Genomic DNA, 288,358 nt, shown 5'->3' on the forward strand with positions numbered 1-288,358 from the left:
ATTTAAGTTTGGAGAGAGTCTAGGAGACCTTCTCTGCAGGGCCTGAAGCTGGAAGGTTTCAGGGGACTCAAACTGTCAAGGCTTCCAGGTTCTTCCATTTTCCAGAAGGGAGACTGTATCTGAACCTATGAAGAAGGACTGGTAACCCAGAACTGAACACTGGGGTAATTTAGTTTGTGACTAACCCATGGAATACACTGTGTCTTGGCTGCAGTTTATTAGAAAATTCCACATGCCACTAGATTTTGTTGAATAAATGTTATCTGACATAAAAAATTTTACTTTTTTGATGAACATAGATGTACATCTCATACGAGAATACCTTGATTCTAACGAGATCTTTTTCCTCTGAAGTCACAGATTTGGCTGACCATAGTGCAAATTCAGGATTTATTCTATTAAAGGCAAGCCCAAGAGGAAGTCAGCACCTGAGGCACCACACCCAGTGCAAAGTGCCTCTACTAGCAGTGGTGTCCATTCATGGCCCTAATGTTTATGAGGGAACCCAGCTGTGGGAGGAATACTTCTAATGTCAGCAGTAACAGTAAAACAGGTATCAAATCCTGAGACTCCAGGTTGCAGGTCTGGTTTCCCACACCATTTCTCTGTGAACCTTTACTAAGGAAGACCCCTTGCTTACTGGGAAAACTGCAGGTAGGTAAAACATAGAGGTTGAAAGGTGATCATCTCTAGTCCAACACTTTTGCCAGTGGCATCACTCCTGCTCAGATCTCTTTCCTATAAAATTCCTGAGCAAGAGCTACTGTTTAGCAGCTAACCTATCTTCATGGGTAATGGGCAGAAATGGCCTAAATTCAGTTAGTAAGAACTGTAATTCACATGCTCACTGACAAAAGAAGGCAAAAAATAAATCAGCTTGCACACTACAGTGAGTATAAAGGCAACTAGGTAATTGTGTTATCTATTATTTACATCACATTAGGAAAACCCTTAAAATCATTACTTGTTCACTCTCAGAATCTTTTATTTCAGTAATAAGACACACCAGGGCATATAAAAAAGAAATCTGTAAACTGTTCTTCCAGACAGTGAACTATTTGAGTTTAATCCAAATTAACATACTGAGTTTCACTGGCATTCTCATTCAACAGTTTTCTGCACCTTGTATTTACATATGTATGGTTCATGTGGCACATCATATTTGATACTAGGGGAAGTGTGAGGGCCAGCACCACACCTATTGAGAGTCTGGCATCTAGAAAATGCTAGATGAACACTCCACTTCTTAACAATAGGCAGAACATCCTATATAAAATAGGATATATATATATATATATATATATATATATATATATATATAAAACATAGGATATCCCATATAACATGGAAATTTTGGAATAAATAAAGCAACAAGTGGAATTCAAACTCAGTTCTAAGGACTTGAGACCAAAGGCACAAAATTGAAAATCTGCACACTTGCAAATGCAATCATAAAAATTTTTGTACCCTCCACCACAGTATTCTGTAAGAAAACAACCGAGTTTGTGCAAGAGAGAAAGCAACGCTGAACACGAGTAGAGGTCTTCAAAAACATCAAAAAAATGTAGAAACATTTTATGGAAGGAAAATCTAGAACCCATTTGTGCTGATTGCTCAAAGAATCTCCTTGAACTACTCAAATCTACCTTGTAGGATCATAAGTTGAAACACCATTATAGGCAACTTCCAAGGAAGCAGATTAAAAGAAAAAAACACATTAAAAAAAGAAAACAAAACTCATGGGAATGAAGCAATGCATGCAGGGAGCCATCTGAGCTCCAGCAGCAACAATAAAGCAGCTTGAGAAGATGGAGAAAGTTTGAGTGTGGAGAGGTGTGGAATAAGCTGACTCACAGAGAAAGTTTGTAGGATTCAAAGTAGTAGATGCATGAGAAGTTTAACTTACCTCAGGCATTAATATCTCCAGCATTCTTCAGTGGTGGGACCAAATGTTGAGCCTATTTTGCCCAAACACTGACACCTTATTTGTAAATTAAAGAAAATGTTACTTCAAACATTTACATTTTCTTTCTGTGCGTAGCTGATGCATGATTTCCCTTACTCATTTGCCCCCAAATTTAAGAAATTTCAAACTTCTCACTTTATCACAGCTTCAGAAGTGATTTTTGTTCCCTTCCATTATCTGCAACTCTTAATTTTCTGCTTCATCCTTTTTGAATTGAGAAAAAAGATCCCATCACACCTACAGAATCACCTCCTAAATACTAAACTGACAATCGTACATGAGTGGTTTGCTGTGCCTTATTTTGAACTGTGCAAAATCAAGATATTCCAGGCTGACATGGCAGCCTGACTCCCCACACTGGAGATGTATTGCCATGGGTACTGCAAGGATAGACAGACTGACATTAACCACCAGCTAAGCTGTACATTACAGCAGCCAAACAGCAGCTCTACAAGAGCTCAGTGTTGAAGATGGACCAGCACAGTCCTGCAAACAGGCAGCTGGGATCTGAGGGGAGTCTGATGCCATGGAAAATTTAGGACTTGTATCTGCTACAAGGAAGAAAGTCACAGCCTCACAAGTCACAGTCTGCCATGCTGCTTATTTTTAGACTTAAGTAGTACTTCACATCTTGAAGCCAATGGCAGATATGTGCCCTAAGTATTACAAACCTCTCACTGACTTGGGGCCACAGGAAGGAAAGGGATGAAACAACAGCCTGGCCAAGGACAAAGAAATCCCAAGTTCTCAGTGCCAAAATCTCTTACAAGTGATGAAGGCAACAGGTTGCCCTTCAGGAAAATGGCCTAGGAAGGGGCTGGAAAAGCAACTTCTGTAGTGTAGTAAAAACAAGAAAAAATCCTTGAGTGGCATCACCTGGCACATACAAGAGATCACGCTTCAAGAGAGAAAACACTGGATATTATCACTTAAAAATATATACAGGGCAGCAGTTTTTCAGAAAAACAAACAAGTATTAAGGAGTAAAGACAACACTATGGACAAGGCACAACTGAAATGAGCATATCTATGATGAAACACTCTGAATGATATTTCAATAAGCTCATGTATTTGATCAGTGTAAATGTACTACAATAATACATACATCCCTCATAGGCTAATGACTTATATTTACAGTTTCAGAAGCCAAACACCCCAATACTTAAATTCATCATAGCAATGTTATAAACAGACCAAAATAACAACTTTCTATAGTTGGAATACCTCATGTTAATTTAACCACTTTTCACAGCTGTTAAAAAACAGTTCTCATTGGTGGGGGAGATCAAGCTTGTATAACCTCAGTGATTTTTCAGCCTTTTACTTAATGACTGAATATTCAAATACAAGCAACACGGTCAAAATAGCTCCTGCAATCTGTTTTGTTGTAGGACAGAAGTGAACCATAAGAAGCCCAAACAACTTAGTGTGCTCACTTGCAAGTAAATGTGTGCTAACCCTTTTGCAGCTACCCCACTGCTCCCGAAAACTCTACTAGGGATGGAAGTCTAATTAGAAAGTTTCTCAATTAAGAGCAGGAGGGGAGGGATTCCCATTTCTGATATGCCTTTACTGAAAGCGCCCTGGGAGCATGGGGAGAGGGAAAACAAAACAAAAGTTGTGAGAGTTTTCCTTGGAGGAACAATTCAGAAGAACTGTTTGAAGAGAAAGCACAAGACCCTGTCATGGTTATTAAACTATACACATACCTAATAAGTGAAGGGAACTTGCATTTGGAAGTCTTAGAAGAATATGATAACAAAAGTACTGCAAACATCTTAAACAAGGCATTTCCTGACATTGTGGTGTAAGCTCTTCAGCAGGATAATAATAACCTAGGAAAGAAGTACTAGTAAAAAGGTGCATAAAAGGCAGGGTAATGGCTTAACACAATATCCATTTGCTTGGTACACAATATTAGCCACTTTAATTATATTCCCAGAAACAGCATGTTTTTGTACTCACTGATGGAATAACAACACTACTGAAAAGGGCACTTTGAAGAAAAGAACATACAAAGGCCGTGAAGAATTGAGTCTATTTATTTTATTTCATCTTGCATTTGTGTTGTTAAAGCAAAGCATTCTATACATATTATTTAGCTATTTACTGCTGTTCTACACCCATTATTGACCTAATTGCAGAAAGACAAATGCAGAGACAAACTTGTTAAAACAAGCATACTGATAATGCTTCTCTGACTTCGACAAATATTTATTTAGAAATAAGATACTGCTCATGGGCTTCTTTTATTAACAGTTAATGGCTCAATTCACAGAACTTTGAGACACATAGAACATGTAGCAAAATGCAGTGCTGATAATAGGCAACGTCTCTTCACTAAACATTCTTCAGAGGAAGAGTATTATGGTAATAGCTATTGATTCAAATACTTAAATGGAAAGAATCTGGCAAGTGATGGATGACAACTTTTAGGTACAAGATGACCCCATATTTATTTATGCAGGCAAAAAACTTCAGTGTTACAGACATAAAGAATTATTATCTGAAAAAACTTGTATACGTATTTTAAAATAATGTGTGCTGGCTTTATAGCAGATATTGTAGTATGATTGTAGGTTAGACATAGGAAAGATCTGAAGAAAACAAACAGTAAATCCAAGTATTTTGACCTGTTTTGAAGCCAAATAACACTGCAATGGCTTAAAAAAAAGGAAAAAAAAATAATTAATTTTTGTTTTCTTAACACTAGCCTTAACTGTGTGAAATCACACTACTGGAGTATCTTTAAAACCACTCCTGTGAGATGTGGAAAAATGAAAATGAAATCACAGTGTGAGTCCGAATGGGAATTTTACTGCACAAAAAATATCACAAAACACTACATTAAAATATTTTAATAAATCACTTTTTTCTACAGCTTTTAACAGATGAAGTGTACTGTCAGCTGTGGCATCTATTGAATACCTGGGGAAAACAAGGTGCATCTCTATCAAAACCAGTTTAACTAATCTTAATGTCTAATAGATTCTCACGAAAAGGCTGACTTAAAACAAAAAAACGCTAAGATTTTCAATCTGATTACATAGTTCTTCCATTATCACTATCTACTAGGCTGGCTGCTTCCTTCACTGCACCTGTAGGAATGCATGAAAAAGTTGAATGAGCTAAAGATGTTGTCCCTCAATATGTATCCATTATTTCCCTCTTAAACAGGAAACACTTTCAGGTACTTTTGGAGCTCTACACTTACTTCTTGAGAAACTATTGCTATGGTAAATTGCACAGAAATACTTCAAAGAAGTGTTAGAGGTGTCATACTTCCAGTCCAAGAAATGCAGGTGCTGAAACTAAAGCAAAACAGTGGAATTTTAACAGACTGAGTATTCTTTCACAGTTTTGCAGATAGAGCTACCACAAACAGATCTGAAAAGATTAACTTTTGCAATTCACACACTAAAAATGATTTTAAGGGATTTCTGATTGTACAGAACAAAGAGGCTGTCAGAGTTCACTTGCTCTCAGGAGTACATGGCACTGACAGAATGGGTGCAGGCCACAGAAATACATTATTTGGAATAACACACAAGTGGGCAAGTGGGCACCTCTGCCAGCTGCAGAATTCCAGGCTCTTGGCCCTTTGCAACTATGTGGCCTTGAAATTCTTTGGATATGGCATGTATTTAACCAAGTTCAGTTGTGCAAGAGATATTTGAAGTGGCAAACTCACATTACGCCATGCCCCAAAACCTTAAAATAAAAAGTATATGTTTTGCTGTATAAATCCCAGTTCCGTTTAAAATACCTTATAATTTAAAAAAGTTGAACTACACAATCATACAAAGTATTTAACCAGCAATAAATAGTCTTCCTGAAACTCAGAGAACATGTACATTCAAATATCATAAAAACAATGTCAGGTACTAATCTGTAATGTCTACACTATGGTGCTATGGTGAAACAACGACCCCAAAATTACAGTAATCACACTGGAAAGTATGAACATTTCTTTTAAGCAAATTTAATGCTATAATGCTGCTGGTTTTCCTCTTCCCGCTACTATTTTCCTGGAAAAATGGGTGAAGCTGAGAGAAAAAGGAAAGTAATAAAAACATGTCTTAAAATTAATCATTATATTTCACAGTTGCATGAACAAAGCTGTGCTCTTTTAATCCTAAAGAAATATCTTTGCAAGCATCTGGAACTAAGTACTTTTTTCTGCAGTTTGGGAGCTGTGGAAGGGAGATCCTTTTCTTGAAGAAAAAAATTGATTCTCCAGTGATTCTTTGGAGAATCAAATCCTATTCTCTCTGCAGTGAGGGTAAATATCACCAGCTACTACAGACATGGGTGCTGAGAGGGGCAGGATTTTCTCCTAAGTGGATCTGTAAAACAGTTTCCTTCAGCCCTATCATTTAATTTTAAAGTGGAATTTGTTTTATCCTGCAGACTAATAAGTACCCTAGGAGCTTGATTGGTTGGTGCTTAATGAAATTGCTTCTGCTGACATTAGATACATTAGGATACTGATTAAAACACTTAATGATCCCTCTTGATTTTAAATTGCTAGCTTAGATTGGTGAGATGCCATCAAAGTATCTTTTTCCTTCTTTTCCCCCCATCCTAATCCCGCTTCCCCTTCCCCTTTTTCTGTTCATGATCCTTAGAGGTTGTGGCTCACTGGCAACAGCACAGTCACAAACCAAATGTTAACACCATGCTGAACATTGCACTGTTTAAAATGAGCCAAACCCCAGAATAAACACTGAAACACAGTCATCCCTAAAATATAATTTCCTGTTTCAAAGCTCAAACTATTCTTAAATGTGGCAGCACTGAGGATTATTAATATGAAGGGAAAGCCAAAGTCAGAGTAAACTTTAACTTTCTAAAATATTTGCTGAGGAAAGATAATTTTGTAAATGCAAAAACAAGTATAAAAGCATTACTTTTCAGCTTGAATGTGGAAGACAATAATACATTGCCAGAAAATGGTGCTGGAATGGCATTCCTATGACAACAAAGCTGTTTTTCATGCTCTTAGACAAAATTGCATACCACATCACCTTCCAGTGGGAAACATGTATGTCTCATGGCCATAATGACAGCTTATACTCAAACATTCTTAAACACTGTAAGTACCAGGTTTGGAAACTTTGCCTGAAAAGCGAGAAGCCACAATAGCTGCAAAAAGTTCCATTTTCCTCAACAAATCTCATCGAGGCTCTTGAGATGAAATTATACTTACAAAAAAAAAATTTACTTAAATACTAAAACCTGCTGTGTCAGAAGCTTTTACAAAAAAAGTGAGTATACTGAATTTTTTTACTTAATACAAACCTTAAGACCACGGAAAATAAAAAAGTAGAAGTTTTTGTACATTTTAGCACCATTATGAAGTTAGACTCGAATGCCAGTTCTGTCACTGTGGCTGTACCTTGCAGCTGGTGGAGCTCGTGTGAAGCTCGTTGACTTCAGCCATCTCTGAGAGAAGAAAAACTGGATTTGCCGATCACAACAAATAATATATTTGCCATTTTTCCCTTTCTCTTTCTTACTTTTTTTTTTCCTTTTTAAATTAATTTTGAGCTTTACTTTTATCTCTGTCAGCTAAATCCAAGTCCAAGTCCTTTGGGTCTCTGGATGGCTCGTATGGGCTCTGCTATCCCTTTGCCGTCTGGTCCGAGGCCCGTGCCCGGGGTCCAGCCCATACTCTGAAGCATTCTGTTCCCAATGTTGTTTTCTGGGATTGGTTGGGTGTTTTCACCTACAAACCCTGAGATTAAAGAAATACACAGCATTAATCAGCACTGCCTGCCATGTGGAGAAGAGCAGGATAATCTCCCATAAAGCTTTAAACCTTCTTATTCTCCTAATTCATCTAACAGGTTTCTAGAACAGGCTGTCTTTGCACATGTTGACCTCTTGACTGCATATGATTCTAAATAATACAGTCTTTATGCTTTCAGTTTTAATGCTTTTGAAGATTTATTCCATTTTTACATTCGACAAATACTGTCACATTATATTCCAATACGGTGGATTTCATTCACATCAGCCTCAAAGAATATAAATCACCTGTAGATGTCTACCAGTACATGAATTTCCAGTCCTGTGCAGCTACTAAGAAGAGACACATTATAGTAACGTGACCATCAGTCTGTTCTTAGTAATATTTATCACTGATCTCCTTCAAGAAAACTCAATAAATAAATTCTGATTAAACACTAATAGCTCTTACAGAAACGATATAGCCAGGTGGTCAACCACTCTGAAATTCAGCTATACCTTTACTCAGTTTCTCTTTTATTGAACACTGTGAGATTCGATATGTCAAAGGTTACTTTTGGTGTTTTCAATTTTACTAAATGTTGTTTAAACTCTCTTCTCCTTAGCATCAAGATCTTTGAGAAAAGTTACATACATAACATAGACAAGAGCACCAACATTGTGTTAGCATATACTTGTTACTATAACAGATAAATTTTCTTATAAAAAAGAGGTTTTTTTCCCCAAGAATACATCATTTAAAAAAAAATAAAATAACAAAGTCAAAATAACAAAGATATTTTATCCCCTTAATCAACCAAACTCTCCAAGACAGTTTGGAGACAATGCATGGACGAGCCTTCTAAATATAAGTATTTTGCACAAGGGATATTTATTTCAAGAATCTGTACTAAAATTTATCAACTTCCACCATACAAGCAATTTAAAAATGGGCTGAAGTTTTTGAACACAAGCAGTTGCACCTGGACAGATGGATTTTGTTATCAGCATTAGTCAACATCTCCCTGTCCCAACAGCAGAGTGAAAAAAATCCTCAGTGTGTCCAGCTTCAAAACTATCTAATTTTCTACCTATTTAATCTGTGTGCTACTTTTTGAAAAATACTGTATGAGAAGTCTTTGATTTTGAGTTTTTGGAGACTATAATATCTTCAGCCAAGAATTTACCATTGACAAGGAGCTGGATTATCATTATATTAACTTACTAAACAACAACACAAAAAAATTGGAAATGAGCTTCCAAAAAGCCTCATTTATTACACACACACACACACACACACACACACACACACAAAAGCAAGGTCCCACAGTGGAAACTGCATACACAGACAGAAATTCAAAATGAGAGGTGCACATTAAAAACCTCATGATGATTGTGATGATGAATTTACAGTACTCCAGCATTATCCACTATAGATCTGTTCATATTCAGTAAAATACTGGCTACATAAAAGACAGACTGCTTTGTAGTATCTCAGTTCCTGAGCCAAAGGAAAAAAGGAGTGCATTGAGGGAAGGCATCCTTTAATACTGGTTTGAAGCTGTGCTTAATGCTAGGCTTAAAATAAAGGCTTTTAAGGCAGCAGCCTCCAGTCCCCGAGAGGGTTCCTCTTGAACTGACCAGCACAAAATTCAGTGTCCAAGACTTCCTTTCTTTTCAGTTCTTTTCAGGCTCCCACAGGCAGAGGCAATTTTCATACATACGAGTCCCTGGCACTGCCTGGCATATACAACACAGGCTTTGCAACCTTCCCAGTTATACCTCCTAGATTAAAAAAAAAAAAAAAAAAAGAAGCCTCACAGGTAAAACCCTGGAAGTCTGTTTTGGTCCACTTTTTGTTAGAAGTGATAGTAACAAATGAAGAGTCATTCCAGTAAGTGTTTGTGGAACAATTAGGGGAAAACTTCAAGGGGAAGAGAGATCCAGCAGACCTGCCAAGCAAGAAAGAGCAAGCACAAGAATGTGTCTTATGACACCTAAAAACTGGAAATGTAAACCATTCATAATGCTGCCTAGGCAGAGGCAGCAATGCTGCTGGAACAGTATGCAAGGCATAGCCTGAGACAACATAAACAGCTTTTTTGTTTTAGTCTATTCAGGGGAAAAAACCCACAGAACTCTTCCTGTAACAGATGTACCTTTCTATATGAATTTCAATTTTTGAGACACCCAGAGGAACCTCACAAAGAAGCTATATGAAAGAACACTCTGTAACCTGACATGTTATTTAGTAAACTGGTGCTTCTATTTTTGATACCTTTTGAAGCTGTTCAGTGTTGTTTTCCCGTGACAGGATAATTAGAATAATTTCTTTTTAAAGACATGTAAGTACTTCTAGAATGTGTATATGATAACTGATTTTCCTCCACGGTACATACTTTTAATCTCCTATTAAAACACAAGCTCTCTCTAAGAGCCCTGTTTCACTCTTGTACATCATCAGATTAAAAAATAAATAGGAGAAAAAAGAAAAAGAAAGAAAAGAAGCCACCATAAACTTGGTTTCACAACCCACTTTTGGGCACACAATCGAACAAAATTCACTGTCCAAAGGATAATGTGTTTGGAGGCTTTGTATTACAGCAAGAATAAAGCAAAACCAAAGCCTCACCCATCTTGCCAATATTACTAATCAACTAAATACTCCTTCTCATAAATGAGGTGAATACAGATTGCTTTTATTTAAATTGTGAAAAATATATGCTGGCCATTCTAGTGCAGTACATTCTAGTGCAGGTTTTATATGAATACTATCTGTGTCTGCCTTTAACATTCCTGCAATTTTTCACCCATCACTTGAAAATTTATGTGTAATGCAACATATCTTATTTGAATCCAAAGAATCTGGATAGTGATACTGCCCTCTTCCTCCACTACATGTACAATCAGCAGGTTGGAAAAAAACCCAACATTTGCATTGCTGATAGACTACATGACTGGAGAGAGCTCTTAAAAATCATGCTACACTGTGTGCTATTCCCCTGACCCCCATTCCTGTGCTTTGGGCTTTTATTTTCTAATTAAAAGCAGTAATTGTCCTTGCAATATTCATCTTCAAGTTCAGTTTTTAATTCATGCCTATGGCACTTCTTGGACTAGCCAGTAGGGCCTGTTAGAGTAAATGGTCCAAGCACATGGCCTTGAAAAGGGCTGTGCTACCTCTGGGATGTGTTCAGTCTTGACCCACCCAGGAGCAAGAGCAAAACCAACCCATTGTGCTGTCCCACAAAAAATAACTATGCAGAATCAGATTGCAGAAAAAAAAAAAAAGATAAAAAAAAAAGATGGTGATATGTTTTTCTGATTTCATTGCTGTATGAGTTTTCCAGGAGTTACAAGAATGTCTCTACACTATTAATTTGTAGGAATCTCCTGAGCAGTACACCCTTTTTTTCCTGCAGACTGAAAATATTTTTAGCAACCCTAACAATTGGCTCCTGACCTACCAGATGAGTAGTCTGCATGTAGAAGTGGCTGCCATTATACGAGGAAGGAGCTAACATTAAGACACAGCGACTTGTTTGAAAAGACAGCACTGTAAAATACCCTCAGCTTATGCTCCTTCTCTCTGCAATAGTGCCAGCTGAAAGAAAAAAGGCCAATCCTCAAATCTCAGTATATATGAACAGACACACTTCAAGGTCTATGTTTTTTTATGCATATGACCTTACATACATGGAATATGAAATCTGTGAGTAGTAAGTGACAAAACTGGAAAGTGAAAGCAAAACACTCATCACATTTGTTTAATTTTGGTGTGATGCTTATGATGGCATTAAAGGTAGGTTTCAGTGAAAAATAAAGGTATGTAATTTTTTCCTAACAGCTGTTGAGACAGGTATGTCCTGGTTAAACAGTACACTAGCATTCAGTGCCATACCCTTGATTTTACAGTGATTGCCATGAATTAATTTAATTCCATCTGTAAGCTAAAATCAGATCAGAGGTCTAATGCTGCTGCAGGCTCCACATCTGTTTAATCATTTTTGGATACAGCAGCTTGCAAAAGTTCAGCTTTTAAATTTGCTTCATATTTAAGAAACAATGTTACACCATTGTACAACATTGTCATCGGGAAACAAATGAGCCTATGAACAGTTTTGATCTGACAGACCCATTTTATTTGCAAAATGCTTCTACAAATTCAAAGCTCACCACTGAAGTTATCATTTATTACAGAATAACAAAGGAACGGTGACCTCATAAACCATTATTGTGACAATACTTATTTGTATGGTCCAATTGCTGGATAAGACTAACATCAAGCATGTTTGGCTTATATTGGGCTGAATAAAACAAGAATACAGCTAGGATCAAGCTCTCAGATAACCCTTAGTTAAGAAAATGTGTGGGTTTTTTGTTGTGTTTCATTTTTACCCCTCTCAACTCCCCCCAAGCTGTAAGAAACAAATTAAGGCACAGTGAAGTAATTTCATCTCTGACCACCAAACTATTTCTGATGTTAAGAAAACGGGGTTTTAAACAGTTCTGAGAAAATGACACTGTACATAAATATAGTCTTGCCCTTTCATCTTCTTTTTGTATGATTAAGACTTGTGAGCAGAACAGCAATGCCTTAGCAGAGCATACCACAACTATTATTTCCTCTTCTATCGCTCCCAGCAGCCTTAAATCCTTTAAATCCTTTCCGAGAAGGATCTCTTTTTGCTTGGGTAATTTTTGCAATACATGGCCTGCTAACCCTTACCCCCTACCCTGGATCTCACTTACGTCTATCACAGCAGAGTCAGTCTTTCTACCTCAAATCTTCCAAGGAGCATTGTGGATGGTAATTCACTTGCGTAATTGGCTCAAGAGATGAAAATCTTGTATCTGCCTCTCTTAGCCACTAATCTATCCAGCTGACTGCAAGCCTAATTGGCAGCTTGTTTAGTAATTTGGCTCCTAAAGTGTTGTATTGATGTTGGATAAACAGCCAATGGAAGCAGAAATGATACATGCTGATTCTCTTTAAAAGCTGGTGCACTTCTCCCCTCATTTTCTGAAAGCATTTAATATTTCATCTATTCTTTTTCTTTTCTGACTCCTCAGCAGACAGATGAGCTCAGAGCAGAAGGGACTGATCCTGATACACAAGGAAAGTAATCAGAATAATACATCGCTGTAGTCTATCTTTTTATGCCAGCTCTCCCTAAGTAGTAAAATGGGAATCAGACTGCCTAGATGTTTATGTTTTCAAAATTGTTTTGGGTAATTGCACAGACACAGCTTCAGAAGTACAGCCAACAGCTGTATAGTGATTTTAAAACTCAGTACCTGCACTGGTTTTCAAAATTCAGCACATACGGCTGTGTATCTACTAAAAAAAAAACCCAAGAACCACCAAAACTAAAACAACTCAGCCATGAGAATATTACGAAAATTATTTAGCTAATATTTGAGACTGCATTATTTCAGCAGACTTTTACACATCCCTCACACTGAGCTATCTATGACTGTCTGAAGAATAACCTTAGAATTATTATAGTCACATGAGTCTAGCTAACAGAGATATACAAATAGAAGAGAGGACATAGCTATGACTTCAGCAGGTGCTGGAAGCCCATGTATTTATTCCGTATCCACAGCAGAGTTTTGTTGATGTCTGCACTACTACCCCATCTCAAGGGGTATTAAAGGTGGCCTGGGAAAACACACTATCTTGAAGCATAGACTCTGGATTTAAAGCTATTTTTAACTCTCCTGAATATATAAACATAAATTCACACACCGGTGAAAATTGTGACACTGAATTTTAGGTACAACTAGCTGTCCAGAAACACAGATCACTTCGAATTGGATTTGCAGGTGCTCTTCTTCCACTCTTTATTGGGGTGAAACTTCATGCCCATTCACTCTTTGCTGCTATAAAACTGGTTGGAAGAGTTGGTATTTTTAGATTGCCATTTATTCTGTAAGGGGAAGCTCTTCAATACCCAAGACTGTCTTTCCACTTCAGTCCAAAGAAGCTCTTTGTTTTACACCTTGTCTCTGATGACAGAAACACTGTCACTGTATGGCACTTTGGAAGAAGCATTCTCACTGGGGGACATTCCAAAGTTCTGTTTAAACCCCTGAAAATTCAGAAAAATGAATCCCATCTCATAAGTATTCCCTCACTTTTACAGAAAGACTTGCAGCCTCACAATGAAATCCAGTGAAAATCCAAAGCAAAAATTTTCTTTGTGAAATCCAGAGTATGGACAACAGATTTATTAGGAACTTTTACACTAATTGTGAAGCTTTTACAGAAAGACAGAAATCTTACCTGCAGTGGACACGTGAGAAATGAATTTTATTTTCTCACATAGTAAACAGGTATTTTTATTCTTCTGAAGTGCCCAAACCTTCAGGTTTTGCTATCAGGTTTACACACAGACCTCCTTCCTTATTCAAAAATTGAATCATATGCTGAAAAACCTTTAAGAAAAGTGGTTTTTGCATAATCTCTACCAGAGACTGCTTGCAGAAGTGCTCCTGATTCCTTCAGGAGAAAGAAAAACTAGCCACCAGCAATCTAGAGGTTGTTGTGGAGAGCTGGGATAAGAAGTTATGTTGACTGAGGAAAAACAACACATTTTAACTGCCAAACCATCTGTGTTTTAACAATAAAACCTTTGGAATTACCAACACAAAACTGACTGACAGAAATATCAGGTACTTCACTTATTGGTTGAGTTCTAGGAAATCTAGGATGTACAGGACATCCATTTGCCTATCTGAGGAAGGTGATGATTCTAACAAACTGCACATAAAAAGGAGATGGCTCCTCTCTGTGGGGAACCACTTTATTATGATATCTGGCAGAGAATGTGCAGAATTTGCAGAGCATGTAACTGCCCTTGAGGATGAGTCTCCCTACTGACATCTGTTTTACTCAACTGTTTAATGAAACATACCTAGTTAAAATTTGAAAATAATGCCTGGTTTAGCCTTTTTTCCCCCCACATTTCCACTATTTAGGGTGTTCTTATTGGTTATATTCTCTGGTAAGCTGGCTTATGGTTCTTGAAAGTGAAACCAAAAAATCCATAGAATCATAGAACATCAAGTTGGCAGGGACCCATAAGGACCACGAAGTTCAGCTCCCAGTAGAGGCAATTTGAATGGTTTCCATAACCAGAAACAGCTATTTTAGGAAAGACTCCCAGAGTAATTCAGGGAAATATTTTTGAAGCTCCCACATTTCAGAAGCCAATAGCATGTAGAAAAGACAAGTACAGTCATCTTCTATCAATCTGAATGTTTCTTCTTGACTTTATAGTGGCTGTGTGTACAGCTCATAGAATATTGTTTTCTCTCTAGATCACAATAAACCCATCAGCAATTTTCCAGGATAAGCTTGTTCTGGTCTTCTGAAGTTTGTTACTGAACTTTCTGAACTCTGGTGCTATGTAAGATGCTTTGCCTGAACCAGATACTCAAGCTCAACACAGAAAGCCTTTTACTCTGAAGGGACAGGAGCTTCCAATATTGGATGGCACTCTGCAATCTGTTAAATTTAATGAGACAATAGGTATAAGAAACAAAGAAACAGAAAGAAGTCCCTAAAATTTAACTTGCTGCAGATACCAAAGAAAAATGAGAGTCCATGGGCTAGACAACTAAGCAGCATGAAGTGGATGCCAGGAAGGACTTTGGCAGACTAAGGGTAAGAAATGGTGCAATGCAATAAGGGAAAGGATCATAACACTCCAGTGTTGTACTGCCCTGTGACAAGGGATTTCTGCCTATAGAGTTGTACATTTGGTAGACAAAAAAGCAGTGGATCAAGTTAAAAAGAAAACAGGCTCATAATAGCTTGTCTAGAGTTTTGAAAATTTACTGTCAGTTCATCCAAGTACCCAAAAGTTTCCCTTCCTCTAAAACTATTGCACTAAGTTGACCTTCACCGCAAACTTAGCCACCTCTGTTATCACACTGTAATCAAAATCTTTTTCAAATCATCATTTTGGTTCTGCAGATATTCAGGTCTGATTTTTAATCACTGACATATTAAGCATCAGCAAAATAGTTTGCTTAGCTGTTCTGTTGGCAATTTTTAAAAAGGAATGAAAACATGTACCTTTTTGATTACCTTGTTAAAGTGAGTCATGATGGCATTATAACAGTGCTCAGTATTTCTGCTGTAATTAAGGAACTGTCATATTTTTCATTAAAACACATTTTTTAAAATGAGACTTTTAACTTGGTCATTTCAATCAGGACCAGCCTGAAGTGCAGCATGTGCATGCAACATGCCAACTAGATAAAGAATACGACATCTAAAATTTGTTTTTGCAAAAGGTAAGTATTAAAGTGCCCATTACATGCATAGCAATTTATCTACTTTATATGAACATTTTTTATATTTTAACTACAAAATAGGTTTCTCTTCTTATAATTGGTTTTTGCAGGTTTTTAACACTGCTCCAAACTGTAAACCATACTATGCAACACCAGAGTAAAAAGACTTCTTTTGAATTAGAAATAAATAACTATTTACAGGGCATACAAATATGAAATGTGAAGCAGAATTTGATGATTTTCTTTCCCAATATTTAAGACTTAGAGGTTCCTTAAAAAAATAAATCTAAAATATCTCAGGCATTTAACAGATGATAAAAATCAAAAATCTTGTACAGAAGAGCCAGTTAGAAATGAACTGGGATAAATACATATTCAGTGTATGGTATCTAAAATTCTGTAGCACCTATTGGTTTGATATGAGACTTAAACTAGATAACATAAGACTGAAATTATTGAAAATATTCCCAGTGTATGTGCTTCAGGAAGTAACGCTACCTTGCAAAGAATGTTCTTTCTCCAGCAAAATTTTTTTGTTGTTTTGTTGTTGCTGTTTTATTACTATTTTTATTAAAATGGACCCAGCACTGGTAGGGCTATTTCTATGACAATGGATTAGTTTGTCTAAGAGGTCCTTTTGAAAACTTGAGAGCATTGTATTGCTGCAGTGAAAAATGTCAGGGTGTCACATGAAATAGCTCTACCACTCAGGTAGTCAGAGGGGGCAGAAGGTCATTGAGAATGACCTGTTTTCACATGTGAACAGAATCACCTGAATAATACTGGTTTCATGGAAGAAGTCATGTAAAAGAATATTTAAGATCTACAACACCTCATACTTCAATTGTGGGAAGTAATAAATTTTTAGTAATAACAGTTTTTTGTTGATTAATTAACTATCTAGGTTGAAAAATACACATATGGGATATATGAAACATCCACAAAATAGAAAATTTATCCTAGGAAAAAAGATGGAATATGACACTCCTGTATCAATACTGCCAGCTCCTAATCATCCATGCCTATATTACCTCCCATTTTCTTCACTGCTATTCAAAAGATCCTTTTTTCACCTTTACAAATGACATTTTTGAAACTATGAAATGCTCTGTGCTGCTCTAACTTTCTTGCTTCAATTGTTTCTCAATGCTGTGCAAGTAAAGCTACATCCTTTGTTACTAATATAAACAGACCTACTGGTATGTGACTTTGACTGCAGGCTGAGAACGGGCTATAAATTTAGAAATCAATATCTAACTCTATCAATATTCATTTTACTTTTTCAATACAAAATACAAAGGTGAAAGAGCAGTAAATAAGCTGGAGTACTGAAATAAATTGTGTGTTCTTGTCACAATTAATAAATGTTTAACCAATCACACTGCTTGCTACAGAAGTCTGTGGCTTTGTAAGGTGTCTGAAAGTAGCAGGGGCTACCCTTGTGAGGCTCAAACCCAGGCAATGCGTTTCAATACCTCATTAGGATCACCAGTCGTTCTCATCAGCACTACTGAACCTAAAGGCATAAACAGTATTTTCAGCACTCTGCAGATTTTTACAAGAGGTAATTTACCAATATATTTTTTTCCAAATGCAGATGAGAATTTACAAAATAATTTTACCAACACATTGACTCAGATGAAACTTTGCAAATTTGCAGTCCATACAGAGAAAACACTTCCAGTACATGAGTCACTTACAGACAGGCTTTCAGGTTACACTGTGATATTAAATATGAGCAATTATTAGGAGAACGTTTTTTTCATTTCCAACTTCTGTTCATGTAAACAACTTCTGTCCTTCTTTTCTTTCAAGAAAGAAGTTCACAAATTCTTCTACATGAAATCAAGCCCTTCTATTCTCATAGCTTAGCTAACCAAAACTACTGAACGAATAATCAAATCTCTTATTTTCATCCAAATTTCCAAATGTGCATTCCTTCTCAAAGAAAATCCTGTTTCTTTCACAAAATCAAATGGAACACTGAAAAAAACCAAGGCCTGTGACGGATAAACAATAATTTAGTTGTAGGAAGGTTAGCCATTGAGAAAACTGTAATAATCTCTAGAATACTATACATTACCTCAACATAGGTACAAGCTTATTCAAAGTTTACCAAAGGTTCTATTTGCTTAAAAACTTATAAGGAAGAAGTGTAGAAAAACAACTTTTCTAATACCACAAAAGAAATTCTCAATCTTCCTGATCACAACAAAATTGAAAAGATTACCGTCAAGAGAAAAGAAGGCACATCAGTTAAAAGGTACCTCATATGACACCTTTACCCACCATTATTCTCTGTCACTCTTCATATAAAGGCAAACTTTGGGGCAAAATAATTTATAAAACTGTGACTTCATGGACACATAACATTGAATGACCACATATTTGCCTTAGTATCAAAATATTGGCTTTGCAAAGTTATGCAGAGGAGCCAGCTTGTAAAAATAAGATTCTGAATGCTGAAAGCCCAAGGTAAAATGAATAATAAAATTAATTTCATGATACTTGATAAACTCTCAGTACAAAATGACATCCTCTAGTACTTGAAAGTTGTGAAGTGAAAATCACCTTGTAGAAATAATTACATTATTCTCTCTTCAGCCATTAAGTATTTTTCTTTCTCAGTTCACATATGTTCAGAGTCTTAGAAGCTGACCCATAGATTCTCTTTTCTTCATACTGCTGCCACTAAGGTGCTTTTAGAACATTTTTAATATTATTCCTGGTGTGTTTCTGCCACAGAGATTTGAAACACAGAAGTTTCAGGAGGGGGAATTCAGTAAGAATACAAATATTAGGCTTCTCTAAAGGCATCTACTTGAAATATATTTGAAAATTCTAAGTGTTGCAAATGTTACTGTAATAATTTATGTATGACTAGGACATGCAATCCAGATTTCTGCAGTAGAGATATATATAAAGGCTCACATGGACACACATACAACCTAATCATTACATTACACACATATATAATTAATACAACAAACTGATAAGAGTTGTATAAATCACTGCTGAGTATTGAAAAAGTCATTTAACAGCTGTGACATCAGCAAAATGCATCTAATGGCTGTGACCTCTCATCTGTAAAAATCTTTCAGAAATGTGCTTGCAAGTGCTTCCTGTTTTATCTACAGCACTAATTTTAAAGCTGTGTTTCACTGCTTTATCACCGCATTTTTGATTGTTTACCCAAGAATTTCCATCCTAACTTTATTATGTGGGGTATTCAGAGCATTCATATGCAGAAAACAAGATGCCTCAGGTCTCTTTCCTTGTAATGTTTGAAGAGACATAAGCAATAATCTTTGCTGTCTCAGTATATGAAAAAAGATTATTGTCTTTAAAGAAGTGCTGTGCTACAAAGGACTGAAAATTGGTAACGATTGCAGAAGAATGAAGGGAACCTATTTATTTCTTAATCTTTATTAATAAATAAGGATAGAACATATCTGAAGTTATACTGGAAGTTACTGAATTTATCAAGGATTTTCCCAGGTCACTGACCTACTGCTTTGTCTTTAGAGATTTAACATCTTGTGGTTTGTGCTGTGTCCCAGGGAAATTGGTTACCTGTGGGTCCTGGCAGGGGAGCAGCTTTCCTTCTCCGCTTGATGTCTCCCATGCACAGTGATCCTAAATGTACACTGGTTTGCCTGCAAGTAATTATAGGAGAAAACTATTAATAATGGAAGAAAACTGACACATAAATACACAGTTTGTATAATCTGGATCTGTATCAAAACATTCTCAACCAAGATGAAGCTGCACAGTCAAGCCACCAATCTTGTTTATATCGAGACATAATTATGTTTGTTGACAAGCGCTCAGTATCTAAAAGCAGCATCATAAATTGTTACTGGAATGAATAAATATAAATATAAAGGGAATGCTTTTTAATTTTCAAAACTGGCAATCTTTCTAGCTCAACATAAAACAAAAACACTGTTGCTCCTGACAGGAAAATAGCTAAGATTAATTATCTAAAGAGATCACAATGCTGTTTGTGGGTTATCAATTGGCTGGTAATGCTTGACTGTCAGAGCAGCATTTATTACATAGAAAATATTATCAATTTTTTTTAAGGTAAGATGAAGAATGAATGAGAAAATATGAAACAGTAAACTCTTCAAAGGTGCATGAAATAAACTTGTAGCATAACAATTTATCCTCTTCTAATTCACTGGCAAGTTGTGAGAATATCATGGAAGCACAGCATCTGATAGGCTTCTTGAACAATTAAGACCTTGCACTTGGAGACTGGAAAACTGATGGAAATGCAGAAGATGGCAAAAAAGCAAATGCTATTGCATTAAACCCAGCTATTAGAAGTCAGTACCACAGAAAATGTTAAATTTGGAATTTTCAAGTGTTGGCTTTTGGACTAGAATTTCAAAGGGCAATTCCAGTAATTATTTTTCTTAAAGTAATACACACTGCCTGCAGAAGTAAATACTTGTAGCTGACTTTTTTTTTAAAGAATAAGAACAGAAGGGAAGAAAAATACAGTAATTCCTGAACTGCACAATTTTAATCTGTATCTGTAAAATGTTACTGAGAAATGTGTTTCTTACCACATAAGTGTAGTGAATTTTGATGAAGTTATAAGCTGAAAATTGCATCTGACAATCCAATGCAGCATAGTAACACTCTCACTCATGGGATCTGGTTTCAGTGTGGATATATGACTTACCCTTTATGGCATTTATAAACTTTTTAAAGCTGGGCTGCTTCTAAATGAATAACAAATGGTCATATACTGTTGAGAGACCTCAGATGTGCTCAATAATGTAAAAGAATGACAACAATGCCTTGAGTAAGATGACAAAGTACAATCCTCTGCCTGTTTCTTCTAAAAAGATACAGTAGTTTAACAAGTAGCACAGTACTTGTATTTAAATAATAAAATATTCCAAGAAACTTATTTCACAGAGAAGTGCACTCTAGCTTCACCTAGTGAACTCTTACTTCAATGCTTTTCCCCCTTTGTTTTGACAGATTTTCCTTGCAGTTCCAATATGAATTTTATACTGTTTTAATACCCAGAAACTTAACACAGTTGAACTAGTAAACTAACAGGATGATAATTTTCAGTTCTGAATTTCAAAAGAAGTCAAGAAGTGCAACCCTTTCATAACTGATTGTATGATAAAGAAAATGAATATTTAAATACAATATAGGGAAACAGTAATTAGAGAAAATATATTTGAGAGGTTTGATCACCAGTGGATCAGTATTTAACATTGGTATCAAACATGCAGTATAAGTGCGATAAATTTTATGTTCTACAGTGTGAAACTCCTGCGTTCTGAATGAAAAAGAGAAAGTCTCCAGGAATACAAGTAGGATGAAAGATAAAAATTAATAAAGTCAGGCAATTGAACCTGAAGACCTAAGCCACAGCAGTAACAGTGAGCAGTGTTTGAGCTATTTTATCAGAATTGATTATCTGTTACACTACATTGAGATATCTAGATTATTGATCTGTAAGATTATGGTACTGGGGTCTCCCCACTTTTCCTCCAGGCACAGGGAATGGAGTTGCAACAAATAACTCTAAGTAAGGACTACTTTGTTATTGTTGTCACCCTTCATGTAGAACACAGCAGTTACTTTTTAATTTAAAATCAATGAACGTCGGAAAGGCAGCCTTGTTCCTTCAGCATAAATGAATCATTTGCCTTTGCAGATCACAACAACCCCATAGCCAGCCAAGGTGAGAGTGAGTATTTCTTTGTTGTCGTCAAAAAATTCCCTACACGGCAAATAAATAACAATATGCTGGAGCACCAATTAAGCTTTGTCAAACCCAGTTGGATTGCCACTACCATCAAATGTTCAGCCAACTTGCAATTGTAAAGCTGCACTTGCCTTCACCAGGGCTTAGCATTTTATATGCTCTGCCAGTGTAAATCACAGCAAAACAAAAAGCTCTCATTTATTTATTTATTTATTTACTTATTGAGAGAGGCTGAGACAAGAACTATTACTGCTCTGGAACTGGCAGGTTAGACAAAAAGAAGCAGAGTTGTGAAGCTGCACAGTACATTTTGAAACGCCTATGATGGGGGTATTATAAAGTAGGGAGAGCTCTGACCCTCAATCAGGCTAGGTTCAGCATTATGTTTCTTAGCATTAAATCAGAAGAGCATGGATTACAGAAAGGAAGAAAGCTATTTGCCTGCCTTCTCTCTACTTACCCCTAGCTTGCTTCCAGCTATCATTTATAAATAGTGCTCTGGAGGGAAGCTAGGCATTTTATTAGGGAAAAAATAAAACTTGTTAAGACCACCTTGCCTGAAAACCTGGCTTTTGACATGCTGGTGACAGGAACTGGAACAAGCAGTGTCAAATGGAATAATTTTTAAGGAAAGACAACAGGAACTTGTCGCCTCATTGTACACATTTACAAATAGAGGCTTTTCAGAGTATTAGGCCTAGTTAAAGCTGCCCTCTGGATAAAAAGTGTTCCCAAGCAGCCTCAGACAAGCTTGGGAGACAAACAGATGTGACTATGGTCCCTGGCGTTTGGCAAGAACACTCACTGTCAATAAGAAAAATATGAGCATGGACAGGGCATCAGCTGCACCACGGCCAAGCAGGCCTGCAAGTGTCACAGCAGCAGCAAAGTTGTGGCAGAGGGAAATAAGAGGGCTGCAAAAGCCAGGCTGGTGTGAACTTACACTAGCACGCCAAGAATTTTTGTTGTTGTTTTTGTGTCATGCCTCAACGTATTAAACAAAACGCTGGAAAAGCTGCTGTCAATTTTTATTCATTTCTCATCTTGCACACAGTGTTTAATTTCTCCTTTCTACATGGCAAATGAAAGTCTCAAAAATGAAGACAGACTGGGAAGGCAGCAATAACAAAAATAACAGAAGAAAGCTATAAAGCTATTGAAATAAAAAATAAACCCCACACATTTTAGTTATTAAATCCCATAAATAAACCCCACACATTTGATACAGCAAATACTTGTATAGAAATAATGACATGCAAAGCAATTCACAAGCATCTATGCAGTTTTGTGAAACATTCCCTCTGATGGAAGTTTTGCTATTTCCTCCTTAAATAGTGGCAGTCTCCTTATAATTTCTTTTTCTCAAGGTAATTAAGGTAATTGCCCTTACCATGGTAACATATCTGGAACTGTCTCTTTAACCTCCCCGAACATTTATATCCATGCCTACACAACACAATCTCTTCTTCCAAAATTTTCATAGCTCCACAGGCAAATATTTTTGATGAATGTCTTTTCAGTAGCTACACATATTCACCTCTCCAAGACATTTGTAACTGGCCATGTCAGGTTTCTATCTACCCTGACCTCTGCTGTCCATGGACCATGTGGCTACATTCTCCAAATAAGCATCTTGTTCTCTGGGGGAACCTACAGCTAAGCTGCTTTAAATGCAATAAACCTACTGAGCAACTTAGGACCCAATGGGGTTCTTCACTCTTTCACTTGTAGTTTTCATCCTTGCCACTATCAGAGTTAGAAGTTCACCAGTCACTGAGAAGAACAGCACAATAAAATGGCTGTAAAACAGCAGACACTCCTGAATGTGTTCTAGTTCTCTGGTTTATTACCTGCTTCTGTACTCACTATCATCCCAGGTGTAAAAAAAAAGAAACATAATTTACTAATGAAGGCAGGTGTGGAGGAGTATTTTTTGTTTAACAGCATTTAACAAATTTCTGTAAACTAACTAGGAAAATCTGATACGGCACACTATTATGATGCAATAATGTTTTTAAGAAGACTGATTTCTATTCCATAATTAGATGAATTGGCAACGATCAATACATGTGTATCCATTCTAATGCTATTAACATCTCTCACCTGAGGAAGAAACACACAGTAAACAGTGACACCCTGTTCTGCCACAGTATCAGTGCATTCCTGCAGATGGCTGTAGAACTCTGCAAGTTTATCACCACGGAATGCTTCAGCTAATGACGTGGCTTGATGAAAGTTTTTAAGCAAACTTCTTTCACAAGACACCAGATAAGGAAAAAGTTAACTAGATTGTATTTTAGAAGGGACTCGAGAGAATTATTTTAAAGGGGAAATCTAACTGAAGCTGTCAGTTCTCAGTCTTAAAATATGGATAAAATATAGATATTCATATGGATATGATGGTAGAGAGAATGCAGTAGGGATGACTTAACTCACTTTAAGCTTGAAATTACTGGACAATTTCTTACAAACTGAAACGAAGCAGGGAGAGTGCGAAGCAACGTTCACAGCAGCAGTTAAGGACAGAGAAAACAGAGAATCCAGAGAAACAACCTAATAAAATGATTTTGAAAAGGGAATGTGTGGAACAACTTAACTTCATAAAAATCAAAGAATATCCTGAGCAAACTTCCTATTATTTAAGTACCTTTTACACAAAAATATCACATAAATTATTCTCCTTACATAGAATGGATCTGTAGTACAGGCTGTCTTGATTTTACATGGCTTAAAATGCAGACAGTGCTGTATCTGGTGGTTGTTAGTGCTGCTTAAATAAGGGAATCTGGAGGAACTTTAACTCTTACTGATTATTCCTAAATCACCACAAGTGGCAGACAATGGCTTCAAGAGCACAGGAGTCAGTGGAACAGTTTATGACAAGTTTAGAGGTAAACACCATTAAAACCCTATATTATATGTCTTTCTAAACATCTCATAACACTAATAGTTAATTAAATTAAGACAAACATAAAATTCTACATTTTCATTTGATTGAGTCTCTGAAGTACAGATTAAATTAAAATGTATCACTCCAAATACACGTACTAAACAACTGGGGCTTTAAATTTGGCAAGACTATTCGGTATTATCTTTCTTCGGTATATACTTAATCTTTGCCTCTGGCATACGTATCAATACAACCATAGAAAAGATGCATGATGACTTCATAATATTACACTGAAATATGCAAAGCACGTTTGTTTCTGAGAAAAAATATATGAAAAACAATGGCTAAGGAAATTAATAAGGAAAGATATCAGCTTGTCAAAACAAGGATGAAGGCCCTGGTGTCTACTTGAACACCCAAAGAAGGGTGGCATGTGCAGTAATGCATGTGTCCCACGGACAGCTAGAGAGGGATGGGTCCTTGTCCACCTGCCTTCCTTTGCTCTTCTGCTTGCTTGTCTGTTTCCTCAGACAACATTCAGGTGAACTCAGTTCTATGCTTGATTCCTCCTCATCCTTTATAAACAGTAAAGCTCTTCTTCAAACTTGTCTAAAGAATGACATCATCTATATAACAGATTGCTTCACCTATTTCCGTAAGTGTGAAAACCATTACATTAACCAGAAGAGTCATGCACTTTATTTCCATTTTATTACATCTTAAAGAGATGTGATAAACCCATGCAACTCTACCAAACTCCATTCATACAATGCCAATGTGTTCACAACATAACTTCAAGCATAAGGGTGACATACCTGCATTATTGAAAGTCTGGTGCAATCCTATTAGGACTAGAATACAGTCTTTCCCTGGCCCATGAGATTACTTCATCACTTAATAAATGCTATATTCTAACACACTCATTGCTGTTGTCTTTAGCAGCACCTTTGTCATTCAGACACAGCAGTTGTCCAAAATTTATCTGAACACTATAAATCGACACATTCAAGTCCATGCTGGCGTAAATTTTAGCTCACATGATGGAAAATAAAACCCTGCATCACTATGTATGATTTGACACCCATACTTAAGTCACCTAGGCACTTTATTTGTGAAAAGAGACGCTAAAAACATGGTTCTGTAGTAGAGGCCTACTGCCCTCAGAAAGGATAATGCATTGTTTTTTCTTGGTTCTAATTAGTAATTTAAGCATATGTTCAGCATTTAACTCTAAATGTTTGCCTTTTCCCCAAGCTCTAAGACAGCTGTCCAAGATGTGAATGCCAGAAAACATTTAAATATCAACATCTGTTGAATTATGTTAATTTAGTGTAATATAATTGGGCATGAGTTGGAATTGATCAAAAGTGTATGAATTACACAAAGGCAAATCCAAACCAATATCTTGGTGTACAAACAAGTCACTGAGGAACACTGAGGGAATAAACCCAAAAAATATACTTCTGTCAAGAATTAGATAGCAAAAACTTTCAGTTTTCTTCAACAAATGACATGATTTCACATTTTCAATACAGGAAATTAATATTTATACTAACTCAGAATATTAATTTATATTAATTAAGAATATTTCTAAATATTTTTGATGGTTATTTCCATTATTGTTTTGTGTGAAGAAATACATGATAACAACAATGCCGATATTTGTGCAATGGTGAAACGTAGTCTGAAAATAGGTCGCAGTAATAAAATGTCATCCTGTTACAGACCAGTATGTTTCACAAATTCTAAAGCAAATATTCTTTGGTTTCTTCTTCATCTTGCAACAACATTGGTGCTAATTGAGAGATATGAGCCTCAATCCAGCTCTGAAGTGCTTTAGAAAATATCTTTATGACTTGAGCAGTAAACATGGATCTGAACAGGTACTTTAATGGAAGGACTTGATAATGTACTCAGCTACACTACTTCTTCCAGATATTTCTGCATACATATTTGTTTACCAAGAATGATATCCACTAAATACGCTCACTATGGAACAAACGTATTTTTTTGCAAAGATTTTAAAAACCATGTTTTAAAGTTCCAGATTACAGTAATATAGTTAGGTTAAATTATTGCAAGCATTAGTGTTGTGTTCAAAATCTTTTAAAATGGGTAAGGAATAAGAAGCAACACTGAAAATCCAAGTATGTAATACAGTAGCTCAAAAATGGAAGACAAAACACAGAAGTTTTATGTAATTCAAAGTAAATGATCCAAATTTTCTTCTAAACTCTTTCTCTACACAAAATCACAGTCTAAATGGAAGTCAGAGTGCTTATGCCTCAGAACTTTAGTTATTGTGCACCAGGGGATGCTGATTTACACATGAGATATTCAGCGTGGCTATTCATCTTCATCCTTATCCAATATCCAGCTTTCACGTGCCTTTGTGAAGAAATGCAGAGAGACAAAACCAAACTTCTCGTAGTGGGGGAGATGATGGGACAAATGAATGATGGAAAATCACCAAAACAACCTCCTTCACTGCAGAGCTGCTTCACCACTGTTTAAGCAGTCTGTGGAATGAATGACAGTGCAAACCCCTGTGCACAGCTCCTCCTCAGACCCTACACAGCAGGAAGGGCCTCTGAAACACAAATTAACTTGATCCTTATGCCATTAGTATTTTAACAGGTAAGATGAGACAAACAAAGTTTGAGTTGTGGAGCACAAACTTGTGCAAAATGAGAGTAAGACACAGCATCTAATGCAGCTGAACATGAGAAACAAGCAAAGCATGTGCTAAAATTTGGTTACTTCAAAGTGAGAAATTTGCTATCAGTTCAATCAGGTGAAGAATTCAATCCAGACAGCACATCAGGAAGATCCAGAGGTACATAATTTCTAGAGGTTATCTGATTTTTCTTTTTTTTATCTTGCATGTTTTTAAAATCAGGAATATGTAACTTCCTGTCAGTTAACATACTCTCATGTATCAATTTTAAATGTCAAATTTTCAGTACTATTTAGCAGCTTGTTTCCTTACCTTACTATAAAGTATATTAGATTCTAGTGTGAGAAGAAAAAAATTCAGTTTGTAGTATTACACTAAAGATGGAAAAATATCTGCTCAGATCACATGGAAAAATGAAAAACATGCAAAACAGAGCACAGTTCAAAACTTCTGCTTTTTTACAGAAGTTCTCAGTATGAGAGTTAAAATGTGATACTTTCAAGACATTAGGTGACTAATCAGCATATATTCAATAGATACTTTATCCATGAACCACTACAGAGAGGGGCTTGAAGATTTCCGTAAAATTAAAGCATCACACACTGGCAACATTTTGAAACAATTCAACTGTCATGGTCCTGTACTCCTCTCCCAAGTGAAAATCTTTTCAGCACCTTAAAAATAAGGCCACGGTAGAGAAAACTCAATCAGGAATTGCCTGCTCCCAAAACAGCACCATCTTTTATCCTTTCCAGAGAAGAAAAATACCAAACTGATGGAATAATGTTGTCCCTGAGGGTGACAGCAAGGGAGGGAAGCAATGTGTCCTCAAACATTCACATAATTTAATCTGGAACTGCAAATATTATTAAGCAGCAATCATAACAGCACAGTTACTGCTTCATGGCACTCCAAAGAGGAGATAAAACTGCTTAGTTGTTAATTTCTAATGATGTAAACACATTTGGATTTTAATGTTGTATCTGAATCTCCTGCATTATTAGCTCTGGGGTTACAAGACATTAACTTACTACCTTTAATAATTTTACACTTGAATTAAAAAGCATGTTTAAATATGACTTTATCTTAAAGTACTTTTGTTGAGAATGTGTTCATGTGATGGCAGAAGCAAATCACCTAATAAAAACACCTATGCATTCCTTTCCTTTTCTGCCAAGTATGTGCACGTGTTTGTGTATAATTTCCAAAAACTGGCTGAATTTACCTCTTCTGGTATTGTAATTTCATTCCGCAAAAGCCACATTAAACAATTACAGTTCTTGTAATTAACTAGTAGTCTAATGTACAGTTTTCTTATCCCAATCCATTAACAGCTGCTCAAAAAATGTAGTAATTAATGGTTTCATTTATTTTTGGCAAACCTGCACCTCGACAAATAGTTTTGTATCTGTTGCAAATTAGGACTCTTTCCCAAACAACAGATGACACGATGGGATAGAGGGAGCAGGCAGAATCCTTGCACATCTTTGTCTCTTTAGAAGATCAAATAAAGAGCAGCTGTAATGTTATTTGTCACATCTGTGTAGAAAAGTACCATGTTCTGTATCATCAGATGGAGATGAACAAGTGCTGTACAAATGCACAAATAGGGTTTACCCTTTACACCCGGGAAAGGCAGAAAGTTGCAATTTTAACCAAAACAATGACACACTTTTGAAAAGCTCTCTTAAGGTCTGGTGTCTTTTTTCTCTTACAAGCTTTCTTTAAATACTAATTCACAGAGAATGCAGTTATAAAAAGTGAAAACATGCGAGAGTTATCCTCTTGTATCAGCACAAGGCATAAATTTAAACTGGACTGAGAACAATCAGGGAAAGGAGGGAATTGCAAAAAACACAGGGAATTTCAGTCTGTGTTGTTCACCATGAAGGAGAAGACTTCAAAGACTTCTGGCCAGCTCAGGTGATCACTGGAGGACTGGTATACATTGATTAAATTCTTAAAACAGCCTCAGTTAGGTAGCTGAAACTTGACATGTAAAATTTTAATCCACCTTGAAACCGCTTTCATGAGTATGACTAAGCCTTCTTTCAAGCCAGGACTGAACTGCATAGGAACTGAAAGTAGATTTCCCCTCCCCCCTTTTTAGAGGTCTCTGGAAGAACATTGGCACATGGAAAGCCAATACTCTTTTATGAAGATTCAACCTCAAAAAACTAATAAGGGTGCTATTTTCCTTTCAGTTTCTCCATTCAGGCATGTATCAAAATACAGTTACAACAGAGTAAGAAAAAAAAAACCTGATGAAATAGATGAAACAACTCATGGTATTTAATAGGAGCACACTACAAAAGAAATATGACACAAGACCTCTATGTAAAGGAAATAATTACATGAGAGTAACTTATTCAGAGTCCATGGTTTTCCCAACCTGCAATTCTCTTGCTTCCAGATTACAACATAAATTACTTAGTTATGGCATCGACTATATGACCAAAGGCAAAATATTAAGTGGGTTAAGTATCCTGGTTATTCTGTCAAATGAGGACAAAGGTACTTCATAAGGGTATTGTGAGGATAAGTACATTATGTACTTAAAGACAGGGAGACAGTTGTGTGATGGAGATCCCCCTTCATAGTTAACAATACAATCCCATATTCAAAATCTTGCTACAGCAATTCAGCAAAATATCCTTCAACACCGTCCCCATTGCTGATCAAAGGAATCTCTTAGCCATGGGGAATCTCCTTTAGGTCAATTTTTCTTCGGTAAAATTTTAAGGAAGTGACTTAAGAAAAGGTATTTTACCTCATGAGGAAAGCAGGCAAGGAGCCCATGATCAGCTTTGGCAGTTCAGCTGCCAAGCAGCAACTTGTTAACTCCCCATAACTCAATCATGTGCAATTGTTTGCCCACTGCCTCGGGCTACACACAGACATTTGGTCTGCTAACAACTGTGCCAGATGAAGACATTACTATCCCAAGCTATTTGTTATCACACATCTGCTGGAGATTATCATCTCCACAGCTCTGCTGGAGGAAGAAATCATGTGAGCATGCCTTAATATGGTTTTTACAAAAACAGCCAATTTAATTTAAATAGGTGAGTTGAGCTAACCAGGCTGGTTTTGCCCAAAGTGTATTAAGAATTTAGAAAAAACCTATTTCTTTACTGGCAAAAGAATAGGGGGTGAAAACAAGCCGCTGGAAGAATTATCTATCACCTTGAAGCAGTGTAGCTGATTTGGGAAGCAGACTGTTCCCATCCTAATGCAGAGAGATAATGTAAACAGAGAACTTTTTCAAGGTTCTACAGAAGGAAATGCAGCTTTCAAAAGAGCATTTTTTACTACTGTTAATAAATTAAATGATGAATGAGAAAACTATGTATTTGCAGATTAAATCTTACCTGTAAAGGTAGCAAAAATAGACAGTCATATTGAACTGTATCAGAGTAATATAATCTATCCTGGTTCTAAATTTTGTGGTGCAGGACTGTCGCCCACCTTAACATCTGGTCCATCAGTAGCCCTATCAACAGTTCTCTACAATCTGATTATCAAGCTACTAGCAAAAGTTGATGTTAGTTTGTACAGGATTAGATAATTATCATTAATTTTGACAGAAGAAACCTAAGAAATTAAACCCAGTACAGTAAAGCTCATCCCAGACAGTATGATTCCACCACAATGAGACAGCTGCAGACCACTGCCATGCTTAGAGCTCCATACCTTTCTGATAAATTTACAGAGTAAATTATTCCACAAGTCACTGACCTAATGTAATAAAGAGTATTTACATATTGTCTACATGCTGAGACAAGAACTGGGTTCAGTCATCCAAAAGGGGTGAGAAAAGTCAAGGCAAGCATAGAAAAATGGGTGTGCACACATCTCAATACACATACGAAAAACAGAGACAAGATCTTCTAGAATGGCAAACAAACAAGAAATACAGATACCCGAAAACTATACAAAAAAAATCCAGAGAAATTCAGTCTTGCAAAATAATAATAAAAAAAAATAGACTGTATTCTGGATAAATACAATAATTTTACAGAATGTCCCAAACTTGTTCACCGCTGCTGTTCTCTCATTGCATTTAGCAACACAAAGTGTAAGGCAATGTAAGGTCACAGCCACTAGTGTTTGTATGCATCTTTTTAAGGGAATTCTCATCTGAATTAGTTTGAAGTGTCCATATATTTTTATTTTACACCTTGGAGACAACATTGCATGAATTGAGATTCTGAGACAGCAGATGGCCTGTTAAAAATATGATTTTTGCTGTAGTTTGAAATTTTTTTAAGTCAATTCAAGTTTCTATGGCAGACATGGAGAATGGTGGTTTTATCTGGAAGAATCTGGACTGTAGCTTTATGTACATTTTAATATACTATAATATTAAGTTATGCAAGTTCTACTTGAACAGTACAGGTATTTTTTGGAAAATGCTAATCATTAGTCTTGGATTTGCCACCTATTACTTCTACACAAACCTGCCACATGTTTATTGGGGTGAGAGTCTATTAAGGTACTGTTGACTGGATATGAAGAGAGGTTGAAGATCACTTCAGGTTTTCAATGTCATTTTACAAATCTCTATTCTAAGTCCTTGTGCAGGTAAACATCAGTTCCCAAGAGCTTCACTGGTCAGGATAACAAACACGTAAGTTATGATTCTGAATTCCTCAAACTCTGTTTCACTTTGCTACAGCATAAAAAGATCCTAAAATGACTCTGAATATAATCTGTTTCTTACTGCTCTCTTTATACCCACTTTAAACTCTCAGTTTTGTGTGAGCAGTGTGACAGTTTTCATTTATGGTGAAAATTTCATCTAAAGTTAACACATTCTAAATTTCAGAGTGAAAATATTATTTAACAGGTAAACTTGCCAGAAAATCTATGCAGAAATTTTCAGAATTTTAGAATAAAAAGATTAATAGACAAAGATAATAAAAATTTCTATCGATGGATGACTGACACTTCTGTAACCTACATTTGAGAGCATGTAACCATAACTAGTGTACAGTGCAATACATTCTTGCTTAATATGTGTATTTAAAAAAATACATTGGTCCTTTTCCAGGTAATCAGCAAGGTAAGTGCCTAAGAACATTTAAAACTTTGATCTGGGTCACCACATATATACTAAAAGTCAACTGCCTGACAGAAAATTGCCTCAATAGAACTACATGCTGATATAAATTTACTACAACCTTTTGAAGAAAGTAATTTGATAGCACACTGCCATCTTTACATGACAACATAAAAATTGTAAGGTGTTGTGCATAGCAAGAGAAACATTTCTGTAGTTTCTCTTTTGAAAAACAGCTGGAATTAAAACAATTATTTGGCAGAATAGATTCAGCAGGTGATTGTAGATAAAAAACCCCTCTAGAAACAGGCTCTTAGATCAGTAGGTTCAGTCTTGAATTTTTAGTCATTTGAGGGGAAGGAAAGAAGATGGAGAATAGAATTAGATTTGTTTTTATTAAGTCTTCACAATGAAGTGTTTATTCTCAAAATATGAGAACAATTTAAGTGTTATAGTATTTGAGTTATCTTCTTGATTTCAGATATGCATAATACAATTTTGTATGTTTCCAGCACTTAACTTACATGCCAGAAGCACAAACCTTACTTTGGCATCCATTTAATTCTGATGTTCTAAAGAGATTAAGTTTGGTAAGTGCAGTTGCATAGTCACCAAAAAAGGTCTAATACTCATATATAAGGCAAAGATGATGCCATGCAAAAAAACTCTTGAAAGTAAATCACAAAAAACCCCAAAGACCTTTGAAAATATTCCCAAAAGAATAGTGTAATTTTTATAGAAAGATTTGTGGAATCAACAAATTCATAAACTGTACTAAAGGCAGATACCTCATTAACTTACCTGCTGGCTGTTTTTACAGAGCTGTTCTTCTTGTGTCCCCTCTCTGAGCGGTTGTCTCGCAAGAGTTGAAGCTGTTAAAAAAACCAAAAACCAAAACACATGTTCAGAAGAGCCTCACAAACAATACCTTTCTTTGCTTTTTAGAATTTCTATCTGGACAATGCAGTTATTTCCCCTCGAGTAATCTGTCAATAGCTTTCATCCATAACTTTTGAGATGAACATTAATATAATTTTACAATATTAGTTATTATGTGTAAATATATATACACACACATACATCTCCACTAATTTAAAATGCCCGAATAATTGAAAATGTAAGAATTAAAGCATTTTTGCAGCATAATAGAAAGCGATGCAATTTAAAATTTCACAATTGTGTGTAAAAATTTATAATTTTCACAATTTCAATTTAAAATTTTGAAGTTGTATAATTAGAAGTGTTGGAGGACACTTAATTTACAAAAAACTACTCAGGTTAGCACTTGTGTCTAAGCAGTTATGAAACAGTTATAAACTCTTCTAAGCCCCAGGACCTTTAGTAATTTGCAAGCTGCAGAATCAACAAAAACACAGTATTAAAGCTTCCTGTAATAGTGAGGAAGTAGGAGTAGTGAAGGATTTGTTTAACTGAAATGGTGACTCAGCTTCTGAAACAAGCTGTCATTTATTTTTATTTTTAGACAAGTTAAGACTTTTCATTCAGATTATTTCCAACACTCAAACGTCTATTTCCAGCATTATGAAGTTAGTCAGATGAGTCAAAGTGCACTAAGTAAAAGACAACCATCAGAACGTTACACTAAGGAAATTAAAACTGGTCAGTATAAACCCCCCAAAAATGTTGCTTGAAATGTCTCATATATTGAAGAAAAAATAGAATGAAAGACTGTTTGAATTAAAGTAGAGCTAAATGGACCTAATATACACAGCAAAGACACTTAAAAATCCCAATGAAAATACCAAGGAAATAATCAACTTTATGACTTGGCCAACCACACCTTAATATTGTAAATGAGCATGGACTCCAAAAAATGCCACCAGCCTGAAAAATGGAACAATTTTTTCCCAACTCTCTTCAGCTTCCCTCTTGTACGAGGAATGCTTCTTCTCATTTCCACTATCTAGTTCTCAGATGCAGTAAAATAGATTAGATAAATAATTTTAGTGAGAATTTCATTGGTTGTCAAAATGACATTACACCATCATACTAATTTTCTTCTTCTGTCTTTAAAAAAAGCTCCAACCCATAATGCACCAGTAACATCTATAATTCGTGACATTAGTTTTACTTCACAATTCCTTATTAATCTGTAAGTTACAAATTCAATTAACTTCCGATAAGCTCTGGAAACATAGCTCTTAGGAAAGATGAAAAAACCCATGAAAACACAAAATTAACTCAAATTTACTATTATCTAAGAAAAACTGATTAATTCATTCTATATCAGCTAAGCAGACATTTCTTATCTTCTAGGCTGAAAAACAGTGCTGGCATGTATGATGTACATTAAGGTACATCTCATTGTGAAAATTTCCTAATTTTTTGGCTTAGAATCTTTTAAGCAAGTAAACAGTACAACTTCAATTAACCCTGTTATGAGATGATCAATATTTTAAAAAGAAATTTAAAAATTACTCAAACTCATAGTAATCTATTTTTTCTTCCACTAGGAAATTTATTTCAAAGTAATGACCGTTAAAATATGAATTATATAAAGCTGTCTACGTAGTGTCAGCTTATTAAACATTCTCGAATCTCACAATTTACAGCTAAAACTAATATTTTATCTACTCTGGCGGTTTTGGGTAATCAGTATTTCATGCTCTGGAGTTTAAAAGGAAGGGGAGAGAACAGGAAACAGTTAACCTATGACTTACTGGAGCTACAAGTATTCCTGATGGATCATCCCACAATGAACCTTCCAAAAAAGTCTTCAGATTTTATTTCCTTTTGAAGTTTCAAATCTATTTACATTTGCAAAAGTACCAGCAAACTGGCACAGACCTAAGGAAATCAACTGCTATAAGGATTTTTTCCAGCTTAAAGAAATGGAACGTTTGTGTTAAATTTCAATATTGAATTGATGATCTATTCTGCTACTTTTACTGAATAGTTGAAGTTAATGACACATTTATGAAATGAGACCAGATTTATTTTCACATTTTATAGTCTTGGACAGTAAGTTCTGTTTAGACCATACTGCCATCCATGAAGACAGGTATTCCTCCGTGTCTGCAGACAAGCTAAAGGACTAAGTGCCATGCCACTAATCAAATATTAAATACAGCTTCACATTCCTCCAACCACATGTCTAGGCTTGGATCTCTCAGGGACTGCACTGTAGGGGCTCAGCAGACAAACCAGTAAGGTGTTTTCACCAATATCTGCACCACGATGAAGATTTAACAGCTCCTTTTTTTACTGCTACAGTCACTGTAACCAATGAAATGCAGAAAAATGGAATTGAAGATATCCCTGTAGAGGCCTTCCCACTTGTGTAACTAGTTCTGTATTTCTTGATTTTGGGAGTGAAAAGTTTTGCTTTCCAGCATTTTGAGAACAGTAACATTCGGCAATACCATAGTTGACAAAATGATTAAAAAAAAAAAAAAAAAAAAACCTCAATTTTCATTTGAACCTTAAAACTTCAAGAATATTTAAGTGAAATTAAGTGACTAATTAAAGTTTTAAGAGAATTTTGGAAATGCACTGCTGTTATGTTTGCTAACAAGAAGATATGAAATTATACCTGCTTAGTTTACAATTTCTTAAAATATTAGCCCACTACCTCTGGGGTAGAGGTGGTTAAAGTTCTTTATACATCTCAAGTAAATTGTTCTTGATCAAAGCAGTTCTTACCTGGCTATGTTCCTTCCTAGCCCCAGGGCTAAACCAGTGACTGTGGGAGAAAAAGAAAAGAGGGGTTGAACAATGTACCTAACAAAGCACATGCTGTCATATGACCAGTCTGTGCGTGCTTTTGGGTATTTTATTGCCTGCCAGGAAAACACAGCCTTTGGCAATGGTTTATTTTAATGGAGTATTTTTATTGAACTCTCTAAGTTTAACAGTTCTGAGAGAATGCATCACAGTTTTCACTTCTGAGTAGCTGCTGGCTTTATAGGTAAATATATTTTGTCAAACAACCTAAAATAATACACAAATGATAGCATTTTAATATACTAAAATGCACATGCTATAAATTAAGAGTAATTCCATATTTAGTACTGAAGTGATACTTATTAATGATTATAGCTGTAAAGGCTTTAAAGTAGCATTTCACAAACTGAGTGAGGTCTGAGTTTGAATCTAAAGTGAAATGCCAAGTCTGAAAACCCAGTGGCTTTGCATCTCCATACAGCTGCAAAATTCTGACTATTGGCAACCTTATTTCAGAGATGGAAAACTGGCAGCCTTATTTCAGGGATGGAAATTTAGAGTAAGATTTTGATACATGGGGATGTCACAATGTGCCTCTTCCTACAACAGCATGATAATACTGGTTCACATACACACTATGGCCACAAAGAACTGAATTACCTTCTGAATGGAGCTGTAGCAAGCATCATACAAACCTGCACACTTGCAAAAGGAAAAGAAGAAAGAAAAAATACCCCTACAATGGAGGGAATCTCAAGTTACATGTAGTGTCTACATATTATTTGTGTAAGCAAGCAGTAGGTTTTGGTCAAAGGATAAAATAATTCCATCCATTGCAATATTGCAGAAAAAAAGAGCATCCCACTACCTGCTATTAAATGCTTGCACGTTCCTCTAGAAGTGTAGCCAAAGATTACAGCTTAACCTAGCCATGCTTTTTCTGAAACAGTTCCATTCGATCTAATTTAGCCCCATTTTCTCCCCCAAGTAGCCATATAATTACACCTAAATTTTAATTTAATCAGTGTACTGAAAAGATTCCAATTCCATAGAATTGTCTGATTTAAATTCCTTTTATTTTCAAGTCACAAATCAGAAAGTTTTGTGGCTTTTTGGCACTCAGCTTTTCTGAGTTTGATAATGAGCAGTCAACCCTCTCATTCTTGCATAAAAGACCAGCTGTCACCAAAACATCCGTACTCCTTTTTCTACTTTTAAGGTGATTAAGGAAAATGAGTTGGAAATTAAAAAGGAACGACAGGAATAAAGTCAGAAGTACACCTTGATACAAGATCGACATCTAGGTATTTTTGGACACAAAACATTCATCAACTGAATTGAACATTCATTCAATAGTTCAAAACCTGGTGAAAACTGGGAGATTTTACGTATACACAACTTAGATGCTGGTAGCGGATGAAAAGTAAAAACATCACATTTGCAAGTGATTCAACAAATAAGGTCAGAAACATCCAGGGGCTGATGAAAACCAGAAATACAATGGGTTAGATTTAAATTCTACATAGATGAGTGTCTTATCTCTGACCAGTGTGAACAGCAAACACTCAAGGAAGAGCAGCAAACTGGGCTATCCTCCACATAAACTCTTGTGGATTGTGGCAAACCAGTTGATTACAGACTAAATGATCAGTAAAGCATATTTCTAGTAAAAAAGTACATCAAAGTAATTTGAATGCATCTCATATTTAGATATTAAAAAGCCCTTCATAAAGAGTAAGACCTTTTTTAATGGGAAAGTGATACATCACACTGATGTTTAGCTTTCTGCCCATTCCCTTAATTACAGTACTATTTGCTTGCTTGTTTCTTTTAAAATAAGCAAAAGTAAAGCCCATAAAGTAACAGTTCAATTACTTAATGGTAGAAATAACTTAAGAAATCAAAACCTCATGAACTCACATTATCAAGTCATGAGATGAAAAGAGGTGGATTAGTGGTGTAAACACTTGGTACTGAGTGGCTGATGTCTGTAGTATCTCTGCTTTGGCAAGTTTTGTTTCAAACTGTGGAAAATGTATCTAGTAGAAGTTAGAACACATAAATGTACCTCCAAATATACTACTTCCTCATCATGTATGTCTGTGTTTTAGAATTTTGATTTGAAAAAAAGGAAAATGTAATCCTCTAAGTGTTTAAAAGATGTAACCAATAAATAATGCTGTTAAGTGTTGCCAGCTGAAGAAAATGAGTTTATAGCAATGATACACTAGATTAACTAAACAAAGTGAATTACACTCTCTATTTACAAGTGTTTAAACAATGAATGCAATATATTTTTGTGAAAATTATGATGGATTTCTTCCTCACATGATACATCACATGAAAGAGTCGGAGATGTGTTGCTTATGCATTTTTACACATCCCAATTTTGCTATCCAGCCTTAAAAAAGTTTATAGTTTAGGAAAGGATACTTAGTTAATAAAAACACATTTACAAAGCACTGAATTTCATGTTTCCTTAAGAAACAAAAAAAATGAAATAAAAAGGATTTTAAGTACTCTCATTAAATAAAGACTGTGATGCAACTCAGCTGAGGCTCTCATCATGTGTTTGTGCAGCTGTAAAATTTTTGGGGCAGAGGTACCATTGTAAAGCAAACAATAACAGGAAAGTTATTTTTCTCCCCTCACTGATACTTACTCATGGTGAAGAGAATCCTGGGACAAGTGAACTGTTTTCCTGCTACCACCTGGTCCTGGAGTTATCTAATGGAAACATGAAGGAAAAAGAAGTATTTGAATAATGGGGCAACATATGAGCAAAATGATTGCTTATTGAGAAAATACATCATAAACAGTAAATACAAAATAGAGACAGTATACTAGATACAGTAAATTAGCAATATCTGCAATTTTTAAGTTAAGTCTGAGTGCAGAAAGTGCTATCTGAGATAGGAAAATCCTTTATGTGCAATTCTGATTGGATATCAGACAAAGACATTTACAGATTTCAAAGACCTAAGTTACTTTTCAAATCCATGAGGTACTTTACCTCCAAGAGAGGAAAGGCAGATGTTTTGAAAATCATTGGCAATATACTGTCCGTATTTACAGCTCATACAGCAATACCTTTATTAAAAGTAAACCATCCCAACACAAAGCATTTGAAATTCAAGTTGACATGGGATAGAAAGCAAAGGTAAAATTATTTTCACCAAACTGTACTGTAGTCCTTGTTTAGTGCTTTATATATACTGAAACCTAAAATATGTGATATCCTCAACTGAATAATGATCTTCAGAATGCATGAAACCACATGCAGACTTTGCAGATGATGACATTCTGATATTGCTCAAGAATTTTTCACACAGCTTTGCTTTTAGTTTTGCAAAAATGCTTAACTCATGTGTCCATGTAGATAGGTAAAAGCAGAAGAATAAGAGACAACTCATAATACACATGCTCAAGGAACTAGAGCAGCAGGCAAACTATTCTTGATAGAAAGAATGAAGGAACAAATATTTCATTCCTTGGACATAATTTTATAGTCAGGAGATAACCAGAGGTGGGAATGAAGTCAGATGTTCTTCCAATTTTGACAAAAGACCACAAAAACCTCAATGGTAATACATGGATATGGCTCAGGCTTGCCAAGAGTACATAAGCTGGAGATTGATGGATAAAAGCAGTCTACTCATTATTAGAAAAACAATGAGCTCAACCCTTGAAGCAAAACCTCCCTATTAATCTGGTGTCGTAATGGAGAAAAGGCAGGGCAGACAGAGCTCCAAGTCTGGAAGACTTTCAAAGAATGCTCACTGAATAATTTGAGAGCTCCACATGGTTAAAGTATTTGACCAAAATCTGCCACTTTGACCCGAAGAATGATGTCACTCTGTGTTGAATTAAGAAACAATAAAGTGCTGTCACTTTTCTGGCTGATGGACATTAAAAATAATTGGAAATATTTCACCTCTGAAAAACGTATGCAAATATACAAATTACAGTAGAGGAAATAATGGGAGAACAGCACCTACTGCTTTATTCCCATTTGGAATTTACTGTTTTACTAGACTGATCAAGGCCGTACACAGTCACAGGATGATAATAAAACACTGACCAAATGCTACTGTTTCTATGTCATAGTTAATCTAATAATAAAACTGAGAAATGGCCATTCACAAAGACAGACTTGGAAATATAAAGCTGTATTTTAATATGTAATTTCCAAATTTTAAGATTAATAACTAAACTGTTACTTTAAAACCACAGGTAAGGATTCAGCTCAGCTCTTGAGAGTTATATCCTGCATTAATCTCAAAATGAGGTTTTCATGCTATTCCAGCGGGTATCCCTGGAATATAGTAATCCATTTTCTACACTGTGGCTATAAGAAAAGCGGACTGTGCCTATGTCATGCTTTGTTAGAGGTTCATGATCACATTATCTCATGGTGGACCTGACACTTTTATTCAGTTTACAGTATGTTCTGTGTACAGGCAACTTATTTCCTTTGCCAGGGCTGCTGACAACCTTTTCCACACTATATTAATCTTGTTTACAGACTTTATCTTGGTACAAATATCAGAAAACCGAACTTTTTATCTCAGGGAGAAAATAAACAACATGTTGACAGAAGCAAAAGCTATTTTCTGGACTAAAATTGGTTGTTTACCTGCAGCCACACTTATGGAAACAAGTTTAAGTTTCCAGCTTACTCAAAATACCTAATCTGAAATTTAATAAGCATGGAAATTTCAAGAAAATTCACTTGATAAATTGCCAGTTTTAAAATAATACAGAAAACCACAGAAGTAGGTTTTTCCACCAATTTATATGAGAATATGAACTTGCTTGGAATACAGTTACAGCTGATCACAAAGTACAGTGTTCAGGTTTCTCTTGCACACCCAGATGGCTTCAGCTACCACACAGCCACAAAATGTTTCTAAAAGTAAACTCACAAGGTATACACTTACAGACCTTTGCATAAAACTCACCGCTGATTATTGTAAGATTCCCAATAGGTTAATGCAAATTAATTCCTGTTTGCAAAACTTACCTAGGATGTAAAAGGCTAAACCAAACCTCACTGCCCACTTTCATCTGCTACCTCATTGTTACAAAGATCTCCATTATTAATAAAGTTTAGGGTAGTTTTGGAAACTTCTAGTCTCTTCTGGCTGAAAGTCCTGTCACCACTCCTTGAATAAGACAAGGACTAGGGTGTACCTGGTTCAAAGAACCTCTGAGACACAATCAGAGACAAAGTATGCCTGATTTGCCAAGATTGCTTTATCTGAGAAAATATGACCTAAACTAATGGATACAGAAAAATGGAAAAGCATTCAACACTAAGGGGTTTTGCCTCAGAATATACAACACCATATACTACTGCCCAAAATCACAGCTGGAAAAGATCCCCAGGACCACCAATTCCAACCTTCAACTGAGTACCACCATGCCCACTAAGCCATATCAAAAAGTGACACATCTGTTCATCCTACAAACACCTCCTGGGATGGCAAATCCACCATTTTTCTGGGCAGCCTGTTCTAATTCTTAACCACTCTCAGTGAAGAAATTTTTCCTAATATCCAGCCTGATCTCCTCTACAAGATACTACACATGACAAACTTGGGAAGTGACATAAGGAAAGACGGTGGGATTAAACAGAAAGAGGACGAGAAAGTCAGAGGATTTCACTCTGCAAAAATAATACTGAGCACCCGAATTAAATTGTAATTTCAAGATGTCAATAATATAGAATAAAGCATGTCAGCTGGAGGGAACCTACTGCAATCATCTTGGCCTAAGCAATTCAAGGCTGACCAATTTAGAGTGAGTTGTTAGGGGCATTGTCCAAAAAAAACACAGACTGGTTTGGGGCATCAGCCACGTCTCCCAGAGTCCTGCTTTAGTGTTTGAACACGACCTCAGTAAAGAAATGCTTTCTGATGTCCAGTCGGAACCTCCCGCGGTGCAGCTTGGCACCATTGCCACATGTTGTATCCCTGGGTCCCAGGGAAAGAGAGCAGGCCATCACTATTTCCCCTCCTCAGGAAGCTGTAAGAGGTCACCCCTCAGTCTCCTTTCCTCCAGACCAGACAAGCCTGGAGCCCTCAGCCACAGCTCACAGGACATGCCTTCCAGTGCTGTCAACAGCCTTCTTCTCTCCTCTGGACAGGTTCAAGGACCTTCACATCCTTCTTCAACTGTGGAGCCCAGAAGTGCACACAGCACTGGAGGGGAGGCTGCAGCAGTGCTGGATACTGCGAGGTATCACCCTTTGGTGTGGCTCACCCCACTGAGGAACAGGGAGAAAAGCATCCACAGCTCAGTCACAGGGTGCTTCAACACCACCACTTATTACATGAACAGGCTAAGGGATGTCCAAGACTGGAGAAATAAAAGAAGAATCAATTTAGTGGATCAATTTATGCATCTCCTAGTTAAATATGATAGTGCTATTTTAATTTAAATGTGCTGTAGTTAAAAGAAAAGCTAGTAGCATATGCCAAGAAAAAACCCACAACACAATGTAAAACAAAAATATGCTACAGTTACTTAACAATTCTGCTTGCTTCTCATTTGAAGTATATTTTGATGTTCAGCTACTGAAGAGCCTATGAAAAATTATGAATTATTATTTTAAGATAACTATGATACAAAGCTCCCAAGTATAGATGCGTTCAAGACTCAGGATTTTCCTAATATTTTAAATAATATAAACAACCCTAATATGCATACTCATCCACAGTTGTTTTCCCCATGTTATCACACAGTCAAATGAACAAATAAACTCCCTGTTCATAATTTACATTTATTTCAGGGCATAGTAATTTTGAAAAAACACAGATTATGCCCTATTCATAACTGTTCCTCAGATATATTTTCCATTACTGAAAAAGTAAGTTTCTTACACATTAACTAATTTTTAAACACTGAAAGTGATACTTTTGGCCTTGTGAATTAAATTTTATGCCAAGCACTCCATAGCACGTGCAATGCAAAGATACTACGGAGCTCATGTTATTTCCTTGTTATGATTTGGTGGACTTGACAGTGCTGGGTTTATGGCTAGACTTGATCCTTCTTATAGGTCCTTTCTAATCCAAATGAGTCTATGATGTGCTTTAAAAAGCCATAGAAATAATTATGAAAGTATTTTACTTGAAAGCTTAGCTTAGTCATCACAATATGTCACATTCATAGCAGGCAAAACCAGTAAAATTTCAGTAAAATTTTTCTGGACACTAAATACACAAAAAACCTAGCTGCTTTCCTAAATGAAAGAATGTGTTCCTTTTTCTGCTTTATAAATTAACTGCTATGATCAACTACAGCTTAAAAAGTTCCATAGCAAATCCAATTTTCTCAGGCAGGATTTTCTGCAAAGAAGCTGTTTTCCAAAATGAAATGCAACTAAAATCAAATCCCAGAGAACAGGATTTTGCAGGAAATTACAGCATGACAATGTCAAATTCATAATTCACAGATCTGCAATTGTCAATTTATAGGAAATTAAATCAAACTATATCATAGAAAGAAATAGAGAAAAATCTATTCTCCACATTTTATTGCACTGATTAAAAGCATTACCTTATTACTTTCAGCACCTATTTAGTATTACACATTTTATACCCCTTCTCCACTAGGAACCTTGGAAAGTACACGCACTAAACAAAGTTCTGGATTTAAAATGCTTCTTTAAAAAAATATAGATGCACATTTGACTTGGAGCAATATAGCAAACTATGGAAATAAAAACAGCTTTTACAGTATACATTACTGGAACATTGCCATAACCCTTGCTTGACATGACCATTGCATTGTAATTCCCTCTGAAAGCACACTCTTGCTGAAGGGCCCAAACTGACCATTCCAGAGAAGCATCTCTTTAATGTACAGATTACCTTTAAGTGATGCTCAGTCAAACTCTACAAGGTCTCCATGAAGACATTGCTCACTGGCAGAATAGTTCTATACCATTTTCTTGCTACTCTAGTCATATTTCTTTAAAATTAACCTCTTACTAACACAAGGTTGCAAAAATCAATGGATCATTGCAATTCTGCTTGCAAAACACAAGCAAGTGATAGGGAAAGAAAAAAAACTATTAAAAAAATAGGTCAAAAAGACATGGATTTTAATCCTAAAGTAAACAGACACCTCCCTGTTCATGTTTTACCATTTTCTCTTAAGGCATTTAAAAAAAAAAAAAAGGGAGAAAATAAGAATCAGTAGGTTTCTTGGCATGACAGAATATGTCCCAGCTCCCCAGTCTCTCCAGTGATTTCACACACTGTTAAGAGTTTTCTCTACATTTCTTTTCACACAACTGATCAAACTGCCACTATCTCAGCTTTCAACTGAATGATTAACAGATGGAAAAGGAATACCATGTGAATATCAAAGACCAAAAGAAGAGAACTCTATTGAACCTAGCTAATTCAGAGAAAAATGGAAAATTTAAATCCCATGTATAAAAACAAAGAAGGGAATTTCTTTGTAACCTTTCTCTATTTCACAGTTTTTCTCTGCTACTTTTAAGACAAAAATCTGAATTTGCATTTAAATAAATATAAGCTTAAAACAAAAAAGTGCTTTTTTGAAAACAAACTGTAGGAATGTTATGGGTGTAACATTTTCTGTTTCTTATGAATCGTAAAATTAACAGAAAATACCACACACCATGTTTTGTCCTAAATTTTTGTCCAGTTTTTACATACTATAGAATAGACAGAGTAAGTTTAATGATGGTCTGTACTAGTATATATTACTGCATTTCTGCTGTCTTTAATTGTGTAATACAGTACCACTGGAGGAGCTACTAGAAGAAATAATACTAATTTATAATGTAACGAAAAAAAGTGGTCTGTGGGGAAATCATCAGGTAAACTGAGAATTTTAAGTTTCCCATCTGCAAGGAAGTCAGTAGGAGAGTTTCTTCTGAGATTTCTAATATTTAATATGAAACAGTAGTGTGGCACTATGCCTCCAATAACAGATCACAACACTGCAAAAAATGGACTGACTTACAAGTCTCAAGAAAAAAATATAAACCACAAATTCTTAGTTTTTTTATTTAAATTAAATCAACTCCTTGTCAAAAGGCAAATGTAAGATTCCTCTGACTGCAAAAACACACTGGACAGCACCACTATTTCAATATTTTATATCAGTAAAGGGGAAATATTCAGGGCAGCTGTGAAACAAAACAATGGCCAAAAATTGGTTACAAACTTAATTTTAATTAAACCAGATTTACCTTATTTGGGAAATGGAGCTACTAATTAAATGCTGCAATAATATATATATATGTCTATGCAGTATATTATATAGATATATAAAATATATATAACATTTTTGATGATATTCTAGCTGTCTGTTTACATATAAAACTTATTCTTAGGTGAAATCTTCACTAAATCAGTGGGATTTTGATTTCAGTAGTGTTGGGACTGTACCCTTATTAGTTAAGAAAAATCTAAAATGCTGAAATAATGTTTTACCTTGTAAAATTACCATCAATAACTAAGTTGTCCACACAGTAATACAGAGAGGAGGAAGTAGTGGAGCAGTGATTAGGCTATTAGCCTTGATCTGGGAGATGTTAGCTCCATTTGGGAAAAACATTTAAACAAGACCCTCCTTTCCCTTCCCCCAAAAGCCATATGCAGCAGTATTTCTTACTTTGTTAAAGTAATACAAAATAACGACAGTAAAGACTGTACCAGCAACAAAGGATGTCATCAAAGCATTTGCTTTGAGTACAGAAGGTGATTTTTATTCCCACTGCTGTGGGATTTATTAGGGGAAACAGAAGAACATCAACATTAAAAGCATTTACATGTCTGAGCAGAATTCCTCCTAGCAGAGTCCTTTGCAGGTACCAGTTGTACAAGGCCAGTTCATGGCAGGCTGAGCTGGCTCGGTGTGGATTCAAAGCCCAAGCACACAACAAAACCCCCAGTTCCACATCACTGCCCAGCTTCAGTCGCAAGCTGTGAGTGGCCTCTACTGGCTGACCCAAGGCTACAGGAGTCACCAACCTTTTGCTCTGAGTTACAGCTGAGGTTACCCAGTGTGAGAAGAAATGCAATAGAAAGAATATGCTGCATTCTTTACTTAGGTGGTGGCTAAAAACAAACAGCAAACACAAGGTGAGTGATACAAGTGACAGCAGGAAAAATGCCTTTAATACCAGTGCTCAGATACAAGCAGTAGTCCAGTTTCCAAAACGACAATGGAATTTATCAGGATGTACTGTGCTAGCTCTAAAGGTGGACGCAAACCTGAAACTCAAGAAGTGTATAAACTGTTCATGTATGTTATATATTTTGTACGAAGAGCAAATTACTTAAATTGCAGTATCAATAGTTTAATTTAGATGCACAAATAGAAAGCTTGCTGCATCATCTGAGATGTATGAAACCAGGGGCCACACAACTATTCTATTCATAAATGTGAAAGAGATTTGACCTTTTCCTTATATATAAAATCAGAGCAAAATAGAGTAATAAAAAAAATTAAAAACCTGAAGGATGAAAGTGTATCTATTGCCACAAAGATGACTTCAAATTTCCTCCAAGTACATAAAAACTGTATTTCATGAACAACAAAAGGAGAATGAACTGTAATTTTTTTTTTAAACCACAATGATTGTTGACAACACAGCTTGGAGAAAAGCCATTCAGAACATGGCGAAAATACTTATTGGATTATTGGGCAGTATCTGTATCAAAATTTAAAAAAAAAAAATAGATAAAAATAGGGCCAGTAGCAAGGAAGTGGTTTTTTAAACTTCACTTTTCTTTTTTTCTAGCAATATGTACCTGATTTGCCGTTCTCTCACATTTTAATTGCAGCTTATCAAGAAGAATTATTGACAAACACAAGCAACTCCTGATGCCAAAAGGTGATTGCCTGCAAGAGCAGCTGCACAGTACTCACACACAGCCCTGTATTCCTGATATTTCCAGCTCCTGTTCTGAATTCTGCCCCATCTCAAGAGTTCTACCTCATTTCAGAATTCAGTCCCATTATCTCCACTTCTCCAAATTGTTCACAGGGTTATCTAGCTGACATAGAAGATAACCCTCCATCTCACTAGACACCACTGGGATATGACATGCTGACCCACAGTAAGCCCTGATTATTAGCTTGAAACATACACCATATAAATGGAGCTTTGAGTCACATAATTTGCTTTAAAGTCTTTCCATTTTACTTAGACATTAAAACCCACTTTAAACACACTGAGTTTCATTAATCTAGACACTCATGAACATATTTAGACATAGATGCATTAATATTAGATTCGATCATCAGAAAACAGATGAAAAAGTGGTGAGAATGCAGTCTGCAAGTAATGCCTTTTTATTTACAAAAAAAGACAGAGGATTTTAGTTTATGAATGAAATGAAAATCAAATGGCCAACCACTGCAATTGAACAGAATGCCCCACTGCCTGTTTTGCACTGAAGCACACAGTCTTCCACAAAAAGGACTTGTAGCAAACAACAGTGAGATCCCCTCAGCCACCAAATGGTTTCCTATCGTAACACCTACAGTCCTGCATGGGTTTAAAGTCCTGAACTGTTAAAGTTTCATTTGCATGAAAAACCTAATACCTTTTGTTTTTTCCAAGGGGCACCCAATAAGCTGTATTACAGCCTGGACAACAAAAACCAGGCAGTACCTGAACTATCAGGAGAAGGAGATGATAAGAAGACTAAGCACATGAGAATGCTGATAGCAGTGTACCTAAAAATTTCCCATGTGAAGAAAACAGTTCAGTTATCAGAAGATGTGGATTAAAAGGTTACACTTTGCTAAGATTTGGAATAAAACACCTTTCAAAATCCATACAGTTTGATCAATAGCAGATGTTGCTAAATTTACACATTTGAATTGCTAAAATTAAAGCATGACCTTTTGCCCTTTAGGTTAGATGACATTTAAATAATTAGTACCCACAGAACAATTTTTCTTCATTTTAAGTGAAATTCTCACCAGAAGGGCTCACAACAGTGGTAAAACAACAGGAAAAAGGCTGTAGGGGAGTCTCAGTCACAAACTTGGACAGTTTCACTGTTGACAGTATGTATGTGGATGACATTTCTCATTACTTTGAACTGATCCGTACATAAATGTTTCACACTACAAGCTTACATGACTAACAGATTTTAGAAATCCTTCTGTATTTGCCACTTTTTCTGCCATCTGAACTTCTAATATACAACTATAACCATCATTTCAGATTATAAACACCAGTAGAGATGAACAGGGGAAGCATGCAGAAGCTCAGAAATCAACTTTTCATTGGGCATTTTAAGGTCAAGCTAAATTCAGGCTTAAGAAATATTTTCAGATTTTCTCCCCAAGCAAAATGACATAGAAATAAAATGTATTTTAAAACATATTACAATAAATATAATTCTTCTTAGCAGACATTCTTTAGCTTTTCCATCACCTTGTCTTCAAATATAAATAATTCATAACTTCTACTACAGAAAAAATGGAAACAAAGAGGTTCTAATAGGAAAAGAAAATCAAAAGTGGGAATTCCACTCATACATTCATACATTTTAAAATAAACTCTCAAGCTTTTTAGGTTTAATAGCAGTGTCACACTGGGATATCAACACTTGAATAAGGTTGCACTGCATTTCTTAATTTCTAACAAAATGCAGATCCAAAGATGTATCCTACAGATTGCTAAGCTCATGAATGGACTGTGCAAAGTCATCATCAACTTTGATTTGAAGACTAAATTGTATTATCTTACTCTCAAATCCCTCCTTATCAGTAAGAGTGCTCTGAAGTTCTCTTTGTATGGTATCAAGCCCTATATGATGGAAAACATCACAGCATGATCTTAAGAGAGTCCACAGTTCACTACAGTAATTTAAACTTGTAATGCATTATGGTGATAACTATCCCAAAACATTAATTCACACAGGAAAGAAAGCTTGTGTTCCAGGAGCAGAATGCTGCTTCTATTTGCTATCCTCTCCTCCAGCAAGACAAAGGAGCATTGCTGGTTTTATGCTGCCAAGTAAATGGAGTTTTGTAGTGCTTCTGTCAGAAAGTTGTACTCAGTATGTGAAAAACTTCTGCTCTCTTAGATAATTTAAAACAATGTGCAGAATACAGTTCAAGTACTCTCTAGATGTGTGCCTGTGTGAGTGAGGGCAGTGGCTGCCTCTGCTGCAGGACAGAAATCTGGGCACTGTTCTCATTTACAGGTTCTTCTGTTCCTGGAAATTACGAGGGGGAAGACAAGTCTCTCTCCCCAATGAATCTGGCAGCATCAATTTCACTTTTCTGGCCAGATCCATGAAAACAGGTTTTGGTGACTCTACAGCACATTAGTTGCCTTAGGCTTCTGAAATTCCTGAGAAAACCACATATAGGAAATGTTTTCCTACCAAAACCACTCACTTCGTACTTACAAAGCATCACTCAACAAGAACAAGAGGAGTACCTCGTTTGTTGGGTCCTGATGATACAGAGGATCAAGTAAAGAACATTTTTCTCTCTGTTGCAAGTCTTTCATGTGTTGCAGGGCACAGAGAACAGCACTACTTTTCAGACACAAAGCTGTAGAGCACATTTGGCCAGGTCTTGGAGGGGACTGACTTGCTACTCACTTCAGGGAAGACATCATAAATCATAGAATTCTGGCCTTTGGATATCAGCAACTCCTAGCAAAACTTCAAGGAAAACCTAAGTTGCCCTTGAGGAGTTAGAAGATTATTTTTTCTATTATTAAAAGATGAAAAAAAAAAAAAATCAGAGAAGCCAAAGAGAAAGTCTCTGACACAAAGAAGATTTTGAAACAAACTCCAACATTTTACATTTTATAGGCATGTTATTACAGAAACACCTAGAGCTAACTTAGTCCCTAATAAAGACAAATTGTCCTTAAAACTTACAACTCATATAACAATATGACATGACTCACCATAACAACATCCAAGACATGGAAATGGAAGTACATTGTGTTCAGCAGCTATTTATGAGTGACAGCCCCACTGCTTAAAATTTATACAAGTCCAGAGGTTTTCATAAAATATTCATGGTATACTCTGAGGATCTCCATGATGCAAACTTGACTTTCAGTCAAGGGAAGTATTTTTACTAACAGTACAAAAAAAATAAGCATTCTCCTATGGGATGATGGAATACATATTTGATTTTAGTTTATGAGGGAAGGAATAGGGAAATTAGCCAGAATTAAATTCTTGTGCAAATGTTACTACAAAAAATGACAGTATTTGGAAATAAACACCTTCACAGAAATCTTCAGTAAGAAAAAACTAACACACTGTCAAAAGATAACAGTAACTATCTCTTTATAAATGGTTCTTGAGGAATTCTTTGAATATCTCTGCTTTGTTCTAGGGTCAGACACTGGGTCAATATAATCAGATTCATGTTCTCTACTATCCCTAGGATGGCTGAGTAAATACCACCACTGAGGTGGGTTGCTGAACCCACTGCTTGCCATCCAAGTTGGTTGTGGTACAGAATTTTTGAAATTAGTTATTAGGTTTTCATTTCACTTGCTGCCAAAGCATACCTGTGAAGTTTGCTTACTAAATGCAGCTTTAAGCATCAGTACCTTTAATTTAGCTACTGAAGCAATTCTATGTTGATAGACTATTCAATTTCCTATCAAACACCTAAAAGTTTAAACAGCAGAATAGAGGCTGAATTGAGGTAGCTTGGTATGTTATTAAGCCTGGTTCAGTTTGCAGGCAGGCTCAACACAAGAAAACAGTGTATGGTCCAAACTACAAACTATTGATATGATGCTCAGATGTCTCAAAAAAAAATAAATATCGCTGGTCAAGACAAAGCTCATCTATTCACTTATTAACTGGACACCAACAGCAAAAATACTGAATTCCACAAAGTTAACTGGAAATTGAAACACTTACGAAGAGTTACAAGTACTCTGAATTTAAGAAGAATTTATTTTCCCAATTAATGGGAAAAAACCCAGGCATAGCCACAATTTTGGCTGAATCTCTCATGAAATTATATTTGATGGCAGCATTCAATAAATTGTATATATTGGCAGAAAACTGTTGTATGTATCATATGCCTGATAGCATTAAATTGTGTAGGCTGCCAAGAAGAAAAATTCAGGGAAACAGTAATTTGAATTTGGCATTATGACCCACAAATATTTAAGTAGCACAAAACAAAATAAACTTTGACACTTCATAAAATATTTTAAAAATAATAAAAATACAGTGATATATTAATTAAGCAGAATGCTTAATTAAAGAACATCTTAAGAAAGATGTTCACTGAAAAGGTGCCATAAGTGCCATGAAGTATTTGGGAACATTTTCAAGTTCTTCTGGCATATGGCCATGTACTGAGTAAAATATCGAATGGAAAAAAAGAAAACTTACAGAAAATTCTGGAAAGCTATCAAAGCCGTTCACATTCATAAAGTAAGGAAGATCTTACTACTAAATTAGAGGTCATCTGTCCATCAAAAGATGATGCCTACTGAGGGAGTGCCTGCTCTGCAGGATGGGGGAAAAGATGACATTCATTACTTGGTTCATGGCACCTTCCTGGAAAAGCAACATTCACACACAGCAACCTTTAGGAAAAAAAATTTAAAAATATTTCCAATTCTGAAATGGAGTGATATAGACATACTTCCTTTGCCTAGCTAGTCATTCATGACATCAACTAAAGGAGGTTCAAGCATCATGAAGTGTCCTAAACCCTGAAAATTTCATATTCATCTAACCTGATACACAAAGAAATCCTCTGTTTTCTTCTTAAAGACATCATTAAAAATATTTGCCTCATCTACTCAGCCAAATAGTTTATCTGGTTTATTTCTGGTACAGGGTAAATTACTGTTTCCATGAAAGCTTTCCAGAAATTTATTAATCTTCAGTCTACTACAGGAATTCAGAGTTATTTCCTGCTTTTACTTGCAGATTCTGAGAGATCACCTCTGGAAGCTTCTGCTCTAACCAAATACCTACTTACTTCTATCAAAACATATGGGGATTGTATTATTGTTTTCATTGATGCAAAGTGAAAGTTTACCAGCTACAGAAACTTTCATATAAAACTAGTCAAGAGATATTCTGTGGCTAAATTAGCAAGTGTGCATTTTCCATTCATATCTTACCTTAAAATATCTGAAGTTATTTACTACAATTTTGCATGATGTACCATTACAGAACTATTTTACTGTGATGAAAAATTCGTCTTTTTTATTGTGGTATTCCTTCCATACACCTGGAATTCTTTAATAGGATTCATTCATCTTTAGGTAAGATTGTAGTTTACCATGTGAAAAACATACCTATTGAAAGGCATAATAAATAAACAACACAATGCAGTGCTCTGGATTGACTCAAGAATTTTGTAACACTGTGGTTTGTTAAGCCTGAATATCTGTGCTATTTCTGCCATTTAAAAATATTTAGGAAGAATTGTATCTTCAAGGTTTAGTGTTTCAAGTCAAATGGTAAACACAGAAACAAAGAATTGCAGGGGAAAAAAGCCTTGATTACATGAAGACTGACACATGACATCTTTCCACAACATCCACAGGCAATTGGAGTATGTTTTCTGTACCATGCCAACAGGCTTACCATTTTACAACTTACCAGACCAAGGGTTGGGACGACCAAAGGATTCTCTTTTGACTCTGCAAATATATGTGTAGTAACACAGTTTTTCAAACTATGCTTGGAAATGGCTGCAATTTAAATGAAGGAACCATTTTTAAAACCCAAATATTTTAGCATTCTCCATCTGACAGAGTCAACCAATGAATGCCTGCATGCCAAAAAAAACCCCCACTCTTCTCTGTATGAACAATATTTTCTCCCAGAAGTGCTTTAGGATTCTGATGAACACAGAAATAAACACCCTTTCTGGCATCCTCTGAGAAGGATTTGGTTTCTGTCAGAAGATATTTATTTTTTTAAACAGGTAAAATACTGTGAGAGATCTGTGGCAGAGTTACGAAATTCCTACTGAGAAAATTAAGTAAAGCATTACAAATGTTACTGGGACCTCAGCAAAGAAAGTGGACACTTGGGATAAGTTTCTTATTGCCTCCCAGTTTAACAATTCTGGAAAAGAAGTTCCTAAAAGTTCAAATTTGCACAGTTCCTCAAGAATCCTCATTAAATAAATGTCTACCAACTTTTGAGCAGAATGAAATCTTACCCTTAATACAATGGAGCTCTTTGAACTTTGGAATACATTTCCTCACATAGCAAAAATGTAAACCTACAGACAATGGAGCAAATAACATGCAGTGCAGTAGACTAAAAAGACCTAGCAAATACCAAACAAAAACCCCACTAATTTCCCCTAGGCTGCAGCTATTCACTTTAATAAAGCACTTAGGGTTTCACTAGGTGTCTAAAAGAGAATAAACACCGGAGATGAGACAATATCCCTCACAATTGTTTTTAAACTTTGCTGACTTCAGAACCCATAAAACTTGAAGCTGGTTAGGACAGGATGTGCTCACAACCGTTTGTATGCATTAAAGCAGACCTCATCTATTATTGGATCATCACTCAGTTTCAGCTCTTAGAAGTGAAAATCTGAAGTTCGAAACATGAAGTTTTGAAGATGCCAGGCATCAACAGAATTAGAGGGTGGGTAAAGTACTTGAAAATTGAAAGCCCTAGGAACTCTAAGCAGCAGTGTCACTCTTAGTTAAAATACAATATATGTATCTTAAAAGCTGGATTGCTCCTAATAAACAAAAATGCAATACCACTAAGAGTATTTAATTTCTTAGCCATGTGATACAGATCCATACATAAAAATGCTTCCATTGAACAGCAATTTCCTAAACCAGACTTTGTTAGGCATCTTAAACATATCTGGATGTATCATATTAGGAGAGAAACAAATATGAACTTTATTTTCTCAAACCTACCCTACCTGCTGGCTATCTGGAGTGACTTTAGTCTAAAGTGCTGTTGTTGGCAGTGCACATGCCAAGGTGAGCCTCTTTTCATACCAGAAATGGTATTTCATCTTTTCTTGTCTCTCCTTTCAACAGAATAGTTTGAGGAGAGAGATGGAACAGCAACACACTCCCAACATACTGAAGTTTCAACCAAAGCATTTTCTGATGAAATAAATGATTGTAATACATTTTTTCCTTAAGACTAAACTAAAAGAAAAACCTCAAGTAGAAGAGTAGTAAACATACTGGCATTATCACTGGGGCACCAGTGCATTTACCAGCTTTAGAGTAAAAAATGCAAGCATGCCAACAACCAATGCCTTGTTTTACAAACAATCTCGTGCATCGCGGCACTCTGTTTGTACACCTGCTGTCACTACCCGATGAACAAATAAGAACTAGCATTTTATCAGAATTTAATTACTTTAATTTTACATTTAACATAACAAGTTTATTGCAAACCAGAGGGGAGATATCTTTAAATAGTGAATTATGTTTCCCACACACTAACAACTCAGTCTAAGCCCACAAAACTGTCAACTCCAACATTTTAATTGCTAAGTTGCAGTTATTTGACAAAATCCCCACATTTAGCCATTCACTTCTGAAAGTGAACACTACTACAGAGATGTAGTGTGGATACATGATTTCCAGCTTTGTTAGTTCCAATTTCTTTCACTTATTTACTTTTCTGAAGGGACTGGGCTTTCAGCTGATATATATATGCAATTAAATGAGCTACAATTAATTAATTGATAAAGCTACCATCCTTCTACTAGCTGAGGAGTCAATTCTGAAGTGTATGCTCATAAATATTTATATTTATATTTCCAGGACAGCAAACTTCAAAAGGACTTGAAAAAGGAAATGCTAGGATCTAGAATGCCACATCTCCTTCCACATTGCTAGACTGTAATATTTGTATTTAACAGTTAATTTTTTCATGAGGAGAAAAGGCTTATTGGCTTCCCTTTCTGAAGTAGTCAAAGGCATTTAAACTATAAATATCTGTTTGCTGTTCAGCAAAAACGAACTGCTAGATATTTGAAAAGGGCAGCTGCCACATTGTTCCCTGAGTGCAACACAATGGCAGGTCAAACTTTCGTTCCTCTTGTCCTACAAACAATTTTCAAGCCCATGCTCAATAAATAAATTTGGTCTCAGCACTCCCAATCAGGGCTGCACAATCCCCTCAGTAGCAGACCTATGATAAATGGACTTATTTTCCCAAATCAAACACTTGAATTTAAATTCAGATGAGTTAATGCAAAGGTCAACATTGTAATCAGTTCTTTTGATCTTTATAGAATTTCTAGAGTAATACATAATAAATCTGAAACAAGGCAATTTGCAGCTCTGTATGTGTGGCTGGTAATAAAAATCTTAACGATTAGAGCCTTTATGTACTTAGGGAACGTTTTATAGTAATAGCTATAGTGAGAGCCTCAATGCATGGGGAATGATGGCAATAGATAACACTGAAAGACATGATTGCTTGATTCTTTATATAGTTTATACAGTATGTATAGATTATAAATTAAAGCACAATGTATCTGAAGAGTCTCCCAATGTTTATCTAACATTCTATTTCAGATTTGTATCCTCCACAAAATATGGCCTTGATAAAAACTTGTGAATTTAACAATCGCATATATTGATATTTTCTGTTGTTTCATATACATACATATTTTCTTAATAGGATGTTACCTCAATTAGCTGTAAAACAAAAAAGAAATTAAAATGTCTGTGCATGAAGTGTGTATAAGTCTTTGTATCTTTTCTCTAAAAAGGAAGATTCATTTTTCTGAAAGTATGTATTCAGATGTAAAGTATGTCATATTTCTTATGAATAAAAGATTATTAGACAAAAAACATTTCAGTTGAAAACTGGAACATGCAATCATAGAACAGACTAAAATGTCAGCAGCCATAAGAGGAAATACTTAAGAACAAGTTTTTTTTTTTTCTTTCAAGTCCCTAAAAGTTCTCTTAATAATAATCAAATAACTACCTAACTGCTCAAACCTGTAAAAACATATTCCTTTACAGTATTCACAAACTGAGACATTTAAGAATAGGTATCAGAGAACACCTCCCCTAAATGTGCAATTTTGTAGCAGAGTGAAAATAGCCTCTAGTTTAGGTAATGAAGGAAGAATACTTTTTCAGAGGAACTAAGTCAACAATGACTGTACAGGAAGGACCAAGAATTTGTCCATGGAAACTGTGACCAAGGATCTCACTATCAGGACACCTCACTTGTCTACATCCATTCAGTGAAGCTGAGAGATAAATAAAATGGATCATTTGTTTACTTCCCCTACTCTATTCTCACAGAACACATAAAATACAAAATAAAATTTTTCTTTCTCTGACTCCAAATTCTCTTAGGTGGTAATTAAACAAATTAAGCAAACGCACCATCAGACGCAGCACTTCTGATACTAAATGGTGTTTGAGGAAAAAAAAAAAGTGAGGCTTATTGTTCAGTTTCGGTGTGAGACACCAAAATCTCTTGGATAACAAAGAGGGCTGTGCCAGTGATCCTCCTGATATGCTTGGAAAAATGTCTTAAGTCTCATCAACTGAGATAACACCACTGTTTTAAGGTGACTACATTTGCTGCATCATATAGAAGTGATGAAGTACAGCTAAGCCAAAAGAATTCTCTAAAGAATCTGACTTGATACTCCATGACAGGTCTATTAAAAGTTATCATTAGTCAAAAATCAATATACCACATAGTATATATAATGGATTAAAATCGCAGCCGATCATCTTCAGAAATAATTACAGATGGGGAATCTTTTTCCAATAGACATACTCCCAGCAGCACTCCACAAAGAGCCTGATCAAGATACCAAACAGCAAAAAGCTAAGAATGCAAAGCCTGGAAAAAAGCCCAGTAAGTTACAGCAACTAGCACACAGGCAATCTACTGTGGCATGCGCAGACAAATCAAGTTTTCAGAGCTCTAAAGCTGTCCTTTTGAAAGAGGCTGCTGGGTTTTGGCAACTCTGAATTATTTTGTTAAATTCCCATCTCCTCTCCTGAGAGAATACTGGTTTATCAAAACCCTGTTTGAGGGTATGGACTGACATTTATCAAACTACCCCCATGAGGGCTTTCTCCAGCCTTTCCCTGTTGTTTCCTACACAAAGCAGTGGAAGCTGTGTGCTATGAAACAACTGATAAATTCATGAAGAGCACACCGTTCTAGGATGACTCTCCTTGAGCAGGGAAGTTGGATCAGACGACCCACTGTGGTCCCTTCCAACCTGACACACTCTGTGCTCTGGGAACACACTGACTGAATGGTGGTGACTTTGGTTCCTCATATCACAACTTCCTCACACACTACATTGGTGACTCAGTATGAAGAAAACAGGGAAAGAATGACATACAGGCCTTCAAAGACAGTAAGAAACCATGTAAATTTTCATCTCTGACTATTAATGTACTAAATTCAGGACTGCAAAAAGGTAGATTTAAATACATGAAAAACAACTTTCCTAGGATAAGTTCATAGACCATGTGGCAAAATGCATAAGGAGACTGCAATGATGGAGTTTTTTTAGCATTATAGAAAAACACCCAAAACCTGACTATTTTGAAACTGAAGGTAAAGTGACAATACAAATAAATATGACTGATATCATCATACTGGAAGAAGTAGTTCTGTTTTTGCTTTAAGGTGTCAGTTTTGCCTGAGTCATTATTAGAGGTAACTGGTGGTGAAAAACAATGCATGAAAATTAAATTATAATCTGAGTATCTTGTACATCAAGCTACATGCCACAACTGATAAGAGAACAACAAAAGCCCTAAAAGCAAGCTGTCAATCTTAAACTACATTTTAAACTCAGAAACCTCTCCATACTGGAGTGTTACCTGCAATAAACAAACCTGAAAGAATCTTATGAAAAAGAAAAGCACCTTAAATTAAAAAAAAAAAAAAAAAAAAGGGAAAGAGGCGGCAAAAAAATGGGAATAGTGGAAGGATAATTCTGGACAGACAGTCAGCTAAGAAAACCATCCTTGCCACCACATTCTAAATGGATATAAGCAGGCAAAAATTATTTTGTCAAGGCTAGACAAGAAACTGTAACAGAAAGATGGGAGCCTGAGCAAAAGATTAAAATTGTAGAAAGACAGAAAAAGAAAGGTTGTTGCTTTAGCAAGACAGCCAAATAAAACGATTTAGAAAGCAAGCTAAGTCAAAGCTGACACTCACCACTGACTGATACGACAAAGGCTGGGAGCATTTTCCACAGTGATTAAATAACTGAATGCCATATATATTAAAAAAAATAAAATGACGGTCCAGATGGGATACTGAAATACTAGAGGTGAGAGTGAAGGACTGTGTGGTGTGGATATCAACAGCAGTTGTAGACAACATCTTGTTGTAAAAACAGGCTTTCACTGTTCTTTGCTATTATAATTAAACACCAAATCAGCACACTAAATTTTCAATCATTCCATCTGCTGGTATATCCCTATTCTGCCTTCAGCTATAGCATTATGAATACTTCTCTCAGACAACAATTTGTTATTTCTGCTCAACCTGAGAATACCACAATAGTATACAATCTTTTTGTAAGATATATTTATTTTTAACAAAACTTTGCTTGCAGAATACAAGCCACAAATTTGTTTTCAGCTGGCAGATTAGAGTCTCCCCCACATGCAACTACAATTTAGTAATTAAACATTTTGGTAGCATAATTAGTGCAAATATGTGTAACTTGTTAAGTAAGAAATATCATAATTAAGATGTACAATTATACAATTCTCCTGTAATTACACAGGCTTTCTAAAATTTTTCCTCAAAACGATGTATGACCATTTTAAGAGATTACAGAGTCTTTCAGAATTCATCTTGTGAATTACATCCAAATAATCAGCTCATATCACAGATTTAAATGATGGAATGATTTTTCTCTAGAATAAACTGTCTGCAAATACAAGCAGTAGAAATGGCAGAGCAGTTATGAAAAATATCAGCAATTATATCGGAGTAAGGAGTCTGAACTTAATAATAAAACTAACTCAGATCTTCAAGATAGCTCCCAGTGCAGGTATATTGCTCTACCATAATAAAGAAAAACTAAAGTGAGCTGTGATGCATCTGTACAAATTGGGCCAAACTAGAAACCATCATAACTCTTTCTATATATTCTTTGGTTAGAATTATTACTTTTCTGAAGAAAAACACTACTTGAACAAAGTAAACAAACAAAGGAAGAGTACATCTGTTTGAAGATTCTTAGATTGGTATGATGGCTATCACATTTCAAAACCCTGAGTAATTTTTTTTTTTTTTTACAGTATGACAATCAAGCAAGGAACAGTTGAAAAAAAATTGAGGCAATTGCTACAAGTTCGACAGTATTTAAGTGTTTAAGTGTGTTACTTTGCACCACCACGAATAGACTTAAAAGACTTTTGCTTCCACTGCAACTTTTGTTACACAGCAGGTTTCTGTGAACAAAATTATGAATTCATAAGGTTTTCTTGTACTATTTCTGTACAAAATAAAATACCTACTGTGTAAAAAGCCAGGTTACTGCAGCTGCAGAAGAGACAAAAACACCATTTTAGTACAACAGGTGATAAAGGTGTTACTATAACCACTAATATTGGGCCGATCCCGAGAGTACTGACACCTCACACACAGGTTTTCAAATCCATCATTGTAGTACCACAACTCCACTGTGTTAACAAGACAACTTCACTACAAACTAGATACACTCGCTGATTCAATTAATAAACACTATTACATTTCAATGCTCTGATGACTAATTAATTACAATATTTGAGAGGTGCTTTCTCTGTTTGTTGGCTTTTGGGGTTTTTTGTTTCATTTTTTTTTAAAAGAGGAAATGTAGCTGGATAACAAAAAAGGTGCAGGTTTATCACAGCACTAGCTATAGGAAAGCCTGCAACACCTTTAAGAGTATTAATCCAGACCACTTTTATTTCTCAAATTTGATATGAAGCATGCTTAAAGCTTAGTTGGAAAAGAAAGATAAGAATTTCTTCCTATCATATATTTCCACACCTCCATGATCATAAGCCAGACCTTCTGCAGCTACACAGACCCTTTCCAATTACTGAACTAGTGTGTAAAAACTGCAATATTTATAAAAACATTCTTCTTTTACCAAAGGATAAATTCATTGCAAAAGTATGTATATAATTGTACAAACAGTCAGTGTACATTACAACAGAGAGTGATTGGAAATAAACCCTTAAGTATTTCAAGAAAGGAAATCTAAGAGTTTAAAGTTGACATCCTCACTTGCTCTGGTTCTTGCCCACAGGTCCTACTTTCCATTCTGTTTGGTGACACATCAACAGCAAGAGAGAGAATGTGCCTACAATCCTGACTCAAATGTCTAAGCTTAGTACAAAAAAAGCTGGGTTTTAGTCATACCTGTACATTTGCTATTTCTGTAAATTTCTCCATGTGATTTCTTTTTGGCCTGGAATTGAAATGCCCAATGATCAACACACGCACTGAATATGACACCAGAGAACCGAACAAATTATTTCGAAGAAAAATATGTCTGTTTTCCTGTAGCAAGCAGAAGCCAGCTAAGTTTTTACTGAGGTGTAGTTTGTAGGTGTTGACATCTGTGGCTTGATATCCTCTCACTAAACGAGTCTGTCTTTAGTTATAAGAAAAATAAATTCATCTTTTTGAGACACACTGTTGATAAAAACCCCTCATACTTCATCCTCTAATTAGCATAATTAAGATTTATTAGATATGAAAAACAAAGAAGACACTAAGAAAAAAGATGGAATTAAGAGAACTACCCTTCTGCAAATATAATTTGCTTTTCATCTCAGTTCTTCTGCTTGCTTGGACACAGACTTTAGAAATATGGAGACAAATTTTTACACAATTTAAAAAAGACAACTATTAGACAACAATAGTAAGTATTACTTCACAGCTCCCAGTTACTGTCAAGTCTTAGTAGTCACAGCTTAGATACAGCTGTATCAGTTCCTCCACGCAAGAATAACAAAAGCACTTAAGACCTTCCCTTCTGTCCTTCAATTTATTTCTATTTCTATGTGACCTTTCTACAAAGTCTTGCCATTTTACTATCCTTCCTTTGTTTTTCCCATACCAGTCCCTTACTGTCTTTCCTCCTCCTTTAATTTATGCTCTCCCATTCATAAAGCACTAGAAAAACCCCAACCCATTACAAACACAATATTGTTTCAGTCAAAAGGTATCAGTATTTGGAGTTAATGTTTTTGCTACCTGCTTCTAATGTTCTGAGTATTTAAAACTGCAAAGCTCCCTGGGTCTAGGGTTGGTTTTCCTTTTTATTTCTGTATTGCCCAGCCCAATAGAAACCTGGAGTTTTGAGGTCTCACAATGCTTATGCTCATCAAGAATTAGCTTATTTGCTAGAAATTCAAAATTAATTGACAATTTGTAGATAAAATACACACACGAAATATTCTTACTACTGTTAAAAAGAAAGAGCACAAAACAACCCTGACAGCATGCTAGACACACTGATGAATTCAGCTTACACAAAACTAAATAGTACTCTCAAATACTTGCCTTGGGAGCCCGTGTATGAGGTTGCATCCAGGTCCAACAGAGGATTTCAGCTGGACAATGATGAAAAGTCCATATGTTACAGTGCCACCATAAATTATGTTAGAACGTATGGTCAGGCCACAGAGGGGCTCCAAAAATAGGTTAGAAACAGCTCTCTGACTGAAAACAAATTGCCTAAATTCCAATATGAGAAAACAGTGTTCTTGACATATATTTTCATGTGGCTACTGCTGTTTTGAGCTAAGTCTACAGAGATGGAATACAATATGCTGCTACTTCAAATTTGGAAATTGTTATTCTGTCAGGACACTAAAATGCAGAGAAATCTGCATGGGTCTAATGCCTTCAGGCTTCAAGATTTATTACAAAATAAAGAAAAAATGAATGATGGTATGTCAGCTGGCCTGGACATCAGTTACTGAACCTGCATTTTAGACTTTTAATCATCACGGACACTAAAATGTTTGTAAAATAACCATCACACAGCTGAGGCTCTATAAAATTTAACACTTAAAAAATATAAACAAAAAACATATAAGCTTGAAAAACACTTTCCCATCACACTTAATACTTTTAAAATTAAAAGAACACCGGATCTACATATCTATAATGCATCACTTCACAACTCTGAATCTTTTAAAGCCAGGATTAAGCTTTGTAAGAACTACCCTGAATGCAAAATAAGACAGATTTACAGAACAAACTGCTGTTAAGCAGCTTGCAATCTAGATACTATAAAATTCTCACCTCTAGTAAAATAACCTTCATTTTAAAATTATGACACTCGATGGGTTTTTTTTCCTTGCAACTATGTATCTTAAAACTACAAAACAAATTTATGAAGTACAATTATATTGACTTCATAAATTAATACTCAATAAACTAAATTGTCTTCTGTTGAAGACGTGATATACCTCTAAGGCAGGGCGAATCAATCTGGGATTTGCTGATTAACATGTTATGTTGATTAATCCTATGATCTGATTGAAAAGTCTAAAGATCAAACGAATATTAGATAAGCTGCCATGTTAAACTAAGGAGTATTCAGTTTTAACATTTTATTTCTTGTGTACAACATTTTTGGGAATAATCCTTCATGCTTGTCTGAGAAATTCATTTGAAAGCTACTCATGTGATATAAACCCAGCAGAGTTGTACTTCGCAGAGAAAAGTATTGAGTTAAGATGCATTAAGACAATTAGGATTTGTAGTAATTACAAGAAACTTGCCAGGGGCTAAGCAACCCTGCTACTGCTGTACAAGCATTTAAGCTGATTTTGCATTTCAGTCATTTTCTATGTTCTATTTTGATATTTTCAGGTACTCTAAAATATGTGACTGGAAAAACAGAGACAAAAAAGTCCATTGCACATAATTTTTTTTTTTTTTTTGCATTACCACCCTAAAGTTTTCAGTAACTTGGCATTGACTGGTCTCACTTGCCTTCCCAATCAAAGAAATACAAAGCTTTTCTAATGTAAAGATCCCTTCTCAGGACCACCTTTGGCTAACATAAAATAAAAGCTCTAAATAAATGAAAAAATTAGTTATTTTAATTGCCATTGCTGTACCAAACAGCACAAAGCCATATTGTCCCACAGCATGAAGCGATCAGATATCTGCCCAAAATGATGGACAGCTCTGGCCCAGTGAACAGTCAAAAAAATCCCATTTACTCTCTGCCAGATGGGACCTACTGGACGCTTCAGCGCAAACAACTCATCCTTCTTCAGACCTTCTTGTCCGACTCTTGAGCTAGCTCCAGCTGATAATGATGGATATCAAGGCTACAGTAAAGTGGGTGACAACAGCAGCCTTGTTATAACTGCCAGTCTTTCAGTCTTGTCATTATTACACATTGAAGATTTATTTGAGTTTATTGTTGTGCACCGGGTCTAGCCATTTACAATTCATCACCTACTACAGAAGGTTCAAGATAGTGGCCATAGCTATAATTGCCACCTCCACCTGCTTCTGGAAATTATGAGGTCACCAGTGAGGGCAGCCTCACATCCCCAGAGCTCTGCAAATCCCCACAAGCACCTGCAGAGAACACCACCAATGTTACTCCTGCTATATTAGGAGCTATCATGAATGTTTTGGAATGTCAGACTGAGCTTGTGGTTATGGAATACTTTTGCCTCAGAGCATCCTTGAAATTCTAATTCTTTAACAGCACAGCAAAACTTTACACCTGCTTCAGAATCCAGTGAGCCAGTGCTGGAGCTCTTCTGTATTTGTAAACTAATATTTACTTTATATATCTGTAAAGAAATAATTTTATCATAAGTACAGTGAGAGTGTACCTTTCAGACAGGCTACAAAAGAACATGATGAGCAATGTGCTAATGTAAAGCAAATAAAAAAAAAAAGTGGCTTAAGAAAATAAAGCCATGCAAAGAATCATGTACTTTTACTGAGATTCTTTATTACATAAATTTTTAAAAGGGGAAACTGGTTACTCACCGCTGATGTCTTCTTCAGTATTGGTAAATATTCAAGTAGACAAATGCTGTCTAAAGTATTTCCTGGTTTTATTATAACACTCTCAATACTCCTTTTCCATTATTAAAACAATTACCTTTATCAAAAGTGAAAATCTTATGAAGCATGGATTTATTTTCTATTAGCAATCATGAACATATTATTAAGAAAATCTGACATTTTGTCTGATGTCCACAGTATTTTAAACTCCCTAGAATTCCATATATGGAAACTAAGAATAATGCTTCTGCTGTTCATTACAGGTAGTCATTTAAGGCAGGAAGAAAAAAATTCAAGCTTTTCATCAAGTGGCTTGATGAAGGAAAAAAAAAAAAAAATTCTTTCCAGGCTTAAACTGGGCTGAAGGCCATCAGTAAAGAGAGTTAACCATTAACCTCACAGTAAGTACTATACAAACACAGCAGAAATATTTCTACTCAGAAGTCATTCAAAAAGTGCAACTTTCAAAAAACTAAAATAAAATGCCATTCTGACTTGGCAAATGGTTACATATGTTGCCTACACCCAACAAAAACCTAACTTTTCTGGTATTGTTAGACAAGCAGTATCCTCCAGTTCCTACAATAGCTATACTGCATGAGGAAGAACTGTGCTATATGTATGAAGAATTTAATAAGTATAAATTTACTATACACTCAGATTTATAAAACTATCACATGAACATTGAGGTTATTAAAAAAATAGTTCAGGATTCAAGTCAGTCATTAAAAAGGTATTTTCTGACAAAGTCTCATACAGAAGTGCAAACATACACCAAATGATTAAATTATTCAGAACTCAACATGACCCAGCATTATTAAAATATCACTGATGGATTTGCACATTTCACTTTCAAGTAACTCCTTTCATCCAGGAGAAGCTCTCTGATTTCTTTTCCCTCCCCTCCCCTGATGTCAGACAAGCAAGAGACAGAATTGTCTTGGAGTAATTTCTTTTTTTAAGCAGCATCATTTAATTTCCAAACGCAGAACAATCTAATAAAGTAAAATGATTTAAGGTCTCAGTCATGAGGTTTCCAATAAAGAAGGGTATCTTTCCTACCCTACAAGATACAAGTAATCTGGAAAAGAGTGTCAGTATAAGAAAATATTTTTTGCATCTCAAAGCAAAGTTTTATTCTCTTACTGTCTAGTATATAGTAAAATAAAAGACTTTATACTTAGATAGTTTAGTTCTGCAAATTGTGTCATTTGTTTAAAAGCCAAGCCATGGCTGCAATGAGGAAGTGTATCTACTGAAAATACAAACCCACAGTTTAATAAAAGATCTGAGAATCCTGAATAAGAACAGAGCCTTAGCGAATAAGAGAGTCCCACATTACTAAGCTTCAACGAGTTAGAAGCTATGATGCTTTATTTTTGAGATTTATTTAATGTAACACAAACTGAGCATATTTTTATATTTTACAAATGAAAATATTTTCCTGTTTTAAATTTGTTCTTAAATACTATTTAGACTACAGTCAATCCCATGGAATGAGTATGAACTACTCTGAAACACAAGACAGTCACTACAAGGATATCAAACTTTCCAGGATACCTCAATACAAGTTTTGAGTCGAAAGCGAGCAAATACAGTAAGATGATTTTAGACTTGCCTATTTTTCATAAATATTAAAAACAGGTGTGTCATAAATACTTCATGAAAAGTATTTCCCAAAAAATGCAAGAAGTTTGTGAAGGATTGTGAAAATTGTTTATTTTTCACCATTACTGCCATTTTTTTAAAGTTCTCATTTTCCAACCATGTTCTTAAGGCTTATTTCACATATTGCTTCTGTAGCTCAGCACTGTTGGGCAAAAACATGGAAATCCAGGCTGGCTCCTTTATGCTCATAGACTGCAAAATTAACTGTTTCTATTTTAGTTCTGATGAATGTAGCTAGAGTCAAAAAACTTTAAGATCTTGGAAAGAGACTGTACTGCACCTGCAGGTAAAGCAGAGACTAAAAAGACCAAGAAAAAAGAGCAGGGCAAATGATGTTAGGCTTTAGTTCTGCACTAACAAAGTGAAGAGGCCCCTTGATCATCAAGAAGCTCGAGCAATTTGATTGCCTTCTACAATAAAAATTACCTGGATGGATGAGGGGAGAGCAGTGGATATTGTCTACCTTGACCTCAAAGCTTAGACATTGTCTGTCATATCATCCTTAGAGTCTTGCACCTGGGCTGGAATAAGCCCAGGCACCACACAGGCTGGGGGCCAACCTGCTGGAAAGCAGCTCTGCAGAGAGGGACCTGGGGATGCTGGTAGAAAACAAAGTGTCCCTGAGCCAGCAGTGCCCATATCCAAGAAGGTCAGTGGTGTCCTGGGGTGCATCAGAAGAGCATTGCCAACAGGTTGAGGGATGTGATCCTGCCCCTCTACTAGCCCTGATGAGGCCTGGAATGCTGCATCCAGTTCTGGGCTCCTTGGTGCATGACAAACACAGAGTGCGTCCAGTGGAGGGCTACAAAGATGATTCAGGGACTGGAGCATCTCTCTTACAAGGAAAGGCTGAGGGAGCTGGGCCTGTTCAGCCTTAGGAAGAGATAACTGAGAGGAGAACTCATCAGTGCCTGTCAGTATCTGAGGAGAGGGTGCCAAAAGGAAGGATCCATGCTCTTGTCAATGGTTCCAATCAACAGGACAAGAGGCAATGGGCAGAAACTGATGCACAGGAAGTTCCACCTGAATATGCAGAAGAACTTCTTTCCTGTGGGTGACTGAGCACTGGAACAGATTGCCCAGAGAGGCTGTGGAGTCTCTCTCACAGGAGATATTCAAGAACCAGCTGGACACAATCCTGTGCCATGTGCTCTGGGATGATCCTGTTTAAGCAGGGAGGTTGGAACAAACGACCCAGTGTGGTCCCTTCCAACCTGACACACTCTGATTTTATGTCAAGGCAGGTAATTATGCTGCTATTTGACACAGTATTTTTGGGCTACTTTAGGCATAACGAGAAGATATTTGGTAAGTCTGAAATTTATTAACAAAAGTTATTCAGCAGCATTTCCAATCAACAAGAAAACACAACAGAAAAGTTTAAGAAAACTTAATCTATTTGGGATTATGAGGTGCCCTTTCATTCATGATGATCTAATGGCACAATAAAGTGACTAGCACATGTCTCTCTGCTTTAAATAAAGGGATGGTAAGTAAATGGATGTCAAGAATCTTCAAAGAAGAATTAATCAATAATGAAAAATATAAATAAAATGGGGACAAAGATGCAATGCTACAAATTACTAAAATAGCTTTGAAAAGTTTTTTTTTTAATGCTTTAATTTGACATGTGATAAAAATCATCACTTTAAAAAGATAACATTATTTGCAAATTGAGCAAGAGGACCTGATGATAGCTATATATAATCAGTTGTCACCTTGCAGCTCAATTAGCCCTCATGTAAAAATGAGGCATGTAAGGAGAAATGAGGTTTTGACATTATCTCTGCCAGCAAGATAATTACACAGCCTTCATTTAACAGTAGGGCAACACTACTGTAGCAACAAATTAACTCAGCTCCATTTGCAATTCATGGTGTGTTTTCTCATTTAATACCATTTGTCTTACCCCAAGTGAATGTTTCCATTAGTTTTCTCCAGCATAGCAAAACACACTTTGACTTCATACATTACATCACCAACTACTTTAGTTCCAGTAACTTTCTGAAAGCTGTATAAATTTGATTAAGTTATTTCCCCCTCCCCTCAGCTTTAACTAAACCATTCTTTTTCTGGTTTACAGCCAAATAATAATATAGCAGGTCCTTTTGAATTTAATGAGCAAGGACCTGATTCCTTCACATGTTCATTTCATTACTGTAGTTGACATCAGAAGCACCAATTTTCTTTGTTTTATGGAAAATATGTGAATTCACACCTATCTGTTAAGGCCAAATGAAACTTCAGCACCACAGGCAGCTAGAATATTACACACTGCTAAATGGAAGTATTATTTAATATAACAAGTTTGTGCACAAAACTGAGACCCAAACACTCCAACCCAGATTGTCATGTCTATCTTTGGTTACTGTTCAGAAGACATGCAAATGCAATTTTTTTTTAGTGCATGCAACTTCTTAAATGGCATTTAAGAAGGGACTGTGGGCCAGATCTAACTTCCCATGAATTTGGATGTGCACTAATTTAATTTCTAGACTTACCTTAGTAATTGCCAACCTATAGGAAGAGCCAACATTTGAATAAAGAGCTCATTAGTGCACATAATGAACACTCACCATACCTAAGAACACCCTTCCTGGCAGCAATCAGTTAGCTATACACGTGGTTTCTTTAAGTCTGGAGAATTATCAATGATCACCTGCAGGTGGCTTTACTGCCAACTAAGCAGAAGGCAGCATAAACACCTGAAAATTGACATACTTTGTGGCCTAGGAAAGTGTTTACATACTATTACATGGCATTTTGTAAATACTTCAGTTGCTAATCATCTTTACAAGGGACACAGTTGCTAAACTATTTTGTGAAAGCAACATGAATAGTTCAAAGTATTTTCTAAATCTTTGAAAATCTGTCTTTTAAAGGAAGGTCCAATCTGCATCAGAATATCAATTACGCTGGAACTAGAAAATGCACAAAGGACTGTCTGTCCTGTTATTCAGAAGGAAATGAAGAAATTAATTACCCATTTCCAAAGCTGATTTCTTAGCATCTTCATTTTCCTCCCCATAACCACACCTTCACTGTAATAAAAGAAGCTTTTCCATTAGTTACGCAAAACTCTGAGATGATTTATAACTTCTTAATCTTCCCAATAATTCTTACTATAAAAGCCTAAAACCTACTACAACTACAATTGTACTGACAAATACATAGAGGAGGTAGTAGAGGATCGTTCATCACAGTGACAATCCATCACAAAAATAACCCACCCAGAACATATAGGCCTAAAAACTTGAAATGGTCACTGCAGCCAGTACAAATTGTGGCAGCTTGGAATTGCCAGGTTTCTCAAAAGTAAGGTACTTCTTTGTCTATTATTGCTCTCTGCATCAATAAACAATTTTTGAGAAGATATGCACTGGTTTTAATCACATATTGTAAAAGATAGCTGTTTTTTGCACCAGTCGTAGGTCTGTTATCATTCCCATCATATTGAAAGCTTATCCAACAGATGCCCTCCTCTTATCCTCCAGTGGTTCTTTGTATGCTCAAGATTAACACACTAACACAATGTTTTTTCTGTATTAACCATCATGAGATATTTGGAGGAGTCTTTGTTGCCATAAAATAAGGGAAGTTGCATTAAAAGCATCCAAATTGTATTCATTTGTAGGGAACAAGAGAAAAAGACGATGCCAGCACTTTGTGCAAGGTATTCCATGCAAAAACTAATTAAAGGGGTAGAAAAATGGTATTATACGTAGTCTTTTGAAATTTCATTTAAAATTGACTAGCAATGATATGCTGAATGTCACCTTTTTATAGTAAGAATGAACAACCTCTGATAATAATCTAAACCACTAAAAAGCATTTTTAAAAAGTATTTAACAAACATGAACTCCCTGCTTGTCAAAGGAAAGCAACAACTATTTTCCTTTCCAAACTAATTAAATAGAATAACAAATAGAACTGACACACAGATGATTTATCTAACTAAAGTTCACAAGATATATTTAGCCTATAGGAAAAGAAAGGGTGTCACTTTTTGTTACATGATTCCAAGGTGACTGCTTATATTTTGAACTGCTAGGCTAATGCTAGCCTGAGCAAAAATCTGTCTTTTATTTCATAATTAATTCTCAGTGTCAAAACCAGTAGATGTCTTTTTTTTTATCAACATGCTCTGTCTGTTAATTATACCACCAGAAAAATCAGGCTTGAAATCAGAATAATGTTGTGACAGTATGAAAGCCCATAAAGATATTTCTGAAGGAAATACTAAATTCAGGCTCAAGCAAACAAATAAGCAAACTCCTAAACTCACTTGATTGTAAGAGTTTCTCAGCTTGACAGAAACTTACATTTCTTTCAATAGAATAACTGAAAAACACATGCAAAGTCAAACTGGTCATGCTGGTATCTTAATATTGTAAACCAAATTTCACTGTTTCAAAAACACAAAGGTTGTATTTTATATCGTTACTATCTACTTGTACAGAGAACGTAGAACCCTTACCAACAGAGGCAAGTTTGTTTGGGGTAGAATAGTGACACAGAAAGGAAACTGGCTGAAACACAGTGCTGTGGGTCACTCTTAGAATCCCACTGCCTACCAAGTGCTTAAGGGTTGAGGTTCCAGAGTTGAATTTTTAAGAGTTAGACCCTATGAAACAATTTCCCCAGAACCAGCTCCTCCACTACTGTGGGACACCATCTCCAATACAGTCAATAAAGCATGGCTGTGCATGTCATAAAACAATCTGGACTTCTCTGTGACAGAGAGCTCCATTCATCCACTGTCCTTGAACTTCCTCAAAGGCAGGAAGTCTTGGACAAACACTATGTTCCCATGACTGCTCCTGTGCTCTGCCTGACTGAAATGGGAGGTAATTCCAATGACACACTCAAAATTCTCTCTGAACAGTGTTCGGCTACTTTCTGTTTACAGTGTAATAAAATGGAGAAGTACTCCAAGTATCTGCTGGATTTACATCAAGCTAGGTCCATCAAGCATGCTGGAGGACGTTTAGCTCTGCAACCTGAAAAACAAAGGAAGCTGAGGTTCTGCAGCACAGGGCATGCAGGTTGATGGCTCTCAAGTATGCTCATCTTCCAGCCGTCAGCTTCCATCTAGTGCAGATCCCAGCTCCTTTGCTGAAGCCTCACAATGATGTCTCAGTGTCAGCGTAACACTAATACAGTGCTAAAAGAACAAACCAAACCCAAATCACCTGTTTCTTGTTCTTGTTTCAGAAAGCTTTTAATAACCCTACAGAACTGTGACTAGCAGTGATACCGATGGCCCAGTCCTCCCTCCTTGCCTGCCATTCTCATTTTAGACAAAAGTGCAGGTTTTAGATGCAAAGACTGAAGTATTAGTTGAATTCTACCACCGGTATCAAGAAATCCAATTCAAGACTTCCATCATTTTTCATGCCCCTCAGACATTTTTATCCATTTTATTTCATGCCATCTCCTCCTCCCTTGTTAAATAAACCAGACTCCACAATCTTTTTTTTTTTTTTACTGTTTTTTAAAATGCTTTTAGCATTAGCAGTTCTCTGACTTCTTCCTGTCTTTTGTGCATAGAACATTTTTCACAAACTCATCTGTACAGCTTTCACCCTTCCTCCAGTTAATTCCCTTTGGAAGACCCTCATCTGCCATGCTGCCCATGGGAAATCCAGCTGATTTATACTGACAAGTTAATTAAAAACCTCAGCAGAACAGCTTATTCTTATTTACCAGCCAACAGTCACATATCCTGCCATACTATTTCCTTCAATCTCCCTTGCATGTGTGTTTTTATCTCCTTGTGGCAGGAATATTGTTTTTTACATTTGGACAGTACCTATTACTTTGTGAGAATAACAGAAAACAAGTATAAGTATGTGAGACTTAAATCCACAAGGAACAAAAATCCCAAATTGTTTATAATGACTTATAAATTCCAATTAAAATATTAAAATTGAAATCTGCCAATGTCTTTGCTATCTTTTATAGACTGTGCTAGGTCTAGCTTTGCTGTAATTTGAATTTTTTTTTTTTTTTAGTGAAATAATTCAACCCACAGAAATGCTGAGAAGTAGGATGGGTTGGCACAAAAAAGTGGACAAATGCAAGTTGAGAAATTTCAGTGAAATGCTCAACTACTTCATTAGGTGGAAAAGAGCAGGATCAACCAAGGGTGTGCATCCTCTTATCCTCCTCTCCTTTAGGGACTGCAAGATGTTTTAAGCCAGTCTGGCTGTTCAATTTAACTTCTTAGGATACTGAATAAATTGTTAACCTTCAGGATGCTGGTAGGGGGAAATTACAGCAGAAGAATATTGCAAATTCTTTAATGAAATGGATCCTATGTTGCTAACTTTACCTATTCCACCTTGAACAAAAAAGGCAGAAATAATCTAAAAACCAACAAGCTTAACCACCAGAAAACTGAATGCATATTAGGGAAAAGAATCAATGAAAAATATTTCCCTTAAGAATGACATTATAAGTCACTTTAAATGAATTATTATAGTGAAAGTTTTCAATTCCTTTCCACTACAGACATTATTAATTTTAAAGTATATTTCAAAATATTTTTTTAAGAAAAAAATGCATATTGCATAGTTTTATAGAACATACTAGCAGAAAGATGGTCGTTTTAAGGGAAAACAAAGCTAAACTCTAAAAATATATTAATTTTTGACTTACTTGCAGTGAGGAAATACAAATAAATTATATGCATTAAAGACATGTTTGGTCACTTTATTGAAGGCCCAATTGTATTTTCTTGACCATCTGACAACTGGCTGAATGAAATTGATTTAACAAGGGAGCTGAATGTATATTAAAAAGAGACCAGAGTGAGGATGTGACACTTGCCAGTACTTCAAAAAAATTTTGACATTCCACTTGCTCATACATTAAGAATATGTTATTACACACAAAACATTATGAAATGAAAATATTTCAGTTCAAGAATTTATCATAACTCAGTACCACTCTTATTATGAGTTTAGATATTGAAGGAATTCATGTTTCTAAAACCACAGATTAATGTCTTAAGCTACTGGGTTTTTCTTCAGTTACAGATCAGGGGAAAACTTAATAAAACATGTAGTTAAGTACAGATTACTACCTTTATGCTTCTTGGGCTTTTTTCTTCCAAAAGCAGCAAATCGATATAATCAAGAATTCAAAAAATAATATGTACTTTTATCTACAGCAAAGCAGTCTGTTGGTTTTTTTTTTTTTTAGTCTAAAGGAATATTTCCATAAGCACATTTCATATATTAGACCAGGTTCTTAGAAAGTGTTATCATTTTGGGACCTTCCCTTAATTTGTGGAAGTGGAAGTCAAACACCTGCATGGCTTGGCAACGAGAAGCCTTACAGTGAAGATAACTTGCCTGCTAAACAGGAAATGCTCTGTTTGGGGGTTTTCCTTCTCACCTTTGCTCCTTTCTGCTTTCTACCTATCACTCATACAGAAACATTAAGAGGCCAAGCTAATACACTAGACAGAGACACTCTCAATGGATGAGTTCCCTATAATTGGTCAACAGCTCCACAGAATAAAGGTTTTGGACAGAGGATAAAAACAGCCACTTTGATAAGGCAGTCAAGCCAGGCTGTAGACTGTGGTTAATATTCCTTGCTGATTGAGTAGTGGTAATTCCCAAGATAGGCATTGCTCCTGATGTAGGACTACCAAAGCACTTGAATTTAAATGTTTCCCTGTAAAATTTAAGCACTTGGTCAAGTGCATAAATCTCTATCATGAGACTGCATGCACCCTTTCAATATTGAGTACTATTCAGTTAGCCAAAAGGCTAAGTGAGATTAAGTCTCTGCCAAAACTGCTTCTTAACCACTCAATTAAGTCTGACATGCTTTAAGAGACAAAAAGGTGTTTAATCAGTTGTTACAGATTTTTCTGACAGCTTGAGTATATGTACTCTGTTCTTACTCATGTCAATCCCTAAAATTTCTGCATTATGATGTCAAGGCTAGGAAAGGCAACACAGCATACTTCCCATTTCCAGACTGGATACACACTGGTGCCGAAAATAAATATGAAGGTTCAGATAAATACGAAAGACAGAGTAAAGTTGGATGGTGATGTGAAAGACAGTCATCAGTCCATCAAACCTAGACAAGTTTCCAAACAACTTGAGAGTCTTATTTCTCAATTTTAACTTAATCAAAAACTAAAACTATTTAACTAAATAAAAACTAAAATCCCACCAGGAAACAGCTTGTCCTAAGTAACTCATTACTGTTAAAATGGGCTCTCCTGCTTACTCTCTTCCACAACCACATGTCGAAGGTGATGTTTCTCCCCTTCTCCAGATCACTTCAAGCTCACTAAGATGATGACAAAATTAACCTCAAAAGAGAAGTCTGTGGTTTTTCACCGTTTGCTGTAGCAGACTGAGGCAACTCAGAACTCAGTTATAAATCAGAGCTCTGGTAAAATGTAGGACAGGAACCACATGGCCTAGAGCAGGTAGGTTAAGAGCTAGGATAGAATTAAAGAAAGCAAGAAACAAACCAAGCCTTTGCCTTCCAGTGGCAGGAAACTACTGGATCAACTCAGCTATCCCGGTGACCTGACATTTCAAATTCTCAGACAGGTTTTCCTTAAATATTAGAAAGCCACAATATCCATTTCAATTCTCATTAACTGAAACAAACAAGCAATATTTTGTTTCCTTCAAGCTCCTCACATAATTCAGATAATGCATCACACCTGGAAGAGGCTTACTGAGCTTGTGTGACCCACTACCATTCAGTAAATAATTCACATGCAGAACTGCCTCCCTTTGCATCAAATGAATTGTGTTATAATGGAATGAGTGTGATACTTGAAAGAATTGCTTACAATTGCACATACAAGAGAAAAAGATAGCTAAGTCTAAATTAAGATGTTGGCTATGAAGTTTCCAATAGGACCTTGACATGACTGTTGACCTACTCATGACATGATCACACCAGTAAGGATTTGGAATTCTATTAGTATTACCAGAGGAAAAAAGTCAAGGAGTCATCAGGAAAATAAATCTATATCTGCTACTCCATCAGCCAATTACTGTTGTTAAAGTGGAATTAGATGAGTATTGACAATGTGCAGGGGATAAGGATTAAGCAGATGACAGAGCATACAGCTAGCATTGCTGTTCTGTTTTTTTTCCCCTACAGAAAGCCTTAAAGAACCCTCAGATGGGAAAGGAATATGCTCAACAGAATCCAGTGTTGTAACTCTGATCATGTCCTGAAGTAGCAGTTACATACATTAGCCTTCCAGCCAATCACAAAACCAGGCCAAATCCCAAATCCAGTATTGGAGCCTACTAAGGCAAGAGTTTGACATGACATTAACTTGACAACTCACTTCAACCTCAATTATCTGAATGCCACGAAGTAATGCAATTACATTATGTTAGAGGTATTTTTCTTAGTTCTTAAGAACTGTTTCAGTGTAATAAATGAAACCATAAAAGTTTCCCAGTTAAATGAAAGCAGTCTTCATGAAGTCAGTGGACTTCTGACATTTAAGAAGCTAACTTCACAGCTATTTTGTAAATCTTTTTAAATACTCCCAGTAATGGGAGAAAGGGCAGACCTGAAAGCCTTACTCATTTATTCTGGCTGGTACACCTATCAAGCTGCAATTTGGCTTTGTCATTGGCTACAATCCCTATTAATTTCTTTTTAAACACAGACACACATGTAAAGAGTGTATTTCTACATGGAACAACCATTACACAAAAACGTAGCAAACAATTCCCTCCTGTTGTCTAGATTACCCAAACAATCAGCTTCTTTAGTGTAATATAAAGGATGTAAGTCAATCAGTGTGAATGAATGATATTGAAGCTGTGTGAAGGTAATATAAATTTTAACTTGTTTACAATTCTTATTGAGGGTGCTGAAACAGAACTGAAATAACAGTGAAAAAGATAGGGAAAAAATCTCAGACAGATTGTGTCAAATTTTCTTTTGAGTAAAACCCTTATTATCTCTGAATGTCATTATTTTTAAATAATGAAAAGCATTTATTTCTAGCAAAAGTGGTAAATTCCTGCAGAATTATACCGCTATAACATAGTTTTTCTCCACAGTCAGAAGTACTGAACCATGAACTCTGTCTCTATGCAAACCAAAGGAAGAAACTTACCATATTCAAGCAACTTATTAGCATTGTAATAATCAGTTTGCTTATTTGGTCCAAATAAACATCAAGATTGGCAGCTGACATAGCACAAGGGAAGAGGAAATTGGAAGGAATGAAATCACCAAATTTCTGGAGATTAAAATTTCAAGTGACACATAAAAATAGGTAGCATGTGGATGCATGCACATCAGTTATTTATTTTATTAGTGCTCCTGGATGTAAATGTGCATTAAATACTGTTCAAATTCAAAGAATCAGTCCGCTGTCATTTCTGTTTGTGCTTCACTCGACTAAACCTAGCAGAGACCCAATTCTTATTCTTGGCTACCAGAAAACAAATGTCTGCTTCCACCTTGACCCATCATTCTTGGAACTCAAGGGACCTGCCCTTTTTGAAAATTTGCCAAGAATTTTCTTGGCATTATCTGCTATCAGTACCTCAGGGAAATTTAACCTTACACATTATTAAAACAGGAAAACGCAACATTTTTTTGAATATTCAGACAGAAGTTAAACTAAGTCTTAGAGGTCACTACAGCCATAGATGGAGACATAAAAAAAAAATTAAAAATAGCATGGTTTCTGTTTGGGAAAAAGCTTTGAGTGTAATTAACTGAAATATAAATAACATTGTCTAAAATAATTAAGGATACCAGAGGATTCTAATTACTAAACATAAATGACTTGGCCAACAAATCAATAAAATCAGTGCTTTTAAGTTTCTATTCTAACTATCTCTACCTGTTCATAATGCATTCTGGAGGGAGATAAAGCAAACTGGGAAAAAAGAAATAAAAAAAAATATCAAGCAACTCTACCTTGTTTCTTACAGCTTTACAGCTGACATTTAAGTGACTTTGAAGGCTAACAAAGGCACAAACACTGATCAAATGCTGAAGCATTTATAAGGTTACTCCCACATGGGTTTCTCTCATGCTAATAACTAAGTTTATGCCAAAAGCCTTTCCTCAAGGGAGTTAATAAATTTAGGTTTGTCACTTAAGCTGGCTACATCTTTTCACAAAACTTGAGGTATTTAATAATCATTTACATCTAAATGACTGTCACATTTAAGTGGATTGTCAAATTAACTTGGAATTTCCTCAAGGTATTGGAATGAAGCAAGAAGAAAGGAAGAAAAGTGATGACAGCTCACATCACTTCCATAGAAAACCCAGGTAAAAAAAGGCAATAAAAAATTGGCTTTCCACTAGAGAATGACAATGGATAACACACCTCTCTCCCTCTTCTTGACAAAACAGATTTATTACACTAGGAAAAATAGAGGTACCAACTCCACAGAATGTATCATCAACAGCAGAGGTTATACAAATCTAGATGCACATTTCAATTATTATAGAAAATCTAGGATAAGATGCCTAGGAGTTCAAAGTAATGTCATTTAGAGAGACAAAGAAAGTTGTTTTTTTCTAAGTTATATTAACTCTACTGATATACAGCAGCTCTGGACATACTATTTTTTTTTTTTTTGCCCGTGTACACAGCAAACACCGCAGACTCACAGCATGGGCCTTACAACATCCCACTGATATGAGCCTCTGGCAATCACTCTCAACTTACCCCTAAACACAGAAACTATTCACCCAATTTTCCTAAGTGTCTCTACAATGTGGCTGCCCAATGTCACTCAAATGAAAACTTTCTCAACAGTACAGGAAAATATTTCGACAATTTTCCTTTTCTTCCTTAATCGACTGTTTCCACTTAAACAAAGCATCTACTATCATAATCCATTCTTTCAACTTCCTGCAAGTATTCAGACTAAAAATTAGTACTGCATTTAAATAGGTAATTACTTTCTGAATTACATGCATGTTTAATACCAATAGATACACACTAGCCAGACCATAGTGAGAGAAATAAGAAGTAATTTTCTTCTCACTTTTAAAAGGTCAGATTTCTTTTTCAGCACACATCACTCCCAAAAAGAATCCCTTTTTAACTTTCCAGAGGTCAAGCAACTGGAATAACAGCACTTAAAACCAAAAAACATCACAACAGTTTTTGGGAACTGGTCAGTCCCCAGGTGGATCTACCAGGTATTGGGAAAGATTTTAATGAACTTAAGTGTGACCTCAGTCCACAGACAGCCACTCAAATCTGCAAAGTTTCCTTGATCTGCACCAGACAGATGATGGGCTGAGCAGGCAGAGAAATGGACACAAGTTTTAACAAAGTAAGTCAGAGGATGCTCCTACAGTCCATCAACTACTACACACTTGTTGATTTGCTTATTTAGGACAAATAAATAGTTTCACATTCAGGTGCAAGAGAACTGAGATGAGAGAGCAGCAATGAGACTGTTTACATTGGTAACTTGTACACATATTCTAAAAACAAATGACTATTGCACAAGCAGCTGGCTGATGACTGGAAGTGGAGAAAAAAGGTGATTACGTTGCCTTCTCAAAAAAAGATAGCACTGCACTGAAGAGCACTTAAAGGAAAAACAGCAATTCTGACAATTCACTTCTATTACATTACCATTAAGCTTAAGAGCTTGGATCCCATGTTAGGATCTTTTAGGCATTAAAAAAGCCCCAACGTCAGGTAGAACCTTTGTATTTAAGTACTTGTTAGGAGTTGAAAGATTAAGAAGGGTGACATTTAAACGACTGCAACTTGGTATGAATTCAGAGTGCAACTAGTAGCATCTCTTCTCAGTTAAGGGGCTTTACAAATACCTGTAACAGTGATTGAGAATAAAGGGCAAAAGAGCAAGAACACACAAACAAGTAAAATGCAGAAATACAAACTTCAACCAATCCACTAAATATAACCTGTCTTGCCAGATCTTTCCTAACTTATTGGAAAAGTTGCTCTACTTAATATTGACAAAGAGATGCGTAAATCAATACATTTGGAACAAGCAATATATTTTAATACAAAAATGTTCAAACTGCAGCAGCAAATCTATGCACTTAGCACATACAAATCAGAGGGGTTTGCTATTTGGGTACTTTTGACAAGATAAGACAAGATGGTATGCAAAGCTCAGATAGAATTAACATCACAAATATTTTTTAAAATATACTAGCTAAAAGTAGGAACATGTTATAATGAACTCTATTACCATTGGCTTGAATTTACCTTTTCCTAAGACAAGGAAAAGACACCACAGAAAAACTCTCCATTTTCTGTTTTGCAATATATTCCAACTACTTGTTACAAAGTTCACACACAGGCAGCTCTCAGCAAAATGAATGTCAGAATGAGAAAAGAAAATGAGTTATAAAAAAACCCTAGAAGTCTGAAGTGTAAATAAAGACTCCTTATTTCTTTCCTATGGTATAATACTGCCCCCATACATTCTCCCCATGCTACTTCAAAATTGCCTCACCACCTTTTGTAATCACTGTCTCTTAGATGTACTAAGTTTAAAAAACTTTCAGTAAAAATATACAAATCTAAAACCCATTACTCAATTTCACATTTTAACATGGACCTAAGCATGCCATACTTCAAAAAAAAAATCCCAGGTGGTATTATTATTTTTATCATAATCATTATTATTATTATTATTACTAAGAAACATATTACAGTAAAACAGGAGTTTCTTTTCAAGTCTAAAAAATATACTTTTAGTAAATTTCAAAATAAAAGTTTGGTAGGAAATCCTTACTACAAGGGGAGGTAGGATTCTATTAACTATGTATTGACAGAGTAATTAATTGAGAAGGAGAAGGCAATCTGGGACAGTCCCAAGTTTCTCAAGTTAAAGAAGTATTAATTAATCTCTTCCCTAATAGTTATTTACAATTCTCATGTTATGTTAATCACGATGGAAAGGTAATAGTGATAAAGGAAGACAAACCAGTCTTTAAAAAAGGAAAAAAACTGTAGAGATTATTTCAGATTAGTCTTAATTTTTAAACTTATAATTGCATATGTAAGAAACAACGATGTCACCTTCATGGCATACTCCCGGATAAACCTAAAATTTTCTTGGCAGTGCTACCACACTTCTTTGTGTTTGCCCTACTTGCTATAGCCTAGAATATAATCAAAGATTCAGCTGTTTCTGCAAATGAATTCATCAAATTTGCAGTAATTTGAAATTGGACTACAACTTTGATCATAACAAATTAGTGCTAATAAGGCCAACTGTTCATTCACCATGGTGCTATGCTAGATTTGTGATGAATGGTAAAAGACTGATTATTATTTTACTTGTAACTACATTCAGAGAACATTAGAAGCAAGAGCCAGCACAAATCATTCAAAGTAGATTTCAACAATTAAGGTCCTAAAAAGAACGAGAAAATATCTCTCATTTCTCTCCCTCCCCATTTCCTATAAACACCAACCAGCAATACATTAATGTCTAACAGCTAAACCCAATCCAAAGGCAAAATCTAAATTCCTAAATGGCTTCTGGGAAATGGTTGTGGATAGCAAAATGAAAAGGTGTTTTGAGAACACCTCTTAATTCCACTACTATATGAAAAGCCCCAAATATACTTGTCAAGTAATAGAATTTCAGATTGTTATAGCTCCCCAGAAAGCCAGTTTGATATCCCTGAGCAAGACAGCGAGAAGTGTATTTAATATATCATGGTCGTTCTTCAAAAATGTTTCTCATGACATTTTAGGTTGAATAGAGTATTAAATAATTCAGAAAGAATATTCATCTTATTCTTACCACTTGAAGTGAAAATTGCAAAATATCAAAAGGATATTGAAAACAACTGCACTGTTTTCCTGGTTATTTTGGTCCTATCTTCAAAACTGCATTTCTCTCTCAGCCGACATACCCATCCCATAACAAAGTTTTTGAAGTAATTTGAGTAGTGGGAAAAAAATTGACTTTTCTTGGTAAACTGCCAAGGATTTTAATCAAAGTATTAAGAATTTTTCCCTTTGAATGAAAGGAGGTTGCTGGTTACAATACTCTATCCCTTGCAATCCAAGTAAATTCCTTCTGCTGGGATGACTGCCTTGAATCAGCCTCTGGAAGGCCAGAAGTCATAATGCTCCTAAACAGCTGTGGTGTTGTTTTCAGCACTGATGCACTCCAAGCAAGGCCTGTTGCTGCTTTACAGCATCTGCTGTCACCACTCTTCAATGGCAACACTGAAGCAAGCATTAGGTTTACTGTGACAAATAAATTCATTTAAAACTATTACCAAAGCCAGTATAAATAATGTGGTAAGGAAGGAAATTATGAATAAAGATCACTGTCAAAAAGACCCAAAGAGAAAATGCCATGAAAATGCCATAGGAAAAACCACAAAGAAAACGCCATGAAACACTTCTGGGAAATGAGAGTCAAGGAAGCAATACATATGACAATACAGCAGGTGGTTTTCCCTGTATCCTCTTCCAGACCTGCCCTTGCAGTGACACTAAGTGACAGACCCAGACAGGACTGATACAAGAGACAAGGGACGTTCTAATGTATTTTTCACCTTAAATAAGGCAATTACACAACAATTACACAACATTTTTAGCTTATACTTGGAGAACACAGAACTCTTAGCGTTCTCATTAAATTTATGAAGCTTAATGGTCTGGGGTGATCAATGCATGAAGTGGGTTACAGGAAAGGAATGAGACAGAGCGTGATGGAGCCAGCAAGCTGCCACTTCATGCAGCACCTCTCCCAACACTTGCTTCTACTCATGCCTATGTCCCTTGAGTCCAAAGGAATACCACACAGATTTCCTGCGTAGTATCGGAATTTACACATCTAAGTCAGAGAGAGGCCCAACTGGCCAAGTCTGGCAATTCAGACAGGATGCCAAGGATGGCAAGAAAGCACAGCACCTTGCTAGAAATGCAGATGATACTGACAGCACAGGACAAAGAGCCACACTCCTAGAAATGAGAGTCTCAGGCATTGAGATTTGAAAAGGTTCGTTCTCATTGTTTTATAAAATAAATAGTTTACAATTTTATTTTTTTTAATAAGTCTACATAATACTTATTAATTAAATACTTAAGCACAAAGAAACACTTTGCATTTATTTCTGGCAATGAATACTATAATCTGACTAACACATCCACAAGAACAACCTTTTCTTCTACCATACCCCCATTTAAAAATTCCTTTATTTAATAAATATGCATCTTTCTGCTACATGCTCTACATCAAAGATCCTTCCTTGTTCTTTTTAAAGACCATGCACTATAAACCCTATTCTGCGCCACCGATTTTAAATTTCATCTATAAAAGTCATTTTACATATACTACAAATAACAATACATGCCCCAGTTTGAATATTAAAGCTGTAATTCAATTTCAAGGTTCTTCTGACAGTATTCCAGTAGCACACTTTTTTTTCCTAGATGCTACTTTAATCCTTTTTAGTAAATTCACAAACTACTACAAATCAAACCTTAAAAGCAGATACATTTCATCAAGAACTTCAGTAGTGCTTGTTGCTATCCATGCAAACAGTACTAAGAAGTTGATCCTATAGTATATTAATAGAAATTAACAGAAACAGTTAAAATTAATAAAAGAAGTTACATGATTGCATGTTTATAATCCATACCCTAATAGATATTAATTTTAACTTGCTATGTACTTGTTTCTTGCATTCCTATCAAACAGAAGGGAGGGTGTTATTAGCTATTATGACAGATACATGGAAAACCCACATAGAGATAAATCCAGATTTACCAAGTGTAAACTCACCCACGTCTCTGTTCCTTAGACTTTATTAGCTTTAATTACTGAGAGATACCTAACTATTAGACAATACTAGGCTTTGAGTGGATGAAAAAAATTAAACTTCCCTTCTATGAATCTGGTTAACATTCTTCACAGAGTGTAGGGAGCGGTCAGGGACTGGCCTGTGCCCATCACATTTGGTACCCATTGGCTCTGTGATGGACAAAATCAACTCAACATGCACCAAAATGGAGCCAGGAGTCCCTGCTGCTTCTGTGAAAAGAGTATTTGGGAATGGGATGCAAAAGCCAAAAGGAGACACACACAAGAGGATGCAGAAAGGAGATGCCAAAAGAGGACAAATGCTAAACACAGGAGATGCAAGAGTGAGACCCACTGATTTGTAGCTCCCAAGATCCTCTTTTCTCCCCTTTTTAAAAATGGGAGTGATGTTTCCCTTTTCCCGGTCACTGGGCATTTTGCCTGACAGCCATGACTTTTCAGATATGATGGAGAGTGGCTTGGCAAACAATATCAGACAGTTCCACCATCCCCAGGACGCGTGTTATCAGGTCACATTGACTTGTGGCTGTACAGGTTCATCAAGTGATCCTGAATCTATTCTTCGCTTATAGTGGGAGGGACTTCACTCCCTCCACATCCACACAGAAATCAGGCACTTGAAGCTGTGTTTTGGGAGAAAACAGCACAAACTCAGCCAACTCACACGCGGAGCCTGGAACAGTTCAGGTCATGGACTGAAATTTAGTTATGTTGTATGCATGTATGCAGGTTTGAATAGCTATAAAATGGCAACTATGGGTATCACCAGGAACGGAAAAAGGACTGATTTAGGCAAAAAAAGGAAGGGGGAAACAAAAGTTCCTCTAGCTAAAAAAATTTGTCAAAAGGCAGCAGAGAAAAATTCTTAAGAAACCAAAGTTCTTTGAGATGGTCAAGAATAGTTGCATTTGCTAATTGCATTTTATATATTGCCAACAAGCAAACATGTCATTCAATTCAACTTTCAACCAGCTGAAAATGTATGAAAATGTTCAAAGTCTGCCATGTGAAATTTAACACAGTAAACACTCCAACCTACAAAAACAAGCCAGTGCTTCCCAAGAGAAAGAAAAATACATACAGAATTCAGAGACATGCACAGCCAGGAGAGCACACATTACCAATATCTAGCCAGAACATCTCTTGGAAGACAAAGAAACACAAAAACGTAACAAGCCAATGATAGGTATAATCCATAGTTCTTAGGTTAACTTGCTCCACTTGAAAGAGGCTAAACAAATTATAAAGAAAGCACATGTCAAGTCATAGGAAAATCTCAAAGGGATTCTCCCCAGTCTCAACCTTTCACAACCTACTATGTGCACCAGCACATGATAAAAACTCATGGCAATGCCTGCCCAAACCCCCTCTTTATCTCACCCCTTTTGCTTGACACTTTTCAGATTAGCCATTGCTGCACAGTAGGTGAGACCCTGCCAAACATCAGGAGACCCTGAGCAGGAATAATCCGAACTGAGAGAATTGATGGGGATTCCTGTTTTGGGTTAATTGATGAGGATTGCTGGTTTGGGTTATTACTTTTGAGAGAGAAAACTCCAAGTGCCTGGGATTAGCCAGCCTTCTCCAAATTGCTCATCAAACACGTTCTTAAGTGTATAGGTGCTGCTACTCAAACAATGGCAAGCAATAATGTTTTCCAGGCCACACAACATCTAGATCATACTAAACAACACTGGACACATGGATCAAGAAGACTGATCTCTAGAAAGCATACAAGCATAAAAACTTTAATAAGATTGAGGCACAAACCTGGACAAGTACCGCCAGCTTTCTCAGAATGCTCAGTTCAAAGATGTATGCTAAGGAAAGCACACAAAGCTTTAAAAAGTCTGCTCTGAGAGAATTTGTGCCAGGCATTTTGCCAAATGATAGATCATTAATGGTTTGGATGATCTCCCCTTGGAGAGGGGGCTGCCAAGAAAAATCCTCTTAGTTATACTAGAGAGGTTAAGTGAGGTCAAAAAGTCCCACCTCTCCCCAGCTGTGGGCACTTCACCAGTTTGATAATTTTGATAATGAAATAAATGAACGCTTTAGGTGTTTACATTTAATTAGTCTGATGCCAGCAGAGTTTCTAATAACCAGTAGTATACTTGGGTTTGTGTCTGCTTTGATTAGCTCTCTTAACGGCCCACCAGCTCTGTCACCCTACTGGAATAATCTATTTTGCGCAAGTCAAGGCCATTTGAGACCTCTGGGCTATGTGGAGGCTGACAGTACGGCTGGCCACTTCCAGCTCCTCCAGCAAGACAGCAAGAATAAAGGGGACACCAGATGTACCCGAATCTCCAGGCACTTTTCTGTCTCCCTTTAGGTTAAGGTAGACACAAGAGCCTGTTTATTTTCTTCTGAAGGCGAAAGAAATAGTTGCGCTTGGTAACACACTTTGAAAGCCACGGTGTACGATACCTCAAGGATATTATTTACCTTCTAAAGCAAGAGTGTCTAAATATTCACCTGTTCCCTAAACACTTCTATGCACAGGAGGCAAGAATTAATCTCCTTTCAAGAATAATACTTGTACAGTGGATCTCCATGGCAACAAAGGCAAACCTTAAAAAAGCCATTGGTGTAACAACTTTCAGTATCCCATCAAAACAGTTAGCTACCACAAATACTATTTGTGGCTATTCATTCAAGCATATTCTTCACATTGCTATGTTCCCATTTCAATTATTTTGAGTTTAAGTTTCTCTGCTTTACTAAATTACTAATTAAATTAATGGAAAAACTGTAGAAGAAACACATCCAAAAGAAATCCAAAGTTTTTGAACAGAAAAAACACACAACAACACTAACTGAATGGTCACCAATTTCTCTCAAAGAACTAGCAACTGGGAGGGTATCAACTGCCAGCAACAATTTGGATAATTTTCTGAAAGCTCTCTTGGAAAATATTTTAAACTCCCTCATCACTACATAGTAAACTAGTAGACTAAAGATACAATTGATGCAATCTACCAAATACAGCATTTTCACATCAATGAACCTAGAATTAGAAGATCACTAAATAATTAAGGACTTACTTCTCCAAGGTCCCACAACCATTCAATACATCACCATAACTAGATGCAGGTAGTGACAATGAAGTTTTCCATGCTCATGACAGATTTTGGGCCTGCTGCCCTCTAAGACTGCTGAAGAGCTCTGATCATACCACCAGCAGCAAGTCCCCTGAAATAAGCAAATGAGGTACAAACCTCCCTCCACAGAGAAATAATTTTCAAACCCCCCAGAAATAATCCCCTTGACCAAAACCTTGAAAGAACACCCAATCAGACAGCTTTTTAGAAAGTACCTTTCTCCACCCCATAGCATCTAAAAGGAAGAGAAGATTGTTATGGAACATCTGGAAAACACTTAAGTTTGCTACAAATGGTTTATTATTGATTCTGCTTACGTTTGGTTATTTTGTGTTGCTTTACACGCATCTCAATACTTCTTTTTATCCAGAAGCTGTGATCAGTGCTCTAATTCAGAAGAAAACACATTTCTTCGAAAAAGATGTAAGAATTTTCTTCCATGCAACATACACATTTTCTGAAATAACTAAACCAGCCTGGCAACTATAAACCCTGAGAAATTACACTATAAATGTACTTCTGAGAAAATTATGCTTTGAAGTTTGAAAGCGTTTACACAAAGTCAAAATGATCATGATTCTAATTTGACAATTGTTACACATCAGAGTTAGTTTACAGCCTTGCGTCAATTTACACTATTAAACATTACATTTACTGATGCTTGCTTGCTCATGTGTTTCTTCCAATCACAGAGAAATGTGCAAAAAAAAAATTATTCTCGTAATAGATCATGGATCTTCAGTTGCAAATGTTCCTTTCAAAGACCATGTCTTTCTGGATCTTGCCAATTATTAGCACTAGTTAAGTGATTCCCACTTCCCCAAGGCAGTGACGATTACATATTTAAAGCAATTAAAATAGACAACATTTATAGTGATTGGCTAAAGCACAAACAACCATGCACAAACCCTCTGTTTTTTCTCTAATTCTATGGCAGCTTTCTCCGCCTTTCTCTTGTAAGCTGTAGTCCTACCCACTACATACCTCAGAATAAAGTAAGGGGAGGTGACACATATTTATATCACTGCTGGAAACTCAGCTTTGCTGCAAATGTTTTTGACTCCTTTTGTAACACATTATTACACTTAGAAATAGAGTAACACTGGGCGGTTCTGATTTTGACAATTTAAAGACACATTTTTTACCCAATTTACTCTTGAAGAATGTTAATACATGACTATGAGATTTGTATCCCTCAATAAGTACTGTGAGTATTAGATTTGTATTTATTCATAATTAGAATAAGACTTAATGTGCAAAAAAATCATACTTCCATATAAAAATAAGAAATTAACTGTCAGAGAGACACGAACATATTAAGACTATTTTTAGATAAACAGTAAGACCTGTAATTGAAGCCTGATCTTTGCCTAAGAAAACATCTGTTTTCTTCACTGTGTAATTAGTAAAATTAATGAATTCCAATCCATCCACACAAATGAATTTTTAACTTTGAAATCAATCACTTTAAAGCCCAAGATTCTTTCAGCTACACAAATTTGCCAAAAAGTGATATTATAGATCAAGTTAAAGAATAATTTTCTTATGGTTATGTTACTAACATTTTCCAGCCTTCTTCCTCTATTCTGCTAATGTTCATATTTTTATTATAAACCAAAAACTACTTGTGCCTTTAAGAAATCTGAGATGGCTACATACTAGATTAACCTTCTCACACATAACTCTTGTCAGAAATCTGATTAAGATCACATTTTTAATTGTATCATAACAGGAAATACTGGGAGTCTATTCGGAGATTTAACAGGCTTATTGGGAGATTTTTTAAAAAATAAGAGTATCCCCCTCGGACACATTTTATAATATACAGAGCAGGAAACTGCTGAACAGTGAACACAATTTCATGACGCAGATTAGAATACCAATCAATAGAGAATTTTTTTTAAAATACTTTCTTCTTAAAAAAAAAGTGTTACTTCTAAGAACAGTACATGGCAGGTCACCACACTTGTAGAGGTTAGCACTGGATAATTACAGATACCCCAAATGAAGAGGCACAGAGTATGCTTCAGCAATCCCCACTACTGCCATTGTATTGCTGTGACAAAGGGACAACAAAAGGAGGCTTCTATCATGCTCTCTTTGGGTTCTCGCTCACAAGGGCAATTCTCACTGCCCATATTAAAAATCTCTGACCAAAACCTATGTATCTGTTCATCTGCTATAACTGTTTCAATCCTCCTCTTTGACTCAGGAAGATGTGCAGGAACAACCCAGCTAACAATCTCGTAAGTGCTTATTTTACACATCTGGCCCTCAGTCAAGAAGTTGCAGTGAAAAGTCTTTTAATCACCGTCTGATCAGAATTTACTGGATTGGATCTAAGTTCAAGGGTATTAAAATGTGCAAAGGAGACTATGAAAAAATGGCTGGGTTATAGATTTTAACTTCTTAACTAGAAAATTGACTCAAAATAGATTTTCTAATTTACAATGAATCAAAAGAAAAAACATTAGACCATAGCAAAAGTGGCACAAATGTATCAAAAAGCAAATGAATAAACATTTGAAAAGATTTATTATTAGAAATTGTAATAAATTTTGGAAAGATGAATCGATTTTAGTTAAAAGGTATAACTGACAATTTATTGGGCGGGAAGATGCATTATTTTCCAATTGTTATCCACCTACAGTAAAACTGATTTGTGTCCTATTGTATTTTATGGAAAAGGAGAGAGCAACTTTCAGTGATTTAGATTAAATGTATTAATCATAACCAGACACTGTGAACTATATATCTACTATTAAAGAAGATTTTTGACATTTAATTCTGTAGCAATATTTTGGCTCTGTACCACTCTTCCTAAATCCAATTCCTGCTACAGTTGGCAGATTTCTCCCTTTTAATTTTATGGAGCTTAAAGTAGCATTTAACCACCCATGCGGTAAATAATGCAGGATTAGAAATATTTAGTGTTTTGTTTCCCTTTGAAGAGTACCAATCCATCAACCCCCAAATATTTTAAAAATATTTTCCACATTCTAGTAATAGTCAACGTAAGATTCAGTAAAACATCCTATTATAAATGAAGCTGTTTTCCTAAAAACAAAAAATACCCCACATTAAATACTGAAGAAAATATGCATCTGCATCACTGTTATAGGGGAATTAATTTAAAAATGATACTGCTTTGTGTAAAAAAAACCCAAAAAACAAAACTTTAATAAAACCTTCAGAGTTTTAAAACTTGATAGTCACATAATATCTAATATCTACTCTTATTCAGAAAAGATACAGTTAAATGTTCTCCTGAACAAGACATAATATATTTTATAATATTTATGCCCAACTTAACACTGAAATGGTAGCTTCTATTTATGCAAACCCTACCCCTTCTCTTTTTTATGCAGACATTGCCTATGTTTTGCTTAAATGCTGTATTTTGCTGCATGGAAAAGTGAGCCTAGAATAAGTTTTAAGAGGCAATGTTCTTAGAGCTTTTCTAGTGACTACAAATAGTCTTAAATTGCCTTAGACCTACGCCAACATGTAGACTGCAGATTTTTAAAAAACACAAACAAGAGTTGCAGTATGGCAACAAAATCTCACTGGTGACATGTACAACACTTTCTTTTCCATTGCATGAGAGTGTGACAGAAAACAGGAAAAATGGTTTTCTCCAGTATGACTATATGCTACATGGAATAAAAATGGAACCTATTGTTAACATATTGTATGTATCCATTTAGGTCTTTGTAAAATAAGGCTTTTAGAAGCCAAAGCAGATGGGTCATGGTAAAGGGAAAACGGGGCACTTTTTCTCTAAAAAGCTCTTTAAAGTGAATGACATGAGCATTTAAAGAAACATACATCTAAAGTAAGACAGTTGCAACAGAGTTTGCCCATCAGCCAACAGTAAGGAAAGAAGATTCCCTAAATAAACAACTTTTAATTCTCTGAATGGAGAAGTTTCTTCCTTGACCTTGAAAACCACAATCTCCAGGAATGCTAAGTCAAAGCTAAGAAATAACAGAATGAGAAAGTTAGTCTTCTACTTGAATGCAGATGCTTAAAACTACCTGTCAAACCACCTATGCAAAGTTAGTAGTGAGAAAAGGAAAAACTATCCACAGAAAAAAAAATCAGACCAGGAGCAAGCAGAGTCTCCTGAGTCTAATTGCAAGGGGCTGAATGGAACAGATTTTGAGCTGTTATCAAAACTGTTGGACTGGAAGGGTTCACTTGATCACAAGCATTTGCACTTCAAAAAGAAGATAAAAAAACCACTTGCTATGTTGCAGCTGAAGGGACAGTAATTAAGCAAGGACTAATACACTCTTCAACCACTCCAGCTGCAAGTGCTAATGTTAATAAACCTTCTCTTCTTGTCCTCTTTATTCCTGGACACTCAGTGTAAAGTGGCAACTGGACAAATGGTTTAAGTACACAAAACCCAGTAATTATTATGCTTTTGAAAACATCGTAACAATGTTTTATGTAGGGCTTTCCCACAACATCAAGAACCCGTGAAACTGAGGAGCTTGGAGTTTTTCTGTGACTCACTTCACAACTCACAGCTTTTTTAAAGTACTGATTATCTTTGGGGAATGATCTTTCCATTCTAGTATGGCTAACCACCATTTTATTTAAACTTAGCATTGCTGCCTCTGATGCTGGATAAACATGTTTTATAAAGTGTTCACTCCCAACAGATCTTCAAATTGAATGTGTTGCAGAAACATAAACAAAGCCTACATCTCTGTAAAGAAAATGTTCTGCATTCAGTTATATGCTTACCTGCTGTAAATACCACGTGGCAACTGACAGAAGAGCCAATCTCTGAGAAGTTTTGAGTAATTTTTGCCTTCTCAAAAATCACACTCTCAATATGAATATTTGATTTTCATATTTCAAGAAACCAAACAGTAGAAAGCATGTAACTTTTCCAGCTCAGTCAGAAATAAGGTAGGTACAGCAACTGTGGTTTGCTCCACTCCTTTCTGGTTGTGTTTAACATGTTATAGAAGACTTTATATAGTCTTTACATCTAACTGAAGTCAGAGCAATCAAAGAGAATGGTAGAGAGGGACCTCTCCATTTCTGTATAATCTCTCTCTTTTTCAGAAAAGAAGCAGAGTAATTTTCTTGGTTGACTCAATTTCAAGACAATACATCATGCATGTTTCCTACTTTATTTTCTGTTCTGCATTTTGAACTAATTTGCTACGTGCACTGCCAGGATGAACTGCTGGAGAGAATACTACAGATGCAGTTTAACTGACTATTTTTGCAAAATAATTCTTGCTTAGGATAAGAGCCATATGAACTCAAACTGAACATATTACCCCTCCCCCCCTTTTTAAACTGGGGATGGTGTTTTTGGTTTTGTTAAAAATTCAACAAGATTGAAATATTCTAATTCCTCATCATTGTCTTATACCAACAATTAGAAAGATAAGATGTTAATGCTATCCATCACTTCACACAAGATTTTTGGAATATGTATTACATAAACTAATTCTAACAGACTCAATGAACAAAACAGATGAGTGCACCTGAATATAAACTGCTTATCACAGAACAAATGAATGCACCTGAATATAAACTGCTTATCTTAGAACAAATCTAGAAGGTCACTTAATAGGCTTAATCTAGGTATCTAATGGAAATACCCTGCTTATCTCTAGACATCTAAAGTGGCTGTATTCATTACAGATGACCACCATATTGAATGGCAACATAAAAAAAGATATGGGACTATTTTCAAATTGTTCCACCTATCAGCAGCCCTGATGGAAAAACCTATTCATGTGAATGAGTTACTGTACACTGAATTAGCAAGAAACTTCCAAGTGTTTAGGAGCTGTAGTTGACCTTCTACTTGCTTTCACTTAAAAATGTTTAACAATGTGTTAGATGAAATCACCAGCGTGATGTTCATAATGCACTTGATGCTTATGAGGTTATACAGCATAAATGAGGTGTTGCTTATCAGGTAAACCATAGCATTTGTGCAAGTGTTCCTTGCCTGTTACACAAGTTTTTCTATCTATTCTCAGCATTAAAGGATCAACTCTGTCATCAAGCTCAATACAAGGAAATTCAACTCCTAACTTGACTCCAGGTACAGGATGCTGTTCTACCATTAATTATTCAAAATGCTGCTCTTGAAGCTTTAAGAAACTTCTAAAAGAGATACAACTGAGTGAAATTCTTGCAGAAAAGATACTAAGTGCAATTGCATTTTAAGGATTTATTTTTTCCATTAGAATTGCACTACAACATAAAAGAACCCATAGGCACTTGGGAAGTCAAAACAAGTAAATTCCAAATGTCTACAGAAGAAACATTTCATGCAGCCACACACCACAAAGTGGGATTTCTTTTAAAACTGCAGAAAACAAGAGGACTAATCATGTTGCTTCATATTTTGAGGTCAGAGGTTTTAAAAATCATTACTATCTGTAAAGACTACTGCAAAACAGTATTAAATGTGTTTTCAAGACAGACACTAACTGAAGAATGAAAGGGATACCATAATGCTACTTATCCTCCTTAAAAATAAACTTAAGTGAAATTGTGGATGACAATCATTGGAGTGGTTGGGTTGAGGTGAATTACAAGAAATACTGCTTAGCCTAACAGTTCATAGCACTTGTCACCCTGAATAAAGCACAGAACGCATCTAAAAAACTAAGCAGCACATCTGGCATTTCTGAGACTAATGCTGGAGGGCAACTATTTTGCTGAAGTGGGATGCTGGTTTTGACACTACATTTGAGAGTCCAAGAAGAGACTAAGTCACCACCCTCACTTCACCAGACAGAAGTTAATCTTTGATAGTTAAAGGGTATGCTTTGATTGTCACTGCAGATCTACTATACCAAGAAAAACCATTGTAAGCTTTGTGACAGAGCATCTCTTTTAGTGGTTACACCTAAAAGATACTTAATTTTTGTTGATAAGATACAATTATTATCTCCACAAGGTATTAATCGGCTGACAAACCTAAACGATGTTTTTTCTTGATAGTCATAGATTTTGTAAGAATCAAGGTAGGACACAATTCAAGGCTCTACACTCTAATTTAAAAGGAGTGGTATAGAAGAACAAATAAAAAGCGCACATGGATCACCTTAACCAGTAACTCTTTTCTGGCTAATTGCAGCTTCAAGAGAGACAAATGCTATGTTATTATTTGTGCCTGCTTTCTGATTTGATGACACCAAGATAATTGAAGTTTTTCATTAGACAATTTCAGCTGATACAAAAATCACTGTCACTTGAAGCAAACAGTTTGTGAGGCAGACTTCATTTAACTGTAAATCTCCCAAATGATAGATAGAAACCACAACCCTTCATAACAATGACATCAACACTGACAAACCTGACCTATTAATTGCAGTGCTCTGCCTTGAGCAATCATAATAGAAAGCAACTGTGCCTTACGTATGGATACTACTGCTGGTGCTATTAGTGATGAGAACCACTTTGATAACTAACCTACCATGAAAAATGATACAGGTGCAACTAGGATCCCTTATATGAGTAAGTATGCAAAGCTATTATGAAAGTCACCAAGCAGCTTTAGTCCTCCATCAGGTGCTTCCCATGGCAGATGGAAGTTACATTAGGCTTGTATTGGTATAAGCAAAAGCTTTAGCAAAAGTACACTGGAAAATAAACTTGTGGAAAAAAGAAGCTCTCGCTATGCAGAAAACAGTGAGGATTAAAAGGTGAAAGAACAGTGAATAGTTCCTCCAAAAATTATAGATACATGAAGTTAAAAACATCACAGCTACCTCAACATCATCTGCAATATTTACTGTTCGTTTTGAAACCTACATTGTTTATAATGAGGTTCAGAAATTCGACTGGAGCTTTTTTTCCCCTTTGGTTCATAGGTTTGGGTTGGAAGGGACCTTAAAGATCATCTAGTCCAACCCCTCTGCCATGGGAACGGACACCTTCTGGCAGATGTGAAACTATTGCTTGTTCATAAAACAAAGGTATTTCAATGTAACTAAGTTTCAAAGTCTGGAAGTGTGCCACTTGACTCATTCCTCAGGAAAACTGTAGCATTTTTGCCAACAGTTACTGAACACTGGAAGAATGAAAGGGAGGGCTTACACTGACATCACAGCAGCATCTCCTTTTCTAACAACCTGAATTTTTCTGCCTACAAAAAACCTATCTGCAGGAAGCACATAGGTGCAGGAAAACACCCACTCCTTTAGGAAGTTTTATTGCTCTACGTTGTAAAACTAAGGTATTGAGTTACAGAGAGGATTAAAAGAGCACGACATTCACTACATTTTACACAAGTAGATAAGGGGGGGAAAAAAAAAAAAAGAAGGGGGGAAAAAAAAAAGAAGGGGGGGAAGGGAAAAAAAAGAAGGGGGGGAAGGAAAAAAAAAGAAGGGGGGGAAGGGAAAAAAAAGAAGGGGGGGAAGGGAAAAAAAAGAAGGGGGGGAAGGGAAAAAAAAGAAGGGGGGGAAGGGAAAAAAAAGAAGGGGGGGAAGGGAAAAAAAAGAAGGGGGGGAAGGGAAAAAAAAGAAGGGGGGGAAGGGAAAAAAAAGAAGGGGGGGAGGGGAAAAAAAAGAAGGGGGGAGGGGAAAAAAAAGAAGGGGGGAGGGGAAAAAAAAGAAGGGGGGAGGGGAAAAAAAAGAAGGGGGGAAAAAAAAAGAAGGGGGGAAAAAAAAAGAAGGGGGAAAAAAAAAGAAGGGGGGAAAAAAAAAGAAGGGGGGAAAAAAAAAGAAGGGGGGGAAAAAAAGAAGGGGGGGAAAAAAAAGAAGGGGGGGAAAAAAAAGAAGGGGGGAAAAAAAAGAAGGGGGGAAAAAAAAGAAGGGGGGAAAAAAAAGAAGGGGGGAAAAAAAAGAAGGGGGGAAAAAAAAGAAGGGGGGAAAAAAAAGAAGGGGGGAAAAAAAAGAAGGGGGGAAAAAAAAGAAGGGGGGGGAAAAAAAAGAAGGGGGGGAAAAAAAAGAAGGGGGGGAAAAAAAAGAAGGGGGGGAAAAAAAAGAAGGGGGGGAAAAAAAAGAAGGGGGGGAAAAAAAAGAAGGGGGGAAAAAAAAGAAGGGGGGGAAAAAAAAGAAGGGGGGGAAAAAAAAGAAGGGGGGGGAAAAAAAGAAGGGGGGGAAAAAAAGAAGGGGGGGAAAAAAAAGAAGGGGGGGAAAAAAAAGAAGGGGGGGAAAAAAAAGAAGGGGGGGAAAAAAAAGAAGGGGGGGGAAAAAAAGAAGGGGGGGAAAAAAAGAAGGGGGGGAAAAAAAGAAGGGGGGGAAAAAAAAGAAGGGGGGGAAAAAAAAGAAGGGGGGGAAAAAAAAGAAGGGGGGGAAAAAAAAGAAGGGGGGGAAAAAAAAGAAGGGGGGGAAAAAAAAGAAGGGGGGGAAAAAAAGAAGGGGGGGAAAAAAGAAGGGGGGGAAAAAAAAGAAGGGGGGAAAAAAAAGAAGGGGGGAAAAAAAAGAAGGGGGGAAAAAAAAGAAGGGGGGAAAAAAAAGAAGGGGGGGGAAAAAAAAGAAGGGGGGGAAAAAAAAGAAGGGGGGGAAAAAAAAGAAGGGGGGGAAAAAAAAGAAGGGGGGGAAAAAAAAGAAGGGGGGGAAAAAAAAGAAGGGGGGGAAAAAAAAGAAGGGGGGGAAAAAAAAGAAGGGGGGGAAAAAAAAGAAGGGGGGGAAAAAAAGAAGGGGGGGAAAAAAAAGAAGGGGGGGAAAAAAAGAAGGGGGGGAAAAAAAAGAAGGGGGGGAAAAAAAAGAAGGGGGGGAAAAAAAAGAAGGGGGGGAAAAAAAGAAGGGGGGGAAAAAAAAGAAGGGGGGGAAAAAAAAGAAGGGGGGGAAAAAAAAGAAGGGGGGGAAAAAAAAGAAGGGGGGGAAAAAAAAGAAGGGGGGGAAAAAAAAGAAGGGGGGAAAAAAAAGAAGGGGGGAAAAAAAAAGAAGGGGGGAAAAAAAAAGAAGGGGGGAAAAGAAAAGAAGGGGGGAAAAAAAAAGAAGGGGGGAAAAAAAAAGAAGGGGGGAAAAAAGGGAAAAAAAAAAAAGAAAAAAGGAAAAATGAGAAATACATTCAGGAGCTGAGAGTAATTTTGATGACAGGAAATCTTAACAAAAGTATTACAAAACTAAAACAACCCTACTCACCTTCTCATTTACAGGTAAGTTCTTTTGTTTTAGTTTTAGCAGCGTAAGGTTTCAAAATACTGCCCTCAGACAGAGGCCCAATATTCCTCATCATGAATGAATCAAAGTGTGAAATCCAACAAGAGTTTAGTTATAATCTAATACCACTACATTTCCACAGAACTTGATACAAAAATCATTGCTCCAAATGACAGAAAATCATTAACAGAAGAAAATAATTAATACACCACAGATAAATTCTTTCCTGCACCTCACTGATATGTATTATTTTATCTGACTGTACACCACTCAACCAACATAAACGAATTCTCCACACCCCCAAATACACTTTAACTTGAGAAGCAGTGTTCTTCCAAAAGTTGTAGAGTATCCACAAAGAGGCTCCTGACCAATATTGTAAAAACAGTGCCCAAATTACTCTATTGAAATATTCCTTAGATCTATAGCAAGGTTCCTTACCCAGTAACATTTAATTTTATTTCCAAAATATTTTGACAAGAAGAAAACTTCTGAAAACACCTGTCTGTTTCTTCAGTTAGAAAGAGCTTAAAACAGAAATGTTTGATTTGATTTTACATTTTGAAAGCTGTTTAAAACAGCACAAGTGCTCAGTGCATCTTTTCTCCTAATGTCAACAGACTGTGACTCTATCAAAAAAAATTGAGAACAGCTTTTATCTTTGAACTTTTGAAAAAACAACCACAGGATTTGGCAGAAATATCCAGACACCTTCAGATAACAGGTCCTGGAAATGTAGCTTTCATCCTTTAAGCACATTTCAAATAATTACAACTGTGTATAGTCAAGTTCAGTAGTACAGCTGTACAAAAAGATAATCTAGAGTGCAAGACTTAATACAAGTGTCTTTAATATAATGAAACCAAGCCCCATGACACAAAGGGGATGGATGGAAAAACTGGTAGCAACAAAAGAAAGCATCTTTTTCACTGGTCATGTTTTTTGCACTTTAGCTCAGTGAAATCACTTACCAGCTTCCAGCCCAGAGTACAGGCAGGAAGATACAACACAAAATGAGTTCTCAAAACCCTGCAATGTTTGTCTCAGAGAAGAAACAGCGCCTAAAATCACACAAGGAATAGCTAAAACAGCAGCACTCACTTTCAAAACTTCTTAGGAGTATTTTCACTTATTTCTACAGAGGAGTTGTGAATGAAAGTTAGAATTTTCAGTCAATTACTAAACTGAGCAAAACATTTTGGAGAAAATGAGAAAATAGCCATGTTATGTTTTCACAATCTATAATTAATTCTTATTTTCTTTAACAAGGGTTTTATGCTCTGCCCAGGAACCCATTTGAGAAAAAAATGACAACCTTAATAATTTTTTGGTAAAGAGGTAATTTAGTATTCTACATCTCAGAAATAAACCTTGAGTGTTCCAACACATTCAAGATTTTAGAATGTGTTCCAACACATTCAGATTTTATTCTATGAAACACCAAAGCTTCACATGCAGCTTACTAGAAAGAACACAGATACAGTACTAGAAAAGTGACATGTATATAAACTATATGTCACTAGAAAAGTGCCAAGTATAGAAACGCACAAAGACTGGAAGAAAAAAAGCATTCCTTCTAAGAAATCAGTGTTCCATTCATTGAACGCTACTTCTAAATTGTAGGAATTTTGCCTTTGCCTAACATAAAGCAACGTGAGGCTTGAGACTACTTGATTAGGCAATATCTAACTTCAGAATACAACCAATTCAACTCAACCACAGCAAAATGTCACACAATATACACCTTATTAAAAGAGTACATTAAATTTGAAATCAAATGTATAATTTTCCTAGTTTTAACTACAAAGCTACTATTATCAACCTGGCATGGTATTAGAGAAACCACATGCTGTTCTATTTCTTTTCAAATATAGTTACAGTCGATGCTGTCACAAAACAAGTCAATGAAGACATGAAAAGCCACCATTATAGTAGCAAACTGAAATATATACGTGACAAACTACTTAATTATAGATTCCATTAAAAACGTGCCTATCTTAAATGAACTGGACTATTGAAAGGCTATAAGCCAGCCATTTTAAATATTTTCTTTTTTTCACTTTCTTGCTCAGCCTTTTCATTTGTCATTCGCTGTATGATAATGCATTCAACCTGTACATTGGATTAGGAAATGATTTTCAAAGTATGTGCAGGCTAGGTTTTTACTTCTCTCTTTCTTGTGTTGCGTGATTATTAAAAAAGTGTTTTGACTCAAAGGCAGTACACCTGATAAAAGGAAGACCCATAAGTTTGCTCAAATTAAGCAACTCATCCATGGAAGAGTAAGCACAGGAAGAGCTTCTGGAGAGAATCTAAGTGCCAGTTGTGGCTACGTCAAATTCAAATTCACTACCTGGTCCATAAAGAGAAGCATTCTTCCTCTGAGCCTCAGCTCCCACCGTGCTGTGAACATGATGTGAGCAGGCAGTTTCCTTGGTACACAGCAAGCAATAGTCACTCGTAGCCTATTATTTCTCTTCCAATACCCAAACAGTCAGGCATTAAATAATTTCTGAGAGAGGATGAGGCTATGTCAAGGCATTATAATAGCTCTTCATTCTGTGTTCCCCAAACCTGTGATCTCATCCAGGCTTTGCTGGCTGCTGTAATTCTGAACCTTCAACAAAGCTTTTCTAAAAAGCTTAAGCCTTTCCTGCATGCAAAAGGCCAACCTTAAGCTCACATTCCCTAGATACAAATTACAGGTCCTGAGACTGAACACAAGATACACTACCTAAAAGACACACGCTGTATCTCTTCTATCTTTTAACATTGTTCCCTTTTCAGGTCTGTGTAAAAACAGTGATACAGACATCAGACTCCTTGCTGTTAAAAAAGAATTCCTTCACACCACAATTCTGTTCAATAACTTGAGTCTGCAGTGTTCTTTCCTCAGGATATTAATCTTGCTAAAAGCATTCTTGCTCTTCTTCACTGTTACCACCTAATAGCAGTAATTACTTCTTGTTCTGTGTTATCAGATGTCACAGGTATTAAATGACTTTTTTTTGTCATTGGATTGAAGTATCTAAAGAAGATTTTCTTTCAGAAGCAATCACTGACAAAAGGAAGCACATGAACTCGGGTTTATGTAGCCACGTTTGCAAAGACAGATGCAGCAGATGTGTCCACAAACATGAACAGTCATTAAAGATGTCGGAAAACTGCATCTGCAGAGCTAACAGCACATCCCTTCTATTTGTGACTTCTGCCTAAACATAGTGACACAGAAGCTACATTCACATGCCAACCTTCTTCCACAACATCATGCAAATGATGCATTTAATAACTGGAGGTAACTGAATTATCCATCAGTCTTTAGTAGATTGGCCTGGATTTTTGTTAAAAAGGGAACTACAATACCATCATTATATATGGATTATCATGACTGGAAGACAAAATGGGCTCCTAAGGACAATCCAGAAAGTGTAGCAGAAAATAAACATTAGGATTTTTTATTATATATATGCATTCACAGTATATCTTCATCAATTGAAATTTAATCACCTTTTTACAATTTAGAGGAAAAGACAGGTTTTAGGATAGTTAAGCCATGTATCATCACTACCATGAAGCTAACCTATCAGTTATAATAGCTCCTATAAAATACCAGAGTGAAATTGCAATAAGCCTAGAAAATGGGCTACAAATCCCAGATATGCTCAAGCAAGCACTGAACCAAAAATAAAAATAGGTAGATAGGAAACCAAGAACTAGATAGCATTCATCTAATTCACGACCACTAACAGCAGAGATCACAGGCCAAGGTTTTAAAGCATCTTATTCAGCTCCAAATGGCAATTATTGGACAGGAACTTCAATTAGAAAAACCTTGCCTCTTCAAAATGAGCTAGATTTCTAGCAGTGCCTTTCTATTCTTTCCACATATAATAACTCTTACATTTCTCAGAAGCAACTTACACTGTTTACGCAATTTAAATCTGAAAACATTTAATGTTGTCAAATAATAAAGAATATCCGTGTTGCAGTATTTATTGTCCTGGCCTATGTTTATTATACCTGATAAAGGATCTCCCACATTCTCTTCCCCTTCCAAACATTTTGCTTATAAGACAGGAATAGACTGGGATATAATGAATACATTTTAACATTTAAAAGTCAAATTTCTTTTCTCATCATGCCCTTCTCCAAAGAAGAATTCCAAAAAAAGTATTAGAAAGTTATTTTAGACAAAAGCTGTGGGGAAAATCTAAGTATTAGATTGTGCAGAAATGCAAAGACAGGTGAATTTTTTTCTTCCACTTTTAAACATGGCTCCTAGGGCTGTAAGTACTAAAAAAACCCAAACATCCCATTTATACTTCCAGCCTTAGAATAGGCTCAGTCCAAAGAAATGCAGGATCTGTATGGCAGGTGCATGGATAACCTGCCTTTTTTTTGTATGTCCCCTTTTCACCTGACCACACAGGTGTGAACCAAACAAAAGAGAACAGGGACATATTTTTCAAAGCAGATTTTTGGGATTAAAAATTACCTGAATTGTACCACAATGCACCCTGGACTTGTTTCATTATCAGGAAAAAAAAAATTATGAATTTCACCTTAAAAATAAAACATGCTGTCATATAGACAAAAAATATATACTGAAAATGGCAGCTTATACACACACACATCCTGTGCTGAAAACGTTTTCCTTGGCTTAGTTCAAAACAAGTACTGAGAAACAGTATCAGGCTCTTTCTTCAGCAGTGGGACATCAGAATATTTTAAAAGAGCAAATGCACATTTAGGGAGCAGTGGCACCAAGTCTTCCAGTTCCATTACCCATCCATAATATCAGGGAACAAGCATAAGAGGAATACTCACTTTAAAGAACCTCTCAGAACAGTGCACATGATCTTACAAAAATGAAAACACCTACCAGTGCATTCTGGTTTCCTGAAGCCTTTTTTATGTTTCTTGCTGGCATTCCATGAAGGTGACTACATCTATTCTGGAAACCTACAAAAAAGTAGGTTTATTTAAGAATATTTTCTCTACCATAGAACCAATAAAATTCACCATTACACACCAATCTATCAACATGAACTCTGTTAAACAAAACCATCTTACTGGCAAACATTTCACTGGTGGAAACACAGAGCACAGAATGGGAAAAGTAAGCAAAAGAACAAACTGTCATGAAACTTAATATTTCCGCAGCTGTTCTTACTGCCACCCTGGATCTATGCACAGTTGGCAGCACAAGCAGAACATACTGAATTACAGTAGAAAAGTGATTTTTGCATCACTTACAACTTCCTTATCACTAAGGAGTCATTAAATCTGGCCAACCTGCAGAGACCAAGTCCTCCAAAGCAATCCATGCTCTAGAGGAATCCTTTCCTCTTCTACACAAACAACATGGCCTGACCATAAAGCAAAGCAGATGGTCACATTAGCCTTCCTAGCCTTTAAATTAATGAACTTCTACAGACTTCTAAACATCACAGCAAAAGCCAGGAATTAAATGAAACATCAAGTTTAATTTTAAATGATGTTGAAAAATTCTCAATGCAAACATTGAGACAAATAAAAAGAGCAGGCCATTAAAATGAGCCATTTTCCACCATCTGACTTTTCTAATAATTGACTTTGAGTTATTTCTCTCTAATGATATCTTTAAAATTAAACAGTTAAAGAAAATAAATGGGTAACTCCAAGATCTTATCCACATTTTACATATTTCATATAATCCACAAATATCTTTCTAACACACAGAAGTGATTCTACAGCTTGCATTTGCTTGATTGCTACTTACCTCTCCTCCCTGAGCGGGACATCAGGGGGAAAGTACCAGTTAAGATACTTTCAAAGACTGGGTCAGGCAATTCTCTCTCCAGTTCTGTGGAATCTTCTTGTTCCCACCATGGAATAACCCCTGTAATTCCACATGCGCCACCTGATTCATTTTCATGAAACCAATCACTCTGCTCATCATCACCTGTGCAAGGGCAGGGTCCCGAAATCCCCCAAAAGAGAGGGAGGAGCAAAGAAGATAAAAATCAGATGTTACCATCAATAAATACTCTGACAGAATTACTATTTTTTTTGCTTTATAGCTGTATAACAATTACTCCTATATAGCAGTTTTATTTGGAAAGTGTTTCTCAATAGCATGACAAGCATTGCCATCTATGAAGCATCATAAAATGTAATGTTTTAAAACCAATTTACAATAGTGAAAACAATAATAAACTAGTTAATCCTTTTGGCAATAACTGTGGGGAAATCCATTTAAGTTACTGCACTTTACATATTAACAAAAAAAAACAAGCCTTAATCTCCTGCAGGGAATTAAAAGGTATAAAACAAACTGGTTCTTTGCAGCTGATAATGGTATATAATTAGCTTAATTTCATGATTTGTATGGCTAGTAAAAGGGGAAAACAATCATGAGCAGATGTGACTAAATGAAGTTAATCTGATTAAGTTCATTTAGAAATAAGTTTTGAAAAAGTTGATTTTAAATGAAAACTGACAGTATCACATGATTGAGAATGATACTGCATTATAACACAAAATTGGTCATTTTTCCTGACAATATTATGTACGTAGAATTTAAATACTTGGATTTAAGTTAAGAAATAAGACAAGAGTGAAAATCTGATCTTAAAATTAGCTCATAAACTAAACACTGGCAACTAAAAATAAATGCTTATGTTCATTCACACTCACCATCTAGTTTCAGAAGAACAGAAAGTATCTTCAAAAAGACATGGGAAACTTCCTTTCCTCCACCCAAAACTTAGATTAGGTATGTGCTGTACATTTTTTTCCACTTCAAACTATCAAAACCATGTTTTGTTATTTCTGCATGTAAATTATTTGTTTGACATTTCCATTTTTATTTGAAAATAAATTAAGGGAGATACAAATGTAAGATTTGTAAGACACAGATTTCAAGAATAAAAAAGCATTTGTGCAAAATTTCACTGTCATTCAATGCCATAGTGTGAAAACACAAATGATGAAAACCAAAGCCAAAGTTTCATGGAAAATAAAATCCAACACGCTTTCTCCAAATAAACTGTTGCAATGTAAAGAATATTTGAGATCAAGCACAAGTGAAAAATGTCCATAAACATTCAATCAGGACAATTACTTCTAGAAAATATAGAACCATTAAAGCCCTTCACTGGTCACCTGCAGGTGAAATGGGATCCATACATCTTTAATGATTATTACTAAAAGCAAAATTAGCAGAGGCTATAGAACAGGAACTTTTAGATGGAGGAAGGGGAAAACAAAGGTGAAAAGAGATACATAGGTCAAAATAAGATTTCAATGTCTTTGCATTCCTGAAGCATTTCAGCCTGCTCTCCCTTTTCATTCTAATCCTCATTTATAGCTGTGACATTTCACAAAGGCATTCACCATTAATTCTATCCTCTTTTTGTTACAGCCAGGTATGGGCTCTTCGGAGGAACTCTAAGAATACTTAATAGGGACACTGGTGGTAGTGGAAGGAAAATTACACCTTTTAATTAGATTGGTCTGTGGTTCAGAGGTAAAGTTGAAAACCTTTGTTTTGATTTTCCAGACTTCTGTGTTTAGAAACACTTTCCAAACTTTTATGTTTGTTAAGATTTGTCTCTGTATTTTGTCATGAGAGCTTCAGACATCTTCACTAACCAGAAATACTATCAGGAGCTCAAAAGTAGTCTTCTTACACATAATTCATCCATGGGGTTATGCACAGAATTCTGAAATGGGGCTCCATGATAAGTTCAGGGACAGAAGCTGTAAGATGCAGGCAGTGCAGTTACAGAAGAAGAAAGCTACAATTTAGACTGGGTTGGTGGAATGTGCAGTAAGGCAAAGAGTAGCTATGGAATGAAACTGGTATTTTTGCTATATAACCAATAGGAGTTTTTTGGGGGCGGGGGGGAAGAAATTACTTTTCCTTTTTGTGCAACAGGAATATTAGTATGTTAAGCAACTTTTTATTAAGATACCTTAATTTTTGTGCTATTATACACTTCCCTAAACACTTAAGTTGCTTATAGCCAAAGGCAGACTTCAGATCTGAACCTCTTAGTCTCTTCCCACATGACAGCAGGATCCAGATATACTTGGTTTTTAGCTTCCTTGACTGTGAAATCAAACAATTCTGAATCCTCTGAATAGTTTAAATCATATTATCACCTTGAGGCAAGCATAAACCTATTACTACTATTCCTATCCAGGTGAGAATATTTGGCTTGCTCCACCTTGAAGGGATGCCACTTTCAGAGCCAGGGAAGACCACTGCATTTAATTAATTCCCTACCTCATAATATAGGTAATAAAACACAGAGGCCTCCCCACTCAAGAGTTTAGTAACCAAACATTTGGATTTTATGCTACTTAATTTGCAGCTCTCAAAAGGCAGCACTGTATTCATAGTAAATGTGATCTCAGGAATACTCAAAGCTCAATGCATCATTTTTGACTTCCAAAGATTTACTACACTGTCCTTTCCTCCTAGGATGCTGATTCAGCATAGGACTAGAGTAAATTATGATATTTTGCCCAGGTACAGGAGAGGTAGAAAAACCTCCAGATCTCCAAAAATAGAGCCCATGCATCCTGCTAAATGCATTTTAAAAATGCATCAAACTTGTTTATGTGTAAGGTTAATGGTTCAAGGAATTACTTCAAAGTAATTTACCTTGAATTATACTTGCAGTGATCAGTACAACAGAGTCAGTTTGAGGCTCAGAAATGACAACTTCAATCCTAAAATTTCCAGGCCAGTTTCTGGCTTTTTTTTTTTTTAAGTTATTTTTAGCCAATCCCTCCAATTCTTATTTCCCTGATTTTCACTCTATATGATTATGTCTACATATTTATCTAACTACTGCTCTATGTTAAATTCCTTGCCTTCTTCTTTAACAAGTTTAGAAAATTATTTATGTGAGCTTCTGGTGGTTTCTCTATGGACACAGACACCTTCTGCATCACCAGCAGGTTCCTATTCAGAAAAGCTTCACCTGAATCTTACTTTAGCTAAAGCAGTGTAGTTTTACAACAAACTTTCCAATGCACACCAAGAGAGAGTTTTGTTCTTCTTCCTGTTTTATTACAAAATGCCCAGATCAGGCTCAACAGCAGCCAGTATATGTGCTCGCCTGTAACAACCACAACATACTTGGAGAGGTTACTGTGCAAAGTTTGGCATTGGTGTCCTACAAACACCACCACATGATTCTGTGCTGCTCCATTATCCACCAACCCACACACAGAGAGCAAGAGCACAGGGTCTGTGAATATCCCAGGATTTTAGTGTCATTTCCATGATTAGTGTACCTCTTTCTAGGTAAAATCCCCCACCACTAACAGCTGGAATAATAATTTGAAGATATCAGGATATTCACTGTAACACATCCCAGGAGTTTCAGGAAAGCAGAAGCTGAAGTTACCCATTCACAGAGGAACACTGCATCTTGCTCTTTGTGCTTTACAGAGCTACCTTGACAAGTGATATACATATAAAAAAATTTTATATAAATATTTAGGATTGTAACTACTCAGGTCATATGCAACAACTTATATTATTTCTTTGTCATTTGTAAAGACAATAAAACTTATTTGCCACAAGAATTCAAACCTGGTGTGATTTTACTTTGCATTGCACACTCCATTTCTTTTCTATATGGAGAAGCACATCCTGTCACCTGCAGATATGGACAAGCTGTGCAAGGTCCAAATTAGTTCCTCACTAGAATTCTTCTACTGAATCAGTACTGGGTCATCTTCATAAAGGACACAGTAATGAATATATGTTTAATCGTAAAATAATGAACAGCAATCTTTAAATGCTTAGCCACATCTACAATGGAACTCTGACATTCCCTGACCTTCTCCAATTTTAACTGTTTAACACTTTATTAACATAATATTCCTTCCTACTTGCTTAGATCTTAAAGGACATTTCAAGTGCTCCATGCCATGATTTAAGAGGTCTTAACTCAACTTTGAATTTCTCCAAGTGTACAAGTATAGATGAACCAGGAACACACAGTATGTTTTATTTGCTATACCCAAGCTATAAAGCTCATTAAAGAACATCCTTGCAATTTAACTATTTCTTCCCCCAAACCAGGGTATCATCTACTGGCATCTGAATAACAATCGTTTTGTTAACATTCTGTTGAAAGCTTAGCTTGTAAAGTGCCTTTGACCTGTGAAGTGCCTTGAAACTGCAGGAGATTCTGCTAGTTAGGCCTATTACACAGTTGTTATGTTATGCTGCAATGCAAAACTGGTCATTTTGGTTAAAAATTCCTGTAAAGTTTTCCTACACCAGGAATAACACTGCTTATCATTAACATTTTTAATAATTGCATAACAGCCAAGAAAACACTACCTGGAACACAGGGAAAAAAAGAGGAAGAAAAAGGAAGTCATGAGCATTTCTCATACATAAGCTTCAACTGCTGTTCAGGTCTATCAATTACTTTGTTGACTCTCCTACCTGCGTACTCAAGAGCTTGATAGAATCACAGTATTTTGTGTCTTTTCCTAACTATTAAATCTTACCCCTAAACTGCAATTTGAAAACCTCTGAAGAAAATGCAACCCATAAAAAATCACTTGAGTTCTGTTAATAGTTCAGCAGCTACCCTGTACTGTCACTAAACACTTTCCATGATCTTTAAGCTTTTGCTGACTAACTCTTCAGGGTTTCACAATGTTTCACAGAATAAAAACATTTGCCACATTGTGAGCATCAATTACTTCAGCCATAAGGAATTATGACAGTGGGACAGAGCACAGCAAGAGAGCTGTTTATGCCCTCTCACATGACTTAATGCGAGCACATGGATAACTTGGAAAAGGAGGGCAAACCAGGCTGGGCTCAGATGAGGACTTCATGGAAACCAAACAAATCAAATAAAGCTTTGAGACTGGAACAGAAAAAGAGTACAGAAGTTTTAAAAAATGTTGGATGATACAGCATATATTAGAAGTCGAACAGAGAATTTTCAAGTCTCAACAGTTTTCTCTTATCATAGCAATTGATGAGAATTAAAATATATCTAGAACTATCCCATTTAAAGCTATACCTGTTTTTTTTGTTGTTTTTTTACATCAAATTATAAAAATCTAAACTCTTCTGAGATTCTGTCCACAGAAGAGTAGGTACTGTAACAGAATTTATTTCCATATCCTTTCTAAAAAAATTTGGAAAATATTAAAGATCAGAAGATCAGGCGCTCCAAAGTTTCTAACTAAATACTCAACTATTTAATTGACAGGGCAAATGCTCCAAGAAATTGCTGCTTTAGTAATTTTCCTGTCTGGAATGTGTGTCCCAAAGGATGAATATGCTTTGGGAATTAAAGTTTTATTAAGACTATTTGTCTACAATAAATGAGATTTAGTTCTTGATCTCCGAAACACAAAACAAACAAATGTTGCACAGAAGAACACGAACCACTTGTCCTCTGCTACCCAAACTTCTAAGTGATGGCAGGCACATCATTTAAAACAAGTATTTCACCAGGCAACATTAATCAATCTCTGGTTCTTCACTTGACTTAGCAGAAACCTGAAGTCAGAAATGCAGAAAATTTGAACTATAAATGAGGTCAAGACACTGATGCTCTGAACATGCATATAAATATAAAGATGTTAAAGATACAGATATACAGATACAGCTGATATAGATACAGATATCCTGGAGGAGGGACACTGGTAAGACAGGAGTTAGTCTAGCTTTAAAACTACAAAACAAAACCAGCCATTTCTTCCCTTAATACATTTTCGTCTTGTTCTCTTCCAGCTTTGTTTATCAAACCTAGGCTTTTCCTTTGCTTCTATCAGATTGACTTTCTCATTCCTTTCATTCTTGTCAATTTTCTATGTGTCTCAGTTCAGCTACAAATTAACTCACATAGATAAAATTACCTCACCTTATTTAAGAAGAGTACAAATTACTAGTATTTACTATCTGAGGCAATAAGCATTATTAGAAAATCAATAATTTTGTTTTTGAAGTAGGACCTCTGATAGCACTTTCACGGAAAAGTGTCACAAAACCAAATCTATAATGCAGATTTAAAAGCGCCTGAGTTCCAGTGTGAAGCTAACAGTCTTCGGATCATACCCACAAAATTATCAGTTCAAAGAAGAGATTGAAAAAATAATGTTTTGTCATGACAATATCCTTGTCAGGTTTAATTTTTTTTTTATTTATTTGTGCTTTAGAATACTTTTTCAGGTCTAACTGAAAACTGAAATTAGAAAATTTAAAAACTGAAACAAGACTCAAATATCAGACAAAACTAAGAACTACAACTTTATGGCAAAGAACAAACACTAAAAAAGGTAACACAACACCAGTGAAAAAACACAGTTGGTCACTGATCCCTTCTGTTCTCTTTTCCCATCAAATATATAAGAAAACCAGAAAGCAACTCAGATGTTTTCAATCATACTATTCAAAGATTTAAATAATACAGTTCAGGATTAAAGGATAGAAATATTGATAGAAATATACCAGAAGAGTACTGAAAAAACATATGCAATTAGGAAGTGATAGGTCATCTTACATATAAATGTAGAGGACAAATACTTTAAAAATTTGAAGTCAGAAGCGAAATTCAAATATGAAAGTAAAATGGAAACTTTTTGACTCGTCTTATACTTAAAGACTTAATGCATTGTAGCGCTGAACTTAAATCAATTTGAATTTTCAAAGAGAACCTAAACTCTAAAAAAACCCCATGAATTAGCACAACTGAAAACAGATACTCAGGCTGGGAGGTACAGGTTGTGTAAAAATCCACTCCCTACTGAAGAGAGCCTCAACCCCCACAAAAGTAGGTGGAATTAGAAATTAAAGACAAAAAAACCCAAACATTCCTTTAACCTAGTTTTTTGGAATGAGTCAGGATTTGTTTTCTGGCACACACTTAAGTAGTCTTTGGCAAACTGTGTAAGCAAATACCCTCTGTTACCATTAACTTAAAATTTCCAACAGAAAAGCAAGTCTTAAAATACTTGAGAGACTATTTTTGTGTCATTTTTGTATCCTGTCAAAGATAGCAGGTTTCTACTCCATCATAGCATACTACAGGTAAATGTGTTGCAATAAAGACTACAGCTGATAATAACACCAACACTTTACTTCCATCCTCAATAGTTTCATCACAGAAAAACAGGTGAGAAACATGTATACTAAAGGAACAGTTTCAATCTCCACTGCATTTCAGATTAAAGAAATTTTTTTGGAGGGCAGAAGTTAAACAGCTCTAATCTCAGTCTTAGACTGAAGAAAAAGTAGTTTGTTTGAAAAGTAATTTCAAACAAACTAGTGAATGAAAAAGAACAATAAAATCCTGGCCTATCAGATGGGAGGAAAGGAAAGAAAAAAGCCATCTCAAGAACAGCTTGAGAAGCAGTACTACAATCAGAGCCTTGTCGAAAGATTGGAGGAATCGAGCAAATAATATAGACGATTTTTAGGAGAAGCTCAAGGTCTAAGTAACTTTATCATATTACTGTTAGAGGCTGTTTCTCTATATAGCTTTTGACTAAGTCATGTATTCAAGATACACACTCTGTTAACATTAAAAAAAAAACAAAAAACATCAGAAAGCAAGCTATACTTCCACTCAGTAAAATAGTAATAGAAACTGAAATACAATAATTAACCTATGAAATAACTTGTAACGCTTACAGAATTTCAACTGATGTGGTTTGAGGGGTGGAGAAGGGAAAGATTGTTTCAATACCTTGTCTTCCCTCATCATTGGTAAACAAACCAGCATCACTGCTGCTCAGACTGCTGGATTCACTGTAATAAGAGAAAGAAAGAAACAGATCAAAAGAACAATTGATCTTTCAGTTGTAAAATTTTACGGAGACAAGGCTGTGCTCAGATTGAACTTAAGCCCAGCAGAGATCGGAGAGAAAATAGGATGATTTTTTTTAATCAAACTGCAAATATCCCAGTTCCATTAACTACAAAGCGTATTATTTTTGGCACATAAAACCATAGGAATCTAATGGTACCCTGACAGTAAGCCAGATGTGACTGCAACGAGGTGCTGACACAATTGATGCATTTTATTATCCACTTCCATCAAATGCTCACTGGTCCTTTCTTATGCTGTGCAATTCAGCTTGATCCTGGAACACCACTGCTCAATAAAATAGGAAAAGTCTCAATCAAAAGCAGCCTAAGCCTTCCTTTCTTACATGAAATGTAAGAGTCTGAAAATCGAATTACCTTTCTGAACATCATTTGCAAATATTCTGGAAAAGATAGTGCTTAAGCTTTCATGACATACTACTCCGGGAGAACAAAAAAAGTTTATAACAAAGGTAATCAATTAAATCAAAATAAAGGTCACCCTGAAGAAAATAAGTATGATTCATGATCATAACATCAACAACAACAAAAAAAAACAACGTACAGTTTGCTCTTCTATGACTTCCAACATGACCTTAAAATTAGAATGTGCGTATACAACATGCACACACATCTCTAAATTCAAAGACATGAGAAGGCATTTAGTTCTTTGCTGTATGCACATTGTTGCATACAATAATCCATGTGTCTCTAAACAGTAAATCAGACTGGTCTTTTAATAACACAGATCGCACTTGGTTGAGTTTCACATGAAAGGACTTTTCTGTAAACTCTTTATTTCACTTTTTATCAAGAAAGTAGCTATGTTAAGGAGGTAATATTCTCATTAAATTTTTATCACATTTTACTTATTTGAGATGTAGGACAATTTGAAAAAACCCATAAACACTTCAGTTCAGCACACAAATTCAAGTACATTTCATAAATACTATAGCTAGTCTTGATGTGCCCATACAAGCCACTCACAAGAACTTTGTCTGTTTACCTTTGTACACTTAATCTTATTACAATCTGCATGCTGTCCTATACTTGAAATCAACTGTTTTCAATTATTTGTATTTTCTAATACTAAATTATTTTTATTTTTCTATCAAATAACTAGTACATTAAGAAAATTATTTTCTTTTAAATTCTAATTTCTCACAAAAGCAAGTCTTGTTTTTTTTAATACATGAATATATGAATTACTCATATGAATATATGAATTATATAAAATTCACCTAATTAATATTTAATTATAAGTATATATATGTTTTTAGTATCTTCCTTTGGGAGGCATCCCAACAGGATTTGAAACCCAATGTGGTAGCAGGTGGCACAAAGCAGTGATTGGGTTTTTAAAAACGTAGCTATACATCTCTATTTATATATATACATATACACACAGATATATATATATATATATGTGTTTGAAGATTAAGTAGTCTTAATCTTTGCTGTATCTTAGGCTTATACAAATTCTTGATGCATAAGCAACACTTGCACTATATCTTATACATAGTATAACCAGAACAGACTTAAGCACTTACACAATTGCCCTAAGCAGAAGAAAGGTGATGTGCATGCAATGAGAATGGAACCATCTTTTGTGAGGGAGATCAAGACTCCAACTTTCTAATATTGTAAGCTGTAGTAATTCCCATTTAGCAAGCTTCCCATCCTCACTTTAATTATAATACAGATGGCTTTACTGTCCATAGATTTCATTGTGCACAATTTTACATCATCCCTTTCAAAGGAAAAAATATCCCTTCTTCACAGATTCTTCTTGTCCATTTATTGTCTAATTGCATGTTTTAGACTAAAGTCAGGAAATCCTTTCAACCCCAGTATTTCAGCCACTTTCCCTACCAAAATTTCCAATTTTGAGAACAGTCTCCTTCCCTTTTTAAATAAGGTATTTGAATTGTGAAATAATTCTCACTGAAGGACTAGTCAGGAAAACATGACCACTTGAAATTTTTGGAAAAATCTAAAAAAAATTAAAAATTCAAACTAACACAGGCATATCCATGGCAGCCACAGCTTTTACTCTCCTCAGGCCACAGTCACATTGGGCAGGGATTACAGTTGAGAAAACTGCTACATGGCAGTCATTCCACTGAGTAAATTTAAAACCTCTGGAATTAATACATTAGTATCTAAGTACATGGAAACTGCCATGATGGAATGTACTCCCAGTTTTAATATAATTTTGCAGTGTTTACTGCTAATTCCTTTGCTTTGTAATGAGAATTCCACTCCCAGCAAGACTTCCATGAAAAAGTAAAAACCCACAGACTCCTTTTAGTCCTATATAATAGTGTATGCAAGCAAAAATTTGGAAGGAACAGCTAAGTTATCCAAAAAGCTTTCACATCTTTATTTCTACACTTATAGAAAAAAAGAAGAAATACTTGTCATTTGCAGTTCCTATGACTAACAAGCTGTCTGGTGCCTTGGTTTTACATGAGACATGGGTGCTTTGTGCTGCCCCCAGGATCTGACCAGTTCCTTTTCTCCCCCTGGCCACAGTGGGTGGTGCCTCCGAGTTTCATTGCTGCTTCTCTTTCAAAACAGGCAATTGAGACTTCACTTCTCTTTAGTCAGTTCCAAAACAAACAAGTGCCAAAGCTTGTGGGAATTAGATAGCACCCAGAGCACCACACACTGAATTTGGCTGAAACTAACCAAAAGCTGTGCCTTGAGGATAAGGAGGGATAAGCTCTGATCACAAAAATGTCATTTCCAGTGCTTAAAACAATTCTCCCAGGAATTCATCTTTGGGATCACTTAGATGCTGACATCTCAGAGTTTGAAGACTCCTCCTCCAACTTTGGAATCATGCACTTAAAACCTGATTATTGATGTTTAGTGTTTGAACATTCACATACAGAGATAAAAGACTGCAAAAGAAATATCATTTAACATTTTTAATGTGCACTTCAAAACCATGCTATTTTCAAATAATGTCATGTATACACTGAAAACTTCTGACTGGTTTTAGAGCCAAGCAATTGATCTCCTATTAAAAATTACCAGCTTTGTTTTTTTTTTTAAAAATGTCTAAAAAATGAGTCCTTTTTAAAAAAATTAATGAATGATTGCACTGATTACTGCATACAAAATAAAAGCAATTTTGTATACTTTTTGTTCTTCCTCTTCCAGCAAGTGTTGCTGAAGTGCAAGTGTAATCTGAGATACTGTGTTAGCTCTTTTTATATCTTATACAATCTCATCTTGCCTTTTAAAATCTAAGCTTTCACTTTCAGAACATACTCCTAAGAGTTTTGCTGGTTCTTTCAAATTCTTCTAGCTAAACAATTTCCAATAAAGGCACTATTGCATCTACATAACGTTAGATTAAAACAAGTTAAAATTATGCATGTACAAAAATACAGTATCACCTGAGAGGCTTAGATACTGCAGATTTCTAACCACAGTATGAAATGCAAGTTTTCTAGTTCAGTGATTTCAAAACTTTCTGGTACAGCTGAACACTGAAAGAAATTCAGTAGAATGACAGACCATCACTCTATTGTGTGCATGAGGAGAAAACCCTATGAAGATGAGAATGGTTTTAAAGACTATTTACTGGGGCCATAGACAAGCATTTGGAGTATGACTTAAGCAAAAGCAGCATTTGGGGTAACAAAACATCAAGCATTTTGAAGAGGAAGATCAACTTTTAGGACAATAACATTTCTGTTGAGAAAGAAGATTCAGACTGACCTCATTAGCTCAGTTCTGGGAGTCTACAAGTATTGATCACTCTTCTCTCTACCCAAAAATTAGCTATAGAACTTTAGAGATGAAGAACTGTTACCCTTGTAGCATCACCGAAAGTCTTCTATAAATAGCCAATGCAACAAGACTATGGAGATATGAAAAGCTACGCAATGTTTGAAGGAAATTTTTAAACATCTGTCTTTAGGTCCCAGACTTGGAGGAAAAGAGTCGAAGTATCAAAGAAAAAGCAAAGTTGTCTAAAGGCTTCCTGATAGCACAGACTCCTAACTTGAATGTCAAAGGGGGATGTCTAAAGTTACACTGGCTGCCTTGAAGGATGAGTTCTGCTCTAGTAATTAACATGTAAGGAAAAATGTTTAAGGCTTGGGGTTTATTCAGCTCTTCCAGATGCTTCTTGTTCACAGGTGAGAGACACGTAACAAAAACATGTAGAGGACTATGTAACAAAAAGACTTAGGACTTTTCTGACCATAACTGGAGTTAGTCACTTAACAAGCCTGCTGCTATTACAGTAACCAATCTGACTGCTCTGGTCAAAACAACTCTCTGCATCTCAATTCTACCTGTCAAGTAAGGAAAAGGCTTAACAATTTATAGATAAAATGCTTACAAAAAGAAAAAAAAAACAAAAACAACAAACAGGGACACCAATGCCATCAAGGAACTGATCAAAATTATACCTTTCAAGACGTGTCTGTCTTGCTGACACTTCTGTATTCAGAACCTGGCATGTGGAAAAAACAAAACCAGGCTTACCAGGCCCTGCAGTTAACATCCCCTGTGTGTAGTGGAAAAATGACTTACACCTTACTGTGTTGTCAAAATAATACTTTGGAAACAATTACCACTGTAGTATGACTGCTGTCTGGAATGGATGGATGAGGTGTACTGCCAAAGGGTCATCATTCCTCCATTTTTCTAATGGTAAGCTCAGGTGTTTCTGAACTGTAAATTGGTTTTTGCATTTCGTAAATGATGTATATCCTTGGCAACCTGCAGACTTTTTATGCCCATGACACACCAGAACAGACTGTCTAAATGGTGACTCTAAACACTGACAACCTTTCTGACAAATAGGGATAACAATCAAAGCACCGATGTCTAGAAATTGGAAAAACACTAAATTCTTATCTGACAACTGTTACCAGTTGAAATAACCAGAAAAACCCATGTTATTCATACATGCATTTTGTCATTCTTAATCTTGAAACAATTAGAACATATTATTTCACAAAACTATTTTCTTGGTTATTCCTCCGCTACATCACTCTCTATCTTATGCTGATTTCCTTAATGTGAGAAGCTAATACATAAAAAATAGTAGATTTTAAAAAATTAAAGAGTAATTTGTTGAAGCAGATACTATTGATGCTCTAGAACTTTAACTCTGGAATCAACAAAAAGTCTGAAGATTCACAATACAAGCAACAGTAATAAAAGCAAACAAATATTAGCCAAGGTTTCTGTGAAAAGAAAAAGAAAGAATAACCTGTCACTCATGTTCTCATCTGAGCCTTTTTGCTCCTCATACTCCATTTTGTCCTTATTTGCTTGATTCACTTCTTCATTTTCTATAACTACTCCTTCATCCAAGATTTCAGGACCTTGTCGAGCTGCAGATACTTTTCTTTTTTTCACTTTGCTCTTGGAAAACTCTTGGTGCTGGTATGATTTATTGTTATTGTCCATTTCTTGATCTCTGCTGTTATCCTGCTGTTGAGTTATTGTCAGTGCATTAGAGACTTCTGATGGCAGATCTATTGCCATGCGTTTTACCTTTCTCCTCCTGCGCAAAGTTCTGTTTCCCAAACTGTCCACAGCCAAATCCGGATCGTGCCACAGAGGTCTTTTGCCCCTAATGTTATTTAAGTTTGAGGAAGGCCTACGTTTAGCAACCAAGAGCTGGTCATCAGAATCACTGTGGTCTTTCTTGGTCGCATGATTCTCCCTGTAGTCTTTGTTCGATTCCTCTAAACTGGAATCGGAGCCTTCACTTAGGCAGTGACCAGTCTCCCAGGGATGATGGGTGGTAAATGAACGCCTTTTCCGTCCCCTCCTTTTCCTTGCCTGTCTCTTTAGAAGACAAGACACGCTTCGAGAATGATCTCCAGTATCAGCAAAACCTCCTCTGGCTTGCTCTGAACTTTCTTCCAGTGCCGAGACCAGATCATGAACCAGCTCCTCCATAGTCCTACTGAAATGCCTATAGATTTCAAAGGAAAAAAAAAAAACCACACAGGAAAACAACAAATGAATTAAAAGTGCTAAGCATAAACTACAACAACTTCATTTGGCAAAATCATTTTAGTCACTTTAGGCAAGGTAGAATAATCTTTATAGGATGGCCATTGACTCTTTCTGCTAAGAGACAAAACCTTTCCAGTGCATCAGCACAAGTTCCTTTCAAAAGGTATTTTCACAAACTTCCATCTTGGAAAGAAGAGACAGCCATGGGGTTCCCCCATTTGTTTCTGGCCTCACTGGAATTGTTTGGTTTTAATTAACCTCATCACATTTATATGACTGTCAGGGATTCAACATTGCAAGAACATCAACAAAGAGCATTCACTCCAACTGCAGGTAAGGAGCACATTTTAAATTTAGTAATGGGAAATGGAATACCTAGTATTCACCTTGATGTACATTAATGTGTTCTGCTTAAGACTTTCATTAGGATAAAATATTCTTAAGGCTGATTATCTCTTAATGCTGCCGAAATGAAATTAAGACAGCAACTCTTGGATAACATGACTTCTTTCCTAATAGTAACTCATTCTGTCTTTCCAAATGACTGATACCTGTTTGATTTTTAAAAATATCAATTCAGTGAAGTTATATTAGCTTGAGAGAATACTCAACTACAGAAGTTCTAGAGTATTAAATGCAAAATTTCCAACCACATGTAGGCACTTGTATTCATAGAATCCCATGCTTGCATAAGGAAAAAAAAATCCCTAAACACACAGTGTCAAATTAAGGCCTTACCCTTTTAAATGTTTTGCTCCTTCCTCTTCAAATTTCACTAGCATTTAGCATATCTTTAACTCAGTATACTTTGGTAAGTTCACCCATGCATAGCATGAATGTAATTACAAAAACATTAAATGATTGCTGCTGAACTCTAATCCCTCTGAAGGCTGTGAACCTTCTCCATAAACACAGCAATCAGACTCTCATATCAAAACATCAGAAGACCCCTTTCCTTGAAGTAAAGCAAAGAATAATTTTCATGCTCGCTACTACATTGCACAAACTGATACATAGGGAAGACATTGCACATTCAGTAAATTATGTAGAGGACATTTAAAAGCAAGACTCTTCACTTTGTTTTACAATATAATTGGCTGGAGAAACCAATAATAACAAGTTTTCTACACATACTCAGTGGTGCTGGACATGTGGAGAAAACCTAGACAGATCAGAGACATTCCCTCTGCCACTTAGTACAAACTTCAACATCAAAGGTACCTAATGGTGATGGCTGAATAGGCAGTCTTAAATATTACTGGAGGAACTGAAGAACATGTTTAAGAAGAAATCCAAATGCTCATGAAATACCCTACCTAAAGAAGTTATATATTCTCCTTTCAAATAATTTTCAGAAATATTCACTTTAAACATTTCAATTGCAAGAACAATAAAAGCACAGAAAGTGGTAGAAATATAAGCTTATTTTGAATTATTGAAACTGCTGTATCACTTACATTTATTTCCCATACCTCTTTTTCTGTCCTGATGTAATCTCTAGTCATATTACTCCCTCCTAATGTCTTCTTTGGCTCTAAGTACAGCAGAACTGTATAATTTTGTAAATGGTGAGACAACTCTGGAAAAGTGCTACACTTTCTCCTTAATCCATTTGGTTCACAAGATGCTCAAACAGATCCATTAGCCCATATTTCTCCATGGCTACAGCTGCAGTGGTAGGGCACTTGCCCTTTAGCTTTCCTGTTAAGCTCCCAAGAGGACAGGCATCTCCCAAGGTGTATGTATCAGAAATGAGATGCCTTTGGGATGTAAGGGGCTTTTCTGCACTCATTTAACAGAAGCCCTAACACTTGAACAGACAAATTGCAACATATTTGGGACATCAATTCTCTCAAATGCCTGCCCAGCCCTTCCTCCCACACGCTTTTGCATCTATGGCAAACTATGACAGAAGTGAAGGTGCACTAAAATTTGAATTTGTAGACTTGAACGCAGATTTAGCTCTCCAAATAAACAGATTTCTGCTAGCCTGCCAGAATATGAACTATCTTATATAAATCTCTTGCCAAAATATAAACTAGCTTATATAAACCTCTTGCAGCCCATTGTTTTAGTGATCCTGCAGCACAAAGCAAAAGTAAAAAAGAAGACGGGGACACTAATGCCTTGCACCATGGTTTATAATTAATTCCTTCAATTCAGTATCCCTAATCTGTGTGGGTAACTATAGCACTAAAATCAATCTAGCTCCTAGAGTGGACATACCAATTTACTCCAGATAATGGCACAAGTATGGTGGCAAAATTGCCTTAGTTCCAAAATACTTTAAGATCAAACACAATATACCCAGCTCTGTTTTTTATACCTAAATGAAACTTGCCCTGAATTCCTCCCAAAATACTGCAATACAGATGGTGTCAGATCTGAAGACGAAACTCAAGAAAAGAGAACATCCTCAAGTGTTTTTGAAGTAAAGGGATAACAAGATTCTCAAATGACTCTGAGCAGTAAAGGGATTTAATTTCCAGCAGACTATACCTTTGAATATTATGTGCTCCTGCAATTAATATTTTCTACTGAGTATCAAGTCTCTTCATTGCAACTCCTGAATTAAGGTTTGTACAGGACAGTGCCCTTATTTGCCCTAAAAATTGCAGCCATGGTCCAATGTACAATATAACATAACTGTACCACAACTGCATCACCTCCTTTGCAGATCAAACAAATTAATATTTTAATTATTTCAGCATGCTTCCTTAGGATAATTATGAACTAGAATTACTTGATCAATTTGGGACAGTGCAAGCTCCTTTGCAAGAGATTGAGAATGCAAACACAAACCACTTCAGCTTTCTATTCACACTGCACTTTCAACATTCCAGTGGTCCACATTAAAACTCCTCCTGAAAACCCAAAAAATCTCTTTTGATTAATTTTATTGGTGCTCTCATTTTCCTGCTGTAATTGAAAAAAAAAAAAACCCAACGGTAGCAGCACCAGATAGATTTCAGATTAATTCTTCTATCTCCAAAATTCAGAAGCATATTTGTATTACAGCATTACTTATCAGACAAACTCAATTTTGGAACTTTCTCTATTGTTCACAACCAGCTGTCAAGTTTGCATTGCAAACCTATGAAGCAATTTTAATCATTGCTGCAGATGGAACTGTAACAAAAATATTTGCATTTGAAACAAGTTGAAAAACAACTACAAGAAGTATTAAGGACATTACCAGTGAGTACCAGCAGTGTTCAGGAAGACAAATTTCAAAGGTTGTAACAACGAATGTAGAACAACATATTGAGGTACATAAAATATTAAGATGAGCCACAGTTTAGCACGACTCACATAAGGCTATAAAAATGCTGTTACAGCAACAGCCCACAGCTAGCAATAAACTGTAATGTCCTCACTAGGAGAGAATCTTACTTTACTACAAGAAAATCTAGTTTGCCTACATTGACCTTTACATTTATCTCAAGCAATTTTAATGTAGTACACCAAAGGCTGACCCATTTTCTCTCTAACCCTCACCAGAACAGACCATATAAGTCCTGTGTGCAGGAAAAAACATAACCACTTTCACCTGCTCCAAACAGTTCACACAGTTTCTGTTCAGTATTAATATTCAAATTGAAAATCCAAATGGAAATCATGGACACTCACTTTTTCAGTGAAAATTAAGTACCATTTGTGTTTACCTCTCACCTAAAGCATGTAACAATGTAGAACTCTGACCACTCACAAAGTATTTAACAAACACACACTGATGGAGACATTAATTTAGTGGCACAACTCTTAAGGAGAGGCATTACCTCTTGCCAAACCAACAGCTGCATTTACAGTTACTTTCTAGTTCTATACCTTTTCCTGTTAAACAGGACTGGGGCTTCTTGCAGCTAAACCTATGCTGCTTCTCTGCTTCATCAATTCCAAAAAGAACCATGAGTATTGCTTCCTTCACAAACCACCTTGATCACAAGCTAAAAGCACAAGAAAAATCAAACAGTTCCTTCAGTATCAGGATTATAAAACCTGACTTCCTATAATCTTTTCCCATATGGGTTCTCTTATGTCTTGCAACACAGCTGTTCCCCCAGAGTACCTTTATCTTCAGATAGGTACTAATTTGAATCCCATTTCTCCACCTCAGAAGTTATTTTCACAAAGCCTTAGAAGCACTAAGTTTTGAGAGCTCTGCTCTATTAATGAGTGTGACTGAAATCTGGATTGAAGTATTTTGGAGAGAGTAGCACATGATAAATCTCACTGCATACTTGAAGAATTCACAGATTAAAAAAAGAACATTATCATTATTCTTGGTTCTTGGGATTTCATGGCTCTTGGGACACACAAAGGGGGAAGCAAAACAAAGCAACACAATTAAGTAAAGTTATTTAAAAAGCTGGCAAGAAACAATGGCACATTAGGAAATCACTGACAAACCTCCATTACACAGAAGCCTTCTTCCCTTCTTCCCAGGTAACAAGATGAGGAAACAGCCTTCAGCTATTTCCTCCCCTCCTAGAGGAGGTTTAGAAAAATTTCATATTAGTAAAAATTTTTTCATTAGGAATAAAAAAATTACGAAAGAATGGTCAGGTATTGAACCAAACTGCCCAGAGAAGTGGTGGAAGCAATGCGGAAAGTGTTCAAAAAATGTGTGGATGTGGCAACTGGTGATATGGTTTAGTGGTGAACGTGGCAATGCTGGGGTAACAGACTCTGCCTCAGAGGTCTTTCAAATTGAAGTTGTGCCTAGACTATTTAAACTCCCTGTCATTTAAAAGTCATCTCTAGGATGTGGACAAAGCACCCAGTTCCACATACACACCTAGTTATGTCCTTAGGCACTATCTGCTGGACCACCAGGTATGCAAAGCTACACCACCAGCTATCCCTTCCATCCCATATCAACCATCACTGCAGGGCATAACAGCTACCTACCAAAAAGGCTCCATACTTTGCAACTTCTGAGGATCCTTGCTCCTGTAAAGACTGAGAGTAAATGCACTGGCAACACATTCAAAGTAAATCTGACCTGCAGACCAAAGAAACTTAATAAAAATGTGATTTTCATATGACAGTATCACAGCAGACACAGAAATTAAATGGTTTTGACTTTATATGTGATAGGAAGGACAGTTATATAAGATGAAGGCTCTTAAGACAAACCAGGATACTATGGTAGAGCACATCTATGTATGAAAAGAGAAAAACAACCCCCAGATTCCAGGCTATTTTTCATCTTCAAGGTATGCCAACTTCCATTATCTTGTAATCTGTTATGTATGTAAACAATTTTCACAAAATACTAAAGATATAGGAGAATTTTTGGAAAAAAAAGAAAATTTATGGAAGTGACTGTTGCTCAATTAAAGACAGTTACTACACTTGCTCAAAATGTCTACAAACTTCTTCTACACCAAATATGCAGCTCCTATATATTTCAGTGCATACATTCACTATCAACATCACACACTAGACATCGATTTTTGGTACTAACTCAGTGTTTGAGAAACTTCTTTAGAACCTTCTGGAGTTTCTTTACACTTGTGCACCAGCACAGGCTCGGGTCTGACATGCCCAAAAGCAGTTCTGCCGAGAGGTACCTGGGGATTCTGGTGGAAAACAAACTGTCCCCGAGCCAGCAGTGGCCTTGTGACCAAGAAGTCCAAAGGTATCCTAGGGTGCATCACGAAGAGCATTGCCAGCAGGTGGAGGGAGGTTACCCTGCCCCTCTGCTCAGCCCTGATGAGGCCTGGAATGCTGTGTTCAGTTCTGGGCTCCTCACCATAAGACATGGAGAGGGTCCAGTGGAGAGCTATGAAGATGATTAATGGGCTGGAGCTTCTCCCTTGTGGGAAAGGCTGAGGGAGCCAGGCCTGTTCAGCCTTAGGAAGAGATGACTGAGAGGAGACCTCATCCCATGTCTCTCAATATCTGCGAGGGTACCAAGAGGACAGAGCCAGGCTCTTGTCGATGGTTCCAAGCAATAGGACAAGAGGCTATGGTTAGAAACTGCTGAACTTGTAACTTGAGGTTACTTGAGTCCCTGGGAGGGGTTATTTGACGTCATTTGGGGTTCCTTGAACAGGAAGCCCAGTTAGCACAGATGGTGCATTTGGACTTTGTTGCTCATAACATCCCCCCAGGCCTGCAGAGGCAGCAGCCAGGACAGCTAAACACAGGCAGACCCATCGTACTGGGGCCAAGGTCTCTAATGCCCTGGGGATTTGGACTTCTCAGCTGGAGGAAAAGGATGGGAGACCTTGGCTATCAGCAGTCACAGACAAGGACCTCTAGTGATTAATGAACTAATATGAACTGTCATTGTCCACTTTATTCTCTGTATTTACTCGCAACACCAGGTGCAGGGACCACAGGTGGAAAAAGTCAGGAAGGTTTGTTTCAAATGTTCCTGGTTGTTAGAAAGGATAAGTTAATAACAACTAGGGTTTGCAAAGATAAACTGAGAAATAAGAAGAGGAAGGATTGAGAGGAAAGCTAATGTCTTTACAAACAACTTAATGGGTGAAGGTGTGGGTGTTAACATCTTTGAAATGGGTCTTCATGCCTCTACCAACTTTGGGCAGAAGGTTTGTTGCAGAGCCCAGACAGCTCAGCTCCTGAAACGAACAAGTGGGGGTCTGCACAAGCCTGAATTTCTAAATCTTGGGGTAAAATAGTAGGGTTCAAGGGGGGAATATGTGGCAGGCATTTTGGGAAGGCTGTACCTTCCTAGTACCTCAGCCAATGGGGAAAGGAAGAGGGCAAGGTGCAGCCGGGAGTTTGGGATAAAAGGAGGCTGCGCCCTCTGAAATCTCAGAGAGAAAACACCAGGGGTGTGTGCCCCAGTGGACTCTCTCTCTTTATTCAAATAAAGTTGCAGGATTCCTCTGTTTCTTTTTTGGACATAAGCCTCTGACATTTGTGGATTTTCCTGACATGAGGAAGAACCTCCTTACAGTGCAGTGACCAAGCACTGGAAAAGGTTGACCAGAGAGAGTGTGGAGTCTCCCTTACCAGTGATACTGAAAAAGCACACGGATGCAATCCTGTGCCATGTGCTATGACATGACACTGCCTGAGCAGGGAGGTTGGACCAGATGACCCACTGTGGCTCCTTCCAGCCTGACCATTTCTGTAATTCTGTCCTATACAATAAAAAGTATTTCAGGAATGATGTAATTTTATCACCTATTATACTGTTGATCCCCCTAAAAATTAGGACCAGGCTAACTTGCAGTAAGTACATCTGACTTTTCGAAAACTGCTGCTTATCTAAGAAGGCACAACAATAAATACTATCAGTCTACTCATACATAACAGTGAAAAAGTGTTCAATACAGAGCAATGGCATACAGTCAGAAAGATGCTGACATGAACTACATTTAACAAGGCTCTAATAGAAATGAACTGGTCAGCCAGAAATGAGATTTGGAGCAATTTATCATGAGAGGGAGCAATTCTTGCAATCCCATTGCTGCCATTTACTGATATGCTTGCCCTTTTCAGAAGTATGACTTCATTAATTAATTGCCAAGGTGCAGAACCACATGATCTGTCAAATCACAGTAATGTGCTAAAGCACCACAGTCATTATCAAAAGAATCAGTGTGTCCAGCAAGTATCCAAACTGAAAACTATTCTTAAATTGCCACATGAATTCACAATTTAAATTAAAAACATTCTGCTCTGAAGAAGCTTTACTACCCAAAGTGAAAAATTTTACTCTGGCTGCTCTGAACCGACTTACCTCTTTAGGATCTTAATGTTTTTAGAAAGCATAACTTCTTAATTTTCTACATCAAGTATTAGACACATTAAAAAGTATTTTCCTGCATCCCACTGAAACAGGCCTCCTTTAACAGACAGCGTCTGAAATAACTTGTATAGAAAAATACGATAGCACCTGTGAGGAGTGCTCAGATTTTTAATGGACAACATTTCAATATTTTCCTCTGTATTGAATTCCTCTGAGCAGTGTACTAGCATAAGCAAAATCATTACTGTCTGATGACAATTACAGAAAAATATGCCTACACCTCATGTTGCTGAGGGCTACTCTAGAAGCCTCTGGAAGTAAATTACTTTATATAGACACAAACCAGCAAAACTTAAAGACAAATGACAGGTCAAATAAATAGTGAAGACTTTGACAGAACACAGACACATGTTTGGAATGTCTTGGGCAATGTTTCTACTGTATGCAGCATTAACACTGAAATAAAAATACTTGTGCCACGGGAGTACACCTCATTCTCTGAGGAATTCTGAATTACACCAACTGATGTTATATTTATGCCAGGCAAATTTGGATGCCTAGTAACACCAGAGAACTTGTTCTAGCAAAAAATTATCTGCTGGGCAAATAAAATCTCTCCCTGAAAGTTTTCTCTTAAAAACACATGGAGGAAAAAATACCCACAGGGGGAAAAAATTGTGGTATCAGCAAAAATGGAGGAAGAATGAAGCACTAAACCCTTCTGTTCCTCTTCCTACCCATCCCCAGAAAAGAAACAAAGAAAAAGATGAAAGAAAATAATTTCAGATCTATTTCAAATTTATTTCAGCTGGGAAATCTACCAGCAGGTATCTGTATATGTAACATAGCCTCTAAAAGATACCTAGCAACCTTTGAAAATAAACCCACAAACAAAACCCCCTCACAATCCTTCTTGCTTCCATTAACAAGAGAAACGAGTGAGAAGCTACACACACCAGTTGATACCAAACGTATCACAAGATACCCAACATTTCAGGAAGAAAATAAAAGGCTTCCCAGCTGGTTGCTTGGAACATCTTGCTTCCATCAAGCCTCTCCACTACAGTCTTTATATCTCCATGGCCTACCAACAGAACTGACTCTTTCTATTCTGTTACTCAGCCTCCCTTCCTTCCAGTGCTACAATAAAAATAATATGGCCTTTGAGGTCACTGTGCTAGCATAACGAATTACATTAAAAAAAAAAATCCATGAACTTTTTTTTTACAGAACTACCCATACTTCCCCTGCTCGATGACTACAGCAGCACTTGTTGATTCTTGGTTTGCAGCAGAAAAGCTTTAGAGCAGGAAACACACACCGACGGGATGCCCAGCTGCAAGGGCTTTCGGCCTCAGAGAGTCTACCACCACTGAGAAACAGTCAGGAAAACCTAACTAAGCTTGGGACAAAAGTTTTGATTTATCTTTCGCCTGCTGTCCTTTTTCCAGCAAGGCGTGTAAGTTTCTTCCTCCAGCCCACTGCTTACTCATAAACGCGTCCAGCCGCCGAGACACGACAGCGGCACTTCTCGGACCTCCAGCCCCCGGTCCCCCGGGGCCTGCGGCGGGCTCCATCACCTTCCCCCCAGCGAACGGGGCACAGCGGGGACGCCCGGCCGGAGCGGGGCCACCACTCGCCCCCACGTTCCCAGGCCCGCCCGTGGTCCGACGGTGTCCGGAGCCCTCCCGCAAGCAGCGGCGGTGGACACGTGTGTCCTCCCCGGGCTTACCAGCTCTTCCTCGCCGCCTGAGCTCGGGTCGGGGTAGCTTCAGCGACCCGGAACATGAACCCGGCACCTCCCCCGGCCGCTCCCCGAGGAGGCTGGCGCCGCTTCGCAGAGACTGGGCGAGGGGAGGCGGGCGGGGGCCGAGGGCGGGAGGGCTTGGGCCGGGCGGGGAGGGCGCGGGCGGCCGGCGCTGCTCCTCAGTCCCCCATGATGACAGCCCGGAAGCGGCCGCGGCAGCGGAGGAAGCCGGACGCGACCACCTCACCTCTTCCCTTCCTTCGCCCGGCCGATGCCCAGAGACGCCGCGTCCCCTCCGGCAGCCCCGCCTCGGGTTCGGTACAGCTCCCCGGAGCTCCCGCTGTCCCCGGAGCACTGTCCGTGCCGGGCTGCGGGGCCGCCGGCAGCAGAGACACCCCCGCGCCCGAACGCACTGGGACGGTCCCGTTGCCATGGCGGCAGCGTCTCGAGGGCGGGAGGAGGAAGGGAGCATGGCCGCCCTGGCCCGGCTTCAGGAGAGGCTGCAGAGACTCCGCGAGGAGTATTTCCTTATGAACAGGTATATGTGCCGTGCCGGTGGTGGGGCGGGATACACCGCTCTATGCTGGGCTGGAGCGGGCCCCGCTCTCCGCCGGCAGCGAGGTGGAGACGGCCCCCCTGAAAACTGTCCAGTTCTGGGCTCCTCAGTACGAGGGAGACACGGAGCTCCTGGAGAAGGTCCAGCGGAAGGCTAAGAAGATGATTAAGGAACTGGAGCATCCCTCTTACTAGGAAAGGTTGAGGGAACTGGGCCTGTTCAGCTTCGAAAAGAGACGAGTGAAAGAGAACCTCATCCCTGTCTCCAGGTGTCTGAAGGGAGGATGTGGCGAGGATGGACCAGGCTCTTCTCGGTGGTAGCAAGCAACAGGACAAATGATAGTGGGGAGAAGCTGGATGCACTGCAAGTTCAATCTAAATATGAGTAAGAAGTTTACTGTGCAGTGACCAAACACTGGAACAGATCGTCCAAGGAGGTTGTGGAGTCTCCCTCCCTGGAAATATTCAAGGACCAGCTGGACACAATTTTGTCCCGTGTGTGCTCTGGCATGACCCTGCTCGAGCAGGGAGGCTGGACCAGATGACCCGGTGTGGTCCCTTCCAACCTGACGCACTCTCTGATTATACGATTCTGTGAAACTGTTTCACTTCAAAAATCCCTCCCGAAAACACCAACCCACCGCCCTGTTCCTGAATATTTCCACAGCGATATGAGGAGACCGGGTGGCCACAGCGCGGAGTCTTTAAAGGGCTCATTTGTGCACTGAAAATCCTGAGAGTCCCTCTCTTCTCCCGCCCCCGCTGCTGATTTTAGGGGGAAAGGAGCCTCTGGAAACTCCTGAAACACACTGAGCCTCGCAAGTTCCGCCCTCTCCCTCCTCGGGAGCCGACCTCCTTTCCCTGGTACCGCCTCTGGAGCCTCCCTCCTCTATCCCACCCTAGAGGCGCTGTTATTCCCTGAGCATCCCTCAAGATGCGGCACGCCAGCCCTGCTCTCGTAGCTCACATCTGTGACTGTGCCTGGACGTTTGTCCCAAGGACACTACTGTTTTGTTTTGGTTTTTTTGTTTGTTTGTTTGTTTTGTTTGTGGTTTTGTTGTTGTTTGTTTGTTTTTAAGTTAATTGAAAGAGATCAGATCGGTTGAAACGATGGAAAAAATTGAAAGGGAACAGATCACGTTGGTTATCCTTGTCTTTGCCAATTGGGATGGTTTCTGCTGAGTTTTCTGACTCCCAGAATAGTGGTGGCCACCTTTTCACAGATTTTAGGAAATTAAAAGTAGTAAGACTTACTTAAATATTGCAGAGATTTCTCCTATAAATCTGTTTATTCAGCTGTACTGTTGCTGTATGTGAAATGCAAAAGCTCAAGCATAAAAAAACCACCAAACATGTTTAGCATAGTTGTGGGTTTTTTTTCTTCACTAGTTAATGAATCATTTATTTTTGAATGTAATTACAACATCATTAGCAGGAATAACAAAGCTCCTGAACACTGCTAAAAGTTGCAAGAGATCAAGTACTGCCTGCATGTGAAGTGCTGTGTTTTTCTGGTTTTTGCCTGAACTTTCACTCATACTCTTGTGGCTGTACACACAGCAGTTCACTAAATAAACATCAGTTACAGGAGGCTCTGCTTGTATTTCACAAATTTCAGGTTAGAAAGAGCAGTCTGAGCCAGACTTGGAAATCCATTGAAGGGCAGCATGCTTGATGTTTGGGGATTTGTTTTTTTGGCAGAGCTCTTCAAAAATGAATCGTTTCCCTTTTAAGAATGGGCTATGATCTGTCAGTTTCAGAAAATTCAGATTTGCAGCTGAGAATGCAAATGAGAGGATTCAAAGAGTTCAGTGCAGCAGCACGTCTTAATAATGTTTTTCTGATCTTAATGGTGTTTCTGTTGTGCTTTATGCAGAACTCTGTTTATGCAAGAGGTATGAGATATCCTGAACTTACCTTTTAGGGAAAGAATCTTTCTAGGGAAGAACTTGCCTGATGATGCCACAACGCAAGAGTACCATAAGCCTGCATTTTGAGAAATACCCTCAGCATGAGGCTTAGGATATACAAGATCCATTAATTCATTCTCTTAAGTGTTGACACAATTTTACCACTTGTTCAAGAGCCTACTTTTATTTACTGTAGTATCTGTGTTTCAGGTGCTTGAGCAGGCCTTTTAACTTTCAGTACAGCCTTTGAGAAGTACCTATGACTCTCAAGAGCTTAATTCAAGCAGTATGACAACTGTGAAATCTGATCAAAAGGGCAGATATCTGCTTGAGAAACTCGAAACACTTGAAACACTTATGCTGGCAGGGGCAGCTGGAAGTGTTTGTGGAGCTATCCTGTGAGAAATGCAAGCCTGTTGTTGGCTTGCTTCAATAAACTTCACAAGGCCTTCTATCCCATCCTGGCCTGGCAAGACTGAATGCCAGCTAGAAAAAAACTATCTTGGTGTAAGAGAGGAGAAGGCTTCTGCTCTTCCAGAAGACTCTTGTCATTGTCAAATGGGTAGGACTAAAGCTGGCACCTCTGACACAGCCAGTCCCACATCCCCTTCATTTCCAGGCTGTAACTGTGGCGCTACCTGTCTAAAATCACTCCTACCCTTCTGATCAAAATCATTTTCCTCTAACTAAAAGTATTCTGGAAGTCTCTTCTTTCTGTGAAGACTAGGATGATGCACAGGAAAGGAACAAGAAGACTCTCTAGCCAGTTTTGGAAGCTATTCATTTTGTGGTTTTAGGTTAAAAAGTCTGTTTCCCAGAGTTTTCAGGTACTGAGAATGTCTGATGCACATCTGACAATGACAATCTGTGCCCATTTAATGTGATTTGAGAGCACATGCTGCACCAGATGATATAAAATGAGTGGAGCTAATGTTTCTTGATCTCTGGTAGTAAATCTGCAATTCATTTAATTTTCAGAAATAAAATGAGGATAATCCTAATTTATCAGATAAACAATAATCTTGTTGGTATTTACTGAAGCAATTAATGTTGACATGAAACTATGTTAGGAGAGCCAATTAAGAAAACTAATAGTAACCTAATCATTATTTTTGTCAGGTGTAACAAAGAATTTGGTATGTTCCTAAAAAAATGGGAAAGAATAAAAATCCATGAAAATTGAAATTTTAAGTTCAAAGACTTGACAGTTACTGACATTTTGAAACAAACAAAAGAAGAATAAAAGCTAGATGTGATCTCACAGCTGAGTTTTACCCCTCAGCACTGAAACTCATAATGGTAATGATTTCTTCCTGAACTCTCTGAAGTCTCCTCCAGACTAACAATATATTTCTTTAATCTCTTTTAGGTTAATGGTTTTCCTTACATGACTTTTAGCTTTGTAATAAAAATTGTAGAGTCCCAATTTTATACAGTTATGTGATTTTTTGTTGTAACTCAGGCCTAATTATCATTAAAGCGTTTTCCACACATTTCACTACAACGGAAGAAGTCCATGTGAAATGGTGACGTGTATCTAAGTATTTTATGGTAATAAGAAATACCTTCTCCCAAAACTTACATCCTCTACAAGCTGCAATATTTGTTACCTTCACACTATGCAGCTAATGTAAATTACATTTTTCTTCACTACCACTGAATTATGTTGAATTAAAAGTGAAAAACCTGATGAAAAGGACCCCAAGCTGCAACAATAAAACATATTTAGAATATATTTTTTGCTTTGGTTTTCCATTACCATGCTGAGAAGTATTACTACTTTTGTATTTTCAGAGCTATAGATGAAGACAGAAAAACAAAGTACAAAGCTGCTGTCAAGATCCAGTGCTGGTTTCGAGCATGCAGAGTCCGAGCCTATCTGAGGTAGTATATTAAGCCTGTCTTAATCCACGTTTCAGTGTTGATTTTTTCCTCAAAATTTCTCATGGTGTTACTTGATTTTAATAAAATTGGAGCTTTTTAAAAAAAATTTAAAAAGGCAATAACTGTTATCCAGTTTTTCAATGGAATTAAATATATGCTGTGGCATTGTAAGAAATAATTTTTGACTTCCAGAATTGTTTACAATTAAAAAGGCATGATGCTAGAAAGCATGAAAGTTATCTTCAGAATAGATACACAGTATTGTTTAAGAAATCTTGTTATGTCTGGAAGAAAAATAAACAAATAGATGTCCCTTGGATATGCTGTTTCAGAGACTTTTCATATAGAATCATAGAATATCCTAAGTTGGAAAGGCCCACAGGTATCTTCAAAGTCCAAGCCCTGGCCCTGCTCAGGACAATCCCAAGAATCACACCATGTGTGTGAGAGCGGTGTCCCAAAGCTTCTTGAACTCTGGCAGGTTTGGGCTGTGACCACTTCCCTGGAAGCCTGTTCCAGTGCTCAACCACCCTCTGAGTGAAAAACGCTTTCAAACATCCAACCTAAATCTTCCCAACCCAGCTTCAGGCCACTCTCTCAGGCTTTGTCACTGGTCACCAGAGAGAAGACATCAGTGCCTCCCTCTCTGCTTCCCCTTGTGAAGAAGGTGTAGTCTGCACTGAAGTCTCTCCTCAGTCTCCTCCAGGCTGAGCAGTCCAAGTCACCTCAGCTGCACCCCTGTGGCTTCCCCTCAAGGCCCTTCACGGGTTTTGTTCTGGAAAATGCTGTATCAACTCTGAACTTGATTTTGGAGGTAGTTTCCAAACTTAGTGATTCTATGATTTTATAACATTTTTACAAATGTCCTTGAAACTGTGGTTGGTCCATTCTCCCAGAAAGCCCTTTTACATTTTTATGTGGTAAACCCAACTGGCCAAACTCATCTGCTCAAATGCCTGTATCTTCATAAAACAGGGGGTTTGAAGGAGACCAATTGTTACATCTTCTAGTTTGACCTCTTGCCTCTTGCAAGTAATTGTACATCATCCAGACCTACTGTATGAAACCTAAAGAATTATTAGCTTAAATAACATTTACTACTTAATGGCCAATATTTCCCTCATAGGATGATAGGCTGCAGTCATTATGTGCACTTAGAAGAAATGTACTTAAGCATCAGAGGAGGTTAGAAAAAAAAATTTCAATAAAAGAGTGATTAGACATTGGAATGAGTTTCCTGGGAAGATGGCAGAGTCACCATCTCCTGAAGTTCAAGATGTGTCTGGATGTGGCACTTGGGAATATGATTTAGGGGTGATTACAGTGCTGCTGGGTGGACAATTGGACTAGATCATCTTGAAGGTTGCTTCCAACCTTGATTGATTCTGTAATTCTGTGATTGTCTCTGGCTTACTCAGGAGCACAGGCTCAGTGTAGCCAATTCTCAATGTTCTGAATTACCCAAAGACTGCCTTAACTGAGTGGGGGGGTCAGGCTTATAAGTTTGATGTCCCTGGTTTGATGGTATGATGGATCCCCTGTACAGCTCTTTCTGGGCAGTCCCAAAATAATAATTCTATCATTTCAGCAAAAATTTATGTGAGACCAATTATGAAATTTTTAGAAGCAAAATATATGTCTATATATAAATAAATAAATTGAGAACAATATAAGTATTCACAATTAATTATGTGTAATTTTATAAAAGCAAAAAGGTGTCTAAAAGTGAATAAAGTATCTAAAAATTCAAGTATCAGTTGGTTTTGTCAAATAAAGTGAAAAATGGTACAGCTCTGAAAATTTTGCATGTGACAGAAACAATTCTGAACTGGTCAGATTTTTTTGTGGTTAAAACCATGAAAATCAAACAATTTATTTTGCCAATTAAATTTGTAAGATTCTTTCATTAAACTTTTCTAATAGTACACAAGTAAGTTTGCAATAACCCATGTTTTCCTTAGACAAAAATATGTGTGTATAAATAAATATATGTATATAATGGTTTATGTGTGTATATGTATATAGGTATATGTTTAAAGTATGCTTGTAGTGGTCATTTGTATGATGCATAATACACTGTATGTTATTTTTATTATTATGGAAAGTAAAGTTAATAGGTCTGAAGTCTGAAAAACTAATTATTTTGTTAATATGTTTCATTTTAGACATCTGAGCAAAATGGCGATTTTGATACAGAAATGGTGGAGAGGTTATCTACGAAGAAAAAACTTCAGAGAAATAGTGGAGGTAGAAAAGTACTTTTTAAATTTTTGTTTGGTTATTTGTAGAATATGTATGAATAATTCATTCACTCATCATGAAATTAAAAAGCCGAAACTCGATCTTCTATACACACAGACACCCACTTTACTATAATGAAAAGCACCATTAATTTCAGCAAGCCTACTCATAACAGTCAAGCTAAGTCAGTGTCTAGGTGTTTGCAGCTCTGGAGTATTGGTCCCCAAACCAGCAATGAGATCTGCTCATGCAGAAGTCTGCCCACGCGATGCTAATTGCAGGATTGCAGCTTTACAAGATGCTTTTTTTTTTTTTTTTTGTTTTCCTGGCAAAACTTTCAATTTTGAAAATAAAATAAGCCAATGTGTCTACACATTGCTATTTTGTGTTTTAGTAGTTTAAATTTCTTACTTAATGAACCTTGAAGTATTTGAGGTTTTGCCTTAAGGCACACAGCAGATCATAGTCAATCTAAATCCCATGGTGGACCTGAGGAGAGTGAAAGTATGTGATAGCACAAAAACTAAAACTTCTGCTAACAGGTTTTAGGGGACTAAGAAGAATATAGTTTAACATAAGATATGTGTTTTACTTCACTAATGTTTCAATTTATGTTAATGTTTTACAATAGTGTTAAACTTGTAATTTATTCTTGATTTTGTTAAATTGCTGTTTTTGAGTCAAAATAGACAATTCAAGAAGTAAAAAAAGAGCTATAATAAACAATATCTTACAGACCAGAGTTCATACTACCTACTAAACTATGTATTCAAGTAGCAGGACTCGAGTCCCTGAAAGTTCATTTATTTTTTTTCCCCAAGTCTATCAGTAATCTATGTAAAGATTTTCTCTCTCTGGACTTACTGACTGCCTTAACCAATAAATGATGAGCCATCCTTTCAGTCTGTGGTTTTCATTCATCTTCTAACAGTAATGCTTGAATACAGAGCAAATAGCTGCATAGTTGCATTGGGTTCTGTTTTGAAAAAGTAGGACTTCAGCTGAATATTGTTCCTGAGTTTAAGGAAGGTTTGTTTAATCTAAGAAAGCTTCTGTAGAAGAGAGACATAATAATCTCTCCTAAAATTTGTTAATGAAAAGAAAGGACCCACGCAGTTCCTGGGACAAGGTAAGGAAGAAATCAATGTGTTCAAACAGATTTCCTGTAATCACAAACCTGAGAGAGCTACCATCATAAACCCCCCTCAGCTTTCTGTTATTGAATGTAGTTCTGTAAAGTAAGAAGAAAAGCCTTTAATCAATAAAGCCTTTGTGTATTTATTTCTTCAAATAGACATAACTGAAAAACTTGCCAAATCTAAAGTCTGTGGAACAGTGTGGGACCAAAAATTCTGCAATTTAATACACACATTCTAAATTACATAATGAATTAACCCAATTCCTGGATTCTAGTACTTATCCAGTGCTAGCCAGGGCTCTAGAGGAAGAGACTCTCATTAGAAAACTTACAAATTTTACAGCAATCAGCACAGGAAATTATCTTTTTCACTCAAACACTATGCTTTGTTCTTGCCATCTCTTTGCCTGGAGAAGACTAAATAAGACAGCTTAATTGGAAGTCAACCACAGTACTACACAGGTGTCAGATAAAAAGGCACATTCTACTCCCTCTGGACTGCTGTATTCAGTGTGTTTTGGGCTAGACTTAAATATAAAGTGTGAGTTAATACCTTATTTTTATTGTTTTCCTATTTTTCTCAATTAATGTCTGAACTTGGACTATGTAAAAAGCAAAATCTCAGCAGTTTAACATAACTTTCAAGTTAAAGGATCAGGCACTGTTTGCAATGAACTCTTGCTAGTAACTGTTGTAATGACTCCTGACTGTGAAACACAATGATGCATTTGGCATGATAGTTCTTAAATACTGGTCACTTTAAAATTTGTCTGCTGATAATGATTGGATTGGTATCTGCTGCCAGTGAACAAGGCAAAGCATATGCACAAAATACCCATGATTGCTTGATAATAAATCATTTTAATGATTATATTCAAAATTGTGAAATGTGAATGGTACTGATGCGGAAAATAACAAAGGCTGAGGCTCATCAGATTGGCTGTCCATATGTGCATTGCCACTAGTATTTCATTTGCTTCTCTAGTGCCTCTTCCTTTGATTGTTAAGATATATATTTGGTAAAAAAAGCCCTAAAAAAAGCTAACAACTATTAATGGCATTTATATTATTAAAGTTATGTGCCTTTCTATTCTAAATATTGGTTCTTTGATATAAGGCTTTGTTTTCTAATTAATTTCATACTCAAATTAAGAACTGCTCTCCTGCAGTTTTCTTAATAACTTGTTTACATTGATTGTGTTGGATTCTGAAAGTTTGCATGACCTGCAGGAAGGTATGAATTTTAGAACCAGGCAAATACCAGAACATGAAACAAGCTGTGCATAATTTTGTCTTCATTACTGTTTTCTCAGAGCCAAGGAATCATTTGCTGAAGCAAAGGCAATTGCAACATTTCATTAATATACAAAGCTGCATGATGGCCATAGTTTCAGTTTACTTTGAAAGGGGGTGCAGTTGAGAAAAGTGAATGTTTTATGTTATATAGTTTGACACCACCCTAAGCGATTTAGCTTCAGGTCAACAACCAGTTTTAAATAGTTCCAGTCCAATAGGAATGAGACAAATGGCCATTTGCTCTACAAAAATGCACACAATACACCATGACCCCATTCACAGTTTAGACTGTGTGCTGCTTCCTTCTCTCAACCTCGACCTCACTCTCCAACTCAATCAGATTCCTGGTTCTCTTTGAATTTGTCATTTTGTATTAACTCTTTAAAGCAAAAGAAGGCACCAATCAGAGCACATTTGTAGATGATCCCCAAGCATGTTTTCATATACAAAGGGACAAAGTAATACAAAAATTTATGTATATGAGACTTCAAATATATTTTGAAAACCTAAACTTAAGGTAAGCTGGTAGGAAGTCCTGTATATTAACATCAGACTTCATGACAAAGACAAAGACATCCTGGCTCAGTAGAAGTGCCACATGGATGAGATGGAAAACTAATTCTTTCCAGAGAGTCAACCTGGCAGTGTCACCTTTGAATTGGCACTTAGTGAAAAAATGAGGGACAATCCAATGGACATGGGCTGACCTGCATGAAATTCCACTTCAGCGTAAGAAAAGTCTTCTGAACAAGCAGGTCCCAGTTCAGACCTGAAGAATCTTTTGTTTATTAGGAGAGCACATAAATGTAGACTTGGGCTGAAGCACTAAATTTTGACTCTGTTTTTGTGAATAGCAATAGACATCTTCTCCATCATTTGTAATACCAAAAATTTCTAATCAGGACTAGAAAACTGAGGGCAAATACATTTGCAAAATAACCTAGATGATGACACAGCCTTTGGCTTTTGGTGAAAGAATAAAGTTGTAAGAGAGTTGCATGAACAATTCTGCATTTGGGAGACTTGTGATTTAGAGGAAGAGTTGTGATTTAGAGAAAGTTGAGTAAAAGCAGGAATATGTAACTTACTCTTGTTTCATGTGGCCCTCCTAAGTGGTGGTAGGGTAGGGCCTGGATTCCTCACACCTTAGTGGGGTGTGCAAGATCAGACAGTTGCTGTTGACTGTTTCTCTAAATAGTAAACAGAGTTCTTCAATACTTGTCCAAGATCAGGGTTAAAGTGGTCCCACACTGTGTGTCAGTATGGATGATAGAAAGAGCATTAATGATATTAGGTCTCCAATTTATGTTCTTCAAGGAAATGGGATGCATTCAGACCTAAGCGTTCACAGCCTTCAAATATGAGAAGAATAAACAAAAACTGAACAGTTTTTCCATTTAATCACTGATGGGCAGAAATCTGATGAATATTTTTAAGCTTAGAAACATTATAAACTTCCATTAAAATATATTTTATCTGTTTGGTGGTGTGGTAATTCTTATGTTCTCTTCCAAAGAAAGAAAAGATGAACTGCAACCCAAAATTTTATCAATTTAATTGAGAAGTTTTGGGATATGCTTAAGTCAGGCAACCACTATTTCAATCTATTATTAGCTATCTACAGTTAGTATCACTCAGTAAATACTTACGGAAAATAAAGGGGAGAGAAACAGTCCATTATTTATTCTAATTTGTACATTTGTAGATTTTCCCCTTGAATATATATATATATATATGTATATATATCTATGTGTATGTATATGCATCCACACGTACTCGTGAAACTTCTTTGAACTTTAACAATTCTACAATTTTCTTTCACATAAGAAATATATTTTGTACTGTTTCCATTATTAGTAGATTGGTGTGATATTAAAGTGAGCATTTTAAATGCACCTTAATTAAACTGCAGGAATTATGCCTTGCTTAATGTAATGAAGAAAGAGAATTTAAAATGAAGTAGCATCATTGTGTTCATTTGTAAATAACATATTGCAGCCAACTGTTTCTTAATTGCCCAGACTGTTGATAAATAATCCAGTCCTGCTGCTCTCCACAGACAATTTGCTTTGGATCAGACTAGGCAATTCAAATAACACTAATTACAGTGAAACCCTTTTATAGTGAATTCCTGTTTGCCATAGGGGAGAAAATCACTATATCAGGGGAAAGCACTTTTGCCTTTGATTTGTGTCTAAAACATGAGAAACACATAAAAGCTGCATGTTGTGCTAAATAAAGGACATACTCTTGCATTCAAAGTACTTATATTTTACTTTTTATGATACAATTGTGAATTATGTTCATTTTGCATTTGTAATTAGAGGGCAGAACAGATGTGAAAGCTTAGTTTAAAGTGATGTATCCATTAAAATAACCTATGATGCCAAGTGATTGCTTAGTATAATAGCAGATTCGTTCACTATGAGAGGAATTCTACTTTATTGGAAGGAAACCAAGACTTCAGGAAATGTTTTCTGTATCAGAGGATTCACTGTAACATAGTATCATTGTATTTATGATTTTATGATGTTAAAATGAATATTAAATGAAACAAAATTCCCAGCGATTACTTGGGAGGCAGCTAAGTACATAACATTTAGTACAGATGGTTGGAAGGCACAATTTTGCTCCATCACTGCATCCGTATCCTTGAACGATTTCGACTGAAGACAGCATTTCTCTGAATTTTTCATTAAACCAGACATCTTGAAATATGAATTCCTTTTATGTTTCTGTGAGTTTTGGCTAAAAGAACCCCAGTGAATAAATCATACAATACTACATGTCACCAGCACTTGTGAATATTTCTGCTTTGTTATTCTACTCTCAGTAGAGCACCATTGATTATCAAACTCAGCGGAGAGCATTTTATGATCATATATCTCCATTAGCTCCTAGTTTGACTACCATAGATTTTTCTGGTTAAGCCTGCATTATGTATTAGGAAGCCTATCTCTTCAATACAAAGTTTGATTTTATTCTCTCTAAGCCTAGAACTCTTATTATGTATTATGTATAAAGATTCTTATCTTTTATATGTAAAAATAGCAGGACTGTCTTTGTGTAACTGAAAATATGCAATCTTTTTTTTTTTTCTTGATTCACAGAGAGCATATTTTATTAAGAAGCTGAAATTCTACAATGAAATGGCTGTCAGGGTAAATATTTCTTCACTTGTTAAACAAATGAAAAGTCAATTGTGCTCCGAATTTGCTTTTAATAAAATGAGCAAAGCAGAATAATATACACTTAATTGATATGCTGATGGCAACAGCAGGAAATACTACATAGTTAAAAATTAAAGTTACACGGTGTAGTCAGGGTTGTATTTGAAAACTGTAGCTGAATCTGAGGTACCTGAATGTGTCTTGCCACATTTAAGTGTCCATTGGACCTTATCAGGTATGATACTGATAAAAAATTCTATCTGCCACTGTTCTTACAAATGTAAGAACATTTTTTCTACAAATGTGGACATATATTTACAATTCTGACAAACTACAGGGCTTTTAAGCTTGTTGATGCAGCTGTGCTTTTTCTCTTGTTAGTACATGACGTTTGATGTATGGATCTCAAGAGTTAGAGAGCACAGAACAATTTCATTGCTTAAACGTAGAGGTGGAACTGAACTGATCTCATTGATGATATTATGAGTGAATTTTGCTAGATGAAGAAGAGTATGAATAAACCTTGAACTTCAATGAGTCTACAGCAGATGAAGTTTGTGGTGGGTGAAACTGCAAAACATACTTAACTAGAAACTAGCTTTTTTCCCCCTGAACTTTGAAACTACACTTGAAAAAATATGTAAAACAAATATGAGAAAAACATCAAATTATTTTTGGGATGAAGTCTTTTTATGTTACTTATTTCTTTCATTCTGTGATATAAAACTGCTTTACTTTAGAAGCCTGTAACTTTTTAGGCCAGGGACCTTACCTTTTGAATTCTACCAAATGTAGGAATATCGTGACAATGGAGATTAACCTAGGGAAACTTGTGTTGAGTAAGATCCTCAGAATGGATTTTAATTTTATTGCCTCTCTGAGTCCAGAATAACTCAGAGTCAAGAGATCTGTACTCATTAGGTGTTTTGCATAGTTCTGGTTCTCTCAAAGGCACAAAGCAGACTCTTACAGTTGGTGCATGTTAAAGAACTGAAGGTGTTTAACAGCAGTTTCATACCTCACAAATGTACCTTTTTGTGGTTGTTATAGTTCATTCCTTACTTAGGTAGTTTGAAAGTATTTCACAGTGAATAAATGCTGTTTACTCATACAGCTGAGATCAGTGAGAAAACATAAGATGTAAGCAAGCTCTTTAAAGTTGCCTCTGTACTTTCAGAAGACATTTGGAGACTAAATTTCAGAGGTAATTATGCATTCTACTCAAATGGAGTTTTGCATTTGGTCTTTCATTTTTAAAAGAAATTGAATGTGTTCCCATTCATTTGTAATGGAAATATAATGTTGAATCATTAGGTGATATAAATCTTCAAAGTACCATTTTTTCAGTCAAGTCCTTTTCTTTAATGGAAATTTAAATCAGTAGAAAACAATAGAACACATCTTTATTTAATTGCAAATGTCAGAATCTGATTTGCTCTATCTAAATCTTTTGCAGCTGTATCTGCACAGCAGACTTAAAATGCTACCAATCTGAAACACTGAATGCTTTTGGGCTTTTTCTCTCATGTGTTTCTTGAAGAACTAACCAAGGTCCAATAGCAAATCAGGCCTGTTGAGTTTCTGCATAGATGATGTGTGCTCAAACTTTAGACTTCCTATGCCAACAGTTCCTTATATTCACACATCATGAGCTTGATTCATGATTAATATAACTCAGTGTTCTAAAAATATAACAACAACTGTGTGTATTTTTCTATTTAACCACTTAATTTTGTCTCATGCTATTATTAACTATTTATTTCAGTTTATAGTCACTCTTCAGAAAGGCAGTTTCCTTTTTGCCATTTGAAGTATCATTGAGGGCATACACATGCTCACAGATTTGAAACCAGTCTATGTATCTTGTCCTTCTGGATTGCATTGGTTGTAATCAGAGCTATCAGTTTTACCTTTAAAATTAAATCAGAGATCTTGTTTAAATCAGTTTCAGTTTTGCAGCAATATATTATTCTCTTTCTTGAAAGATTTAAGGTTGATGTAAATTTTCAGCAACAAAAGTAATCCTATGGCAAAAAAAATTGAATTCCATGAGCAGATGGCTTTTGATATATCAAGGTTTTGCCATTTGTTTTAGTGCTTAAAATAAACATTATTTATAAGACCACTTACATTTTGATGTTACTTAATGAGGAATATGCATCATTGATTTGACTAGCTTAAGAGGTCATTTAGAACTTGCCCGTTAACAAGCTGTAATCTGCTGAGCACACAATGACTTTGTTTAAAATTATCTGTTCAGTGCTGATCAATGACAATAATTGTTTTGTACCAATCACTGTTGAAACTTGCTAATTACTTTGAAGGGCATACACACACTTGTCTCTTTTTTTTCAAGAAATTTTTAAACATTCACCTTGGAATTAAAAAGAAATGCAGTCATAACATTATACTTCTTTATAAAGGCAGACATTTAGAACTTTCACATTGAAAATATGAGCACCATCAGGAGCTTTTTATAAAATGATCTTTCCTAAAAGGATTAGTCTTTGGTTTTGGGATCTCTGACATACAGTATTAGGGAAACAGAAATCAGGAAAAAACGGATTTGAGACTCAATGCAGTTTTTTCCTACTTATGTTTCATTCAGTTGAAATCAGTGAGTTCATTCTGAACAGAAAGTGGTGTAAATAAAGGTAGAGTGCCACATTCAATTGGTACACTGAGCCCATTGGAGGTAATTATAGCTTTATACTATTTGAGCCTTTTGTCTTCAAGTTTGAGTTTTGATCCTTAACCCAGAAATATACAGTTCTGCATTTATAACTGCGATGTGAAGACTGTCAGAAAGAGTTCCAAAGGGACCATAATCCTGCATTAATGAGCACATGGCTATATGGGAGCCAAGTTGCTCTTGTTGAGAAATTTTGAAGCCAAACAGAAAAAAACAAAGCTAAGATCCTTATTCACATGCTAAGGATTTTTGCTTAATCCCAGATCTCTGAAGGCATACTCATTCTCTGCTCTTTCTCTCTTCCTTTTAAACCCAATAAGCTTGTGTATGAGAAAGTACTGTTGCAAAGAATATGAAATTTACTATCACCTAGTGCAAAGCAGCATGTCTAGAACCTTTCTTGTTCCCAGAACTCTTATTTATTAATAGTATAGCAATATTTAGAGGTATAAACTCCTTTCATTGAAAAAACCCCAAAATGAAACAAAAAACCTAAACCTAAAAACAAAACAAAACAAACAATAATAATTTAAACAAAAACCAAAACCATTTTATGTAAGAAAGGTGCTTATTTAGAAAGAGGCAGGCTGACAAATAAAAAAAAAAGCACAATAGCACATACACATGAATTTCACTCCACTTAAAAAAGTCATCCCTTGGTTCTGGAAAGAGAAAGGTTGATTTAAAGAAAAAAAAAAAAGTTCCATATAGATACACTGTAGTGTTTAATTTGTTGCAAAGTCTGGTAGCTAGGGGCCCACAGGCAAAGGAGAGTTCTTAGTACATTGCAACATTTTACTCTTCTATGAATTTAGGTAAGGGGTGTAGCTTCTGGATAGCAAAACCTCCAACTTCTTGCTTTTTAAATGTAGATTCTGCCTTTCACCTTTTATGTCTTTTAAGATTTCAAAATTATAAAGGTCAAAGAGATGGATGTTGGAGCAAATGAAACTGCTGCAGACTAGAAGATAAAAATTGTGAGATTAAAGTAGAAAAATATTGAAGAAAAAAGGAGACAAAATGCAATGAAGGAAGTAAAGAATATTTTGCAGAAAAATTAATAATAAGTTCAAGGATGGAAGAACATAAAGATGGAGGAACTAGACCCTGAGAAGAGAGGAAAAGATGTTTTCAGATGCAGAAATCCAGAGTACACTGACCTCTTATGGCAAGGAAAATCAGGAGCAAGAGCAGCCCTCAGCATGACTGAATAGAGCAAGCTACATCTTTCACCTCTACATGTCATGGCATAGGGATAAATATAACTCACCAAAGGGCAGTCCTGCCAGCTTTTTACATAATTTCAGAATCACAGAATTACAGAATCATTTAGGTTGTGGAAGGCCTCTAAAGTCTTTGAGTTCAACCTTTGACTGATCACCATCATGTCAACTAGACCATGACACTAAATGCCATGTTCATTTGTTTCTCAAACCGTTGCAGGGATGGTGACTCCCCCACCTCCCTGGGAAGTACATTTCAATGCTTAATTGTCCATTCTTAATACTTATTTAGTCATGCCAAAAAACAGCTGGTAAATAAACAGTTAATGATTTCAGAAACATCATTATTAGAATTTTCAAGTATCAGAGAAGGTTTAAACACATTTATTAAAATCAGTTCTTGGGAGAGGTTGAGTAGATTAAGTTTTTCTTTTTCCTACTCTTCCTTTTTCTTCTTCCTTTTTTTTTTTTTAACTGATGCAGCAAAATATTAACCCTTTCTGGTAGTGCATGCTACCTAATTTCTATTTGTAATACAACTTTATAACTAGCTACAGATAAAGAGCTTTTCTGCTCCAGGTTAGGCTTTCTCTAGGTTAGGCTTTCTCTGTTATGCAAAATAATAGTATTTCTTGAGGAGAATGAAACTAATGTGGAACAAATAAACATGAATAATTTTGCATTGGAGATGAAAGAACTGCATTTTATAAATGAACTTTCCAGAAAGTCTGATTCATTGAGTTCCTGGGAAGGCTTTTATTCAGTTTACACTTTTGCAGACCACAAAGGTGAAAGTGTAACAGGAAATGTGGTGAGATGGTGACTCAGAGCTACAATATGTTACAACCTACACTAATATTTTTCATTGAAACTTATCAGTGCTTCTACTCAGTAGCACTTTTAAGGAAAGAGGTACTTGGAATATAGTACATATATTTGATATGCATGAAAACTTTTGATTTGAACTATACTAAGCAAATATTTATTTCCCCCAGATCCAGAAAATGTGGCGAGGCTATTATGTTCGGAAGTATATCCATAATTTTTATGCCCTGAAGAAATACCTGGAAGCTGTTTCTGTGAATAACGAGCTTATCAGGTAAAGATAAAAGCTCCATGTGGTAAAGCATTCATTTGCTCTTCTTTTATTTGTAGAAATTTTGTGGCACTAATTAAACTATTTCTTTGTGCGTAGGTTCACCTCCATTGTCAAATACACATATCTATCAGTTGTCATTCTCTTTATCCTATGCCTATTCATGTTGTACCACATTCTGTTCTCATTTACACTATTATGAATTCAGAATAATTTCTTTGAATTAATTAGGTGTGCTCTGGGTTTGTACTAGTTTAATAAAAATGGATTTGGCTCTTCACCTATGCTCAGAACTCATAGGTTATTATGCCCTAAATAGGGTTTGTTGAACTAGATTTTTTTCTCAGTATACATAAGCTAACCAAAAATTTCTTTTTATAAATTGTTTTGAATATGGATTATTGACAATGAATGCAAGGGCAGATTTGGATTTATGTTTCATGCATGAGCCACACTATGAATATTAATTGGGAAAGATACTGGTGTGGATACAGTGAAGCAGATTCTTTTCATGGTTACAGAAGAGAACCAATAGCGTGTCAGATTTCTGTCTAGAACTGTTGTTGATCTATATTCTTGCTCTATTTCTTCTATGCATCCATTGTCTTTCTTAAGCTGAAAACTCACTAAAATAGAGATAATTATTTCCCTCTAGTGGATTTGATATCCTGATCCACGACCATTACTCAGATAACAGTGGAAACAAACAGATGAAATGCTGGGTGACCATGATCATTCCTCTCTCAGTGTAAATGAAAGCTGTTGGACAAAATCCATGCAGTGTTTGCCATTCAGAACATCTGAGACAAATCTTTGCTTTCCCAAGCACAGAACTATAAGGGAGTCCAGTAAACCAGTATTTCTAGAAATCTAGTCTAAATCACATGGCGAAGGCTGTTATGCAAAGAAGCATATGCAAGTTATATACGAAAAAACCCAGGATTATCCAACTTCTTTGTATGCTGGTTATTAATGATATTATTCTTCCACAGTACAGTTGGTGCTACATCCTCTTTGTCATAGCATAGCATTATTTTTTGTGGATTACATTGTTACCTATAATGAACCATACTGACAGTCACCTACCTCTGATCTCTCATTATTATTCATTTAAGTGTATTCTGTGCAGAAAATTAGGTCATAACTCAGCAAAACCAGACTTAAACATTCTGTTATAGCTTCAATGGTATCTTCTTGATCTGAAATCCTCAAAATACTCTGTTTTCTTAAAATGGTAGAATTCTAGGAAGACTAGACTAAATTTTGAAAAATAATTGAAGCTGTAACTTCTCTGGTTTAAAATCCATATCACTGGTTGAAGTGCAAAAGCATAACCTGCTTCTCTGTTCGTTATCGTTGTATCACTCTTTTCCGTTCCCTGCCTATACCTAGACCACGGCTCCTAACTTGTTGCTTAGATTGACCTTTGATGAATGCCAACAAAACAAGATAGCAAGTGGTATTCTTGCTGCACTGTGAACCTGGATTGGTTGGAGCTTTGTATTTTATTTCCCCATACCCACAATAGATCAGGGCTGAGTATACCTAACTTTGGAAGACTACAAAAATATTTGGTTTTCAGTACTTCGACATGTTCCCTAGCATTCTATCAAATTCCCTAGTACTTAGTTTAGGTTATTAAAAAACCATAAAGCCTATGCACTGCATAGATATTGTAACCAAGAAACAGTTCTGTGCTCTTTAACAGGTCAGATGAGCAGTATGACTTCAGGTACATCAAAATGTGTCAAAACTAGTCTGTTTAGGCAGATATACCTGGCACTGATATATCATATTTTGCTAATCTCGGTTCTGTATTCCAGAGTTCACAGAAATACATGTCTTTCAAGTGAAAAAGAAAATCCGTATTTTCAGTTAAAAGTTAAAAATTAATTTTTGAGCTAATTTGTACAAATGGATCTTATTGTTTCAGTTTTTAAAATGCATGAGTTCCCAAGTGCAATCAAGAATCACTGCAGTAATCCCTTTACTGGGGTACATTTGAAAGCTAATATGTATATCACCTTCAACATTCTTCTTATGAAATCTAACAGATGTTTAGTGAGGATTAGGTGTAGGCCCTCAGCCAAACAGATTTTTCCTGTCATTGGTCTAAGTTACTGCCAACTACTTTGGCCCCAAGGTGGCCCTCTGTGTTTCTTATGTGGAATATTGAGCCAGGTGGAGGAAAGACTCTCCTCATATTTTCATTAGCCATCACATTGGCTCCAGACAAGTACAACATCACTGTTCATAAACATTGTTGCATAGAAAAATTATTGCAACTTTGCACTGTAAAGAAGACAAGGAATTGTCAGAAATAGAAGAAATGCATTTATGAAATTGCTAGATTTTACTAAAACATCAACATTATAGAAACTTACTTGGTGTTGGACAGAGACTGATACACTTGTGCACTCATATTAGACTGCCTTTGAGTGTTTCACGTATCTAGAGCACCATAAAGCAACACAATGTGGAACATGAAATAATGCACATGAAGATATGAAAGTGTTCCCTGCCTCCCCCACAAAAAAAGCAAAATATATTTTTAATTTCAAAAATATTTTTACAGTGTCTTCTTTCTAGAATTATTATGTAATTCTGAATTGAACTACACTGTACAGTTATCTGTTTTATCTATTCTAGAGTAACATGGGCAGAATTTTTATTTGTCAACAGCTATCTAAAATCACATTGCAAGACCTATCCTTTGGACACAAGAGTCAGGATTTGTGCCTAATTTTTCCTTCTTTCATTAAGGAGGAGCTTATATCAAATCGTCCCTCACTCATTTCTGAGAGAAACTTTAGAGGAAGTTCTCATGAAACTTTGGACATTCTGTTAAGTTTCTTATAAGAGTATCTTAAAAGAATTATTGTCCAAAGTTTGTTTCCTTCTCATTCCTCCTTTACCCTATTTTATTTTTTTTAACAAAAGGGCACTTGTTGTGCTAAGTGTTTTTCTCAACCAGTAGCCACATCTTTACCATTTAGCTTTAATACAAACCGTCCTTATTTAATAGCTGCCCTCATTTAGTAGCCAGACCTTTATCATTTATCTTTAGTGTTAAAGCCCCAGGAGAAAGTAAACTTAATAGAAGCTGCCCCAGTTTCAAGCCATAGAGGAATGTAATTAAGTTTAACAGAAATTGATTTAACAGAAATTGACCTAAAATATAATTAAATAATAATAGTCATATTATGTGTGAGTTCCCCCTCACTTAACAGACTGGTTATGGCACTGTTAGACTTAACAGAGTTAAGGCACTGCCTTTGTAGAAACTGAAGATGGCTCTCTGCTTTAGCTCCCGGACTGGCTAAATTCCTCCAGCATTCCTATTACTTCCCACTGCTACAGAACCACTAGGTCTGATGGCTGCTGGTGTCTGAGTAGAGTCCCTAGGAGTTACATTGAGAAGTGCTTGAAGGAATCCCTTCAGAGGTGGAAAATAACAAATTTGAGCCCTAAACTCTGTCCCCATAAGGGTATACTCATATTTTTCTTAATATTTGTACAGTTTAGCTTCAGTGTAGTGATAAAATAGGTTCACTAGTCCTAAGTTCAATGTTGTCTGAAAGATATAGAAAGTTCCTAATGAAGCAAGTAAGAAACTTGTTCTTAAATACTTATTTTACTATATTTTGTTATTAAGATTTTAGTAATAAATCTTCATCTGTAGCATCAATTTTTATTTAAGTACCAATATATACTGTATTCTATCTCAATACAGACCAGTTGGATGGTTAAATTTATAAATATATGCACGAAAGTAAATTTCATTACTTCTCAATGCAGTTAGTGTATTTAATTTTAAGGGAAAATACTTTCTTTTGAAACATTCTTAAAGCTGCATTTACTGTCTCCAAGAGCTGGCTAAATGGTTACAAGGGGAAATATGCCAAAATCAATTGGCATAGGCTATGAGTCCATATGAAGCATTAGAATTTTGTTTTATGTGAAGCAGTTCCCAGTCCATGATAAGCAAATGGACATCACATAAATTAGCATGCTGGTGCCATTATATCTGAAGAATTTATGGATGATGTCAGTTGCCCAACTGTGTGATTAACTTGCAGTTCTTTGCCCAAGGTTGTCTCCAGACCGGTCTTTAAACTAAAAGAACTTGGCTATATGTCAGGTGTGCAAGTAGAGGTAAGATTTTGGGATGTATTGCTCCATTTACTGATGAATGGCACCATTTAAATTTTTCTCTAGGCACAGAACTGAATAAAGATAGTGGTATCAGAAAACTAACAAAGCAGCACAAAGTACTGACATTGGAGCTCATATGTAACCAAGGCAGGTAGTTCAGCTTTCTTGGTACTGAATAAACTCTGACTTAAAGATAGCAAACAAAGGCCTGTGTCTACCTTTAATAAGCATCATAGTTTATGTTACATTCTGGAGTTTATAAAACAGGAATTACACACACTTGCAGGATCAACACCTTCTTTCCATTGTTTCATTTGCAGTGAGTGGCCCTGGATAGTGTGACTTTGGTCCAAGTTTGACTAGCTGTTCTATCAGCAGATTTAGTTTCACAGTCATCATTAAAACTTCCAGGTCTTCAAGACACATCAGGGAAATAGATAATACAAAGTGATAAAAATGACTTCATTGGCAATATGTATATTCTCAAATTGGTTTTGTAGCTTGATTATTTATAAGCCTAATGAAGAGTGAAATGAAAGAGTACTTGCATGTTGCTGCTGATCTAATCAAATTTTAGCTATTCTGTAAATATGCCTGAGAATGTGGTATGGAAAAAAGTAAGATTACCTATCTTATTCTAGATTACTGTACCATTTCTGAATTGTATTTTCTTTTAACATGGCAAGTATTTGGCTTCTTAAAATGTTTGAAGTACAGCTATTTTCCATGAAGTGGGCTTGAAATAAATTATTTTTTATCATAGTAATATGAGGAGAACTTGCTCAGCCTCCACCTGTCTGTTCCTTTCTGATAAAGATAAGTCCAGGTGCTAGTCATTTTCTCAAGTGTCAAAGTATTTTGAGGAATGTATATATTGTCTTATAATTCAATTAAAATGTTCCTCATCATTGACTGCAGAAGCAATTGATTCTGTAGTCTACTTTCAATTAGTGCCAAAGCCTTTCAGACAGCTCCTAAGAATTCTTGCAACAATAAAACCCTCATTTTTGTAATGTTGTCTTTCATGTGATGTTTAATTAACTACTTTATCTTCAACCCATCTTTTTTACTTGTCTTCAAAGATGTGGAGAGGAAATACATCATGCTTTTTAACTTACTTGCCTGTAATTTAAATTTTCTGGATGTAAACTTACCCTGTCAGGTTTCTCTGTGAGCCTCAGAAATACAGACAAGTGCCAAGTATTCTTTCTTATAGTTAAATATTAATTTGGAGCGGTAGGTCACATAATTTATGACATCTGTGCCTTTTCCAGAGGATTTTAGGCATAACTGCTAATTTCTAGGAATCTGAAAACTGTAATTTACTGAGGATCCCGGAGTACTTCTGTAGCCATAAACCTGATGCTGTTAGGATAGGTAAGATATAAAAAATGAGCTTTTGGAGTTGATAATGAAGTTGAAATTGAGTATCTGAAGTTATAGAGCAGTCAGTGAGCTGTTTTAACTCCATGGCAAAGCACTTTCTGAATACAGTGAGGTTAAGGGAAGAACCATTATGTTTACAGAGTAAACTGAATTTCCAACACAGAATCAGCTCACATGCCTCATGAGCTTTATTCTGTCCAGGTCTCTCTTGAGCAAGGAGTGGAAGCAGTCTTTACCATGTTTTTAGCTAGTTCTGTGTAAATAGTTGAAGTTTTGCAATAAACATGAACTATACATTACTGTAAGTAATGTAAGTAGCTGCTTAGACTGAAGTCTTCAATGAAATGAAGGCAATGTTTTCTCATGTATTTTTATTTAGCACTAAGCACACCATTAGGATCAACAGATTAAACATGAAACTTTACTTCACTTGTAGCCAAATAATTTTTTTTTAATCTGAATGTGTAGAAAGAAATCTGAGATCCCTGTGTACACTCACTGAACCAAATACTCTGTGATGTAGATGATTAGTTTTGATGAAGGTAGAATAAAACAGGTCTGACAACACAGTATTGTAGGATAACAATAATTCAATACCTGTGAGCTTTGAAGATGCTGTAGTGTCTGGATAGATTTTTTATTTTGTAAGAGGTCTGTTAGAATTACTGACAGCTCATAAGACATTTTCTGTGTATAAAGACTGACTAATCTTGGCCTTTTAAACTATCTCATAGACACAGACATCACAATCTTCTGTTTTGTGTGAGGTAGGATCCTCGCTGTAAAATAAGTTGAAAAGGGGAAGAGGTACAGTTTCATTAAGCTCTAACATATCATTGACTGTCAGGTAGGTCTTGTTATGCTGTCCATCCTCATTTAACTATCCCGCAAGATCTCTTAATGAAGTTAAGCCCCAAGTTCACTCCAGTAATTCTGTGGCAAGAGTTTGTGCTATGTAACAATTCATCACTTGTCAGGAAGGCACTTTTAGTTTATACATTTAATAAGGGCATCCTCTAGCTTGGTTAATTAGAAATGAACAGTTTGCATATTTACTAAATGCGGAGTGTCATTGCCACCACGGCCTATTGCCTACATGAATTATTTCTCTATCTGCAATAAACAGCTGGGTAATTATTACTGCCATAATCAGATAAATTCCCTCTGTAAGGCTTTTCTTACATGGCAATTCTTTGAACTCATCCAAAGCTGAACAAAATTTATGAACTCCAGCAGCTAGACCACTTTTTCATGGTGTAGTGTCCCTGTTCCCTCTTTCAAGGACATGCAGACTATAATAAATATTGTGTAAATTAGGAGGATAAATATGATTACCTAAAGATTACATATTAATAAACTTGATTTTCAAAATATAATTTTCAGGTTGTAACTGATTACATTATAGCAGTTCTGGTTTATCTAATTGTAGATACATGACAGGCCATCTATATACAGGCTATACGAGGGTATCAGGCAAGGGCTCTACCACTTGAAGAGTAAAGACTCTTGAAGAAGTATATAAATATTTCTCATGTGCCATAGTCATTTCAGCTGTTTAGGTCATTAGAAATATGACACATATTATATGCCATTTACTCAACTCACTTAAAGCAGTTCTATTGTTATTAAAATAAGGTGATGGTTCTTTTTGCTGTGCTATTTTCAGTTTAATAATTAAGTATGAAATTTAAATGCATTTATTTGTGTTACATAAGAAAATTAAATATTTATTTTATTTGCATTGTATCTTTATATCCAATTACATAAATAAGTTTGCTCTATGCTATCCAAGTATTCCAGCTCATATGTGAGTGTATCTCATATGCAGGTATATCTGTGAGTACTTAATTTACACATATGGATTTTCCAGAACATGTTATAATGTAGCTTATTTTTGAGATCTCCAAAGAAGCAACAACAACAACAACAAAATAGAATCAAAATACATGAATGTTATTTTTCTTGGTTGGCACACAACAGCCCATTTGACCTAACATCACTATTCTGTTTTAATCATAATGTAAGATAGTGCATCTGAGTGCTGCTAGAAAGTTGCCAGTCCCATACTTCATAACTCTTTATCAAACAAGTAGCATTCCTCACAATTCAGCAAAATGCTCAGAGATAGCAGAATGTTAAGGAATACCAAACAAAATAATGTGTTCTTTGGCACTGCTCTATCCAGTGAAAGGCTTTTGAGATTAGACTCCCTTTATCATTTCCCATTTATGTCAGAGAAACAGAAACTAGAGCAGTGAAGACCTTTTAAATGAGCCACATCACAATTGTTTTTGTTATTGGAAGTGTGGTGACTATGCACTGCTTTTTTCCAAGTTTGTGATTTAATTTTTGTCTGAGGATCTGAAGGCTTATTGATCTTTCTTTGGCATTTCAGATTTTTTACAGTGGAAAATTACAGTTCTTTACTTTATATTGGTGTATCCTATAATGTCCCATGAGATCTCATAGAATTGCATGAGGTGAAAAGCAGTATACAGTGCCTCATGAGCACATTTTTGTTTTCTTTTAAAGGAAAAAATGCCCAAAATGGAGAACAAGGGGGAATCAAAAAAACTATCATAGTTGTTTTTTGGCTCTCTAAATCATTATAAATAGACTTTTCTGTTACCTAAGGAGAGTTAAGTCTCTGAAGTGGTCACTCAGAGAAGAAAACATAAAGACCATTTGTCTTCCATTTTTACAGCCTAGAACAGTACTAAGTAGTTACAAAAATGTGTTGTTTTTTTGTTCTGGTAATAATGAAAACAATGTTATTTGAAATCAGATTATCTTGTCTGACTTCAGATCTATCACTAATATGATGTTTATCAATACCCAATTTATAGTAATATCTATAAAAACCCATCAAGCTTTGACTGAACAATCTAGTCTTGACTTAATAAAATCAAAATATAGTAAATACCCTTTTTATTCAAATCCAGGAGTTAGTCACCTTTGGTGTTCAAAGTATGTCCCATAGTTCCCCATTGAAACAATTTAATTTTGTCTTTTGAACCTTTACTTCTTATTATATTCAGCTCTACTAGACTGAAAACTCTGTGCTAGACATAAACAATGGAAATCACTGAAAGACGCTGTCTCTGCTTAAAATAATTTTTGCTAACATTTTGGACAGACCTTCAAATGTCCTTTAAAATAATATCAGCATCAGAACTCAGCACAGTTATGATGAGTAGAAAATTAAAAAAAAAATTTTTTTCTTCTGTCACTTTATGCATTCATTTGTATGAATGCTTTCTATCATGTGAAATAGCTTCATATCTACAAATCCTGCTTGGAATACCTCCTTTAAACACCTTAATTCTTCATATTGTGAGCATGACCTTCCTTAAACTGTGAGAAAATTTTACTTGTTATTATATCCCATTCAAATTCCTCAGGCTCTTCACCTTATAGGTATAATTGCAGGAGTCCATTAACTGGTTTATCTTTGACAGTGAAGCTAAATCCCAGTATTTTACCTTGAACATCACAATTCTTGCTGCCATCAAACAAACAAACAAACACAAAACCCCCCACGTGTTTCAAGAAAGCAACATTCTCCACCTTTCTTCTCCCAAGTAAGCTATTCTTGTCTTGTCCAATCAACTGTTTGCTAAATGTTTACAGCCTCATCTAAAAAACTGATTTGTTCTTTCAGCTTGCATGGCACCCAAAATGATTTGTTTACTCATTTGCCTACTTGTACTTGGTAGTAAGAGGCCTCACAACCATCTACAACCTTGTATTTGGCCCCTTGGGAAAGATTTAGTACTCTGACCAGAAGTTTATGGGCTTGGGTATATTCTTGGACAATAGAATATATTGAATGTACTCTTTAGACATGTATAACTGAATGTTGAAATCTATAATTATTGTAGTCGCATTTATTAGGTAGAAACAAAATTTCAAAGAATGGACTTTAATTCTGAGTGCAATTTCTTATATGACATACTAAAAATGTCTGATTTCTTTTTCCTGGTGTTGATTACTTCAAAGTTTTCAAGACAGTATGAGATAAGATTTCCTAATACTTCTAAAAATTGGGATCTAGTTGATATTTTCAGTTTGGCAATGAGTTACTGCTGTGAAATCACATACTTACAAGTAGTACTGCTGTATTAAAAAAATATGTCAGGTCTCCCCCCAGATAATTACAATTGCTACGAAATAAAAATATTCATTTACTGTATCTTTTGTAATGTTTTATGCTTCAATAAAAATGACATCATAGATGCTAAAGTGGTAAAGCCATCCCATGAATATGAAATTAAGAAAACCATGAGGTACCACAAAAATCACTACAAAGTTGTGAGTCTTGGCATTGCTGCTCTGCTGTACGTAATAGGTCATTACATAAAAGCTCTCCCTGCCTTGCTGTTGTAAAACCTGTTTAATGTAGACTAAGTGTACTATTTTATTTATCAATGTATGCAGACTTTTATGTGAAAGTAAGTGAAGGATATTAGTGAGTAGACCTCAGTCAAATTGTTTCATAATACTCTGTGAAGGAAAATCAACTTAGCTGACGACCTTTAGAAGCTATAATGTCATGTTTGCTTTCTAAGTCACATAATGTTGAATATTGTAAATGTTGCCAAGTATCATATATTAAAGTAAAAGAAGTACAGATATGTCTACATTGTACTGCAGCAGAGAGATAACAGCTTAAATTAGTTCATTCTAGTATTGGGAACAGCTTAATTGTAGCAAAACATAGCAGTGAGCCTTCCTCTAGTTATTACTGTGCAGATGGTAGCATATATAGTCTTCTGGGAATTGCAGTGCCAAAAGATAACAGATACTTTCACATGACATTCACTAGAAAATTTCTGATGGTATTTGGCTGTAGTTAGACATCCCCTTTTATATATTGCAGGAAAAATTAGGAACATGACTTCTCTCTTAGCAGCTTAGCACTGACACTGTGCTAAAAATGACCACTGCTGCTAAACTGCTGTCAGAATAAATTGTGCTGGGGCTTTGTTATCCATTCTGGGCCAGATCGGCTTTGTTACCCTCAAATACTAATTTCACTGTTTAAGCTACTCACCAAATATTTATTTCACTATTGAAGCTAATCAATCAGGCTGATTTTTAATGAAGGGCTCAATAGCAAACAGACATTGAGTGAAAACATTTTTCCTGTTGTTAGGTTTTTCAGGTTATACCTGGGCATAAATAAAGCTGAACCAGTATACTTGGATGTGGCTCCTTTGCCAACAGAAGCTTTGGTGTTGACTTTCTCATATGCCACATCCATGATATGTAGGGTTTACAGTTTAATTAAATCAAAATAATTAAGCTGAAAAATCATTGTTTAGATTGGACCTTTTGCAAAAAGTTTTTTAACTTCACAGCATTTTCTGCTGGCAATGAGAATAAAGTAAATTTGTGTTAAGGATATATATGCACAAGGGAAAAAACATTTGGACCAAGAAGTTTGCACATTTTGAGAAAATAGAATAATCTTAAGAGACTATACATGAAAAAAATTAGGCTTTCAGTATATGTGAGGAAAAATTCTGTATGAATTGTTATTGAAACCTTAATTAGAAGATTCTGCATAATGGATTAGGAAAATGCTCTGGTTTGAGTTCTAAGCTGCCTCTGCAATCAGCAGCCTGAAAGGCCAAGGCATTCTCTTGAGTAACTGTTCAGCAGTGGAAATTGGAAGGATAAGAAGGATGCATCAGTCTGTTCTTCCCTATCATCTGGTACATGCTGTGCCCTGATCTCCTGATCTGCACAAGGTATTCATTCACTGTGTGCCCTTCACCACCATGTTCATCACATTTGCAGCGCTGTGTATTGATCACACTGTGGACCTTGACAGTGGAACTGGTGTGTCACTTAATTCCATTGGCACTGTATGCTATGTGATTAACGGGAGACGGACAGACTATGTGCAACTATGCACAAATTATATTGGGATTTTAAGGAGTTAGGAATTTTTTTCTGTAAATTTAATAATAATAGGGGATACAGGGTGTTTCCATATGCCTACACATTGGCTTTATTTTTTTTTATTTTTTTCATATTAAAGACTCATATTTCCTGATCACTGCACTATAGTGACATCAACTGCAGAGCAATAATATTCCTCCAGATCTTGAAGAAAGTGTCATGATTAATTTATCATGGATTCATGTAAGCATTCACATTTAAAACTAATAAGAATTTTGTACACCTATTTGTGGTAGATCTCGTAGGCAATAAGATACCTTGTACCACTAATAATTGCTGCTTTGAGCATCTATCTAACTGCAACTTGAGATCAAATATTTTGGTCAAGGAATTCTGTCAGGGTACACACAGGATTACACGTCATGGTAGAGAGGAAAAGAGAGTTACATAGCTGCCCTGTTTTGCTTACTAAATCTGAAGGGGTTCATTTAATAAATAAGAAAAATGAGCAAGCTGTCCGATGGTACATAGCTAACTTAGGTATGCAGTATGTGCGTTCTGTTAAAACTTTGCCTTCAAAATACAGAATTCTCTAAACTATTTTTACCTCCTAACCTGGTCTATAGATATATTTAATTGTTTTCCCAAATTTAATCAATTAAGTCAAACAATATTATCATGGCAGGTTATATTCCATTCTCACCTACACCAGTGTGGTACAAAATCAAGTGACATGCAGTGGTATACCAAAAATTATTGTCTCACTAATTTTATTTTACCTTCCATATTTTGTATTTGAGCAGGGAGAATGATATATAGCCAGGAAGATTAAATAGATTTAGGTTATCTCCTAGTATTCTAAGGTTGCCTACTGCTTCTGTTGCAGGCATTTTATGATTTGGTGTCTGAACTGTTTAAAATCACAATAACTTAATACTCTTTTTGGTTACTCTAGGCAGCTATACTAATTATTGTTTTTTTATTGGATGCCCTTTCCTTTAGTTACTATAATTATCTGTAATATTATTTGGCCAAAGTATCACAAAATGGCAGTGGAAATGCGAACAGAATACAATAGTTTAATAAACTTAATAAACATAGGTCAGTATGAATTTGTAAAATTATGAAGTTCTATCCAGAATTATTAAAATCTGTATATTACTGAAATCATCTCTTGAAGACCTTTCCAAAAGTGCCAGGAACAATATTATATGTGTATTTTTAACCTTTATACAGACAGCAGGAGCACTGTCAACTGAATTTGCATCTCATAGCAGGAACCAGCACCATTGCATACTGCATAATGAAGAATCAGAATAACAATAAGTTACCTTGTCAGATGAATTTTTTTTTTATTTTTGAGCTATATAGAGCAAGTAATTTTATCATTAAAAATTCAGTAGCTATTTAACAGATTTGTTACACAAGATAATTTTTAATTGTGGGTTGTGAGCATATATGCTGATAATCCTATGCCTACTTTCAAATGCATTAAACATTCCCTATGACAAGGACAACACACTTTGTGTCAGCCAGTATATTCATGTTTTTAGTAAAAAAATGCATCCTAAACTTGCCATAGTAAACATTGATATTCTTCTAATTTGTTTAATGATTTTCAGATCACAATAAGACATTATATTTGTTAAAATATCCACAGTATTCCCCTACAAAGCTATTCCATAAAAATGTGTGTGGGAGAAAGTATGATTGGACTAAACTTATATGGAAATTCAGGTTTGTAGGAAGTTGCAATAGATGCTGTTAATATATTGAGATAGGCTTTAAGATAAAGAAAAGATTATGTAATAAAATAGTTACCCAATTTTTTGAGTTATAACATTTTAATAAAAAGTACTTTTCCAGGTATGAACCATGCAACAGACAGATTGCTTACAAAAATAGAACAAGATTATTAAATGGCCTAGAACATGATTTCTATTTACAGAGCTCTTTTTCTCCTGAAAAATTTATTGAAGCTTTAATAAAGCAGGCCAAACAATTTGCCTTCTCCCACTTCACACTGAACCAGGAAAGGTTCATCCTGAAGCAAAATTGGTCCAGAATCCACCAAGTGTCAGGTATCACAGCTAGTATTCATAATGACACAGAGATATATCCCAATGAACCGATCATATTAGTGAACATAGAGAAGATTTTAGCAGAATTGTACCAATTTAATAAAAAAATAATTTAATTTTAACTTATTTCCTATTGACTTTAATATAATCTGGATTTATTTTCTCTGAGAGGGCATACATGTTGAAGATCCCAAGCATGAAACTTCCCAGAGAAGACATTTCCATGTAAGCTATGTGGAACTCTAGCTGCATTTGGAAGGTTAAGTTTATGTTATTAGTATCACTTATCCTTCTACACATTATTCTGTATGGTAACAGTGAAACCCCTGCACAGTGCATGACGTGTTAATATTAATCTGCTAATGTGTGAAATAGTATATTCATATCTAACTGCTTTAGATTCTCTGCTTTTGTTGCTCCTTTTCAAATGCTTGAAAGTATGGCAAAAGAGATGAAAGCTTCAGGTTCAAACAGCTTTAAAATAAATCTATATTTATGCTAAAACATCTATGTTTCCAGTCAAGCAATGTTTGGACTGCTACATACCACTTATTTTGTACTGTCTCTTTGGAGAGAATCATCCTGGGAGCTATTATCCCTGTGACAGAATTGTCTGCATGTTCTGTACAACCGTACAGGGCAGTATAATGCCTGATAGAGATATTTTAGAACAGCTGACAAAATGTGTTGGCTGCAGAACTATGCTGAAAATTATTTGTAACTGCTTAAAAAATCTCAGACTTTTACATTGATTATGGTACAAGTATTTCTGAGGGTATGTGATAGTCAGGAATGATCCTGATGATAGCACTGTATAGAAAGATCATGAATTACATTGAACTTCAACATGTATTTTAGACTTTATTTAATTTCAGCAAGTAATGATTGTTGATCATTCATTCCAAGTAATCTGATAAATTCCCACTGATGACAATGGGAAACATTTTGCATCCCCTTATCATAATTTCTGGAATACAGATCTCTATTTTGGACATTATTTGTGGGTTTTTATCACCAGTTGTGTTCTAAATCAAAAAGCTTCCATATTCACTGCTAGGAAGAAGTACCTCAGTATATAAGAACATGAATAGACTGTAATAATATGTTGATTATTTTTTCATCAGTTGTCAATAGGGTACTAAAGCTGAATAGAGGGCTCTGTAATCAAAAAGGAATAGTATTAAATATGTAAACCATGGATCACACACTCGGATATCAAAGGTAAAGAGGCATAAAATAAAAGAATGAAGTTGATACTATATGTATTGTCTATTTATTAATTTGTTTGTGATTGATGGATATAGAACAAAGAGTTTTCTAGTAAAAAATGCTTGTGTACCTACATGTAGTGACTCTGAAATCTGTACCTTGAGGACAAAGAAAGGTCACCAATCTCTCCAACTCCTAGTTCTTTGTCAAAAATGGACACAGTTAATGAGGTTTGTTTGGTACAGCACAAATTCTCAGACACAGATAGAGATCCTTTCAATGGAAACAAATTTGTTTGGCTTTACCAGGTTACTTAGCGATTAATAATAGCCTTGAGATGCAGGTCAGAAAGGTCATCATCCTCGCTTGCCAACACAATCTAAAATGTGCAGCTACTCCAGCTCTGCAGGCTTTGAGGACCCAGAATGCTATGCATAAAGTAAAACAGGCTATTTTCCAACTTCTTTTTTCATATTAATAAGCAATTTTCAAGAGAAGGGTGGCAAAATGGAGGCCATGCCACTCTAAGTAATTCATTTATTTTGCAATTTAATCTTATGTTGGAAAAAAATTACACTGCTGCAAAAGCATAGCATGGTGATTTTTAAACGTCAGTGTGCTTCATAAGTAACCTTGTATGAAATATTGTATTAGCAGCCTTTAACAGTAAACCGCAACAAAAAATATTTTCAGAGATTCAAAAATACCTGTGCATCTTTTCTGATCTGTATTTCCTTTTAATTTTATTTTTCTTTTGCAGTTAAAATAAAATGTTTAATTACTTAATACCTGACTTATTTTAATTGATAAAATCTTGAAAGATAGCGTGAAACAAAAGTTCTACACTGCAACTTGTATTTAAGAATGATTTCATAGTGTTTGTATTTATAAAGCAATTATTGCTCTTACAAATATTTTTATGAGCTAATTTAATGATAATTAAAATATTAAGAGTAAGTCTGAGTCACAGCCTTAAAAAGCACTTTGGGGAGCAGTATGAGTTTTCCATGGTATTATTCAACAAATTTACCCATGTGCGTGTTTTGACACGATTTGACCCATGTCCTCACACTGTCTTATTTGGTACTCATTGAAACAACTGAGACTAGTAATGTGGGCCTCTTAAATAATCTGTTTTGCAGGAATATTAGAATCATCCAGTTATGCAAGTATAATTTTTCTTTTTATGTTATCCTATATGCACATACTAAAAATTATAAAGACTAGAATTTACTCACCTAATTAACTTACTTTAGCAATCTAAATGCTTGACTGAATATGCTTGGTGTCTTTGGCACACAGGTTAATTTGAACTAGCCATTTTGTAATAACAAAAATAACAAATGTTAATCAAACTAACCTTTTTTAACTGGGTCAAAAATTCTATACATATGCACTATGCACAATAGCACAGAATTTTTTTTCTTACAGCACTTTAATTCACTCTACTGTTTGCATAATTTATGGCAAGGCTGGCTCTGTGAAAAAATAAAAAAAAGAGGAGGAAATCTATGCCACTTTTCTGTTCAAATTTTCCTCAAAACATTCAGTTGAAATCATGTGTTTTCTCCATTCTTTGAAACCTGGTATTAGGTATAGTTCCATATTTCTTTTATGATGAAAGGGTTTTCTGCACAGATTCACACATTTAGATGACTCTGTGTGTTTGCACACCTCCGTCGTGCAGTGCTTCATGAAGCAGTTCAGTTCCTGGTTCCTGTGGTGGCCTCTACAGTTCTCATCAAAACAGAACAGAAATGATCTGTGCAAGAAGCCCAATGCCATGGAAAATCCTCCTAAGGACAATGTATGCAGGAAAGGTTTCCATCCAGTTTTCCTCTGTGCCTACTTTCTTAAACTTACAAAGGGCTCAAGGATCCAGGAGTGAATATCATCTCTTATCCTATGCCTGCTATCCTCTCTCTTTCCATAAAATTTCCTCTGTCTGCAGATCAGGAGGTGTTGCAAGGTGGTAGCTGAAACATAACTGAGCAACCTTTATTTATATTATAATAGCTTCCATTTAGAGAAATTCAAAGTAAAATGACACTTCAAGGCAAATAAAAGGACTTACATGATTACTATTTTATCAAGCTGCAAGCAATGTGAACCTATATACTGCTCCTAGTTTTGATTACTTTAATCCTGTTTCTTCATCATTATGTCCATGGAGTATCCTACTACTGAAAGAACTGTAATTTGACATTCCAGTGGTGTCAGCTTACTGCTAATACATAAAAACAAAACACTGTGAAGTTGTGAAAGGGTTAAAGTAAAATAGAAGACTAGCATGAATTTGTTGTTATAATATAGTTTGCAAACTTATTTTATTACAGGAGTGAACTTCAAGAGTATGCAGAAATGAAAGAAAATGAAGAGAAAATGAAAGACCTAGAAAAGAAAGAAAAGGAAAAGAAATACCAAGCCCGAAAGATGCATTACCTCCTTAGCACTGAGCAGGTTGGTAGACCTGTCCCTGACAGCTCATGCAAACCACTTGGGCACCCAGCCTGACAGAGATAAACTAGCAGGCTGAATGGGACATGACTTGTTGAAAAGATATCACAAAGACACTACTTCTAGTTCAATTTAGTGCTTTTCTATAGGCAAGAGCAGGTACCATGACTATTCTGTGACAGTAGCTCATAGAGACAGCATCAGCACTGCTGGCAGAAAGAGTCCAAGTCAGCAGTTTGATCTGCCACTGTGATAACACAACATGAAGGGCATAACCTCGCTTTAAAAACTCATTTTGACTGGCTTATTGTTGTGTTGTTGCACTTGTCAAGAACTAACAAGTTATTAAGCTGAGAAGGGATTTCATTTTTTCCCCCTTTTTTAATTGAGCTAATGCTTCAGTTGGTGCAACGTTCTGCTTGTTTTTATGATAGATTGTAAATATGGGTTTCCAGCTAAAGCTTTTCTTAGAATTTCCTGAACCAGCTTATTTAACATTATTGTTTTCATCCTAAAATGCCTCATAAATTTAAAATATTTATTATTAATTTCTTTTGTATCAATACTACTGGTATATTAGTCCAAGCTTTCTTATGCAAGCAGCTTTAAACAGACAGGTAAATATGCCAGGAGATAAATTGTATGTAAATTTTATATGATTGGTAAAGCTTGTGGGTTTGCCTTTTTTTTTAGTCCCCTCTTTTAAACTTCCATAATAAATAGAAGAAAGGATTTTGTTTCCATAAGTGTTTGGTGACTGATTGTTCTCCATACAGGTATGGAATTAATGTGAAATATTAGTATGAACTAAACGCTTGCTTTTTGTAAATGGTTAATTATAATCTGTGTTTAAGAACTGCTAATCCTAAAGAATGCAGGCAAATTATCATGACACTTAATGACAAAATATTTAATCTTAACTTCTGTTTGGGAATTATTTGTGATATATCCTCTAGATAGAAATGTGGTTTCATTAACTCAGATATCAGTTATGAAAACTTGGTGTGTAAATTAGATTTAAATAATTTTTTAAAGCATAGTGTAATACAAGTAAAAACCAGCATAAAAAGTTTTCTCAATGTCTATTAGACAAGGAAGCTAGTTAATGTAGTTAATGACTGAAATTAGCACGCTTTTATTTTTCCCCACATAGATCTAGGATATTAAGAATAATCTACACAGTATTTTATATTGCTTTAAACTGTAGAAAAATGGGAATTCTTACTTTGAACAGTGCAATTTCTACATGTGTAAACATTAATATGCTTACCTGGAGTACAAAAATTGTTAGGTTGGAGACACTGAGTGACTTGTGATCTAGTAAGATTTTTGTAAGCTCAGTTCACCTCCAGTGATAGAGGCTTAGCAAGCTGTAACACTTTTTAAGGAATGGCAAGTACTTCCTCATTTCAGCCACAGAGGACTGCTGGTAAAGGGCAACAGTAACTGTTATGTTCTGATGAATTTTGGTTACTAATTTTGCAGTATTGGAATTTAGCCAGCAGTGTTTTTAGCTAGCAGAACAAAAAAAATGCTTTGGTTTTCCTTGCTGAGATGGTTTGTGAATGCTGAGAATCAGAGCCCACAGAAGCTTTTCTTTATCAGAGAACTGAACTCCAAGAGCTGTCTTCTTTTGCAGGTAGTATTTCAAAATATAAGTAAATGTAAATCAATACAAAACCTACAGGCAACTTGAAAAACAGCAAAGATATATTTGAAGTTAACTACTCACTGTGAAGTCTATATTCCACACTCCACATAGTTGTGGAATTTGATGTCCTGCTAAGATGCAAGGCAAATTATTTCCACGCAGAATTTACTGGTTTGATGCTCTGTGCCTGGCATTTTACTCTCTAAATGTCTGGCCTTCTTATCTGACCACAGCTACATCTTGCTGTTTTCAAAGATGGTTAATTAGATTCCTGAGCAAGGACCATTCATGTCTCAGTAGAAACAGGCAAAAAAGTCAACACTTTTGAGTGAGTTTAAGAAGCATAATTTGTAAGCAGGGCACATAGCAAATGAAAAGAGGACATGTGTGAGCTGGAGGTATTGTAGAGTCATGCATTACCTAAAGCCCATTAAGTTATAGAGATGGCCTGCCAAAGTTTGGTTCTCCTCCTCTTCCTGCCGTATGCAATGAGGTTCAGTGGTGGAGCTGAGCCACCTCATGCATCAAGGCTGCAGGTGATGAGGCAGATTATATGGACAGCATTGAAAAATATGTATTTGCAACAACTGTTTCAAATATATCCTATAGTTTGGAATATTTTTGTTTTAATACAGGCAAAAAGGGTGAGAAAAGGGTGTTTATTTATTGACAGGAAATAATTAAGGAGATGTTACTCATCAATTTTTTGTTAAGAAAGGCATGAAAATTTTCATTCTTCTCTCCTGAGCTGAAGCCCACAGCATCTCAGAAGTGTGTTTATCTATATCTGTATCTTTATCTATATCTATGTCTATACCTTTATCTATATACAAGGTGTGCCCATTCCTAATTGTTAACATTGTTTTACTTTCAAGAGGTGAAGCTGAAGAATGTAAGCGTCAGGAATGTACAGAGGTTTTTGGTATGGAAGTAATAGCATGGCCTATGATTAATTTAGTGTTTTGTCCTTTTCATGAATTAACTTGCTATTCAAGCATTTATTTATTTCATAAACTGTAACTTTGCAAAGAAAAACCACTTTCCGGCTGCTGGGTGCAAGAGATTCCAATGTAAAATACATCAAGAAATAAATCTATGAGGTGGCAACTTTGGGACTTCCAAACCAAATTCAATTTTAAAAATAGGATTCTCTGTATTTCAGGTTTTGAAATTTTTATATAACACAATCCTTTCTTATGCGTGTTTTACCTTATCAGGCTCATAAATTTTGACTTATGATAAACATAGTAAAAATTGTATTTTTAACAACTCTTTGTGTTTGTTAAGAATATTTATTGTAATTTCCTCTTGACAACAAAATTTGTTTTCATAGTTTTTACCTATCATAAACTGAATTGTGATTTCTTATTGAGACATGATACTTGCAATAATTAAGTTTTTCTTATTAGTCCAGAGTCACAATATGCTATTTCCACTGCACAGGTAACAATCCTTCTTTTTTCAAATTGTCATTAATAAGCAAACAAACTACTTATTAAATGTGGTTTTCCATTATAAACATGTTTACCTATGCAGATTATTATTCTGTATCCCCGTAGTTCCTCTTTTTGTATTAACAACCTTCACTATAATTGAATAGGTTCTCACTTCTGCTCTGTGTCATATTTTCAAGGCCAACATTTGTAGTAAGGGCCATCCACTGCCAAGTGCTGACAAATGACATTTAAAGTCAACAACGGAGAAAAGCACTGAATACATTCATGGCACTTTGCAGAAATGAGGACAAAGAGCCCACTTGTGTTGAAATATGTGGTTACATGATTCCTGTCATTGGTATTTCCAGCCTTTCAAGAAATTTTGCAGTTGGTCTTTGCCTTACAATGGTGACGAGAGTATGACAGTCTAAATCCAGAGATCCAGTATTGAGCTAGAAAGCAGACCTGTGTTGTTTTCAGTGTCTGTTGACAGGGCAAGCAGCAATGCTGAAGTGATTCTGTGAGTGGGAGCAGGTGCATCAGCACCTGCAAATCCACAGTACAATGAGGAGCAGAAGCCAGTGGTAACTGAAATACAGAGCAGAAGTGGTGTCCTTTAAAGTATTGCGTTCAGGCGACAAGCCCTATGGAAACAGTTTTCCAAGTGTCACAGCTGAAAAGGTCTTCTGCTATTACAGTTTCTTCTGTCACTGAGGAGAGGTTTGGAGAATCGGCAGAGCAAGAGATTTTTTCTGTTTATAGTTTTTTACGTATAGCAAACAATACTGGGTGAGGTAAAAGAGAATTTTAATTCTCTTTTCTCCATTTCTTCTGTTTCTAAACAGATAAACACAATTACTTTTTGTCAGACAAAATAAATGTACAAGCAGTCCAGGAAGCCAAATTTCTTTTGATCCGGCAAATCGTGAGAGCTTTGTCACAAAATTGCAGAACATACCTGTACATTGTTAATAGTGAGATGTTATACGTGCATAACTTAAGCTTATCATTGATATGACTGGTGAACTGAGTCACAGCCACTTTTCTAAATCTGGACCTCCTGCTCTGTGATAAATCATGATGAAAGTAGATGAGCTAATACTGGTCCTCTGTGCGCTGAGCTTCTGTTTTATCTGAATGCTTTAAATACTGAGACCTTAGAAAAATTAATCATGCTGTTATGTGTGTATGTCTACTCTTGACTTTTGTATAGCATCTTCGTTCTCTTAGCCCTTGACTAATCAGAAGACATGACTGAGTCAGACTGAAGGCTTCTTTGCCAAATATCCTATCTTTGTCAGTGGCCAACAGCATGGCCTAGGGTAGAGAAATAAAATGGAGCAATGGGGCATTATAATTACTGTCAAGAATACTCTCAGTTTCCAGTGAATAGTAGTCAAAGGACTTATAGTTCTTAGTTGTACAACTTTTTTTAATAATATTTAGATGTTCAGTTTTTGCCTCTGTATTCCTTCAATTCCTGCCTCTCTTAATACCCAGAGAAGGACTAATCTAGACAGGGAGAGGGGGTTGAGAGCTCTGGCACTAACACTACCTCTCAAGTTGTGCTTCCTTGGAAGGCCAGGTTCACTCATTCTCCTTACTGTGTTGTTTTGATCACGCATGTTCATTTCACAGCTTTGCCAGCTCTGATATTCTGTCACAGGAGAATGTGCAGCTGTGAAGTTCCTTATTCTTTCTCTACAATTTCATCTGGTTCTGGGGATTGCCTCTGCCACTCCAAGCAGCACTGAAGTCCATCACCTTTCAGCCCTCTTTTGCAGGGTGACAGTTTTTCCTGATGTCCTTGGACAGTTTGTAGACAGATACTGCTCATAAGATCCTGGTAATTTAGAGCTGCAAGGGAAGAACCAAGTCCATGTCTAATAATAGGTCCTTTTCATTGCAGAAGTTTTAGAAATTATGACATTCCTTTTAGTAGCTAGACATGAGTTCTCTTTTTGGATCACAATAGTTCAGTTTTCATTGCCTGCTTGAGTGTGTCACCATCTGTCTTAGGTATATGGCTGATACTGGCCCACATTTGTTCCCATTGAAATAATGCTTTGTAAAGAATTATTTGCAAGGATATTATAGCTGGTGCTATAAAATAAGTATTTTGAATGGGACTAGTCTTGACTGAGATCATTTCCAGGGAGACATAACCATGTGAGAAAGTAACCCTCTAATAGATTAGCACTATAGCAAACATTAAAAAAAGGCCAAAACCCCCACCTTAAGAATAATGCTCTGTGAGGAGGAAGGAAATGTTTGCTATGAGTTACTCTCAAGTGAGTAACAGTGAAAAGTTCTAATATCAGCAACGAGAACCAAGTTTTTCCATTTTTACTCTCTCTGTGTATCTCCATAAGCAATTCCATTTTAGGTTAATGGGAACCATTTAGCAAACTTCTCTGGATTCTGTATTAGAGCTTTTGAATACAAAGGAAGTAAGCACTTATTTTGTTTCTAAGAACAGTTTAATTTTGATTTTCTGTGTTTATTATAGGTCTCAAAACATCGCTTCTATCAGTTGTTTCCATATTTGTGCTAACATTTTTTTCACATTTATTTAGCATTTGTCAGTTTCTAGAGTAAAATATTTTAAATTCAATTTCTATTCAGTGATAAAGTATTCTTTTATTGAATTTTTCCTGTCAACAGAAATGGTAATTCATAAACATTACACTGACTTCTTTGTCCCCTTTTCACATTACTGGAAATCAGGAGTTAATTCTGTTGAAGTTACTGCACTTATTCAGGTCTAAATGTCTAATGTTCTAAGTGAGAAAGAAGAAAGGCCACAAAATCCTTCCTGGAGCAGGTTAATGAATATTCAGGAGACACAACTGATTAATATGCTTCTAACCTAATGTGCTGTCCTGTAAGAACTTGAAAAACAATTGGTCTAAAATGACACTGTTTGACATCCACTCTGTCTCTGGACAGCTGGCAGTTTTATTCTTATAAAGGTGAGGACTCAGTGGATAAAGCCCTAGCCTCTGAACTTCAGATGCACAGTTTAAGAGACAAGGCTGCAAGTTTGGTCATTTGAGCTTAGTCCCGAGTGAGCAGTCCACATCACAAAATGATTATACATAATTTGTTACTATTGGCAGTGTCTGTTCAGGAAAGGCCAAGGACTGAGCTAGCATGAAGAATGAATTAGCTCTTACCTTTTACATTTTATTTCCTCCCTCTTTACTGTTGTAATTTTATTATCCTGTCTCTAAAAGATTCAGGGGATGAAATTATCGTTCATTATAAATACTAATACTTCCTGAAGATGACCTAAAATAGTCCTTGTTTTTTTTTTTTTATTCTAGGTGTCCCAATCAATGACCATCCCCACCTATTCATGGGTGTTTAACACCCGCTTGTCATTTCTCTGCCAAGTAGTCAGATGTTTCTGAGTACTTTCCAAAGCATGTACTGTGAAAAATCCTATTTAAATTAAACAGGAGAAAGTGAGCTTTCTTAGTTCTCTGGCAGGCTTGCTGCTACAATTAAATTGCACTTGTATGTGAAGAGCTTCATGCTGCAGTGTTGTGTTTTTATAAAATATTATTTCCAAAGGGTTCACAATTTACATTCTATCCTTCTGACAGTACCTGTGATAGTTATGTTTGATCAGCAAGCTTTCCTCATGTATTCACTTCCCATTGGAAGCCAGATGCATCAGTATATTCACAGGTGTTCACTGTAGAAAGATCATTCCAGTCTTGTGCACTGTCCACACCATCTCAGTTCACTTGGAAGGGCTCTGAGTTCGTGTTCCTTAATGTTTCTGTCAGACAGAAGGACATAGTAAGGTAAACTGAAAGAAGCCAGTAACTGAGCTGCTTGTGATATTCTGAAAGACATTGTACCTGAAAGCCAGCTCTAAATTCCAAAATTGACCTTTAAGTGATTTGCGCGTACAATCAAGAATCTCTAGTTCTCTTAGAATCTGAGTCCAGCTCTTGCCCTTTGGGATGACGAATCTTGAGGACACAGAACTGTAATTCTGCTACTCAACATAGTATCATGGTAATGTTAAAAAGAGGGAAGAGCTGAAAGCTAAAATGCACCTCCAGAATCAAGCCAAAATACACCTCCAGAATCTATCTGGTGCATGTACTGCCAAAATAATTTAGAGTGAAACTTTACAGCTTCCATAGATTTTCCAGTTTTGCTCATATTTTTTTCAATCCAACATTTTTGTTCTCTAGGAAATAGTGGTTATCTCCCTAGGCAGGACAAGTACAGTAAAGGCCAAAACAAAGATTGCAAGCATGGTGATTTTCATGCCCAGAAATGTGTAACTGTGATTACAGGATTGAGGAAGTGCTATCTGCTGACACCGTAACCTATCTCCAATGCAAAATGCATGGATGTGAACTATTTCAGATGTGTTTCTTCCTGGTGTCAGTGAACAGTATTTCTCTCCCATTCACTCTTGTCTTAAGTCTCAGCCTATCACGAGTGGTAAGTGAAACAGGTATTTCGAACAGAAATCAATAATTTCTCCTTTTGTCCTACTTCCCAAAACCAAGATATTTCCTATTCCTTAAATATAGTCAGTGAATGAACCTTTAATCATTATCAGTGGCAGTATTGTAAAGTCTATTTTTCTTAAAGGCTGCCAGCTATAAAATAATTTCAGTTTTTTTGATAACTGGTTAACTGTTCCAAGAAGTGAAAGTTTGCACAAAAAATTAATCTCTCATTAGAAAGAGTTTAACACACCATAAAATGTAAAGTTTGAGTGCTGTTTTCTGATTGATCCTATGTAAGCTTACTTTCTAAAAGTATGTCCCTGTAGACATGGTAATATTTCTCAGAGCTTCCTCTTACAAATTACTTGTTACACAAGCTTGATATTATAGCATAGTAACATCTCTGTATCTACCATGCATTATAGAATTGAACATTTCCATTTCAGGCTTAGTAATTTAAAAATCCCCTAGCTAGAAGGTCCCTGCACTTAAACTGTCTTTTTCAGAGTCCGAATTGCATAATCCCTATTTGTGTGGATTTTTTTCTAGACAACAAACTTCATGCTCAGTTCCTGTGGGTAGGATTAATGGCAGAGTTTAAAGGACAAGCTGTGTGATCTATCAAAAAGTGTACATGCTGAGATCTTAGAAAAACATGACCACATTTTGTGTGTTATTGTCAATTGGGGTGGCAAAAGGGTTGGATTACTGCAGGGTCAGAAAACCGGTAAGAATGAGTTATATATTGAATGCTGGCTGTGTGTATGATATGGTAAAAACATTTAAGAAATAATCTGTATGGTAAGGAAATCACAATGCAGCACAACATAGTTCACAAAGCCACATTCAGAAACAGTGGAACTCCACTGACATTCTTGAAATAGTTACTGGTATAAATTGGTTGATGCTTAGTAGTCCATCTGGTATTTAACCGAGTTGGTGTGGTCTTGCTCAGGTAATTTTTTTCTCCTGTTATATTAGGAGAAGTATATGCTAAGTAAGAGATAATTGCATAAGAGGGATGTTAGGAATGGCATGGCAGAAGTCATGATAAAATACCGTGCATGTCTCAACAGTAAACCTTCCTGTTGTTTAAGAAGTGGCTCTGATGGTATCCTTGCTTTAATGAGACTTCAAGATTGATGCACACAGTTCTTTTGTTTTTCAGCTCTTAGGCCACAGAGTAGTATAATGGCAAAGTTCTTTCATTAACTTGCACTGTTTATTCAATATTCAGTGCTTTTGTTTAGTATGTAATATGTACTGTTAATTTGGGAGTTGTGTCTGTCCTGCAAGGGACATGATGAACACTGTACATCTTTCTCTATCTATTGTTTGCTTTGCTTTCAGTTTTTCCATTTCAACAATCTTTTAGTAAAGTCTTCATCTTTGGGGTTTATTTCTGATTATCTCACTCTGTTCTACTAATTTCCGACTACCTTTACTAATCAGACTAATGTATTTATGTTCCCTCAATATTCTTTCCCTACACAATATTATGTGTTCATTAAACCTTCCCCTCATTGTTTATTGGTCTGACTGCAGACTGCTTTGTTAAACATCCTGCCACATTCTGAGTTTTTACTCATTGCCTAATCCTGTAAGTTTAGTAAAAAAAATTGCTTAATAAATCTGTCAGCATATGTCTATGAGGGAACGCTCACACGTAACCACAAGGCAACAGACATAAAGCACAAGGAAAGGCAATGAAATGTTACCCTGTTTTGGTTGCACCTATGCATTTGTAAGGAGTAAAACAATTCTCTGTTTAGCAATTTTATCCTTGGCAAAGGAAATCTCCATATGATTTCCATCCCTACCTGTTACAAAGAGCTTCTACTCTCTTCTGGTATGTTTTTGCAGGTAACTTCTGGTGTTACAAATTTGAAGATTCTAAGTGGTATAAGTATTCTTCTCAATCCAGTTAGAAAAGGAGTGAATCTCAAGTAGATTTTTTTTGGTCCAAAGGTATTTTTTCCATTATGACAATGAAAATGGATGGAATTTTAATTTTAAAGATATAAGTGATATCACATATGTGGGTATGTGTTTTATGGCTCTGAAATCTTCCCACAAGATAAATACTTTTAGTGTCAAAATATCTCTGTAAAGGAAGAAAATAGTGTCTGTGTGTTTACAGGAGTTATTGAAACACAGAAGAATAAATCCACCTACAGAGATTATTTTTCAGACTTAGGTCTTTAATTCCCACTTAAGGTGGTTGTAGAAACAGGTTTCTTTTCAGAGATTCTTATAATTTGTATATTATCCCGTATTCAGCCTAGCAATTCTTAAAGAGAAAATGGTAACAGTAATGGAATTTCCCATTCCTATTTTTAAAATAAAACCATTCAGCAGTTAAGTTGTATTTTTCTGCTGGTTTTGAAATCAGAAGTCAAATGAGAAGACAGTAAGAGAACTTTGAATGTGCTGTCCCTTTGTTGTATCTTCATCCTAAGAGTATTGTTTCCCACACCATCACTCACTCATTCACGTTATTATCCCTGATCTAGTCAAGTCATGAAGAGCCTGTGTTAGAATTAGATTTGACAGCGTAAGCCTCAGTCAGAGAGACAATCAATGAAAGGCAAATGCATTTTTGGCATGCCACTGCATCTGCTGGGCTGCTGTGTTTTGGATTTTGTGCCACTATGTTCCATGCAGTAAACTAAGATTATGTTTCTTTGCTCTTGATTCCTAAATGCCCAAGCAGTTGATACCTGTTTGGAGACTCAATTGCAGTGTTGTTTCCTGCAATTGAACTTAGTGCCTTGCGTGTTTAGAGGCTGGTTTTATGGTCTGTGGCCAGGATACTGGACTTGAATATTTTCTTAATACCTCACTGTATTGTCCACAAAATTGCTGCTTTGTTTACTTATACAAGTGCATTTAAACTGTCATTGTACTGTCATTCTTTTGAAGCAAACATTTCACAGATGAAAAGGACTGAATCAAGCTTTGCATTCTGAAGACAGAATAACAATAATTAATGTTTCTATTAGTCTGTTTAAATGGAATGTGTATTAAGAAGACAGGTAATTAATCCCACTTGAAAGAAAATACACTACTCATCACTCATTTATGAATTCTTGTGTCTCTCCATAGAAGCAGTATCTCAAAGAAGGCAAAATACCTTAGGTGCAATAACAGGCTAGGTCCTCTGGTTCTTATTTAGATTAAATTTCTGAGAGTATCTTTTTCAGTGATTAGAGGATCAGGCCTGAGGAGTAGCATTAGCTCAGTGAGAACAACCTATGTTTATGAAGCTGGGTGACATTTTTCCTATTGTCAGGCATGATAAAGAAGTTTTATCTCAAACCAGAATGTTAAACCGCATTATGGTATTTTTCCAACATCTGCATAAACTTTACAATGTATTTCTTACTTGTTAATACAAAACTCTGTTCACATTAGTTAAAAAATTGCAGACTGTTGCTAGTAGAATACATTTTATTGTAGCTTAAATATCTTGATGTTTGGAATTTGAGTTCATGGTCATAGCCTTATACTTGTTGCTAGAACAGTGTTGACAGATTTTTTTCATAGATGTTCTTTCTAAAATAAATCTCATATTAAATCTTATACTTTTATATTCATTAATATGAAATATTCTGGAAGTCTGTAAAAAAACAGTTATCTAGAGTTTAAAATACCTTCTCTTTTACAGACATGTTTGCAGCATTATGTAAACAATTATTTCCTTGTGAATCATTAATGTTTTAGGGTGTTTCTTTTCCCTCCTAGGGAAACTATATCTGGGGATTAACAGGATTGTTCACTGGAATTCATGTGGAAGTACAACTGCAGTAGCTGAGAAATGATCATGGTTCCTTTTAGTTCTCAGCAAGAGTAATTGAATGTTGAATATCTTACTAAACGCTGGACTGTGACAGTGTGTTAACACTCCGACTATCTCCTAACAGCAGGGCAATTATTTGCTGAGTGGGATTTTTATAAATCCCCTGGCAGTAGTATGTCCTGATAATTATGATGAAGTGCACTGGTCAGTGTTGATTCAGCAATCCCATCTCTAGCAAATATTTCATTCACAGCTCTCCTTCATGCTTTTACTTTTATGGCTTTTAAAGATATCTTACCTATCCTCTCAGCTTGCTTAGGTTCTTTTTACAAATTACAATGAAGCAAGAAAGGATTTTCAAGTCCCTATTTTGAAGTATTTTCTTTCTCATTTAACTCCTCATTAAAAGACCAGAGTGAGAAAGTAGCACTTTATTCAGGTTCTTACTGTGACAACCACTTGCACAAGCTTCCTCCTCAAAGCTGTTTTTTTTATAAGATTAAATTACTGTTAAATGAAACATTTATATTCATGATACATGTTGATTATTTGAGTCTATTAGAGCTGATATGAAAAATTAATTAAAATAGAACATAGCTTTATTATAGCTTAGTTAAGTTACAGTAAAAATATGTAAATATATCAGAATACACTTTCAATTGATTTAATGCTTACAATTTATCTTCAGCTCAACTTTGTCAATTTTTAATTTTGCATTTGTGTTACTGTTTGCAGCACAATAGCTATGCTGCATCTCATAGCATATTTGATTTGCCATTTTTTTGCATAGATTTTAAAAGCTCAGCAAAGAAGTAGGAAATAAGACTAAGAATGTATTAATTAATAAATAAAAATTGCAGAATCTGAATTGTTTGGGATTTGTTATACCACTTGGGGTCACCTGTCTTTTTAGAGGAACTGTCCAGCATAGTTAACACAGCCTTGTCTTTCCCTTTCTACCTGCTCCTTTTTCTTTTCTTTCTTCCTTCCTTCTTTATATTTCTTTTGCTGCTGCCTTACTTCACAGTTTAGCTTTTAAGGCAATTCCTTAATAATTTTTGTCTTTTATTCTGGAAGAAAAATAATTTAGACAGAAAGAAAGTAAATTCTTTCTCTCTGTATTAAAATGATAAACAGGAAAAGAAAACTGTGGATATTCTTTAGCATTGAGTAAATACAGCATTAGTGGTGGAAGCAATTCGGACTATAAAATCCCCAAATCTTTTCCTTGCTAATATTTATTAAATTAATATTTGTTTCCTTTTGATTTTTTTCTCTTTTATATTTGACCATTAATTATAAAGAGAAGAAAATAATTGGGAGGAAACTAAATGATAGAGTGCTAGAAATGCAAAATGATTCAAAATATTAATGTAATGCTAAGGATGACTGGGTAACAAATGGTACATTTGCCAGTATGCTTGACCTGACACAATTAATATTCCAGGTCATGCTTGGGTTTCCATGATGGAAGGTCTGAGGCAGAGAATTCTAGGGGAAAATATATCTATTGTATAACTCATTTCTCTTTTTCTCTCACTCTTCTTTTTTCTTTAATTTTTTTTATTTTTCCTGTTGAGTCAGAACCGTAGTCTTAAAAATATATATATATATATATATATATATATATATATATCTCTGCTTTCACACCTCATTTGCCATATTCACCACTGGGCCACCGTTCACCAGAAGAGCCTGATGTAAGGAGGTCAGTAAGAAGCTATTAGCAGAGTCCCCTCCTGAGATTTCTTCGGTCTTATTGAGGTGGAAGTTAGCATGACAGTATTGCAAATAACTCAGTTGTAAGTTTTTTAACAGTTAGCACAGATTTCCCCATAGTGTTTGTCACTTTAGAAAATTATTTCTGGAAATGAAGTCCTGAAAGCTGGCTTTGACAGAGTCCCTTCTTAGTGTTGAAGAGCATGGGTGCAGGAAAATGTGTCATTCTCCCAGCAGACCAGAGGTACTTTTTTGTAATCTATTGTAATATTTTGGAGTGTTACATATTTTCTTATGGACTAAAGGTGGGGAAAATATTGAAATCACAGTATGGGATAATATATAAGAGAGATACTTTTCTACCATTGAAAAAGCAGTATTAAGTACAATGATTTTGTAGTTGAGAGAATATTTTATTAAATTAGGAAAAGAAATGAAGTAATGCTTTTAATATGTTGCATTTGTCTCAAGAAGATAAGCAAATATATTAAAGCACATTTCTGAGACTTCTGTAAACTGCCGGTTCCCTGCAGAGGTTAGAGTGAATAGGGTATTCATCACCACATTGCACAGTGCAAGAAATTCCAAAAACAAGACTAAGGCTTCCAGAGATATGTTTAAAAAAGAGTGGAAGCAATTTTTCCAGTGATTGATCTAAACTAGAAAGTAGAATCAAACTCATCCCCTTGTCTCTCCTACGTAACTTTACCAATTTTAAATCTAGGCCTAAATTTACCTCAAACCTTGGGGAATTTATAGTAAATTACTATTAATTTTATCTGTCTAGATACTGACTCTGTTGATTGCTCTGTTATGTGTCTTGCTGAACACTTGAACATCTATCATTAGAATGTAAAACAATTAAAAAGGATTGCTTGAAAAATAATTACTAAAATATGCACTTTGTAATCAATTTTGACCCAGGTCTTACAAAGAGCTTCATCTGTAGAAGAAGCAAAAACTTTTAAAGTGTCCAGGTGACCTCTCTAAACTACAAATTCATTTTCAAAGTTGATACAATATCTGTATGCATTTTACCTGAGAGTATGTAAAAAAAAGAGCAACAAAAGATGACTCTTTGTTAAGACACCTTATCAGCAATAATAATTCCAAAGACACTGAATCAGTGGGTTTCCACATTTATTATGGCTAATTTTAGTTTCATTAAAAGTGCTAAAAGCCAACTTTTATTAGTGCTCCTGGGGATATTCAGTAGCATTTCACAGTGTTTGAACCCTTTATGAACTATAGTTTTTTATTACTGGCAAGCATTTAATCAAAGAAGTACAACATAGAATATACACAGTATTTTAATAGATATTGCAAAATGCATTTTCAGAAAGCTATTTTATTCACAGAGACACCTACACTATCAGTGTGAATAAAAGAAGTGCTTTGACAGAACATAGATTTAAAGTTATACTTTCATTTAATTATTCAGAGGAAGAACATTTAAATTATTTCAGATATTGGTTTTTTGCACTTTTGAGCAACAAAACCCAAACCTCAAACCTGTGTTATGTAGACTGATATAATGTAATACTTTATTTTTTTTTTTCAGTAAAATTAAAAGATTTCCTCCTCAATTTGCTCTTTATATATATATTTTTTTAAAGGAAATGCTTAAAAAGGGGTGTAAATTTTTGAAGACACAGCCCTGGTAAGGATTTGCTACTGATAACAAATCCATGCCTGCCAACTTTGGGGAGTAGTTATGATGCTTTCATGTTTTCTTCCAGATCACTTTGATTCTCAGTGATGGGCATGGAGATATTTCTCTCCTGGATAACATTTAAATTTTCAGTGCCATTGTCCCTTTGTATAAACTACGTGTTTCACACACATACCATGAGAGCAGTATCCCTCCCCCTAGCTGGGAACCTCTGCATGCTCATGGCATGGCTGGAACATAATCTTCATAGCTGAGTATGGATGGTGTAGGAAGGGGTGGAAAAATGAAGCAACAACACAATGAGAAGTTCAGTGAAATATGTAAAAAATGTAGTTGCAGGCTATTACTTTTCTAGTTACTCTCATCAACATACTGAAGGCAAAAAATTAATTGGGCACAATGTAGGCAGTTCCAAAGGCTGTGGTGAATTGAATGAATTCATCTTCATCTTCTTCATCTAATGAATGAAGAGATACAATGACCATGGAATAGAGATGGTTTGTGTATCTCCAGCAAGGGTTCTAATTTGTGTGAATATAATGTATTCCATTTGTATGGAATTTGTGTTGAATGTGGCATTTTGTGTCTGAGAGAACTTGTATAAAAATATATGGTGTAACTGCATTCAGTGATTGTGGGAGAGTGCAGTAAATTCCAAGACAACACATGGAACTTGTCTTTATGTAGCACTTGCAGGTCACTAAGTGTTCACAGACAAAACTCTACCGGGCTGATAAGAAAATTGCAATATAACAATGTATGAAATACTATGAAAATAATAACAGCATGAGGAGAATCTATAACTTTATAAAATGTTTATATGATTAAGAGCCAGATCTGCAAAATAAAAGAATAAGTTGCAGCTGGACTTTACAGATCATAGAGATGGACCTGGAATTTCACATCCACTCCAGTGATTCTGCTTGCCTGCTGCTTGAAGCATGTATCCCTGCCATTCTAATTTGCCATCCTGAAGAGCTGAAGGAACAACCAGTGGTTGTTTGGCATAAATATGTTTCTACCATTTACCTCTATTCCTGTCCACTTTCCCATTGTACATTTTGCCCATTAGTGAAATAGTTTGTAGGGTTTGGTTTAAGAGAAGTACAAATAACAGAGGAACAAAATAAATTCTCATTAGACCCATATAACTTAGAGATGAAGAAAGTAGACTTTAAAATTTTGAGTAGCCCAACACTATTTTGAATAAGCTAGCATCTCTGAATACTTTGTTCTATTAGACACTGTGTTTTATATGTGCCTTATTAAATTGTTTTGACAAAAGAAACTGGAACTTCCCAGTAGGATATGTTAATTAAAAATGCATTAGAGCTAACTGGGGAGAATTCTGTCCTCTTAGCCCAAAGAGTTTAATACTTTATGAGGAGGCTGACTCCCTGCACAGTTTCTCATGGATCCTCGGTAGCGTTCCAAAGGAGTAATACAAGATTTTAAACATTTACTCTTTTCCTTAACATTCCCCTCATCTTGAAACCATTTTCTTTTCTTACTACTTTTATTCAAGGTCTATAAGTAATTAGAATTATGATAAAAGCAAAGCACAATATATTTTAACTTTTTATATTTACAAGTTTTGTATACCTTTGTAGAAAATATAATTATCTGTAAAGCAACTCAGTATCTTTAAATTAATTTTTAAATGTGTGTTTTAATCATATGTTATTTGTTTTATAGGAAATGTAGTGGCTTTGTGCAATATGGAAAAGGAGTTCTCACATCTAACACTTCATAATGAATTCAGTAAACTCACATATGTGTATTTGGGAATTGTTTACATACAACTGATAAAATCCCTATAAATATAGGTATGATCTGGGAACAGTCTGTCACATAATTTTGTCTTGCCAGATATTCACAAATTGTTAATAATGTAGATTACTGGAACAGAATTTGAAATTTGTTTTATATCAGTACTTTTTATATTATATTTTACTAGTCATACAATTAGTGATGTAAAAAAAAAAAGAAATATCAAATTCAGTGATGAATGAACCTTTCTATTTTAGTCACAATTTAGAAATCATTATGCTAAATTTTTGTTTTTCACATGTTTTATGCTATTAAGACTAAACACATTGTAATAGTTTTCCAGGAACCTATTGTGGATATTTTGTTGGAGGAAAAAGCAATTATTGGGTTTTGGTATTCCATAAATTCTCTTCTATTTCTCCTTAACTAGTGACTGTTTCACTTTTAAAAGTGCAGCAGGTGCCACTGTCTGATTTTCTTCCTAGTGTATATAGAAATTTAAATGAGTTGAAGTCAAAGATAATCCCATTTTCTGCTCAGATTCCAGGCATCTACAATTCACCATTCAGAAAATCCCCAGATCCCATGGAACTGCTGCTACGGAAGTCAAAGCCACTGACCCACAGAAGGCAGAAAATGAGGAGTCCCTTTGCCGATGAGCTCTATGACTGGCCAACTTGTAAAAAGCCTCCAGCTTTTGTCACAGCACTGCCTCTGCTACCTGCTGACAGACAGAAACCTCAGGTAACATTGCCCAGTGACTTTGAGGCAGCTTTTGCTTGCATCTTTTATTATAGATTATCATGGAATGTGTGGAGTTGGTTCACCAGGTCTGAAAATCCCTTTTGTGAATTTTAAAAAAATATAAATCTAGTGCTTGCATTAAAGATATAAAGTCTTTGACAGAGATTTGACTTAAAGAAAAAGAAATCTAAGTGTTATGTAGAAACAGGGAAATATGATTCTTTGAATGTTGTCTTTTGTCCTTTGGGAAGAAAGGTGTAATTTATGATATTTCAAAGGTATGATCTGGTATAATTGAGTATCAATATTATGATTCATTAGAGATGGAATTCTTAATTTCCAGCCTTAAATATTTTTTCTTAAAAAGGAGAAATTAAAGGTGATAGGAAAAATTAAGTAGTTCTGACAACTTTGTTCTCAGTTTGCAATTGTTTGCCATATGACGACTGAGGCATCCTCTCAGTGCAGAATAGTTCCTGCTCTCTTGTGTCCACTAGGTGTGTGCCAGCTTTAATAGCAAAGATTTCTAAATGTTGTGCTCCATCACAGCCAAGTTACTCAACTTCCATTCTTAGCTGTCATGGTCTCAGTTTTAACTTCATTTGCTGTCATGATATTTGCAGGTAAATTTTTTTCTTTTCTGTAAAGTAATAGACATCTGTGAGATAACACATCAAAGTGAATGTCTCACAGGATGGCAAAACAGCTTTTGTCACCTTATTATCAAAACCTGATGGGAATGTGACCGATATATACAGCAGAAAAACTTTGCAGACCTTTGTGTTCTTTGATGACAGTATGATGACCTGTGGCTTTTGCTAGTAGGTGCCTGATACAACCACTTTTGGGCTATAAATAGTCTGTCTTTCCCTCTATTCTGAAGAATTTTTCAGTTTGCTCCATATACTGAATCTTCTATTTAGCTCACACATAAACTTCCCATGCTGGTTTTACTTTGAGTGACACACCTTCAGAACCTCTGACACCTCCTTTTTGTATTCTATTCTGTAATTATATTTCCTTATCTGTATCTTGATTAGAAAGAAAATGCTTATAAATGAGTCCTTCTTAGCAACTTTCAGTGAAACTATCACCTATCTGCAGAAATGTAACAACTTGAGCAATAAGCAATGTATATATATATAGTTAATGGTCTTTTACTCCTCTGGATCAATATCACTCTCTACAGCTCTCTGAAAGGAGTCTGTAAGCCAGGTGGGGTTAGGTCTCTTTTCCCAGGCAACCAGTCACAGGACAAGAGGACATAACATCAAACTGTGCCAGAGAAGGTTCAGCCTGGACATCAGGAAGAATTTTTTCACTTAAAGATGGTCAGGAATTAGAAAAGGCTGACCAAGGAGCTGGTGGAATCAACATCCCCAGAAATGTTCAAGAAATGAGTGCACATGGCACTAGTGCTATGGTTTAGTTTGATAAGGTGGTGTTTGGTCAAAGATTGAATGCAATGACCTTGGAGGTCTGTTCCAACCTTTGTGATTCTATGATTCTAAGAAGGTGCAGGCCCGTGAGAATAGAGAAGTGGAAGTGAGCCCACTGCTTATAACAGTAAGAATCAACTTCAGAATCTCTAGGTTTGTCCTTCCTTCCTTCCTTGTGTCTTCCCTGCCTTGACTGCTTGAGATTCCTCATAGAGTGACCTCATTGACTCACAGTAGAATTAAGACAGAATGTGAGCCATGACATTATAGCTTTACCTTCTGGGACCAAGGGGGCTATGACAGTCCTTGAGCAGGATGTGACTGGTTGCATTGTCTCTCAGGAAAGAGGAAAGATTTTGCCCTGTGAACATGATGAAGGAATCAGGCTTTTAAATAAGTAGGGAACTCACAGTTCTTCCATTGTTAAGGTGCTCTTGCTAAACTGCTTTACTGTATACAAAGTATCTTACAAGCTTCTTCTTGGATTTGGAATATTTTATAGACCTTTCTGGGTTCAGATGCACACACAGCAGTCTGCACAGATAGCCTTTTAGAACAAACCAGAAGAGTTCTGGTTATTTTCTGCACCTCAAAGAGGGAATTTACTATATAATACTTTAATCCTTTCAGCACCCTGGGATGTACACTGTGGGGTAAATTTTCAAAGCACAGTGCATGGATTTAGCTGCCCGACTCTTATTGATGTTAATGGGAGTCACACGGCTAAATCCCTGCACAACACTTTGACAATTTAGGGTTGTATGTCTAAGAAAAGGACACTGGTTTGAGCTGATGAAACAGCTGGAAATGAAAACCCATCAGAACATATCATCCTGAAAGTTGTCTGGTGTGACAATAAGAAATTTAATTACTAGATGTGTTTGTGTCCTCATTCTTTGTGGCAGCACTTTTTGGCACCATGCTTCTTTTTCTAATATCTGCCTGGTTTACTGTGAGCCACTTGTTACTTTCTTTCAGGTATCTGAAATTTTTATTGCCTGTAGCTTTGGATACTTTATATGAGGATGTCAATTACATATGTTTAAAAGAAAAAAAAATTAACTATCTTTCAGTTTTCTCTTAGGGAAATGGGTATTTAGCATTCATTAGGTAAGGTCTGTGTGTGTAAGATAGTGTATTTAAGAGAAAGGTTTTAATGATGCTTCTACATCAGTTAGATCTATCATTTTTATTACTGAGTTAACTAGAATTATAGTTTGATAGAAACACGGATAATGCTAAAATTAGTAGTCTATTCATTAAAAGGCATTAATAACAGAATGCATATTACCATTTAGATCTTTTGCATGCTGTTATCTGTTGTGGAACGGGGACAGTGAGGAATTCATAATATCATACAGATCATATTTTTTATCATGAGTTTATGGTGTTATGATAAAGTAGTAAGAATGCTTATCTGCTAACCTTTATTTGGCAAACCAGGTGGTATCAAGAAGATTTATGCTACTCAGTACAAACTCCAAACATAGAGCATAGAGCTGTGTAAGTTTCCTTCAGGGTAAAAATTGTTGGTTGACTCCTACCCTTCTTTTCCTAGCCTGACCTCCCCATAAAGATTTCCTTCTTTCTTTCTTTCTTTCTTTCTTTCTTTCTTTCTTTCTTTCTTTCTTTCTTTCTTTCTTTCTTTCTTTCTTTCTTTCTTTCTTTCTTTCTTTCTTTCTTTCTTTCCTTCCTTTCTTTCCTTTCTTTCCTTTCTTTCTTTCTCCATATATCTATTTAATGCAAACATCTTGTAACAGAATATTAATTTTTCATTATAAATATTAAAGTTTTTTTATAACTTGATCATCAAGTTATGTATCACTAGAACATTGTTGACTAGTTTAAATGATCAGTTCTAATATTGATTATTCTTTCATGGGCAGTAGCACTTTTAATTCTGTTTTAAGACTTTTGTGGTTTTTTAAAATGAACAGATTTTTAATGAAGAATTAGAAAACAGAAACAAGAAAATACCTGCAAGAAGTGTAAATACTATGCTCATTTGCTTACTGGGACCCTTAAAAATGTCTTCAAATCTTGATGCTGTGCCTTTAAAAAGTAAAGTTCCAATAAAAACCGATTAACTTCTTTCAGATATAGCAATCCTCCTGTCCAGCTGTGAAAAGTACTAGATGATACTTATTTGCCATTTGTGTTATTTACGGTCCATGACTTTTATGGTAACTGGTTCCTATTATTGGTTTCTATTAATGTAAAACATAAGTGAACATAAATGAGGCGTGAATCATTTCTTTTTATTAGCCCCACAGTCTTCACTCAGTGCTTGCAGTAACTCCAGCTGTGACTTGTTAGTGATAACCTATTTAAAGAAGGATATCTTTAAGAATAAAGGCTGTGATTGGGATTCTTTGTCTGTTCATAGTTTCAAAAGGTTTCACTAGTTCATTGCAAGATCAGCAATGATGAAAATAAAAATTAATTTTAATACTTCTAAGTCCAGGGTTGTCATTAAACTGCCCTGAGTGGCACAGGGCACTAATTATATTCCAGGTAAGTTCTTAAGGGTTAATACCAGAAGTGAGACATATAGGATATGTCACTTCAGCAGCACAGGAGAGGACTTCCTGCTGCTATTTATCCATGTTGTTAAATGGCAGATACTGACACAAACAGTTATTAAACAATATACACTGGGAAAAAAAGCCACATGTAATTCTGGGATCCAACAGACATATTTTTTAAGGATTACAAAGTTAATGTCAAATTAGACTTTTCAGAAATGGACTATGCGCCTGTAGTACAGAAGTCATGTGTTTGAATTCTATTAGAAGAATTGTATCTTAAGCCATGCATTAAGTTTCCTTCCAGGTAGGTTTATAGCTACATTGAAAAGAACATGTTCTTTAAAGTTTCTTCTGTGTAAAGTAAAATACTTAAGTTTTCTGCTTAAGTAGAATTTAGATATAGTTAATGCTTGTTTTTCATTTCACCAGTAATTTTTTTAAAGTAAAAACAAAGTTTTCCTAATCAGTTCCTAATCAGTTCTAGCAATATATTTGTTTAAAATTTTAAGTATTTATTAGTAGCTAAATAAATTTGGAGTGCACTTTCTTTGATGCTTTAGAGTATGTCATCAACCTTTATGTTATTTGTAAGTCTCTATCAAATTGAAGAGCTCTAATTGTTTTGGCAGAAAGGTCTTGCTGCACTTCCCAAGCATTCTGTGTCCCGTTTCATCGGTGCCATGAATAAAAGAGGGACTAGAAAGAGTTGTAACCCCAAAACAGAATGCTGGTATTATCATCCACCTTTCAGGGGCCTTTCCGTGATCCTGCTGAAGTGTTGAGGCAGCGCTACAAGCCTTTGGAACCAACCCTGCGAGTGAGAGAATCAATGAACTCACCGCCAGCCAAGGCCAGAGAGGCAGCACGAAGGGAGGAATGGAGAAGTCCCATACATGACAATGAGTGAGTCCTTTGGTTGTTCTTATATTGTTGTGAGGCTGTTTTCTTTATTCCAGTGCTTTCAAAAACCTTTCATGCCTGACAAAATGAAATGTCAAACCTGACAGCTTACTAGAAAACATTTTATGTATATATTTCTAAATTCTGTGTCCTTTGATTATAAACTGCTCAGGGAAGATACCCTATCTTGTAATTGTGTGACACGTGCCATCTATATCTATGAATATCTAAAAGAACTTGTAATAATAATAGTAAGTGATGCAACAGGTGGCTTTAATGGGGAATAAGAAAACAAATGCAAATTCTGTCTTGCCAAATGCATCTTGCCAAATAAAAAATACTCTTACAGTCTTTATATTCTGAGAGCTTACTGGCTATGGGAGGAAAAAATGGTGTTGCATGCCAATGAGACTTATTTTCTCTCCCAAAAGAGTACCACAGCTCACTTGGAAGGGGAGGGAGCATAGGTTGCATGTTAGAACATGACACAAAAAATGGAATCATCTTTGAAGCAGTTTGATTTCCTAAGCCATAGCAGCTGTATTAGTGCCAGCCAGGCCAGTTCTTTTCCATAATATCTCAAATACAGGCATAATCCATCCCAAAAGATGAAGGCTTCTGTCCCAAAAGATTTAAGGCCGTTGCCAAAATATTTCCTTTTTTGTTTATTTGTTTATCTTGCACGATGGACTGTTAAACCCTCTTTTGTCCAATCATAGTAAAAGCTGTCTAAGTCACCTTCTCTGGCTTTGTAGTTAACTAGAAAAAGAATTATGTTTTGCCCACCTTTTCCTTGAATTCATTGCTCTTGGCAATCCTTTGGCCCTTCAATACCAGAATTCAGGACAGAAGGGAATCACTTTTCCTCATGAGCAGCCTGTGATCACTGGCACATGATATTTTGCTCTCTTTGATCTGTTTTGTGCTTTTTTATCTGCTCCACATTACTATGTGTCAGCTTCAGGACTGGGACTTGTGAGTGCCAGAATCAGTTGTGTTTACATGGTTTAACTTCTATGTTTTTATTGTTGGACCATTTCCCCCAATTTAGTATTAATAGTATCTTTGAATGAAAATTCTAATTAAAAAAAAAAGTTTTGAAATTTAAAAAATATTTTATTTAGATTACTTTCTCACTTTTGGACAATGTTTTTTGTTGTTAATAATCCCCTTTTATATTTTTATATACTCCAACTACACTCCCCTTTTCTATTTCTCTCAGTGTTCTTTCATGTATTGATGTGAGGAGGAAACAGCTTAATTTTCACATCTCATCTTAAATTTGTGCTTTGTTTCTTTTCATTTTTTTATCCGATTTCTGCTGGTGAAATTAAAAAGAACCCCTATCCCTAGGTAGTAATTAATATTCTCCCTCTCATTTAAAGTGTTTTCTTCACTGAATTAGTTGTGATTGATGCATTCCAGCTGAGGATAGATGATGTTCTTCATTTATAGTCATGACTACATTGCCCAGTGCTTATTTGATGAAGTTTACCCCAGACATTACTGTGTCAACACTTTCAGAAGGTCATATATTGCAATAAATGTTTCACTGACTCTTCAGTGAGGGAATTATGAAGATTTGATCTTGTACAGTTTAAATTTGGAGCCTCCGACTTTGGTAGATATTATTTGATGTGGGGTTTTTATTTACCTTATGGGTAAGGAAGCATTTAATGCCATCCTTAATGCACAGAAGCAATGTCCCAACAATCAATGATTCTCAGCTTCATGCACACTAAATGCAAAGCATATTATATATTTTCAGGCTGTGATCATTCCATTTGTGCTTCTTATTCAACCAACCATGCAAGGGTCACATCTGCAACCTTGAAAAGGTGATGGCAGAGCTGCAGGTCATCACCAGGACTAATGCTCACTAGTAATGCTGCAGCTGCTGTGTGGGATGTTGGTCTCCAGGGAGGAGCCAGCAAAGGGCTACTCAGATTCTACAGTAGTTTTTTTCTCAGTAGTGTCTATTATGAATTGACAAATTTCTGTATCTTGCTATGTAATTGTGTACTTTGGGACTTTATTTCCTCCTGGTGGTGCTTCCTATGCTGATTATTCTTCTGATTTAGAAAATAAGGAGAGAATGAGCAACAGAAGTATGTGGCATTTTTTGAGAAAGCTTGTGTGTGCATGAAATAATAGACTGGCTCCTTGATATGTATATTTCCAGGGTGAGTATTTTGTGGGGTCTCTTAAGATAGAAAGATTGTTGGCATGTACCTGAAATTTTCAGCAACATTCAGAATTCTCACACACCTCTAATTATCAGGGTTCTTTAAAGTGGTTGTTTACAGGATGATAAGATGAGTGTCGTAAGCTCTGAGAAAGTTCTTGCTTTTGATAAAATGCAGAAAAAATTTGGAAAATCTGTGAGAGAGTTTGAGGCAGGCAGAAGCAGTACAAATGAAACCAAAAAAGAATATACTGTGCTTACTTAAAGCAACTGCTGGAATTTCCTATTCTGTAATGGAAAAGCAACTGGGTAATCCAGCCTAATAAGAATGATTCCTTTTTCTCATGTAATTGAAGCTGTTACTACCCTATTGTGCTATTTTTCATACAAATGAAGTGATTTCCCCCTCCACTTGCATAGGAATGACAACTGCATTCCTTTGGGATGGCCACTTAATATAGTGTCTAGTTTGAAACATCAACTGCTGGATCCAGCAGATTTAGATGAAGCATAAAAAGTTCTTTCCTCAGTTGCGTGCAGCGGCATGCTGGCCTAATTTTCCAGAGAATGAAAATGTAAATTATTTCATTAACTTTGATGAAATCTGTCTCATATAAAATGCCTCATATTTCAAAATATACTATTAAATATCTTTATGAAGTCAACAAATATCAGAATGAGATGCAGTGTGGTGATAGCAATAGTATAAGGCTAAGGTTTCCTAATTTATTGTAGCCTTCGGGTGTGCCATCAGAAATATCATCTCAGCTTCTGGCTGTGTCTGTGCTCTGTGCTGCACTGGAGGTGCACAACCTGGTCCTGGTCACACTGATTCACTGGTGTGCAGCAATGTTTGCACACCCTGCCTCTGCCATGCTGTGTGAATACAGCAGCACCCAACTCCTCACGGGCTTGTTTTCAGGTAGATTGTCCTTTTCTTTACAACGGTTGAGGTGCTGCTGTGCTGTCCTGTGCTGGGCAGGACAGATACACTTGCAGAGAAATTAGAGACCTAAATAAGCTTTGTACTTGGAGAGCTTTGATGTCATGAGATGCTTGGCATTAATGGTAAGAAAACTTAAAATGCAAATCACTTAAAGAATTAGAATTTAAAAAATATTTTAATTTCTAGAGTTATAAAATATTTTACTGTGTTTCTGACTTAGCTGTAGTGAAAATGGCTACTACATTTTATGTCACACAAACACAACACATCTGAAAACTTTCTTCAAATTATACTTAGTTTGTCATGTGCTTTGCAACTTCAGCAATTTGCATACTTTCTGGACTGTTATTGTATTATGATAAACGGGGATTATCATATATTTTCAGATAATGTTTTCTTAACAATTCAACTTCTATTTGTAACTCTTCCATTTATTTTAATTACTAGCACAGTGTGCAACATTTATTAATCAGCAGAGTCTTTTAAAGTTAAAATACTAAATTAGCTAACCCCATTAACACAGAATACTCCAAACAAGCAGTAATAGGAGAGGTAGTTACTGTGCAAATCGTATTATACATGCGGGTGCTCTAGGGCACAGTTAAGCATGATTACCCTCTTTTGATCCAGTATTCCTCTGCTTCTTCCAGCTAATTTCCACTGGAAATTTACAAAGTAGCGCCTTCATTTTTCCATCTTAATTTTTCTAATGAAGTTCTGGTACTTTATAACACTGGGGATACAGATAATAAGTCTGTGTATAATTAAGAAGTTCCAGAATTTGCTGCAGAAGAGATCTCTTTTACTTCCTACAGGAACTAGGCTGTGCTTTTATTTGCCACTTCACATTATCGCAGACAGGGGTTAAAGAAAAATGGCCAGAGGATTTTTAGATTTACTGATGTTACAATCAAAGCGATTTATACTTTTTCAATAAACCATGTATTTAGTATATTACCAGAAACAATATTTGTATTAATGCACCCAAGTAGGCTTCTCATGGCAAAAACAGTGCACTAAAGATAATGCCACTAGATATGTTAAATAAAATATCCCATCTTTATTCTTGTATCTGATGCTTTGATTTTAATATACATGCATTATAAACTAAATAATGTATGCCCTGCTGCAGTTGTTTTGCTATGGAAAATCATTATGCTTCCTTCTTTGTTCCCCAAGTGGAAAGATTGGATTTGATGAAAAAATTACTTCAGGTATAATCCAAATTTGAAAGCTTAAAATTAATGTCATGTTTTATTAAAGAAAAAAAAATATATAAAGTATTCAAAGATTCCTGATAGAGAAGCATGGCTTTTTTGGAGCCAATTGTACATGGAGCTCTTCAAAGAGAGATAAAATTGTCTTTTTTTAGTTAAATCAAGACAACAAGGAATTGAATTGCTATTGTATAAAAACACTTCAGATAAAAATTTAACAATGTCATGGAGTTAATATTTTGCTGGCATTTTTCCTACTAAATTACAAAAATGCACAGTATGCAGAAATATGAAAGTTTGAAAAACTGCATAAGCAGTACTCTGTCTTATATTTCTAACTGTCCCCCGGCAGTGTACCATGTGTGGCAATCCAGCAGTAGATCTGGCAGTTTTTTCTCAGAAGTCTGGGTATGTTTTGAAGCATTTCTGGGATCAGCATTACCTGCTTGCTCTTACTAGACTGCTGGGATTTTGCTTCTTGGGCAGGTTGGGAGAACACGCTGAAAGACCACTCTGTTTTTTCCTTGTCATTTAAATTTCAAGAAAGTCACTGCCTCTGTCCTATGTCCTATTGGTAAGTACCACATAGCCCTGGGATACTGCTGCCCAGCAGTCAGTGATGGACCTGGGAAATTCTCCTTCCTGCTTGTGCTGCTGTGCTCCTCTCACACTGCCATAGACACCAGAAACCAGTTCCTGCTGCTGCTTCCATCATCTTTCACCCTAGTTGTAAAACCTTCAGCATCTAAAAGGCCTTTTCCATCTCCTGTCAAAATAGCGAGAAACATCGCAATAAAAGTAACAGACTAAAGGGAAGAAATGGTAGGTGACGAATGCAGGAACAAAAATCATGGAGGGGGAGTGTAAATATGGGAGGGGAAAAAAGGATTAGAAAGATGAAATTAATAGTGGTGTCTATATCTATGGTGTCTTTGAAACTTAAATACCTCTAGCAGCTGTCAGGTCCTGGTTTGGCTACTAAGTGAAGGCTTCTAGGTCTTTTTAGGCTAATTAGGTTCAATATAGCAGGGTTCTGGCAGCAGTGCAGCTGGACTTCATCACCAGTGACAGAGCCAAACTAGGTCCTGGTCCTTCTCAGGTTATGTATGAGTAATACTGCCATTTGTAGTTTCCCATTTTTTTGTTTCAACCCTTTCCCCATTTTAAATGCATTCTTTAGCATATCTCTCATTCAGGCTGATATTAAATAATTTTTCATTTTTCAATGTATTTATTTAGGGAAACTTCACCTTCTATTAAATTAGATTTTGGTAAGTCTCAGCTTATACTGTCTTTGCCTTATAACAAAATAAAAAATCAATACAGAATTTAATTCTTTGATTGGTACTCCTGTCTCTGTCATGCTTACTGAAAACCTTTAAGAATTTCTGAATTTACACTTAAATCACAAGGAAAAGCTGAAATCTAGATGTAGGAATAATGAGTGAATGTTTTGAAATCTAAACTATTGTAATCTAAACTCGAACTGTTGATAATGGTATCCTACCATTGTCTGAATTTAATTTTTTCTTCCATCATTCTCTTCTGTCACTTTCAGAGCACATACTGCCATTAATTTTGAGAAAAGCTGTGTCAGGTGTATACAAAGAGCTACAGAACATAATACCATTACTGAAGTGTTTTGCAATTGCTATTACTTCTTGCTATTATTATTGTTTGGGGGGGAGTATAATGACTTTTGAATTATATTACTCCCATTAATTTGGTTACCCTACTTGAAACAAAAAATTGTTGTATTCTTTTAATTACTTATTCACATAATGAAAATTCTCACGAACTTTAAGCAGACACTAAATTTGCAAGCATGTGATCCTTTCTTGTAGCTAGAGCATCATTGCTTGAAGGCTCTGCCCTGATTCTGAGAGCAGAACTGTAAACAGAAGGAAAAGCTTCTATTTGATACCACTATGCCCTGTCATATTTTTGTTCTTTAATTTAAAAGAACATACTGGGTAGTTGTGTCTCAGTGTTAATTTTGGTGGTTTTTTTTTTTAATCACAGTAGAACCTACATTATTCTGAGAATTTGTTTGCCAAAAAGACAAAGATTAACTGATCCGCAGTTAAATCAAAACCTCTATGTAGAATTGTTTTTAAGGAAAACTATAATAATTTGCTTCTACTTTCCTCAAGATTTTTTAATCATTTTGTGTATAAATTTTACAGACATGGTATTCATATTAAATTCTGAATGCTATAGCTCAACTAAATTCTGTGCATATATGGGCAAATCCCAAAACTGCAAGCCTTGTCTTCTCAGCTGTCCAATCCCCTGAGAAAGCCAATTTTCTTTCACATCTGAACAAAAGAAAAATGTACTATTAAAATGCAATTCAGAAGTGATAAAAACTGCAAGTGGAGCAGCCGGCTCACAGCACCTTCGATGTATTCTCTGGGACACTGGGGCCACATTAATTTTTGTGTGTGTATGATGTCCATCCCATGTGCAAATTAGCATTACAAGTACCCTAATCTGTCTTGTGTGAGGGTGTCCTTTCCCATGGGTATACACATGCTACTATAGCTTTTTATTATTTAAAAGTCAGCTAACTCAGGGTTTTCCTTTCACTAACTTTACATGACGTTTGTGGCATGTGATGGTAAAAGTTGATACAGCTGGAAAGATTCTTAAACCATTTCTTTTTATGAGGTGGGAAGAAAGAAAAATAATTTTTAAAAAACACTCAAGCAGTTGTTGATAAATCAGTCAAATAATTTTCTGCTTCTGTATCAGCTGAGAGATGAGGAAAGGTATTTTAATGCTCATTTTTATCAAAATTTTGTTTGTGCAGCTCTTCTAGGGACTATGGATTCTGGAAAGCTTCCTACTAAGGAAGCATTCTAATTAACTACACTTCTGGTCATGGCATTTGAAAGTGATGTTTTAGACTTCTGAGACATGTCTTTTTAATTTTGCTGAGTAATATTTTTTCCTGCACTTCTAGAATTAAGAACATGTGTTGATTTTTTCAGAATACCAGCAATGGTAAACTTAGTTCCCAGTGTTTTACTTTATAGTAGAATAAAGAATTCTACTTTATAGTAGAATTTACTTGTTTGCTCTCATGACTCTCCTGGAAAATGAAATAGATGAAACCAAGATGTGTTTGTAAGGTGTCTTGCAGATTTTCTATATACAAGGTGTTTTTCACCTTCCTTCACACAGATTGCTGTGGAACCTCCTGAAAAATGTTGTTGTCCATGACACTCTGAAATCCCCTGAAAACCAGCTGAAAACCCCTTCCAGCAGGTAGCTGGAACTTCACTGCTTGCTGGCACTATGTAAGCAGCAAATCCATAATCATTATGACTGAAAATGAAAGAACCTGTCTCAAAAAGATTGCTAATTAGGACATAATTATAACTTAAGAGCAAAGTACACAGTATATGAATTCTGAAGAAACAATTTCTCTGCTTTGTGGCTTACCAATGTGCAGAAGTTTCTGTTCTGTTAAATAGAATACGGTTTATTGTGCTTTGGTCATGAAATACCAAAGGATGTCTATCTCCAGAGGTGATTTCTGTCCTCTGTGCATGGGGAGTCCTGCCACTGGCAGCTGGCACAGGCTGCACTGCCTGCTAGGACGTGGGGTAACAGCATGCACCTCCCAGCAAAGGGAACCCTGTCTGTCCTGCACATCCACCAGCAGTTAGTGCAGGTACAGACAAAGTAATAATCTACTAACACAAGGGAAACGAGTTAGATCCTTGTGCATGAAGTCTTCATTTTGTCCTGTTGAAACTCACCATCTCCTTGCTCCAAATTTAATCTGAAAGAAACTGCAGGAGAAATTGCAGTAATCCTCTCATAATACTGAAGGGGAATATTAGCATGGTAGTGAAAAATATCAGGAATGTGCATCCATGTCATCTCTCCTGCAGCACTGATTTACATCAATCCTGTGACTTCTAGAGAAGATCATAACTAATTTTTAAAATATTCTTGAATTTCAGATTTCTGCCCTTTTCTTCATATCATAAGAATGATGAGAAGTATAAGCCATCACTTTTTCAGTCAGGCAAGTATGGCCGAGAAGCTTATGGAACTAAATATTTCAGAGAAGTATATCCTAAGAAGTGGATAGCAGATAAGGTAAGTCACAGCAAAAATCAAGAATTTATTTATTTTTTTTAGATTGCTCTTTTATTAGGACTAAGTGAATTTCAGTATGATCCAGAGATCATGCAATCCAATGGGATTCTTTGTAGCATGTTATAAAATTATGTAGTTAGAGCTGTTATGAGGTGTGAAATTTCCTTAACTCTCTGGTAAATTCAGTTTGAGGAAATTCATCACCTGTTGGTCCTACAAGATCAGATTTTAAGACCCTGATGAAGTAAATCTTCAGTTATATACATTTTGCTAGGTTTCATTGTGTTTGTGTTGCCTTTTCTGATTTAAGGGAGTCTGTTTATTTACTCTTACACATCAAGATAAACTTTCAGGAACTTATAGCAAAACCTGATTAAAACAACACAGTATTTTGCTGCATAAATTCTTTGGAAAAATCTTAAAAATAGTGAATAGCTGTTTTTTTTTATTTTAAGAGGAACTCATTAAATTGCCTGCTTTGTCTGGAGCATCTCATATATGTCTGGTTTTGTAGTGCTGCAAGAGGTAATTTTCCTCAGAACATGAGTTTGTGTAGTGTTTGCATTACTTCTGTTTGTATTAGGTATCTTAATCGCTTCAAAATTTCTGAGTACAAAATGGAGAACAGATTTTGGCTCTGTGCTGCACTCTCTACCAGTATAGTTAGGGGACTGGAGCATCTTTGGTAGGAGGAGAGGCTGAAACAGGTGGAACACTTCAGTCTGGAAAAGAGAAGGCACAGGGGAGATCTTATTAAAGTACATAAACACCTGATATGAGTGAAGGAAGAACAGGACCCCAAACTTCTCTCAGACTCCATAGTGTCCAGTGACAAGACAAGTGTCAGTGAACACAAGGGAAGTGCATGAAATTCCATCTGAACACAAGAAAACACTTTTTTAAAAATTTGTATTTCTTTTTACTTTTTCTGTGAGGGTGACAGAGCACTGACTCAGATTGCCCAAAGCGGTTGTAGAATATTTATCCTTGGATATATCCAAGGTGTAGCTCTAGCTGAGTAGACAGGCTGTACAGGGTGATCTCAAGAGGTCTCTTCCTACCTAAACAATTCTGGGATTTTGTAAGATATGGTAAATTATTTCCTTGAAAGCAGTTTAACATCTGTAAATATACAGCAAGCTCCAAGGAATCTTAGTTTGAGAAGGAACATTCTGAAAAGATTGTTCCTCAAAACTTCAAGGTTTAAAAATGAGCTCAGAGTAAAAGTTTGGTATTTCAACATGCATTAATTATATCTTCTTGCAAGTAAAACATCAACAGTCAAACAAAAAGATCTGAATTTGTCTTTCAAAAGCAAGGAGTGAAAGATTTGACTGGCTGAAGTCCCAGAGCATAAGTATGATCTATTAAAAGGACCTAAATGTCTTATTTCTGGTACTCATCTTGTCCTGTAAAGACTTGGTTTTCCAGTTCTTAGCAGTTCTTGCTCAGGCTCAGAAGATGATATCAAAAATCTAAAGGTATTTATACTGGATATCATATCACACATATATAAACTATGGGCTTAGTTAAAAAAACCTCACTTTACTTGTGATCTTGGATAGATATCAGCCTGAATCTCTAGAGGTGAATAGCTGTATACATTAACCCAACATGACACAGAGCCTTCCAACCCCAATTCTAAATCAATATGAAGCTTCCATTAGGAGCCACTTACCCCAGCAGAGAGATAAGAGGAGAAAAGGGCTATTTATGACATACCTACTGCTTTAATGGGTCATTATTACCAGGAAAAAAAAACAAAAAGAACCACAAAACCTCAAGTTCCTCATGGCAATTTAATAGAAAAAGGGCTGTAGGTGGGTGTGAGGTCAGATGTTCCTAACTGTTAAATTTGATAGAACTCTGTGTCACTTTCTTATTTCTAAACAATATGAAAACTTTGAATATATCAGTGCTATGAACAAAATTATTTGTTCTAATGAATCACAAGACGAAAGGGCATGTAAAGAAATAGTAGAAAAAATGGATTTTTTTGCTTAATAGTTTGTCTGCTGAACACAACCCTCCTCTGAGTTTACCACAAGGTTAAATTATTGTGGATGCAACCTCTATTACAACCTGAATAGGTGATAACACTGCCATGATCTCTATTCAGTTTCTGACAATCTTATGCTAGACAAGTTTCTTGTATTGTTACTGGTAAGACTGTGTAAATTCTTCCAAGGTGTCAAGTCAGTGCTCAGTGGATCAGTGACCCGTCTGAGCTACTGAGGTATTATTTGATGTTAGCTGATATTAGCTGGCTTTTTTTAATGCTAAAAAGAAAAAGTTGGGTTTTTTTGTGTGTGTGTGCATGAGCATGTCCTAGTTGTATTTTCCTGAGGTTTTCATGTGTTTATTACTATGCAATTTAATTCGAGTCACAAAAAGATTAGCATGTAAATTATATAATTACTTTAGAAACAAAATGAACAACAATGAAAAATATTACCTTGTTACATTTCTTCTGGAAAATGAAAGGGTATTAGCATAGACTTCTTCTAAACATAATAATTACCATATCTATGTGAGGAAAAGTTAGTAGCTCTTTTTTCATCTAGTTATAATCTGAAAATTTTTATCTCACTCCGTTTATATTTCAAAGAAGTTTGAGTTAAGGGAAAAAGTGTTATGTTCTAATTCGTGATTATAAATAAACAAGGGATGGAAATACTATAACTTTAGTGAAACAGAATCTAGTTAGTTTACTCAGTAAATCAGTATAAAACATAAAAATGCTTACATATTTTAAGTTTTACATTATCTATCTAAATACATTGGAATGCCTTTGATGGAATTTATGTGAAAAGTTTCAATATAAATATTTACTAGTCACTTGGAATTTAATCTACAATGATAGGTTCCAATGTAGAGGGTCAGTCAAGGGAACAAATACATTAACTGTAGTGTTTCAGCTGTCAAAAAACTCACATATGTTCATATTTACTGAGGCAGAAATTATAGTTTACAGTCTTTAATCAGTATTGGAATTAGTTTGCATATGCATTTTAGAAAAGTGACTTTAACGACAGAATTTAATGTTTTTTGATTTATAAAATTCAGGAAGTGATAGTTTAAGATCTTCCATTCTAATAGATTCTTCCCTCTGATGCCTTATTATCGGTGAATTACAGTACAACTGAATCACAGTTTCATTATTTGCACAGGCATTTTGGCCTTAAACAGGATTTTATTATCTACAAAGCATAAAAATACCCAGGACTGCAAAGAATTAATTTAGAGAACCTAAGCATATTGCACAGAACATAAAGTTGACCTTTACCGTCTACGGCTTTTGGAATGGAGTGGGATGTGGAACACATCTTAGATTTAATGTGGCACAACGCTGTCTGCAGAAACTTGGGTGGGACTGTGACTGCCTGCCCATTGCACCCGATGATTGAATCTGCTGTCACCAGCATCCTGATAATAATGAACATTCAGCTTAACGACCGTGATTATGATTATCATAATTGATGTGCAAGTACAGTGTGTGGGGATCATTACAGCTGAACTGTACAGCAGAGAAACATGCCTTAGTTATAGATAATTTTACTTTTATGCATTGATTGGGATAAAATATGCCTTTCAAGTTCAACAGGCCAGCTTGGTATAATTTTAGTAAGATTTCTACATGTATGAATTGATGTTTATGAGCTTCCTGCAAAACAGTCATTCTAGCTGTTTGTTTCAAATTGTTTCATTCCATTAATAATAGGAAATAATGAAATAATTAGACATTGTCTAGTGGAAATCACTTACACAGTACTGCCAGAGTTAATCAAATTTCAACTTCAAGTAATTCTGATTATCATGGCATTGCCTGGGCTAGGAAAAATAGCCCTTGTAATTAACCACCAACATAATTCCACTTTTGGTGGAGCAGTGGAAGTAGGGCTGTGGTCAACACTGCTGACACTTTCACACTGTGCTGTGTAGCCATTAGAGCCAGCAATAGTTGCTCCATATATAAATTATATCACTTCCATCTTTGTCATCAGAGGCAGGGAATTACAGGCTCAGATTCAGCCAGTGTACATAAAGGCACAATCAACAGCTTCAGTCAATTTTGTTGAATGGTGATTGCCTTCAACTCTGATTGCATGAAGTTGCAGAAGTATTTAAATAAATCATGACATAAATAACAGATAAAACAAGTATGATTATATATTCCAAGTGAGAATTTATATAAAGAATGTTACAACATAAGTATAATGAAAAATATAGTTTCATTGCATTACATTAGGCATAAATTTGGCTCTTTGTCCAAGAACTGATAGATTTTCAATCTGGGTTAACAGAGAAAGCAGAAAAAATTTCTTGTAGAGGGGGAAAGATATTTTTTTCAGTTTGAAAATTAGATTTATCTCTTGTAAGGCCAACACATAAAACAGTCTTTTGGATGATGCCACTGTGAGGCAGATTAGTTTTACATTATTTGTGCTTTCCCATCCCTGACTATACTGAAATTTACTTAAATTCCACCTAACTCCATTTTTATAACCTTCTAATTATTTGACGTGAGATCACAGATGTGATCTGTGTGAAGTTTTAAATTCTTTCTTGCTCAGACTCTAACTTCATTTTTATTGAAGGAATGTTCTTGTTTGCATTTGAATTTGGAAAAAAAAATATCCAAGAACATTTTCTAGTGCGGTGTGATACTGGCTAATGAATGTGCATCTGAACTGTCAGCTTTATCACCTTTTAAAACTTTAAAGGACATATTCACCAGTGTTCTTTGTGACAGAAGTTACTAATGTACTTGAGAAGTGCTAGCACGTATTTGGGATATCACATTCCTAGTTCCCCAATCCAACCTCAGTGTGTTTTCCTAGGCAATACAGACCTTACATAACATGGCAGCTAGAAGGGAATTATTAGATAGGCTGTAAGGGTTTGCTCATTCCAATACTGGTTTCCTCATAAGCCATGTCAGGGATAATAAAGGTTGTTGCCAAAGTGGGATGCACTCCAGCAATCTCTGGCCCATGACATGGCTCCTGTATGGTTATTACTGCTGGCATGACTTCATGGATCTATTCAGATGCTCCAAGCAGACCCTTAGTTTGAGTTATCAGCTATCTGCTGCCAACAAAATGCTGCTTTCTCTCGCTTTATTTGCTATCCTGAGTCCTGGTTTGGCACCAAACCAAATAATTTAAATCCCTAATACATGGATCTGGTCCTAAAACAATCTATATACATTATATACTGTATATTGAGTATACTGAATATATTCTATTCATTAGAAGTCTGTCTCTCCTACCCTGTAACATATTTTCTGCTCTCAGAAGAACCACTTGGAGTCAGAATGCTGCTGTACCTTCACATGAACATCAACCTGAGTGATTCCCTGCTTCCACATTGATTGATTCCCTCAACAGCATTACTTTTCAGAGCCGTGAGCTCCTTGAATCTCAGGTGTTTGACTACCTGATTAGATAGTACAGAAAAAGAGCAGTGTTACCCAATTTAATACCACAGAACAACTTGATAAGCAGGTAGTCACTGAAAATGGGTAAAAGAAAATATCTTAAAGTCGCTTCTGCAACTCTAATTCTGATTTCTTTTTTCTTTTTTTTTTTTTTTTTTTCTGGTAGATGTCATAATCTACTATTGAGAATGAAAGGTATTAAGGAAAGCAGGCATGTGCCATGTCCAAAAATGGGAACACCAGACATTACTTCCCACTCACAGGACTGGGATGAAGTATCTCTTACTATAAGATGCACCCATTTTGTTTTCCAGGAAAGCAAAATTCCAACTTTTGACAGTTTACATAATGATCTTTCCAGGTTCCTTATGACTGTGTCTTATTTATAGAATTACATTTTGTTTGAAGATCACCTTCAGTGATCCCACTGGAAAGTTTCTTGAGCTGTAGATTGTTTCTTTTGACAAAATCCTTAAGGTCACCACTGTTGGGTTGCTTTTGAAAAATGCTACACTTGATACACAATTACTAATTATTATTAACTATCATTGAGCTTTCAAATTATTTTCTTGGTTATAGAAAGATGGTAAACACTGTGAAGGAAATTAGAACATGCAAAATGTACCCTTGGCTAATGTTCAACTAAATGCAGAAAAGAATCTGTGGATAACTGGAAAGCTGGAAAAACTTTCTAGTCGTTACTTATGAGCTGCAGGGTTTGATTTTCAAGTAATGCTACAAAGTAGTGTCTGAGAAGAGTCAAACCATTCAATTATTTGCCTAAGAAGAGATACTGTCACCACTAGTCTAATCAAATCCATTCTAGTGGTTATTTGTAAGGGTTTGTGGACAACTAGTTGAATGCTTTATAAAACCTGATTTTCAGTTCTGTAATCTCTCAGTGGGCAAATGCAGTCCCTTGATGATGATCCAAGGCTTTGAAGAATAAATTGATTCGAAAGAGAAAATTAGATGGCACTTATTATATTGTGTAACTAGCAATCCTATGTCATTTGTCGGTTGTATGATAAATGTCTTGCTTTGCCTACCTTTCTCATTTAATAACACAACTTGCATCTTAAAAGGAAACCTCTCTTTTTTAGTAAGAGTTAACTTTAACGAATATTTCTGTGAGTGAGATGTATGTTTTAGCTTTCTAAATAATTCCCATTGTATACATTGCTTAAACATTTCAAAGCCTCTTATTTAATCAGAAACACTTTAGAAATAGAGTGTCTTGCCCAATTCCTTCAATATGTGCTTAGTGTACATTACAGTAACTTGTGACACAGCTTTAAATTGCAAAAAAAAAATTGGTTTATCTAGAAACAGTAGAGACTGAAGTTACGCCTAATTTGTTTATATTGGTTTTAGGCGTTGACTATTTGGATATGATTTTGTTTGTTGGAATTTGAAACCCATACACTGAACTGCGAAATACATGGCCTTGCCTTTTCATATCAGTTTTGGATAGACTGTTCAGTATTCTTGGAATTAAGTAGATTTTTTTTTAATATATGTATGTCAAACATAATGTATTTTAACTCAATTCGATTTGCCACAATATTGAATTAAAAAGGCTATATTTCAAAGTTGCTTAAAATTCTTTATGGAACTTATCTGCAAAAGCAAGCTACTTATTATTTGATAACACTCACCGAGCCCTTGTTTGTGCTTGTTAAATAGAGTTGAAATTAGAGGGACTGAAAGCTTTTCACAATCCTCTGAGAATTACATGGGCCATAGAGCTGTTGAAAACTGCAGGCTTGAGAGCTGGTCCTCAGCCCTAGCATAATAGACATATACCCATGGTGCTGGGCTAATTGGCATCAGGTAAGGATCCAGCCCATAATATAATCAATATGTAAAATATTCAATATAATCAATATGTAAAATACATGCCATTCAGACAGAACGTTCTAGGGAAAATGGTGTTACCTATCTTCTCAGAAAAATGGGCTTTTTTAATCTCATCTTTACATGTATGTTGCTGGTGAGTTTGCAAAATTGAGTCTAGGATCAGAGACACATATTTTGATTACTTTCTTGCAACAGGTTCACTTAGGACTACAGACTGTTGCATCTTGAAATGATGTCTGAATTAGAGATTTTGCTACACTGACTCATTATGATTGTATAGTTTTATAATTTAAATGCTAATAACACCTGTAGGTGTTCTAAGATATTATGCCAGGTATGAGCCCGAGTTGAAAGAAAGGCTGTAAGTTTGCACATTTTTTGTTTGTTTTGATGCTCTCTCCAGAGAGCAAAAGTACATTATTCTCAGAGCAGTAGGACTTCAGTGCAGAAAAATGGATTTTAGAGTAACCTACATTACTTGAACAGGATAAGCCACAGTGAAGGTTTTGTGCAGTTGTGTTGGAATGAATGAGACATGGAAAGTAGTACCGACTGTTTGCTGTCTTAATGGTTTGATGTAATTTTCTCCTGCTTCTTTCTTCAAAATTTATATTGTTAATAAATTCTGGGCTCGTTTGCTCCATTTTAAATCACAGTATGATATTCACTTTGGAATACACTTCAGTGTTTATTCACTTAATGCAATGAAGATCTGGTCTCAGCGTGCCCTTTACAAACTCAGGTTAAACAGATGTTCCACCATGATAAACTGTATTATTTCTTCTCTTACAGTTTTTGTTGATATCAGCATAAGACTCATACGGAAAGTAATAGGCATATCCTCATAAGGGGTGTTTTTATGAGCAGGTGATTTGCCAAGTGTTAATGTTCTAGAATAAAAGTTATGGAATTACTCAAGACTAGCCTTTGCACTTCAAACTTCACTTCCATATAAATAACCTTACAAACTTTGATGAGTTAATGTATAGAGCTAACCACACCTGAGGTAGAGGGGTACAAAGACTGAATCACACATTACCAGTTTCACAAGTGCATTGGTTTTGTTTCTCATAGTGAGACTATTTGAGAAGGAATTTATGTTTGGACTGAGGTAATAGGAACTAATAATATTCCCAGCTTGTAGCTTTGAGACATGTCAGGATTTCTCACCTGTAGTCATGTGGAGGAATGGCAGCATATATGATAAGTGCTTATCATTACCAACTAAACACCCTACTCTTTCAAAAAATAACTTGTTAGATATGAGTGTCTCAAACATAATGGGGGGAAAAAGGAAAAAGAGAAACAATAAAAACATTGCATATTAACAGACTTTGTGCACTAATGCAAATCTGCTTGATTGAGCAGTATAGTGTCAACCACGTCTTTCTTCTAATGCTAAAAGTAATGCACATAGACAGAGTGACAATCAGAGTACAGCCTCCCATCAGCTGTAATTAATCTTTTAGTTAACAAAGACTAGAAAAGCTTCTCATCAGCCTCTTCTGAAGTCTGAGGCACCCTGTTTTTTGATGTTTGTATTCTGAGTAAAATTGTCCCCACCAGTTCTAACAAATTGAAACACCAGGCTAATTATGGCAGCTAATGAAGTGTGTGGAATGGTCACAGCTTGTCGTGAAACTGTTCCTTCAGCTCAGATTAGAGTTTCATCAATCACTTTTTTAAACTGATCCAGAATTGCTTCTGCCCAGTGCTTGGCATTTTTAATGCTGTTTCTGTAATTGGTTTTTTCCCCAAAGCTTAGGCTGTTTTTTGAAATATTACATTCTCAGGACAGGACTTACAAACTCCAGTTTATAAAAAAACATTTCATTATTGCTTCTATCAGCTGATCAAGTGCTAGAAAGCTAATAAAAGAAGCAGAAATATAAAATTTGATAGATTGCTTTTAATCCAGCTAAAGGTAGCAATAAAGCATATACACATATATGTATATGAATCATTATTACTGTGGGCTGGATGTACACAGCAATCTCCTGAGACATGGTTTGTGGGCTGGATGGTTCAAATCCCACTGAAAGACCTAAATGAAATGAATGACTTCGTCTTAGCATATTTCCTAGTGGATTGTGGTCCTCCATATATCACTCAAAGAGTTTGGCATGATTTGTAGTTTTTGCGGATGCCCAAGCCTTTGGCAAAAGGAAGACAAAAACGTGTTGCTAGTTAAAGAATTTCCACACTTTAGTTCAAATCTGAAGTCCTCAGAGAAGTATGGGAAACTACAGTATAACTTGAATTGCTACTACACTGTCAATGAATAAATTAGCATATAAAACATTGTAAAATTTCCCAGTTCCTCTTCATTTATAAGATATAATCATACTCAGCTATACATTGAAAGTTCTGTATGGACATTAAAGGCGTAGATGTTAAAGGCTCAGGCTAAATTCTTTCCTCAATGTGGCCAGAAGAGTGTTGAATTTAGTTCAGAATTTATCCAGCGGAAAAAATGAAATAAACTTTTGCTTATGCACCACCATAGAATATCATGCACAATACATTTAGTATATACATAACATGTATTCATATCAGCACCAATGCAGCATGGTTTTAGTTTCTGAATTGCTCAGCAATCTATTTTTAAAATTTGTGCTAATAAGTATAGTCCATATAATTTTTTTGAACAGTGTTGAATCTGTAACAATGTTTGGCTATAAATACCAGCTGTTCTTCTCCCCAAAACTTCTAATCAGCAAGTGTGTCAGAACTAACTTTGTGCCAGTGCAAAAACAAATCTGCAGCACCTGAGTGAGTAATCACTGTAGCTGATGCTATTCCTGAACTGTATCAAAGAACTGGTGGATTTACAAAGAAGAATAAGTGGCACTGAAAACATGACACATAAAGAAGATATGTTATCACATATGAGTAAAGACAGTCAGAAAAAAATAGGAATAGGTATTAGTCTAAAAGCTTTTGTTCCCATTTTATTGATTAATGAGAGCATTTGTAAACACTGGATGGGAGATGAGTAGTTTCTTTAATGTTAGCCAATCTGCAAAGTAAGCTGCCTGCAAAATGAGAAAATACTCCTGTTTGATAATTTCTGTCTCTTTGGAAGGTAGCTTGTATTTCTGGAAGAGGAAAGCTGGTTTTCTCTTTAGCTTTCATCAGTGCTAGGACACATTACTGACTCATATTTAGCCAGTTGCCCACAAGGACCACTAGGTCTTCTTCTGCAGAGCTCCTGCCCAGCCTGTGAGCCTCCAGCCTGCTTTGCTCTGGGGTGAGTCAGTGCCAGGTACATTTGTCCATCCTGTGTTTTGTAAGGTTCTGTCAAGCCATTCCTCTCATCTGTCCGCATCACTCTGAGTGACAGCCCTCAAGCGTCTCCATGGTACCCATTACTTTGGTGTAATCCTGGAACCTTAGGAGATTGCATTCCTCCACCTCTAGGTCACTGAAGAAGATATTACAATAGGCCCCAAGACAACACCTGAGGAAAAATGTTGGTACCCAGGTTCCAGTTGAGGAGAAGCCATTTGTTGCTACCCTTTGAACCTGAGACTCCAGACAGCTATTACATCTATTAGTCTGCACATCTAGACTATAATTTACCAGCTTGGTTGAAAGGATTCTCTGGGAGATTGTGTTGAAAGCCTTCTTAAAGCTCAGGCAGACAACATCATCCACTGTTCTCCTTTGATCTGCATATCTAGTAATTTCATCACAGAAAACACTCAGGTTAGAAAGTGTCATCCAGAACCATGTGAAACCAGATGAATCTAACTGGAGTACTGGTTTTGCTGCATATCAGAAGCCAAATAAGATAAAATTTATTTTTCACTTGAGGATTTAAACTGAGAATTTTTCCTCTTTAACTCCCAGTGTCATGATTTTGGCAAGTTAGAGAGAATTGCAACTTAATCTTGGCAGGTTAAACATTTTCTGGCTTTAGTCTAGCAGGTTAAAAGTGGTTCTGAGTTTGTCTTGGCAGTGAGCACTTGGTGCTGGCTTATTTTCAGCTGGAAAGAGAATGTGGCAGTTGAACAGATTAGACAATGAAGGGTGCAATTTACAAATGGCCTAAGTCAAGATGTTTATCCCTAAGTTTCTAACGCAAGTCGCGTTGCTAACAGTGTGTGTGTGATGGACAAGACAAGAAGCTGGTTTAAAAATACAAATACTGTCATAAAAATATGTCCTTTACTTTTTTCCAACAGATGCTTTTTAAGTGTGGTTTTTTTTTTTGTACAAAAGAAAGGAATGTTAGGCTCCACCTCAGATTTAATAGCTTCTTTAAAGTGTTATATATTTCTCATTAGAGTGTTTTCATTCTTGACAATGATATTTATACATCTTAAATAGATTAAGGTGAACTTCTACTCCCCTCTTCAAAAATATTTTGTTAAAATACACTGTAAGAGGTAGATATTTGCATGACAATAGCAAATAAACATCTCTTGGGGTTCTGAATACTTACTGAACTATTTCAACTGCACATTTTGTTTTTTAGCGCAGATTCAGTAAAGTTCAAGGGTATCCAAGTATGAAATAGCTTGCAGAGAAATTCACATTGGTTTCTTAATTTAATTTACTTGTTAAAAAAAGGCTACATAGTTGAAAAAATAGAGTATTATCTTTGGCAATTTCAGTTCATATACAGACATTCAGAATAGAATTTGGGTGACGTTTTTTTATAACATTGCTTAAAGTATGATACAGCATGCACTGTAACTTTGTGTGGCAAACTATACTTGTAATATTGATACTGACTCTGAATAGGTCTAAAAGCACCTGAAAAGTGTCTACATCAAGGCGACTTTTTCTTCTTCCATAGATTAGCTTCATATACATAAAGAAATTCATTAACTTAACTGTTATTTATAAGGGAGGGTGTATTTCTTTCTAAAGCATTGCAAAGTTAGTCCATGTTTGAGAGGAAGGACCAGACAGTGCCTTGGCTTGCAGATCATTAATAAATGGAATAAATGAATGTAGAGGGTACAGCTGGGAATTCCACCCTTCCTTCCCCTTGGGCAACCACAGTGACTGCAGGATACTAAGTAAATGTAACAAATGCAAATTTTGACCACAAATCTTCATTGCTGGTTTTATTACACATGACAAAAAGGACAGCCTAGTTTCAGATCCCAAGTTAATTTTGCAGAGGCAATACTTACAGGAGAAGATAATTTACTGGACCAAATCCTTCCCCTTTTTTTTTCCTTTGTCCTTCCTTGCACAAAACTTCCATCAAAGCCCAGAGATAATTTGCCTTTGCTTGTGAGAAAGGACACTAAGGGTTGACATATTTGTAATCCTTAATGAACATGGCTATTGCAGAATATCTTACTCGTTTAGGAATAGTTGTGCTTTCCATGTACAGTGGCTCAAACTTTTGCCTTCTGAAGATCACCATTATTTTCTGTCATGTCATAGCTTAATTTGTGCAGCTATGAAAGGGGATATGCTTTTGTTCCTTTGTCCAAACTGCTCCTAACCATGAAGGAGATAAAATATGCTCTTCTCAAGCCTACAACACATCCTCTCCTACCTTGCACAGATGAGGACAATAAGTTTTAGAGGTTGATTTTTGTCAGCTGTTTCCAACTACCTCCAAAGCACAAATTAGCACAATTTAGCTGTTGAGCTAGGAAGGGAAACTTCAGTGAGCACAGATGAGTAGCAGAACACTTCCTTCTCCAAATACTCCATGAAGGGAGGAATGGAGTTATAATTTCCATGTTAGGCTTTCCTGAGGGAGCACACATGGATGTGCTTCTCATACTTGACACATCACACATAAAGTATCTAAACCTTTGTGATTATCAAGTCCGTGGTTTTTCAAACTCATCATTAGAAATCTTTCATAATTTCTAGCACTGCATGAAATTGGCTTCCTCATTTTTAATTCATAAAAGATAAAACATGTAAGAGTCAGTGCTAGTTATAAATATCCATGAAAAATTCAGTGTAAAAAATAATGAAATGTTAGTGACATAAATTAAGTAGCAATTAATGTTTTCTCTTTCTGTTTGGGAGATAGGGTATTAAAATAGTGTTGTTAAATTTCCTACTGTGAGCATAATTTCCTGATTCTTTTTTACAACACTTTATCATAATGTCAATAAAAGACTAAAACTAACAAATAGAAAAAACTTGCCTGATGGAAGTGTAACACAGAAGGTTATAAAGTTGCCTTTTATGATGGCTATACAATATCATTATATTTTAAGATCTAATAGCAAGTTGATTCAAAGGGTAAGACTTACAAAGTCATTAAAGCAAGTAGAAAATTGCCTTCTACCATAGTCACCCAGTCTTTTTAAATCAAAGAGTTTTATTGTTGGTGGTGATGTTTGCATTTGCAGGAGGCAATTAGGGAATGAGTTAGACATCACACTCAAGCTTGTCAACAAGAACCATAAACTTCACTTGAAAAAAAGAAAAGTCAGTTTAGAAGTCAAATTTCTGAGAATAGAGGGATACAGGATCATAACATTTTGGGTCAGTTTGACCTCTGCTGTGTCTATCCATAGTATGGAGAAGCTCATAAAATATCCTGTGCTTCCATGAAAACTTTATTGCTCCTACCAGAAAGAACAAAATGTAGAGGTTTTCAAATTGGTAACAGTAGTAGTTGAAGGAGGAGGTAGGTGTTGGTTCCTCCTTCTCTTCCTCTGCATCATGTTGGTAAGCTGAATAGGGAAAGGTGCAATTCTACTCCCTTTGTCACAGCAGCGGTCACTTGTCAGCTGTGAGGCAGGGAACTCTGATTAGGCACACTTTTCCATGGGAGTCAATACCTCTGTGCTGACACAATGAGATCCAGTCCCTAAGGCATGATCCAGGCTTTTATTATTATCTCTTATTTGAAGGGGCTGGTTGACCCAATTGGTTAACGCATTAGCTTTTCAATTTCATAGCCCTAAGTCACAGAAGACCTCTTCCTTGGTTTTGTTTTGTTTTGTTTTGTTTTTTCTCCACAGAAAGTAAAATTGGCAGTCTGTGCCCACCAGCCACAAAAACAGAGTTATGCCAAATAAGTGTGTCCTGAACTTTATGGCTAATTAGCTATTGAAGCTGTGCCCAAGAAATAGGTTCTGTTGCCCGTGGGAAGAAGTGTGAAGCTGTTATTCATGTCCCAGCTCATATCTCTTAGTAAGTCTTATAAGCAGTGCTGCTTAAAGAGACTAAACGTACAACAGGCAATTAAAAATTATAGTACCCCTTTCACTGACTGAAATATTGTAAACTTGTTACACTGGGGCCAGGGTTGGTGTCAATGTACTTTGTGTGAAAAGTGCAATAGAAGCATTAGTATTTGACAGGCCTGGTTGAAATAAGTGAAATTAATGGAGCTCTTTTCATATACGACAAGGCCATGGCACCCCTTTCATGCTGCTTACAGACAGAGGAAAGTCAATACTTTTTTATTACTTGATGCTGACCTACATTTTGCACTACAAGTGCCAGGCCCACTAATTGGTTTCAGTTGTGAGAAAAGTTTGCCCCAAAGAAATACTGGAGCAGATAAATCAATCTTTTTTAGGGTAGCTTAGTGGGTTTTGAGCACTTGAAATGACATTTGTGTTGTATTGACAGAATAGGTTGCTACACTCATTTTGTCATGTCAGAAGGCCCTGTACTAGTTGGAAGTATTGTTAACCAGTATTGATAAATTTGCTGCGAATAAAAGTTAGCTGGATCAACATTTTACTTGTCTAGCAGCTTGCTGTTTCTGGTTTGCTTCCTTGTTGGAGACCTCTGTGGCTATTAGCAGGTCAGGGGGCTTACTATGACAGCTGAAATTAAAACTTTAATTTTACTATTACAAGCATTAGGATTACAGGAAACAGATAAATATGACCACTTAGTGTTAAACAGGTGGGGTTGTGGACAAGAGCTGTGCAGTGACACTTGGCAGCACAGCCTGGTTTCCAAAGAAGCTGTGTACCCGGGATATCCTCCATCTTTGTGGGAAAGCAAGATTGCTCCGTGGCTTACCCTACACTGAGAATGTACCTGCTGCAGGGACAGTTGTGCAGAATTTTCCTCTGCATCCTCTAAGGTCCTGGTGTTTATCTGTGGATATTGGTTTCAAAGCATTGTCTCCTGGCTTTACTACTCAGTAGCACGAAGAGAGAATTATGATTCCAGCAGCTGTGCTCATTTGTCAGTTATTCCTTCTGCCATTAATTCCTAACAGAATGTACATTCAAAACTGGTGTTCTATAAAGAGAATAACAGAAGAGGCCTAATGTCTCTATGGGAGCAATGATACAATTCCAGTGCTACAAAGGAGCTTTTCTGAGATGCAAACTTTTCAATGATTGGTTTAACTTTTACACAGCATATAGTGCTGTGGTTGACATAATGCATCTATACACTGTCTTTAGTATTTTTTGATTGACTCAGAAGAGGACTCACTGCTCTGAATATCTGCTATTGATGGAATGCTTTACATTTCAGAGAATACTTTTCATTATACAATTTATATTTGAAACTTCTGCACATGTTGCTTCTACTAACCCATGAAGGAAATCTATATGTGTACAGCCTAATACAAATTTATTCTCGATTCATGCAACCAAATCTCTACTTATTCAGTGAACCCAAGTTTTGTCATTACAGAGAAAAAAAAGACTATTCTATCCTGTAAATCAGATAATGTGAGTTTATTGTAGGCATATTGTTCCAGGTTTATTACATCCTTAACAGCTTCATAATTATTATGGACTAGAGAGATTTGATATATGAAATTATCCTGAAGTATGTATCAAGCTGCTGAGAATAAATGGTAATAATTGTACTCTCTGGCCTTAAAATCTGAGAGTAGATATGCTACAGTTGTTTGTCTGTTCTTGCTTTGGTCTGAGGCAGCTGACTTTCTACTTCATTAAATTTCCAAAAAGATACTCAATTGTAATTCCTATCTCATGTTTGAACTGCATTTTTACATTACAGGATATAGTACAGTACTCTCAAAATCACTTGGAAAGAAACACTGTTAGTACAAATTTGTTTCTAGAATATCACAGAAGTAATTTCCAAAGGCCTCCAAACCAATATGAAGGTCTACAAGGTCTTGTTCATTTGCCAGCATTTGTACGTGATCTGTGTTTATGTAAGACTGCATAGTCAGATGAAAAATGTCTTTGGAATTTGATTTAATAACATTCCAAATATAGACTATGTAACCATTTGGCAAGTCTAATCAATGACATCAGAGTGCTGATTGAGACAAATCTTTGGTGGCTTTATGCCACCTTTTTGACTCCATTGTTTTGAACTAATGAGCTCACAAGCTCAAGTAGTTAAATATATTGAAAGAGTCCATAGGTCTTGTTAAGTTCCATCAGCTGAACTTGAGTCACTTGCAGTTTACTAGAGTGAAAGCAGTCAAAGTTGGATAAGTTTAACAAAGAAGTGTTACATTAAGTTTGTTTGGAAATTTCAAAATAGGTCTCAGTGCTGAGAATTACAGGTTTCTGATGCTGAGGGTTATATGGCATGATTTAAGAATGCATTGTGTAAAAATTCCATAAACTCAGTCCATGGTTCTGTGGTCCTGAGTGCAAAACTATAGGGTCAAGTTCACCAATATATGTGCATTCATATTTGTAAGTCTATTCATTCCAGCTACCAACAAGGAGGAACTGATGGTGAAAATCATTTAGAAGATTCCTGTTTTTCTCCACTCACAATCTATGTTCTTCAAAAGGATTATTTACGTATCTTTGTAACTTCTATGCTATGTAGCAAAGGGCCTAAATTCAAGATAATTCCTATCAGAATCAGTAAGCAGTGCATCACTATGCTTCCCTGCTTATTTCGAGTGGTCATTTCATCATCACATTAGATGGATAAGAGAACCTGGCTTCTAATTCCTTTCCCTTTGTGCTGAGGTAGATCTTGCAAGGCCAGGTGATGTTTTCAGGACTTACTTCATCTCTCTGTTGAAATCTGATTAAAATCTTTATCTTCAAATACAGAAAAAAATAGAAACAAGATCTGTTTCCCAAAAAGGTATTTATATTTTATATTCATGCTGTGCAATTTTTACCTAGTATACATTCTAATCTTCTTTAATTAATGTAACTCCAAATCCATCATGCTTTTATTTATCCATCAGATTCTGTAGTGTTTCCTAAATGTGGTGAAACATAACTGCTGCCGTCATAATCAGAGCCAGTTGTTTAAATGCTCAGTTGTGAGTATCTAGTGGAATAGTTTTAAATAACAAGATAAACAGTACAGCTGCCAAACCAAAGTAATCTTACACTGAAGGGGGCGTGTGGCACAAAAAATTTCCTCTTTGTCATTTTGATTTGAGTTTGAAGCTGGACCTGGGCTTAGTTCCAGCTCAAAAACACTGTTCACTTCAAAGGCTCCTAAATTGTCCCAAGGAGCTAATTTTGGCAGCCAATTGTTTTTGTTTGGCCAGGAATCCTAATAGCAAAAGCCGTCTGCTCCAGCAAATGAAGAACTCTGCAATGCTCAGCCTTCCCATTCGTGACTTTATCCTGATATAGGAGGTGCACAGGTCTCACTGGTTTCCCTGTATCACCCAAAATTCACCACTGGTTAAACTGTTCATGATTTGTTAAAAAGTACATAACTGTCCTGCATGTTAACAAATACGATACTTTCTGTTTTAAAAATAATGGATACCATGTTCTGCTCTGAATTACTGCTTAATCCTAAATTATTGCTGGATTATCTGCTTACTTTCTTAGCAAGTAGAGCTGGTTTGTTGATTTTTCCATTCCCATGAACAGAATTAGTCTGGTTAATTTACTGAATTAAATATAACTAGCTTCAGTTTAGAAGGAAACCATGTGCAGTTGTGTTGAAGGTACTATAATATTTATTATAATAATTATATGGACAACTTTTCCTGTGGTAAGGAGGTGCTTGTGCTGCTGAACAGACACTGGAAATTAGAATATTGTACCATTCTAAAAGTTTAATATGAAAATGTGCAAACAAGGTGTTTCTGTTGAATAAGAAATTGGCCAGTACAAGGCATAGAGAAACATTAAAAAGTAAATCTTGTGAATCATTCAGGAGTGGGATGGTACTCACTTTCACACCACACACAGATTATTCACTTTTGAATGTATGTCTACCTTGCTATTTTGAGATTTATGCACCAGAATTTTGGAGGAATCATAGCAAACATATGAAAATATGAGATGTCAGAAATGATATGGTCTCAGTTTGGCAATGTGCAATGCAGATGAAATGCAGTGTTTGCATGAAGCTTACTAGAAGTCAGAGGTGCTCTGTTGATAGAGATGCAGCTGAACTGTGGTCTGTGAAACAGCTAAATCCAAATTGTCTAGGGAATGATAATTCTCTTTCATGTAATTAAAAAGAAAAAAAGTTTTTACTCTCTTTTAAAGATAAAATGAAACCTGGAACTCTAAAATACCTTTAAAAACAAAAAAAAAAGGCAAACCCATTTAAGCTTAACATATTTTTTTTGTCTCTCTTTTCTTTAGGACTTTGAAACACTGTTTCCATCGATTGTTCTCTTTGAAAAGTTTGGAAAAACTTACTCCAGTGCTGGAGAAATAGCATAATTGTCCTGGAAACTACAAACCATAAGATACATGAAAAGTAGTCAATAAATGTATTTGAACAATACGCAGCAGCATGTTGACTGAATGTCCCATAAAACACTCTTTTTGTGATGTATACTGTGTCTGAAGTAATTTTATTTTGCTTGAACTTCAGGCAATATGGCTTCCAAGATCTATCAAAAATTGTTTTTATTAAAAAAAAAGAAGTATTATCTCAAGGAAATTATTTCTGAAAATGCTGCATTTTATTTAATATAAATAATGTAGGATAAAATCTAGAGTTGTCAAGTAAAATACTCAGAATCACATTTATTTGTGAGGTTAACACTAAAAAAGGAAAAAAGCGTAAAATTCATATATCCTTTTTTTTTTTTTCCTCACAACTATAAATATATTGGTTCATCACTGCTGTTCATCATCTTCAGGGTTGTTAGGTATCCTTCACTAATCTGTGACTTCAGAATGCAGGATAGGCATTTGCATGGAAGATAAGATACTATTTTAGATCCTGTTAGCATTTCTGAGGGTGAAAGAACTACATTAAAAAAAAAAAATAAAATCCTGAAGACATATATACCTGATTACTAGGTCAGTTTTTTCTATTTTCATTTAATTTTCTCTATCACTACCTGTGCATTTACTCTTATCCTGTATGCTGGGAGTCCAAAATCATGTGATGCTTGGTCAGAACAACACATCTGATGACACAAAACTGATGCTTGTTTTGTCTGTTCAGTACTGCAAAACACTGAGTATCCTCAGAGCCCATTCACTTCAAAAGACTTGAAGAAATCATCATCATGGGAAGATCTCAGCATATCTAAAGATCAAATTCTAAGCTGGTTCTTAAAATCGAGTGAGTGAATATTTTTAGGAATTTTATGCTGAATTTTCTATACTATATTTGCTTTACATATCATTTGATTATATTTGAATAAAATATATCTGTTTATCTATTACTCAATGGTAGGCTAATTAATTATTAGCTTTTTAAAAAATGTGATTCCTCTGGCCCCTATAAATGTGAAGAAAAACCTTGATGTCTGTATGTATGCTTTCTGAACCTGGTCTAGTGGAAGATGTGCCTGGTCATGGCATGGATGTTGGATCTGGATGAGGTCTCTTGCAACCCCAGCCATTCTCTGATTCTATAAACTAGGAGTCACAAATTTCCCTGCTATAGGTTTTCACCTGTCAGGCTGTGAGAAAAAGTTTTACTGCTGCCACACACCTGAGTAAAAGCCCTTGCAATTCCATTCCAGCAGGTTGCAAGAGCAGACACTGTGCTGTACTGCTATTACTCTTTGGAGTTTGTTGTTTTCAAGCTTTAAAAACTTTATTTCTGTTACAAGAAATTAAATCTGGGAAGCAGGAAGCAGCCACCCCAGTGGCTGAGTTTCCCAGATAAGATTTAATCTGATCCAATGCAGCAGAGTGCTTTAGTTGTTCCTGGAAGAGATTGAATATGAGAACATGAGACACTTGTGCAAAACTGTTGATGAATAAAGATGGGACAGTAATTTTTATATGTGAGAGCTATCTATTTGATTGCTTCAGCTTTAAGGTAGTTCATCACAGTAATTCACCCTGTGATGCCTCTTTAACTTCATACCACAATTTCCCATCAGTCCGATTAGAAATGGCAATGCCTTTATCAGATTAATTTTTCTTTCTCTTTCTTCCTTTCAGTATCTCTGACCCCAGGACAAAACAAAGCCTCCCACACAGCCTTTACTGCAGGGTGGTAGTGCTCATGGCTGAGGGGCCAGAGCATGGGAAAGTTAAACCCAAGACTTCCAAATGTAATTGTTTGATACACACGCACTTTTCCTCCGCTTACCAAAAAATCTCCAAAACTTTTCTGTTTCTAAGCAGATAACCAGAAATGTTCTTACACAAAACCAGGTCTGTTTACTTTACTAGATAAATAAACATCCACAAAACTAATAAAGTAGTAAAGATATTACCTACGTGGTTTGGATTTTGGCCATGTTTTTCAAGTTGCATTTTACAGGGAATACAATATTCCTTCTCTGGAGTTCAAACTAAATTTATGTCATTCATGGGCATATAACATACAAATTATTTTGTGTGGTCACCATATAATCCCAGAATCCTTTTATTTCTCTTTAAATACATTCAGCACTTACTCATTTACATTTACACAAACCATTTGATTATTATTCTAGAGGGACCATTTTGTTCTGTCTTGCTTAAATCAAAATGTTGGAATGTGGCAGACTTACTGTTTTAACTAAAGCCAGTTAAAGCTAAAATTTTGATATTTCTATTCACTGCAGTAATATAATCGAGACAGGAAGAATTTTGATGATAACACTATGTAACCAAGTGTCAGTGTAAATACTGATTGTGTGAGTGCTTTTACTTTACTCCTGTATAACTTTCTTCCTGATATAGTTCACCCTTATGTTTTAATTATCAAATTGCTTTTTCTAGTATATTTGACTATTGTATTTTTAATATTTTATGTATTCTGCATTTTCCTTATTATTAAAGTTGTTGCTTTATAACAACATGCTGTGTACTTCAGAGAAGACCTTTCTGTCTTATAGGAGATATTCAAATATATTCTCACAGCACACAATCATAACAGACAGAATGGCAATATATAAGGCACCAAGAAATGAGCTGAGCACTCTGAAAATTTGTAAGGGACTCCTGGACCTTGAAGAGTCTGCAAGACTTGTAGCCTCTTAGAAATAATAGTTGGCTATGACATATAGAAAAACTCACACAGCAGTACCTGAAAATCAAAAAGAATCACTATGATGGTAGGGAAATAGACAAATATCAGTTTTCAGAAATGTGAATAGTAAAACATCTATCGCTGAACTCTAGCAAAGGACCTGATTGCTGTTCTCTGCTATAACAATATATGGCCTTCAGTGTGCATCAAGACAAGAATGTTCCTTCCTTTTCAGCAGCAGAAAAGTAGTCTTTGTAATTTGAACTGATTTAGTCCACAAGTATAGAGGAGAAAAAAAATACTGGTTGGATTTTTCCTACTGCAGGTCTGCAGAGGCTTAAAAAGACCTTTAGAAAACAGCCCATACTGGGAAGAACCCGCCCTACCACCTCAATATCAGAGCATTTCATGAAGTGTCACCTAAATATTTTTGTCTTATATACAAAAAGCCTGGAAAATAATACTTTGATGTCACTTATATCTGAGCAATTTTTATAGATCACAGATCTTGAGAAAGTCAAATAACAATGTTATTTGGTTTGTATCAGATGCACTGGCCTACGTGCCAGGTGCTAAGCATTAAAAGCCTCTTTGCACCTCGTCGCTAATGACCAATGATCTTTGATTCAACCACCTGTGGGGATGGCAGCACTTGTAGAAAGATACAGGCAAGGTCATTAAAAGGGAGCAGCTATGTGCAAAAATTGGCTCACAACCTGTTTTATCCTGAGAAGCTTAGAAAATGTCTAGTAACATCTATTCTTACCAAAACTATCTGCTAGTTCTCAGCAGATTAAAGATCCTTCAGTATTGCTGCCAAATAGGATTTTTGACTGCTATATAGCTGATGTTGTAAACACAACAAAATCTCTTAATTTAGGTAATTTAAGAGCCACTTTCTGGGCTGATCCAACACGTTCTCAACGCTAGTCGGGAAAAACATTTAGCTTGCAATGCCCTCTAGAGGCAGATTTGCCATAGTAGTGGTGGTGGTGCCTGCAGATGGCTCTTGGTCCTGTACTGAAGCTTTCAAGAAAGAGGTTTGGAATTTTTGGAGTATCTCTCTCTTGCGCGCGCTTTTTTTGTTTTGTTTTGTTTTGTTTTGTTTTGTTTTGTGTTAGCCACATGTCACATTCCTATAGGATCAGAGATCTAGAAACGTTATGGGCTCTGCAACTGACCTACATACCTCATTCTGGACTTGTACTTCAGGTGCTTCATGCTTCCAGCTGAGATGGGGCCATCTTTAAACTGCAAAGCAATATGGGGATGCTTGCTAACAATAATGGATTTTTACACATCAATGCTTGACATTGAATAACACTTAAAATTCCCAAATTAAAAATTTTTCTAACAGCTTACTGTTATTGCAAAGGATGTGTTTGCCACATGCCTTCCATAAATCTGTGGTTCTCAGTTTAATGAATTTAAAAGTTCTGCTTAGTTGAATGAGGTTCTCTGGCTTTTCCTGGCAGCCATGCTCTCCTATACATAGGATAGCAAAGACTAAAAAGCAAAGGAGGTGCATAATTTCTTAATATCAAAATCTGGGCTCTCCCATGCTAAAACAGAAACACTACAACAAGGGAGTCACATCCATGTAACCCAGAACAGAATTTGAGCCTTGAAGCTTTGGTCTTCATTCATACAAGATTTTTTTGGGATGAATTTTCTTTCACTGGTTGACCAAGTTTTCTGGTAGGCCTGGAAAAATTATCAGCAAAGAGGCTCAGGCAATGCTGGCTTGGCTTCATATTCTTCCCTGTTTTAATAGTTCAGCTCATTAATGAGAAAATCATCTGGCTGCTGGCACAATCAGATGCAGTCACTTATCAGTACATTGAGTTCAGTTTATAGTACTCCGATTCATATTCATGATCAGAGGATGCAGTGGAGCAATTCATCTGTGCACTGCTGCATTAAGCAATCACTGCCAAAATGTGACATATTGAGAGTTTACATTAAACTGCTTCCTTTGAGCATCTTTGACTAAAGAAAATCCCAAGTGCAGAAATCTGTTGAGGTAAATCACTTAGCCATTTCAAGAAAAATGTTGAGATTCCCTGTACATTACATTTAGTTTAAAAAAATCCATTTACTGCTGCTATTGTGCATGTGACATGGTCACATCCTCAAATAGTAGTTTAGATTATTTTAACAGCTAATAATATGTACAAACTAGATCAGAATTATCCCAAACTGAACCCTCTTTCTTACTCTTAATTTATTTGTGCTGTCTAATAAAAGTTAAGGTTGTTCTTGTTTTGGCTGAAGTTGCTGAACCATCTCAAAACCCCAATTTTTTACACTCTGTCATGGTACAAATACGGGGCACTTGCACTCTGGACATGCTCACAGTGATTCAAGTTTTAGGAAGGGATAGCGCTTATAAATTTGAAAGACATGCATCTTGTGTATTATTGTGAGAAGAAAGTGAGGCCAGGTTTAGTCACGTTCTCACTTACTCAGTTTGTAGCATGGTGTAGTGGTGATTCCTTGTCCACATGCTTCAGTTGATTCCATCAGATCATTTTCTACTGTCAGCTTTAATCAACTTTTCGTCGGATGTATAGTCTGAGCTACTCAGTGATAAGAGGGAAAAGAAAAGAAAAGAAAAGAAAAGAAAAGAAAAGAAAAGAAAAGAAAAGAAAAGAAAAGAAAAGAAGCATTGATCACTTACACATAGGCAAAACAGGCGCAAAATTTCCTTTGAATGTGTCCTTAATGTAGGTTTTCTTGCTTGAGTACGACTGTTCTTAGTTTTACTCATTGGTATTTTTGCCAAAATCTGAGCTGGTGAATCACTGGTAAGAGGAGGAAGTAGGCATAGCATGTAAAAAAAAAAAATATTAAATGGACTGCTCATACTCTCTGTTTCTGCAGCAATAATAATCTCTCTCATGCCTGGTGATCACCTGTGTTTTGGCACTGACCAAACAGTTGCTGACATAGGTCTCTCTTTAGTTCAGAAGGCATTGTCTGGCTTAATTTTTCCTATTTTTCAAATCCAGATCAGATAGGTGCAATTCCTGTGTACCTGCCAGGAATCATTCATCCCCATGGTTTTCTTTCTTTGTTTGAACTTTGGTTTTATCATCTCACTGGATGCCCCTGCATCACAGGATACTTCTACTATATGCTAATAATGGCATAAAAAATGTTCTATGGAAATTAAAGATGAATTGGGAGTAAAAAGCTCAAATCTTTAAAATATTTGTGTTTGCAATATTTCTCTCCCTCTTAAGATCCTGTATCTCCTCCACCACCAAGTGTTGCCATCTGCAGATGAGAGGAGAACTGGTTTGCCATCAATCATTTGCTCTGGACAGCAGAGCAAATGGAGTATTCTGAAACAGTCTGTGTGGCTCTTAAACAAAACCTGGATATTTACTTGAAACAGAAGGGGCATTCTGACTTTCCCCAGTCTTCTGAAAAAACTTTTGACTGTGCCATAAACATAATCATTATGGAGCTCTTAGTCTGACTAAATTTATATCTTAATCTCACTCAGAATATATCAATGTATGTTATGATGTAATTTCTAAAATTTCGAATAATCCTAAATCCTACTTAGTCCAGATGATTGCTTTTATTTTTCAAGTATCTTAGTTATCTAAGTAAGTTAAGCCCATAAGGAAGTTAAATTTGAGTTATAAATTAAGTTAAATGCTGTTAGGTGTTGTTCCTTTGACAAACTGTTAAATTTAAATTATAATTTTAGTACTTCTGAGTGCCTTTAAACCTTTAGGCCGTATTTCTTCTTGTCCTTGCCCTTTCCATCCTTTTGTCACACACACCCAAACACGCACCCACACCCGCAGAGTTCTCAGTTTAAGTCTGTTTTGATTGACTGGATTTTCTTTGTTGCTTTTTTCCCTTGGAGTGCCTAAACCATCTCATAAGTAGTAGAGCGAACCTTTGACAACAAACTCTGTCATGCTGTCGCTTAATATTAAATCAGGTTTTTACTGATCTCCTAGCTGGTGATTCTTTAAGTGAGCTCAAGCAGTCGTTTTTAACACTGGGACCATACTGGGGGCTACTGGGAGCAATTGGGAAAGGTGGCTGTGCACTGCAGGAAACTGGGATATAACGGGAGTGAAAGAGATCATACTGGGGGCAACTGGAACCATACTGGGGCAACTGGGATGATTGGAAATGAGCATGCTGAGAGCACCTGGGATATGGTTTATGGTTTGGTTTAGTGTTACACATATGTGTGTATACATATTTATATATCCATACACACTTGTCCAGCTCTCTGCACACTACATTTTTGCAGGGGTCTGTTATAGCGATGGTCATTGCAACAGTTTCACAAACATTCATGTGTCTCATTCAGAATAGAGCCTCTTGTTTGCTGGTCCTGCTTCTGATATTAAAAGATAAAGGAAAGTAATTCAAAAGGAAAAGAGAGTAGAAATTTGAGAGCCATTGCAAAGGAGCAAAGAAAGAAGTGGTTGGAAGAACTGTAGAAACCATCCTGCTCATCGACATTTATTGGAACAGTGACATTTATTGAAAATATATTAGGAACACTTTACCCAAGCTTTAAACAGGAAAGCGGAAGAGAAAGGACTGTCCTGGGCAGTGGTATAAGTCTGAGTGCTTGGTGCAAGGCAGTAATGGCAGTAGTATGCACAGTGACTCAAAGCCAGATCTCCGTGGTAAGGAATTCTCTGTAAGTCATGTGGCCCATGGGAAGGCAGGAATTCTGACTGAGACCACTCTCCATTGCCTGGCACCACAGCTCCTGCAACTTGTTAGTTTGTCACTTGCAGTCTTATGACAGTTGAGGAGGATGACCGTGACAGACAGCTGTGTCTGTTAGCATCGAGAGATGGCTTATGTCTGACCTACTTCTGGCAATGATTAACACATGATTTAGCTCTCATTCATTTCTATTCATGGTCATATATCTCACAGCTGTTGCTGAACACCAAGAATCGGGAAAGGTTTTTGATGACTCTATACAACTGCATCATCAAATGGTGAGATCCGGTAATTTACAATAACAAGTTATGATTCTTGTTAAAAAATAAAAATACTGACTCCTGTTGATCTGAAGTTTTTACTTCCGTTTGACCACCAGTATGTTCTAGAAATGTTAAAACAGTAATGATATATTTAATTTATCATAAAAATGATCAGTATGTTTATTTAATTTCTTACAGCTCCTATGTGTTGAAATGAAATCACCTAATAATAACCAGTCTAATACTTATCTTTGAGAAGTTTGAAATATTTCCAATTGTATGTATCCTTGTTCAACATTTTCTTTTTACAGCGGAGACTGCAGGACTCCTTCTCCAGTATAATTGTATCAAAAGGGACAAGGTGATTTTGCTGCATCAAAATTTAACATATTTACATCTTTGACATGATAACAAAGAAAAAGTTATAGATCTGTGGCCAACTGGGAGCTAGTAATGCTGCAATAGTTTCATATGCATGGACTTAAAAATTCATAGCTTAGTTAGGGTTAACATGTGGAAGTTCATTTGATGTTCAGTAGCTGCCTGTTAGTTGATCACATCTGGACTGGGAGAGTATCTCCACTGACTGAAAAATATTTCTGGCAGGTTTACTTATCTTCCTATCTATTATCTAAAAACTCAAAGAAGCACATTGTGCAAGCATAGCCCTTTTGTGGGAGGTTTTAGAAGCTCTGAGTAAGGGCAGGCATATGTGAGGGTTTGAACATTAACAATTGGCTTGAATTCAGACAGTATTACAATTTTTAAAAATCTCTCCCATGATACCGTCTTGAGATCCCCAAAAATGACAAATGTTAAATCTGGCTCGTTTGAGTATCTTTATTTCTGTCTCCTATAATTTTCTTTCACTTGTTTGGTTCTTCTTCAATAATGATTGCTCCAAATATCAAAAGATTTCAATGGTACCTGCTCACCGCTCACTCGCCTTTGGTTCTGCTCTGCAGAAATCTGACTAGTATAGACAAACTTGTAAAGGTGGTCAGATGCAAAAAGATTTTCACAGTTGTTCTTCTTGAGGGCATTAAAGCTGGAAAAATATGTTCTTACATCATAGTTTTTTTTTTTAAGCGCAGATACAGAATTGGCAAGGAAAGCACAAGTATTTATTTACAAAGCTGATTGTATTAATGGGTGAAAAAATAATTTAAGAAATTAGAACAAAATGAAAGTTGTGTCTCAGTCTTGTGAATGTTTCATATTGTTTTGTTATTCACAGATTTTTCTCAAAGTCCAGCAGGTAGGCAGAAATAATATTTTTTTTATATAATTGTAGGTTTATGTCCACTTGGGAAGAAAATAGCAATGTCTGTGCCAATGATTCTTGAGAATTCTTTCTTCTGGGGAAGCTCAGATTCTATTATAAATATGAAGAGCTCATATTAACAGCTGAAATTTGGAAGACTCAGATTTTCTCCTCATTATGTGTACATAAAGATAGATGGAGAGAAGATTCACCTTGAACAAGTCACTACTAACCTTCTGCTGAGTTTGAGAACTAGTAGGCTGCCCCACTTTTTACACTGATAAAAGGAGTCCGGCCATGCTGTTTTCTCAAAATATGTTGATAAACTGTCTCTTCACAGCAAGAACACATTTCGCTGATACATCTGTTACTCAGATTGTCACAAAGAATTAGCATATCAATTCAAATATTAAGTATTTTATTGCTGTCTAGGAGTTAGAAGCAAGGACTAGAGGGATCAGTTTTGGCACTTGCTATGCAAGAATTTTTAAACAAATATTATTAGAAAAAACTGAGTAATATTCTCTAACAAGAGAAAGTAGTTAAATATGGCAGAAGGGTTTTGCTCAAAATATATTTTTATTCTACTCAAAATTTTATAAGTAGGAAAAAAAGTGACTTTACAAAGAGAGATTTAAAATCCAACTGAGAAGGGACGTCAGAGTGATGGGGCCAACCCTAGTCAGGGTCCTGTCTGTGGGCCCAGTCCAGTGGTTGCTTTGGTTTACTGGGCTATTCAGACACTGTTTGCCATCCCTTGAATTGAATCACTACTCAAACCTCAGAAGGAGCAGGTGTGTGTTTTACAGCTCTCCATCATAATACTTTGATGGGTTGCTGAAAGTGTTTGCAAAATTGGGTATTCTTGGATATTCTATTTCAATTTTTGACAAAGCTGACTTTAAAAAGAGTACACCTTAAACCCAACGTTATAGAAAGGGGAAAGTTATTTCTGTGTCTGTCAACTGCAATCAAAAGCTGAAAATATTTTATTCATCCTTGAGATCCCAATGATACCCATTCTGATAATGAAGTCTGCTTGCATTGTTAGTCAGTGATGGATTCTAAGACAGATACCCTCTCTGTTTTTATGCATCAAAGATAATAATGTTGATTTTTTTCCAAAATATAAAATACCACTATTGATGCCCAAATAAACCAAATCTTTACTTGGGGACCTGTACATGCAGAGCAGAGCCAATTTTTCTGTGGATGTCTGTCTGTTCCATTGAAAAACTATATCAGGGAGCCTCAAGAAAAGATCTAGTCTTCCCTTGGCCACAATTTATATCTTTTCTCAAAAAAATAAAAAAAGAGCAGGCAGGAAAAGTAGTGATGCATGTCTGATATTGATGGAAAGCAAGTATGTACCTCATCCATTGAAAACATTGATCAAGGCCACTTTGCTCTTCTTTAATGATGGCCCCATAAATCTGCCAGTATCAATGAAAGTCACTGTTATCTACTGAGGTTCTAAATGGCTGTGCTAAGGAAGCTGAGCCATAGCTAATTGTGCTTTGCATCCAGGAGCTAAGCTCTCCCCTTTCAAAACTCTTCTGCTTCTTATTTAGTTTTTGTTTGCTTGTTTGAATGTAAACTGCACATGAAGAAAACCAGGACACGCTAAAAAAGAGGAAAAAATTCCACATACATCAATTTTTAATGAAGTGGTTTTATTTTGAAAAGCTCTTCTCTCAGTGGGTGTCAGTCAAGAGGGATGAGAATCCAACAGCATGTTGCATTTTTCTGGCAATACAGGCTATAGAATGTTGCAAACAAATTTGAATTAAAAAGACCTGGGAAGGAGTTATTCCTGTTACGTATCAATATATAGTCTGTGGTTCAATACCAAATCAGATATAGGATTACATTAGTTAACCAAGGCATTTGATTTGACTATTTAAAAACACCAGATACTATATGTGGGTACTAAGAAGACCTGAAAGAATTAAGAAGGAGGTGGGATCAGGCTCATCCTAGCTCACAAACTGTGTTTAAATATATGAGCTTGTTCTGCACTGCCATAATGTTAGCCAGGAGCACAGATCCACAGCTCCCAGTATGTCAAGGACTACTCAGTGACACCAGGGTAGACCAAGGAATCTTTCCTGGGGCCCCCAGTATTACCAAACAGGGTTTACCATTTCAAAATTTTGTGCTACATATGTTCAGGATTGAAGTATATTCTCAGTGGAGAACTTCACACAATGGGAAGCAACAAATAACCCTTCTCTGAAGAGATGTTGAGAACATTTTGAAAAGTAAATTTGCTTATTTTTTTGCATAAGAATATAAAAGAGATTCTCTAGACAGATCTGATTGTATCTTCGTTATCTTTGCAATGAAATCCCTACTTAGCCTCACCCCAACACACATTACTCTGTAATATGTACATGAATCTCAGAAACAGATGGAGTATGCCTTACCCAGAATCTAATCCTAGTGAGGTAGAGAGGCCAGATGGTCTCACTTTCCAAATGAAAACTTTCAGAAAATCTTTAAACTAAGCAAAGATTTTATTAACACTGATGGCTGGATATCATGTAGTACACAGAGAAGATTAATTAGAAACCCTAATTAAATGTAACGGTGTAAAAGAACCAGAGCACTGTTTGGCATCAAACAGCCTTTCAAGATTCTTGTTGGAACCTGGAGTCCTCAGCATGGCTAAGCTGCAAAGCGAACAACAGAAAAGCAGAAACAATGAGATTTACTAAAAGGCGCCAAACCAAATTCTACATGCAATCATTTCCTGTATTTTTTATAAGAATCATAACAGGGCTGAAAGGAACCTTTAGAGGTCGTCTAGTTCATCCCCCTACCCCAAGGCAAGATCAACTGTACCTAAATCATTCCTGACAGATGTTTGTCTAACCTGTTCTTATAAAGCTCCAATCACAAAGATTCCAAAACATCCCTAGGCAATCTATTCTGGTGTTGAACTATCCTTGTTGTTTGAAAGTTTTCCCTAATGCTTAACTCTGAACCAACACTGCTCCAGTCTAATCCTACTATTTTTTAGACCAAGGACATGAAAAAGAAGTTTTTTTGTTGTTTTGTTTTGTTTTGATTTTTTCTCATCAGATGCCTTTCACGAATGGAAAGATAACTCCTATGCATCCCTACTCTTTTTATTTTTTTTTAATATACCAAAGAACCCCAGTTCTTTCATTTTGCTGCCATTTAGACTTCTGACCATTTGTTCTGACCTTTTTTAGGACCACATCTCTCTCAAACATGACATTGGAAACTGAACATTGCAGCTGCACTCCTAGCTGTTCCCTGCAGAATGGAAGGCCTGTTATCACATGTATTAAGGATACAATTTCTTGACTTGTGCTAAATTCACATTCTATTCCTACACAGCTCTTGCCACTCATTTCCAGCTTGCTTTTAATAAAAGTTGACTGACTATATTGAAGAAGTGATTTCTTTGCTGTTTTTTACTGCAGACAATTGCAGAAAAAGAGTATTTATTCTCATGAAGATGTGATCATGTCCCCCAAGCAAATGAGGTGAAAAAGTCAGTTTTCTTCAGCCTGTTAGAGGAATGCACATCTGGAAGGAATATTTTAATTCTCAGACATATGGAGTGGGGAGCTTGAGGATACGAGCGTCACACATCACTTCTCCCTTTAAATTCTGCTGTGCTCGTATCTCTGGTGCGCAGCAGGAATTCTTGCGGATCATGGACAATAACCAAGAAAGTGTTGCCATGTTTTTACAACATTCTGACCTCTAGGCTGTTACTTAGCTGATTAGTTGGCAATTCAGCCCTACAATGTTGTGCCATCTTACTGATACCACTTTGGATCTTAGAGGTGAACATCATACTTAGGAAAAGCAACTGCAAGTGGCCAGTGGCACAGAGAAGGACTTCCAGGAGACTCCTCCTGATTCCGTGCATCAAACGTGCTCCCATTCCAGCTCCCTTGGAAAATGCTGTAGTGAAGTATATTAGAGAAGCATGGGAAGAGGCATCTGGACCCTGACTGTTGTGAAGGTTTGCTGAGACAAACACACACATGCTTGTGGCTCACAGAGAGGGGAACAGGTGTGCAGATGCAAGGAATTTTATCTCCCCCCAAATGCTGCAGTCGCAGCTAAAGAAGAAGTAAAAATAGATGCAGTTGTGGGAGCAGCAGCGATGGCAAGGACTAATGCTGAGAGGGTGCAGAGCGAGAGAGAGAGAGAGAGGAAAGGACAACTTATCACAGAAACAAGGATAAGCGAGGAGGGCATTAATTATGGACTGCCCTGAATAGTGACAGCACCCAAACTGCCTCCCTTAACAAGTTTCCTCTTTTATAGTTTCCCAGAATCAGCTGCATACCACCCTTTTCCACTACCAGTGCGCAGCACATATGGCTGCCTTGCAAGAATCACACAAATCATCCAGTAAGTTCATTTTTATTAGAAGCTTCTGCTTAATTAAGGGATGCATCATGCTTCATCAATCAGCTTCTGTGCATGTGAGTTGGTCTCAGCCACTCTCCAAGCAGATGCAGTTCTTGTGCTGTAGGCAAGAGGCTGGTTAGCCTGAATTTGGGCAGCCAGGGCCAGAGCTGTATCCCTGATTGTGAGAGGGAAATTTCATACCACAGCTAAGGCAATGGGAGATCCACAGTGACTTTCTGCTGTTATGCACTGACAGATTGAAGTACAAAGCTAATGGGAAGGAAAATATCAGAGTTAAGACAGTGAAAAGCATAATTACAGATTGAAAGCTTTGGTTTGTTCACAAATGTGAAGCATTTTTAACTTTCTGGTTTTAAAAGAAACCAGATATCTCAGTCTCTGGAGTCACCACTGATTTACGATGGTGCATTTCAATGCTATAGAAGAAATTCCCAAAGATGAACAAATCAGGCAGGTGTGTCCAACACACAACAGTGCAGTGCAGTGCCAGAGATGGTGTGGACAGAGTATGGCTTCGCTTTTCATATTGTGAACATGAACCTACACTAGAGTATATGTACCTAAAAGTGCTGGGTCTAACTAGCCTGAGGTTGGCTTGGGACCTCTTCCTGGAGCTGCACAGTGAGATGTGTGTGTAATTACAGATAATCACATTCTCCAGTCTCTCAATCAAAGCTAAAAAGGGCTGCCTGTTATCACCAGGCCATTACTGGCTCTGGAATAATATTCATAGCAGCAACTCAGTGAGTTATTTTTTATTTGCTTAATAACATTAAAGGCATAAATTAATCAGATTGAAGTTCAGCTTTCCCATTGCAACCTCTTTCATGGTCTGAGATACACTTACCCTGGATTCCTCCTGTACAGAAAGATTAATTCTGATGAATTACACCAAATTCCACCATAGTTTTTCTGCTTGAAGGATTCATTAAGAAGCGGAACCTACCAAAACTCAAACCACTTGCTGCCAAAACCACATTTGCCTTCAGTCATGGGAAAGCCTGTGTATCAGCCCACCAGGTTTCCTAACCCTCAAATGCATGTTTTCAATAAACTTTTCAGTGAATTTAAGGAACACCTTAACACACATGTAAGATACTTTATCTGAAAATACACAGGTCATAATTTTCCTCTGCAATTTTCATGGTAACTTATCCTTTACATACTTTATTATTATTTTTATGATAGCTCTTAAAAGCCCTTGGATGCTCTATGGATTGCAGGTGAAATAGTGTATGTACAGTATATATGATTTTAATAGTGCAATTAAGGTAGAACAGACAGTTCTATTATATTATTATATGCATCTCTGCAATTAGCATATTGTAAGTGCCTGCAAAAGGTTTATATGATTTTTACACCTGCAATGCCTCACTACACACAACAATGCCTCACTTACACACATGTAAGTAGATTTCCCAGTGGCTATGAATTTTAGGCTCTTCCTAGCTGCCTGATAAAAGCAAATCTGTGTGAAACTTACTATTTTATCTTGGACTATTCCAGGTCCTGAAGCTCAAGTGAAAGAGCTCTTAAAACTGTATTAAAGAAAAGAAAAGAAAAATACCAATAAGCACATGATTCTTTCATCATCTGTAAGCTGCAAAACTGGGACCATTGAACAATCTTTAGGAACAACTTGGCACTACACAGACTTGACCTGAACATATTTCCCAAGCATGTGATTATAGAAAGGATCCTTCACACAAGCTTCTCACAGTCAAAATTGAAGGTACACTTTCCACCTTAGCTCAATTCCTTAAATTTCTTAATCTGTGAGGTGGAGGAAAATTAGAGAAATTGAGTTACAGGCTGGGGAAGAAAGCCCAAAAATACTTCATGTAAGTTCCTTCCATCTGCTTGATTCACTTATCACAGTGGGCCTGGGAACACAACCAGGGGATTTATAAGCAATCCTGCCCAAGCGCAGTCAGGTTTCTGGGAAGTAGCTGAAGTTTCAATGGCACAAAAAGACTTTCGCAAAGAGTATTCTGACCCTGCAGACATTTTTGGGAGTTTTGGGAGTGGATTAGTGCTGTGGCAAACATACAGAAGAGAAATTTCAGGAAGATTTTTTTTTCTCCTTAGACCTCTCCTATACATTTCTCCTTGAATCCCCCATCAGTCACTTCACTGTCTTTGTTACAAATGCATGCTCAGAAGAAAACTAAAGTCTCAGAGGGGCTCCCCCAAAATATGTGTGGATTCTGATTTTGATCGAATAGTGTGCCTGAAATGCATCTCCCCCTTATCAACAAATAGATAATTAGGTAAATCCAGCAAGGGAATCATTCACAACTACATGATGTCAGTGCATATTAAGGACTTTGCTTTCAGGTAGTTTTTCATTATTAGGCCTTTCTGCTGAAACATGACTAATCTAATCCAGGGAAAAGAGGAAACCTCTGGCATCAAATCTATGTTCCCAAATGACTGACTGATGTATTTTGCCAGGGAATCATGCTCGACATGTAGGGATGGAGAACAAGTCCCTGTAATCTATGACTTACTAGCTGTTTCTAAGTGATTCTGGCTGTGTCGATAGATTTGTTCACAGCTCTAATTGTGTTAATGAATTGAACATAATTAAACTTACAGCATGTCACAAGCTTCCTCTGGCAACTCTAGTACGTTTCTTAAGTACCAGTTTATCAGCAACCATACTGCAATTGAAAAGATAACTACAGAACCAGCCAGAACAGTTAGTAACAAAACAGCCAACAAGTGTAAGACTAGACCTTAATATCACTACTCATCCAAACTATTGCATGAGAGGGAAGGAACTTGGATTGTAAAGGTAGAATTGCCCAGATTTTATTTTTTTGGGGTCTCTCTTGAGAAGCACCCAGCCCAAGCTGTACCACTATTAATAAAAATTACTTTCATAAAGGAATCTATCTTTTGGTTTATGCAGAAACCTCAGGTTGAATCCGGTTATGGTGACTGGCATATTGTTTTCGTACCATTCCACGAAGCAAAACTCATCTGAATTCTGAGATTTGTCTTAAAATCTAGCTCTCCCATGGTTTACAACGCTGAATATGAGGATTATGTGAAGTGTACTTCCTTCAAAATAGAGCAAGGTGCAGCAATTTAGCTGGGATGATAAATAACTTATTGCTCATATACACACAGGTAGGAGTAACAAATCATGTTATCTATCTTCACTGAGGTTTTAGGAGTCATCCTCTGTTTGGCTACTGCACTTTTAAGTATTTAAAAAAATATAATAATTCATGCATTTTCCAAGGTATTTCATTTTGATCTTAGATATTATCCTTTTAGACAAACCTCAGACAATAAAAATCTTCTATATTTTTCATCCTAGAACTTGTATTTCCTGCTTACTGCATATACAAACATTTGCAATCAATAATTGGGCAATGTTAACAAAGAGCAGAATTATTATTAGTCCTTTTCTAATTTATGTCATCTCTGAAAATCTATCTTTAAACTTTAAACTCATGTTTTCCTTCATGTAAGCACTGTTATTTTATAGAATTTATTTTTCATTTTAATGTCAGCAAGAAGCGGTGACTATTCACAATTTACTGGTAATATTCTCATTGTTGAAGGAGCTGTAGGATCTATAGTGCCAGTAGAAAAAAAAAAAGCATATATGTGTTATTTTTTTAAACAACAGTCTCTTTCTGTGAAAGAAATTATTCTGGTTTAGTGTTTTCATAATAGGACCAAGTGTTGTAGGAATTACTGATCGTGCAGAACATTATCAGGTGCACACAGCGTGAGGCCTACACTGTCTTCACGATGTAATTTTTGAAGGAACTCCAGCAAACTAAACCCTTTGGATGCAGCACTAGATAACAATATGGAGCAAATAAAATGATCTAAGAGAAATGTTGCCTCAAGCACAAATGACTGAATCTCATTAATATCCATGCAGTTATCTGCACACCATGAAAAATACATCTCTATGCATTAGCTAGTACAGATACCTCTATGCAGTACTGCCTTTAGGTTGTGTAGACATACACAGAGTATTTTCTGATTAAATTAACGTGTCAGCATCTTAAGGTTATATTTTTCTTTCTTGTGCATTCATATCTAACCTGAGGGTAAGCCTTATTTTCAGCATGTGTCTTAATATAAATTTTGTGGTGATCCTCAGCACAAAGAATTTCTACTTTAAATATTTTCATTATTATACCATGTTTTGTAGACCAAATATTAGCAAACCTCCAGTGCAACTTAGCTTTTTTTTTTTTTCCCAGGACTGGGAGAAGGCTGGCTAACATCTTAAGTAAGTAGATAAGCACAAGACAATCAAACTTGTAGGATACACACGTACCATGTATGTGTCAGAGTTGTTTGTGTGATAAATTACACAGACCATGTGGTAAATTGCAGTTTGTGCTTTTGACTGCCTCATCTACCCTCTGCTTACTAATCCATCTCCACTGGGACCACTTCTATCACTTAAAAGATCTGATCAACATCAAATAGCTCCCTTAAAAAAAACCCACAAAACAACTTGCCACTATACATAAAGCAGGTTTATCTAGTCATAGTAAATGCTGAATATGTCAGCAACATTCAGCTAACCTATTTCATGTCATTTTAAAGGGTCATAAATGGCAAAAAGGAGTGGAACAATACATGAAAAGGCCTTCCTGTAGCTCTTAACAGGGATCTCACTGTCCCCGGAAAAAAATCTGCATGATGGGACTGAGAGGTAAGTCTTGAAGCATGATCCAAAAATATTACTGTACTAAAAGAGAAAATCCAAAGCCTAAACAAAGAATAATGACAAGAAAAACAGAATAAAAGGGGCAAAAAATCCTTCCTTACTCCCCAGGACAGTTCTATGAACTTTCCAAGCCCTAAACCAGAAAAATAATCTGACATCTGATGCAATATTGAGACTAATACGCTAATTCCATATGGTTAGATTAATCCATTAATCACTGCTAGAAATAATTGTGTAGGTACCTAAATTAGCTGAATCTTTTTTTCATGGGAATCAAAGAAGAATAAAAGGCTTTATAACACTAAAAGTAATTCCTGTGGCTGATAATGAGCATTGTGTTTAAACACTCATCCTTACGCTGCTACTTTCCCTTGAAAAAAACAGAGCAATGTCCTCATCTTCACTGAGCATGGTATTAGCACTGCTCTGGAGCCCAGACTTAATTAAATAACAAGGTTAGGATCAGACAATATATCAAGGTTATAAACTGGAGCACTAACCTTCTGGAGGGGAGACATTCTCAGCTTTCCAAAGGAAACAGGGGTTCGTGTCTATATTTGGAAGGTCCTGCGAGAACAAACTTTAGCATCAGCATAAATTAAGTACAGAGAAGGTAATTTAGGTACAGTTAGTCTCTTTCTGCCTGTGCCCTGGTTTAGGATTGGAGTTCCTGTGCTGCCACAGATAAAAGCATCAAAAAAGGAAAGCAGGATGATTTCCAGAAGCTTTGGGTCAGGCCCTGAGCACCGTAGGTTCTTTAGGAAAGAACTTCCCCTGAGCTTCAGCTTCTGCTCAGAGTCCTTTCTGCCTTGGTCTCTCTGCTCAGCACTAGGTTTCACTGAGGTCAGTGGAACTGACAGCGTCTGGCTCTAGAGCTCACCCTGACACCTAGGACTTCTCTTAGATGTATTGTAGATACTCCAAAAATGTGCCTCTCCACAAGAAAGAGGGTGAACATAGGCCAACACCAAACAGGAAGGGAAAGCTGTCTTTTCTGTAAAATGTCTATACCAGCAGCACATTGCCTTTTAGGGCAGTGAGCTCTGTTTATAGAGGAAGGTGCTGCACAGAGCAGGCAGAGGCTTTCTGTGCATGGAGAGACAGACTCAAAGGATTAGACTCTAAGTGCTTAACTGCAAGAGGGGAAATTGTCTGGAGAACTAACCCTGTTTGTCTGATAAGAACCAGGAAATACTACAAATTAGACAAGTAATCAATAGCGTTCAGATTTCCAAGAGAACTACATAGAATAAACCCCTCAAACTCATTTAATTGTATTCCTGGAAAGTTTTGCTCTGTTCCAAATTACAAAATAGCTTGTTATAGTTTGGTAAAAAATATTCTTTGACTGTGACTGTTTTTCTAAGTAGAAGATAAAGTATCATCATTATTAAATTTTCATGCAAACTGCTATGCATGGAGTAACTGATTATGAAAACTCTTATATTTTCAAAGTCAATATTTGAAAAGTTAGTAGCACTTCACTGAAACAAAGGTTGAAAGGTCTGAAGATACGAAGTGAAAGCTTGGTTAAACAACAAGTAAGGCAGGATGAGCTAATGGTTTGCAATGGTCTGTAGGGTGGATAAACCAGAAGGAATAAAGATCTATAGAAAAGTACAGTAAACTGCAGCAAGGACTACTGGAATGAAAATAAAAAATGGAAAATTTAGACTGGGCACATCAGGAAAATTTCTTATTGGAAAAATCTCTTACATGGCCAAGCATCCTCCCAAGAGATACGCTGGAATTGCTGAAATTCTCTGAAATATCTAAAATTAAACTGAAATTCTCTGAAATAGCTAAAATGAACATAAAATGATCAGTAGAATAGACCGTGGTAGCAAGAGCAAAGTCAGAACTGGTGCTGAGGAAAGGGTGTCATTCTATGGTCACCTGCTTACTTGAGTTCATTGCACTGTCCTGACACTGCTGTGAAAGCCCCGAAATGTAGGTGGTAGGAACAGAACAAAAAGATGAAGGATAAAAAGAATTGAAATTTATATAGTTTTTTGTGTCTGTATACATATTAAAAAAAATTGAAATGCCTTCATAGCCCTCTGAACAATATGTGAATTATACAAATGCAGCCCCTGACTAGCCCGTGGGTCAGAAATTCCACATATAATAAATAACTGCTTTTAGTTCCACATCAGTGAGTTTCCAGGCTAAAACTGGGTGTCTGGCAAACCAAATTTCATTACATTGGGTCAATTTTTCCTTTCCTGAAAGGCCTCATATTCTTTATGTGCACCCAGGCTGAAGTAGCTGCCTCATGTCATATTTTGTTGGGCAAAAGGTCTTGTCCATTTAGGATTCCTTTATAACCAAACTTGAGAAGACCTTTTTAATGTGTGCATAAGATAAGTTTACTTTTTGACCGAAAGTTTTTCCCTTCTTCTAGCAACATTTACTCATCCCACTATACTAATTTGAGTTCTGCCACTGGAAACCATATGCCAATAAATAGGATAGCTGTGGACACCTCAGATAACAGTGCTGCTAGCCATGCATAGCAGTGTAAATTTTTAAGAGTAGAGATTTGGGCTCAGGCCCACAGAAAAGCTACTAAGAAAGAACTCAGCTGGATGCTGAGGTGGCAATTATTTGGGAGCTAATTGAAAGAACTGAAACTGTTTTGGGCCTGGCACAGTGGTAAGAGCTGAAGATATGAAGGAGGAGGGACGATACTGTAAGGGATTATTTTTCAGCTCTGTGGTGGCTTCATGTGTGATCACATGCAGGAATATTGCATTCCTCTGGCAAATAGGGAAATGCTTTCTTTGGGATAAGAGTTGTTGGTTCCACTAGCAGAATCTAATACTAAGGACATGATCCCAAGGCACATGCTCACGCATCTACACACACAGCTATGGAAGCTGCAGAGGAAAACTTGTCACTGCTCAATTCAAGCCTTACAGGCAAAATGCAGAAGAGGCAGAAGAGCCACCAGCATTGCTCCTCAGGCCAAACACCATTCAACAGCAGCCTGGAACTGGAAAAAAAACCAAACAAAAAGTCAAAAGGGGATAACAGTGCTGCCCATCCATGGTGATTCTTTAGTTTCTGCTTCTCCTGTGAAGACAGACAAATGTGACTTTGAACTGGCATGGAGCTGGAAAACATAGACATCTGTTGACTGGCCATTTTCATATCTGCCAGCAGGATTTTAATACTGATTTTTATTTAATACTGTTTTCTTTGTAACTGGATCCCTAATAGCACTACTATTTTGATATCAGGGTACTTTATGATCTTACATAATGGTTGAATCAGTCTGAAGTTAACTGTAATTCCTGATCCCAGCTCCTTATGTGCCCTGATGTTATAATTTGTGGACAGCTGTATAGTTACATTCTTTGCCCAAGATTTGTAAAAGTATTGTATGGTCTTTCTTTGCTTGAAAAAAGAATCAAACACCAATATATCAGTCAAGCAAGTTACCATATAAGAGAAGACCTAGTAATTACTATTATTATTTTTAAAAATTGTATTTCATTAGTTTGCAAATGTACACATTTGTGGCAAAATCATCCTGTTTATTTTCAAACAGTAATACCTGATCTAATATTGACTATATTATTATTATTAGACTGGAACTAATAGTCTCTCATCACTTTTGGGGAATTGTATGACTAGTATTATGTATTCTGTTGCACTTCAAGAATAGAAACACTCCAAACTTATTTGCATCAAAGTAAATTTATCCTTTATACTGCTATTCAGGAAGTATCTCTTCGTAGAGACTGTGATTATCCTTCAACTTAAAAATTATTATCTCTTACTTTTATGGAACCTAACGCACATCCGAAATGAACCTGACACCTCTTTGCTCTTGAAAGATCTTTCTCAATTATTTTAAAAATGAAGTCTACCACTAGAAAAATTACAAATTATAGAATTCTCCCACTCCCAGGTTTACTTTGATTCTGTGCAAATTTGCTAGAATGAAAAGATTACGTCTTTAGCAATCAGGTGAAAAAAAAGTACATTGAGGTTTTTTAAATTAAAATATTTCCTTTGACGAAGGGATTAGCCTAAGTTTGCACACTCAGTGTAATTAGTGCATATGGTCCAGCTGTGAAGAAATAGCTGAGGACTTCTAACTTATTATTAATTAGGCTCATTAAAATGCAAGTAAGAGAACGATGCCTAGATAAACAATACCTTATGTCATAAAGTCATTACTTGACAAGAGCTAGTCTTGCTAACAGAAGTCATTACTGATATTTTAAAGGAGCTTTTTTTTTAGACTCCATGGGTGCCAGTTAACTACTTTTGACTGACATCAAGGACAGACATGCAAAGCTGTAAGGAGCCAGCCGTACAGCACAGCAATTCTTTTCTCATCATTTCAAAATATGTCTGGCTGAGGTCAAAGGTTGACAACCAAATGACAGGCCTTCTTCAATTGCTGTGGTGTCACAGCAGGAGTGTGTCAGGGAAATTTTCCTGGGCCCCTCTGTGAATTTTTTACATGTTCACATTTCTTTCCTTGTCTTGTAAGTGGGACAGGATTGGCAGATTTGTGATTAACACCTCAGAAGGAGAAGCGTAGACACCATCCCAGGTTGGGAGCTCATGGTAACTGCAGCTAATAATCAAAAGGTTCTCCTCCCACATTAGCAAAGTACAGGAGACCAGGCTTTTATTTGTGTTCATTTGTATTAGAAGAGGGTTGTGAGATTAGCAAGGGCTTTAGCTGGGTGCATTGGTAGGACTTACTGCATTTCTTACTATCAGCACATCTCCAAGTGATATTGGTGTAACAATAATTGTCCTCCAGACAAAGACAAAAAGAAGATCTCTGCATTAAATACCAACAAACCAGACACCTAACTGCTTTCAGAGTTTTATCAATGTTTCCCTTTCTTTAAAGTCCATACATGCTAGCTTACAAATAGGTCCACTGAAACAGCCTTGGCTGAAAAATGTATCAAAAGCTGCTATTGACAGGTGCTGAAATGAGGGCCTGCCTTTAACACAGGGTCAATTGATAAGTGACTGACCCAGACTTTTGACTGACATGAAGAGCTGTCAGGCAAGGTGAATCATTTTAAGTGGTGAGTAAGCACTGAAGATATCTAAGCCACTGCTGTGTTTGGTAAAACAACTTGTGGTAGAAGGAAGAGGTGAGAACCAGACTGCAATAAAGTAAGAAATCCAGGAAGGTAATTTTACTTGGAATTGGACAAGACTGACGTAATAGAGACTTCACATTGTCTGTTTACCAGCCCCATTAAACATTCTGTCTGATGAATAAATTAAAACAAATATATATCTTGAATACAGCTGAGAACCATGGTAGACGCACTCTTGGCAAGAGTTGTGCTGTACTTCAAAAGCAAAACCTGCTTTACTCTAACCTCTGCAAATTCCCATGAACCTGAAAATATCTTGTCCCAGTCTTAAGGCGTCTGTTTTCACTTCAGAGTAAAGGGAAGACAATAAAGGGAAGGCAGCAATATCTAAACAAGATCATCTTGGCTTTCTCTGCCTTTGTTTACTCTTTAAGCAGAGGTGGAGAAAAGTGATAGGACAGAACAGATAACAAAGTACAATATGTTGAAGATGAAAGCAAGGAATTAGCTAAAGCTGAAGGTATCACCAAACCTAGCAATTAGTGCAAAGCAAATGAAATTATACTCAAACCACATAATACATTTTTATGTTTAAATTCTAGACATATGAGGGAAAAATCTTAATCTGATCAACTTTTACTGAGTATCTTCTCCCCTCTCTAATACACATCTCTACTGCCTACAGAGTACAGGTAAGATTTACATATTAACAAAGTGGAAAAAGAGCCTACATCCTCAAGAACCTAGAAAAATGCCACAAACCTGACAGTTCCTGAAATGTACCCTCTTTTTCAAGCTGGTCCGTTGTATGACCAGACCATTCCACTGTCTCTTGGACAATGTGAGTGTTCAACCTGATAGCACATAACATGTGACTGCTATAAAATCTGGGGTCTTATAGGTGTCTATAGGTCCCAACCTGTATGTCAATAAAGCACAGCCAGTTGCTCATAAAATTATTACCTAATGTGTGCACATCCCAGCACACATTAGACCATGTGGAGAAGAGTCTGTCTTGTCTTGGTGGCCCTCAGCTCAAGACCTCATGACCTGTAAGCCAGCCTTAGGTAGAAAACCTGCACTGTTGCTATGTATATGAAAGAGAAGACAAAAATACCTGTGAAGGAACTCTTGCTCTTTTGATATGGTCTAGAGGAAGTGCAGCTTCTCAGGCTGTTCACCAAACACCTAGCCTGAAGATGCCATGACTGACCAAATCTGTTCTGGCAGCTGGGACATTTTTTTTGTATAGCTAACCCTTTGTTTTCATGAGGAGTTTACTGTGAGCATTTGATAGCAAAATCAGAGTGCACTGATAAGTTTTGGTATAAGACTGTTATAGAATCTAGTCATGACAACACAGATTTTTTTAGAAACAAAAATCCTACTTTTCAAGAATATTCCACAATATTCTCTCAAAAGAAGTTGTTTCCATATACAAGCTAATTAATAATCTTACCTGAGAAAATATGTGCTTTAATAAAGTAAATATATATATTTTTTTGTCAAAATGCCTTTTTTCTAAATATTTTGACTCTTCATCTAGGTAGTGCTATTCTAGAGTTGTCTTAGAGAGCTATCTTAAAGATCCAAAGACCCTTTATCCCTGCAGAATAATTAAGGAAAAGAAACAGTAGAGTGTGAAAAGCCAGCTTCCCTGTATGCTTTGGAAGTAATTGTGTCCTATATAAACATACATGCAGTAAATAATTGTTTACCTCGATGAACAAGAGTAAAAACAGAAGAAGCAGTGACTATCCTCAGAGCAACAGGAGCTTGAGAGGCCGGAGCTCCAGCCTGTTCAGATGTGTTCACAGTACCGCGCGAAACACTTCAGCAAATACTCTGAAACGCAACCAGGAGTGCGAAGTAGAGCTGAGGATTGCTGAGCAGCACCTGTGACGAGCCGTGACTGAGCAGACACTGAAATAATTAGGAGTAGTCGCGCCGCGGCAAAGGCGCGATGGGCGGCCTGGCCAGCCACGGCCATGGAGCAGCTCCTGCGCGCTGCAGCGGAGCCCAGCAGAACCCCGAGCTGCCTGCTGGCCCTGCGGAGCCGAGCCACGCTCGTGTCCTCTCCGGGTGCCTGCAGGGACACGGGGCGGACGCCTCGGCCCGGTGAGGCCTGGCGGTGTGGGCCCAGGGGCCCAGGACAGGCCGGCGCCCGTCAAGCCTCTCTCTCCCTGGGTCGCAGGGCTCTGGCAGCTGGCAGGAGATGCCTTGCCCTCCATTTCAATGCTGCGAGCATCCTCCGTGACCTTCCCTCTCCCTTCCCAGCACACGCTGACACATCCAGCCTAAATTTGCGTCTCGCATCACCTCAGGATACTCATGGCTAATTTCATTATTTTGGAGAGAAAATGCAAATGAAGCCAGACAGCTGGTGCTTTCCTCGTGGCGAGGAGTGATGGAGGTGCCTGAGGCCTACCTCATCAGAGGCTCTCATACCCGTCTGCTCAGACAGGCCCTGGCGGGAGGAGAGCGGGGAGGCTGCGGGAGCAGCGGGAACAGATGGCAGGGAAGGTAGGAAGATGGAGAAGCGAGAGGGGCCGGAGCCGTTCGGAGGAAGAGGCAGTGTCAGTTACCTGTGGGCTGAGGCAGCCGCACAGGACGGGTCGGCATCTTGTTTTTAATTCGGTGGGGATATGAGAGGTGGTCGCTGGTCAGGTGTTGCACAGCAGCCTTGGATTCAGGATGTTTTACGGTCTGCTTTAAACCTACAAGGACCTCAGTTTGCTCCTAACCCTGGCCGATTGACTGCTAACTCCTCCTGAAAACTCTGTAACTCTAAACACAGCAGGTTCAGAGGTTGTCTTTTAAATCCCTTTTCAAGAATAAGCAAAGACTTAGAGAAAAAAATATATTCCCCAATACACAAGAAGGAGAGATCTTAAATCAATTCCTCCAATTATTTATGGAAGAAGGAAGGGAAAACAAAATCATGCCGGTAAAAAATCTGTCAGAACATTGTCTGATAAAGCACCTATACAAGAGGCCTGCAAGAGTAATGCAGCTCAGCACAGACTGCCCAGCATTTCTCCGTAGGTCAGCCCAACTTGTACCAATACATTCCACAGAAGTGTTCCCTGACACCTAAAAAGGTAACGACACCAGGGACATCTTAGTTGGTAGGAGTTTTTATGTTGCTATTTTATTATTATTAGTCTTACTTTTAGTGAAGTTGTTTCTGGAGAGGTCTGAAATCTTCTTTCATTTGACATACCTGCAGGCAAATAGCAAGTGTAGAATTTTTAATACATTAATTGGAGAGGGAAGTTGTTTCCAGGGAGCAGATCTCTCTCACTCTCTTTCTCTCTCTTTGTGTGTGGTATAGGTAGATCTTTTAAAAAAAGAATAAAACAAAAAAATAGATTTGAAGAGGTTTAGTTGAATGAGCAGCATGTTCAAGCATTAAAGAGTTTAAAAAGGCAAGAAAATTTATTTCTTAAATATACATAGCCCTGTCCTCTGAAACATTTTAACAAATTAATTCCCAAGACTTCATGTATATCCTGTGTCATAAACGTCCCCAACTACAAACCCCCTCTACAGCTGTAACAGAGTTCTTTCAGATTCTTCTGTCTAATAATTACTCAGATCTGGCTAGAAATTGTAATAATTTGATTATAAAAGCAAGTCACTGATTCATTAGTTGAGTAAACAGAGGGTCAGTATTACCACTGAAGCAGATTCACAGACTTCAGAGAAGATGACTAATGCTCTTCTCACAGTCCTAATAACTGGTGTCTGTCAACACAACTAATAACACAGGACGCAAGAGACTTGGTTCCCAGTACTTTTAGGATATAGATCTGAAGTTAAACTGCTACTGAAAATTTTGTGGCCATCAGTTCAGACATACCCAGGCAAAGGTAAGTTTTAGATCCCCTTCTGTACAGGGTGCAAAGGGCTGTTGAGGGCTGTTGCTGTGGAACAACCCCCTTTTTCCCTCCCTCTTCCCCACCCCTCACTGACTTCCAAACAAAGCCAGTCAGCTTTCATCCCACCTAATTTGCACTACTTGTCCATCTGTCCCATGTGAATATTCTCGTGGGTTGTCTCCTTCTCTTCTCCAAGGGTGTTCTATCTCTTTCTACACAAAGTTATCCAATACCTTTCCAGCTTTCCTGCCTTTTGGTCAACAATGCTGACAGGCACAAAGGCTCCTCCCCAGGACCCTGCCCACACACTGTTTTCCTCTCAGATGCTGTGTCCCATGAATGTAAAAGGCTTTTCCTATTCCTCCCTAACCTTTCCTCTGTGTCCTTTCTTTTTTCATACAAGGCTGCAGTAAACCTTTCTCTCCTTCTCAGTCCCCATCTAAGTTTACTGTCACCAGTTCCTCCATTCAGTTCTTCTGCCCTTAGTTCTCTCTAATTCTCACTGACAGCCCCTTCTTTCTTCTCCTGCCATCTTTCTTCCTCTCACACTGCAGCATCCATGATGAAGGATCAGTTGAACAGTGGCTGTGTTTCCCTGTCACAACATCTCCCTTTTGCATGTGTATTCTCCTCTCACCTCCCTTAGTGTAGGGTTTGGGAGTTTCCTTTATCCTTGCCTAACTTTTGCAGAAATTTAGGTTGATTCTCAGTCACTACAGAAATTTTCTGTATGCCTTTCATATTTGCCAGTGGTTTGTCTCACAGGCCCTTAGCCCAGTATGACAGGTAAAAAAAACATTGTTATGTTTTCTGACATATGAGTTCCTACCCAGACTTCCTTGGTTTCTCCCATTTCTTATTATCAGTTGGTCTAGTGCATATCTTTGGCATTATCTTCTACACAGCATAGATAGAAGACTGTGTCTAAGCCTTGGAGATATTTATTGCATAACATCTCCATGATATAGATTTTCATGTCAATCTATATAAAGATAACTCTTGGATGGTATCTGCTCACTTCATATCCTGATTATTGCAACATTATTTTCTCTGTTGTCAGATTCATCACTTATGCTCACTTCCAGAATCTCTGCACAAATTATCCATCATCTCCTGATAAGTGGAAAGCTGAGTCCCACACCTGATCTGTCTGAACTCCTGTCTTTCCTTACATACTCATATTTCACTGTCTATATATTTCTCATTTGCAGCAAGATCAGAAACACAATGAATAGAATTTGTGTGCATGTACACCATAATCTCTGCTTTGGGTTAAAAATGCTACATTTCCCAGGCTTTATTTCCATTTTGCTTTATCCATACCCACATTTTGTCTCTGCTTCCTATGTTGAGACTGAGGTGCAAGAATTGGGAGAGGACTGTTTTAGTCCATGCATTCATGGATTAATGGATTCATAGCGCTTAAGTAAAACCAGTTCATACAAGTTATGCTAATGTAAAAATCAACACCAAAAGGTGAACTCAGAAAAATAAGAAATTTTGCTTCTGAATCTGCTTGTTGATAGAAGGAAAGTGTGAAAAAATACCAGAATCAGCCTCGTTTTCTTGGTGGTCACCCTCCACCATGCTACTGACAAGTCATCTACATGAAACAACTACGAGTTTGCCTGAGAAAAGGAGTGGGATTTTCTATTTTGGAGATAAGGGTCATTTTTGAGTCCCCTTTCTAGGATGAATTATGAATTTCAATTCCACAGTCACTAAAAAAAGAGGAAGACTGACCAGCGAACAGTCTAAGGAATATATCTGGCAGGGTTTAGTTATTTCATAGTTACTGACATGTTTAAATCTTGCCAGACTGGAAGCAGTTTTGGGCAGGAACATCAACAGAGTGGTAAATACTGCAGGAACTCTACTTGTAGACACAGGGGCATGTCAGCTCCAAACAGAAATGAGCTGCATTAGCAATCTGTCTGCCAGCTCCCAGTGAGACTGGGGCATAGCACAGCAAAGCCCTGTGCAAGAGACATTAGCTGAGGACTAAAAGTTTTTAATCTGATCTGCTCTACACTTCCAGCTGTGCAAATAGCACTCACACAGGACCATGCTGACAGATTTCCACTGCTTCTTGTTCTGGAGATAGCTTATAACAGACTCGCTGTGACTCTGCACAGACCCGCATTGCAAGATGTAGCATAATATTGGACACTGAAGATTACAGCTCCCTAAGGAGTTGCAAATTTTTTTTTTCCAACAAAAGACTGCATAGCTACGAAATATTTTCTCTTTAAATGCCCTTGTTCAGGAATAGGGTCAAAGTCACACTTGATAATCAACCAGGTTTTTATTGATTGAGCAAAAAAATTATGTGCTAACGTTCTAAAGATACAGAGAATTGGTGGGGTTTTTTTGTTTTTCGGTTTTTTTTGTCACAAACACGCTGTGTTTAGCCATCAGCATTTACAAAAACAGCAGCGCAGACATGTCAAGTTCAACATGTTTTCATTCTGTGTTCCCGAGCTCAGCAGTTAGACCGTTCATTAATTTCCCCTTTTCCTCCACACACCGTCTGTGCACCTTATTTATATTCACCTGCTGCCAGTTTAACACCCTGAAGAGGCACACCTGCAGTGGCAGCAGCTTCACATCACTGCTGCTGGGCCCCATGCTTCAGTCCCTTCTAGGAGAACTCTTTCTGCCTAAGCCCTGATTAGCTTGAATCCCACACTGGCTACACAGCCAGCTTGTTTAGCTTGCTTGAAATCTTCACCCGGGTCTGAGCTGGCTCCTCAGGTTTCTCCAGCACAGCAGATCATTTTGCCTTCTGATTTCACAGACCTGTGTTTATGTCCGGAAACAAACCATCCTGGCAGAGTCTTAGATAAAGGGTGCCATCTGTGAAATAGAAAATGGCCCTTCTCTTGAATCACTGAGCTGTTGACAATTGGTTTCAAATCATGTTTCTTGCAGTCCCTCCCCTCCATGTCCACTCCATGCAACCTACAACATACGACAAAGGCAGTGTTAAGCATGCTGTTTACCATACAAAGAGGCTTTTGACTTGAAGAGAGAGACGAAAAGAGAAACTGATACACAGATCAGCTCTTCTTCTGTCTCCTTGGAGCTTCAGTAGAAACTACAGGTTCTGGAAAGGTAGTTCCCCTCCTTCAAGCAAATCCAAGGTTCAGTTTCTTAGACACTATGTGTCGCCAAAGCCCCAAAGGTAGAAGTCCAGCAACCTCGCTGTTTTGGAGCAGGAGCACACATATAAAATTAGATAGAGGAACAGGCTGATTGTCTATCTTCAGCTGTTTCTTAGCAGCAACAGTCGCTCCTGCTTGAGCCTGGGCTCAACTCCAGTTGGCAAGAATTCTTGTTAGCAAATTCATGGACTTGAATATCACCCGAACCTTCAAAGATCAGGATAACATAACAATTTCTAAACTTAATTTATTTTGTCAATTAACCCCACCTTCAGAGAAGAGTCTGCAAACCCTATATGCAGCAGAAATGCACAAATGGCAGTGTTTATTCATGTCAGCACTTTAGGATGCACAAGAAAGGAAGTACACTGTACCTCCATGGCCACAGCCCCTTGGTCAGACACTGGAAGAAATGGATTTAATGCATCATATATGACTCCCCTCTTTGTTAGACTGTTTGGTATTCAGAGGTGGGTAAGGTTGCTCTCCATCTTCCCAGTGGTATGTGAAGAGTGGTGAAAACACACCAGGAGAGTAAACACTGTGTTGTTGTAGCTACATGTGTGCTATGAGGTCTAGCTCAAAGTTCTGGCCTTTTATACACTAGGAAGCTTTGCAGTTGAAATCCCCTAGTCAGTGAAGTAGAAATAAAATGCCCATTCTCTTAAATGAAATCAGTATTACTCCAGGCTCTGATATACTAGTGTGCAATCAAAGGACTTCTTGAAATTGATGAAGTCCACAGATTAAATTATATAGGTCACAGAGAAAAATATTTCTAGTTAGAGTGCTCACAGTAGTGAACATGACCAGGGTGTTATGTTCTATATAATAATTTAAAATTTGAAATTGAATTATGAAAGGGTAAAGCAGCACCACACAATGTTATCTGTCATGGGATATTTATGAAAAACAGAGAAAAAGTCTTTAAATACTTAGCTATTATATAGCAGCTAGAAGAATAGGTTCTGGTATTGCTTCCAGCTAAAGAGAAGAAAACCTTCCCCATTTAGGCAAGAGTGTATATACTGCAGGCACATGAGAGAAATCTAAAAAGTAACCAACGCTATGTTGGTTCTGAGTTTTGTGACATTTATATTTTTATTTAAGGCAGACTTTGCATATTCATTTCTATTTTAAAGATTTCTTTTGAGCTGCTTTGTAAGGAGGGTGTAAAACAGAGCAATGAATGGCTTGTGGCTTGTGCAGTGTGGTATTGACTTACTTACACAAGACTCCTGTGTACTCCTCATCTACCTGTACAAGTAACCAGTGAAGGCAGCAGAGAATTCAGACTATTTGAATTGTTTCCTCCTTCTCTAACTGCAGCACAATGCACATGCCATCTAGCAAAGGGTGAACTAACTTTAGCTATATGAGAAACCCCACAGAATTTGATTGAAACACTTGTATACCAATCATTAAGCTATGTTTTAAAACCAGTTTGAAATGAGAGATCAGTTATCACCCTTCCTCATACACGGGGCTCAAGAAAAGGAAAGTAAAATGAAAGACAAGCATCTTAATTTACAAGTTAAATTAGCTGCTTGTCATCTAAACCAACTAAGAACTCCCAGTGTTAGATGCAAACTTTGTGTATCAAGACATGCACACTGAATTCATCCACCTTGTCCAGAGTCACAGTTCATCAAGAGTCAAGGCAGAGATGCTTTCCTATAGAGGAAAGAGGTTACTGACTCTGGACATAATTTTGTCTCCCCTGTCAGAAATCATTTTCACAGACAAGCCAATGGTCTGCAGAAGGGAAAGGAGAACTTTGAGAATTTGGTGCTGCTTGAGCTGATAACAGCATTGAAATGATGAAAAAGAGAGAATGGATAGGTGACGTCAGTCACAGGAGGTGAAATGGTGAGGTCACTGGAGTTAGATGGATCATGGAGAGTAGATCTGCACTTTGTCCTTTGTCCTCTCCAAGGTATTATTCAAATATAATTCCTCTGTACATTGTGTGACATTTGCTAAGATTTTGAGAGCGGTGCTTTAGAGCATTAGCCTAGGAGAAATTGACCTGACCAATATGGGCAGGTATTTCCATAAGGCATATTGCTATTTTATTCTCATGTAAATATTGGCAGTTGCAATTTATCCATTAGAGTGAATTTTTATTGTATTTTACACTTTATGCCAAATATACAAAAGATTTAAGCAAAAGCTTTGCTAATTGGGTAAGACTTTATCTTCAAAATATTAATTTTAGAATATTAAAACTGTTCCTTTAAGCAAGATTGTGCTTTCCCATTTTTAACAAAAACACATCCAATAACAGACTGATTCATGTCTGTAGAGCTTAGTAAATGCTCAGATATGTTACAGTGGTTTCAGTTTAATTTCCAGTAAAGTACTTTATCTCATGATGAAATTTTTCCAGAAGATGCTATAAGAGACTGTTTATTTAGACACTGAAAAAATTAGACATTGCTTCCATAGAAATAACATGACCATTCTTCTTCTGAAAGCAGCTGACCACTAATTAATTTCCCAAATGTGCAGCATACAATTGCTGAAAAATAAAATAACAGAGAAGAATAAAGAATAGGAGATAAGGTGCATCTTACCATATATATAAAATCTTTCTTTAGAGATGAAGGATGATTCAGTTGAAGGATTCAATAAAAGACTAAAATTAATATCAATTTTTAAAACCATTTAAAATACGACTTGAAATACAAGATTTCATCCAGAAACACTTCAAGCACTGCTCTGTGTTCAGCAGATATAGCAACAAAACAATATGAATATCTATTTGAAATTAAATTTCTCTGAATTCCTTTCACTACAAACTCTGGTCTCTAAAAATCTTCATTCTGTTTTGACCGCTGTACAGAAATTATGATTTGATATCTCATTCATAGCCCAGCTGTGCAGGAACTCTGTTTAGTGCAAAGCTTTGCAAAAAGGAAAAAAAAAATATCTTATTTGACCATGAACTTTAGATGATCTAGTTAGCGTTACTGTCAAGCATCCCGCGGTCTTTTTGAAAAGCAGGACTTGTCCATGTTGCCCTCTGGCCAACTTCAGTGGGATTGAAGCACTAGCGAGAGCCATCAAACTGCCTGACAGCTTGTCACCAGTGAGACTCCATTAATTTACACACATTTTCCACTGTTTGGCATTTACCATGATAACTCTTTTCTTTCCAAGCAGCTCCTGTTTGCATTTAACACTCGGGTTAATTTTCATCAGAGTTTAAATTTAGCCATCAGTTATTTCAGGGGAGCTGTCAGCCAACATATGGAGGAAAAAAATCCTTCTGAATTCATAATAAAGTGGAATCTGTTGAATGTGAAACAAAAAGCAACTGCAATATACTGCAAGGCCCCGATGGGGGGACCAGGGTCAGCAAAGAATAGCAGAGTGGATTAGTTGTTCTATTCACCAGAGTGGCACCTGAGCACCTCAGGAGCTTCTTGATATATCAAAAAATGATGGAAAGACACAGTTCAATTTGTCCCCCTTTTATAAAGGATAATTAACCTGTCAGTCTTGCTACTTTAACAACTTCATTAAATTGGAGCAGAAATGGGTGCAGGGAGCCCCTGTCTTTTTCCAAAATGAGCACAGGGCATTTGGTTAAATCACTGAACAACCACCTTCTTCCATCTTCCTCTCCTTTAGAGTAACACAATGTTATTTTAGGGCTTTTTAGGTGAAACTGAGCACCCTTCCTTAAAAGGAAGCACTAAGCTTGATCTCACATGTACGACACTAGGCATCATTTTAACTCCGAAAGATGAAAATAATCAGGCATGTAAACAAGGAAAACTTCATCAATTAAAGATGGTGCTTACAGGGTTGCTGTAACACTTCCAGCATGCCATGATCCTTCTCAAAGGTGAGATGACTTTCCCAGGTAGGAAGGAGAGAAACAAAGTCCCCGTTTATTCTGGAAAATTGTAAACTTTACAATTTGTGTTCTGAACCAGACAAAAATTCTGTCTGTAAACTGAAAAGTCTGCAGGTAAGTTTATACTGAAAAAGATGAAATACCAAATTAATGTGTACACTCTGGAAAACACCTTTAGGATTTCATAAAAAATAGTCCTTATCAATCATTAACTGGATATGGGCTAAGTTACTGATCGGTCCAAAATCTTAATCTAAAAGTACTACACCATTCTGCAAGGTACATTTTTTGCACAGTATAATATTTTCCTCTCTAGAAGAAATTTATGTCCACAAAGGATTTAAAGACATCAGAGGGAGGGAGACTGTTTCCCAGAATATCAGCTTTCATAACAAGAGGAAGAGTGAATAGTCTCATATACTGCACTGTAATCTAGCACTTTAGAAGTCACACGTTTACCTGATGCTTATTTAGAAAATCCTGCTAGCATTACAAAGAACTAAAGAAACCAAACCTACCTCCCCACCCTTTATGCCTAGTTCTATGCAAAGAATCACATCAATTTTATCCAGAAAATAAGCTTTATGTAACATGGCCAAAGCTTCAGAAGAAAAAAATTATATAGATTCACTTATTGCAGGCGTGACCTGAATAAATAAGTCTGCCATAATCTAATTATAAGTTGAAATGATAAATTAATCAAGTTGAAATAATTATCTATTGTTAGCTTTAGGTTTTGTTTGCTTGTTTGTTTGGTTTTAAATGTTGATATACATTCCACCACATAAATAAAACTCCATGGTCAATGAGAACAGAATTTCAGCACCTGAACAAACTGAAAGGAACATAATTGGAAGTTATTACCACCACAAATTTCCTGTAAGAATAATAAAATGTACCCTATTTGTATTAATTTTTTTATGGACTGTTTCGGTATCTTTCAGTTGTAAGTGACCTACTAACAAAATAATGGGATTACCCTCTAATTCTGTATCTACAGACCCATAATTGCACCTTAATTTTAATATTAACATTTTATTTTTGGAATTCTATACAGATCTGTTGCTACATTTAAAAATTACTTTAAATTCAGTATTTTAATTTTAATTTTAAAATTCAGAGACAGAGACTGAAGATATTAACGTACCAGAGCAGATTAATGTGCCACACTGGATCTGCACTTTAGCTAGATACATATGCACAACTGGTTTGCCCCACCCATTAATAAAATCATAACGTTAAATTTGTTTGAAATATTATATTTTCATTCTTAGTCTTATGAAAAAAACTAAATACATACTAATCTGAAGTTGTGGTGAACGTTCATCCCCACAAGGAGTATAAGAAAGTTCTTTGTACTTCAAGTAATGGACAAGCTTAATTTTCTATTATTTATGGATTGCTGTTCCTTAGTAAAGATACAGCTGCATACTGATGAAGACTGAATTTAAACACTGAATCATTGGGAATCTATTTCACAAAACCCAAGCTTGATGTACACTTTAAATTAAACACTTGTAATACAAAACTTTACAAACTGATAAAAGGCTAATTTTTTTCCTTCAGTCATTTGCTATATTTTCTGGTTTTCTATGGATAAAGGGCATACAGCCCCAAAGTTAACATAGCAATTGATTTGGCATACTTTGTATCATTCCAACACCGACCACTGTCTACCTGCATTTGTAAAGAGAAATTAAAAGCTTGATAGTCTCTTCCGCAGCGTTACTGGGAGAGTCAGAGTGAAATTCAAAATGGCAACTGCTCTTGCCACTGGTGGTTTTCTAACTTCTACACTGCCTCAAAATTGGGGTTGCAGACATGGAATGTCATTATTTCACTAGAGCGCTGACATCTCACTTTTTTATACAACTTGGCATGTTTGTTCGATTTTTCTTTTAAAGAAAAGCCCAGGGGCCAGAAAGAGAGGAAGAATCCTGTGCTCCGTTAGATGAGCAAGCAGGGATAGCAGGAGATGCATAGCAGTGAGGAAGGGAAATGGCTCAAATTCCTTGTGAAATAGAAGTGTTACAAAGGCAACAGAAGGGAAAAGCTATCAGTCAAGGCTTATTGGACATCCACTAAAAGGAAAAAATATAGCAGGTGTAAAGTTTGAGAAGTGATTACACAGATCTTGCTCTGTATTTGAAGCATAAGGGAGAGCCTCATTTTAAGGTTTCTATAATGAAAATGTATCACTTAGTGCCTAATTATTAAAAAAGTATGGGTATGTATGAATATATGATGGTATGTATGTGCATGTGTATATAAATCACTGTTTATATAAATAACTGCATTTCCCTTCCATTCTCCAGAACTCTCTCTTCTATCTGCTCAGATTTGATCATTTCTGTTAATTTCTACTATTTTTTCTATCATACTCTCACCCAATTATATTTCTGGTTTAAATTTTACCAAAATATCTAGAAGATCTTCTATAAGAACATACTCTTATCAATGTAATTTAGTAATGTGAAATATTTTAGTGTTTGCTAAAAAAAGTGTTTGTGAAAGTCTAAACTAGGGGAATTGCGACTACTACTACTGGTAGTAGTAAAGCAAGAAAGCTCAGCTAGTTGTAGATAGAAAACACACATGGATACCAGAAGGAATCTTAATGTTTAAAGCAATGCTTAGATTGTCATAGATTTAATCATTATAATTTATGCACTTTAAATCATGTGTCAGCTGTTCAGTAGCTGCAGTGTCTTTATAAAACACTAGAAAATTTTTCCTTTAATGATTGTATTTTAAATTGCAATTGGTTTGTTCCAGCCTTAAAATGAGAAATGCAATTAAAAGAGAATGAGAAATATAGCATTTGCTGTCCCATGTTTTGAATGTGTATTAGGATTCACTAGCTGTCCTCATATAAACATACAAACCTGATACCATATTAACATGGGGGTGATTAGGAGTTGTGTTAACATCTGAACTATGGGCCAAGTCAGTTTAGAGTAAAAATTGAAAAATCTTAGTTGATTTTATCTTTAGTAGTGGTTTTCATACCCCTGTTAGCCCAGCATTCTGCACTGCAAGATAAAATAAAAATTTAGGAGTACTTAGTGCAATTTGGCTTGCAGAACATGATTTGGAATCACATCAATGCTTTGGCTATCATTCCTTCTCTGGAGAGAGAAAAAAAACCCATTTATTCTCTCTTGATCTAAAAGCAGCCAGATTGTTCCAGTGGTGTTATAAAATTGCAGCCCAGAGGAAAATTACTGGTAAATCTCAGAAAATACAGTAGTGTGGGTATACTTGGTACTATTTCATCCTACACTGCATGAAAGTTTTTCATTAAGTCAGTACTAACCAGTATGATCTGACCTGATCCTCAATGTAAATGATTCCTAATTCTACTGAAATGCCAGGTTCAAATATTGATACCTTTTCTATTTTAGAGCCTTTCCATACTCGTACTGCAAGTTTCTAGGCTTGTTCCTAAAGTAATCTGTATCTGGTGATCCATCTAGCAGAAACTCAATCAAGTGTGACAGAATTATAAATCGGTAAGTTCAGTACACAGAACAAATACTCAAGAGCTGTAAAAACTGTCAAATTCATCCTTTTGCCATCACCACACCAAATTTAAAAAAAGACCTCTTATGTTATTTCCACCACTTTACTTTTGCATATTTAGAATAAATTTACTGCCTCTTAACTGTTCCCTGTGATATTTAGACCAATTTTATGACACTATTGGGCATTATTTAATCCCTTTTTCTCTTGCTTTGGTTGGTCTTCATAGCTACCACTTGAAAGGTATCAATAGGATGAGACTAGTGATGTTTTACATTGATGAGTCAGAGTCTGAGAGAGACTTAATCCTGGAAGAGACTGCAGAGGAAGGAAGAGAGGAGTTCCTCTGGCCTTGCAGTGTCAAAAATTCCACATGAGTTACACTGTTTTTTTTATGAGGACCACATAATTTACATATACACATACACATACACATACACATACACATACACATACACATACGCATATACATAAGGCACCTCAAGGACTCCAGAACAGAGAATGAAATTTGCATTTAGAGTAGTTGGTGAGTGAGATGCAGTGATAGATAAGAGAAGGTGTAACAGCCTGTCTGTAGGCTTTGCTTTTCTCAGGGACTTTTGAGTTTGCTTGGACAGTGCAGCAGAACGAACACTGCAGAGAGCTGACAACTCCCCATTGTTTTGGAAAAGCACTATGAGCACTTTTGAAACAGACTTTTGACATGATCTTTTAAGAGTATATTAAAGGGCAAATATTTGATTAGATCATGGTCTTCTGACCCGCTTAGTTTTAATGGGCACAGAGAAGTTAGAACTAATTATTTGATAACTGTCAGATTTTTGTCCAGCCGTAGCATGAAATCCTGTTGTGATGAGCATGTGATAACTGACAAAAAATAATCATCTGCTATCAAGCCTGAGGTTCTGCAGCTGCAAAATAGAGCAGTCTCATGAAACGAGCAGTCCCATAAAATGTCAGTGATGCTACTCACTGGAGAAAGATTGCAGCATCACAACCTTACACAGCCATCTAAAGAAATAATGTGATGCTATAACAAAACAAAGTAGACAGTATAGATGGGAATGACAGCCACAGTATAAATCCAACCCCTTACTTCTGAGAATAAAACTGACTTTCTCATTGATCTTCTTTTTGAACACATTAATGTTTGCTTTTATTATTTTGTGGGTGTATACGCATGTTCTGTGTACAGTACCTTTGCTAGTAAGGACTACAGAAAGGATCTTTTATATTTTTAAAGTATAATTATTTTCAATTTGAATGCTTGTTCAGTGTTTGGAACTTTTATTTTTACCAATATCTATCCACAAATTCCAGTTGTTGGGGTGTGACATCTACTCTGACACATGCAGTCTATTAGCTATAGTTAAGGAAAAGTAATTTTTTTATTGACATGTTAAGTCCTAGCCACAGGGAAAATAAAACCTCTCCTTTCATAAAATAATTTTACATGACAGATATTTTATTAAAAGTGCTGTTTATAGCTGTGATTGGTACATGGTAAAAATAATAAAAAAACCAATTGCATATTTATGCAGAAAAAAAACCATTTCTATCTCAAAATGCAGCTGGGATTCAACTGGTATTTTAATGACTGATGTATCTGCATACATGTAATATGGGTCCTTTTGTCAGAAAGCTGATTATAGGGAGACCAAAGCTTTATTGCCCAGCTAAACAAAATAAGAAATTCCCCTCAAATGTAATTTTATATAACTCTGTATCTTAACTCTGGAAGGGCAAAATAAATACCTGTTTTTGGACCAGTTCATTCAGCAGAGTTTTAGCAGCAGGGATGGAAGGAGTTTAGATAAATAAAACAACTACCTGGGCCACTGACGAACATGGAAAGGTAGTGATGATGTATTTTCATGTGATTGGAAGCAAAGCACAGTTCACCTCTCATCCCCATATTGCTGCAGAAGCCCATCCTCTTCGCTGATCTCTCTGACCTCCAAACTGAGCCCTTGTGTTTCCTGTCTGGTAAATATGAAAGTTCTCTGTGTAAATTAGCAAGTATGCTGAGAAAGAGGAACCCATCATTGATTTGCCTTGAACCCACTGACTAGAAACTTAAAAAGGCCTGTTATCCTGCTTTGCTGACTAAAAAGTGGAGGAAAGACCTCTCTGGGGGCTGACCTGCATGAGGCCATCACAATGATCCCACTACTTGCAAAATTCAGTCAATCTCTCAGGAGAGTGAACTCTGGGTCTGTGTTCAACCAAGGAGATACAGAAGAACTTGCCTTAGTTTAGATTTTTCTAGGAGCGGTCTGCCACTAATGCTCAGAAGGCAGTGAGTGTCTTAAATACTGATGGGAGTGTCTGTTCAACTCTCCATCAGAGAATGAAGTTAGTGAGGATGAATGACGATTTTAGTTTTCAGCTCAGGTGCTTTGCTTGTAGCCACTTCCACCAACATACATATTTAGGATTAGGAGTCTATGCCGTGGGCCAAAATAAAATCATGAAACAACTCTTTAGTGGTCAGAGATAATCTAACAATGTACATTTTCAGAAGTTTTGGAACTGCAGGGGGCAGACACACCAAAAGTAATTTAACTCTTACTGTCTGCTTTGGTGTCTCAAACCTATTGCTTTGAAATGAGAATTTCTTTAGGTTTACACAGATAAAGGAACTCCTGTGCAGGTATCAAAACAGGTTCAAGCTACTGATGAAGTGGAGCACACTGCTGTGCCAGTTTCTTTGTATACCTAACATATTACATATTTTTGAGGCAGGGAATATGAGTGGCTACTCTATATTTGTACTCCAATTTATGCACAAAAAAATTAGCAACATGGTATAAGTGCAGAAGTTGAACCATTCTGTATCCCATTGTACACCATGTAGCTGTGAAGTGTTATTTCTTACTTACAGATCATTAATAAACTCTGTCACTTACATAAACCCCATCTTTTAGCTCCTCTTAGGAGGATGTTCAATGCTCAATGCTCAAAGCTATTTTCAGGTAATTCAGGATTCATTTCTATTTCTAAACACATAATGAAATTGGAAATCTATGTAGGAATACGTGCCTTTAGAGAGGATAAAATCAAGCAACTCTAGATAGCTCTCCTGGGAATTACCGAGGCAGTAATTCAGATACAAAGGCTCTTCTAATTCCTGTGTCCCAGTGGTGTTCAACAGATCAGCCTGTGTGAAGTGCTCTCCTTCTCAGAGAGCCCTCTTGTCTGGCTTGAGAAAACCACTGTAAAAACGGATGTTAGAGAAATGCATCTTCTATTAATCAACAGTTCAAATATGTTTATTTCCTCTGCCAAAATACATCTGTGAGTCCTGTGTTTGCAACAAAGAGCTAACAAATTAATCTTGAGTTTCTTCACTGCATTTCTTGCATAAGAGTTGATACAAGACATTTGTTTCAACAATTTACAAAAAAAGATTACTATAACTTATTGTCTTGCTATTACACTTGTAAGCACTACAAGGCAATACATGCTTGATGTATTTGTATTCCACTACATGAGATTTCACTCTTCAGCAGCTGGTACCTGGATATTTATGCTGTGCACTGATTTTTTAAACTGAGTGCATCTAAATGTAAAGAGTTGAATATATTTTAATAGTATTCATAACTCCATGAAAACGCTGTTGTAGTTACAGTTAACTGTGTGTGCACAGTTAAAATTATTAATACTATTAAAATTTATTCAACTTCTTATATTTAGATGCAAGCCTATTAAAAACCTACTCCTGACAAACGAAAGCTGTGTTCCAGGTAACCTGATGCTTCGTATTTCCCAATCTTGTTGCTGTCTCAATTTGCTGACAGAAGTAATCTACACACAATAGATTAAGTCACATATTTCAGTAACCACCTCTGTCTTTCCAAGTGAGCGACCCACTATGCCTGTGTATGGGGAGGCTCTGGGAAAGGCACCTGTGGTGAGGAATGAATATTCTAATGTTTCTGAACCTTTTGGTGAAGGTGAAGGGGGCTTGTTGAAAACATTGCTGTGAGCAGATGGACCCCTGAAACCATCTGCTATCGAAGCAACTAAATGTTCAATGATGCATTACGAAATTATTTAGCTCTCAAAGAGCCTGAAAGTAGTTAGTAATGATGGCATCTGTACTGAGAGCAAACAACCTATTTATATATGATCTATCACTTCATAAAACATTTGGAGACCATCTTTCCTTAAAGCAGCAGTAGTCTTGTTGACTCCCAGAATAAAATACGGAGTTGTGCATGTGAACTTGCAAAATTCTTTCTAGTTCATTTTTCCTTCTTGTAAGAGCACGCTCTTTGCTGGTATGTCCTAGAATGCAAACTTGTTTTTTTTGGTAGAAAGGATTGCACTGTGTTCTAGAGCTGCTCTGTAGTGCATAAGTGCAAAAATAACCACAAAACAGTAAGGTTTAGCCCAGACTTAATCTAATAAGGATCGTATGTTTTTCTTTCCTGTGAAAAATTTCATCCTACTTAATTGTATTAGTAAAGTGATAGGTATTTAGGAGTCAAGGCTTCTAAATATGAATTCTTTTTTTATCTACTTAGGTGATTCTTACATATTATATAGTTACCATGGGAACTATTAAAACTTGTTTGTATGGATTTAATTATGTTCCTTGTATGTAGTCAATTGCTTACTAAATATATAAAAATATTATACACTGTATTATAGATGTTTTTGCGCCTGAAAAGCACTGTATTTTAAATTATTATTTTGCTTCACATATTTTACAAGAAATGAGTTTAAATGAAAACCTATTCCAGCCTAAGTGATATTACATTATTTTTCTACTCCAGATAATCAGAACAGAGGAAGTTGTTTCTTTTGTTCACTTCCTCTCAAAATTACCAAGCATATTTAGAAACTTGCTTTAAAAATGATGTCTTATCTGAAAGCTCTTTCAGCTATATAAGAAACCTGGATTTCAGTAAAATCTCTGTATATGAATATGAGGAAGTGCAGATCCAAGTTTTAAACAGAAATACCCATTAATATCAGCAGTGACATATCAACATTAATATCAATCAACGTTTCTGGTGCAATATCTTTGTTAAGATTTTACAAGTGATTTTAATTCTTTATTTGGAAGCAACAGTCCTAGTGCAGAAAGAAAAGAAGATTTTGCTCAAGGAAGCATATCAGACTAACATGCAAACTGTAATTAAGCAGACCCGATAAGGCTTAGCTTGGGTATGGGCAAGTCTTCTGCAGGCATGGACTACCCCATTTCCAAAACCTTCACTGGGGCAAAGTTTAGCCCCCTATGGAGGGGAAGAAGACACATTGATAATCTCTGAAAACTGGGGAAGAGTAAGCTAGATACCATTGACCATCTTGAGCTGCATTCTGATTTCTTATTCTACTCGCTCATTTATTGACCTCATAGTCTTCCTCAGAAACTGCTGCACCCTCCCACCTTAGAGCAGCACCTCCTGCAACCACCACCTCCCCCGGGATGCTTTCTGCTTTCCAGCCTTCGAGTGGCACTGCCTCGACTGCAAGCTCAGTCTCTAGCAGAGATCCCACAAACCTGAGCAATTTAGAGCTTTGCTGTGATAGTCCATGTTAGTGGAGAGTCCATGTTAGTGCTGTGGAGAGGCAGAGCAGCTCCCACCCACTCCTGTGGGACATACTCCTCATAGGCTGCACACAGACTGTTCATGATCCAGCTCTCAATAAAGCTGTTGCCATGTGCTTGCACTCCCAGAAAGCTGCTACTCCATATATATTTAAAGCAAGCAAACCTTACTCAGACCAACACAGGCCTAAGTCACTTTAATTTTCAGGGAGAAAAAAATACTTCAATCCCAAATATTTCCTTGTGGACACTGAAAGCTTAATTTGACTGCACTTTACTGTATCGTATCAGTTAAGCTTCAGTTTTTCAAATTAACATAAATAAAAGGTGTCGTTAAACTGTTAAAATGTTTAAAGTTATTAATAAACTTAATGTGACATAGTGTAAATTTATGCCTTACAGGCTTTGGAAATGTGAGCATATGGAAAAGGGAAGATAGGACCAGATATCTTCTTTAAGTCACACCTTTTTCACATAATAAAACTGTGAAGGTTTGCAGGAGCCTAAGTGTTCAGTGGAATACTCTCCCTACTCTCCTGTTCATCTCTACAGGCTTCAGGTCTAGTTGACATGGAGGCTGCAATGCGAGTAGGAATGAAGGAAAAATTGCCCCCCTGATAGCTACACACACCACAAAAATTAGAGGACTGAAACAAAAGGCTGGCGGGTCTGGCTGACACACTATATCCCTTTCCTCTCTACCACCCGTCAATCAACCACCAGTCAATCACAGAAAGCCACAATCAGCCACTTAATGACAGCCAGATGGCATCTACTTCTCATGAACTGTACTCCTGAAGTCATACTCGCTCCCTGTAACTAGCAGCATTTCCCATCCCGGGTAATAATGAGATGTTTTTTGTATTCAGACACAGCCGCAGTGCCTCGCACCTCTGACAGGACGCCCCTGTGAGCAGAATACGTGCTCTGCCACACGCGTTGTTTTGCTTTAGTGGAAGAATCAATGCTGCTTCATCCTGCTCACACTGATCAGGGACAGGCTCGCTGGTTTGTGAATAAGAATTGAGAATAACTGGGAAATTTTAGCTGGCGTTCATTCTACCTCCCTTATTTCTCTGCAGTCCTGACACAGGGAAGGAATCCATACGGAGACCAACGTGATCTTCTTCACATCAGTTTACCAATGATTTCAACCTTGACCCAAAGGGAGCACTTCTTCTGGAAGTGACAGGTAATTTAGCTTTCTTGCTTAGTTCTGGGGCTCTCTTGTGGTGAATTATGTATAGTGCTTCTGTGATAGGGACCTTTGTCCATGTAAGAACCAGACAAGGCTGGTTAAACTGCTTTTAAAGGCATTTTTTTTCCCATAAACACCCAGCAGTCATGAGGGTCCTTTTTAACAAAATAATTCTGCCTCTGGACAAAGTGGAAAACTCAGTTTTGAAGTGTCCAAGTTTGGGCCCATCAAGCATGAAGCTGGATTCAGGCCTTGCTGGCAGTGCCTTTCACAGAACTGAGGGGAGGCCAGAGGTTTTTCTCTATTAGGTGATGGCTATTCTGTTACTGCATTGCAGCAGGTACATTTCAGTGACATAACTGAAGTTACAACTTGGCCTCTACACAAAGTAAATACTCGGAGAGTGTATGGTGATCATAGATCTTTGTTTTCTAAGATGCAGTTCATCCAGTGTAGCAGGAGAGGCTTATTTATGGCCAAACTGGAGAAACATGGTTCTGGTGTGTGAATTTTAGCCTGGGATGGACCCATTACTGACCTGCTCTGCAGCATCCAGCAGCTCTCACCTTCTTTATCAAAAACTGTTTGGAAATGACTCTGTACAACTGAGAAAGATAAAAACTGTGTTTTTTAGTGAGGATTAACTATGGATTGCATGACTCCCACATTTCATGGGACCTTTCAGAGTGTACAGGCTCTCTACTCACAAGGAAGTAACTATGTTTACTGCTCAACAAGACAAAGTCAGTTTGTTCAGAGTTCTTTCCAGAACTGTTCAATTCTTCGTGGCAATTTCAGCTCAGGTGCATCCCTCCAACTCACTCTCACTTCAGAAAATCTTCCAGCTTTATTGGGCAGGTGCACAAGACCTTCACAGGAAGATTCCTCCCTGCGTTCCTCTCATGCTTACATTTGTTACCATATCAAAGACATATTAGTGTTAAATATATAACTTTTTCCTGGTTATTTTAGAAGCTTCTCTCTCAAGAAATCTTGGAGGCAAATTCCTTGCAACTCAAGGACGGGCAGATTTTATCCATTAAAGATGGGATGTAAATGGAGGCAACCTTCCACAACAGCCCCCCCCTCCCCACATATACATACATTTCCAGCTTGGTTTCTGGAGTGCAGACAGAGAATCTCATTAGGAATCTAATATAATAAGGGCATGTAGATACTGGGGTTGGGGGTTGGAAATCAGATTAACTTCATTACTTTATTCTGCACCTCGCAGCGCTTCTGCCAGTGGACAATTGCATTAGATCAGAGAGGAGATCAAAAGGCAAAAACTCCCCAGAAATGCTGCTGCTCATTGTCTGAGACAAGAATGGGAAAAGTGCACTGTTGGAGGACACACACCCACGGTAGATACCAGATACCTTTTGGAAAGGTGTTAATTTTTTCTTTGAGCTTCACCTATTGAGCTTTTGATGTTTACAAGGCCAGTCTAGGTTCCAGTGCACAGAGACATGAAGGAAACTAGGCAGCTTGTTCAACTGCAAGCAAGTGGACACCAAAAGAGCCATGGGGGAGATGATACTCTAAGTACCAGAAAGGTCCTACCTGCAGACCTCTAGTGCTTTAGTCATCATTACCTTTTCCACAGGCACTTGGAAAGCCCAGACTCATCATCTCATCTCATATCCCACCTTGCCTGGCAGTCATGGAAAGTGAGCTGAATAGGACCTCTTGGCACAAGAAATGCCATGTCCTCAGTAAAACACTTTAACATGCTCCTGAGTTGCACTGAGGGACCGGTCACTCTGGATTGTTGCTGTTGTCAGCAGAGAACAGGGCAAATGATGTTTAGTGACTTCTACTCCATATCTCTAGCTTCCCTTTAAAGAAGTCCAGACATCTGAATCTTGTTTAGAGTACAAATTTGAAAGACTGACTTGGACAAAAACAGGGTAAGAAGTCCCTGGAGCTCAGTCAGGGCAGGTAGGCCATGCTGGTTGTACCCAAGAATGTTGAATGCACTCTCAAATTCCAAAGGATTGCTTCTATTCTTTTTCATTTGCTGGCATTGTGCATATATCTTATGCACAGTTGGTGCTTTTTTTTCTTCCACTGCCATGTTCTTCTTCATTACTCCTTATGGAAGTTCTGTAATTTAGGTAAGAAAAGGAAATGCTGCATGCTAAATTCTACGACAAAAAGTATACCCTCTACATATCACAGAAAGGGGAAATAAAAGGGGAAAAGAAAGTTGACACAGAGGTTATTAAATCAGAAATATGAAATGGAAATACAGCTTATATTAAAAAAACCAGGTATTGCTTATGCAAACATATTGTGAGGAAGTAAAAGCACTATCAACTGCATAATGCTCACAGGATCAGCTTACTCATACTCCCATACTCTTGGTGAAAACATTACAGAAGTCCTGAATTCTATTCTTATTATTGATTCGATATTTAATCAAATGTAAAATTCAAAAATACCTAGCCATTTGCCCCAGAAATAGAGAATTTTTAGTACTCTGTTTTGTGGTTCATAATCTAACAGTCTTCAGTTTGCAAACAAAAGGATTACAATCAAAATCTATAAAAACCTAAAAATGCTGTCTATATGATTAAAGAGGTTATCCTCTTTATAATTTCTATTTCTCTAGAATGCAAAAGGAATACAAGTTTCCATAGGTCATGCCAAGTTCATATATGCTGCAAAATTGCTTGATAATTTAGTAACATAAATGAACATATATTGTAGTACTCAAGTGCCCTCTTTCCTCATATTCCATGCATTTCAAGACAATTTTACCTAGTCCAAAATTTTTTTCCCCAGTTTCAAAATAAGTATGCTCATCTAGAAGTTTTATCCATCCAGCATGTAACCAAAAAGATCATCTGTTTTTCCCAGCCCTTATACTTATTCCTGTCAAATTCCTCTTCCATTGAGAAATGAAGAGTTCAGTTCTACCGTTGTATGTTATTGCCATTAAAGGTACATCAGTAAAGATTTTATTACCATGAGTGAAAAATACATCTGCTTCTTCAGAAACGCATTTGCAGATGTCAGAGAAGCAGAAGGTAGTAGAAAAAATACAACAAGTAAAAACCTGAGCACTCAGGGGTAAGAAAAGACTAAACAAAGACAAGTTGCTTGAGGCAGTCAATAACACAAATACTCCAATAATAATGACAGCAACAGCAAGTTTTTTCAAGCTGCTTTTTCACAGGTCTATACAGAAAAATCTATATTGCAACTTTTACTGTCAGGGGTATCTCTTTATATATTATTCCATATTTTCAGAGATCTAATAAAAAGCATATTTTAGGGTTTTCACAGGCATCATGTACTTTATCTCCACCCTACCAATACCAATCAAATAGAAAATATTTTCCCTGAATTCTTCTCATGTTCCCTTCTCTCCTGGTTTCTTGGAGCATGTTGGAAATACCACAATTTGCCTATGTGTTAATTTCTGAAGTGCCAGAAAGGGCTTGAAGGCAAGATGCAATGATAAAGAGAATTCCTTTCTTTACAGCTCAAGTCATTGGGCAGCTTTAATTAGAAATTGTATTGATTTTTTTCCATTCCTTTTAATGACAGGCACTAGTCTGTGACTTCCATTGTTAGCCATTGACAGTTTAAGTAGTGAAACAAAGGGCACTTATACAGCGCTTAGTGCAGAATTATGACTGATTAAAAAGTCATTTGTCATGGTAACAGAGTCTGCTTAGACTTCTCAAATTTTTAAATGCAGTTTTGCAAGCAGTGTGTGGGAAGGTGTGGTACATGCAAGTCTTCACAACCATGTGCCTCAGCAATTTCAATGCATTATTAAAGTGCCATGTGAGTCACGTTTTTTGAGCAGATGTTAGTTTCTCACAACATTTGCTTGAAGAAGTTTGAGCTCTGCTAAAACCTCAGCATTTGACCACACAGGAAAATTGTAGTAGCAACCTGTAGTCAAGCCTTCGAAACATGTTACAAGTCTCGGAAAATAATCCAATGTTTAAATGTGATTTTAAAATCATTAACTCGCTGTTCCATTTCCTCTATTTTTTCTGTCTTTCCCAAGGCAGAGGCCTGCCTCCAGGTCTGCTTAGTTAAAGCAATGTTGCTCAATTGCTCTCTGTAGACCATAGTTACCAGCATCCAAATACCAGTCCAATGGAGATATAAGCAGAATTTTTAAAGTCATCTATCTATATTAATTAGGGAAATTTATTTCCTAATAACAGTAATATTGTAATTCACATGCAAACATTTACGGAAAAGGCACTGACAGTCATTGTGTAGAGCAAAGCTGAAAGAGATTTGAGAAATTTGAAGGACATTGAGCATAGAAATGACAGTGGGTGGAATTTGAATATTACCCTCAGGCTAGTGTCAAATTCTGGGGCAAACAAGCAGTCTGCAGTCTTATTCTTCTGCATGAGCACACAGAGGGTTTTATATTTGTTAATTCCTTTAAAAGAAGCTCCAATTGCATATTCTAGACCATTTCCTTTATTTGTTTATTTTCTTTATTTCCTTCCATCATACACATGTCGGAAACTTCAATAATTTCCTGGAGGCATTTACCCGCTATATGCTGAGCCTAAACATTATTTCCAGAGATGGTTGATGGTTGGTGTGTTTTCCACTATTTCCTTTCCCTTTGTGTGGAAATTATTGGGAAACTTTTTTTTTTTTTTTCCAGAAAGATCCACTGCATTCATTGTTCTGGCTTCTTGACTGCTGTTTCTAAGCTGCCATTTTTAATAGACTTCAGGACAAGCTCCAGAAAGTACTTGTCCACAAATATATGCATATGTATGTATTTCATAAATTTGCATTGAGTTTGCTCTAGAAATGGTAAAAATGTGCTCCTACTTCTATTTTCTTGCACCTTTTGCCCAAGTTTCACCTTTTCCTCTCTTCAGAGGACTACTGTAGTATTGGATCCCTTCTCAAATTTTACCTAGGTTCAGCTTCTCCAATAACCTAAGTTTTGAGGAAGGCGAAAGTCTTGTGGCTCAAGAATTTGGAAAACACAGGAAGAAAGAACATTTTTACTCATAAAGCACAATTCTTCTTGTGCTGATAGTGAGATAACGGAGTATATACAGTCAGTATAGCTTTTTGATAAGACAATATTAGGCCTTTAAAGTGCTGTTAAAATTAATTTGAGCCAACAGGAAATACTTCTAATAAGCCAGAACTTTTTGCCATGCTAACAACGAGGGTTTGATTTCCAGTCAATCACTCTAAAGTCAGTCTTATTCTACAGAGTTTTGTTTAGAAATTCATGTTCATTAGTTTGTGTTCATAGGCCAACGAGGAGGTGTTTTCTCCCTACAGTCAAGGATTTTAATTAATAATACTATTTATAAAAATATTGCACTTCCTCTTCCTCACACAGGTTATGGGTAAAAATTAGTTCAGCTCCTTCATTTGCTGCTTTATTTTAAAAGAAAAATCAAACTGCCACATACTCATAGTAAGTTGTTAGCAACTCCAAATCCATAAAAAGGAGGGGAGATGAAAATTCCAAATGGCCAGTGAGCATCACATTAATTTGTTAGCAGCAAAGGCCTGGTCAGACTCAGAAATATTTGGGTCTGTTGTAACACCTGGGAATGATTTCTTACTGTTTTTCCCCCATATTTGATTCCTGAGAAAGTTATTATTGTGCTCTGGTCCTCAGACTATTTACCTGCTAGAGTCTCTGCAGATTGCAGAAGACCCTAAATTCAGCTGAAGTTCATAGCTCTCTTAAAGGTAGGTGCATTCCCATTCCTGACAAGAAGACTGGCCTTAAAAATTTCAGTTCAGTACAGTTTCTCAGTGGCATGATTTTAAGTAATTTCCAAGATATAAAATATACCTTTCCCTATTGATATGATTTGAAATAGCTGAATTTTTTTGACTAAGGTTTTCTGAAGCCTTTTCTGAGCCTTTAACATGTATCAGAAGTGTCAAATTTTAGTTGTTTGTAACTAAGGCAAATGAGCAACAATGTCAATATTTGATGTAGCTATAAATAACCAAACACTGCATTTTAGAAGGATTAGTGACTGTAATACCAAGCAGTCATAGCTGATTCTCCTGCAGTCTATGACAGATTGTTGCTTGGAAATTTTCTAGAAATTTTGGCCTAGATTTTAACTTAATGGTAACTGACTTACGTGCCATAAAAATTCATAAGATATGGAAAACAGCAAATGAATCCTTTGTAAGTGAACTGTAATTATGTATATTTTGTATGTGGTGAAGAAACTAACCATGTAAATGATGACAGCTAATTATATACAGCTCTCCTGGGCATCAATATCACTCTCCCTGACAGCATACTCCTCTTTAAGGGTTTTCCTTCTTTGTATATAGGCCACTATTTCTGAACATTCCTTAAGGGAATTATGCTGTTACCTTTGCACTGGTTAAATGAAAGCTAAATGTTTTTTATCAAAGAAATCCTTAGTGTAATCTAACTAATTTCTTCCTTATTGTGCTAATGAGTCAAATCCAGCTCTTCTTCTTACTGGTGTCAAGCCAAACTAATTCCAGTGATTTCAATGAAGTTGCTATGGATTTACACATGCAAAGCTGTCAGTAGATATTTGGCTGCTGGTTCTTGTCCCCTGGGAGAGCTGGAGATTACAGCCTGCAGAAGGAACAGTGAACAGTATTGGGTCAGACCAGGGTCTGCTATGGAGGGGTTAAGTGAATGCTACATGTGAGGAATTTGTGGGAAGTAAACCCTTTAAAATCTCCTGTGGAAGAATTCCTTCCAAATTCTTCCAGCTGGAAGGAAGGAAGTGTGCATGGTGAGAAGTGGAAAGGAGGGCAATACAGGGATGAAGAACGTCTCTTCACAAAAAATTAACTTGCAAGATTTCTTGCAGAATTGATCGGTATTTTGGAACACATTTAAAAAAGTGTCTGGAGATGTTGTCTATGAGTGGCCACAGCCATTTTGACATCACTGCATCTTTGGAACACTATTAATTTCCAAAGCTTTTCACAGACAGCTTTCTCTAGGTTTAAAGTATGCAAAAGAATCTACACTGTCAGGTATTACAGGAGGACTAAAGACAGTACAAGGTGCAGTGTTTGTGTGTAGATTTGTGAACTTCAGTGATAAAGGTCAAGATTATACTCTCTCCCTTCTGCCCTGATCCTCTTGAATTTATGGAACTGGACTGAGAGAAGGAGATGGGGATGGTACTCAGCTGTATTACTTAATGGTTAAAATTGCTCATGCTGATCCTGCTAGGCAATTTCCTCTCATTGCTATTTTTGTCATCCACAAGCAGAAAATCTGCTTTAATGCATTTGCTGAACAGTCCTAACTGGAAATATACTGGGCATGCAGTGCAGGTAGTCCTTTACACAACTCTGAACCTTGCCATGTTGCAATAACATGTCTGATAAAACTCTCACTAGTACCACATGAGATAAGAATTGAATAGGCAGGAATATACATAAATGTATGTGAATGCTGTCTCTTGGACCCCTTGGAATTTCTGAGATTGCTTGTCAGAGACCCTGCACTGCTAATAGATTTTCTGTTTCTTTGTGTTTCTCCAAATTCTCTCCTTGAGCCCCAGAGGCCTGTGGGGAACCCATACATGTTATCTTATTCTTGCCAGAAATGCAACAAAGTACATTTCCTCTTTAATGAATACCCATGGTAAAACCAAAGCAACAAGTTTCCATGTCATCATAAAACTGTTTCAGCATTTCTGGTATTGTAAAGGATCAATGGTTGAACTTCACTTTCTCTCCTGATGTCAAACCCACTTTTGTGCTGCTCAGGCAGCCTATTCTTATGTGTAAGACCAAATCCAGCATTAAATGTGGCTTCATTCCAAACTGCTTCCTGACCATGTCACTTTCCATAGGGCAAGTCTAGTGACGCATTTCTTCCATTCACTCTTGTTCCTGGAGTCTTGATAATTTCAGACTTTGTATATAAGATGTCTCAAAACCTTTGAAAATACTGACCCAATTAAAAAAATATTTGTCTCAGAAGCCCCCTCTTCTCATGAGCACACGTATGTTCTTACCTGATACCCCCTACTCCCATTTTTCATAGCAGATCGTCTCATTAAGCAGCCATCAGTCCTATGAGTCCTAAGATGTTTGCCAAGGTCACACAGGTAGTTTTCAGCCGAGTCAGGAATAGTTCCCATCTCCCAATTCCCAGCCCTATGCTCTTGCTACATTTTCATTGGAGTGATATGTACACTCCAACAGACAAACAGATTCCCAGAACAAAATGTGCATCTTGAAAAAATTAATACAATCATGTTCAACAGCAAGGCATTTATTTTATATGTATGTCTTATGATTTACAGACTGACTTCTTCATTCTTTATCTCAGCCAACACATGATCAGCTTTTGCATTGAAGATAGAAATTGTTTCTTACTTTCAGAAGAAATATTTAAACTCAGATTTCTCCTTTTTGTTGTAATCTGAAATGATTATAAGGGTTTGCTGTTTTTTAATAAATAGAGAGGTTCAGCAATCTCAGTAGGTGTAAATCAGCATTGTTGCTCACATACCAGTGGAGTTACAGCACTGGCTCAGACCTATCCAAAATTTTAAAGTGGCAGTGTCCCTAGAAAAAAATAAAATTAGAAATTGCTGAAAGACATCAGTTAATCCTATATTTGGGATACAATGCACATTTGGGGAAGGTTAGAAAGGGTATTTAAAAATTAAAGGAAATCTGGGAATGGCGGGATCTGAAATCCCTGCATATAATAAAATATGAGGGAGAAAGATACATGGATTCTTATAGTAGGTGCTTTGTTTTGTGTGTAATGATATCTCAGATTAATTTTCTTTGATGTCTGCACCTTTTTTTGTTTCATGTGAAAGAAGATTTGTTGGGTTTATGGCATTCACTGTAAACACAGGTGTCTTGGGAGAGCTGCAGGTGTTCACCCTCCTCAGCTTATTCTAGTCCCTATGGGTATGGGGGAGGGTGGGAGGGGAACTTGCCTCACCAGAAAAATATTTTCTGCATGACCTTGAAAATAATGTCTAAAGCTTTGAAGCATGTGATTATGCCTTGGCATGTGAGCAGTACTTGGCCAATATATGACCTAAATGTGGTTTTCAAGTGCAGACACTGGGCTTTTCCTTTAGTGTTTGTGTTTATTTGTTATGTTTTTTCCTTTAATTAGGGTAAAAAAGGGATTTGCACATGCGTCAGTATTCACTGGTATATCCCTACTCTAATCAGGAAGTTTTCCTATACCAGCTAATCCCTTGAATATTATAGAATAATTTAATACAGACGTAGAAGATGAAGCCTGGAAACTTGGCTTCTGTTTTTCTTCCTTTGGCACATCCTCATTCTGTCTTGATGTCCCTATGTAGAGAGAAAAACAAATGTTGCACAGAAAAAAAGCTCCCTTTCTCTTCTCCATTCATCAAAGCCTTTTGGCCAAGTAAAAACAGAATAGGCAGTTTTGTTGCTAAAGCATGGAATTAGGCTGATTTTGTAGCTAAGAAGGTGGCTAACCCATGCAACCCATGTGACAAAATTCAAGAGATGCAGTAGGTGATGAAATCCATCTGATTTTTCTTGTAATGTCTCTCTTGCACATCCTTCTACCAGGCACCAGCTCTTCCTCTGAGCACTGCATCATTCAGAAGGAGATGTAGGTGCTGGAAGCAGGTGAGGAGCTGGGTCACAGAGACCTGGGCCACTCCTGGGATGTGGACACCCCAGAGAGCAGTGCCCGTTTGGGGCAGAAAGAGGAAGATTCCTTTCAGAGCGTTGCTAATGATCTGCAGAGGAGCTGCACAGCAGTCATTTCACAGATACGATGGCAGGTCACTGCGACAGATGTTCCCAACATATGTGGAGAATTAATTACCCACTAGTAAACAAAATCTGTGATGCGGAGAGTCATTTTGTCCAAATTTCTTTCGATTTTGCTGTTATTAGGAGCTTAATTTTTCTTGATCAGCCAGACCCTCTTGAATTAAAGTGTTCCTTAATGGGCTGCACTGAACATTTTCTGAAGTGAAGTGCGAGGAAAGTGGTGAGGAGTGGGTCAAGGGAGATGAGTTTAGTTGGAAGAGCTGATTGTGAAGCTGTACCATAGAGAGTGATTAGTCAATTATTTGATTAAAAGGTTGGATGACAGTCATATGGTTTTTTTTAGGGAAAAAAGCGCTAATTGTTAACTTTCATTCAGCAGCATTTATGTTTAATTTTAGAACATGCAGTAGAATGCCTAAACCTTCTAGGGAAAGGATTATATTTTGAGAGAAAGAGCTTTTGACAAAAGGTTTTATTTTCCTTTTCCGTCAATATTGTGAATGCGTTAATGTCTCAGGGCCATATTGTGCCATTGATTTTTAAGCAGAACTCCCCATTTAAATCAATGGCAAAATCTGCTTAAAAAAAAAATCAATGGCATGATATGGCTCCAGGACATTAGAATGAAATTCTTATATTCATGACCCAGATAACAAATCAGAAGGCCATAAATCCCCTGCTGTTTCTTAAAACTCATTCAGTCCATCAATACTTGTAAACTAAATAGTGCATGGAAATGAACATACTTTAATAGAAGGATATTGAAGATCAAAATATTTAGCTATTTGGGGTTGATTGTACTCTCATAAATTATCCTCAGTGTCTCAGTTCTTGACACATTGCTTAGGATTTGAGCTCACCTCTCTCTTTTGATCAACAAAAAATAAATTGATATCACTGTCTTCCTGCTTATTCTGACACACTTAATGTGTCTCCATTTTCCACAATCTGAAATTATTTTAGTACTGGTCTTGAGTCCTGGTCTTTTGTCTAAGAGACAAAATATTTTAGTACTGGTTTTTGAATGGAAGTGATGAAACACATCTCTCTGACACACTGAAGTTGGCATACTTTGCCAACTTGGACCCAACTAAAATCTTGGGCCCAACAAGAAACAAAATCTGTGGTTTAGCTACATTTTTAATTTTAATCCATAACATAAAAGTTCATCACACTACCACTGGCAGATGAAAAAGAAATTGCATAAGAGCAGTAGAATCCCTTCCTTTTGGTATTAAGCATTAGTAGAGTTTTTTAGCATTATTTATTCCTCAGTTTGGAAAATTGGAGAAGTTTATGAGACCCATGAACTGCTGCTGAATACATCAAGATGCCTGAATTTCTCAGCCACACTGACAAACTTCAGGTGCAGAGAGAAGCACAGGTTCCAGCAATGGTGAGAAGTTAAACTGCCAGAATTTGCCAGAATAGAATAAATGTTAAAGTGAAATCAAGGAGCACTAACATTATTATCATCAGAAAAGAGTGACTGAGGTGTAGTTATGTAGCATCAAGTCTTGATTCAGCTGTGAATTTCAGTTTTATTAAGTAATTTAGCCTATCTTTGACTTTCCTCCTTTATAAACTTTTCTTTACAAACAACATTTTTCTATGTCACTGCTATTTTCAAAGGAGTTTGAGAATTCAAAACAGAATTCCTCATATAAATCTAAATTGTGTTTAACAATCAATTCAGAACAATTAAATCACATGATAAATTGTATCCACACTTCCAAAGTACCATTTGTATACATTCACATTTTTCAGATGTAATGGGCTTGTGTTTGAACTTTGAAAGATGCTCCTGATGCTGTTGAAGGAGTTATATTCCCAAAGGGTATCTCTGCTGCAGTGTTAGATGGAAATTTAAAACCCGTGTGGTCCTTGGACTGCTCCACACACCCATATCTCCTAGGTACAAGGGCCCACACAGAAAAGCACAGACTGAGGGTGGAGGGCTGCAGATAAGCCTGTGATGATTGTGTGGGTGGAAGCTCCATGTTTGTGTGGTAGAGATGAGAGTTCGGTTCTGCAGAGTTCACCAGCTAGACTGGTAAACTACCATGCTGGACCAGTCACTCCAAGGAGCTGGAGTGCTGCTTCACACCTGGGTTATCATTACTTGGATTGGGACATATGGAATGCAGTACATCTAAGAGACAAATAATAGAGGGGAGCAATTTGTTTAACAGTTTCAGAGATTAGTGTGGCAGTAGATTTCCCTCTCTACAGAGGGGGATTTCAGCTGAGCATTGCTTATGAACAGAACATGGTTAAAAATAGTTCAAATATGTAAATCAGAGAGTGTGTCACAAAATAAACATTCATGAGCCACTACCCCTTAAGTCTCTGTATTATGGAAATGCAAGTTTTACTCAGATCATTCTCATGTTCTGATAGATCTTACAAAACCTCTGTGAAGTATTATTGGTTCAGAATAACCTTGCAGTGAATTCTGTACTCTGCTTCCTCTTGGATCAAAAGTCTTCACACTACATGCAGAAAACATATTCAGCAGCAGGCAGAGAGGTTTAAGTCACAAAATGCTTACATATGTCAGTGATGAAGACAGAAAACACCCTTCCTAAAAAAGGTCTACTTTTTATTTCATTTCTTACTCTTCTTATTGATTTTCTGACTATTTTTTCTACAGAGCTGACCCATCACAGGAAGTGCAGAACTCTGAATAAAGGTACATGACATATGACTACAGTTGCTATTAGTTTTCTGAGACCAATACTCATATATTGACAGCTGACTTTTATCTAGGTTAGAGCTCTAAGTATTGCATGTTTCCTTTCTTCAATATACCTAATTTTCCAAAACACTGAAGTCCACCTGCAGAGAACTGTGCTGAGAGCAACTGAGAAATCTGTTTTCTGTTTGAAAGGGAGCTGGTGTATTTGTGTGTGTGTGTGTGTGTGTGTCTGTGTCTGTGTCTGTTTGTGTAAACCTATTGGCTTTAAATAAGAAAGAATCCAGCAGTACGTGCATTACTGATACAAAATAATGGCTCATTAATTAAAAGTGAGAGTACATACACATCTAAAGAGTAGGTCTAAGCTTGACATTTGCATTCACATGAAGCCACAGGACTACTGAAGTGAGGGGGGTCTATTCACCTGACTACAGGTTATAGGTATGATCTGGCAGTAATCAGGTTGATCTGAAAAGTAAAGTGAAGAATTTTCAGTGTAATTAATGAAGTGTCACAACTACAGCTTCACTTCCTAACTCTCATATCTGTAGAAAATAAATGCTTGACATATACAAAATCTAATTATTAGACACTCTTCAAATCACACTAAATTAAGACCTCAAAACTTACCAAGAACCATCACTACTGCTGCTGCCTGCAAAATCCTCTTCACTCCTGAAAGCCTTCCCTCATGATAGAATATTCTCTGTCTATGTTTATTTTTATTTTTTCAGCCTGTTTTCTGCCTTATTAAGTATGCAGTAAATAAAGGTTCCGTGTTTTATGGTCTTGTAAGCATATGAGAGATATTTAGTGCACAATGATATTTCTAAAAAAAGTGCAGCGTCAGTGAAATCCTACTTTCTGTTGATGTTTTTATTTGAAGTAGCGCAGCCTAACCTAGCCATGATGACATCCAACATGTAATTATCAAATAATTATTAAAGCACAGATTTAAGAATTATTATCTAAGTAAGAAAGTCATAATATATGGGAATGGAGTTTGTAGACGATTGATTATCTTTGTCCAGAGTCCCTTTCCATTGTAGAATTCTATCATTACTCCATTATTCAAAATGTCAGCTAAAAATATTAATATGCCTCACCACATTAGTTCCTAATATTTACTTACTGTCTGTGAATACGAAAAGAAATTAAATGTTAGATACAACTGAAAACCATCTCAAATATTTTAAACAGGACACTGAGAACTAAAACACCAAGCATACAGCAGAATATTCTTACATAAGTAGTTCCTCTGAATTTTCAGGAATGTCTGTGGTATCAGACTCCCACATCAACAGACAGCAGTATGGAATTCATCTGCATTAATTTATTATTCAAGCAACAAATGATTAAAGCAATTTTCTGGTTAATCAAAACTGTGCTTTGTAACCATCTGTGTGAGATCAGAATTTTTAATCAGAGTACCAGTTGTAGCAATATGAACAAGATTGAAAAATCTATTTTATAAGAAATATTTAGCAAATCTAAATCTCATTCAGAGATAGAATCACTGTGAAGTACCAGTTATTCCATAATTGTACATCTGAAGCATTTTTGCTACTCTCTTTGAAGTCTTTTCTTACCAACAGAAAAAGTTGCCTTAAAATTACTACTAGTCCTAATCACTGTGGCTGTTTCTATGCTATCAAGAGCACATAGCGAGTGATCATCTTGTCCAAACTGGAGCTATAAAAGGAGGAATTTGACACAACAGAAAGTTTGAGAGGATCAGGTTAGGTCTCAGAGATCACAGGTATGCTGTGAACCAGTCACTCTCTGATACAGTACAGGGCTCTGACCTCATGGTCATTCACACTGCAAAAGTCATTTGCAGTTACTCAAGCTGTGATTAAAATACACTTCTGCATGTGCATTCTGTTCATGGTATGAACATAGTGGGATACCACCTAAAGATGATGAGGCCCAAGATGATGTCTGTCACTCCTTATGTGGTTCTTCTGCCAGGGAATTTTCCCAGCAGCAGTGTGATTAAGCAACAGCAGAGTCGGCACAAGATGGCTTCATAGGAAATGGCAAATGAATCAGCCTAGATTTAAACCATAGGTCCTGCAAGACTGGCTTAGTGATTTCAGGTTCCTGCTGTGAGTGGTGTCTGAGAGCTACTTGCTAGAAGCATGTCATCAAGATGAGAAGGAAGAAACACCTCACCTTGTTACTCTCAGTGCTCCTGCCTGTGCCTTGTTTATTTGCAAAGCAGCAGGGAGTCTTTCGGAAGCCCAGCTAACTACATTTGTGACAACATTATCAAGAATCCCATGGCATATTTGGTAGGGCAGCAATTGGCAACCCTGTAGACTGACATAACCCCATAGGAGTGCCTAACCTAAGGTTATGGGAGTCAAAAGCTGCACCTGAGTTTTGACCTCTCCTTCTTTCAAAGGAGCAGAAAATACAGAGAAGGGACCATCTGGACTAAACCCCTATGAACATCTTGTGAGTGTCATAATGAAAGTGACTGAATGACCAGTTGCCTCCTCACTACCACTTGGTGCTATAAGGATGCTTTGAGACTGGGGATAGTCAGTGCAAAAACCTGCTGTCCTGGATTAAAGCACTGGAGAAAGGTCTATTTGCATTTGGAGTGTTAAAAGTGCAATGTTTTGGTGAACTTGATGAGGAATGGTTGTGGAATTAAGTATGCTGAGAGTAATAGATCTCAAGTATTCCTTACAAAAGAGAAAATGTATTTCACTCCATCACCTGAAAAATGCACAAGTACTGCTACTGCAGGTCTTACTTCTTTACTTAGGTACTTATAATTAATGTATATGAAAGCCTGCAACTCTATCTAAAGTGCACTGGAATTAAATCACTGTTCCTGCAGAAAGGTATGTTATTTAGTAGCATTACTGTATTAATATTCTTTTATAAGGTTGAGGTTTTAAATCATAATCAAAATTCCAGCTCAAATTGCAGAATTACTGTAAGAAATCATTCTTAAAGAATCTCTTACAAAAATTCCATAAAGAAATTACAAGTAGAAGAGATTCTCTTTTCTGTACAGTACAAGATGACCCTTTGTAGTACTTGATCAATGACATTGTCTAGTCCCATTTAAAAGTGTACAAGAAAAGATTATTCAATAAAACACTGTTTAGTTGCCTGAAAGCACTACTCCCAAAGTTTACCAGCAGGTGTCTGTGTCTTTGGATTTTTCTGCTATGGAATCAGACAATATAAATTTGTAGGTAACACATTTGGTTCTTACTTTCTACTTTCTGTTATTTTAGATTGAAACTCTGGAACTCTGAGGCTCAGAGAACAACAATGGAGATGAAGAGCCGGGAGCACAAGTCTTTTGAAAAGTGTCTGGGGGAGCTGGAGTAATTCAGCCTGGAGAAAGGAGGGTCAGGGATGACCTTATTGCTCTCTACACCTGAAAGGAGGTTGCAGACAAGTGGGGGTGCAGTCTCTTTTTCCAAGTAGTAAGTAAAGGACAAGAAGAAAGAGCCTCAAGTTTTGCAGTGGCAGGTTTAGATTGGATATTGGGAAATATGTCTTCTCTGAAAGGATTGTCAGCATTTGAACAGGTTGCCCAGAGAAATGGCAGAGTCACCATCATTTAGAGGCATTTAAAAGACATCTTGATGGGTCAGCTGGGGACAGGGTTTAGTGGTGGACTTGACAGTGTTAGGTTAATGGCTGGACTTGATGATCTTAAAGGTCTTTTCTAATGTAAGCAATTCTATGATTCAATGGCTCTAGCTTAGTCTATTTTCATAAGAAAAATTTGGTTATGAAACAAGCCCATGAAAAACCTTAATGTGTTGAACTTCAAAGGAATTAATCATGAATGTCTGTCTTTTCTGTTCATAATTAAAAAAAAAAAACAAAAAACAAAACGATACTTAGGTTACCTGAAAGGATGAAATAATTTACAGAACAAGTTACCTAATGGTGGTACAATTTTCTAATTAGTTGCAAGTTCAAATTATATTATTGGTTTATGCTTCAGGGCATGAACAGCACTGAATTAACTGAATAAACTTATTATTAACTGGTAATTAATGATAATTATAAAATGGAAAGAAGGAGAGTAATATGATTGGTTAATAAGAGAGGTGAATGCTGAAATTAATACAACATAATTTCCTGCTCAGTACATGTTAGTCTTGTAACTAAATTGACATAAGTAATTCTAAAGCATTTTATAAGAAAACTTTATAACTGCAATGAGGCATTATGGCGCATTAGTTCATGCCTTGTTGCATTCATGGTAATCAGCTGTGGTATTAGTTTAGTCTTAATGTGTTGGTTGAAAATCACCAATAAATCTAAATGCAAATGAATGCACACAAAAATCATACTTAAGGCATAATTGTTCTTTTTTTCCCATGTATTAAAAATCTGAAAAATTAAATTTTGCAAGTACTGATAGGTCCTCTGAGCTAGAAATCAGACAGAAGAGGACAGCAGCAAACTGATCAAAGTCAATAGCTAAGTACCATGGCTTCACCAACTGAAACTGGGAAAACATGGGGATGTTCTTGCCAAATCCTTTCAGTGACAATCTGGCAGAAACAGGAAAGTGGAACAAAGTTTTGTACACATTTGCTTTTAGATTGCATATCTCAAGTCATTACAAAGCCATGCATTTCAAGTACCAAGAGTACGTATTTAATGGACTGTAAATGACTTATTTGCATATACTTTTCAGAAGTATAAAGATATCATTAACTTACTGCTGACCAGCCACCTGAGGTGAGTAGGAGAGAGATCTTGACTTGCTGGGTCACTGGACAGTTCTCATAATGGTGTTTTTTGCTTTAGTGCTTCATTGCAATATTGCATTGACTGCAGGTTCACGTCCCACTACACTGCTTGAGCCATGTCTTTTCTGCTGTAGAAGAAGAAGAACCATTTGGTTTCTTCTGTGGATATACCCTCTCCTCAAGCATTGTTGTGGTCCAAGGAAGCTCTGGTAGAGCAAAGCAACAATCAGAACATTTGCTGTACTGAAAAATATCTCTTCTTAGTGCCAGGAACATTTAGTCAATTCATACCAATTTCTGACCATTGTTATTGCTAAAAACTAAAGACTAATAAATAAACTCCATTTAATATGAAGGGCCAAAATAGCCCATTTCAATATCAGAAACAGATGTTTCCAAGCACATAATTTTATTTCAGTGCTTTCTATATGAAGGTGTTCAGTTTGAAGCAATGCTTCATATAGGAGCAGACTTGAACTTTCTTTGAAAAAATAAGGAAAATAGAAATGAAGCGGTCTATTCATCTTAAATTGACAATTTCCCACTTTTTGATTCACAGTTATTATTTTTGAGAAACAATTTATGCAAACAACACAAAATTATTATTTACACAGACAAATAATCTCACAGATAATAAACTCACAGATTAAGAGATGCATAAAACAACCACACTACCACTATACAAGACATTACTCCCAGGGTGGCTTTATTATCTCCACTTCGCTCAGCAAAGGAGAGGTATAGACATTCAAAAAATTGTGGTTTTTCACTCTTTAACACCCTGACCTTCAAACCTCAATAGAGTTGCTTAGAAATCAGTATATTAATGTAGGAAACTTAGCAAATGCCACACAAGAAACCTCAGGAAACCTTCTGTGGTCTATCTCCTCTGAAAAACAAAGCAGGCATTCTTACAGGAAAGGTTTCTCTTAATGACACTGATTCATCCCCAGAACAGGTTCCCCATGAAAGGAATGGATGAAAACTTTATTTCACTGAAGAATTTTTTATTAGAAGACTCAAATAAAATATACTGAAGTTAGGTTGCAAGAAATCTTATTTCTGCTTTTCTGAGTTCTTTGATTTACCAGCTTCATGCAACATTTCTGTATGGCTTGGTATTACACTTCCTGTGTAAGGTGTACACTAAAGATCTGCTTTTTCTCTAATGAACTTCCAAGTAAGTCTTACACATAGGAAATGCAGGTGAGTATGTAAATTCAAGGTAACTCTGCAACGTTCTCTATGTTTCACTGTGTTCAGTGCTTGGGTTTCCTGTGCACATCCAGTTGTGGATGTGCAGATCATGCATGAACCATTTCAGAGACTGGGAACCTGGCCTCTACTTCACGACTAATTAATCTCCCCAGGGGCTGTCACCAATGCACAAAATTGTGATTTCAAAGAATTTATTGCAAGTAAATGCATATCGAGACACTGAACCATCATGTTTTTAAAGACTTTCTGAAATCTGTTGCAGAAGGAAAGACACTTTGGGGTTGAGCAGTGAAAAAAGCAGCACTGAGAATATAGGTCAAGACATTAATATAAATTTGATCACTTTCTTTTTATTCACCAACATTCCTCACAATAAATCAGATCACCTCCTCACCCACACACCCCCCGCACACTTCACCCTTCCTGTCCTGATTTCGGATCACCGAATGTAAATCTGTGACAAGGGTATCTATATATAATATTAATGGTGCTGAGGAGTGTTGGTGTGAAGCGTGAGTACTTGCCAAGTAAGGAGTGATCAGAGCAGAGCTGTTCATCCTCTGCAGCATGCTCTACATCATCTGCAGGACAAATGTAACATCATTAGGCAAAAAAAGGCAGCCATTCTGCAAGGAAATGACTAAGTTGGAGGTACCAATCAATCTCACCAAGCGAGGTTCCCTGTGATACTGTCAGAAGCAACAGACAAAACAGATTGCAGTGTAGATCACAAGGTGGCTAAAAAAAACCCACAACAAAACCCCCCAAAATCTCTTCCTCCTCTATCTCTTTCCCTATTCCTCACTCTATTTTTTTAAATATTAAGTCATGTAACTAGTTGTCCCTCATCACAATGCATTTGCCAGACTTGGCTTCTTTATGCTTAAAAGCGCAGGACTAAGAACTGATGTTTAGTTGTTAATTTTAGTAAGGTATAAAGCAGCTGCTGAAGGCAGGATCTATCAGTATTGTAATGCATTGTATTAAAGTCAATAGACATGAATTGTGAGCTTAAAAGAGCCATTAACAGGCTCCTGGAAAAGAAGTTACAATAAATAAATAAATAAAGACTAAGCTAAAGCAGTTCCAGTTATCATCATTATTTAAACCCAAATTGCAATTAAATAATTTTCTCAGATATTTACAAGACTTATTGATGTTTTAACTTGATAAATGTCTGCTTTTAAGCTACAGTTTTCTCCATATCTGTGCCTGTACTTGAACAAACTGAAGTTAAGGGGAATATTTGTGCTGTAGTGGACATTGAATGAGACCAATCATGAGACCAAAGGGAGGCAATAAAAATCTTTTTGTATAATACACATTCAACTTGCTTTGCTGGTGAATGGAAAGTAAGAGTGACTGTACAGATTATATAATGAAATGTTCCACTAAGTCTTCTCTATGACCTAAAAAGATATTTATTGCTAAACAACCAGGGAGATAAAGGACATTAATTAATTTCCCATGAATAGCCTCATTAAAAAAAAAAAAGAACAAAAAAAGAGAAAAAAGAAGGGCTTCCATTAATATTCACATGCTAAAATTCTGCTGTTTAACCACAACCGATGTTTCTTTTCTCAGGAATTTATTTTGGAATCAGCAAGGGTTAAATCTACCATTTGCTGTTTCTGTTCTTGTATCAAGGTCAGAATGAGCAGGTAGCCCAGTTCACAGTTTGCAGGACTAATAAATCTTTCCAAAGGTCAGCATCTGCAGTCATTATCAACTAATCAGTTTTAATTTGGTTTTTAATATATAAACACTTGGGATCATGTAGAAAACATCATGCATGTTGTTTAAATCTGATTTTTTTTAAAAACATCACTTATTTTAGCCAGTTCATTAATATTTTTTTTAAAAAAGGAAATCAATAGACTCATTAAAGCTGCTTACTTTCAAGTCTTTCCTGTTTTCACAAAATATTAAAGATAGCAATAAGTACATACACTATTTTCTTTTCCAGTGAGGCTTTTATTAGAGCTGCTGCCTCTCTTATGAGAATAATCAGATCAACTGTGGTATAAATCAGGATACATCAATTCACTTGAGAACTGACTTGATCCAACTGACTTTCAACTACAGCAAACCCAATGTTTTCTGTTTAGGCTATTTAAATCTACAGGGGTAAGAACAGCAATGTAAAATTTCATTGTACAACATTTCCAAAAAAAGTATTTGAAAATCTTTTGAGAATCATATTTTTAAAGCACAGTACTTGAAGAGTTCCAAATTAACTTAGTTTGTGATGTTAAATATTGCTATTATTGGTCACGCTTTCTCATCAGAACTAACCTCCAAGAATTCAGCATAATGTCACCGTGTGACTCCTCACAGCCACCAGGATTGCCAGAGTTAAACTGGAAAACTTCATTGCCATGACATGCGCCTAAATCCGAAACTCAGTTTTTCAAAAATAGCCGTCTAGATGTTAAGGCCCTAGAGGTTATTTGATTTAATGGATTTGACTCCTGTTTTAATGCTAAGTTCTTTTTCACTTGCAGTACTTGCACCTGCACTCTCGCACCTCCTTGAAGTCCCAGGACTAAGTGAGAGTGGGTGTGCAGCTGATCTCAGGAGATCTCAAGAGGGAGATTCCCTGCTATAGTTGTGGCAGATCTTGCATTCACTGGCAGCTACTTCAGTTAATGTTATTTTGTGCTCTTTACCTCCACATCCACCCCTGTCCCTTGCCAGTTTTCTCGTGACTGCCTTACCTTTCAGGGACAGTTCCTTCCCGTGTGGGCTTTGCGAGGTGACAGTGCCATCCCCCTGGGGGAAAAGCCGAGTCGCCAGGCAGCACAGCTTTTCTGGCTATTAAAGCTGTAGCCTGATTTGTGAGTGGACATACAGAACAGCAAATTGCTTTACCGAGCACAGACTGTTCTGAAAGTATGGTGGTTTGCCATGTCCTAATACAATATAAATATTGTAAAATTCAGTAATTATAAATGGAAATATTCAATTTTAATCTACTTCTGACATTTCCCAGAATAAGACTTCTAAATGAACTCATGCATTTGACTTATTTTCCATTTATTTTAGTGCAAACAACAGATTTTTGAAACACAGTATTTCTACAATATGCCCGAATATTTTAAAGAGGGAGGTTGATAATAAATTTTGCAGTGGTATAAATCACACTGGACAATCTACCTCCATAATCCTAACTTTTCTAATATCTTTTCAACTTAAAATACTTCAAATAAACATTGTCATCACAACATTTTGTAATGGATTGCCCTCTATTGCAGAAACAGTGGATGCAGAACCTTTAAGTTTATAATTTAGTAAGAGTGATAAAAATCCTGAACCTAGATAAAAGTCTGTCTAACTAGATAGTGTTTAAGGGACTGTGTATGTAGGAACTGATCAACCACATATGAAAAGTGAAGAATACTTCCTTTTGATGTAAATAGGAAAATTGATCAGAACGTAAGATTTTCTTAAAGTTTCACTTACTGTTTGTATTGCAATAGGCCCGTCCACGGATTCTGGGAATACTAAGGGGTGCTCTGTGGGATGGTATATGATCAGAAATTTCTGTATTAGTGAAAAATCAATTAAAGTCCCCATTTAGAACAAAGAAAAACAGCAGAGGCAGAGAATAATAAAAATACTACAATCTGATTATAAGGGCAGAATAATACAAATATTAATAAGAAAATAATAAAGAGACTTTAAGAAGAGCTCCACAGCTACCCAGGTAAGGCCAACACTTCCAGAGAATGCTGGAGCCTTCAAGGGCACAAGCTGATCAGGACTTTGGTTGATGAACACATGCAAAAACTGGTGTCCTCAGCTGTACAATGTCATTCCATTCAATCACTGTAACAGCTATGGAGGAAAAGCAGCAGCATCTGAATTTCTGGGACCATTTTCTGGGTCAGCCTAGGGCTTTTGCAGAGGTGTCTAGATTAAATATTAAACTTTTCAGAGTCATAACTTACCAAGTATCATCAAATAAAATATCCGGGGATGCTACAGCTTCAGAAATCTACCATGCTTTCCTAACTGGTATCATTCATACTTTCCCAGTTTGCATTGCTCATATCTGTAGGGGTAAAATACTTCTTACATATTATTTAGACAACATGTGTCATGAATGGGCAGCAGATGAACACTCACTAGGGAACTTATTACTCAGAAAACTATAGGTATGTTACATCCAGAGGGAGCCTTAACTTTCTTTGGCAAACTAGATACTTACTGTCTCTTTATATGTCCCAGGTATAAAGCAATTTGGCAAATTCAGTTCAAACAGGTCAACAGGCTTTTGAATGGGCTGCATGTGTCACAAAAGTAATGAAAACCTTGAACCAGTGATAAATGAGGTTTTATCATGGTGAAAAAAATAATGGAGGAACATAGTAGGGGAAGTCAGTACACATGGAAATGATTCATGTGAAACTTATTCCTTATCTTCAGACAGAAAAACACTGAAGGTATGTTATACAGGGAGGTATTTCCAAGACTGATTTTGAGTAATTTATTCAGAGGGATGGACTTCTTTCTTTCTCAAAGTCATTGAAGGCAGAATACTTGACTGAAGAATTATGAGCAAAGATTAAAGAACTGTGGGCCCAATTTTGCTCTCATTGAAACCAACAGGAAACTTTCCATTGATTTTGGGGGATGGATCAAGCTCTTTAGCCTTTGTGTATGTGACCTTATCCTTAATGCTTTCCCATCAATTTGAATATCTCATTGGGAACAAGTGAAGGGAAATCCCTAGTGTTGACTGGAAAAAAAACAAATGTTGTTTTTGCTCTTCAGGGGAGGAGGAAAAAAATTTCATATCATATTTTTTGGCCACAAATACAGTCATGCAGATTATGAATTAAACTTTATTGATACCAGAAAATTACTTACTTTTTCTTCGCTTGACTTTGGAACAATTTTGGGAGATTGTTAAATGATGCAAAGCTACTGAAACGCACTTCTGCCACATCTTTTGGTCAATTTTATTCAAAGGCTCCTACTGAAAGCAGTAAGAGCAAAAGAAGCTTCAGGAGAGTTTTAAACCTGACCTAGGAACAGCTAATAGTAGACTTCTGGACAAGAAGAAGCCAGGAAAACTCAAGAAGGTTGCTCTGGTTCAGATATTGGCTCAGAGCTGTAACCTCAACTTTGGTAATCAGCCACAGTCAGTTCTTTCATGAATGAGGATTTTCACCTACTTGGGGATAATTTTGATTCTATTTAAGTAGTGTCTTTTCCATCATTGTATATGTCACTATATATTGCTGTGTTACTTAAACTGCCAAAACTGTATAACTACACAAGTCCTTGAGAATGGGTGCTACATTATGTATAGGGGTAGTCTTATCACTTACTGTACAGTTTAGAGATAATAAATCTAATTGATTCTCCCTTCTGTTATCTAAACACCAGAGTCTGGCACAAACTGTGCAGCAATATTTAAATGACCACAACACAAAGTCAACATGATGCTGTGGAAAAGAATAGAGCAATATTCTTAATTCTGAAAACCTGTATTGGTAATCAATTGAAATGTTGGAGCAATTGAAGAGCTGTCCAATTTTCAATTGCAGTATAAGTTGGGAAACAATTTGAAAATAATGGCTCATACAAAGAGTTTTTGAAACAGTCAATATGGTCTTCATGTGAAGGACAAATAAGAATTTGGCAATCTACCCATTGTTTGGTCTTCGTGCATTAGACATTTTCTGCAGGACTCACCGCGGTGGCCCAGCTGAGATCAGAGCTTGCAATCTTTCAGTGTGACTCCCATGAAAATGTACTTAGAGGGATATTCATTATGGAGACATAGCCAAAGAATGTGTCATAGCCTTACTTTGAGCATTTCTGCTAATATACCTTCAATAAATACTTGCTGTAGTGAGCTGATGCACATTTGAAATGTTTAGTACCTGTGCTATATCTTTCTTATATTAATGTGTTGCATGTTTTTAAAAGTAAGGGGTTTAACACAATGTAGTTCACTGATGTCAAAACACTCTTGCACAGAAAAAAAAATATGATTTGGAGGCAATATTTATGCATCTTATCTTTGATGGAAATGATCCTTTCCAAACATTGGCTCTTAACATGAATGAAGACATAGATATGCCTTTCCATCTAGAGATTTTCTTAAAAAAATTATTGAGGTTTAAACCATCAGTATTCCAATCTTTGTTCATTTCCATGGGAACTGCTGGCTGCAAGCTAAATATTTTTCACATCACATCCTGCAGTTGCTTGTCTCTGGTGTGACTGAGGACTCACTTGACACGTTCAGCTTCTTATCCTTCTCTGAGATAATCAATGTCCATCACCACAAGAACTGGGCCAAGACTCCAAAGGCAAGGACCAACATGGTGAGGTAGAGCAGGACTGAGAATTCAGTAAAGTGTTGCATTCATTAATCCCTCTTAGTGTTTTATTGAGTCTGTCCTATGAAAAGGACATTTTTAATAATGAAGATGAGAATGTAAGCTTTGGCAGATGCATTTCAGTAGTCAGACAATTCTTTAATTTTCACTACATGAAAAAGAATTTCGAGAATACTGTCTTATGTTTTCCTTTGCAAAATAAGAACTTAAAATGATTTAAAATAAAAATGCTAATGAATTACAAAAAAACCTGTGAAACAATTATTTTCTGGAGCTCAGAAAAAACCTGAAATTACTTTAGATTTGGAAAAATACTGATGTAACTATGACCTTTGAAGTTTTTAGATTAGTATTTTGTGTGGATGTATAAATACAAATACTGTGTGCCTACATCTGGAAAGTGTGTGTATTTTTACAGCATTAGAATTGATAAGACCTACCTAGGTGTTTTCATATTCACTATATGCAATTTTCTGAGAGCCTATCTGTGAATTTGTTTCATTTATGATTGTACAGTTTTAAAAATGTCAACTTAAAAGACTGTACCTTGGCAAATTCTGCCCTCTCAGTATTTACATTTAGCTCATGGCATTATCTGAATTTTCTTTTTTTCCTATTCAATGCAAGATTGCTGTGCAGTCTTGCCTGAGTCAGAAAGAAATGGGTTTATTTATGTAACTAGGAAATAAGAAAAGGAAAAGAAAGTTTTCAGTTCATTTATGATACATTTGTACATAAATGATTGTTGTCTGCTCTCTAACGGGGAAAGGTCTTGCCTGACGCAAATAAAAATATATTTTTGGTACAGAAGAGTACAGGAGCAAGGTAGATCTTGCAGGGATGCCTATCTGCATGTTCATGGGTCCCCCAATACCAGTGTGGTGCTACTCACAAAGGGACAGGGGAAAAAAGTGGAGATTAAAGCTCTGGGTTTGACACTGCTGGGTTCTTATTCAGGCTTTCAACTCCCAGCTGCAATGGCAAACTCATAAAACCTGACGGTCTGGTAAAACTCTTGGCAGTAGGATGGCTGGACCATACAAAGCTTTTGCACTTTCATTGTCAGAGTACCATGTTAAAATTCAGTGAAAAAATCAGTCTGTCTCTGTAAATTCATTTTTTAAAGACATTAAAACATGTGGTCCGCGACTGCTGGCACAGATTCTGCAAGGATGTTCACATAACGTTAACATGCACTTATATCCTTTGCTAGACCAACTTTTATTTGCCCACCTATTATTTGTATTCAAAATATATTAACTCTGGCTACTCCACCTTCGTATTCAAGAACGCATTCAGGTTGCAAAACTCTCTTACTTGCTCCATTTCTGAATGAAAAAAGAGTTCTTATTTCTTGGTTCAACTTTAAAACCATATAAATTTTCCATAGAAGGCCTGGATGGACTTTCATAGCTGGTGGCCTATGACATAATTATTTTCTAGTTGGGCATCCAGAGCGGATATGAAAGTACTATAATAATACAGAAACTTGCAAAAAAAGTTAACCAAATGAGATTCATACTTCTGAAATCTTTACAATTATGAGAATAATCCTCCAGAAACATTTTTAAGAAATAATCGTGCTAGGTAATATTAACTTTTTAAGACAGACCAATTTAATGTATTCCACATGCTAGGGAAGTATTAACATTTTAATTGCTGTTTAGCTGAAAGGATTGTGCTGCTTGAAGTCCAAAACCAGCAACCTTTGGGCACGCGCATCTTTCTCTGTACAAGCAGAAGAGAAACGTGAGGGACTATAAGCCAGTGATGTGCAAAATTGCAACGGGTCAGTATTTAAAATTCTTTGCGCAGCCACTTACAACAAGTCTAAATGAGTAAAGCGACGTCCCAAAACCTTTTTAAGGTATTTTTAGCGCTGGTTATTTTACCCTCGTGCTAGCCCAAAGCCGTACAGAGATCTGGGATGGATGCTAGCGGAGAGAGGGAACCAGGGGAGGGATGCGGTGCGGTGCGATGATGCGGTGTGGTGCGGTGATGCGGTGCGATGATGAGGTGTGGTGCGGTGATGCGGTGCGATGATGCGGTGCGGTGATGCGGTGCGGTGATGCAGTGTGGTCGGATGATGCGGTGCGGTGCAATGATGCGGTGTGATGATGCGGTGCGATATGCGGTGCGTTGATGCGGTGCGTTGATGCGGTGCAATATGCGGTGCGGTGATGCAGTGCGTTGATGCGGTGCGTTGATGCGGTGTGGTGCGGTGATGCGGTGCGTTGATGCGGTGCGATGATGCGGTGCGGTGATGCAGTGTGGTCGGATGATGCGGTGCGGTGCGGTGATGCAGTGCGTTGATGCGGTGCGGTGATGCAGTGCGTTGATGCGGTGCGGTGATGCAGTGCGTTGATGCGGTGCGGTGATGCAGTGCGTTGATGCGGTGCGGTGCGGTGATGCGGTGCGATGATGCAGTGTAGTGGGATGATGCGGTGCGGTGGGATGATGCGGTGCGGTGATGCAGTGTAGTGGGATGATGCGGTGCGGTGCGATGATGCGGTGCGATGATGCAGTGCGTTGATGCGGTGCGGTGCGGTGATGCAGTGCGATGATGCAGTGTAGTGGGATGATGCGGTGCGGTGCGGTGATGTGGTGCGATGATGCAGTGTAGTGGGATGATGCGGTGCGGTGTGATGATGCGGTGCGATGATGCAGTGCGTTGATGCGGTGCGGTGCGGTGATGCGGTGCGATGATGCGGTGTAGTGGGATGATGCGGTGCGGTGCGATGATGCGGTGCGGTGATGCAGTGCGGTGCGGTGCCGGGGTAGCCCAGCACCAGGGCACGGTCTGTCCTGGGAGCAAACCCGCCCGCTCTGTCCCTGCCGCCAGCGCCGGGCGGGAGGGGCTGCCCGCCACACTCACGGGCTTTTAGCTTCAAATGAACGAAATCCACCGCTCCATTGCTGCCCTCTCATGTCCTATGCTGCAGTTCGGTTTTCTCTCCCCTCTCGTCCTTTTTGATGTGTCTGTGCTAATTTCGGAGGGGAGCCAGAGGCGCAAGGCAGAAGAACATGTTAGTCCACAGATGCCTATCAGTGGAGGACAGTGGGTTTGATTAAAGGGGAGCTCCCTCCTGGATTTCACACATCACATCAATCACATTGATCAGCCCCCAGAAAGGCAACATATTGTCTGGGAATAAGCCAAGGAGGGATATCAATTTCACAATAACACTTATGTCTTTCAGCCAAGAACTGGTTTATTTTTGGCCACTGAAGGCTGAGGCTCACGTTAGAGCTCCATTTATGTCCAAAGATTTTCACTGCTCACTTGTTATTTTGCTAACAAGTTATTACTAACTTCTGCCTGAAATTTGTAGTCCTGTATGTGATTTCTACATAGAAAAATCAGCTTCTGCTTCCTGCCCATGTCCAGTGGTGAGACTTCCTAGCTGTGTATCAATGTTATTTCTTTCACTGCATCTCGAAAATGTAGAGCCTTTAGGACTGCTCACATTTTTTATGCTTTTTCCTTCAATCTTCACTAAAGTGTTCAAGCCCATAGAAAAAAATAAGTATATAAAAAAAGACCCTGTATTATGCATATATATGATGTGGCAAATTATGTCTATTGTTTTGATGTACCATTTATTAATTCCATTTGCATAAGAACTCTCTGAAAGATATTCTGTATTGCAGTAATGATATCTACACTTCCTGGCGCCAAATATTCCAGGTTTATGGATATGTTGTTTTTTCAGATAGAGTTTTGATTGATTATCTCTGCCTGTCACTTAAAAGAAATCATTCTTACATATTGTTTTATATCACACTCCCAAGGAGGTTTCATCTAGTTTGTTGACATTATGAATCCTGCACCCCATGATTAATTACTTGTATTATATTATTATGCCAACCCACATTTACCCTGGCTACTTTCTTAATAATTGCTGCTCTGTAAATGTATTTGAGAGTGCCTCTGTGTGTGAGAGAGAACTGGGGCTCAGTTTAGCTGCACACTGGTATAGTGACTGAGTGTAGGAATTAACAAAATGACCCCTTCTTCATTAAAAATAAGGACTAGGAATAGAAGGAAAATTGCTTGTATGACATTCCTCTCATGGTAATTCCTGATGATTTCACCAGTTTTCTAAAATAATATGTATCTCATAATATCTTTCAAGGCTAGTTATCATTTAGTACTCAAATTGCTATTCTCCCCTTAGTATCTCTACTTACTTAATTATTTAGCTAATGACAGGATGACCACAATGATCTTTAAAAAGGAAGGTACAGCCTGGCTGCCCCTTTACTATGCTAAAACCCTAATATTTTAAAAAGAGATATTTTAACATGTTCAGTGATACAAACCCTACCAGCTTTGCAGCACTCCACAGATTTCCCCCCCCCCCCTCATGTTTGTTAAGCAGTCAGAGAGAGATTATCTCTGTCATTTAATAGAGTCATTTAGCTTATTTTATTTTTCAGTAAACTGATGAAAGCGACACTATGTGCTTAGTTAACACACATTCTGGAATTCCACAAAATATCCTGTTATGTTTCTTGCAGCTACTTCTACATAATCCAATCTCAATATACACTGTTTTCATAATCTCTTTAAAGACATGATACAGAAAATTAGAATACATGCAAGTTTTAATTATGTTTTATAGCAGAGCAACTCAGACTACCTTCTTCCTTTTCATAGTAAAGATACAAAATTTACCGTAAGTGCTGTCATTAAAAATATCATCAGAACAATATTTTTCTTTAGAGTTATCAGGAGGATATAACCCTGTTTCCAATTATTTGAGCTATCAGCTATGAAAAGATGTTATTGTCTTACATTCTTGAAATTGGTGTATCTATACATGTTTTTTCTCTGCCAGTACTACCATACCACAGACATGAGAGGCTTTTTTGTGGCAGTCTCAATTTTTACTTGTTTCAAATGGTTCCTGAAGTGTCAGAGATACTGGTCAACTTTCCAGTGCTGTGATTCTTGATAACTTCTAGGGCTTTAGGAAGATTTCTCATTCTCTTTTCATCTGTATCACACCAAAAAGCTTTATAATTTGGATACTTGCATTATCAAATTGCTTAATGTTTATTGAGCTTTGGGATAAGGTCTTTTTCATGTTAGAATTTTAACAGTATAGTTTTTATAAAATGGGACACAATTGCATGCACATATCATCTCAATATTCTTATTAATTCTCTTAAGCAGCTTGGAAGATTGCATTTCCATTAACTTTGAGAGTAAAATCTGTGACATCTTCTTGCTAATTTTCAGGATTTTAAAATTTAATTTTTTTCCTCATCACCCCATATCAATGGTTTTTTGTGTGACTGACATTATCTTTTAAAAATTCTTTTGTGCATTGAAGACGATGTATTTATTTTAATACCATTAAATGTACTAGTGAATACTTCTGCAGTGTTACTAATGTGCAAATAAAATAGTTAAAGTAAAAAGAAATAAATGGTTTAGACGAAGAAATATGAATTAACTACATCCGCAGAAATAAAATATACCCATGCTGCATATGGTAAACTCCCAATGTCCTTTTTTTCCCCCTGCAAAATATCTACTTCATATAAATAATTTTAAACAACAAAACAAAACAAAACAAAACAAAATAAAACAAAACAAAACAAAACCCCTACCAGCCCTGTGGTATCAGAAAATGTGAAGTAAAGCTATTATTTGCTTAAATGATTTTCAGAACCTTCAATAATTTATCATCAATTTCCCTGAGTTCCTTGACTTTCTTCATCTTGATCTCTCCTGTTATATATCTCCACCATTTCAATATGTAGCCAATATTATCATACTCCAAACCAAGTCAGCAGTTTTGACGTCTTCATTTCAATGTCCTTTTCTGTACCTTCAGCAATGTTAATGTTACAAATTACGGGAGGGTGTATTAATAGCCATACCCAAGAAGCAGAAAGAAAAGTGCATTTTTTTTAGACTAAGTACTAACTTGGGATTTCCCGGGCCCATTGCGGAGCCGGTGGAGCCCCGGCTCCTCCGTTGTGATGATAATGGATTCCGTGTTGTTGGCTCAAAGGTCGATGGGTCACCGTAAGCTCCTTAATGGACTGTGAAATAACTTTAACTGCATTAACCTCTCCGGATCACATGGGTGGCACCAACATCCACTCCTGAAATTCTCATTCGCTTATAGAGACAATACCATTAGATTATTATATTTTCCTTTTGGAATAGCAATAGGCTCAAAGCAATTATGCAGCTAAGCGTTTCCATTAAGCGAATAGGGCCTTAAAGAAGATTAACTGGAGCTTCTCTGGCGTTCAGTATAAAGGTGGAATAAGTCTAAAGATTTCAACAGAATTCAAATCTGCTAAAACCCCTATCTGTGATATCATGGTGATCTAAAGTATGAAGTCATTAGCTGAAACAGCAGTGCTGTGCCCATGCTGTGAAGGCAGGTACAGTTGGGACGCTGCCCAAACGCAGCCCCTGACTTTACCCTGCATTTTCCAAGTGTTTGCTCTTAAGAAGGTTGCAAAAAAAAAAAAAAATAAATAAAAAGGCACTGAAAAGAGCAGCAGGAAGACTGGCTCCCCACAACCACCAGCAAGTTATTTTAACCTGTTACCTAGGTCCCATCTTTTCAGATTTCTTTCAAAAATGACACCTGCGAACAGCTACATCACCCATCATCAGTGCCACTGCAGGACCATGGCCGCTGGAGCTGGGATGAGGTGCGGATGCTCAAGCCTAAGAGGCCTTTGGCTGGCTTAGAAATCACTAGAAAATTTGGACACAAGCCTGACTCCAGAACTAGTGATTTGGTTGTGTGGATTGAGAAAACCATGGCTCTATTCAATACAGATTATGGTCTGCTTAAACCCCCAAGTCAATCAAACTTCAGTGTGTGTAATGAGCTAAGGGCTTGCTTAAGTGATGTGGTGAAGTGGGGTCTTTCATCACCCAAATTACCCACGAAATAGATCTGCTGTCAGTCTTTCCTTGTGTCAACTCCTGTAAAAAGCATATAGGGGCAACACCACGAGCACAACTTCTAAGTCATAACTGCTGTAGGTGTTATTATAACTGGGGTTTTTTTTGTTTTGTTTTACATTAAAAAAACCCACTTAAGTGCCCATCCCAAATGCTAGGCACTTTAACACATTAAAAAAAAAAACAACTCAGCATCATCTCCTCAACCACCACAGAAATCCAGAAATCCATCTAAAACAATTATGGAAAGTATTATTCTTTTAATATGATGAGAATGTGTCTAATTTGGAAAAAAAACATACTTGGAAAAGTTTAAAACTTTTCATAGTGTAAAATCTTATTTTCAGACTATTTGCTTGTAAAGTTAATTTTGCAGAGAAAATTGAACTTTGGTTAAACTTAATTATTTTTATAAGGTTATGAGAAAATATTGCAATAATTCAAAACTAAATTAATCTTCATCCATTCTCCTTCACTACCAGGAAACTATTGATTATATAGCTTAACAATCTATTTCAGCATTAAGATATGAAAAAGCTTTTGGTTGCAGGTTTAAATATTTTTTTCTTTCTGTTTGATTTTCTTTGGAACATAATTTATTTTCTGTGGAAAACCAAAACAATCCATTTCTCCAATTAGCAGTTCTGATTAAACAGAAAGATAATTGTCTGATTTTTGTAGAATTGGTGTTTTGGTTTTCTTGTTCAATCTGCGTACTAAAAATGAAAAACAGAGAACATGCATTTAAAATTTTATTTGCATTTTGCCCCTTGTCTCAGCAGTTCCCAGTATGCTCAGACACTAAGCTTCATACAGACCCAATACAATGGAACCATGGGAAGGGCCAGATGATCAATTAGAAAAAATACCTATGGGAAAGAGGGCCTCTCAGTGTGTTTTAACTCTCTCAGAAATTGAGTTTTGGTGTTTCCCAATTCTGTGACCTGAGAGTGGAGTCTGAAGCGACTTGGGCTTTAGCAAGCCAAGAGATGTATCTATTGCCCTGCTCTGTCTCTTTTTCTCCCCCATTTCTCAGGACCACAGCACTGACTGTATTTCCTGCTATCCCTGCAGCCCCCCGTGACCAGGCATCTGCCATCAGTCTTGTCAGCTTGTACATGCTAGGTGTGAAACTCAATATTTTTTTGCACCTCTAACATACCTGCTGTTCTTTCTTTCTCTCCTCATGGGTACAAATCACAACACTCTCATTTAATTCAACTGACATTTTAACCAATATTAAGGTTTTCCTTGCCTTTTTTTTTTATTTTTACTTTTGGGGAGGATGAATGTCTTTTAGCGTTTGTCATGCCAAGATAGAGATGTCAGCCAAAATCTAATGCATACCTCCACATCTTTGGCAGATGCAGGGTGTAGACTGATTTGTTGGATGGGACCTTATTCTGAGCACCTGCAAGTCTTGTGGAATTTGAAGAAAACAACTTAGGAACAGGTCTAGAGAGAGGAAGCTTGGAGATTGTTGTACTTAATTTACCCCGACACCTTTTGCCCACAGCAAGCTTAAAGCAATGACATTCAATAATAACCTGAAAGCTTGGACCTGTCAAGAAATTGCAGTGGCCCAGCAATGCTGCATTTTAGTCTCACCGTTTACAAAACATGGTACAAGCGCAGCAGTAATAAGTCCTCAGAACTATTCTGTGATTTTGTAGTTTTGGGGGATTGGGTAATTCCTATTTTAAATAACATTTATAAATAAACAAACAAAAAAACTCAAAACACCTAAAAACACCACTGTGAACCGAATTGGGAAACTTTGCTGATATTTAAACCCATTAATTTTTGCTGGGTTCCTGAAGCCCATTTTTTACTTCAATAACCCCAGGATGTTAGACCAGCCTGATAACACACGTTCCTATGTACATGTTGGAGTGGAGGCAGAGGAGAAGCATCTTGTTTCCAATACCAATACTCCAGCAACAACAGCCTAAGTCTGGACACAGCTGAAGTTATTTCTGTTTATTAGTAAAGCACAAATAATTTGTTGAATCTAACTCCTGCATGAAACAGATATTTCAGAAACAGAAGCAAATCCTGACTAATGCACATCCTCCATTACTTATAATAAACTATGGATGCTGTCAAGATAACTGCAAGTTATCACCTCGTTTGTTGTGGTCCCCAAAAAGCACGAGAGAGAAGGAGAGCAAATTTTAAGTGGAATTTCAGTGTCACTCTATAGAAAGTTCCTTGCTTGAGAGAAATTATCCCGTGTGGTGAAGCTCAGGACCAAAATCTACAAGATATCTCAGATCCACCAAGAAGTGCCAGGTAACATTGACCTCCACAGGATTGCAGCTGAGGAGCTTGGAGAGAAGAGGTTGATATTCTCAGTGTTTTGTTCAGAGGAAGTATTTGTATCAGATGAACGTCTCTGTAAACTATCTTCATAGGATATAAAGGTTGTTAGAAACGTAGATTTTATGAATAAGTGCAAAATATATCTTAGTTCAGTATTGTTAACTAAGGTCCTAAGCAAGAACTGTATTTCAGAACTTTTAATCCTACACCACCATGCTCATTTTGTGAGCATATTTAAGTGAAATAAAAGCAAACGTCCGGCAAAAGTACTTATTCAGCAGGGTCTACTCGCAAAGAATTCCTATTGTCAGCAGATTCTCTTTGACCCAGAATAAAATCTTCAAAACATTGCTTGTGGCTTTCTTGCTTATGGCAAGAATGCTCAAGTTTCAGAAAAATCTCGGGATTCTAGAAATGTTAGTTGACATACAAAAGAATAAGCAAAAAGAAAAAGCAAAAGATCAGAAAATGCATAAAATTCTGTAGGCCAATCAGCTCCTTTCTATATCCATTTGGGCTCTATTAGCTGTAGGTTAATCAGTACATTCTAAAAATGTGAGGACAAAATAGTATTATTATCTAGCAATAAATATGTATTAGTGTGAAATAAAGGAGAGCACAGTAATTAGCAATGACTTAGAAATCTCTTCCCCTGTGTGATAAGTTGCCACTTATATAAAATTAAATAGCTTCTTCCAAAAAAATTTCAGTTTGATAGTTCTGTGAGGTGTTATTAGACTAAAGAACAATTTCTTATCCAAAACTTGCTGAAATGTGGTCTGTCTCTGTTGCAAGAGAGTTACAAGTAAACTCTCTTGCAACAGAAACATATTTCATACCATACGAAAGGAGTTGGTGAATTCTGGCGCATGCCTAGAAGGCAAATAACTCCATCACAGAACCACCATGCTGCTATCACAACCACACGTATTAACTGCTCACTATCCCCAAACCAGGACTCAATAAGGGCAAGCACCCTTAGAGGTTTTTCCAGGTCATGTCAGAAGGATATT

At 36.5% G+C, this 288,358-nt stretch overlaps 2 protein-coding genes across 2 annotated transcripts; one reads left to right on the top strand and one right to left on the bottom strand.

The window, feature by feature from the left end:
- Positions 1–7,461: 7,461 nt before the first annotated feature.
- Positions 7,462–125,136, bottom strand: GPATCH2 (G-patch domain containing 2). Its single transcript, XM_062489306.1, has 10 exons — positions 125,081–125,136; positions 114,859–115,572; positions 109,501–109,562; positions 101,538–101,720; positions 100,659–100,738; positions 38,719–38,783; positions 36,036–36,075; positions 33,174–33,244; positions 19,577–19,659; positions 7,462–7,703 (listed from the first exon to the last, which is right to left on the bottom strand). The coding sequence occupies exons 1-10, from the start codon at positions 125,134–125,136 to the stop codon at positions 7,534–7,536; spliced, it is 1,524 nt and encodes a 507-aa protein (XP_062345290.1). The 3' UTR covers positions 7,462–7,533.
- A 390-nt stretch (positions 125,137–125,526) lies between these two features.
- Positions 125,527–208,947, top strand: SPATA17 (spermatogenesis associated 17). The gene is made up of 10 exons (XM_062489030.1): positions 125,527–125,633; positions 129,355–129,444; positions 131,610–131,691; positions 137,230–137,280; positions 142,200–142,303; positions 159,375–159,498; positions 176,561–176,764; positions 181,483–181,634; positions 189,954–190,092; positions 208,867–208,947. Exons 1-10 carry the CDS (start codon positions 125,527–125,529, stop codon positions 208,945–208,947), a joined length of 1,134 nt encoding a protein of 377 aa, XP_062345014.1.
- The last annotated feature ends 79,411 nt before the right edge of the window (positions 208,948–288,358 follow it).

This window comes from Cinclus cinclus, chromosome 3, assembly GCF_963662255.1.
Source record: "Cinclus cinclus chromosome 3, bCinCin1.1, whole genome shotgun sequence".
NCBI lineage: Eukaryota > Metazoa > Chordata > Aves > Passeriformes > Cinclidae > Cinclus > Cinclus cinclus.

Bases quoted from the DNA above. Each gene is read 5' to 3' on its own strand.
- GPATCH2 (XM_062489306.1), bottom strand. From the start codon at position 125,136: ATGTTCCGGGTCGCTGAAGCTACCCCGACCCGAGCTCAGGCGGCGAGG. The intron at 101,721-109,500 runs GTATTGAAACAA...GCCCTTGCACAG, and splicing joins CAATGATGAGGGAAGACAAG to GTGATGATGAGCAGAGTGAT. The intron at 36,076-38,718 runs GTAAGTATCAGT...TTTCTCCCACAG, and splicing joins CAGGATTCTCTTCACCATGA to TCACTGGTTTAGCCCTGGGG.
- SPATA17 (XM_062489030.1), top strand. From the start codon at position 125,527: ATGGCGGCAGCGTCTCGAGGGCGGGAGGAGGAAGGGAGCATGGCCGCC. The intron at 159,499-176,560 runs GTTGGTAGACCT...TTTTCTGCTCAG, and splicing joins ACCTCCTTAGCACTGAGCAG to ATTCCAGGCATCTACAATTC. The intron at 190,093-208,866 runs GTAAGTCACAGC...TCTTTTCTTTAG, and splicing joins AGAAGTGGATAGCAGATAAG to GACTTTGAAACACTGTTTCC.